Below are 277,803 nucleotides of genomic sequence, written 5' to 3'. Positions count from 1 at the left end.
TAATAGTTGATCCTGGAAGCTGAGGGAAAGTAAACTCCATGGCCCCTATTTTTGCTCTTCCTTGGAAGAGTTCTTAACTACCCATTTCAATTCTCTCTCTCTCTCTCTCTCTCTCACCCACCCACCCACACACACACACACTGTTTTCCCCACAACAAACCCACAGTACACCCAGAAGCCTGTTTAGCTATATACTGTGTCCAAATTTCTCCCAAGAACAGGTATGGGCATGGTTTTCTATCTCCCCGAACTCTTTGGTAATTACAGTTTATAGATTCCATTGTCTTAGTAAGACAATTGTTATATTGCATAATACACATGCTAAAGATCGCATTTCCATCTTAATATCATGTGAAGGTTACCAAAGTCAAATCTCAGTTTTTCCCTTTTTTTTTTCATTTTTTTATTGTGGTAAAATACACATAAAATTTTCCATTTTGACCATTTGTAAGTGCAAAATCTATATTTTAACATGGAAGGATATTTATATAGTGCTAGCTTAATCTATAGTATATAGATTACAAAACAATGTATACAGTATGATCCCATTTTTCTAAATGAACCAGTATCTATCACCTAGCTAGCTAGCTATCATCTATCGGTCTATCATCTATCTTTTCACTACCTAGTCATCTAGAAAGAACATACACCCAGGGATGTTAACAGTGACTAGAGCTAAATATTCTTTAAAAAAAAAAAATGTCCCCTTGTATTAGAAACCCTCTGGCAGGAAGCTTCCTCTTGCAAAGGCTATAAAATCCCTTCCCCTCCTTGCCCCACCCACTCCCATTGCCAAGAACACTGAACAGGAAGAAGTGTTTGCTCAGGGATGCTGCCAAGATAGAAAGACCATGTAAAGAAGGAATGACAGTGCTTGAGCAGAAGGAGCATATTCTCTGAAGGTTCCTCTGCCCACCACACCAAGCATAAGGCCACCAGGAAGATCCCCACCTGCAAACTAGGCCAGCCTTCCCAAGAGAGAGCAGGTGAGTCTGTCTGTCTGTCCTCCCTGCACAGATTATTGGCCCTTCCCCAATTCCAAGAGCTTTGGGGACACCTGTCTTGTCTGTAAGAGTCCTGGCGTAGTCTTTTGGAGAGTGAGACTTTTGACAGCTGAAATCATTATGGCCAAGACCACAGAGAAGGTCCTAGAGAGCAGGGTCATTTCAAAGCTAAGGGTTCTTAAAGTCCAGGAGAGGATTTATTTCATTAGACAGAGTTTAGGAGGTGACTGATAGGGCTAAAGTCTAGAGCTAAGGTATGGGTGAAGGAAAGGCACCATGCCAAGTTCAAAGGCTCCCAATCAGTACAAAATTCTATGTGTCTTCTGGGCATGGGTTGGACCTTATTCTTGTAACTAGCTGTTAATGGCACACCTGCCTTTCAAGCCCCCCAAGGGTGCTCTGAGAAAGAAGCATGCGTCCTGCTAGAAAGGAAGACTTGCTCCCAGATCTTTAAAGTGATTCTCTCTCTCTCTCTCTCTCTCTCTCTCTCTCTCTCTCTCAAAACACAGTATCTAATTCCCACAGGCCTCCTCATCGCCTTCATCATGAACTGGCACATGATAATCTCTGTGCTTGTCATAGTGGTGCTTAAAATTGTTGGAATGACCTTATTTCTGCTTTATTGTGAGTATTTGAGCAACCTCTTATCCCAACCCCATACTGTCTTGTTCTTTAACTTTCCTCTCAGAATGCAAAGTTGAATATAAAGGCTACACGCCTAAGTCTTCCCACCTGAGAGCAATGACCCAGTGTGGGGGAACTGACAATGCTCTTCTCACTCCCCAGCACACGCAATGGGCTGGGTCCCTTGGACTGCCTTGGAGATATAGAACTGACTAGTGTCTGACAGAATACCAAAAAAAGCTTTTGCCGCTACAGTGTTAGTTGGGCAATCTGAGGTGAAATACTTATCAGTGCTTGTTATTGTTCCTCAAACTTGAAAATCAGTGTCAGTTCAACCCAATGATGAGGTTGAGAGCTGCATGATGAGGTAATGGGATTTTACTGGGGGACAAATTTCCCTCTATGTCCATAGAAACTTTTATCCAGACACTTAGGAGAAGCCTTGTATCAAAGGGTTTTGCTGTAGCTGTGAAAATCTTCCCCAGCCCCAGAAACCAGTAGGGAACATAAGTGAGGAAGGAAATGTGAGTAAAAGACAACAATTGGGTAGAGAGGTGTCTTTCCTTTCACCCAGCTGAAGGCACAATTCCTATCATGTAAGAGAGCAGGAAGAAAATATGAATACGAATAAGTAAACACATTCACAAAAAAACACATACACATCCTCGTTGACCTGAGTCAGAGAGCTCCAGATCTCACAGTAATAGTCACGGTGCTTCAGCAGCCCCTGGGTGATGTTGGTTTGTTATAGTCAACCTGCAGCCACTTTGGGGGCTGGGTCAATAGCTGATTTTCTTTGCAGTCCCACAGATTTTTGGAGAAAGTCAAGTCAACTTCCTTCTCAGAGAGAGCTGTGAAACAGGTAATGTGCACGACCATGATCTCCTCCCAGCCTCCAGGTTCTTGTGTGCTGACTTCTTATAGTCCTTCCTCAAGGCCTCCTCTCTTAAGAAATTCTTTTGCAGGGAGGGTCCATAAAGATATGCTAATTGCTATAAGAGGAATAAGTTATAGGGATTTAATGTACAGCATGGTGACTATAGTTAACAATACTGTATTAGGGGCCCCTGGCTGGCTCAGTCGTTAGGCGTCTGCCTTTGGCTCGGGTCATGATCCCAGGGTCCTGGGATCCAGCCCCACATCGGGCTCCCTGCTCAGAGGGGAGTCTGCTTCTCCCTCTCCCCCCTGCTCATGCTCTCTTGCTATCTCTCTCTCTCTCTCAAATAAATAGGGAGAAGCAGACTCCCCACTGAGCAGGGAGCCCGATGTGGGGCTCCATCCCAGGACCTTGGGATCATAATCTGAGCTAAAGACAGATGCTTAACCAACTGAGCCACCCAGGAGCCCCCCCAAAAAGATCTTCTAATTAATTCCCCTGTTTTTATAGATGGGAAACCCAGACTAAGCTGATCAAAGTTTGTGATCCTCCGTTTTCCTCCTGAGTATGAGAATGATTTGTATATAATCACTGTAATGTCATGAGAAAGGACTTTATAAACTCTGACATGTTGTATACCTAAAGGAACTGTTATACAAAAGAAAAAAAAAAAAACCTACTTCCCACAGGAAAACTCAAAGATTGTAACCAGCACTTTTTGTACGCCAATCACTCTGCTAGACCAACAACAGAAGAAGAGTAAGAACGAGGAGCTATCAGCCAGCTGTCCTCGGTAAAGCACAAGGCCCCATGCGAGAAGCTAAGTGGCATAAAGAGATGAATGAGACATGGCTCTCCCGATTAAACCCTCCTCCTCTTAAAACTTTCCCGAGGACCTCCCTCTCACTTCCTCTTAAAACATTTATTACTACATACATCTTGAGGAGAAAGTTAATTGCTTGTTCATCTTTGTATCAACTGAGGCTCCTAGTACAGTGAGCTGTATGGAAGCAGTATTCATGAAATATTTATGAAGTGCTGTGCAGTTATAATCCCCAAATGGTTTCTCCTGAAAACCAGGTTATTTTTTAATACAAAGAGCCTTTGAACTGGGAACTGAAATAAAAAGTGAATGCTAAGTGGTATGTTTCATTCATATAATTAGAAGTAGCTGATACGGTGTCTGGGTAAACTAAAGTGGTCTTCAGCCACATAGGACAAATAACTGGGCAGCTGAGGAGAGGTCTGACCAGCCTCCAAGCCACTGCACTGTCTGCTTGGCCAGCCAGTGTTCTCAGGAAAAATGAGGCTTCTTAGAGGCCTATCAATTCCCCTATTTATATTTAAAGACATAAACGGACTCTTCTCTGCCCACAGGAAATCTCTGGAACATTCACCTGCCTCCATGTCTGTCAATGACCCTGGTCCTGAAACTAGTTCCCATTAGCCTCACTTCTTAGGGCTGGCAGGTGCTGATGAGAGTGGGGCCAAGAGCCACCCATGGGAGAAGAGTGTTCACACGGGACTAGGGGCACCAGAGATGGGGAGAAGAGCACAGATGCTGTGCACAGCCAGGAGGGGAAGTGCTCCAAACAGCACCTGGGCAGAAGCGGAGGGGGCAACACCGTCAAAGGCATATATGGAAAGGAATGAGAGGTCTCCTTTCTGGTACTAAATTCACCTGTTCCTGTTCCTTTCTCCTGTTCTATTTCTCAACATTTCACACCTACTCCCCCCTCCAAAAAATATATGGAATAGGACATGGGGTGTGGGGCATGACTAAAAATGGTAGTAATTAGATGGAAAATTCAAAGAAAGAAAATGAAAACTTCTAGCCAATGGTGGCCAAGAGTGCCTTCTCATCGCCACTGTCCAGAGACAAATAGTTGCAGGGACCAAACAGCTGCTCTGATGTTTGTGTTGTACTCATAATGCAGTTACCTTCAGGTTTTCTTTTTGTTTTAGTTCCTCAGACTATCGGGAGCAGTAATGTCAGCTTAGTTCCCACAGAGAGCTCCGGAACAGGTACAATGTATGACAATAATCTCTCCTCTATCCCAGGTTCTTATGTGATGAATTCTTAGACACTTTTCCCATTACCTCCTTGCTTATGGAACGTTCTTGCTCAAAGGGGCCATAAAGATCTTCTAATTCGTCCCCTTCACTTTGTCCACAGGGAAATTCAGATTAGACTGCATGGGATTTCTTCCAGGATGGAGGATGATTTGCATTGATATAACTTCTATAAAGAAACTCATGCCCCATTATGTTTTGACTCAGTTCCAGGGTTCACACTCCAAACCACTAATCCTATACTCTCTTTTCTTGGATTTCTTTAGTCTGCTCCAGAGGGTGGTATTTTCATCGAAGAAGATGCTTTTTATTGTCCCCTTTTGAACTGTCCTGGAACAAAAGCAGGGACTTTTGCAAAACAGAAGGATCCACTTTGGCCATTGTGGACACGCCAGGGGAACTGGTGAGAGCATTAGGGGGGTACAGTAAAGTGGCCCACCCTACAGCAGCCTCAGCAGGACGAGATGGTGGGGCAATGGGGCAATTTGATTGATGGAGCAAGGGCAAGGTGGAGGTGAGGAATAGAGAGGTGGCTGGCTGAGAGCCCAAGCTCCTTGCTCTGAATCTGGTGGTGGGAGACTCTTCTCAGTAGTGGGGTGTATGCCTCAGATCACTTGAGCTAGGGAAATCCACACTCTATAGTCTCTTCCATGAGGCTTAGCAGTGCACTGGTATCCTGGGGACGGGCCAGGATATTTAAAGTGCAGGGAATGACCAAATGTGCTTAAAAGTTGTTTAAAAACTATAGAATACTTCATATTTGTGAATTAGAGCTAATGTATCATCCAAGTTGGCCTCATAAATAAGGAAGATGCAAATTAACAAAATTAGCCATATGAAAAACAAAGAATCAGGTCATAGAATTGGGATTGCAGTGTATAATTATGATAATAAAGATGGCTAACACAATGCAAAAACCTTTATTTTACTATCTCTTTTTATCCTCCTAAGGATTCCAAGGAGGTATTATTATTATCCATACTTTACATATGAGGAAGCTAGGACACAGAAAAATAATTTGACCTAGGTCATACACCTCCTAAGTGACAGGACAGAATTGAATTGAGATCTCACCAACTCTAAAACCCACATTCTAATCAATTTTAGATCATAAGTTATTTTAGTTTATAGTTGCCTCTCCTTCAAATCCTAAGCATCTTCTGAGTGCTAGGCATGTGGGAGACACTGCACACCTGCTTCTCTGCCCTCCATCTTTCACACTTCCTCTATAAAGTCCTCCTGTGGTTGAGGAGAATTCATAAGAGGGCCCTCTCTGAGTCTTGGTAACAGGTGTCCAACAAAGAGTAGGGGTCAGGATGCTGCCTCTGAGGCTAAGTATACAGATGGGAAGGGAAAATGCCTTATAGTAGAAAGCCAAGAGTAATGTGGGGTGGGGGACAGGGGAGTGGAAAAGAAGAGAAGAGAGGAATAAAGGGTTGAGTAGAGGAAGCTGACATCCTCTCCCTCTACTCAACCCTCAAGTTCTGGCGCATCTCAAGTGTCATACGTAGCATTCTCCAGAAAAATCTCCTCACACCAAGGATTTGCTAGTGATTTCAAGTCTGTATCCCCAGCTAGTCATCTCTGGAACAAACGGTATATCAAAATCCACTCTGATGTTTCAAAAAGCATCACAAACTCACCATTTTCAAAACTGAGCCAAATTATATTTTACCTCACCCGGTTCCTCCTTTTGTGTTCCAAGTATTGGCAAGCAGTCATGGTACCCAAGATTGAATGCTGATGATTTTCTGATGGTACCCAAGATTGAATGCTGATGATTTTCACCTCTTCTCTTCTCCCCTAAATTAGCTGCTAACCAAGTCTTTTCCTCTCTCTCTCCACAGTAAATTGTTCATATCTCACCTGGATTTCTTCAGAATTCTTCTAACTCCTCTCCTTGCTCCTGATTTTGTCCCTTCTTACCTATACTCCATAGAACCCACACGATAACATCTCTAAGCCTCTAAACTGTCTGTGCCATTTTACAAATTAAACTGGGTTAAAGTCCGGTTTACCAGGCATGACATATAAGGCCTTGTACAGCCTAGCATCTGCCTCCTTGCCAGTCTTATCTCTCCACCCACCTCCCTTCTACCTCTGCCCAACCACACTAAGCATCTTAGAGTTCCTCAAATGCTCCAGGCTGCTCTGCAGTCTGTCTATGATCCAATGCTCCCTCCTCCAGGAAGTCCATCCTGACCCACGCCCTCCCCTATCTCTCAGAATCCATCTCCAGGATCACTTCATCTGCAGTCTTTCTAGAAAACCCCAAATCCATGTAGAATTGATCACTTCCTCCTTTCTGCCTGTGCTATATCTAGTACATGTTCACCAGCACTACACTTAGGACACCTTGCCACCATGCTGGTTAACTCCTCTATCTTCTCGTATTAGACCAGTGAATCTTCACCATGTTGGGATCGTTGACATTTTTAAATGGTGACCAAATCTATAGAAATATCCAGAAATCTATAGAATCCCAGAAACACTGCATTAGCATGATAGTTTGAATAAAGTTCTAACAGCTTCAGAGATCCCCTTGGTAACCAACCATGACTTAGTGTAAGAGAGGTAAGGGTTAAGAACCCTTATTTTAAACCATGGGTCAGCAAATTTTTCTTAAATGGTCATAGAGTAAATATTTTATGTATGTCAGGTCATAAGATCTCCATCATAACTACTTAATGCTGCCCTTGTGGCTCAAAAGCAGACATAGATGACACGTAAAAATGGGCCTGGATGTGTTCCATTAAAACCTTATTTACAAAAACAGGCTAAACTACTGGCCGTACTTTGCCAACCCTTGTTTTAGATCATAATTTCTTTAAGGAGAAACCAATTTGTTTCCATATGTCCAGTCTTGTTCAATGGCTCACTGGACACTCAAGAAATCTTTGTTAAATGAGTAAGTACAGTAACTAATATTAAAGGATAATGAAATGAGATATTTCAGGGAAGGAGAATATAGGAAAAGGAGGAATAAAGGCAATAGCCCTGGGGACGGAGGGAATATACAAGTGAATTTGGATATCCACTCATCACAGGAGATATGTGAAGAGTACAGGAAAGAGCCCCGGGACTCCCAGACTTCAAGCTGGAGTGATCTGTGATTCATTAGTTTAATAAAGAAACTATTATATCACGGATTGGTGCCAATTTAGCAAATACTCAAAAACCACTGATTATTTCTCAACACACTTTTAAATCTCCCTAACTGTATTGCCTTGAAAAGTATTCAAGAGATTCACTTGATCCAACCTCATTTGGAATGTAAAATTTCTGGCAATGAAATAATCCTATACAGAGAGGTATTCCAAATAAAAAAGAAGTATTCAAAAGTGCCCTCTTTTAGATCATATAGTACCCTTCCTCTTCATTTTCAAAATGTGATCCCTGAAGAGCAGCATCAGCATCACACTGGGAATTTGTTGGGAATGTAAATTCTTGGTCCCCTACACCAGACCTACTGAACCAGAAGCCCAGTAAGCTGTGTTTTAGCAAGACTTCCAGGTGATCCTGATGCTGTACCTACTGAAAACTACTCTAGGGGTTATGGTGAATGCCAGCTATAGCCAGCCTGAGAGTCCTTTATCAGTCTTCCATGTTCCCAGAATCAGATATAATCAGGGTTGGCAAAGGGAGACAGCAGCAAAAAAACTTTTTGTTGAACTATTTTTTTTTAACTTCTAGAAATTTCTCCAGGACAAAACTGGTGCTGAGAAGTATTTTATTGGCTTATACCAGCAAGCAAAGAACAGTTGGCGTTGGATTGACAACTCCATATTCAATGGCAAGTATGTGAATATCTCACATTTTTCTAAGGATCTTAGTTCACCTAAAGAAACCTGACCTGAGATTCAGTGGGTTTGTCCTGGAATATCACAAAGGATGAGACTTGGGTTTTTTTGTTTTATTCCTCTCCTTTCTTCCAACTCATCTATTTCCAGAGACACATTTTTTGGTAAACTTTTATTAAGAAAGATATCAAACATTTGTAAGTAGAGAGAAGAGTAGTCATACAGTGAGTTATTTTGATGAAATCAAGATCCAAACAAACCCATATACATACCATTTGTTTGATATATCTCATAAGTCTCTTTTAACCCACAGACCATACTTTATTACTAAGTTCTTATAAATTCCCCAGATGGGGCTTCTTTATGTAAAGTACTGGTGGAGAACATGACATTCCAGGTGTACATATGAAGACGCTGAGTCAGACAGAGAGTTCCCTAGCCTATAACTGGGCTTCTCACAGAAATAAGGAAATTAAGATTCGCTCAATGTCTACTAAATGTTAGGCACTTGCTAAGTACTTACTCATGTCATTTCCTACAGTATTCACAAAGATGTTGTAGAAAAAGCTTTTATTCATCCTCATTGAACAGTTGAATTGAAGCTGGGAGGTTTAAAAATGTACTGAATATCGTCAAGCTGGGAAACTGTAGAGCCACAATTTCATCCCACATCCCCTTGACTCCAAAACTCATGACGTTTCCATGAAACCAGACTCCTTCCAGTCAGACTGAATGACAGAAAAAGAGGTGGGAGAAGGCCAACACACTTTCTCCTAAAGCCAGCTGGTGCCTATGAAAGGAAGAGCAACCTCTCTCCTCCTCCTCTCTTTCCTCCTGCTGTGAACATAGCCTATGCAGTATGAAAACAATATTTCTGAGAGGAAACGGCAGATGAGATGTTTCTAACCAAGCACAAGAGTGAGTTAATCCAAGACCCTGAGTCCGAAAAGAGCGGGTGTGGAGCTGGATTTGGGGATGGAAGAGGGAGGGGCTGGACTCAGTAAAGCCAGGGCTGAAACAATTGGCTTTCACCACACTTTCTCTCCCATTTAGTGTTACCAATCAACATCAGAATTTCAACTGTGTGACGATAGGCCTAACAAAGACATACGATGCGGCGCCGTGTGACATCAACTTCCGCTGGATCTGTGAGAAGGCAGCCAAATGATTGCAGTTCTCTGTGGCCTCTGACAAGAATGACAAATATGCTTTTGGAGAAAGCAAACAATATATAATTGGGATTGGTCCAGGAAATATAGAATATCAAATTAGTGTATCAGTCTTTCACAGGTCACTGACAGAGCTCCCTAACAAATTGCTCCACGGCCCCTCCACAAATACACTCGCATACACACAACAGAGGCAAACTCCCCATTCTGGGCCAGCAGCTCCCCCGAGGCTCCACTTCCTGTGTCACACCCATGACACTTAGATCTGCACCAGGCATCTAGTCAATGACCCATCTATCTATGATGAGAGGTCCTTGCCTATGTAGGGAAATGATCTTCTGCTTTAGGGGACTGGGTGCTAGCCATGTCCAGGAGACAGGGTCATTTTATGGAGACAACTCAGTTGATATAGTGACAAAGTCTGTTTCCACAGAACTGAGCATTTTTGACTGATCAACAGGGTTTAGGCTGTTGCCAGGGTCTGTTTTATCCTCAAAGCACATGCCCCTACTACTGAGGAGAAACTGCAGACTGAGCAGGTAAAAACAATATTTAGAGAGTAGCAGGGGTAGAAGAGAGATAAACTCAGCTTCCTGACTGCACCTCTATTCCCAAGGGACCCTCGTTCACATGCTCCCCCACCCCTACCTCAGGTGGGATAGCAGAGGCCCTCCTCAGTCTGAATTGAAGCCAGGCCTAGGGAAGGGTTCCTGGAGCCAAGGTTGGAGCAGAGAAAGCATTGTTCACAGGAATGGACAGGGGTCTGGCCAGGTCAGGAATCTCCCAGGAATCCCTTTGAAAACCAGACAGCCAAGATGACCAAGCAAACTGATCAATGTTTTTCAACAAAGCCCTGAAAAGACACTCAGGCTTAAATTTTCCTGGTTTTGACCTGAATCTCCATTTTAGTAGATTTTATTACCTGACCATGCTTTTTGAGTGTATTTTAAGAATTAATAATAGTCTCCTGGGTTCCAGTGGTCACAAGATATTCCTGCCTGCAGTTTAGAGAGACCCTGCTACCAGGTACAGCCTTGTGACCAAAAGATGTCACAGCCTTATACTGATTGGCATCACACCAACTTAGAACTGGTCCAGTTGACCAAGGAGTAAAAAAGAGGAGGACGACTCAAGGAAACATAGGGTATAGGCAAGAAGTAGGCATATAGTAGGGAGGGAACACCAGAGACAAATGGAAATCATATGCAGAAGGAAACAGAGTTCATTTGGCCATACTGGAAGAAAGGCAAGAAAAGTCTTGGGGCATCCTGGCTATTCTCAGCACTTGCAACAAAATATCAACCACATACCCTCCTCAGTAAACGGAAAGGAAAAAAGAGACACCTCTGTGTTTGGAGTAACAAGAATTAAGCCATAATGAAGGACTGTATTAAACTAATGGAAATTATAGTCCTCTAAGTAAACTTCTCACCGTTTGTGTCTAAAAACAGCATACCACAATGACTGTGTATATCATCAGATGTATGACGAAGAAAATTATTGTTGTATTGTCTATTACAGTACTAAGCTCTGTTCCTATATTCCTAGGTTTCATAATTTTTATACAATTAGCATGGCCATTGTATAAAATTTATTTATATATAAAAATATAATTTTTAAAAAATGAGATAATACATTAAGTGTTAGAAGTTGCTTGAAGGAAGTTACCAGAAATAATTTGTGTTTGGGGTGCATTGGATGTGGTAGTAGCAAGGAATAAAGGCTACAGTTGAGGCAGGTGTTGGGGGGAGAGGCTGAGTCTATGGTAGATAAAGAAAGAAAACAGAATTCTACACCAAAGGTAAGTCCCAGAATCCAGACAACAGAAAGAAAACCACAACCCTTCTGTTTTGAGAAGGGAAGATTATGGTTGCCACACATCCTGTTTTATGACAGAACACATTTCAGACTTCTATAGTCAGGAAATGTAGACATCTAGTAATTTCCCAGTAGACAGCCCAAATTTCCCCCAGGATGAGGACATACTTCTGTGAAAGTTCTAAAAAGAGGCCCAGTGGGCTGGGGTGGGAGTAGGGAGCATATAGGGAATATGGTCCCTTTGGTTTTAAATTCTTTACTGGAGGGTGCAGGGGTTGCTGGTTCCTTAAGAAGGTAGATAAATGTGACCTTATTGACTGCAGTAGTATGAGGTGTCTTTGTTTTTTTTTAAAGCAATGGAAATTTAGTAAACCACTGGATTAGAGTTTTTGACTTTGCTCCCAATATGTGAATCTGTATAGATTTCTTACTCTTTCTGCCCCTTAATTTCTTTATTATAAAACTTATACAACGAGGCAGTAATAACCCTCTCACAGAATTCTTGTATATATTAAATAAAATGCCCACTATGTGTACAGCTTTGTTCTAGTCTTCTGCCTGATCACATTCTCTCCCTTTCTTTTTTTTTTTTAAATCTTTTTCTTTCTTTTTTCAAACAACTTCTTATCTTATCAATTCCTTTTATAAAATCTTTTATAATTTTCATCGTTACAGTCATCTTCCATCCCTTCATTGTACCAACCCTTATTTTGTACATATATGTCTTTCTTCCTTTAAAATTTTAGGAGGCACTTTTTTCTAACAGACCAAAATACGCCCAAAATCTAGTGTGTGGCACTGATCTATGCACCAGCCTGATCATATTTGATCATATTCTGCTTTTTTTGTATTGTTTTTTGTTTTTGTTTTTATCTTTTTTTTCTTTTTTTTTTTCTCTTTCTTTTTTCTTTCTTTACCTTTCTTTTCCCCTGGTTTCAGGTCTTTCCTGATTTGTATACAGTATATCTGCTGGGGACGTTGTTAACCTGTTAGCATTTTGTTCTCTCATTCATCTATTCTCCTCCTCTGGACAAAATGACAAGACGAAAAAAATCACCTCAGCAAAAAGAACAAGAGGTAGTACCGTCAGCCAGGGACCCACTCAATACGGACATTAGTACGATGTCGGACCTAGAGTTCAGAATCATGACTTTAAAGATACTAGCTGGGCTTGAAAAAAGCGTGGAAGTTCTTAGAGAAACCCTTTCTGGAGAAATAAAAGAACTAAAATTTAACCAAGTCGAAATCAAAAAGGCTATTAATGAGGTGCAATCCAAAATGGGGGCACTAACTGCTAGGATAAATGAGGCAGAAGAGAGAATCAGCGATATAGAAGACCAAATGATGGAAAATAAAGAGGCTGAAAAAAAGAGAGAGAAACAACTACAGGATCACGAGGGCAGAATTCGAGAGATAAGCGATACAATAAGATGAAACAACATTAGAATAATTGGGATCCCAGAAGAAGAAGAAAGAGAGAGGGGGGGAGAAGGTATACTGGAGCAAGTAATAGCAGAGAACTTCCCTAATGTGAGGAAGGAAACAGGCATCAAAATCCAGGACGCATAGAGAACCCCTCTCAAAATCAATAATAATAGGTCAACACCCCAACATCTAATAGTAAAACTTACGAGTCTCAGAGACAAAGAGAAAATCCTGAAAGCAGCTCGGGAGAAGAGATATGTAACCTACAATGGTAGAAACATTAGATTGGCAACAGACCTATCCACAGAGACCTGGCGGGCCAGAAAGGACTGGCAAGATATCTTCAGAGCACTAAACGAGAAAAATATGCAGCCAAGAATACTATATCCAGCTAGGCTGTCATTGAAAATAGAAGGAGAGATAAAAAGCTTCCAGGACAAACAAAAACTAAAGGAATTTGCAAACACGAAACCAGCCCTCCAAGAAATATTGAAAGGGGTCCTCTAAGCAAAGAGACAGCCTAAAAGCAGCATAGACCAGAAAAGAACACAGACAATATACAGTCACAGTCACCTTACAGGCAATACAGTGGCACTAAATTCATACCTTCCAACAGTATGAATTTACATACATGCCTGAATGTAAATGGGCTCAATGCCCCAATCAAAAGACACAGGCTATTAGATTGGATTAAAAAACAGGACCCATTAATATGCTGTCTGCAAGAGACTCATTTTAGACCCAAAGACACCCCCACATTGAAAGTGAGGGGGTGGAAAACCATTTACCATGCTAATGGACACCAAAAGAAAGCTGGGCTGGCAATCCTTATATCAGACAAATTAGATTTTAAAACAAAGGCTGTAATAAGAGATGAGGAAGGACACTATATCCTACTTAAAGGGTCTATCCAACAAGGAGATCTAACAATTGTAAATATCTAGGCCCCAAAATGGGAGCAGCCAATTATATAAGGCAATTAATAACAAAAGCAAAGAAACACATTGACAACAATACAATAATAGGGGGGGACTTTAACACCCCCCTGAGTGAAATGGACAGATCATCTAAGCAAAAGATCAACAAGGAAATAAAGACTTTAAATGACACACTGGACCAAATGGACTTCACAGATATATTCAGAACATTCCATCCCAAAGCAATGGAATACACATTCTTCTCTAGTGCCCACGGAACATTCTCCAGAATTGATCACATCCTAGGTCACAAACCAGGTCTCAACCGGTACCAAAAGATTGGGATCATTCCCTGCATATTTTCAGACCACAATGCTTTGAAACTAGAACTCAATCACAAGAGGAAAGTCGGAAAGAACTCAAATACATGGAGGCTAAAGAGCATCCTACTAAAGAATGAATGGGTCAACCAGGAAATTAAAGAAGAATTAAAAAAATTCATGGAAACCAATGAAAATGAAAACACAACTGTTCAAAATCTTTGGGATACAGCAAAGGCAGTCCTGAGAGGAAAGTATATAGCAATACAAGCCTTTCTCAAGAAACAAGAAAGGTCTCAAATACACAACCTGACCCTACACCTGTACTCAGAAAACTATAAAATACTCATGAAAGAAATTGAAGAAGACACAACGAAATGGAAAAATGTTCCATGCTCATGGACTGGAAAAACAAACATTGTAAAGATGTCAATGCTACCTAGAGCAATCGACACATTCAATGCAATCCCCATCAAAATACCATCCACTTTTTTCAAAGAAATGTAACAAATAATCCTAAAATTTGTATGGAACCAGAAGAGACCCTGAATAGCCAGAGGAATCTTGAAAAAGAAAAGCAAAGCTGGCGGCATCATAATTCCGGACTTCCAGCTCTATTACAAAGCTGTCATCATCAAGACAGTATGGTACTGGCACAAAAACAGACACATCGATCAATGGAACAGAATCGAGAGCCCAGAAATGCACCCTCAACTCTATGGTCAACTCATCTTTGACAAAGCAGGAAAGAATGTCCAATAGAAAAAAGACAGTCTCTTCAACAAATGGTGTTGGGAAAATTGGACAGCCACATGCAGAAGAATGAAATTGGACCATTTCCTTACACCACACACAAAAATAGACTCCAAATGGTTGAAAGACCTAAACGTGAGACAGGAGTCCATCAAAATCCTAAAGGAGAACACAGGCAGCAACCTCTTCGACCTCAGCCGCAGCAACTTCTTCCTAGAAACATCGCCAAAGGCAAGGGAAGCGAGGGCAAAAATGAACTGTTGGGATTTCATCAAGATAAAAAGCTTTTGCACAGCAAAGGAAACAGTCCACAAAACCAAAAGACAACCGACAGAATGGGAGAAAATATTTGCAAATGACATATCAGATAAAGGGCTGGTATCCAAAATCTATAAAGAACTTATCAAACTCAACACCCAAAGAACAAATAATCCAATCAAGAAATGGGCAGAAGACGTGAACAGACATTTTTCCAAAGAAGACATCCAAATGGCCAACAGACACATGAAAAAGTGCTCAACATCGCTCGGCATCAGGGAAATCCAAATCAAAACCTCAATGAGATACCACCTCACACCAGTCAGAATGGCTAAAATTAACAAGTCAGGAAATGACAGATGTTGGCGGGGATGCGGAGAAAGGGGAACCCTCCTACACTGTTGGTGGGAATGCAAGCTGGTGCAACACCTCTGGAAAACAGTATGGAGGTTCCTCAAACAGTTGAAAACAGAGCTACCATATGATCCAGCAATTGCACTACTGGGTATTTACCACAAAGATACAAATGTAGGGATCCGAAGGGTAGGTGCACCCCGATGTTTATAGCAGCAATGTCCACAATAGCCAAACTGTGGAAAGAGCCAAGATGTCCATAGACAGATGAATGGATAAAGAAGATGTGGTATATATACACCATGGAATATTATGCAGCCATCAAAAGGAATGAGATCTTGCCATTTGCAACGACGTGGATGGAACTGGAGGGTGTTATGCTTAGTGAAATAAGTCAATCAGAGAAAGACATGTATCATATGACCTCACTGATATGAGGAATTCTTAAACTCAGGAACAAACTGAGGGTTGCTGGAGTGGTGGGGGGTGGGAGGGATGGGGTGGCTGGGTGATAGACATTGGGGAGGGTATGTGCTACGGTGAGCGCTGTGAATTGTGTAAGACTGTTGAATCACAGATCTGTACTTCTGAAACAAATAACGCAACATATTTTAAGAAAAAAGAAAAAGAAGAAGATAGCAGGAGAGGAAGAATGAAGGGGAGTAAGTCAGAGGGGGAGACAAACCAGGAGGGATGATGGACTCTGAAAAACAAACTGAGGTTTCTAGAGGGGAGGAAGGTAGGGGGATGGGTTAGCCTGGTGATGGGTATTAAAGAGGGCACATTCTGCATGGAGCACTGGGTGTTATGAACAAACAATGAATCAGGGAACACTACACCAAAACAAATGATGTAATATATGGTGATTAACATAACAATAAAAAATTAAAAAAAAAAGAAAAATCCCAAATTCACCAACTAACATTACACCTTAAAGAATTAGAGAAAAAGCAACAAACGATGCCTAAGCCACACATTAGAAGAGGAAATAATTAAGATTAGAGCAGAGATCAATGAATTAGAAACCAGAATCACAGTAGATCAGATCAATGAAACTAGAAGCTGGTTCTTTGAAAGAATTAATAAGATCAATAAAGCACCAGCCAAACTTATCCAAAAGATAAATTTAATAATTTAATAAAATTATGAATGAAAGGGGAGAGATCATGACTAACACCAAGGAAATAGACACAATTATTAGAAATTATTATCAACAACTATATGCCAATAAATTAAGCAACCTGGAAGAAATGGATGCCTTCCTGGAAACCTATAAACTGCGAAGACTGAAATAGGAAGAAACTGACAACCTGAATAGGCCAATAACCAGTAACGAGATTGAAGCAATGAGCAAAAACCTCCCAAAAAACAAGAGACCAGGGCCTGATGGACTCCCTGGGGAATTCTACCAAACATTCAAAGAAGAAATAACACCTATTGTACTGAAGCTGTTTCAAAAAATCGAAACAGAAGGAAAGCTTCCAGACTCATTTTATGAGGCATTACCTTAATCCCCAAACCAGGCAAAGACCCCATCAAAAAGGAGAATTTCAGACCGATATCCCTGATGAATATGGATTCCAAAATTCTGGACAAAATCCTAGCTAATAGGATCCAGCAATACATGAAAAGGATCATCCACCACAACCAAGTGGGATTTATCCCTAGGATGCAAGGGTGGTTCAACATTTGCAAATCAATGTGAGAGAACACATTAATAAGAGGAGAGAGAACCATATGGTCCTCTCAGTTGATGAGGAAAAAGCATTTGACAAAATACAGCATCCTTTCCTGATTAAAACACTTCAGAGTTAGGGAAACAGGGAACATTCCTCAAGTTCATAAAATCCATCTATGAAAAACCCACAGTGAATATCATCCTCAATGGGGAATAGCTGAGAGCCTTTCCCTTAAGATCAGGAACACATCAAGGATGCCCACTCTCACCACTATTGTTCAACATAGTACTAGAAGTCCTAGCAACAGCAATCAGACAACAAAAAGAAATAAAAGGTATTCAAATGGGCAAAGACGTCAAATTCTCTTCAACGCCATCCCAATCAAAATTCCAATGACATTTTTCAAAGTGCTGGAACAAACAATCCTAAAATTTGTATGGAATCAGAAAAGACCCCAAATCGCCAAGGAAATGTTGAAAAAGAAAAACAAAGCTGGGGGCATCACATTGCCCAATTTCAAGCTATATTACAAAGCTGTGATCACCAAGACAGCATGGTACTGGCACAGAAACAGACATATAGACTAATGGAACAGAATAGAGAGCCCAGATATGTACCCTCAACTTTGTGGTCAAATAATCTTCGACAAAGCAGGAAAAATATGCAATGGAAAAAAGACAGTCTCTTCAATAAATGGTGCTGGGAAAATTGGACAGCCACATGCAGAAGAATGAAACTCGACCATTCTCTAACACCATACACAAAGATAAACTCAAAATGGATGAAAGACCTCAATGTGAGACAGGAATCCATCAAAATCCTAGAGGAGAACATAGGCAGTAACCTCTCTGACATCGGCCACGGGAACTTCTTTCAAAATACATCTCCAAAAGCTAGTGAAACAAAAGCAAAAATGAACTTTTCGGACTTCATCAAGATAAAAAGCTTCTGCACAGCAAAGGAAACAGTCAACAAAACAAAGAGGCAACCCACAGAATGGAAGAAGATATTTGCAAATGACACTAACAGATAAAGGGCTGGTATCCAAGATCAGTAAAGAACTTCTCAAACTCAACACCCAAAAAACAAATAATCCAGTCAAAAAATGGGCAGAAGACATGAACAGACACTTCTCTGAAGAAGACATACAAATGGCTAACAGACACATGAAAAAGTGTTCATCATCATTAGCCATCAGGGAAATTCAAATCAAAACCACATTGAGATACCACCTTACACCAGTTAGAATTGCAAAAATTGACAAGGCAAGAAACAACAAATTTTGGAGAGGTTGTGGAGAAAGGGGAACCCTCTCATACTGTTGGTGGGAACACAAGTTGGTATAGCCATTTTGGAAAACAGTGTGGAGATGCCTCAAAAAATTAAAAATAGAGCTACCCTATGACCCACAATTGCACTCCTGGGTATTTACCGAAAAACACAGATGTAGTCAAAAGAAGGGCCATATGCACCCCAATGTTCATAACAGCAATGTCTGCAATAGTCAAACTGTGGAAAGAACCGAGATGCCCTTCAACAGATGAATGGATAAAGAAGATGTGGTCCATATAGACAATGGAATATTACTCAGCCATCAGAAAGGATGAATACCCAACTTTTACATCAACATGGATGGGACTGGAGGAGATGATGCTAAGTGAAATAAATCAAGCAGAGAAAGTCAATTATCATATGGTTTCACTTATTTGTGGAACATATGGAATAGCATGGAGGACATTAGGGGAAGGAAGGGAAAAATGAAGGGGGGGAATCGGAGGGGGAGATGAACCATGAGAGACTATGGACTCTGAGAAACAGACTGAGGGTTTTAGAGGGGAGGGGGTGGGGGGGATGAGTTAGCCTGGTGATGGGTATTAAGGAGGGCACGTACTGCATGGAGCACTGGGTGTTATACGAAAACAATGAATTGTGGATCACTACATCACAAACTAATGATGTATTATATGGTGACTAACATAATAAAACAAAATTTTTAAAAAAATTTGCCAATTGAGAGTCCAAATGTTCTTTGATACATGTATACATGTGTTGTGACCTTCAAAAAGAGGTGATGTGCGAAACCAAACTGGTGGTTGCCGGAGGGAAGGTGGGCAGGGGAGGGGTGAAACAGATAAAGGTAAAGGGGATTAAGAGGTACAAACTTACAATTATAAAACAAAAAGTCATGGAGATAAAAAGTACACCATAGGAAATGCAGTGAATAATACTGTAATAACATCATACAGTAATAGTTGGTGACTACACTTATCATGATGAGCACTGAGTAATGTATAGAATTGTTGAATCAATATGTTGTATACCTGAAACTAATGTAACACTGTATGTTAATTATACCTCAATAAAATTAAGTTACATCAAAAGTTTTGTAAATAAAATACAGTTAAGATAGAAACTGATTTCCAAGGCAAAATTATTATAATTTGGGGTAGCAAAAAAAGAGGTGATGTGCTTCTCAGGGATCTAATATCGAGTAATGGTTTCTATTTATTGCATACCTATCATGTGTCAGATGCTTTACATTGGTTATCTCATTGAACCACTCAACAATCCTATTCCTAAAATAGTATCTAACATTTATGGAGATCTTATTATGTACTATGCCATCTTTTAAGAACTAGATACATAACATGTAATATATAATCCACAACTCGTCTATGTGGTACTAGTAGCATTATCTCTATTTTAATATATAAGGAAAGTGAGATAGAGGTTATATAACATAACCAAGACTCTCATAAGTTGTAAGTAATAAAGCCAGGATGCAAATGTCAGCAGCCTAACTCCATAGTCTGAGCCCTTAGTCACTAATTATTATTATCCCCCTTTTTGGAATGACAAAACTGAGGTTTAGAGGGTTTAAATAATTTACCCCAACACACAGTTAATTATTTTTTCTTTTTATTTTCTTTTTTTTTATGTTCACTAAGTCAACATATAGTACATCATAAGCTTTTGATGTAGTGTTCAGTGATCAAACCACAATGAGGTACCACCTCACACCAGTTAGAATGGCAAAAATTAACAAGGCAGGAAACAACAAGTGTTGGCGAGGATGTGGAGAAAACGGGAACCCTCTTACACTGTTGGTGGGAATGTGAACTGGTGCAGCCACTCTGAAAAACAGTATGGAGTTTCCTCACGACATTAAAAATAGAGCTACACTATGACCTAGCAATTGCACTACTAGGTATTTACCCCAAAGATACAGATGTAGTAAAAATAAGGGGCACATGCACCCCAATGTTTATAGCAGCAACGTCCACAGTAGCCAAACCGTGGAAGGAGCTGAGATGCCCTTCAACAGATGAATGAATAAAGAAGAGGTGGGTACATATATACAATGGAATATTACTCAGCCATCAGAGAGGATGAATACCCACCATTTGCATCGACATGGATAGAACTGGAGGGGATTATGCTAAGTGAGGTAAGTCAAGCAGAGAAAGACAATTATCATATGGTTTCACTCATATGTGGAACATAATGAATGGAGCGGAGGACCACAGGGGAAGGGAGGGAAAACTGAATGGGAAGAAATCAGAGAGGGAGACAAATCATGAGAGACTCTGGACTCCGAGAAACAAACTGAGGGTTACAGAAGTGGGGGTGGGGGGGTGGAGTAACTGGGGGATGGGCATTAAGGAGGGCAGGTGTTGGGAGGAGCACTGGGTGTCATATGCAACTAATGAATCGCTGAACACAACAAAAACTTATGATGTACTATATGCTCGCTAACTGAACATAATAAAAAAAAACTTAAAATACTTCGATCTCTAAAGAAAGAAAGCCATGAAGTATAAATTACTTAATACATAAATAGATAAATTATAAGTCCCTTTGACATCTTCCCAACCACTCACATCCAGAAGAACTGAGTGAGTGTTGTAGGAAGAAGATACGGGGCAGAGATGGCAAAAAGAACTCAAGACTCCAAGGCTTTTGTAGTGCTACTCTTATCAGGACAGTGATAGTCCGTGGACCAGTAACAAACTCATCCCTGAACTTTGGTTGCCTTATTAGAATAAAAATGGTCCTTTTGAGGCAGAGGCAAGGATTAAAGACCTGCCATGATTTGAAAGTTACAAAACCAGGGCAGAAAGGGTGAGGAGCACGTGGAAGTGAGGCAAGGAGAGACACGAAGCAGGGCTGCGGGGAGAGGTGAGGGACAAGCCCACACCTCAGAGCAGCCCACGGAAGGGCGAGGGCAGTGGGGGTTAGTCTGGCTCCCCCTTCTCATTTCTCATTGGTCAAGGTTCATACCCCGGGTTATAACTACTCAGATTTCATGATGATACCATCTTCCCCTTGTCACTCAGAAAACCCAAACTAAGGCCTGAAAGTGTGCCTTTGTATACAAGCTTTAAAGTAGTGTGGTAACTTGGCATGGATACGTTCAGCTTATGGGCATGAGAGCTATCCATGCTCAGAGCTTCAATTCAGCCTCCAGCCCGTTTAGAGAGTCCCAAAAATGTGGTAGCAGGATGATCAAGGAGACAGGCAAAGCCTTTGAAAACAAAGAGGCAGCTGAGAAGATCTGAGGATATGCAGAATGTTTGTGTCTAATAAAAATGACTCCACATGTATTCCATGAAAATTAATAAGAATGAATATATAAAACACTTAGCACACATTGGTCTAGATTGATGGCAGAGACAGAAGGAAGTTTGGAAACTGTATCACTTGAGATATTTTTAATTATAGCAATGGAAAGCCCAATGCAAGTTGTCTTAAACACTGAGAGGAATTTCATAGTGGATTATATAACGAAAAAATATCCAGAGAGAAGACTTAAATTCTGGAATGGTTTTATCAGGACTTCAGCTACATTTCTGGGCAATTCTCTTGTTTTGACCTCCTCTGTGGACGCACTTCATCCTCAGGCAGCTTCCCTGCTGGTTGCCAAGTGACAGCAGTAACTCTGCTCTGTCCCATTCACCTGCCACAAGGCCCAAAACAAGGTCTCAACAATAGCTCATTACAATGTTATCTCAACACTGAATGTAGAGGGACTGATGTTTAATAAGCCAAACGGCATCATGTATCCATCTCCAAACCAAACTCAGGGAGTTCACTGATAAGTTTGTCAATGCAGACCACACCCTAGAGTATGACTGTGACCTAACAGAGGAGGGGTGGAGTGGATGCTGGGAGGGCAGTCACAGTGTCCACCACCGAGATCATCAGGTCTAACTCTTTTGTTTATAGATAAAGCAAATCTAAAAACCAAAGCTCATTGATTTCCCAAATTTACAGTTTGTTAATTCTAGGCCAAGAACTGAATCATAGTCTACTGAACCTGAGTATTAATCCCCTACATATTTCCAAAGGACATGGACTGAGGAAGAAAAGTTGTGATGTCAGAAGCATGTAAATGGTAGGCAAGTATGTGGTAATAAATATGGTGAGCTTACAAGAGTTTATGCAGGGAACCAATAGAAATGAAGACCCATAATCACACTGAGGGGTAAATAAAAGCCAAATATGTAACATATACACATGAGTTTAGAAGGGATCTTTGAAGTACTCTATATAAATAAAATTATGTACCCAAAAGGTGATCCCCATCCTCCTGATCTGAAGGTCAGGCATGACTGAATCATAAGGTTGGAGACAGGATGGGGAACCAGAGTGCAGAGAAAAGCCATCCCTGGACCAAACAGGGCAAGCATTCCTGTGTTCTCCAATTATGGTACTGAAATCTGTAGCTTGGTATCAGGTATCCATTTAAATGAAAAGTATTTAAAGTACAGAGAAAGTCATGCAACATTACCCCTAGCCCATGTGAAGGGAAAAAGGAACCAGAAAGAAAATGAGCAGTTGTTGGTCGGCATGTCAGGAGAGGAAGGTGGAGGTGATACCTGAAATTCTTAGTAGACTAACTTAAAATGGAGAATAGTGAAAGAAAGAAAGAGAGAGAGAGAGAGAGAAAGAAAGAAAGAAAGAAAGAGAGAAAGAAAGAGAGAGAAGAAAAGAAAAAAGTCAAAAGTCTTTGGAATCAATCATATACAGAATTGGAGTTTAGGTGAAATTGATAGGATAATTAGAAAAGTATTCACACACTCAAAAATTAGTAGTGTGATAAACAGTCCTGGCTCAGTTAGATACACAGATGGTGATGAGATGATGATTAGATGATAGATAGATAGATGGTAGATAGATAATAGATAGATAATAGATGATAGATGATAAATAGATAGATGATAGATGATAGATAATAGATGATAGATAGATGATAGTAGATAAGACAGACAGCTGGATAGATAGATGATAGATAGACACATAGATAGATGATAGATAGATAGATAGATAGATGAAAGATAGATGATAGTAGGTAAGACAGACAGCTGGATAGACTTACCTTTTCCTTTTCAAATTGAGGAATGAGATGAGAAAGAGAGAAGGTAATTCATACATAAAAAACTCAAGTCCAGAAGATATAAAGAAGTAAAAAGGCCCCAAAATTAAAGAATTTATGACCCAATCAATAAGAAAAGGCTTGTAATTAAAACACCTGACTCAGCCTGGAACAATGCCAGTGGAATGGAGAAAGTAAGATCTGTAAGCCTGAGGCCAGAAAAGAGAGAACAGGACTCAGGGTAGGTTGTTAGGAAGATCACCCCAGTAAAAAGTTTGCTTGCAACTCGTTCAGTTGGCTGATGACAATACACAACCTGGCATATGGCAAGGATGAAAAGGACTGTTAGCAACCAGAAGTAGCGGGAATTAACTAGGCAACAAAAGGGTGAAAGAGGTAGAAACTGTCAAAATTAGTAACCGCTGCTAATTCCTACATTGTTCCTCTGCATACAACGCACTTCCCACATTATCTCTAATCCCCATCAGAGTCTTAAAAAGTAAAATGTTTTGGTTTTGTGAATCTGTAAAAATAGGTGATTTAATCAACTGGATAGCAATTTGAATTTTAAGAAATCCCAGTAATTCACAGTATGGGGAAAAACAAAAATGCATTTCACATTTCAGAGACAAATTTCTTGAATGTTCAATATTTTATATGAAAATGGATAGGCTTTAGTTTAAAATCAGTTTAATCTCTCATTGATTAATGAAAAATAGTATGTGGAAAACACATTTTTGGAATAACAAGCATCTTCTGAGTGTGTTTGTGGATGAAAGTGTGTGCTCATGAGTGCATGCACCATATAGAAGGTGTATTCAGAGGCATGTATGAAAGTTCTGAGGCAAAATCCTCATGAACTCCACCACTTTGTGCCCCTTTAAGCATGTATGTGTGATTTTAAATAAAAAGCAGTAAACCAGAAGGAAAATGTATTGGAAAAAATCCCATCCTATCATTTATGAATATGCATTACAGCTTTTGTTCAAAATACAGAAATCCTTATTTATTCCAAATATTACAATGACCTTTGGGTGGTCTCAGTAAACCTAAGCAAATCTGAACTCTATAGATCTTTTAAGTAACTAATGGGAACTAACTACAACCACCCATACACATACACACACACACACACACACACACACACACACACACACACACACACACACATTTACACAGGAGACACTTGGTCATTAGAAAAATTGCTAATCATCTGACCAACTTTTGGCAAATTATTGCTCAGCTATATGGTTACACTTTACCCAAATAGACTCCTGGTAGTTATTATCCCTCATTTCCACTTGTTTTTTGCAGTCTTAAGATAAAGCAGAGAGTATTTTAACAGAAATATCTGCGTAGGTAGAATCCAAAAAGATTCCTGGGTGAATTCCACTTCCTGAGACCAGCACTCATGTTTTCAATGTCAAAAACATTTAGTCATGAGTTAGGAATAAGCAAAGAAGCAGTTAAAGAGACTAGAGTCATGCCAACATCCAGGAGTCATCAACGATCTCTTTTGGGACTCCAATCAAGCCTAGATCCTAGGAAAGATGGGGACTGAGATACATAATGTGGTTGCTGTGGATCAGCTGGGAGGTAAGGGTGCCAATGGAGCTCTATATCAGCTTATTTTGTAGACATAATGTTCTTGATCCATGGAATGTAGCTGTGTAGGTCAGTGAAGACAACAGTGTATCCTGTGAGAATACATCCAGTTTCCCAAGACAAAATTCCTTGTAATTCACCACCACATATGGCTGGTGCAGCTGTGACCACCTGCCAGATAGAGTAGAGGGATCAGAAATTCCTTCCCGCCTGAGATTTCCTCAACACCTGAACAACAATGACAGCTACTACATTTGCCATGCAGAGGGATCCAAGATATAAGAATACCATATGAAAGCTTCTTTCCATTGCACTAATGACTCCTACACCTCCCAGTCATCCCTACACAGGTATTTCCAAGCAGTAGCTGGGAGATAGCTTTCCACCCCAAAATCTGTTTCTTTCATCTCTATCACAGGGTGGAGAAGAAAGAGTCATCATTCTTCAGCCACCTTACTCTCTGAACTCCCAGCCTGAGTGAAAAATCCAGCCCCTTGAAGAAGGATGAGAGACACAAAGAGTAGAGACTGAGCTTAGGGGCAAATGACGTAAGAAGACTTACCTGGCACGGCTCTTGGCTTCCTAGCATGGGTCCTATACAGAACATGTCTTCAAGGAGTTTTTCACCCAGTAATTTTTTGCAGTTTATATTAGAGCTCAGTTGAATCTTGACTCTTTGCAGCTTATGGTTTGAATTTCCTAAGCACAGGAAATAAGGAGACTTTGATTCCTGTTTGCCTTTTCATAAGGCACCCTGCCGCCTCCTCCTTCAGGGCTTCTTCTCAGTAAGAATGAACAACCATGGATCAAACACATCCTCCTGCTCAATTTATCATCTCTGACAGATGATCAGGATCAAGGGGTGGTTGCTGAGAAGACACTCCACACATCAAACAAGATCTGAATCCAAGCTCTGTCATTGCCAAGTTCATGATCTTGAATAACTAGTTTCCCTGAGTCTGAGTTTCCTGTCTTATAAGCTATAAATCCCAAGGAAACTTATCTACACGATATATAACGATGACTATATAATGTGTATAGGATGCTTCATGCCTGGTACATAAGTAGTGATTGACAAATGGTAGTTATTACCGCTGTTGTAATTGATAACAATATCACTCCTGTTAGGTAAAGGGAAAATATGATTCTTACCAATTTGCAAATTAAGATTCAAGAAGTGAAAGAATTTGTTCATAAACCTATAATGAATGTTAGAATCAATACTCAAACATAGATCTCAGATTCTAGCCCCTGTGGTGTGTGCCAATGTGATACATTCATGCAACACCTTGATTTAGGATTTGATTCCCAAAGCCCTAATTAAGATCACTTCTACTCTAGAAAGCCAATACTGTTGTTCCGTTTCTAGCTTTACACACGTGCGTAGAAATCTGGCACTACCCTATAAGTTCCAATTCCTTCCCCTAATTCCTTAGAGATCCTAAAGATGTCAATATATCCAAGAACTAACTCTTCTTTTTGATTGTCACTCACCAATAAAGTCTTTGTTGTCTAACCAAGTGTGAATCAAGCAATCTTTAACTGCATTCTTGAGAGTAGGCAACTGAAAAATTTTGGTGGAGAAGGTAAAAGGTACAGGCAGCTTTATCAGCATGAGGTCATCTTTAGGAGAGGTAACAGTGAAGTTTGGGTGAATAATGATCCTCTCATAAGGTACAATCTCCCCAGTAAAGTCTCGAAGATTTGTGGAACTGCCATAAAAGATGATCTGAAGATCTCTGAAAAATGAAAAAGAGAAAAAAGATTAATACTCCCAGATCCCAAGGCTAATCACACACACACACACACACACACACACACACACACACACACACACACACACTTTCCTTCTATGGTAACCCATTTAACCTTTTCCACTCATTTTTATGCACTTAATCCTTTATGTGTAGCTGCCACCTGTGGTCATGCAGATTGTGCATTATACAAGCCAATGGGTTGTCATTCACATAGACTATAATGTAAATGGTGCCTTCAGGAATTAAGCAATGCAATGGCTTGGACTCTACTCTTAGCATAATTCTAGAGAGAAGCTCCAATTCAAGACCCCTAGAAACAGTAGAAAGAAGGATGTAAATGGATAGTCAAGGCTTTTATGAGACTAGTAGGTTTTGTTAGGGAGGCTCCTCTGGGAGTTGAGGGGAATAGAAATGTGAAATTTTACAGAGGAAGTGAGTAACAGCTTTGAGAGTTTAAATATTCTAAAGCTAAGGAGGATCATCTGAATATACTATGCTCTACTCATGTCTATCAAAACTGCTGGATTAACAGGGTTTTCTGGTGGTCCTTTGGGAAAATAATAGTCAAAAATCCTGGATGTTCCACTGAGATCCAGTTGAGATCCACTCACTAACATGGCTCAAGACTCTAAATTCAGAACAGGGCACTCCAGTGAGGCCCCTGAGTCTCCCACTCAGGTATTTCTCCAACCACAAGAGTGAGATAAGTACCACATTGGTACTGAGCACCGATGGTTTTGTTGAGCTCCCAAATGCTAAGATTATATTGTCTCCTAACAACAGTACCATATGTCTCTCAGTCTGTCTTTGTCACCTTGTAGAGAGTTATAATACAAAGTCTAAAGAGATAAGACAGGGTGGCCGCCCTGGGTAGCTCAGTCAGTTAAGCATCTGACTCTTGATTTTGGCTGAGGTCATTATCTCAGGGTTGTGGGATCAAGCCCCGTGTGGGACTCAGTGCAGAGTCTGCTTGTCCCTCCCCTCCCCCTCCCCCCCACCCCCGCTCACACTCATGCTCTCCTTCTCCAAAATAAGTAAATATTTTTAAAAATAAAATAAAAATAAAGAGATAGGACAGGAATAGGCCTGATAAATTCATCCTTGAGCCACGCCCAAGGATTGACAAGTTTAAAAGTTCTCATTAGAGCAACATCCTTTAGACAAATTTTGCTTTGGGCCACTTTTACAAGACGTTAAACTATATAAGGACTTTCCTTAGTTTTGCTGTGTTCCTGAGAACTGTCATACTTTGTTTCATCTGCTTGCAGTGAAGAATTTTGCTCGGCCCCCAGGTGGGGATGACTGGTCTTTGGCCAAGTTGTTTTTACTGACTGTTGCACTTCTCATTAGATCATCTCAGTCTATTTGGTTCTCTATACCGAACACATGCTCCCTTTGTGTTTAAATTCATATGATGTCTCTCCAATTGGCATAATTCCTCCAGAACAATATGAAATTTCAGTGGCCACTGGGAGGAACTTTTGACAAGAGCAAGATTGTTCATTTGACAGATACATTAGAACAGAAAGGGAAGAAACCCTCATGTTAAGATTCTTTCTCTCTTGTCTTTCTAAATTAGAGATCACTTAATGACCCCTATCACTCCATTTCCATACCTTGGGAATTAATGAGAACTGGTGTTTTAATTATACAACTTGATGGAATTGTTAGGCCCAAACTTATTGTTTAAATCAGTTGTAGTAACTCTCTTGTGCATCTGTGTTTGTCAAATTGGCTTTTCCTGTTGCTAAGATTATTCTCCTTTCTTGCTAAAGGAAAGTCATTGGTGCTTACAGTGTTAATTTAATATCTAAAGCTGGTGTCCTCTAATATTTTCTTTTATCCTTCCTCTATTTCTTTTTTCCTTCCCTTAAGAAATTTTGTGATTTAATTTATCATAAAATATGTTTATAAGTAAATACAGAGGTTTATATTGAAAAAAGAGTTCATGATAAATAGATGATTCAGGAAAATTAGAGTGAGTAAACTTCAGCTTAAGGCAACTCTACAGCATGCAAAACTAAACTGTGGTGGAAAAACAAGAGAATAGTTCCCTCTGAGGGATATGGATGGACTATAACTAAGAAGGCCTATGAGAACCTAAACTTACACCTAAAGGAGCTAGAAAGGGAATAGCAAATAAAGCCTAAAGTCAGCAGAAGAAGGGAAATAATAAAGACTAGAGCAGAAATAAACAACATAGAAACAAGACAGTAAAACAGATCAACAAAACTAAGAGCTGGTTTCAAAGAATTAATAAAATTGATAAACCCCTACCAAACTTATCAAAAAGAAAAGAGAAAGGACCCAAATAAATAAAATCATGAATGAGAGGAGAGATCACAACCAACACCACAGAAACAAGCAAGTATATGCCAACAAACTGGGCAATCTGGAAGAAATGGATAAATTCCTAGAAACATACAAACTACCAAAACTGAAACAGGAAGAAATAGAAAATTTTAACAGACTTATAACCAGCAAAGAAATTGAATCAGTAACCAAAACAGATGGCTTCCCAGGGGAATTCTACCAGACATTTAAAGAAGAGTTAATACCGGGGCACCTGGGTGGCTCAGTCAGTTAAGCAACCGACTCTTGATTTTGGCTCAGGTTATGATCACAGGGTGTTGAGACTGAGCCCCACATCAGGCTCTGTATTCAATGCAGAGTCTGCTTGAGAGTCTCTCTCTCCTTCTGCCCCTCCCCCCTTCACTCACATGCTCTTTCTAAAATAAATAAAAACAAAGATAATAAAGAAGAATATCTATTTTCTAAACTGTTCTAAAAAATAGAAATGGAAGGAAAACTTCCAAACTCATTCTACAAAGCCAGCATTACCTTGATTCCAAAACTAGACAAAGACCCCACTAAAAAGGAGAATTACAGGCCAATATCCCTGATGAACATGGATGCAAAAATTCTCAACAAGATACTAGCAAATCCAATCCAACAGTACATTAAAAGAATTATTCACCACAATCAAGTAGGATTTATTCCTGGGCTGCATGGGTGGTTTAAGATTCCCAAATCAATCAATGTGACATACCACATTAATAAAAGGATGGACAAGAACATTTTGATCCTCTCAAGAGATGCAGAAAAAGCATTTGACAAAATACAGCATCCATTCTTGATAAAAACCCTCAAGAAAGTAGGTATAGAAGGAACATTCTTCAACATCATAAAGGCCATATACGAAAGAACCACAGATAATACCACCCTCAAGGGGGTAAAAACTGAGAGCTTTTCCTCTACAGTCAGAAACAAGACAGGAAAGTCCACTCTCATCACTGTTATTTAATACAGTACCAGAAGTCCCAACCACAGCAATCAAACAACAAAAAGAAATAAAAGGCATCCAAACGGGCAAGGAAGAAGTCAAACCTTCTCTATTCACAGACAACATGATACTCTGTGTAGAAAACCCAGAAGACTCCACCAAAATATTACTAGAACTGATACACAAATTCAGCAAAGTCACAGGCTATAAAATCACCATACAGAAATCTGTTGGATTTCTATACACCAATAATGAAGCAGCAGAAAGAGAACTCAAGGAATCAATCCCATTTACAATTGCACCAAAAACTGTAGGATACCTAAGAATAAACTTAACCAAAGAGTAAAAAGATCTGTACTCTGAAAACTAGAGAACACTTATGAAAGAAATTGAAGAGGACACAAAGAAATAGAAAGACATTCTACGCTCAAGGACTGGAAGAACAAATATTGGTAAAATATCTATATTACCCAAAGCAATCTACATATCTAATGCAATCCCTATCAAAATATCACCAGCATTTTTCACAGAGCTAGAACAAACAATCTTAAAATTTGTATAGAACCACAAAAGACCCTGAATAGCCAAAGCAGTCCTGAAAAAGAAAAGAAAAGCTGGAGGTATCACCATTCTGGACTTCAAGCTTTATTACAAAGCTGTAGTCATCAAGACAGTACGGTACTGGCACAAAAACAGACACACAGATCAATGGAACAGAATAGAAAACCCAAAAATGGACCCACAACTATATGGTCAACTAAGCTTTGACAAAACAGGAAAGAATATCCAATGGAAAAAAGACAGTCTCTTCAATAAACGGTATTAGGAAAACTGGACAGCCACATGCAGAAGAATGAACCTGGACCCCTTTCTTACACCATGCACAAGAATAAATTCAAAATAGATGAAAGACCTAAATGTGAGATAGGAAACCACCAAAATCCTAGAGGAGAACACAGGCAACAGTATCTTTGAGCTCGGCCACAGCAACTTCTTGCCAGACACACCACCAGAGGTAAAGGAAACAAAAGCAAAAATGAACTATTGCAATTTCATCAAGATAAAAAGCATCGGCACAGCAAAGGAAACAATCAATAAAACTAAAAGGCAACCTACAGAATGGGAGAAGATATTTGCAAATGACATATCTGATAAAGGGCTAGTATCTAAAATCTATGAGGAACTTATCAAACTCAACACCCAAAAAATAAATAATCCAGTTAAGAATTGGGCAGAAGACACGAACATTTTTCCAAAGAAGACATCCAGATGGCCAACAGATGCATGAAAAGATGCTCACCATCAGTCAGCATCAGAGAAATGCAAATCAAGACCATGATGAGATATCACCTCACACCTGTCAGAATGGCTAAAATTAACACAGGAAACAACAGATGTTGGCAAGGAGGCAGAGAAAGGGGAACCCTCATACACTGTTGGGAATGCAAACTGGTGCAGCCACTCTGAAAACAGTATGGATGTTCCTCAAAAACTTAAAAATGGAACTAACCTATGATCCAGCAATTGTACTACTAGGGATTTGCCCAAAAGAAACAAATATACCAATTCAAAGGGCTACATATACCCCAATGTTTATAGCAGCATTATCTGTAATAGCCAAACTATGGAAGCAGCCCAAGTATCCACTGACTGATGAATGGATAAAGAAGAGGTGGTGTATATATACGCAATGGAATATTACTCAGCCAACAAAAACAATGAAATCTTGCCATTTGCAATAACATACATGGAGCTAGACAGCATTATGCTAAGTGAAACAAGTCAGTCAGAGAAAGACAAATACCATATGATTTCACTCATATGTGGAATTTAAGAAACAAAACAGATGAACATAGGGAAGGGGGAAAAAAGAGAGGGAAGCAAACCATAACAGACTCTTAACTGTAGAGAACAAAGTGAGGGCTGATGGAGGGAGGTGGGCAGGGGATGGGCTAAATGGGTGATGCGTATAAAGGAGGGCACTTGTGATGAGCACTGAGTGCTATATTTAAGTGATGAATCACTAAATTCTACACCTGAAACCAATTTTACCATATATGTTAATTAACTAGAAATTAAATAAAAACCTGAAATAAAAAAGAGCATCAAATATTGTTTAACTTTAGACTCTGTTACATTAAATCTCCATATTAAAATTTATAAAGCAATGGCTAAAAGAATAGAAATTCTGTATATTCCACAACAAAAATGAAAGAATTAAAAGGTATCTAAAATATTAATCAAATAATAGAGCAAAAGCATTTTTAGACAAATATAAAAAGAATAGAAATTCAAAATAGGTAGAAACAAGTCTGAGTATAATATAAACACAATGGCCTAAACTCTCCAGTTAAAAGACAGAAATTGTAAACTGCATTTTTTAAATCCTACTACTATATGTAAATTAATAGACATATTTAAATGAAAAAGATACAGAAAGGTAGAAAAGATGTAAAATGATATGCCAAGACAATGCCAACTAACCAAAAAAAAAAAAAAAACCAGGATTGGCATATTAATATCTGAAAAATAGGCTTTAAAACAAAAAATATTATCTATATGAAAGAAAGTAATGACAATCACAATTTTGATTTATCAGGAATGCACAAAACACCTACATTTATAAATGTACCTGAACTTATATATACTTAATAAAATGGCCTAAAAATATTTTTAAAAACAAAAAGTAATAAATATATAGGACTATTTTGATCAATCCAAATACAGAAGAATATTTCAATGCAAATTTCTAAATTATTGATGTTAAGCAAAAAAAAAAAAATAGTAAGGATATCAAAGGCTTGAACTACACATTTAAAGTTTGATATGTATAGAAACTTCTATCCTAAAATTAGAGAGTGTACATTCTTTCAAACACACAAGGAGTTATAAAAATTGACTTTATACTGGTCCAAAAAGCAAGTCTCAATTCTTTTCAAAGAATCAGTAACACTCTCTGACCACAAAACAATTAAACTAGAACTCAAAGATTTTCTTTTAATTTGGAAAGTTAGCCCCCAAAATTTACTGCTCCAAATTCTAAACTTAGGAATAAAAGATTTAATCATGTGGAAATTCTTAAAAATTATTTAGAAATAAAATAATAATGAAAATGGCCCTTTTCAGGGGCATCTGGGTGGCTCAGTCGTGCCTTCGGCTCAGTTGTGATCCCAGGGTCCTGGGATCGAGCCCCACATCGGGCTCCCTGCTCAGCTGGAAGCTCCCACTCCCCCTGCTTGTGTTCCTGCTCTCGCTATCTCTCTCTCTGTGTCAAATAAATAAATAAAATCTTTAAAAAACAAAAACAAAAGAAAGTGGCCCTTTTCAAAGATGGTTAATAGAAAATCCACAGGAACATATACATAAATTGCTAGAAATAGTAAGAGAATATAACAAAACAACATGCCATTAGATATATTTATGATCTAAATATATATATATATTTATATATATATAAAATACATATATATAGAGAGAGAGAACTTAAAATGTATCAAAGGGAAACCAAAATAAGTAGAGAGATATGCCAGATCCATGGCTAGGAATAATCATTATCAGAAAAATATTAATTCTTCCCAACGGATACAAGAGTCAAGGCAATTCCAAATAAATCCCAGTAGAGTTTTTTATAGAACTTGACAAGTTGATTTTAAAATTTATTTTAAAAAATACCTAAGTGTTCCTGATAAAGAAAAACATGGCTGGCCTACCCTATCAGACATCACAAGTTATAATAAAGTCATAATTATTTTTTTAATTTTATTTTATTATGTTATGTTAATCACCATACATTACATCATTAGTTTTTGATGTAGTGTTCCATGATTCATTGTTCGCGTATAACACCCAGTGTTCCATTCAATACGCGCCCTCTTTAATACCCATCACCATCCCCCCACCCCCCTCCCCTCTAGAACCCTCAGTTTGTTTCTCAGAGTCCATAGTCTCTCATGGTTCATCTCCCTCTCCGATTTCTCCCCCTTCATTTTACCCTTCCTACTATCTTCTTTTTTTAAAAACATATAATGTATTGTTTCAGAGGTACAGGTCTGTGATTCATCAGTCTTACAAAATTCACAGCGCTCACCATAGCACATCCCCTCCCTGATGTCTATCACCCAGCCACCCCATCCCTCCCACCCCCCACCACTCCAGCAACCCTATTTGTTTCCTGAGATTAAGAATTCCTCATATCAGTGAGATCATATGATACATGTCTTTCTCTGACTGACTTACTTCGCTTAGCATAATACCCTCTAGTTCCATCCACGTTGTTGCAAATGGCAAGATTCCGGGGTTTTTGATGGCTGCATAATATTCCAGTGTGTGTGTGTGTGTGTGTGTGTGTGTGTGTGTGTGTGTGTGTGTGTGTGTGTGTGTGTGTGTATATACACATACCACATCTTCTTTATCCATTCATCTGTTGATGGACATCTTGGCTCTCTCCATAGTTTGGCTATTGTGGACATTGCTGCCATAAACATTGGGGTGCACGTACCACTTTGGATCACTACATTTGTATATTTGGGGTAAATACCCAGTAGTACAATTTTGGGCCATATGGTAGCTCTATTTTCAACTTTTTGAGGAGCCTCCATACTGTTTTCCAGAGTGGCTGCACCAGCTTGCATTCCCACCAACAGTGTAGGAGGGTTCCCCTTTCTCTGCATCCTCACCAACATCTGTCGTTTCCTGACTTGTTAATTTTAGCCATTCTGACTGGTCTGAGGTGGTATCTCACTGAGGTTTTGATTTGGATTTCCCTGATGCCGAGGGATGTTGAGCACTTTTTCATGTGTCCATTGGCCATTTGGATGTCTTCTTTACAGAAATGTCTGTTCATGTCTTCTGCCCATTTCTTGACTGGATCATTTGTTCTTTGGGTGTTGAGTTTCATAAGTTCTTTATAGATTTTGGGTACTGGCCCTTTATCTGATATGTCATTTGCAAATATCTTCTCCCATTCTGTCAGTTGTCTTTTGGTTTTGTTGACTGTTTCCTTTGCTGTGCAAAAGCTTTTTATCTTGATGAAATCCCAATAGTTCATTTTTGCCTTTGCCTCCCTTGCCTTTGGCGATGTTTCTAGGAAGAAGTTGCTGTGGCTGAGGTCGAAGAGGTTGCTGCCTGTGTTCACCTTTAGGAGTCTGATGGACTCCTGTCTCACATTGAGGTCTTTCAACCATTTTGAGTCTATTTACCAGAAATAAAGATTGATAATTTAAGTGTTAAGTTGAATTATACTCAAGTTAAGAGCTTTTATCAAAATACACTGTAAAGAGAAAATCAAGCCACAAACCGGAAAAAGATATTTTCAACATATGTAATTGACAAAAGAGTAATAACTACAACATTTATAGAAGTCCTACAAAGCAATTTTTTAAAAATTCACAAAATGTTCAAAAAACATGAAAGAGAATTTCCCAGAAGAAACACTATTAGCAGAAGGAGGAGGGTGGAGAAGGAAAAGAAGGAGAAAAAATTATGCCAATCATCACTACTAATAAAGATAAAAAAATTAAGAGCATAACAAGATATTTGACACAATCAGCAAAATAGTAAAAATGTTTGACAATACCCAATGTGGGAAAATGCTTATAAATTGCTGGAAGATGTGCAGAAGTGAACATTTGCATCCTCTATTATCCAGCAATTCCACTCCTAATTATATACTCTAGAGTTATACACCAAGAGGTATAGTTGCAGGTACACACCAATAGGTATATAAACCAACACATGTATTTAGGGAGTCTTGGAGCCTTGGAACAGAGTGGACAGATCCCCATCACTTACGGTAAGAAGCAGTGTGCTGCTGTCAAGACCCACTGAGGGGCAATCAAAGTCCCCACACAGGACTGATAACTGGAATTCAGGTAAAATAAGTAGAGAAGATGATTAAACCCTTCCATGTCTTCACTAACGTATGAGACAACACCTGGAACAAAAAGAAAAGAGAATCAAGGGATATAACCTAGCTGACTAAAGAGAACTCAGGTTGCTTATGGAGATTTCAGGATGCCAATATCAGATAATATCAATATTTACGACTCATTAATCACTTAGCCCCTAACTCTATGGTACTAGAGAAACATACTGTACAAACACTGTACTAAACACTTGATGTACTTTTTAAAAATTTTTTTCCTTCATTTCTCTTTCTGCTGCTTCATTATCGCTGTATAGAAATGCAACAGATTTCTGTACGGTGATTTTATAGCCTGTGACTTTGCTGAATTCGTGTATCAGTTCTAGTAATTTTCTGGTGGAGTCTTTCAGGTTTTCTATATAGAGCATCATGGCATCTGCAAATAGTGAAAGTTTGACTTCTTCCTTGCCAATGTGGATGCCTTTTATTTCTTTTTGTCATCAATTGCTGTGGTTGGGACTTCCAGTACTGTTAAATAACTGATGAGAGTGGACATTCCTGTCTTGCTCCTGATTATAGAGGAAAAGCTCTCAGTTTTCCTCATTGAGGATATTAGCTGTGGGTTTTTCATATATGACCTTTATGATGTTGAGGAATGTTCCCTCCAACCGTACTTTGTTGAGAGTTTTTATCATGAATGGATGTTGTACTTTGTCAAATGCTTTTTCTGCATCTACTGAAAGTATCCTATGATTTGCAGATATTGAACCACCCTTGCAGCTCAGAAATAAATCTCACTTGATTGTTGTGAATGATTCTTTTAATAGATTCAATTTGCAAGTATTTTATTGAGAATTTTTGCACCCATCTTCATCAGGGATATTGGCCTGTAGTTCTCTTTTTTAGTGGTGTCTTCATCTAGTTTTGATATCAGGGTAATGCTGGCCTCATATAATGAGTTTGGAAGTTTTCCTTCTCTTTTTCATTTTTGGAGTAGTTTGAGAAGAATAGGTATTAACTCTTCTTTAAGTGTTTGGTAGACTTGTCCCTGGACTTCTGTTCGTTGGGAGTTTTTTGATTACTGACTCAATTTCTTTGGTGGTTATCAGTATGTTCAAGTTTTCTATCTTTTTCTGTTTCACTTTTGATAGTTTATATGTTTCTAGGAATTTATCCATTTCTTCTAGGTTATTCAATTTGTTCACATATAGTTTTTCATAATCTCATAATTATTTGTATATCTGTGGTATTAGCTGTTATTTCTCCTCTCTCATTAGTGGTTTTATTAATTTGGGTCCTTTCTCTTTTCTTTTTGATAAGTCTGGCTAGAGGTTAATCAATTTTACTAATTTTTTCAAAGAACCAGCTCCTGGTTTCATTGATCTGTTCTACCGTATTTTTTTTAGTTTCTATATAATTTATTTCTGCTCTAATCTTTATTATTTTCTTCCTTCTGTTGGCTTTAGGCTTCATTTGTTGTTCTTCTGTAGTTCCTTTAGGTGTAAGGTTAGAGTGTTTGAGAGTTTTTCTTACTGCTTGAGGTAGGCCTGTATTGCTATATACTTCCCTCTTTGGACTGCTTTTGCTGCATCCCATAGGTTTTGGACTGTTGTGTTTTCATTTTCATTTGTTTCCATGTATTTTTTTTATTTCTTCTTTGATTTCCTGGTTGACCCATTTATTTTGAGTAGCATGTTGTTTAACCTCTATGTATGTGTGGTCTTTCTAAATTTTTTCTTGTGGATAACTTCTAGTTTCATAGCATTGTGATCAGAAAAGGTGCATGGTATGATTTCAATCTTTCTGTATTCGTTGAGGCCTGTTTTGTGACCTAAAATGCAACCTATTCTGGAGAATGTTCCATGTGCACTTGAAAAGAATATGTATTCTGCTGTTTTAGGATGGAATGTTCTGCATTTATCTGTTAAGTCCATCTGGTCCAGTGTGTCATTCAAAGCCATTCTTTCCATGTTTATTTTCTGTTTAGATGATCTGTTCATTAATGTAAGTGGAATATTAAAGTCCCCTACTATTATTGTGTTATTATCAATTAGTTCCTTTATGTTTAATAATTGTTTGTTTATCTGGGTGCTCCCAGGTTGGGTGTATAAATATTTACAATTGTTGAATCTTCTTGTTGGAGTGTCCCCTTTATTATTATATAATGCCCTTCTTCATCTCTTGCTATAATCTGGGATAAAATCTAGTTTGTCTGATATAAGTATTGCTACTCTGGCTTTCCTTTGACATCCATCTGTGTGATAAAGGTTTCTCCACCTCCTCACTTTCAATCTGTAGGTGTCTTTAGATCTAAAACGAGTCTCTTGTAGGCAGCATATAGATGTGTCTTGTTTTTTTAACCCATTCTGCCACCCTGTGTCTCTTGACTGGAGCATTTAGTCCATTCACTTTCAAAGTAGTTATCGATATGTATTTATTGCCATTCTATTACTTGTTTTGTTGTTGTTTCTGGAGATTTTTTTCTTATCCTTTCTTGTCTTTGTCACTTTTTTTCCAATTTGGGCTTCTCTTGCTTTGTCAATTTATGTTTCGGGGTCCATGCTGTTTTACCTGTAGACGATAAGTAGTGAAGGAACAATAACTTACACAATATCCCCCACTAACTAGGACAGTGTCTGGCAGGAACTCAGTATGCATGTATTATACAAATAAATTAATGGGTTGGAATAAAATTTCCTTTGTGTGCAGGGGTCCACTGGGAGGCTCTGAAATTAATAAAATGGTTTTCTGAATCCCTTTGTGAAGCAAGCATCAACAGAAGACTAAGAGTTAATGTTATGTATATGAGTGTGTACTTTTTTCCAAATTCATATATGCATACATTTATCTTAAAAAGTATTTCCTGAATACTTGCTATATGCCAGGCAATATATTGGATGTTAAATATAAAAAGGTACCCAAGATAGAAGTAGATTTTGCCTCCATGAAATGAGGGAGATAGACAACAAGCAAATAAGTACATAAATGGATAGTTATAAATTGTGATGAGAAAGTAACAGTGTTCCATGAGAAAGCATAATAAGAAAGAGTAAATGAAGAATCTAATGTAGTTTGGGTGTGCAAAGAAGTACTTGCTAGGTAAATGACAGGTAATCTGAGACAGAAAGATGAGAAAAACCAGCCATGGGAAGAGCAGAAGAAAGAGATTTTCAGGAGAGGAACTGCATGTATACAAAGACTCAAAGAGGAGTTAGGACTAGGAGTGTTCGGGAATCTGAAGAAAGCCAAGGAGACTGAAGCATAGAGGCTGAGTAAAAGACTGGCCCACAATGAGCCTTGGCAGGAGGCAGGGAGCTCATCGAGCAGGGCTTGAAAGCCATGCTCAGGAGTTTGGATTGTATTCTGAGCATAATAAAAATCTATTAAAAGAATTTGAATATATAAAAGTTATGTGATCCAATTATTTTTTTAAAAACATCACTGGATTTTGATTAGAAATGGATTCGAGGGGTGCCTGGGTGGCTCAGTCTGCCTTCAGTTCAGGTCATGGTCTCAGGGTCCTTGGATCCAGCCCTGCATTGGGCTCTCTGCTCGGCAGGTAGTCTGCTTCTCCCTTTCCCTCTGCCCCTCCCCTTGCTCATGCTTGCTCTCACGTGCGCTCTCTCTCTCATAAATAAATAATCCTAAGAAAAAAAAGAAATGGATTGGAAAAGGGCAAGAGAAGAAACAGTTAGGCTTACTGTAGTAGTGATGTGACTTGCACTAGAGTGGCAGCAGTGGAGATGAAGAGCACGTAAGTGGGTGGATGGACACAAGATCTACTTCAAAGGTAAAGCTGACCGGGGAAATCCAGGTAAACAGTATTTTAATAAGATACACATTGCTTTAACAAAGGTAGTTAATTCATCTTTTTGTCATTACATAAGTATTCTATCAATAAATATCATTCAAAGAGTCAAAATATTTTAAGACTAAAAGAGGTTCTCATGCCCAAAAAAGTTGAGAACACAGATAATCTTCACATTCCTTCTTACTCTAAAATAATCCAGTGCATAAATTAAGTCTTATTTAATCCCATGATCTATTCCTGACTCCAGACCATCTCTCGTTAGCTTTAAGAAGTCTGCACTACTCCTAGCTCCATCTGACCTGCAGCAACAAGACAGAGTTCCTTCAAGCCACTGGGACTTCCAAGGAAAGCTGAGGAACAGGTTTCTCCTAATCAAAACTGAGTTATATGTCAGGCTGAGGCCCCAACTGAATATTGGTCATTTACTCTAAAAATGCTCAGATTGCTTTCCACCAAAGCCCTGATGCCCTAACTCACTTTTGACCAAGCTTTACAGTCACTGATTCTAAGAACTCGTTAGAAACTGACACACTGCGTCCTTACCCCTGGGTTCCAGTCAGTCCCTGCCTGTTTTACCTTCTCTCTCTACCTGAGTTAGATCCGTTTATTCATCATTTTAATTATGTTCTTATTACTCCTTAGAGATCCCTTGTCCTAATGTCCTTGAGTTATACTTTAACTGGGCAAATTTTAACTCCATATTAATGCAACTACCTGCCTTCACTGTGTCTGCAGTTTTAACTTCCTTAATCTGTCACAGGCATAGAACACATTAACAACTTCCTCCTCCTAGAAACAGACTCCTCTGACTGGTATAAATTACATTTTTAATTTCTCCTGCCTCATAAGGTACATTACCAGGCTCTCATCTTGTAGCAGTCCCTAAAACATTAGAGCTCAATTTTACATTTGATCCAAGAAGGAGTAGCCACATTCCCCCCCTCCCAGCTCTTCACTTTTATACCTAAAAACCCCACACAACAAACACAACAAGCATAGGAAGACTCTGAATAATGGAAAGAAGAAAGTGGACTGCCTAAGGAACCTGGGGACTTAAGGAACAACATAATACTAAGTTCCCTGGGTATTCTCCTTACATCTCATAGATCCAGGATAGGGCACTGGAGCAGAGTAGCCTATAATCCAGAACCACCAAAAAGCAAAGACAACAAACAAAAACAAAACAAATTTTAAAACTCCAAGAAAAGCCTGCTCCCTCTAGCCAAAGGAAAGGGGAATGAGTGGTCTAACACAAAGGAACTCTTTTTGACAACACCCACCCTACTCTAACCAAACAACAGTGGAAAACTGCCCACCTGCCATGGTTTCACCAAGGCTGAGTAGGGGACTAATATTCCACCCTCACTCCCAGTGGAAGCAGGCAATACTCCAATTCCTCAACCAGAGTAGTATGAATGGGGCCCTGGGGAAAGCTGAGCCTCTGCACAGTGGCCAGGAGGCTAATGGAGGCAGTCTGAGGCAAAGCTAAGAGTACTCTGCTTCCTTCCCTCCACCACACATGGCCCTATGTCCCCAGGACTCAGCAGGTTGCCAAGCTTTCAGCATCATTTGACAACTAAATTGAACAAGACTATGTAAGGCAGAGCTACTCAGAACATTGTTTCCTCCATCCCCTGGTAAATGGAGCACAGTAGGGAGGTGAATTTCAATACCCACCCTTCAACATGGAAATGTTCTGGTAAATGCAAAACTTCAATTCACTTCACCCCTTCTTGGTGTGAGCACAGCCCAACAGGGAGCTAAGCTTCCACCCCTATTTAGTGGCAATAAGTGATATGTGACAGAGCTCCACTTCCACCCAAAAGATGTCAAGTACCTGAGGGGGAAGGCTAATTTCCATCCCACCCATATTCAATGAGGTAATGAGGCAGCACTCCACTTCTGCTGGCAATGGTATAAGTAGGTTCAGAAAGAGGCTAAACACTGACTTTCACCAAGACCTGCAACACTACACCTGAATGGAGGTAACTGCCTGCTAAAAAAGAAGATTAAATAGGACCTGGAGTTTCAGAGTGTAATATCCAAACTAGGAAAACCGAGGATCATCCATCATACCAAGAACCAAGAAAATCACAACTTGAATGAGAAAAAACTTATGACTAAGTTATATGACTTATATGACTAAGATGACAGAATTGCTGACAATGATTTCAAAGCACCAACCATAAGTATAGTTCAAAAACAAAACAAAACAAAAAAACCTAATGCATCTGTTAGCCATTTATATGTGTTCTTTGGAGAAATGTCTGTTCATGTCTTCTGCCCATTTCTTGACTGGATTTTTTGGTTTTTTGGGGTGTTGAGTTTGATATGTTCTTTATAGATTTTGGATACTAACCCTTTATCAGACAAGTCATTTACAAATATCTTCTTCCATTCCATAGATTGCTTTTAGTATTGTTGACTATTTCCTTTGCTGTGCAAAAGCTTTTTATCCTGATGAAGTCCCAATAGTTCATTTTTGCTTTTGTTTCCCTTGCCTCGGGAGATGTGTCTAGCAAGAAGTTGCTGCAGCCAAGGTCAAAGAGGTTGCTGCCTGTGTTCTCCTCTAGGATTTCGATGGATTCCTGTCTCACATTTAGGTTTTTCATCCATTTTGAGTTTATTTTTGTGTATGGTGTAAGAAAGTAGTCCACTTTTATTCTTCTGCATATGGCTGTCCATAGAATGAAGAATGCCTTTGATGGGCTTACTAGTAGATTGGACATCACTGAGAAAAGAATCTTTGAGCTTACAAATATATCAATAGAAACGTCCAAAACTAAAATGAAAGGAAAGACAGAAAGAGAGAGGGAGCGAGAACAAAGACTTAAAAAGACAAAATAGGATATCCAAGGGCTGTGAACAACTTAAAAAAAAAAGTGTAACATATGCATAAAGGAAATGTCAGAAGAAAGAGAGAAAGAAATGGAAAAATATTTGAAACAGTAAGACTGAAAATTTCCTCAAAATAAATGACATATTTCAAAACACAGATCCAGGAAGCTCAGAGAGCACTAAGTAGGATAAATGCAAAAAACAAAACAAAACAAAACAAACAAACAACAACAAAAAAAAACCCCACCAACAACAACCAAAAAATTGCACCAAGGCATATCACTTAAGATAGAAAATCAAAGATAAAGAAAACAGTCCTGAAAGAAACCCAAGAAAAAAACACCTTACCTGTGGAGGAACAAAGATAAGAATTACATCCAACTTCTCCTCAGAAACCATGCAAACAAGAAGAAAGTGCAGAAAAATATTTGAAGTATTGAGAGACAAAAAAAACCAACCTAGAATTCTGTACCCTGTGAAATTATCCTTCAAAAGTGAAGGAAAAATAAAAACTTTCTCAGATAAGCAAAAATTGAGGGAATCTGTTGCCAGTAGACCTGCTTTGTAAGAAATATTAAATAAGATCTTTAAGAGAAGGAAAATAATATAAGTCACAAATTCGGTTTTTCAAAAGGAAGGGAACAGCTTCAAAGAGAATAAGTGAAAGTAAAAAACTTATTTTTTATTCTTAATTGATATAATAAACAACAGTTTGCTCAAAATAGTAATAGCAGCAATGTATTCAATGATGTATGCCTATATGTGTATATGCTCATATACAAGTGAAATGAATGACAGCAATGATGTAAGGGAAAGGATTTATTTTGTTATCATAAGGTACTCATACTATCCATGCACTGACATAGTGTTTTTGAAAGTGGATGAGTATTAATTGTAAATTTATATTGCAAACTCTAGAGCAATCATATAAAAAACATTTTTTTCTGTTTTTTCTTTTTTTTTATTATCTTATGTTAATCACCATACATTACATCATTAGTTTTTGATGTAGTGTTCCATGATTCATTGTTTGCGTATAACACCCAGTGCTCCATGCAGAAGTGCCCTCTTTAATACCCATAAAAAAAGAAGTATAATGGATATGCCAAGAAAGGAGAGAGAATAAAATAATATAAAATACTCCATTAAAATCACAAGTGGCAGACCAAAAAAAAAGTGAAAGACAAAAATAGGAACATAAGACAACAAATAGAAAACAATAGCAAATACGGTGGATATTAATCCAACCATATCAATAATCACTATGCCTGTCAGTAGTTTAAATGCATCAATTAAAACACAGAGATTGTTAGAATGAATCAAAATATAAGATCCAACTGTACGTTGTCTACAATAAATCCACTTTAAATTTTTTTAAAGTTTTATTTATTTAAGTAATCTCTACACCCAACATGGGGCTTCCCTAAGATCAAGTCACATGCTCCTCTGACTGAGCCAGCCAGGCACCCCTAAACCCACTTTAAATATAAAGACATATAGACCAAAAGTAAATGGATGGAGAAAGATATACCCCACTAACACTAATCAAAAGAAAGCAGGAGTAGCTATATTTAATTTCAAACAGAACAGACTTCAAGGAAAGTTATCAGAGATAGACAGGCATTATTACATTATAATAAAGGGATCAATGATCCAAGAAGACATAACAATCCTTAGTATGCAGGTGCATAATCACAGAGCATCAAATTATGTGAGGTAAAAGCTGATAGAACTACAAAGAACAGATAAATCCATCCTCCTACTTGGAAACTTCAATACCCCTCTATCAGGAATGGACAGTTCCAGAAGGCAGAAAACTAGTCAGGATATCATTTAAGTCCACAGCACCTTCAACCAATTGGATGTAATTGACAGTTATCGACTGCTTTTGTAAAAACAACAGAATACACATTCCTCTCAGGCTCACATGGAACATTCACCAAGATAGACCACATTCTGGACCACACACCACACCTTAACATACTTAAAAGAATAGGGAATCACACAATTTCTGATCTTAAGCCACAATGGAATTAAACTAGAAATGAATAACAGAAAGATAACTGGAAAATTCCAAAATACATGGAGATTAAACAGACTTCTGAATAACCTATGGCTCAAATGATAAATTGGACCTCATCAAAATTAAAAACAATTGCTTTATAAAAGACTCTCTGAATAGAGTTTATTTTTTTTAAAGATTTTACTTATTTATTTATTTGAGAGAGAGAGAGCATGAGAGGGGGGAGGGTCAGAGGGAGAAGCAGACTCCCTGCTCAGCAGGGAGCCCGATGTGGGACTCGATCCCGAGACTCCAGGATCATGACCTGAGCCGAAGGCAGTCGCTTAGCCAACTGAGCCACCCAGGCGCCCTCTCTCAATAGAGTTTAAAGACAAGTTATAGTCTGGGAAAAATATGTGCAGACCTCCTAGCTGACAAAGGACTTATATCTAGCCTGGATACATATTCTCAGACTCAACAGTTAATAAAACAAACAATCTAATTAGAAAATAGGCAAAAGACAAGAACAAACACTTCACTAAAAAGAATATCCATATGGTAAATAGGCACAGGAAAAGATATTTGACATCATTAGTCACTAGGAAAATGAACATTAAAATTTAAATAAGGTATTACTACATACCTAACAGAATGACTAATGTGAAAAATAATGAACTTTGGTGACAACACTAAAGGCTGACAGAGAAATAGAGAAAATAGTTCACTCACATATTGTTGGTGGGAATCTAAAATGGTACAGCCAATCTGGAAAACAATTTGGCAGTATGGTATAAAACTAAACATACAATTACCATTCCACCAGAAATTGCATTCTTGGACATGTATCCCAGACAAACAAAAACTTACTATCACACAAAAACGTAGCAGCTTTATTTGTAAAAGCCAAAACCTGAAAACTACCCAAATGTGCTTTGGTAGGTGAATGGTTAAACAAACCAGTGTGCATCCATATTCCAGAATAACAGTATAAAAAGAATAAACTATTGATATACACACAACTTGACAAATCCCAAGGGAATTATGCTGAGTGAAAAGAGCCAATCCTAAAATATAACATACTGTATATTCCATTTCTGTAACATTCTTGCAACAACAACACTACAGGAATGGAGAACACATTAGTAGTTGCCATGGCTTAGGGAAGGGGGGAGGTGTGGAGGAGGGAGAATGTAATGGTGTGTCCATAGTAGGGCAACAGGAGGGACTTTGCGGTGATGGACTGTTCTGTGTCTTCAAAGTAGTGATGGATGCATAGACCTACACGTGTGAAGTTGCATAGATTTAAATACACACACATGTAAAAATGAGGAAAGCCGAATAAACCGGATCGTATCGATGTCAGTTTCATGGTTTGCTATCTTTTCGTGCCATAGTTATGCAAGATGTTACCACGGTGGAAACCAGATGAAGATACGTGGTACTCTACACATTTCTTGCAACTTCCTATAAATGTATAATTATTTCAAAATAAGAATTTTAAACAAAAAAAGGCAGTTAGAATTCTTCATAGTTCTGTCTTTTACACATTTCCATAAACTCTTCTCAAGTAATCTTTTCTACTCATTCCCATGAATTCAAATCCTGTCAAGATTCCCAAATTCCAAAATCTGCATCCCAGCTCAGACTCGGGTCATGAGTTCCTGACCTTTATATTCAGGTGGACATCGCCATTTGATGTCTCAAAAGTACTTCCAACTCAGGAAGTCAAAAAAGTAACCTGTCTCCTTCCCCAAATACCTCCTTGTCCAGTGTTCCTGATTTCCGTAAATTGTACTACCATTCACCCAGCCAGAAATCTGGGTAACAGCCTTCACTTTTTCCTGCCCCTCATTCCTCACATTCCACTGACCTCACTATTACCTCTGGTAACCTTTTCCTTTATCTCAGACTCACTGCCACCACCCCAGTCCACTCTGTTGCCCGGAGAGTTGCAACAGTCTCTTAAATTTCTCTCCAGATCTTTCCCACCCATAACCCACGTCTCTACCCAAAACCAGTCTCCCTACTAAAGTCATGTGAAGGTTTCTAAATCCTAAGTGTGGTAATATAACTCGGATATTTAAAACTCTTTAAAGGATTCCTATTACATCCAGGATCATTTCTAAAATTAAGGCTAGAAGACCCTCTACTATATGACTCTTAATCTACTTCCTTCCTCTGTGCTCCAGCCACACAGATGGTCTTTTAGTTAACATGTCACACCTCATGACCTTCACACTTAGTGAAACGACCTGCACCTCTGTCTGAAACGACCTACCAACCCCCTACCCCACTTAACTTGGTTAACTCCACTCAGTCTCATATAGGTTTAGGAAGCATTGATGTCCTTAAAAGACAGACATTTTTCTCATGTTGCACATATGGAAACTGAGGCTCAGAGAGGTTAGGGTATTTGTCCCAGGCCATATAACTGGGTAGAAGAGCATAATTGCCTAATTACAGAGCCATACCAACCTCATTATGGGCGAGTTACTTAATTACTCTGTGCCTTAGTTTCCTCATCAGAAAAAATGAGGACAATAATAATACTTATCTCACAAAGTTGTTATAAGAATCAAATGAGATAATATGAAGAAAGCAGTATCTGTTATAAAAGCACTATATAGTTATGTGCTTTTATGGTGGCAGTGCTGATGGTGATTATTCTTACGATTGCACATTACATTTTAAAGCCCAAGAGCAAAATAAACCCTTTCCTTTTGACCCTTACAGCAGAACACCTGCTTTTTTGTTTTCTATGTCTTCAGTACATTCCTATGCCCCCTTCCAGGCTCCTACCTCCATCCTCCTTTCTGGCACACCTCCATGTTTGAGCCCGAGAACTTTGTAAGACATTGGGAGGTTTGAGCCCACAACAGAAAGTTTTAGTTAGGTCCTACCAATGACTGAGCCTGTACAGAAAATGAGTAATGTATCACCCATTTCCGAAACTTTGACATCCCTCATCCACCAGCTCTCCCTCCCCAACACAGCGCCACAGCCTCACCCCCCAACAGAGTCCTAATAAATTTGACAAAGAGTTACCTTCAGTCACTCACCAGTCACCATCAGCAAGGCTAATAGAATACAATTCATGTTGATGCCTGAATCCTGTGCGGAGGATAAGGATGTAGTGGATATTAACAGGCACAAAGAAAGCACAGAATTTATATCTTGCTTGGAGATTCTGGACAGCAGAAGGTACAGGTGGAAGAACTGAGGATAAGGATTCTACAGACGTCTGTCATCTAGAGGTGTCTCCTTCCACTCCCGATCCTCGGTGTGAAAGCGGTTCACCAGTCACAGCTGCCCACCTGTCAGCTGGCACAGAGATCTTCTCAGTCTAACTGAAGCCTGCCCTATGGGAAGATGAGGTCCACAGGTCTGAGCTTTATCTGCCTCCTCTATGGAAAAGAATTCCAAAGCAGGAGTCAAGTAAACCTTCTGTGGAGTTAAAAGTCATCCCAAGTTCCTCGTCTAGCCTCTCAGTTCTTTTCACCAGTTCCTTCTCCACAACGTGTGACTAGCACCCCTCCCTCTCCATGTCCCATTGACCCCTTTCCTTTCTGGGCTAGTCTGATGAAGCAGAGCTGTGTCCCACCCTCCTGTGTGACACTGCCCCCCTCCCTTTTACGCAGGTAGTGCCTAGCCCACCCATCCTCAGAACTGCCTCACTCGCACAGGTTACGTCTTATAACTACAGATACCATTTCAACAAAAGTTCCCAACCAACACCAACATGAGTGGCTCTTGTCAGAGCTCCAAATCTGCTCTTACTACACTGTCCTCCCATGTGCAGTTCTCTCTCTCTCTCTCTCATTCTGTCCTTTCTCTGTAGCTGCTTTTTTCAAATTGATTTTTGGTGGCGAAATATAACAAGAATATTACCTAAATAGAAAATCAGGTAGATGACAGAATGAAACAATAATAGAATTAGAGTCTCTATAAACCTGGTTTGTGGAATGAGGCTAGAAGCAGATGTGTTTCCATGTGTACAAGTAATCTGTAATAATACTAATAAAGAACTTAATAACGAAAAAATTACAAACATGAGGAAATGTTGAGTATCATACACACACACACAAACACACACACACACACACACACACACATCCATCCAACCATAGAATTCTAAAGCTATTTTTTCAAACAGAAAAGAACAACTTTAAGAATGATGTCCATATCAGATATCAGTATCCTAAAAGAAAACAATTGGAGCACCTGGATGGCTCAGTTGTTGAGTGGCCAACTCTTGATTTTGGCTCAGGTCATGATCTCAGGGTCGTGGGATCGAGTCCTGAGATGGGCTCCGTGCTCAGCAGGGGAGTGTGCTTAAGGATTCTCTCTCTCCCTCTGCCCCCCCCCCCGCTCTCTCTCTCTTTCTCTCAAATAAATCTATTTTTTTAAAAGATTTTATTTATTTATTTGAAAGAGAGAGAGCACAGAGGGAGAGGGAGAGAGAGCACAGAGAGGAAGAAGCAGACTCCCTGCTGAGCAGGGAGCCCAACATGGGGCTCGGTCCCAGGAGCCTGAGATCATGACCCGAGCTGAAGGCAGCTGCTTAACCAATTGAGCCACCCAGGCGCCCCTCAAATATATAAATCTTTAAGAAAAAAAGGAAAAAATAAGTTGGATTGGCAAACTACAGGAAGCACTCAAAAGCTAAAGTAATATAAAAAGGTATTAGTATTTAAACAAGAAACCCCACACTTGAAAGTAGTTTGCTAGGCCTGAAGAAAAGTGTGTAGGGCAGGGGGGGTGGGAGGGAGCGAAGCTGAGGAGAGAGGGTTATGAGGACAAGATGGGATGAAGATCAACGGAGGCCCCTAAAGCACACTAGGGCTTACTCTACAGAAGATAGGGAACTACTGAAGTTTTTAAAAGGACACTGACATGATTTCATAAGCATTTTAGAAGGAAAAATAACAATTCTAAATAAAAAGGAGAATGTCAAGTTGAGCAACACCAGACAGGCACATACATTAGTTCAAGCATGACAAGATTATGGCCTGAATTAGGATGACAGCAGTGAGAACGGACAGATAAGGATGGACTTAAGACAGTTCTGGAAGTAGGATGGTTTGAGGTTGAGTGGTGAGAAACAGAGAGAAATCAAACAAGTGGTAGGTAGAATTATCTCCTAAAAATAAGAAAAACAGGCAAAAGAATGCATTTGAAAAGCTGGAGGAAGAAAGAGTAAAATTCTGACATGCTAAATTTCAGGAACCCTAAAGCAGATGCAAAAAAATGGTTTCTAGGAGGGGGCGCCTGGGTGGCTCAGTCATTAAGCCTCTGCCTTCCACTCAGGTCATGGTCCCAGGGTCCTAGAATCAAACCCCGCATCGGGTTCCCTTCTCAGTGGGAAGTCTGCTTCTCCCTCTCCCACTTCCCCTGCTTGTGTTCTCTCTCTGTCAAATAAATAAAATCTTTATTAAAAAATGGTGTCTAGGAGGCAGTTCTATATGTGGGACAGGAGGTCTGGGCTGGAGATACTAATTTGAAACTCATGGACAGGTAGTAGTCCCCAGGACCAGCCTACTCCAGAAAATCTGTTGTCTTTGGAAAGGCCTCAAACTCCCCTCCTGCTCCATAAGCTTTTCAAAGAAATCTAGGCCCAACAACCTCAGAGTAAAGAATATCTCTCTCTCAGGTTTCACCTCTGTTAACTAATCCTACCCTCACCACAGAAAGCCTTCCACAGCTCCATCCTGTCTTTGAACTTCAAACACATTTTGTAAGCCAGCCCTACTCCCCAGGGGACCTCTGTGTTCACTGCGAGGGACAGGAAAGTATGCACCATGTCTCTTTTTCTTTTCACACTTCAGGGAATTTGTGTGAGGAAATGTATTTTTTCAAGATCTAGGAATGCCAGTTGATTAGCTGAAGCCTGGAGGACATGGTTGAAAAGCTATGTGTCTCCAATAATAAGACTGAGATTCTATTTCTAGTCTTCCTAATCATGTGTGATTTTGAAACACTGATGTAAATTCTGTTTCAGTTCTGTTATCTACAGATCAAGAAAAAAATGATACCAGCCTTGTCTCCTCTTTGTAGGCTTGTTGTGCCACTGGAATGAGATTATGGGCTTAAGAGACTTTGAAGGGCTAGAGTGATACAAAGTATAATTAATTTTACATTTCAACTGACCTGATATAAAATCACCACTGGCAGCATCTATAAAGAATTTAGCTCAGTGCCTGGGATTTGGTTAAGCGCTATTAGTGAAAGTGTTCTTGTTAGAGTGTGCTCTGAATTATCCAAGGATGACCCTAGCAGTTTATTATTGGCTAAGAAATCTTTTCATTAGGTAAAAAGCCCTGACAAGTCCTGCCTTCTAAATTGTTATCAATACACAGTAGGTCCTAAATTTAATATAACCTCGGATATAGACCATTCCCCAACTGTCAAAATAACTGTTCTATGAGTGCTTTTCATTTCCACATGTCCTTAGCTCAAGCTGGTGATCAGGACAACAGAACAAGTTGGTGATGATGGCTGAGTGATGAAACAAACAGTGATCACAGGGAAAGATGAAGGAAGTGTAATAAAGATGGGAGGGGCTAAGGAAAAGGATAAGTGTTAGGGGGTTCAGAGCAAACCCGGGGACCCCGCCTAAGCTAAGGTGGCGAATCTTATCCCCCACAGCCCTGGCCTCAGAAACTCCATATGGAAGATAAGTCCTGAGCCGAGAGCTCCTTTTCCCACGGATAGCTGATTGAGGCAGACGGGCTTTTAGGGACAGCAGGTAGAGGCACCTGGATCTGGAAGTCTAAGAAACTAGGCTTTTTTTGTCCTTCCCTGAAAGACCCAAGAGAGGCACAGTCCATCTTCCCTGGAACAGAAGGGCCTTCATCTGTCTACCTGGAGCCCTCTTCCTCCCCCCTGTTTTTGCCCAGAGCTGTTTTCCAATCCCATCTCATGTCCTAACCGTACCTAACCATATCCACTGATTCTACCAGGCATTCCTGAGGAGAACACTGTCCTGAGAGTTTCATACTCTGCTGATCTTCTGCATCTCACAGGGAAAAACCTGGACTGCTATGAAATTTATCTTCTATTTGGGTGTCCTTGCTGGTATGTATCCATGACCTTCTACTCTGTCCTATAAGGCACAGGTTAATATAGGCTGGAGTAAGGCAGACTGGGGTGTGTGGAGGGTACAAAAGAAGAGCCTAAGAAAACCAGTCATGGACAGAACTAGGTATCTCCCCGCCCAGACCCCGCCCAAAGGCTCTCAGGAGGCTGAGCCCACTCTTCCAGTGCTAAGCTGCAGAGCAGGTGATGGTGCTCACTTGCCTTGGAGAATGCTCAACAATGAGTGTTCCCTGTGGAAATTCCAAAACGTGGGTCTCATCACCCACAGAGCAGGTCCCAGTGTAGTCACAGGGACAGAGAACTCATTCTGAAGTCTGATATCCCCCCTGTTCCAAAAGTTAAGAGGCTCAGAATGCAGGGAGTGAAGAAGCTAGAAACAAGATCAAATGCAAGGACCCACCCCCCTCATTCCCTGACCTCCAGGAAGTCCTTCTGATGACAGAATTTGCTGGTGAGGCACTTCCCACCACTTCCTGACTGCCTGTGTTGTGTCACTATTAGCTGTGTGGGCTTTGGACAAATTAATTAAGCCAACTTAATTGCTTCAGTTTCTTTCGTCAAAATGGGGATATTACTCCCTATATTATAGAGATGCTGTGAAAATGTTAAATAAACCCATTGAAAGCACTTAGAACAAGAGCTCAGTGCCTCTTGTCCTTACTAATAGGCCACTTTTTTCCCCTTGGGATTTCTATGTGATCATAAAAGGGTGTGGGGAGGTACGGGCCAAGGCTTGGGAAGGATTAATGGAAGAACCAAAGACAGCCAAAACAAGAACAGTACTTTATTTCTGACACTACAAGCAGCCTTCCTCCCTATCTTCTCACGTGTTTTTTTTTAATAATTCACTACATGTTCATATTAAAAATTTGGAAATATTAAAAAGTAGAAAAAAAGAAACATTGTTCATAATCCCACCTCTCAGTCAACACATGCTAACACTTTAAATTTGCTCCCAGGTTTTATTTTATTTACTTTTGCATTTAAAGGATTTATTTTTTCCTTTGCTTCTTTTTAGACAATTGGATTACTGGATTAATGTACATATTTATTATTATTGTTAACTTAATGAAAGTTTATCAGTATTTCCTTTGTTGTTTAATATTCTTTACAAATATAATTTTAATATATGTGATGTTCCATATGTTGATGTACTTTTTCATTTCAGTGTCCTACGTTACTATATTGGACATTTATATTTTCAATGTTTAGCTATTATAAATAGTGCTAAAATGAGCACACATGCATAATCTTTGTCTACACTTAAATATTTCTTTAGAATGGATTCTTGGGGTTGGAATTATTAGGTCATAGGTGATGCACTATTTACACTCTTGATGCCTATTTCTAAATGTTTTTCAAACAGACAGAATTATTTTATGTCCCTACATGTAGTGAAAGAGTCTCTTCCATTGTACTTTCTTAGATTTTAATAGTATCAACATTAAACCAAAAAGTATTATAAATATTAGATAAAATCGTATGTCATTTTTATTAGAAAAAGAGGGTCAAACATTTTCCCATTTCCTGGCCAGTCGATTACTTCTTTAAAATTGCTCATATCCCGGGCGCCTGGGTGGCTCAGTTGGTTAAGCGACTGCCTTCGGCTCAGGTCATGATCCTGGAGTCCCGGGATCGAGTCCCGCATCGGGCTCCCTGCTCAGCAGGGAGTCTGCTTCTCCCTCTGACGCTCCCCCCTCTCATGTGCTCTCTCTCTCTCATTCTCGCTCTCTCAAATAAATAAATAAAATCTTTAAAAAAAAAATTGCTCATATTCCTTTTCAACTAGGAAACTGCTGATTGTCTTATTTGCCTTAAGACATGTCTTACCTACTATTAAGAATGTTCTATATATTAAGAATACTGATTATTTTCCCAGGGACACTTTTCTCTGCTCACTCGTCTGTGCAGAAAGAAGACCATGCTCCCTATCTGGTATACCTCAAGTCGCACTTCAACCCCTGCGTGGGTGTCCTCATCAAAAACAACTGGGTGCTAGCCCCAGCTCACTGCTACTTACCGTGAGTACTGGGAACCCTCCCCCCCCCCCGCCCCCCGCCGCCGGAAGCAGCTGTGATTCATTCTACATCAGTGGGTCTCAAATGGAGGCAACTTTCCCTTTCAGGGTACATGTGGCAAAGTCTGAAGATATTTTCGGTTTGTCACAATGCACTGAGGGGGTGTTGTGCTCTTGGCATCTATGTAGCAAATAGAGACCACAGCAAGGAGGCCACTGAACATTCTACAGTGCGCAGGCCAGCCCCCACCACAATCACCCAGCTCCAGATGTCAGTAGTGAGGAAACCCGCTCCACAGAGCATGCCTCCTCAGTTCTTTCAAGTTTTTTGCTGACAATATGAATGTGTCTTATCACTTAAGGGACCAGCAGGTAACTGAGGGTGCACTCAAACTGGACAAACTGAGAATAGTTCCGTGCTCCCAGGATTAGTATTGGAAAGGTACAGTCACTACCCCTCGGCCTAAGGGGGCAAGAGGAGAGAATGGTTACAAGAAGGGGAGAGGGGAAGGGTGGGGAGGACAGAGGGAGAGGACGGGAGGAAGCACTGTGTGGAGGGATGGCCTGACAGGAAGCCCGGAGCGGCGACCCCGGGGGAAGGTGGCTGGGAGGATAAATACGCCAACCTCACTCTCCCTCCCATTGCTGCCTGGTGCTTGCTATCAACAAAACCTAATCAGAGAACAGAGGACAGGAGAATCCATTGCTTTAATCTACATGTATCACCTCCCAAAGGTAGAGAGCAGGATGCAGTAGGGTTGTGAGTGGATCTGATGAAGCCAACAGAGCTCCAACACCCCGGTCATCCCATGCTTTTATGTCCACCAGAAGGCAAATGCCCAGTTGGATGGGCTGGAGCTGGAGCGGAGCGAAAGTAATATTTCTATGCCACGCGCAATTGTCCTCTCCACTACATTAAGGGTACCACATGAAAACACAGTGGTTAAAGGCTCCCCCTTTACTGTGTGACCGTGGGTGAATTACTACTATGTGCCTCCATTACTTCACTTGTAAAATGGATGAAAAATAGAATCCACTTCATAGTTTCATGGTGAGTAGTGAATGAGGTAATCCAGACTCCAGACAAAGCAACTGGCACAGTACCTGACACATTGTAACATCCGATATCATCTTTGACGACACAGTGATAATGATGACAATGATCGTGATGATGACGGTGATGGTGACAGTGATTACTTCCAACCCCTTCTCCCTCCAGAAACCTGAAAGTGATGCTGGGAAATTTCAGGATCAGAGTCAGAGATGGCACAGAGCAGGCCATTAACCCCATCCAGATTATCCGCTACTGGAACTCTAGCCATAGCAACCCCCAGGATGACCTCATGCTCATTAAGTTGGCAAAACCTGCCAGACTCAATAACAAAGTCCAGCCCCTTCCCCTCGCCACCAGCAATGTCCGGCCAGGCACCGTCTGTCTGCTCTCGGGTTTGGACTGGAGCCAAGACAACAACGGTGAGTGTACCCCCCCACAGCAAATCAGAGCCACCAGTCACTCCATAAGAGGAGCACCATGTCCACATAGCTGAGAAGAGAGGAGAGGAGAATGGGCAGAGACCACGAGTGGTCTAGCAAAAAGAGACCCACCCACAAGTCCAAAACTCCTCCCTTCCTAGGATATTGACACGCCACTACCTCCTTGAGGCTTCAGGTGCTGGGGTGACCAGGCCATCTGACTCTGCACAGAGGCCACACCATTCCTGTCAGAGGCAGGATTCCCATTGAAGAGTCTATGCTCCTCCCCTGCATATGGCTCATTTTGCATGTAGAAAGAGGAACCTCAGAGAACCTAGGTCAGGTCACCTCTTATTCCCTCTAAGACTGGACACAGAGTAGAAAGGAAACTCTGTTTCTTAAAGAGACATAAAGGCTATTTTTAAATCCTCTGGATTAACTCTCAGAACAATGTACAAGATCATTCCCTTTTCTCATTCCTTTTTTCTTCAGACATACACCAGTGGAATAGAGGGTAGTGGTTGGAGGGGCTCCATAACAATGGCAAACAGGAAGGCTTCTTCTATCCTGTCTTCCCTCAGGCAGACACCCTGATTTAAGGCAGAACCTGGAGGCCCCTGTGATGTCTGATAAAGAGTGTCAGAAAACCGAACAAGGAAAAAGCCACCGGAACTCCTTATGTGTTAAATTTGTGAAAGTCTTCAGCCGAATTTTTGGGGTAATCTTTTTCTCTATATTCAGTTTTCATTTGCTTGTATGTGTCTAGTTAACCAATCATGACAGTAAAAAAAAAAAAGTTAGAACACCCTCATCTCTCACAATTTTTTGAGAATTTGATAAGGTTGAAGCAAAGCCCCCAGTGTCCTTCAGTAATGGGCCCTCCTTACAGATGTCCTTATCCATTAAAGCGTGTCATGCAGCACCTCCACTTTGCTAGATTTATTATTTATTCTCATAGCTGCAGGTCAAAATGGGCTTAAAAAAATTCAAACTTCACAATGGAAACTGGTTTCACCAGTCCAGATAAAAATGGGGTTTGACTCATTTTACATGTGAGTTCTAGAGAGGTTTTTCTCTTTCTCAAGATGAAACAAGGCTAGAACTCATCTAGATCCAAAGCCAGCCAGCTTCCTGTCTCCTGATCCGGTGTTGTTTTCATGACCCAGCATGCTACCCCTGGGCAGAGCTCATCCATGTTGGGGACGAGAGGGCTCCTGTGACAAGATCTGATCATCTCTCTCTCTCTCTGTCTCCCTCTCTCTGCATGCTCTCTGGTAGGAAGTGGCCGTCGCTACCGTGATCTGCAAAAACAAGCTCCAGGGGATCGAGGTTGGACACTTCATGGGAGGAGATGTCGGAATCTACACCAATGTTCACAAATATATACCCTGGATTGAGAGAATCACTAAAGAAAAATGACACCTTACTACTCCCTCTGCATCCCACTGGCTTTGTCATTGACTCTACAAGCCACTACTTTCTCCAAACTCGAAATAAAATTTCCAAGTGGAAATGCATTACACCAGTAGCCCGTTTTCTTGGTTGTGTCTCTGCCCATATCCCACCATGATGTGAAGAACCAAGAACAAAACATGAAATGAGCACTTATCACACTGTACTAGGATATATCCATTATCTCATTTAATACTCATAACAAATCCTTGAGGTTATCTTTCATTCCCACCTTACAAATGAGAAAGTTGAGAATAAAAAGAGTACTTAACATTATCTAAAGATGATAGACATCACAGCCTGGAATGGAACCCCCAAATTCAGATTCTCAATCCCATGTTCTTAACCCCCAAATTATAGGGGGGGTCTATGGCATCACAACATATTTTGGCTTCTATTTTCCTGCTACTTCTCTTATTCAAAGAATCTGAAGCTTTCACTTGTGGCTAAGATCATGGGTACTGGAATAATCTCTCCCAAGAACGGCATGCTTTCTCTCACTGCTGCGCTGACTGCAGCATGCTGCGGGGAGACAGCTAGGAAGTGGGTAAGAAGTAAAAAACAGAACTTCGGGACAGGGTCACCCACCATAAATCAAGTCCAAGAGGAAGCCTAGCAACTCCAGAACAAGGTAAAAAACTCATCTAGATCCAAAGAGAGTAAAACCTCAGGGCAGTAGAAGATTCCAGAGGCAGATATGGCTGAGAGGAAGTGAAGGAAGGGCAAAAAACTGGGCTTAGCCACAGACCATGGGATTAACAAAGTCAAGAAAGTGGGTACCAGTCCTCTGGTTGAGAACTCGGTATAGAACTTGAGAACTGAGAACTCCAGGTGTCTCAAAATCTGGAAATGATAGAGAAATTCCGGATCCAAGACATTGAGGAATACAGGACAAGGAGGGGTAAAGTAATCTCCTAGCAGATGTAGACTGAGGAAAGAACCACACACTATCCTTGGACAATATTTTCTATATCCTAATTTTAAAATACAGTCTATACTTCAGAGACTTTTGTGTTAGGCAGAATAATGGCTTCCTAAAAATGTCCATACCCTAGTCCCCAGAACCCATAAATAGGTTATTTTACATGAAAAAGGCAGCTTTGCAGTTGTGATTATGTTTATGCATCTTGGGATGGGAAGATTATCCTGGATTATGTGGGTGGGACCAGTGTAATCACCTGGGCCCTTAAAAGTAGAAGAGGAAGACAATATTTGGCCAGAGAGACGTGACAACAGAAGAGGTAGTAGAGATTCAAAGAATGAGAAGGACTTGACTGGCTACTGCAGGTTTTAAAGATGGAAGAAGGGGATTACAGGGCAAAAAATACGAGTAGTCTCTAGAAAAAAAAAAAGAAACTGAGAATGAAACTCAGCTTCCAACTAGCAAAGAACAGGGAACTTTAGTGCTATAATTGCAAGGAACTGAATTCTGACAACAACCAAAATGGGCAAGGAAATAGATTCTCCCCAATAAGAAACACAACCTGGACAACACCTTGATTTTAGCCCACTGAAATTTGTCAAACTTCTGACCTATGGTGCTGTTAACATAATAAATTTGCCATCAGTTTAAGGCATTTGTGGTAATTTATTACAGCAGCCATAGAAAACGAATACAACTTTCAAAACACATTCCCTAAAAGAACTGCTTTCCATAATGGCTGTCAATTGCCCGGAAAATAAACTCTAAACTCATCAGAATGGCATCCAAACCTCCTAGAGATCTCCCACCCACCCTACCCCACTCCCAAAATATTTCTAAATACATCTTCTGCCTTTTGACCCTGTGAAATGCAAATATGAGTAAAAGGAATGTCAGAAGAAAATGTAAAGAAAAGCCCAATGCCCTCTGTCTTTCAAGTTAGCAACCTGGTCAAGATCCAAACTTTACAAAATTAGATCCATTAAAAAAATTCCTCAAGGGGCACCTGGGTGGCTCAGTTGATCTGGCGTCCAATTCTTGATTTCGGTTTGGGTCATGATCTCAGGGTCATGAGATCAAGCCCGAGTTGGGCTCCACTGGGCATGGAGCCTGCTTGAGATTCTCTCTCTCCCTCTCCCTCCCCACCCTGCTCTCTCTCTCTCTCTCTAAATATAAAATAAAATAAAATATTCCTCGAGCTGAAGGCAAGTCTTCAAGTGTTGAAGGCAAAGGCAACATTATCCCAGGCAAAGTATTTCCTCTCCCCCCACAGCCTATGACTTACACAAAGACAAATCAAATCAATCACTATACAATCAACTCCTCAGTGCAGGGTTTTTTCTACCAATTTTTTTCAATCCCATTAATTAGAGGGAGTTTCCCAGCACAGTGACCAGAGGCAGCATGGGCTCTGGGACTAAACTATCAAGACTATGAACCATCAAGACTTCCCTGAGTGCCAAGTTGCAGCTCACAGATCGCTTTCCCTCTGCTCCTCCCTCCATTCCTGGCTCCTACATCCAAGGTTGTACTGTGTTCTCTTCTTGAAGGAGGTGCCAGCTGGTCTTCACTAATGTTATTTCACTGATCTCAAGCCCCTAAAACCCCAAAAAGGTTTTAGTTTGCGTTCTACCTTGGACAGAGAGGCAAGTTTACTCCAAAATAGGGCGCCTGGGTGGCTCAGTTGATTAAGCAACTGCCTTCAGCTCAGGTCATGATCCTGGAGTCCCGGGATCGAGTCCCACATCGGACCCCCTGCTCAGCGGGGAGTCTGCTTCTCCCTCTGACCCTCCCCCCCTCATGCTCTCTCTCTCTCTCTCTTTCTCTCTCTCAAATAAATAAATAAAATCTTTAAAAAGATAAAAAAAAATTTTAACAATTTAAAAAATAAATAAAAAAAAGGTTTACTCCAAAATAAGAATACAGTTTTAAACAGGGCCCAGTGAGGTCACCCAATTCTCGTTTTTTTCTTAGATCTCTTCTTCTCAAGCTATATTCCCCACTTACTTGAGGTTTCTGAAAAAAAGATATCTAGTAACTTGTCCAAGACCATACAGATAATAAAAAGCAGATTAAGGATACAAACCTTGTCCAATTGACTACAAAGCCTGTGCCATTTCCTTTATGTTTTTCTACAACTACATTTCTAAAAACACAGATGTTTCTAGATACTTAAACTTGCTTCTTTCCTCACATATGGCAAAAAGCCCCTATTTAGATAACATAAGAAGTTTTATGGCTTCTCACATGATCTCTGATTTTAGCTCCTACTGAAAAATTCTTTGAGGTCTGTATATAGTGAGTCTTCACAATTCCTATTTAAATTTAAGGCTTCTCTAAACCCAGCAGGAGAAGAGAAATAATAAAGATCAGAGCAGAAATCAATGAAATAGACACCAAAAGAACAGTAGAACAGATCAACGAGACTAGGAGCTGGTTCTTTGAAAGAATTAACAAGACTGATAAACCCCTGGCCAGACTTATCAAAAAGAAAAGAGAAATGACCCAAATCAATAAAATCATGAATGAAAGAGGAGAGATCACAACCGACACCAAACAAATACAAACAATTATAAGAACATATTATGAGCAACTCTATGCCAGCAAATTAGATAATCTGGAAGAAATGGATGCATTCCTAGAGGTGTATCAACTACCAAAACTGAACCAGGAGGAAACAGAAAACCTGAACAGACCTATAACCACTAAGGAAATTGAAGCAGTCATCAAAAATCTCTCAAGAAACAAAAGCCCAGGGCCAGATGGCTTCCCAGGGGAATTCTACCAAACATTTAAAGAAGAATGAATACCTCAGGGGCGCCTGGGTGGCTCAGTCATTAAGCATCTGCTTTCGGTTCGGGTCACGATCCCAGGGTCCTGGGATCAAGTCCCACATCGGGCTCCCAGCTCAGCATGAAGCCTGCTTCTTCCTCTCTCACTCCCCCTGCTTGTGTTCCCTCTCTTGTTATCTCCCTCTCTGTCAAATAAATAAATAAAATCTTTAAAAAAAAAGAAGAAGAAGAATTAATACCTCTTCTTCCGAAACTATTCCAAAAAATAGAAATGGAAGGAAAACTTCCAAACTCATTTTATGAGGCCACCATTACCTTGATCCCAAAACCAGACAAAGACCCCATCAAAAAGGAGAATTACAGACCAATATCCTTGATGAATGTGGATGCAAAAATTCTCACCAAAATACTACCCAATAGGATCCAACAGTACATTAAAAGGATTATTCACCACAACCAAGTGGGATTTATCCCTGGGCTGCAAGGTTGTTTCAACATCTACAAATCAATCAATGTGATATAATACATTAATACAAGAAAGAACAAGAACCATATGATCCTCTCAGTAGATGCAGAAAAAGCATTTGACAAAGTACAGCATCCTTTCCTGATCAAAACTCTCCAGAGTATAGGGATAGAGGGTACATACCTCAATATCATAAAAGCTGTCTATGAAAAACCCACAGCGAATATCATTCTCAATGGGGAAAAGCTGAGAGCTTTCCCCCTAAGGTCAGGAACGCGGCAGGGATGTCCACTCTCACCACTGCTATTCAACATAGTACTAGAAGCCCTAGTCACAGCACCAAAAAGACAACAAAAAGAAATCAAAGGCATCCGAATCAGCAAAGAAGTCAAACTCTCACTCTTTGCAGATGATATGATACTGTATGTGGAAAACCCAAAAGACTCCACCCCATAACTGCTAGAACTCATACAGGAATTCAGTAAAGTGGCAGGATATAAAATCAATGCACAAAAATCAGTGGCATTCCTATACACCAACAACAAGACAGGAGAAAGAGAAATTGAGGAGTCGATCCCATTTACAATTGCACCCAAAACCATAAGATACCTAGGAATAAATCTAACCAAAGAGGCAAAGAATCTGTACTCAGAAAACTATAAAAATACTCATGAAAGAAATTGAGGAAGACACAAAGAAATGGAAAAATGTTCCATGCTCATGGATTGGAAGAACAAATATTGTGAAGATGTCAATGCTACCTAGAGCAATCTACACATTTAATGCAACCCCTATCAAAATACCATCCATTTTTTTCAAAGAAATGGAACAAATAATCCTAAAATTTGTATGCAACCAGAAAAGACCCAAATAGCCAGAGGAATGTTGAAAAAGAAAAGCAAAGCTGGTGGCATCACAATTCCAGACTTCAAGCTCTATTACAAAGCTGTGATCAACAAAACAGTATAGTACAGGCACAAAAACAGACACATCGATCAGTGGAACAGAATCGAGAGCCCAGAAATGGACCCTCAACTCTATGGTCAACTAATCTTTGACAAAGCAGGAAAGAATGTCCAATGGAAAAAAAAGACAGTCTCTTCAACAAATGGTGTTGGGAAAATTGGACAACCAGATGCAGAAGAATGAAACTGGACCATTTCCTTACACCACACATAAAAATAGACTCAAAATGGTTGGAAGACCTAAATGTGAGACAGGAGTCCCTCAAAATCCTAAAGGAGAACAAACACAGGCAGCAACCTCTTCGACCTCAGCTGCAGCAACTTCTTCTAGAAACATCGCCAAAGGCAAGGGAAGCAAGGGCAAAAATGAACTATTGGGATTTCATCAAGATAAAAAGCTTCTGCACAGCAAAGGAAACAGTCAACACCAAAAGACAACCGACAGAATGGGAGAAGATATTTGCAAATGACATATCAGATAAAGGGCTAGTATCCAAAATCTATAAAAAACTTATCAAACTCAACACCCAAAGAACAAATGATCCAATCAAGAAATGGGCAGAAGACATGAACAGACATTTCTGCAAAGAAGACATCCAAATGGCCAACAGACACATGAAAAAGTGCTCAACATCGCTTGGCATCAGGGAAATCCAAATCAAAACCTCAATGAGATACCACCTCACCCCAGTCAGAATGGCTAAAATGAACAAGTCAGGAAACGACAGATGTTGGCGGGGATGCAGAGAAAGGGGAACCCTCCTACACTGTTGGTGGGAATGCAGGCTGGTGCAGCCACTCTGGAAAACAGTACGGAGGTGGCTCAAAAAGTTGAAAATAGAGCTACCCTATGACCCAGCAATTGCACTACTGGGTATTTACCCCAAAGATACAAATGTAGGGATTCGAAGTGGTATGTGCACCCCAATGTTTATAGCAGCAATGTCCACAATAGCTAAACTGTGGAAAGAGCCAAGATGTCCACTGACAGATGAATGGATAAAGATGTGGTATATATATATATATATATATATATATATATATATATATATACACACACACAATGGAATATTATGCAGCCATCAAAAAACGAAATCTTGCCACTTGCAACGATGTGGATGGAACTAGAGGGTATTATGCTAAGCGAAACAAGTTAATCAAAGAAAGACAAGTATCATATGATCTCACTGATATGAGGAATTTGAGAAACAAGACAGAGGACCATAGGGGAAGGGAGGAAAAAATGAAACAAGATGAAACCAGAGAGGGAGACCAACCATAAGAGACTCCTTATCTCAGGAAACAAACTGAGGGTTGCTGGAGTGGTGGGGGTGGGAGGGATGGGGTGGCCGGGTGATGGACATTGGGGAGGGTATGTGCAATGGTGAGTGCTGTGAATTGTATAAGACTGATGAATCACAGACCTGTACCTCTGAAACAAATAATACATTATATGTTTAAAAAAAAAAGAAGATAGTAAGAAGGGTAAAATGAATGGGGGCGGAAATTGGAGGGGGAGATGAACTATGGACTCTGAGAAACAAACTGAGGGTTTTAGAGGGGAGGGAGGTGGGGGGATGGGTTGGCCTGGTGATGGGTATTAAGGAGGGCACGTATTGCATGGAGCACTGGGTGTTATACTCAAACAATGAGTCATGGAACACTACATCAAAAACTAATGATGTAATGTATGGTGACTAACATAACATAATAAAATTTTTAAAAATTAAAAAAAACTCAACAACCAAAAAACAAATAATCCAATTAAAAAATGGGCAGAAGACATGAACAGACATTTCTCCAAAGACATCCAGATGGCCAACAGACACATGAAAAGATCCTCAATATCACTCATCACAGGGAAATGCAAATCAAAATTACCATGAAATATAACCTCACACCTGACAGAATGGCTAAAATCAAAAACACAAGAAACAACAAGTGTTGGCAAGGATGTGGAGAAAAAGGAATCCTCATGCACTGTTGGTGGGAATGCAAACTGGTGCAGCTACTGTGGAAAACAGTACGGAGGTTCCTCAAAAAACTAAAGATTGAATTACCATGTGACCCAGTAATTCCACTACTAGGTACTAACCCAAAAAAATACCAAAACACTAATTCAAGGGTACATATGCACCCCCATGTTTATTGCAGCATTATTTACAAGAGCTAAGCTACGGAAGCAGCCCAATTGTCCATCAATATATGAATGGATAAAGAAGATGTAGTATATATATACAATGGAATATTTTTCAGCCATAAAAAATGAAATCTTGCCATTTGCAACAACATGGCCGGATCTAGAGAGTATAATGCTAAGTGAAATAAATCAGAGAAAGACAAATACCATACGATTTCATGCATATGTGGAATTTAAGAAACAAAACAGATGAGCAAAGGGAAAAAAAGAGAGGGAGACAAAACCAAGACAAACCAATAGACTCTTAACTAGAGAGAACAAACTGATGGTTACCAGAGGGGAAGTGGGTGGGGAGGATGGGCGAAATAGGTGATGGCGATTAAAGAGAACACTTACCATGATGAAAACATAAAATAATAAAAATTTAAAATTGATATACACACATACATACACACACACACACACACACATACATACACACACACACACATCTCACCTAAATTTCAGGGTTAAAAGCCCACTATCTATCTACATGATATAATGACATTTATTTCACCTAAGGAAATTAAGCACCTATAAGATTTTTATACATCCACCCATAAAATATTATATTATACATTAATATTATAAAATATCAATTATATATACATATACATAGGTGCATGTACACACACACACACGTGTGTGTGTGTCTATATATGTATATATTAGCAGCCTGGGGTGGGTTTTTCAGGCTGGACATACAGTGCTTCTGACACCCTTTTGAATATTTTTTTTTTTTTAAGATTTTGTTTATTTATTTGAGAGAGAGAGAGCATGAGCACAGGAGTGTGTGAGGGAGAAGGAGAGGCAGACTTCCTGCTGAGCACAGAGCCAATGCAGGGCTTGATCCCAGGACCCAGAGGTCATGACCAGAGCCAAAGGCAGACACTTAACTGAGCCACCCAGGTGCCCCTTGAATATTTTCTTCTTGTCTTAGAAGATAAAGCTTTATAACTGGGCATGATCCTACACTGTCACAGTCTTTCCACATACCTTGTGATATAGTTAAAAAAAACTGGATTTTAGAATCAGAAGACAAATTGGAGCCTTGGATCCACCTTTTCCTAGTTTATGAGCCATTTATAATACCTGTTTGTACCTCAATTTTTTCATCTGTATGATGGGTAATACCAACATTTTCTATGAAGTTGTAAGGAACCAATAAAACTGCATGTGAAAAGGTAGCTCAGACAATATTGGGCTTTAGCAGGAAGGGAAAAATGAAGGGGGGGGAGTCCGAGGGGGAGACGAACCATGAGAGACTATGAGCTCTGAGAAACAAACTGACACTTTTAGAGGGGAGGGGGTGGGGGGATGGGTTAGCCCGATGAAGGGTATTAAGGAGGGCACATATTGCATGGAGCACTGGGTGCTATATGCAAACAATGAATCATGGATCACTACATCAAAAACTAACGATGTAATGTATGGTGACGAACATAACATAATAAAATAAAATAAAATAAAATTTTTAAAATTTTTAAAAAATTAAAAAATAAAGCTAAATGGCAATGTGCTCAAGCTATAGCTACCACACTGTGTACTTCATACATAGACACTGCCCTGACCCCACCCTTCATTTCAGAGAGTTCCTCTTCTTAACAAAGAGTTTTAAACATCCCTCCCTTTCCTGAATAGGCAGAGAATATAGGGAGGTGCAGGATATTGCTTATATTGCATGTTGGACGTCATAATCTTGACACAGTACAAGGCATTGAGCAAGGTGACAAGCCAGAGACTATTAAGAGTCCAAAAACATCCAACACAACAGGAAAAAAGTAGATAAGTGCACTGACCTTTCCACATTTGGAGAGATGAAGAAGTAGACGATGTTGAGTGAAACAGTCCCAGCATAAGAAATCTGGTGATGCCCAAGCTGAAGAGGATCCTATTAGAAGAGGAGATTCTGGGGATTTTGAGCCAAGTCTGATAATTAACCACTGCGATAAACAGATTCACAATGAGTCCTGCAAAATTCAAAACTGCTGAGACAATAATGGCAGGGAAAAAGAATATCTGAAGCATCTTTCCTCACTAAGAACTTTGCAGCCATGGTTCGGACACTGGTAACAGGAGAAATACTGAGATGCGCAAGTAGGCGCCAGGACCCAGCCAGGAAGGACATTCCTTTTCTAATTGTCTCCAGTGTGGCAAATGAGCCATTAATGGTCTAGAAGCCAGCTGCTTTTCCTGAGATGCAAATCTTCCTATGATTGCATTACTATTTCTTCATTCATATCCTGTTTTCCTTAGAAATGCCTGATTAAAATGGCCCCAGTGAACCTGGGAGTCCTCTCTGCCAAGAGAAGGACAGCTGGAGGGAAGAGTTATGGAAGGCTCCAAGGACTTCAAATCCAAGTGACAGAACTCCAGTCCAGCAATGTCTCTGTCCCTGTTTCACAGGGAATGAAGCTTTTCTTCAGAGCAACCCCAGAAGATGGTGGGAATTCCCAGGCTTCACTCCTACCCACCCAACCTCATCCACACAACCGTAGATTACTGAAATCCAGCTTCTCTCTCCCCTGTAACCTGTTGATATGTTGCAGCCCTATTTTCTCCATCTCTCATGTGGCCGTGCCAACGTTACCGTTTCATCCCTGAGCACACACAGTGATTGCCAGTTACAAAAAGACCAAGTTCAAGGACTTCACACTTCCTCAAGAAAGCCTTTTCTCAATTAATTCCATCTATCAGGATGATTCCTTTACTTTGCATTCCCTCACCCATCACATACATTTGTGCTATAATCATTTGCTGTGATATGCTTTGCTTGGAAAAAATATCAGCCATTTCATGTGTTTCCTTTATAGACGTGAGTTTATGCTTAGATCACATGGGGCTATTTCTTCTTAGGCATTTAGCTGCAAATCAAAGTACTCTGATTCCAAATCCACAGTAATGCTTTAGCTATAGTTTTGCATCTCATTGCCTGATTCCTCTGTAATTTCTCAGACAGGAAAGGGCACAGTAAGAGGCAAATTATATTATCGAAGACTATAAGTGAACGCAAGAGTATGGCATCTCTTATCTACTCTAGCAGTTGGGGGGACCCAAGGCGCAAACCTCGATGCAGCCACATATAGGTTACCAAACTAGCATCAAAATAAAGTATACAAAGTCCTGTTACTTTGTATGGGAACAGAAATACAAAGAGACGAATAAAAGAATAGAATAGATGAACAGAAGCTAAGATATGATATAAAGACCACCAGGTCCAGAAGAGAGTGTACATTCATGAGGTCCTTTAAGACAGGTGACAGGAAAGCAAGCCTGGAGGGATTCCCTGAGCTGGAGCCAGTGGCTTACAAAAGCATTTGTATAAAACTAAGAGGCATATGACAGAAGTATGCCCACATCAGTTAACCAGGTAAACACAGAGTGAACAAGCAAGGCACTGCAAGGGAAGATTATATCATAGCACATATTTCCATTTAATTATTTATAAAATAGATTACTGCGTTAAAGTAATTAAGTTAAAATATTATGAATGTCACATTTAAACAGAATAAATAATATGGAGTAAGATCTAAGAATTAAATGTTCCAAAAGGGGTGGGGGAACCCCATACTGGCCAGCAAGAGACCTCATTTGAAATGTGATATACAAGGTTGTTGGGTTCAGTAGCAGGAGGCACTATAATTAAGATGTGATCATGTTGGCTAAAGTCACCAGTGACCACACAGGTTCTGTCAGATGTTATTTCCGAAAACGCCAGTATAGGAAAAGCATTAACAAAACCCTTTTTCCCTCTGCACGAGAACTTTACCTTCAACTAAATATAAATTATCATATGGCTACTCCCTGCTTTGGGCTTCCTTGAGTGTGGTGACTCCTCTGATATGTGTGTGTCATTTTTTTATTTTATTTTTTATTTTTAAAGATTTTTATTTATTTATTTGAGAGAGAGAGAGAGAGAGAGCATGAGCAGGGGGAAGGGCAGTGGGAGAGGGAGAAGCAGACTCTCCGCTGAGCAGGGAGCCTGATATGGGACTCCAACCCAGGACCGTGGGATCATGACCTGAGCCGAAGGCAGATGTTTAACCGACTGAGCCACCCAGGTGCCCCTGATGTGGGTGTCCTTTGACTCAACCTTGGCAGCTATGTCTATGAAATTATTTAGAAGAGAAATTGGCACCTTAGGGACATGAATCTTTTTAGGACAGTCCCTACACAACTGTGGATCAGTTAGGATCTTCTCCTAGCATCTCAGCTCTATGGCCGCAGCCAGGACTCTGCAAAAGAGGAAGACCTGATGCTGCCCTGCTCATAAGCTAGGTGCCTGAACCATATCCACCTGAGTAGACCGGTGCCAGAGGCCTAAGATAGCCTTGTTAAGTCTTACTATTTACTGAAGCCCAAGAAGACCCACTGGTGGTGGGTGCACTGTAGTCATGAGTCCAAACTCTAGATTCATCTGGCAGATCTGTCAGGAAAACTTTAGGGCAAACAGTCAAAGCAAAAGGATGATTTAAGTTATTTGATGAAGGCTTTGAAGAATGAGAGCAGTCATGAATAAAGGGGAATTACAAACTGTGAGCTGTTTTCAACAGAGTACTAATGTTGCTCAGGAGGAAGAAAGAAGGAAACTTCCACTTCTTGGGCTGTTTTTAGTGCTTACTCTGTTCCCAGCACTGCACCAGGCATCTTAAAACTCCGTTAATCCTTAAAACAGTTCTGGAAGGAAGATATGGTTATCCCTATTTAGAGGTGAGGAGAATGAAGATGAGAGAGGGTAAGTGGCTGCAAGATAGCATAGAAAATCAGTGGCTAAGGTGTAAGGTCTCTCTGAGGCTGAGCTCTTTCCACCGTTGCCCTCATTGGTTCGTTCATTCAATAAACTGTCACCATCAGCCAGGCACTGTGTTAGGTGCTGAGAAAACAGAAGAATCACACACAGCACATCCTGCCTTCAAAAAACACACAGAAATGGGGCACCTGGGTGGCACAATCGGTTAAGGGTCCAACTCTTGCTTTTGGCTCAGATCGTGATCTCAAGGTCGTGAGATGGAGCCCTGCGTCTGGCTCTTGCACTCATCACAGAGTCCGCTTGGGATTCTCTCTCCCTTTCCTTCTGTGCCTCCCACTCATGCTCTTTCTCTCTCTCAAATAAATAAATAAATCTTTAAACACACAAACACACACACACACACACACAGAATAGTGGAGAGATGGACGAAAAAACAGAGCTCAGTGTTTCTGGTGCTATGTGAAGGAAAAACAGAGTGTGGGGGGAGGTTCAGGAGGGGCCCTTGAGCCTCCTGTCTCAGAGGACTAGACCTGTCTTGGCACTCCACGAGGCTCCAGCCCTGGCTGAGAGCAGCCTGCAGGAAGTATGGCCATGCAGTGGTGGATCCCAGCAGCAGAACAGAGCAGTGCACGGTTGTGGCTGTCACAAAAGGAGACTAGAGACAGAGATCACTGGGGCCAGAACCCTTCATCATATTTGAAGCATTTGTTTCAGTGACGCAGAGATGAAATAGTTGTTTGCATGTCTTTATTGCCCACTAAGTGTGATATTTTTGAGGAGAGCAACTGGTATCTAATATGGTGCTTGGTGCAAAGTGACTGTCAGATAAATGTCTGCAGTATAAACGAATGAACTGGAATCAGATGAGCCAGAATCAAAATGGTGTGAGAAATTTATTTATGCCTAGAATATTATAGCAGCATCTGGCAGCTAGCTGGAACCCATCCCTTTCTCAAAGAGATCTGCTAGATGGGCCATAAGGGTACAAACCCGAGCAACCAAAAAAAGTTCAGAAATTTCCCTCTCTGGCCACGAGTACCCTATTTAGCAACAGATGGGTAGCAAGGCTAGACAGAACACACAGAGAAACTCCACTCATGAGCTTCTGAAAAAATATTTTTCAGAGTTAACCTAGAAATGCTGCTCTGGTCATTTGGCCAGCTCCACCAACTCGCACTGACAATTTCATTATAGGGAGATCAACAAAATGTATTCACTTGGCAAACTCATATATGCAGAGAAAAAAATAAAGTTCTTAATTTTGTCTAAAGGTAATACAGTTTTTCTCCTGAGACCCTACCTGCTGGTTGGGGGTAAGTGTTTAATCCAATGAGATAACGAATGTCTTCAGAAAAATTTTCAGGCTCTTTAGATTTAAAAATTAAAATCTGAGACATCATCCCCCCTGCCATGCTTCTCCCCTTTAATTAGGGTCTGGGTGTACGGAGAGAAGGATGGAGATTAATGCTACCTCGTGGTGTCAGAGAAAGGCCATGCCCTCTCTCCCTCAGTGTCCTTATCTCCTCTGGCTTCCAGGGAGAGGTCCTTGTTCCTTGGTTGCTGCTTGGCCCGCCTCCATTCAGGCCTGAGTGGGTGCTTTTAAGCAGTCCTCAAAGAGAGGGGAAATCTGGACTCGCACCTGCCTCCTTGCAATCCCTTTTCGGTCTCCGTCTTCCCGCTCCCACCATCCCCTGAGGACCAGAAGGAGCAGGCTTTCGCTTAGATCGTGTCCTCTTATACCACCAGCAACACTGTCATGAGACTAGAGCTCCATGAGGCACATTCTCCGGGCTCAACCCCTGATAAGCTAAAATGCTAGTAGCTGATATTTGTTGTGTAGTTACTAAGCTTTAGTTGCTAAAATACTTTACATACATTGTCTTCCTTAATCCACACACCAATCCTATGAGGTGTTTTATAAAATTACCTATTTTATAGCGAAGGGAACTGAAGTCCAAGGAGGTTTAGCAACTTGCCAAAGATCATGCACCTATTAAGTGATGAGGTCAGGATTTGAATCCAATGTGTTAGGCTCCAGAAATAACGCTCTTAGTCCCTATAGTATACATTTTTCTAGCCCAGCAAAATGTAGAAACACCAGAAAATAACATACAATGTCATCAGCAGTTGTTGGGAGTTTTTGAGGTCATTTTTGCTTTCTTAAAACAAAACTTTTTGCAGAATATCAACAGAATATCAGACTTTGTCTTCCACCTATCTCAAGGCAAGAAAATCACAAATACAACTCTAAGATCTAGACAGCTCTGTTCATCAACTTGGTAAATATCAGGGGCATTATTTAAGGCAAAAGACACTGAAACTTTAGTTTAGAAATGTTGGAATGTATTTTGGGGTTTTTTTTTTTTTTTAGTTTTGTTGTTTATTTATTTTCATTTATGATCCTTCTACACCCAAACTACAGCTCAATCTCATTAAGGATCAGGATCTGTGAACTCGGCCCAAGAGTTCAGAGAACACTAAAAATGAGAAGTAGGGGCCTCTGATGGAAAATTGGAAGGTCTCATGAGCTATTGTCATAAGTTGCTGTTGATTCACGTGTTAATACACCAAAAGCAATATACCCGCGATGCACTGAAGAACACATATGTTTGAGAGTGGTGGCCTTGGGAACACAAGCTCTGGCAGGCAATTGCACTCCAAATGCATGGACAATTCTCATCCCATCCTCATACTTTGACCCAAGGAACCTGCTCATAGTGGGGGAAAGCCATGCTCTGGTCCTTGTTCGTGAAACAACTAGATTTGAGAGTCTTAAGGGATTTTAGTAACTAAAACTAATTCACTGAAGTAAAACAAAACAAACAAGATGGCCTCTCAGGGTTTCTCAAAACAGGGCCTGAGGTATTAGGTAATTCTTCCCCAGGTACTGGGGACTCACTGAAGAGCTGCCAGGGGGTGCCTGGGTGGCTCAGTCAGTTAAGCCTCTGTCTTCAGCCCAGGTCATGATTCTGGGGTCCTAGGATTGAGCTTCATGTTGTCGTAGGGCTCCCTGCTCAGCAGGGAGCCTCCTTCTCCCTCTCTCACTGCCCCTCCCCCTGCTCATACTTTCTCTCTTTCCCTCTCTCAAATAAATAAATAAAATCTTTAAAAAAAAAAAAAAGAGTTGGCAGATTAAGTATTCCCCCTCCATTTAGAAGACCAGATCCTCTCCAAAATAGCCAAAACTTCCCGGCATCGTGCCTCTAGCAACAGACGAGAGACTCCTTTCCTCAGCAACTCACCCACTACCCAGACTCATGTCCCCACTCTCACCCCTAACTTTGATTAATGGCAGTCCACATGTGACTGATGTCATATAATAGAGTCCGATATTTTCCAGGAGCCACCTCCAAACTTCTCTGAGCAGCTGGGGATACCACACATATGAATCTGATTTCCTTTACTCTCAGGGAAGGTAACTGTGCACTCAGCCAACTGGACTACATCAACACACTCCCACTCAGAATTCTGTTTCCATCCACACTCCAGTGAAGTGACTAACAGTCCTAACTTCAGCCTGTTCACTGCACCGTATCTGAATCTGTTAGGTCAGGGTAGGATTTAATGGAGCCACAGTGGGAACAGAAGGGAGGGATTCTTCAGAAGTTAGCCAAAGACACCAAGAACCAAAAAGCAGCTAAGCCAAAGCCTCCAGTAAAATGTTACATTCAATTAAAAGAGAGAACTGAATCTTACATTCAATTAAAAGAGAGAAAAACCCCCACACCTAAAATAGAAGGCAGAATCAGGAAGTCAGCTTAAGGACCAAAGAACCAGAAGGTCAGAGCTAAGCAGAGAAGTCGTCCAAGTGACAGAAAGTAGGAGCAAGTGTTCAAGAGTGGGTGACAACGAATTCAAGAGTGGACATCTGGGTTAAGAAAGCAGGTGCCAATCAAGACAGCATGGATTTCCATAGTTACACTTCCCTGTGCTGGAAAGCAGCACAGATTTTTACTAATTACAAAAGTACCCATTTCAGAATCCCTATATTGTAGTGAATTATGAATGAATATTAAACAATTATTTTAAGTTTCAACAGATACCTTTCTGAAAGAGAATTTTATGTCAGAATTAGGAATTTTCCTTTTTTTATTATGTTCAATTAGCCAACGTATAGTACATCATTAGTCTTTGATGCAGCAGCTTCAAGAAGCAAGTATCAATTTGAAAACAAACAGTGCAGACCAAAAGACATTTATTCCTGTAACTTTAGAAATGAATACATAAATCCCAGAACAATCCCCAAATTAATTTCTGGTTACATATGACCAAATGCCAAGTAGTATGGTAATCCTTAATGCTATGTCAAAATATCACTCATTCCACAAAATAACAACAATAACAGCAATAATAGTTATTGTTTACTCCACCTGGGACTCTAAGCACTTTTCATCTGGTAACTCACTCGCTCCTTCCAGCAACCCTATCAACAACATACTATTACTATTCCCATTTTATAAATGAAGAAGGTGAAATAGAAGAGAAAAAACTTCCCCAGAGTCACCCAGTTCACAGGGGCTGGGTCTAGAACACAGGTATATATGCTTTCAGGGTCCAGATTCATAGCCACAACCCTCTACACCTGACAGCCTGTTAACGACAGAAAGCTGGATTCAGATTTGCCACGGGACCTAACTGTATACATTCATGAGTCTGAGAATTCTTCATGATCGTAAGTAATAACATTCTCACTGACTTCCTGACACTGTTCAGTGATAGGATATAAATCAATGCCTGTGTAACTGTATTAAAAGAAAATGTATTGAACTTATAAAAACTGCTTATATTATTCTTTTATAAGACTCTCAAGTTTTCAAAGCTCATATGCATCTTGGTTAGGTTAAAAAACTGCTTGGACTTTTGCCCAATCTAAAAAATAAAAAATTACTTGGCAATTTACTTCAGCCAAATGATAAAGGAATGCCAGGACTACTGAAGTAAAATGACCACCACCAGCCTGGACTGGAGCCTAATAGCCAAGGGTCTCGATTCTCATTCCCCTGCTTTTGTCCTCACACGGTGGATGTGTGGAAACTCATCTCCTGTGCGAACTGCTCCTGCTGCACAATTCACTGTCAGTCAGATACCAGCTTCATGGAGCGAGGGCTCTATAGAGTACGCTGGGACACGCTGCCTCCTGAATCCCTAGTACCCTGTGAAGTCAGGGTCACCGTCTGCATTTTAAGATGAGGGAAGAGAGGATCAGAGAGAAAATGAAAGTAACTCACCAAAGGCCAAAAGTCTTGGAAATGGACAGAACCAGAATTCAAACCCAAGTCTGTGGAACTGCAAAGCTTTTGCTCTTTCCCTCAGGCCCAATACACTGTTTTGTTTACATCAGCTCATCACTGTCCCTATAAACTTGAAGTTAAAGCTAGGAATCAGCTCATTACGTTGATAGGTATTAAAATACAACTCCACATCTATACAGTGAGTGTTCTTACTATATTGACATTTTCCAGCGACTGTTTCACTCTCTCCAAAACCACCATACAAAAAGAAGCCATGAGACGTGTCCCCAGTGGGCCAAGGCAATGCAGTCGTGTCTCTCTCCTCCTGATGTCACAGAACGGGTGCCATGGAAGGGTCAGGAAAAGCCCTTAGCCTTGAGCCAGACCGAAGGTACTCCAAGGCTCCCACCTGTGCCCTCAGTCACTCTATGGGGCAAAAGGTCCCTTGAATCCAGGCTTCCAATGGCCAGGCTCACACCACAGCATCTCCACAAACGTCTGCTTCAGCCTGTTGTTTCCCAGAATGAGAATGAATGAGTGGCTAGCAGTATAAAACATTGTAACTACTTCTCCGATTATATTAACCATCTCAGATTCTGGTATGAAATAACTGGATGATGTAATCAAAAAGGCCAGAAAGTAAAGCAGGAAGAGAAAGAAGAAAGATGATGATTTTGATGGCTCTCTGGTGGGCCTCAGTGCTTGGATCTCTGCAGCTGATGCCGCCTTGCTGCAGCTGCTGCACGTGTCTCCCCAGGGAAAGGATGAGCAGAAAGTAGGTGGCCAGAGACACAATTAGGGAAGGGAGGTTCCACAGAGTCCCAAGAACATGGATCACTTTGTATTCATTTCTTTTCTTTCTAAAGTGCTCGGTCACATTCCCTGTGCCTTCGATCCCACTGAGAACAGATCTTAAGTTCCTGGATCAGAGACATGGCACTGACACACGATAAGAACAGGGCACCCAAAATCATGTGTACGACCACCCTGGAAACTCTCCACTTGAGCCAGAGGAATGTAGGAGGGGAGAAACTGGCAATTTTCAGGCAGTAGAGGACACTGAGACAGGTGGCAAGCCAAATGCTCAGGTGGTTTGTAAATGTCCAGAAAATATCAGTAATTTGCATCACTATCCCTTCATCATGTATTTTGGAAGAGAACACCATTAAAACACCATCAACCAAGAGAATCCACAGCAGAACGATCCTGGAGAGAGCCAGGTTAGTGACGATGAAGTCAGACAAAGAGACTGTCTTGTTCTTGAACCAGCTGCTGCCATTGACCAATACTATGAAACCATTCCCCAGCATCCCCAGAATGAACTCAGTGGCAAACAGAACCAGGAACATCCATTTCTCCAGCCCTGACATGTCAGCTACCAGGTAGACCTGACTTTGTTCTTTCTGTTGATGGGCAATCTCCTTGCTGACTTGAAATTTCTCTCTGTGAATCTGTCACTTCTACCTGTTGCTTCACTGTACCTGTCTCTTGTCTCTGCCCAATTTAGTCTGTTGTAGAGCACAGTTTAGTGAACCCTCTCTGGATCTTTCCGATTAGTCTGTCCTCTTCACAGATGGCATGGACTGTCACATTCCACTTATGGTCTAAACTCAGTAGCTCTTTGCCAAAATGCAAATGGAGTAGTATTCAATGTCACCAAAGAAGGAAGAGATCTGACTCACAAAGAAGGTGAGGATTTGCACTCGATTCCGAAGGGAGGGGGGTTCCGAGCCACCCAGGACAGAAAGGTGCATGACCAGAAGAGTCATACAGAATCACTCTGAAGAGTAAGAAGTCTTCTTCCTGGGAGGAGAACTCAGGGACACACACAGAAAGGGGGAGATCAGAATTCCACCAGAAGGCACTATCAAAGTCACTCTGGAGGGAGGTTTAAGTGCATGAAACAGAGAAAGTTCAGTGCCACTGGTCCTGGGTTAGAATTAAAAGGTGTGCCTCTTAGAGTATGCCTTACATGAGGGGGCTCCAGGTTCTACCCTAGTGAGCCATATCATGAGAAATTCTTAACTATTGGGGAATTTAAATGATAACAATAATGAATTATAGCCTATAAGCTCTTGTAGATTTTCAGAGTGCATGACCACTGTATCAATACGTCAACAGTTGTTCAGGCTGATAGAAATCACACACAGACAATCTCTTCAACCAAAGAAGCCTTATTTATGTAAAACAGTGCCTTACAAATTTTGACCATGGCCAACAGTAATACTTTTTATATGGTTTTATACATATCACCTATATGTACATATTTTGCTGGGAACACAAAGGGTTCACAAAACAATTATTTCCCTTTTCTAGATGTGTGGCAGTCTGATATTTTCTATCCTGTTCTATTTCTTCCAATGCTGCTTGCATATTACAAACTTCATTTTACAACCTACGAATGAGTTGTGATAAGTACTGTTTGAAAATACTGATCTGAAGGATGGAGAGAGAAATCAATGCCATCAAGATACAAAGCAGAGAGTTTAGCAACACTTTCCAAATAATGGAGAGATATATTTTCAGGTCCCCTGAAAAGGACCTCACACAGTAGTGGATGAAAAATCTGCACAAACAATACATAGTCTCTGCTGGATACATGCCAAGGAGCCAGGTGAACCTCATCAGTCTTGGCATTATGTGGTATACAGTATGATTACAGAGCACTACCAAGAATACTCGGACATAAACACAGTCCTCCTTAATCACCCTCAGCTTTCTAGGGCTAACTTTACAACCTGGCCAAATGCTCCTGAACTCTGTGCTACAGAATTAGGATAAGGTAGTTCCCAACTGTCTCTGGCATTCCTTTAACAGGACTTTAGCCCAGGTGTAGGGCTGATCCCACAACCTACCACCGCCGCTGTTCAGTTTTTTTCTCACGGCCTCGGTTCTACAGATGCACATTTTTGTTCTTATGACACCTTTTACATCCCCTCATAAGAAGAAATACACTAATAAGATTCCTCTACCCAAGTATTAGAATTATCCAATGAGAAGAAACTTTAGAATATATAACATATGAGAATTCATTTCATGTACCACTTATGTCTGATCATACAGTTTTACAAATCCTATTATTTTTACCCCTTCCAAAATTAGAATGTTTACCTTTTTATAAGTCGTTATTGAGCAATTTAGGGTTAACTATAATTTTTCTTTCTCAGTTTTTGTTCTTTCCCAGGACAGTGTTTCCATGCATACCACATTAGCTGGTGACCAGAGTTCAATTTCAGAGTTTAAAAGACATCGTTGGAAGGAAAAGAAAAGATGTTGTTGGATATCCGCATTATCACTGCTATTACACTGATATGAATTATAAGCCCATAGTTATACCATTCCGCCTTCTTAATAAACACTACAACTATCGTACTATAACTAATATCATAGCATTAGTAATGGCTGCTTCCAAAATGTACATTCACCATTCTCCACTGAAATAGCCACATATATTCAAGTCCAAATTTACAAAATGTGCATCTTTAAACATGGTTTGTTAGGGATCGATGCCAGAGCCATGGTACTGGATCCTTGGATCTTTCATCCCAGGCTGCAGACATCTAGAAAGACTACGAAGAGATCACGCTCTTGCTCTCAACCATTCTTCTGAGTAAAAGAACAAAGGAAGTGTATCAGTCAGGGCATCCACAGGAAGCAACTGGCACAAACTGGGTAATTCCAGAAGGGTATTAAAGTGGAATTATTTACAAAAGTGTGGACAGAAGATGAGGAAACCATAAACAGCTAGCGCAGTGCCCCAGGGCTCGGAACAGTGGGGCACCACATTGCCATACCACTCCGAGAAACAGAGGGCTATGTGGAAGGGACCTCCTGACAGTCGCCGAGATTTTTCAGTTGGGAGACCCGAAAGAGAGTGCGCTGAGAGAATAAACCTCAAAACACAGGCCAGCAGACTAACAAGACACTGCACTATCATCTTCCTCCACTTCATTATTCTGGCATTTTCTCCACAGGGACTTGGGCATCACATTCCAGGTCTTGGCATCATTCCTGCTCTGATACTAGCATGATAACTGTGTTGAAAAGCATCAGCCGTACACTCAGACTGACAGCAAGACAAGTCACAAATAATATCCCTTTCTATCAACTGAGGTTCACTAATCTGCAGAATACAGAAGGAAATCAGCATAGCCGGGTATATACAGCAGAGAGATCAACCTACAGTGATAAGTGGCTGCAGGCTTCTGGGTCCCTTAAAATCCTCACCTGGAGAGTGCACAATGGCAAGTTGTAAGTCTGAGTAAGCAGGCATTTCATCAGAGTCCCGAAGGCCCACCCTCAAACCATATATGCACGTATACATTCTCTATGGCTAACTGGGATGTGTGCATCTTACCAACCTTGGTCTTACACTGCATACAACCCCACTACAGAACACCGTAGCTTATGGCCCTCTCCAAACAAATACAGGCCTCATTTATCACCTTCAGTTCCATCCCCCAAACTGATAAAACTGTTTTACAAAAACAGAACAAGAGTCTATTCTCCAGATGCTTTCAATACCAAGCTACCATGCTAACACACCGGCTTCAGGCCCTATCCTGTCATAATGTTACCCAAAACTGTTTATCCAGTCTTTTTCTACCAGACACTGGGGACAGGGACATTCCTCCAGGATTTCTCTACTCCTGCACACACCTTGCTGAGTGTGCTAAGTATCCAAGGCCCGGAAACTTATCTGGGGCCATTTCGTGACGCGAGCAACCAGAAAGGAGGAGGTAATGTGCCCCTCCAGGACAAGGAGCAGGCTTGTTTACTGCTTGCTATAAAAGCTGCATGTTCTCCAGGCTCAGTGTATCTCTCCATAATGAAATCCATCTCAGCCCTGTGCATTGCCCCTAGGAACTCTCGGGACAAAGGGAACTGATACAATCATGCTGGTGTTCATGCTGCCTGTTGTGCTGCCAATAATATGATCACCTTTCTCTGATCCAGAGGTTTCATGTTTTCTGCCAGCTTCCACGAAACAGTAACAGGCTAACTCACTAGCTTGTCAACAGGGTAAAATCAAATCCCAAATCCACCGCCAACCTCAATTTGATCACCACAGCTCTCAATAGCCTATTCTAGTTATTTTCTCCCTCAAACCCATAACCCCCGCCTATACTCTGCTCTATACTGTGGGGTTTGGGATTCTATAAACCATTTCCCAGACACCCTCTCCAGATGCTTTGCTGTTGGTAGCTGCCAATATGAAAACTGGCAGATGAGCAGGAAGGAGAAAGAAAAATCCTGCTTCTCACTCCAACAGGGTGTCACTTGGTGGCAATTCCTTTGACTAGGGAAAGACTGATGATTGCAGAGTCCAGGAACCTGGATAAAACCATCTATACCGTGTTTCCAGCCTGGCCAAGGTAAAGACTCTTTAGCACACCAGAAACCATTGAAATCACTTCCCTAGCAATGCAGCAACAGGTGCATACTCATAGGCTCCAGCCCAGGGATGTTATCAGTTTCTGTTCTCTAGGTATAACCCCTTCCTTTTTTGCTCTGGCAGTACCCTTCTTTCTCCCTTTTCCTCTTCCCACACTTTTGTAAACAATCCCTTCCATTAAATTCCCTCTATCTGAAATACCTAACCTGGATCCCACTTTCCTGACTGGACTCTGAACGATACACAGTCCACCTACTTTTGAAGTTTTAGTTGTTTCCTAATTTCAAAAAAGATATGACACATCTCTGTTTCGCATTCTCCTTGGGGTTCTGGGGTTATTTTCAAGAGGAAAAAGAAACTCATTTAACGTATAATGCCATTTTCATATTGCAACTCCTGCTAGTAAGTTTTTAATACATATTATTTTCATTATTTTAAATCATCCTTTGTTGGAAAGTCCAAAATGCACACCTTCATGCTGTACCACTCTTCTGAGCTCTATACTCCCATATCCACCTCCCTATCTAACTTCTTTACTTGGCTCTTTCACGGACATCCCAAATTTAACATGTCCAAAATAAAACTCTCAATTTATTCTCATTTTAAAAGAACTCTCTCTTACCCCCAATCTTCCCTATTTCAGCAAATGGCAACATCATCCATCCAGTTGCTCAAATCAAGCACCGCCTAAGAATTAACTTGATTCTCTCTTTCCTATAACCCCACATCAACTTATCAATGACTTCTCCATTTTAATCACAAAACATATCCTGAACTTTCCATTTTCACTGCCTTCATCCTGGTCCAAGTTACCATGATCTCTCATCTGAACTACTCAGTGGCCCCCTCACTCATTCTCTACTTCTAATCTTTTTTTTCTGTAACAGATTCTCCATATAGCCACAAGAATGATCTTAAAATGTACATTAGATCATATCACTCCAGTACTTAAAACACTTCAATGGCCTTGCAGTGCAACTACAAGACGTAAACTCCTTATACTATATACTAAGAATCTCTTCTGCATGTCCTCTTGCATGCACCAAGATTCAAGATAAATTTTATATCACATGATCTGAGTTAAGAACAGGCTTTATTGGAGTAAGAGAAAATTCACATCAACAACAGAAATAAAAGCATGGCTCCCCTTCATCCTCCTATAATTACACACACAGGGGGACCAGAGCACTGTTCAGTGAGTAGTGCATTTCTGTATGCCAATGGAAGTGCCTCACCCTCCCTAGTGCTCTCACTTGTGAAAGCAACTTCGTCAGTACTGAAACCATCTTAGGTGCCAGAAAATCTGAATTATTACAGGAGTTATCTGAGACCAGATGACCAATACCTGGGGACCTTGGAACCCACAGGATGTTATAGTTCACACGGGTATTAAGAGTCAACAGGTCTCTGGTAACTGAGCTTACGTAAGCACTTACTGGTGGGAGAAGTGAAAGAAACCCTCTTTTCCCAGCTAGTTTGTTCTCCAGACAACCTAGTTTGAACTGGGGTTATTTCCAGACAACTTTTCTCATTGTAATATAAATTTCCTACTAAAAGAATGATCAGGGGCACCTGGGTGGCTCAGTCAGTTAAGCGTCTGCCTTCGGCTCAAGTCATGATCCCAGGGTCCTGGGATCAAGCCCCACATCAGACTCCCTGCTCAGCCTGACATGCCAAGTAATTATTAATAATGCCCCTTTTCAGTGTTTTACTCACTAAACACTCAGGTCCTAGGCTCAGACCCTAGCACATAACAAAACCTCAATAAATACATACTGAATAAACAAATTTCTTTTTTTTAAAAAGATTTATTTGAGAGAGAGAATACGCACATGGTGGGGGGAAGGCAGAGGGAGAAAGAGAGAATCTCAAGCAGACTCCCCACTGAGTGTGGAGCCCAAGGCAAGGTGGGGCTCCATCTCACAACCCAGAGATCAAGACCTGAGCCAAAATCAAGAGACACTTAGTGGACTGAGCTACCCAGATGCCCCAAATAAACAAATTTTCTAAAGGAAGCTTGATTTTTGTTTTTAGCTCAAGTTTCAGATTCATTTTTTAACTGATACTTACTCAATATTATGTTTCTAAGAATTGTTTCTGGAATAGTTGTAATTTATTTACACCTCTGTATGCCACGGTGTGAACATTTACCCATTCTCTGTTGATGAACCTTTGGGTAGTTTCCTTTGGGTTGTTGGTTGTACTATTACATTATTGCTAAGAACACTCTTGGACCTGTTTCTTAGGCCATATGGGCAAGAGCTTCCTATTGGCTGTATCTTAAAGATGGAATAACTAGATGAAACTTCAACATCACTGGTTAATGCCAAGACGTTTTCTCAAAAGGTGGTGCCAATTTACACTCTCCCCAGCAGTGCATGTTTCCACTGGTATACAACATCCTCCTTCACACTTTGTTCTATCAAGTGTGTTGAAATTTGCTAGTGTGGAGGGCTTAAAATGAAATCTCATTGCAGTTTCTGGTTTGCATTTCCTTATTATTAATGAAGTCAACCACTTTTTCATAGATCAATGGATCATTTATATTTCACAGCGTCTATGTCTTTGCCCATTTTTCTAAGTTATTTCCTTTTTGCTTTGTAGGCCTTCATATATTCTAGATTGTATTTTTATTGCTTTGTAATCCTTTATATATTCTAGATTGTATTTGTTATACTATTGCAAATATCTTCTCTCCCAGTTTGTGACTTCTCATTTTGCTTTCTTTATGGTGACTTTCGATAAATAAAGGTTATTTTTAACAGTTAAATGTATCCCTCATTTCTATCTTGACATTTGTTTTAAAAAGAAACTTCCATGCCACCAGATCATACAGACACTGTCTTATATTTTCTTCCAAAATTTTTAACGTTTTGCCTTTCACAAGTCAGTCTTTAAATAACCAAAAACTGATCTTGGCATAAGTTGTAAGGTAGAGATCTGATTTCATTTTTTTTCTGTATGAATAACAAATCTCCCTAGCATACCTCATTGAAAAAATCTATACCCACTGATCTATGCCACTTTTATCGTTTATCATGTCCACCTACACATGGTCTGCTTCTGGGTTCTCTATTCTATACCATTGTTCTGTTTATTCCTGCATCCATAGTACAGTTCTGTTATCACTACAGCTTTAATAAAAAGTCTTGCCAACTGGCAAAGTCCCCCATCTCATTCTTGGTCTTTAGGAGTTGTCGTCTGATCTTAGACCTTTGCTTATCAATGCATTTTTAGAATCAACTTGTCCAGTTGCCCAAAAAAACTTCTGGGAATTTTTATTTGATCTGTAACATCAATTTGGGGAGATGGTCTACCAATACGTTGTCTTTTAATATATTTCAATAAGGCTTTATGTTCTCCATAGAGACCACACACTTGGAAGACTCCTTTCATTTTCTGACACTCTTGCATATGGCATCTTTGCTGTTGTTCGCAATTGACTTTTGTATACTGATCTTATTTCCAGCAACTTTTAATTATTCATCTACAGATTCTTTTCTGGTTTCTATGTAATCACAGCATGTGTAACTTTCTTCCTTTCCATCTTAATAATTTTTTCTTTCCTTCCCAACTATGCTTGCTAAAGCCTCAGTGCAAGTAAGTTGTCAAAGAGAAGTAGTGGTAAGACATCCTTTCCTGTTGAAGAGAAATGCTCTTCTAATTCCAAGTGTTTTGAGCCACATCTTTGACACGTACCCTTTGTTTTTATGTGCAAACCACAATGTCAAGATTAGCATGTCATCAGGGAACTCCCTTTCTTCAGTGTGTTTCCTACTTACTGCTCTAGTTTCAGCTTAGTTTAGAACTTATCACTCGGGGAAGTCCCTTTCTTCCTACAAGCCCAATGCTACAGATTGAACTGTGTCCACTCAAAATTCACATATAGAAACCCTAAATCCTCAATGTGACTATATTTTGAGATAGGACCTTTAGGATAATAAAGTGAAATGAGGTCATAAGGGTGGGGCCCTGACACAACAGGATTAGTGTCTTTATAATAGACACCAAGTGCTCGCCCACTCGCTGACAGCAAAAATAGAAGGTCATGTGAGCACACAGCGAGATGGTGGACGCTTACAAGCCAGGAACACAGCCCTCGCAAGAAACCAACCATGCTGGCACCCTGATCTTGGACTTCTAGCCTCCAGAATTGCAACAAAATGTCTGCTGTTTAAATCACCCAGTCTCTGGTATTTTGTTAAGCCCAAACTAAGATATCCAAGGATATGATAAAAACTATGTCATACTTAGCATCTGGTTATTTTGCAGTGGGACACCTCCTCACTCCAGATTATGTAGTCCGCTATACTGCCAGGAGAAGCATAAGGGTGGTACCTCTGTTCTTAACTTAAGCACTACTTTATTTAACAAGGGACTGTTAATTAAGGGTCCTCATTAGAGGCTTCAGGGAAAATTAAGTAATATTTATTTAATGAAAAATTATTATTTATATACTTCTATTTACTCTTTTTAAGGCTGATTGCTAAGGTTTTATGTACATTGTATGTCCCAGTCCCTCCCCAAATTTAGAATGACATAGGTTAAAAGTCTGAAGGACTGTGACAATAGAGGTAAGATTTTACTTCTGCTAGCAGTAGAAGGTCTTCAAAGAGAAAGAATTAGAGTTATAAATTCACTGTGTATATGGAGATAAATAATGTGTGAATTAGTAAGAATGAGGTTTAACTGCAAAGCACAAATAAGTGGCTTAAACAAGGTAGGTATTTATTTGTGTCTCCCAAAGAAATCCAGAGGTACACTGTCCAGGACTGGTATGGTGGTTCCACATGGTCATCGCAGATCCCAGCTTCTTCTGTCTTCCATCCTGAAGATCGTCTCATGGTCCAAGATGGCTGCTGGAGATTCAGCCATCATGTCCACATTTCAGACAAGAAAAAGCCAGGTGAGGGTCTGGAGAAGCACAAAGGATGAGCCTCCCAACAGAGTTAATCATTTAAGGAGCTTTCCTGGAAGCACCACCAAATGACTTCTGCTTACACCCCCTTAGCAACTGTTAACTGCAAAGGAGAATAGAAATGCAGTATTTCAGCTATGCACACTGTCACCCCTAATTAAATATGGACTCTGTAAATTAATGGGGTCAGTAGAAAGGATAATCGATATTGGGTAGTGAATTAATCATGTTTCCGTATTTTTTGATGCTTGACATCTTGGGGCCTGGCAGATCCTGGGAAGAACTAAACCCCTTCCCAACATTACCTAATTCCTAGAAATAGTAAACACTTGCCCATGAGCAGGTCTTTAATACACAAACTAACCAATCCCGATTCCATACCCGCCATTAGCCTCCTCTTATCAGGCTCCTGCAGTCCAGAACACTATTCCTCTGCCCAAAATCCCCAGGTACCTGACAACTAGAGACCACCCCTATTGCCCAAAGCCTGGTAAAAATTATTCTGTCCAACAAAAACCTCAATAAAAGCTCTGTTGAACATTTTCCCCTCATTCCTTCTGCCTTCTGGCCTACCCTGGTGCTCCTCCATGTGGTTCTAATGGCGGCATGAGAACTCCTCTTGAGAACTATAATAATAAACTCCCTTTCAAGACAGCTGTCTTCAGGTCTATCATCTTGCCACACCTGATTAACACAAATCCCTGCTACCTTGTAAAACAGGTAAGCAACTGGAAACTTTTCCCATAATATGGTTTTCCACAACAGAAAGCCAGAATCCTGACAACATTTGTTATGTTCTTTACAAAATGTGCTTCCAAAGTGTTTGGAAGAAGAAAAAAAAAAAAAAAGTCACTCTTGTCTTGACTTCTCTTCTGAGCTCCACTCATTATTATCAAATATAAGCTAGGAAATCTATGATTAAACTATGTTCAAAATTACTCCTGATCTTTCCTCTTCTCAAATCGGCTCCCACATTCATGTTGCTTAGTCTCAGAAACAAAATATCCACACAGCTGCCCAAGCAGCTTCAGAATTCTCTCGTAATGGCCTTTTCTCTTACCACCAGCACCTACTTGGTCCCCAGCGCATCCTGGGCAGGAGCTACGTGTTCTTCTTCTACTCTGTATCCCCTACCTGGAGCCCATAACGGGATCTGGCACATAACTGTTGCACAGTGAACAAATCGGGAAGACCACATTCCCTTGTGTCACCTACAATCCCCACTCTGCTAACCTTTCTAGGCTCCTTCAGCTGCTTCCTAACTGCCTGCAGGTTTCCCCCCTTCTAGCCCTTCACAGGTCTTTCCATTCTTTCTAAAGCACAGTTCTGATACATCCATTTTAAAACATGTGGCTCCCCACTGCCAAAGTCCTCTGTAAGCTTTCAAGGCCTTTTATGATCCAGCCCCAACCCCTTTTTTCATGTTTTATCTTTCACTGATCCATATACTTTCATGTTTCTGGACCTTCATTCATGCTGTTGCCCCCGCTGAAAACTAATCTAACTATTCTCATCTGTGCCCACAGGCCTTTATTTTTACCATTACTAGAGTGCTCCTCATACCGTAGCACACTTTGTACATGGGCTCCTGCTTCTGTCCTCCCCACCCAGCTCCCATCATCCTAGATTGTGAGCTCCCTCAAGGCAGGAATGCTGTTCTGTTTATCCCTATTTCTAGGCCTGCATACACGCATTGTACAAAGTAGGTGCCCAACTGACTTTTGAGTTTAAAAAGATGCCCAGATTAACCTTAAATAGCCATGGAAGATTAAAAGCAAAAGAAAAAAAAAAAGCAAACAAAAAAACACAATGCGGACTATGTTCTCAGTAACCCATGGACGCTAACAACAACAACAACAAAGGCCAAGTACAACAACCTAATCTAAAGTTAGTAAGCACCCTATGAGACTTGGGAAGATGGGCATGGGGACCAAAAGAGATATGCCTTGTTTAAAATAACTACAGGAGTAATAACAGCCAGTATGTATAAGCACTTGATTCAGTTAATATGTGCTAAGTAAATTATATGCATTATTTATTCCTCACAGCAGGCCTATAATGTAGGACTACTATTTTCCCTGTTTTATTCACAGAAAAACAAAACAACAAAAAAACCCAAGGTAGGGAAAGTTAAGAAACTGAGCAGAGGTCCCTCAGCTGGTAAGTGCAGCAGATCCAGGCTGTCTGACTACACAGCCTTAACTGAACTACCATGATAGGCCACCTTTCTTCCAAACAGCAGGTGCAGCAGGAGAGCTAAAAAATGTCACAGTGTACATCTGTGTGGATAAACAACATGCCAAGGCCCCAAAGTATGGCAGAGGGCAAATGGATTAAGAATAAAGAGACAAAAGGCAAAATGTCATTATTGTGGCTGCATGATTTGGACAGCCTAAAAAGCTACACACCATCCTAGCACAGACTGTGGGAACAGCACAGAAGCAAATACAGTAGTGAGAAAAGACTGCAGTGCCACTGACACCTGCCAAAAGTCTCATTCTCTGAGAAATGAGCCTGTCAAATTTCTGAGCAATCTTGCTGACAATTTCAACACTCACTAGGAAGGAAACAACTGGAGGAGACAATGGGAGGAACTGTGAACCTATTCTAACCAGTAAAGAAACACTGCTTGGTAACAAGGAAGCAAGAGGAATATGTAAAGATAACTTGGTAGAGAGATTAACTGCGACTTATTTTCCTGGAGGATCATCACACTGAGAATGAGAAATAATAAAGAGGTAGAGGTATTTCCCCCTCAATCCTAATTCTATCCCAACCGAAACCTACTATGTACTGCAACTCCCAGTGTGACTTCAATGCACCACGAATGGTCAGAAGTTAGCCATGGAGGGTTCTGGATAGCAGGGCCGATGGAAGTGCGAGGCAGTAGGAAGCAGAGAGTAGAAAGAAAGCAAAATGCGAACTTCACATACCTAAACTCCCACTCTAGGTGTGCCTCATAGGCTGCATGACTCTGACATGTTACTTAACCTCTCAGTTTCACGTTTCCTCACCTGTAAAATCAGGATAATACCACTTTCTTAGGGTAACAGTTAAATGAGACAACGATAAAAAGCACTGAGCTCAGGGCCTGGCACCTGGTAAGTACACAAGAAATGTCAGGCATTAATATGGTAATTATTATCCTGTAAGAGATTTCTCTATAACTCATTAACTTTTCTACAATCATTTGCTTGCTGTTACTTCCACCAAGCTTCACAGCATATAATGCAAACCCTGACAAAAAAATAAGTGATTCTGCCCTCATTTTCATGTCAGTGTTTCAGTGCAATCCAACTAAACGACATTTAGAAAGCCCTATAACATCACTGTGCTAGGCTAAGCTGGATGGGGACAAATGGGTAGTCTGAGTAAAAGACAACCCTGCCTTCAAAAATTAAATGAGGTCTCTTTTGGGAACACAGAGAAACTACCAGTAATTTTTTCTGAGTTGCAGAGGTTAGGCTGTAACCCAGTTGGCAATGACAAACAATCCCCAAAACAGCCACAAAAACACGTCTTTGGTGTTTTGGGATGTCTTTGGATTCACTGCCCAGTAATTTTTAAGAAATGAATGACTCCTTGAGAACTGTACTGGCAGCAAACAGATCTCATATGGGTTGGTCTTTAAGGTCAGTTATTCTGGGTTACATACATGTATAAAGAGAAAAACAAAAGAAAAAGAAGGAAAAAAAGGTGAATGAAGTATCTAAGCATATAATACTAAGATGCAGAAGATGGGGGGAAATACATGAGAGATTATCTTGTTCACCTCTAGTACAAGAAGCAGTACTAGCTGACGGTCAATCAGAAGTGCAAGCCTGGCTTGGAAATAATGGAAAGATTTTTTTTTTCCCAAAGTGAAAAGTTTTGTTTTTTCTTATTATAAAAATAATATATGTTCAATGCTCAAAAAAAAATCGAATATATAAAAGTGCAAAAAATAAGGAAAATCACACATAATCCCCCCAGCCAGAGATCATCACAACCTTTTGATGTTTCTCCTCCTAGACTTTTCTAAACCTATACTTTTTATCAATTACTTCTTTTTCAAAAATGGGGTAATACCACACATGCTGTTTGAAACTTTTTTTCCCATGCTTCTATCATACTCATCTTTCCACCTAACACAGAATCCCAAAATCAAAGTCAAAGGACAGTTTTCCACAGGTATATTCCCTGACACCATAACAACATGAAAAAGGGAATGCAAGACACAAAAAGTGGCCTAGGAGACCCCTAATGACTGTTCCCACTACCAAACTCCACACACGTACTCCAAGACCAGCTCGGGTGAGGTACATATTTTCTCAGCACAGGGCGATTCCCAGGCGGGAAGGGCAGAGTTTGGGCTCAGGCAGCCTGCCCAGTTGTGGACCTCAGGTCTGCAGCATCACGCACAGGCTGAGGCCTCTGCACTGAAGAGGTGACTCTGAGAGCTCTGCTGCCCGACCTCAGAGCCCTTCAAGTAAGCTCCAGCGGGAGTGTGCAGAAGCCGTTGGCCCGCACAGATCCTGCAGGGCCCACCTTTCTGCCCCTGCGCCCTGGACTCAGAGCTGCTTTGGGCTGGTCATTAAACTGTTTTGTTCACCATATTACCTTCCCAAAGCACACTATTTAAACAGGAATACTAATCTGCATCACTTCTCACAACCTTTAAGGAGTATATAAGTAGCTGTGCCAAGAAAGAGTGGCCCAAAGATCAATTTTATCTACATTATATTTTGCTTAAGGAATGTGGCACAAAGAAGGGAGGACTATGTCACCAGACAGTTTGAACGTATAACCTCAGGGAGCATAGCTAACGTACTGATTAATGGTCCCAGCAGCAGGAAAAAAAGATGGCCGATAGAAGGGACTGGCAATCACTCTTCTCCTATTCCTGGGCAGGAAGAGAGTAAAGCTAAGGAGCTCCATCTTTCCTTGAGCAAACTGTACTTTAAGTACAAAATGCTGCTCCAGTGTGGGGTCCGTGTGCAGCACGGGAACTGCGAACCCGAGACCGACCATCCAGCTCTCAGGCAGAGAGGACAAGACATGCGGTCTGGGGCACGCATCGACAGGCTGGGCCGGAGGCAGAGCTGGAGCCCAGGTGGCCTGGACAGAATGAGGGACTTCTATCATCGGATCCAGACACCAGGCTCAGCAGCAGCCAACTCTGAACAACTGCAGCCAACTAGCAGGCAGACCCGTGCAGGTCTGATGCAGACTTAAACAGTACAAGACGCACTAAAAACCTGAGTTTATTTTATGTAATATTTATTAGGAAATTACTAGAACTCTGTAATTTCCAGAATCTTATCATGAAAGTAACTGTGTACACAATGATCTCTGTGCATCAAGGGACCATGTGGAAAATTAAAGGATAATGTCATACCCGAGGTTCTAACCTAGGGAGGCAATGTCAAAGGTTGTTTAGGGGACTCCCCCAAGTTCTGGATGAGACAAAAAGGATAGCGAATTGGGCTTAGAAAGACAGAAAATAGTGGAGCCAGAGCTCTTGTGGCATCACCTGGAGATGAACTATTTCATCCCTCCTTATTATTTTAGGTTTTTACTGCTAATCAAATCTATTTCATAAATGCTGCTCGTGAAATTTGTCCAAAAACAAAAGAGGTGAAGAAGGTAGGTTAGTCTTGAAGCTATTTAGGTTAGATACCAACCACTGTTCAGCAACCCCTTCCAGTTTGGGCTAAAGCTTAATATCCATTGGGATCATTCATCTGTCACCATTTATTGAGTATCTATTCTGTGCCAAGCACTGGTTAAGGTGCAGGTAAACAGAGAAGATACAGTCCTTGCCATCTAGTTTATAGAGCAAACAGTAAGAAAATCATTATTCACAACCACGGGATAAATATGCCTGGCATACAGTGAAGCTCAACAAATACTCAGTGGCTGAATCAATACTATAAAAGTGTGCACAGAAAACAAGGGGGCATCCCAAAGGACACTTATCCCTTTGCCCTAACACAGACAAACCTGACAGTTCACTATTTTGTACACTTGTACACAGAAACCATCCTTAAAAGAATAAACAATTAGCTACAAAGGTCTATGAGACAAAAAGGGGAGGGGGAGTAAGAGTCAGGAGAAGTCTTATCACTCCTTTTATATAAAAGAATATTTTAATTCTCGTCCTTAGGAACTATAAAGACTATACATGATTTGGAAATGAGACTGTACCAAACAATGGCCAAAGGAGAATCATCCATGCTACGCCTTCTCTTTGGTCTGGTCACTCAGAAATATAATGTTATCTGTAAAGAAACCAAATCATAAATATTATTTTCAGAATTCTTTCTCATTTAATTGTTCCCCTATAATACGTACTTTAGTGCTGTTATCTAACAGGATTTTAGAAAAATTCCCAAAATGTGAAATAACTCCTGCTACATTCATGAGAGGCATAGAACAGGCAGCAAAGGAGCTAGAAGTTGGGCTTCAGCTACATGACAACTATTCAGACCTTGCTAGAAGAAGTGTGGTATTTCTTGTCTTCCCTGAAGACAATTATAACTGCTCAGCAGTAACTCCCTACAAAAGAACTAGTCACAAATTGCAATGCCTACAATGCTCAGAAAGATGCCATGAAACCAGGCAGCATGTCCTCACACAGAAGAGGGTCCAGGCATAACATTTCACACACTGGAGGTATGGAGAAAGGACGGGGTCCAACATATGGCCCTGTGAGCAAAGACAGACTGATGTCTTTAAGTAGGCTGTCACACTCACACAGAGGACATTCTATTTTTAAATTTTAAAACAGACTGACTTTTATATACTCATTCTTGGGAAAATTTTTACTAATCAATATTACAGAGAGAGCATTTTCACACAAGAACATTAGACACTGCACTTAAAATGTTGTCCCAGGTGGAGTTAGTTTAGGACAAGCAAAGGAAAAGAAGTAGTACTTCCTGTATAGCTTGAAAAAACTCCAGATTCTTGTAACTTTAGAATTATTCAAGAAGTGGTTATTACAATATTTACAACTACAGTCTTCTACAAACAGAATATTCTGATACAGAATGGTTATTGCAGAAGAGATTATTACAACTTGACCCCACAGTGTAAAAAGGCAAGAGTGCCATCCACTGGTGGTTACTTTTACGTTAAAGACATGGATCCCTAGGAGAAAAAAAACCACCAAGCAACCAAATTTAAATTCTATTTCTCAGCACTGGATGTTATACGCAACTGATGAATCATTGAACACTACATCAAAAACTAATGATGGGGCGCCTGGGTGGCTCAGTTGGTTAAGTGACTGCCTTCGGCTCAGGTCATGATCCTGGAGTCCCGGGATCGAGTCCCACATCGGGCTCCCTGCTCAGTGGGGAGTCTGCTTCTCCTTCTGACCCTCTTCCCTCTCGTGCTCTCTATCTCAAATAAATAAATAAAATCTTTAAAAAAAAAAAAAAACTAATGATGTACTATATGTTGGTTAATTGAAGAAAAAAAAGGAAGAAACTCTATTTCTTTCAATTCAAATGTCACTAAAGATCTATTCATTTTTACTACTGGCCATGAATCTATTAATTGCTCAATTAGCTCACCCATGCTGTGAGTACTAGTGACAAAAGAAAAGAAAGTGACAGATAATCTGAACTATTTCTATTTAGTGGTTGGCTTGGTTCAGAACAATTCATACAATCCAAAGTTTGCCCACACTTTTGGTTTATAGTGGAATAGGAAAGTGTTAAATGCTTTATAAATACATAATTGATAGAGATTTAGCAATGCTAAATTTTTATTAGAAAATTTGACTTTCCACTGATAAAATCATAGGTGTAGTTCTATGCGCTGCAGAGGTCTACAAAAAAATTTTTGAATAGGCAGATATCTCTGGAGACACGGCCTAAGGAAGAAGAGCTCGCAGAAATGAAATACTATCAAGACACCCAAGAATTATGAAATCAAAATGGTCAGATAGGATCTCATCTAAGGCCTGATAAGGAGGGTAGAAAGATAACTACGTTGGTTTTCAAGGTCAATATGCCTCAAAGAAACCAGTAAGAAAATATATTTTTTATTATTTATAACAAATTATAATTTATCAATATGGTACAGTGGTTGAGACATGGACTCTGGAGCAAGGTAAAAAAGAAAGGTAAAAGGAAAATCTGTCAATTACGAGACAAGTTCTCAAAGGTCTAGCCTCCAAAATTGTGAGAAAATAAATTTCTATTATTTAAAAGAAATTAAGAAAGACTTAAGATACATATAAACCAGGGCGCCTGGGTGGCTCAGTTGGTTAAGCGACTGCCTTCGGCTCAGGTCATGATCCTGGAGTCCCGGGATCAAGTCCCACATCGGACTCCCTGCTCAGTGGGGAGTCTGCTTCTCCCTCCGACCCTCCCCCCTCTCACGCTCTCTCTCTCTCTCTCTCATTCTCTCTCTCAAATAAATAAATAAAATCTTAAAAAAAAAAAAAGATACATATAAACCATGAAAGATAACCTATGGACTTGTATCTAGGAAGCAATGAAAGAAATTTAAACATTGTGATGTCTGGTAAAAAAAAATTAATAATTTCTTATTACTATGTATAATAATAGCACTATAGTTATGCTTTAAATAGGAATCCTTATCTTTCAGAAATACCTACTGAAAATATTTATGGATGAAATAATATTATGTCTGGAATTCACTAGAAAATAATCTAAGTGGAGGAAAAGTGGGCTGGAGAAATAGAAGAAATAATATTGGCCATCAGTTAGTAATTGTCGAAGCTAAATGACAGATTTTTTTTTCCACTTTTCAATGTTTGTGTATGTTTGACATTTTCGATAATTAAAAAATTAATTTTTAAAGATATCAAATTTTGGCATATCTCAGAAGTGCATAAACACTGAGACATTACTTTCTTTCGTTTCTATGCACTTACTTATCCAAAAGGTTTCTCAGTGTTCACATCCATAAAAACTAATAAAAGAATAGAATTGATGTTTAACAACAGGTTTTATTTTAACAATTTATTGAAGAGGTAAAAAATGGCCCTCTCTCTCATTAAAAGATGCATTTCCAATAAAATTTCAGTTTTCAAATTTATATATTAAAATTGCTTTGGTACTTTATGTTCTAAAAACAACACAATGATAACCCAATCAAGAAGAAATGTAATATTTATAGTCTTAATATCACAGAATTCTTAAAAATATTTTTAACTTTCTATTTATGTGTTTTTGTTATGAACATAATAGGATGAATAATAAAACATTCTGAACTATACAATATATATGAAGATACATTTCTTAGGAGAAAATGGAAAAACAAGCTCAGAGAAAAAGAAATAACATGAAATTTCCAAATGTTGAAGAGCGTGTTCATGTATTTTTTTTCAAGGATGATGGGTATCAAATTGCTATGGTATTTACATCCATTAATACAATTCAGAGTAACAATTTCATATTGAAAAATATTTTCATGACAACTTAAAAATGTCCAAAGGGCTACATTTGTTTCAAAATTCTTGTAGAATTTTCAAAAAAGTTTGAAAACTCTGCTCTGGGAGGTATCTCCTTGACCTTTAAGCTTTCATGTCCATGTTTCCTACGTTGTTTCACATTTTGTCTAAGGAAAGCAACAGGAACTTAAAATCATCATGTTAAGGACCAGGCAGGCTGTGAACAAACCTGCACAAATGCTACTCACAGTAGGGTAACTCTATCTCGGCACAGGCTTCTCCCTGTTTAGACCATGTCCTCAAAGACATTAAAGTTTTTCTCACTTCAAACAGTTAAGTACTGACACAGACGCTCTACTCAAAAGTTACTGAAATGAAACAGAGACAAGTTTTGAAGGATCAGGAAAAGTAGATACTCGTAGCAAAGCCACAAACCAGACTCACAATTCTCATGGTGAGCTGCCTGACAATCTCAGCATCAGTACTCAAAGCCCCTGTTCAAGTTACTTACAACACGCCTAGCCTTTAAAAAGGGGAAGGAGGCGGCGGAGGGGGGTGGGGAGGAATAGATATTATCACAAGCTTCTTACCAGCTATGATTGTTGTTGCTTGCCGCCTCACGTTATTCTTATCTGTGTATTCACCATAGTCTACTTTCCCTTCTACATAAATTCGGGACCTGATAAATGTAAAATTTACAGTTTTCAGTCTGGAGAGTCTCATCTGTTTTACAAGAGAGAGTCGGGTGAGAGGCAGTAACAAGTACACACTAAGGATGAAACACAGAATCATCGCCTAACTTCATTTTTGCTACCGCATCTCAAAGTTCAACATCAGGAGTATTAAGGGTACTGAAACAGAATGTCCACACAGACTTGACAAACCCAGGTAAAAAGGACAATATTCTCAGCCTTGAGCTGACAGCAGTCCTCATGAAAGTTTAAAAAAAAAAAAGGGACTTTAAGACCATGAAATGGAAGAGCAACGCAGCGTCATCCTTTCAATCTCTAGGACTGATTTCCAAAGTGTCATTTTCCCCCACCTCTGATTCTGGACTCCCTAACAGATTTGCTGATTTTCACGTATTGTTCAAATTCCTTCCCACAGTCAGGTTCATGAACTTATTCTCAAGGGACTTAAATTATTAAAATTCAAAATGGAGGTTTTCAGCTTAGTATTTCACTTAGAGTTAATTACTACAACCACTTCTGCACTGTTTAGAAGGCTGAACCACAAGACAACCATAGCTGATTTTAAAGGGTAGAAAATACATGCTGGCATCAATTTTTAGAGTCTACCATCACCAACACAGCATAATATAGAAAGTAGACAAAACTGGTAAAATGATTGTAGGCCAAAGGGAATACACACAAATTCATCAATCAGTGGGTGAAACTGCATACAGATATTTTTCTTGAAATTTCCTGTATTTATAGGTGTGTGTAAATGCACAAATTCATACATACATTTAGGACTTTGGAAGTACATATAAAAAAAGGCACGAAGTTATTAAAAAAAAACAAATTTTAGTTATTCCTGAAATTATTTTTGAGGAAATATACTTCATTTCTATAAAACAAGTACATTTCTAAATATATTAACTACGAATACAACTGTTGTTCAACACACCCTTTTGTCCTTCTATGGGTTTGGAAAAGACAATTTTTATTTAATCAATCCAAGCATCCCAAAAGGGAACTACTAAGCCAATATAAAATTATCAAACATAACATAACTGCTGTGAACACTGCCATACCTCACTGTGTCAGGCTTCAGACACTCCAGATCCTGTACTAAGGACTCTAAGTAGATGCCAAGAGGCGACATGGGAACTCCTAAAAGCACATGTTGCACTTGCTCACACGGCACTCAGTACACTCTGCCTTCTCTCTTGCCTCATCTGCTTCTATTTATGTACACCCCTTATTTGCCCTAAACTGTAAGTTCTTAGAAAGCTAAACCATGTTTTACACACCTCTGAATTAGTCACACGTGGCAACACGCCATGCATATAGTACTAAGCTCTGAATAAATATCTCCAGTTAACAGAATAATTAGGATAAAGGAGTTAGGCATTCCCTGAAAACACCTTTGACCAGTTTTTTAAACCATTCAATCTATAAGATCCTTCCTTCCTCAACTTACCCCTTTTTCACATACTGATACGCCACATCTCTGAGGCCTGGGCGGAATACTGATATTCTGTGCCATGTTGTCTTTTGACTGACATCACCTAAATCACAAGAATAGGAAACATGGTTATAAATGCCAGCACACAGAACAAATGCCAAAAGACAACATGCCTAGCAAAACCAATGTCACAATTTCTAAAAGAAAGGAACAGAATTAGAGAAGAAAGATTCTTTCTAAAAGTAGCTCATCTCTAATCAACTAACTGAGAATAAATATTGTCTCTTTACTGCTGATACAATGAAAACCCTAGTCTTTTATACTCACCCATCTGGTAGGCCTCACTCTCCCCAGACCGCCACATCTCATTTGTCGCTAGAGAAAATATCGTGACTGGGTTTTTCCCTTCCACCTGTCTCATGACGGGATCCTGACCCACTCGCCCAAGCAGCTGCACACGGTTCAGAGCTGAAACACGGTGTGGAAATAAAAGGAGATTCAGATAAAGGTCCAGAAGGGGAACAGCTACAAACAGTACTTCAGCCTCGATCTCCGCATTAAACAAAACCCAAGTTCTAAAAGATCCGAGCTTCGCTGGGGCAAACAAAGGGAGGCTGGGAGGGAAAAGAAGGGTTGGCAAGAAGGGAGAAAATACTCTTAGAGAAAGTATCCCACAAAACAAACATTAAGCTCTTTATAAAATGCCTTTTTTTGAAAAAACTATGATTAAAAGAACAAATCTGAGATCTGAAAATCTTTACGAATATGAGTGAGTATTTCTGTGAAAGAACAGCTTGCACAGACTTTCACTCCCTCAGCCAAACGGCACGTGACCTTGGAAGACTGAGATAACCAAGCAGGACTCAAGGAAACCCTCCGAGGCCCCGCAGCCTGAGGGGCGAGGCCAAGGGCGGAGATGCAAACATGAACCAAGAGCCTAAGGATTAACAGATTATAACCCAACTAGCGCACCTCTTCTAGAACGTGTTTAAAAATTTTTGTACGTTGCTATAAATAACATACTTTAAACTAGGAAATTAGCTGCTACTTACATCTTTCAAGAACCAAGCTGCTAGCTATTTCAGACTCACGTCTTACAAACTGGTGAAATACCTAAAGTGGAACAAATGAGTAAAATGGCTTTAATTCGGGAGGAAAGGCAAACGCAAACAGAAGACCTGCTTACACTGTCACCATCGCATCAGCAGCTCCTATAGCACATACCCCCAGAGGACAAGCAATGCACGTCACGTGTTCCCCCCTCACAACACCAGGAAGACCACGCAAACGCTTGAGGGCCTTGAGGGCCGACTATTCCAGAAGCCCAAGGGTACCAAGTCCTAGACGGCAAGCCCAGGGAAGTTGATTTAGAACCCCCTCCTGTTTCTTTTTCAAGGCAACCTTCCTGATTATGGTGCTTCCGTGGCCACACACAAAGGGTAAAGTCAAATATATGTTGGAAAAATTCATGCTTTAGATAGACCAAAGGAAAAAGTCTAGACAGACAAATGGGATTCTCTGATAAAGTACAAAAATAGGACTATTCAAGTCAGTCTGTCAGAGGAAGGTAGTAACTGACACAAAATAGCAGCAATGATGTAACAGCCATCACTACTGAATACCAGCTAACTACTTTACCTCTTACAAATTAGTCCCTGGAATAAATCGATCAACTATGTAAAATTATCCCTACTTTAGAGACCAAAAAAAAACAGTTTAGAGAGATTAAGTACCCTGCCCAAAATCCTACAAGAAATAACTGGCAAGTCGTGCCTAGAACCCAGGGCCATCTGACACCAAGGCTGCCACTTTTCCCACTGCCCTCTGCTGTCTCCTTGAAGACATTCTGTTCAAGGGCTCCTGCCATGAGAGGAGCGCACAGCCCTGGGCATGTCACTGGTTTCAGCGTTCAGAGAGCTACTCACTACCTCAGAGAAGCATGTGTCGAGTGGTAGCACTGTTACTACGAAAAGCAGATGTCCACCAACCAAATGAACACCCGTTCCTGGGCTAGTGCTGACTATGGAATCCTATCACTATGTTTTGGGACACAGAGTGGTTAAAAAACGAAGATGGAGTTACCACACAGTAAAGACTCAAACTAGTACTGGTATCATGCTTCTAGAAAGGTACTAACTAAAGTACTCAGAAGAGCCAGAGCTCGCAAGTCTCAGAATAAATAGGTCTCATTTGGGAAACACAAAAATTAAGACCCACTAGAAAAGCAGAAATAGGGAATGATTTTAACTAGGATAACTTTAAAAATTAAACTTCTCTTTTATATATCTTAACACTGTAGTATTAAGACAGCAGTAACTCTTCTATGTTCCAAATTTCAACACACATACACTAAGAAAGGCTAAAACCATGTATAGGTTAAAGTGGGGATCCAAGAATACAGGGTCAATTCTACAGCAGACGGGGGGAGATGAGAATAGGTTTCAGAGAGGAATTGAATCTTCATCAGTCTTAACAAGATGAGGAGTGAGAGAGGTGTTATGAAGAAGAATCTACAAACTTCGTGCCCAAACGTAAGTGAGGAAAATGGGTAGTCTAGGCTGGCTGAAGGCTGGCTAGTGTCTGGAGAAATAAGGAGTTAGACTGGTGGGAGTGAGAAGGAATTCAGGACATAGCACATTTGTGGTGACGTGGTGACTTCTGCTCACTCTTCAGCACAGGGAGATGGGGGATGGAAGGTTGACCACAGAGGAGGGAGTGGTCAAAATGGAACCACATGTCTCATAGAAAACTGCTGGAAATGATTCTCATAGTCTTTAGATCACTAAAGACATTAAATGCTAACTGATCTAAATGCAAGTAACGTGTTTTAAAAAATTATGACTCCCATAATACATGTAAGCTAGAAAATTTTTGTTTTGTTTTAGTGAACATCATTTACACAAGTAAAATCTGTCGTAAATCCTCCCTACCAAATGAGTACACATAAAAGTAGGTGGGCTCAAAGGTCTTTTACCTCTGCAGTCAAAGCCTAAAGAAATCTGATCACTAAGGCTGATAATAACACATCTCAACACTAATATGGAAAAGTGATTACCTGTAATACAGGTCTTCGAAACATGGCTTCTATTTGGTTTTCCTACAAACTAGTCTTTGGTCTTCCCCTGAAAAAGAAGAGAGAGAAATACTATATCTCAGGGCAAGAGCACAAATTCACTAACCCTAAATTCCTAACTGCATTCATAATTTTTAGGCGGTCCACCTGCGACCATAAACATCAACATCCCTGCACATTTTACGAGGACTCCCCCCTCAAAAAAAAAAAGAGAAAAAAGTTTATCTTTTTTATTCCCCTTGGCTTCTTCTAACACATACAAAAAATACTTTCTGATTTATACCCATTTGCATTCCAGTCTTCTCAAATTTCATTAAAATGCAAGCCCCCTTAGAGCTGGGATTTTCGTCTTGATTTATTCACTGCCACATCCAATACTCCTGAGTTAGTTCCTAACACATAGTGAGGATTCAAAGTATCACAATATCACCAAGGGGCTTAAATCTGAAACTTGCTGCTGCAAAAATTACTGCCTCCAATCCCGTTAGCAAAGACCACGGAGATCCCTGGACTCCCCGGCCTCACCGCCGGGATGGATGGGCGCCCTTTCTCAAAGGTGGCGCTCCGAACCAGCAACGTAAAGGGACTGGAAAGTGGCCGAAAACCCTGAAGTCCTCCGCACCGGTGAGATGAGAACGGCCAAGACAGACACAGAACAACCTCCCGAGCCACAGAGAGCCGCACGCACACCGAGCGAAGAACTCCCGGCTCCCTCCCGCCCGCCCAGGACGCTCTAGCGGCTTCAGCTTCTCGCTAGGCGAGCACTTCCGGATACAAAGAGGACGCAAGCCTCGCGAGAGGAATAAGAAAACGGAAAGTCCGCTGCGTGCGCAATAGAAATGATCCGGCCACCGCCGCGGGAAGCAAGCATCTTTTGATGCGGTGGTTCCGCGAGCTTTTTTCCCGACGGGAGTGGATAAGGTAACGCCGCCGAGTGGTGAGTGGAGCTGATTTCAAGTTTCTAACGAAATGAAATTATTTTTGACAAGCTTCCCATCCCGGACCAGGAGGGGCCGAGGTGGACGAAACAAAGGATAGGTCGGCCCCAGGGAAAGACTGGCCAGGCCTGCTAAAGTAGGAAGGAAACCAGGAAAAGTGGGGGGGGGGGGGGGGGGCGAAAAATTCAAGGGGTGCCAAAAAATTTGGCAATCAAAATAATATTTTAAGAAGAATCAGGATAACATTTTAAGAGTGTATTAATTAAATATATACAATTAAATCTGTGATGAACAAAGAAATCAAAATTTTGACTAAGTATAAGTTCTGAGCCATATTGAATCCTGAGGCACAAGAAAAAAATAAACGTTTTTACATATGCCAAAAAAAATTACAGAATATTAAAGTACTTGAATATCGAAAATTTGAAGAGAGGGTATTTAAAAACTCACATTAAGTTGAAATATTTTATTTATACCAAAAACAGAAGTCACTGTAGTTTTACTTTCCTGGCTTTAATAGAAGTAAGTTGATCAATAATATTTACAAAAATCTACTTCTTTGCTTATCTTATTTCCAATTACGGGAATTGCCATGTCTGACAATTTTTCTTGCCCAAGTTGCAATCTTAAACAGTTTTAAATAACATCGGCTTACTGATTTTGTTTTATTTAAAATTCTGGTATGTTCTTCATTGTGGATTTTTTCATTAATTTTAATATTTTTTAAATATTGCATTAAAGTGTCCTTGATCTTGATTTCTGTGTTTCTTGGCACCCCTTAAATTTTGCCTCATTCATCCTAATCTTGGCCCTGCTTAGCAAGAGGGTATTGGGGTCCCACGGATTGCAGGATGCAGGCCAGAGGCGGCCTCCCCAGGTCTCTCCTCTGCTGGTCCTCGTCCTGTCCAACTTCTAGAAAAGGAGGGAACCCTCCAGATCATTCTAACAAGTAAATCTCCTTTTCGGGACCCTACTTAAAGGCCTTCATTGGCCCATTTTTGCCCTCAAAGGAGAAAATGCGAACTACTTAACATGGTTTCCAATGCACACTTTAACCTGCTCCTAAATGTCTGGCTTACTAGTTGGTACATTCTAGATGCTTTTCTCCCGTTTTACCTCTACCTTCACAATGTTTAGCTCCTGAAACAGTATGTTATACTGCCTTCAGGCCGTGCAGAGGTATCAATCGTCCCATACCCCACCAACTTTGTTACTACTGTCAGTGCCCTCCAGTGATGTCCCGTTTAAAAATCTCACTTCTAGGGGCTCAGTCGGCTAAGCGTCTGACTCTTGATTTAGGCTCAGGTCATGATCTCAGGGTCCTGAGATGCAGCCCCACCTCAGGCTCCATGCTTAGCCCAGAGTCTGCTGGAGACTCTCTTCCTCTCCCTCCCCCTTCTGCTCCCCCCATGTAAAATAAATAAAATCTTTAAAAAAAATTCCTTTAAATAAAAATTTTCCTTCTACTTGAGCTGTTGAGTCAAATGAAAAGTAAAATTCATCCGTTCCTCCAAAACCAATTTCCCGCTTCTAAGCTACTTGTTTATTTTAATGGTACCAACGTTATCCCACACTCGAACTTTGGAATCATCTTTAAAACTTCTCCCCCCATCACCTACATCCGTTTGTGCATATCCACTCGGCCCTAAAAGTTATTCCATTATGCCACTGACCTCTCTTTCTATTTGCACATACTTCTGAGTGAGGAGTGTGGAAAGGGTTGTTTAAAATAAAAAAGCGGAAAGCACGCCAATTGAAAACAGACAGCCTTGGGCAAACTCATAACTTTATAAATAATATCTTAATCTAAATAAGTAGCATCTTATGCTAATCTCAGTTTTCAGACAGGAATTGCCCATACACATGCTCCTTAGGTTGTTGAAACAAATTGCAAGTGCTACTTTCCTTTTTCTTCTTGACAAAACAAAACAAAACAAAACATTAAAATGTACAAAATATATAAATGTATGATGTCATGGAAGACATTTAACTCATGATGTCATGAGTTAAAGCATTTTCTTATTATCGACTAGATTCTCCTGCCCCATAACAAATGCTCCAGCATCGCTTTGCTCTCACTGTTCTCAGCATCGGAAATGCCCTTCTCCATACTTTCAAAATTCTCTACTCAAAATCCTTACTTTGTTCTCCCATCTCACTTTCTTTACACACTCAGTTTATCTTGTATTATAATTTGGATGACCATGAAGGTGCCTCGTCTTCCCCATTGACTGTGAGCTCTTAGAGGACAGGGACTTTGTGAATATCCAATCAAAAATTATGCTTTAAAGCAAGGAGAGGCTTTAGAAGTGTTCAGGTCACAGGCTAGAACGAAGAAATAGAAAAAATAGGAAGAACCCAGAAGGATCCTCAAGCCTGAAGTTAGAAGACTAACAACAAACAACAAAAGAATCAGAGACCTGGAAGAGTAACTGAAATGTATTTTTGTAATAGAGATGCCACTCTTCCAAGAATCTCCAATTTGCATAGTTACAGACTGTCTGTAGTTCATCCCTGGGTCCAGAAAGGTCCTTCTCGATGCTGAGAAGTAGTGACAGATAGCCATGTGACTTTAATCAGTAACCATTTACCCCTGGCAGTAGTGGAATAATTCATGGCTTTCATCCTTTGCAAAGCTAGCCGAGAAAGAAAAGTATCTATCATAGATGCACAAGGCCACAAAGTTATCTTTGCCCTTGCCTTCTTTTTCCCCCCCTCTAAATTAGAAAAAGTCTCAGCTAGATGCATCAAGTGGTAGAGACCAGGGCCGGCAATGCTTTATCACAGATAGGAAGCTCTGGACAATTTTGTTGGGGTAGAAAAACATTTTTTGGAAATTTCAATCAGATTTTCATTTCGCTTCTAAATCAGTTTTTCCTGGGCGCCTGGGTGGCTCAGTTGGTTAAGTGTCTGCCTTCAGCTCAGGTCATGATCCCAAGGTCCTGGGATCAAGACCCATGTTGGGCTCCCTGTTCAGCAGGGAGTCTGCTTCTCCCTCTCCCTCTGCCCCTCCCCCCTGCTTGTGCATGTGCGTGCGCTCTCTCTCTCTCTCTCTCTAATAAATAAAATCTTTTACAAAAATAAATCAGTTTTTCCAAGCCTCATAACAGTTGGAAGATTATAGTGCTTACTATCTAAATGATTACAGCATCTATTTTAAAAAAGTGACTCAAAAGCAGTTTTAGCAGCACTTCAGTTATTAGTTATCATGACTACTTTTTGTTGTTAAATTTTAAAAATCCACAATTTTTATTGTTCAAAATCAAAAATCTGACAATTTTTATGTAATTGAGGATTGAAATTATGTTTCATACAGAGATCAAAAAAACAAGCGTAGCCATTCAGGCTGAAATGGTGACTTTTATCTTTTAATGTTCATCTTTATACAACTTTAGATAATAGCATCTATAAACTGACACATAGGTTAGAGCTTAGTAAAGCACCATAGTATTCCTTTAAGTCTCAAGATTATCTGTTGGCAACGTAATGTCTGTGTGTGTTTAAGATATCTATAGAAAGCATATTTTTATCCTAAAATATTTAAGTTCAACTTGTTTAATATTGTCAGTCCAATGATATTAATATTTGATAGTTTGACATCTGATAACTAGTTCCTGGGTTATCTTGTGATCTCTGTGCAGAAACGGAACTTCAGACTGAGGGTGGAGCTTCTTAACTGAGGCAAGGGGTCAACTTCAACTTCCAACTGAACTGGAAGGGATTAAATCCCCAGCCCAGTGAAGACCCAGTCCCTCTTACACTCAACAGTGTCTATGCAGCTACATGCTGATTTAGTAACTTGGTGCTACTGTGGAGCCCCCACCTCCAGAGAGAGAGGGAGAGAAAGCAGTAGTCTGGCACCCAGGTGCCGACATGGGCTCTGAGGGGCAGGGTAGAGAAGAGGTCGTAGACCTTAATAGTACTAGTTGTAAATGCCTGAGAAGACAAGTATAATCAAAGACTTCTGGTCCATACATTGCATATGCTTAATAATATAACCTGTTTCTAAATCACAAATTGTGGTTGACCTCGCACTTTACTGCAAGGGGTATGGCTGGGGTCGGGGAGGCAAGAGATAAACCAACTCCATTTTAAGACCTTGAATAAAGACTAGATTTTTTAAACTGGCAATGGACAATACAGAGCACTTTACCCTACTTAACTGCATGGGAAGAATTGCTACTCCAAGACAGAACAAAGAATGATATGATGGCTTATTCGATTTAAAAACACTTCTTAATTTGTTTTTTTAAATGGAAGGTAAAGAAGAATATAAGGCAGCAAATAAGCCTACAAACCAATTAACAGGCTACCTTCATTAACATGACACACTAGAAGGTATGAAATGCCTTTATGACCAATATTATTTTATGTATAAGAGCCTGACCATTATTAGCTTTTAGGCCCACAAAGCTGGGCCTTACAGCCAAGACCTGTTACTACCAACCTACCCAATTTTCTGACCTATCTACTCATGAAATGGTTTCCAACAGAAATTTCTCACTCTTTGTTAGTTACATATTACAAAGAAGAGTACTTTACCCATATTTGGCTTTGGACAAGATAAAAACCTTTATTTATAAATGTTCTAGTCCCTTAAAATATATACAGAGAAAATAATTTGGATTAAAATATGATAAAATCACAGGAAACAAAGCCAAATTCTGATAAAAATCAAGGAGAAATTGGTGACACCCATGAAATCGAAACCAGTCATAACAATTACAAGAGGGTCAGGGCAAATATTCTGAAGAACCACCACATTAAATGTTCCTTGAACCCTGTATCCAGTGTTTTGTTCCATAAGTTAATAGCCAGTTCAGAAATTACAAGTTATGTATAGGCTATTTCTACCCACCTCACATAATGGTGAATTTATTTAATAAATGTAATATCAGAGAAAGGGATTGTCTTCACTCAAAGAATACAGTAGGAAAACCACTTGCTCAGAGTGACTGAGAATTCTTTTAGGAATACCATCATTCACCCTGAGAAACATTATTGAAGTACATGCACAGTTACCTCAACTCAAAACAAAATTATATTCCTTTCTTTGTGCAGGGAGAGTCCCTGTTCCTTGGTAGGCAATCAGCTACAGCAGCCTTGTAGTCCAGAGGCTGTGCCTAGAGCTGCTGATTTCTCTTCTTTCAGTTCAGGGCTGTGTGCTTTCCCGTCGTGCATCAGTAAGTGTGAGAAGTAAACAAACCGTTGATAGGTAACCTTAGGAATATAACAGCAGAGAAGAGAAATGGCTGCCAATGATTGTACCTGGGACCATTGCTAATACAAGGCCGTAATAGCTTGACAATCTTGACTGTCAATGCTAAATTAGGAGTGGTTTTTGAATTCTTTGGGCATTCCAGTTGGTTAATCTTCCCCTTTACAAGAGGAAGGCTGACACGGTCAATATCTATTTCTGGAAGCTATAAGGCAAAAGGGGGGATTGGTGTGAAGTGAGTTCTTATGGGGAAGACTTCCCCCAGGTGAAGCTTGAAGACTTTGCACTTTTTCCTCCCACCAGGCGTTTGGTGCTTCTTGATCCTGTGGGGGTCCCAGAGACCCCAGCATCACTATGCTCTTCCTGGGAGGACCAGGCCTGCTGAGCTTCTCTCAGTTCCCTGACAATTAAAGGGGAAAAAATATATTACTTGATCCTAAATTAAAGATGATATTTATGATCTAAATTTTTCTTTTTATTTCAGTATTTATAGAAACAAGCCTGAGCTATATAGAAGCCATATATATATATATATATAGCTATATATAGAAAATTAACTCCTGTGATTTTCTTTAAAAATGGCTGGCACACATATGCCATAACACATGGCAGATTAGGTTTCCTAAATCCTACTGATTGGGGCACAAATGATGTTTAAAATTTTTTTAAATAAAAACCAGATAAAGACACCACTAAAAAAGGACTACAGGCCAATATCTCTGATGAACATAGATGCACAAATTCTCAAAATATTAGCAAACTGAATTCAACAATACATTTAAAAATCATTCACCACAATCATTCCCACAAGTGGGATTTATTGCTGGGTTGCGAGGGTGGTTCAGTATTCATAAATCAATCAATGTGATATATCACGTCAATAAGAGAAAGGATAAAAACCATATGATCATTTTAATAGATACAGAAAAAGCTTTTGACAAAGTACATCATCCATTCATGATAAAAAAAAAAAAAAACCCTCCACAAAGTAAGTTTAGAGGAAACATACCTCATCATAATAAAGGCCATCTATGAAAACCCACAGCTAACATTATCCTTAATGGGGAAAAATAGAGCTTTTCCCCTAAGATCAGGAACAAAATAAGAATGTCCACTCTCACCATTTTCACTTAACATAGTAGTGGAAGTCCTAGCCACAGCAAGCAGACAACAAAAAGAAATAAAAGGAATCCAGATCAGTAAGGAAGAAGTAAAACTTTCACTATTTGCAAATGACATGAAACTATATTTAGAAAACCCTACACACTCCACCAAAAAGCTGCTAAAACTGATAAACGAATTCATTAAAGTTGCAGGATACGAAATCAATCTGCAGAAATCTGTTGCATTTCTATATACTAATAACGAAGCAGCAGAAAGAGAAATCAAGGAATCGATCCCATTTACAGTTGCACCAAAAACTATAAGATACCTGGGAATAAACCTAACCAAAGAGGTGAAAGACCTGTACTCTGAAAACTGTAAAACACTGATGAAAGAAATTGAAAACGACACAAAGAAATGGAAAGGCATTCCACACTCGTAGATTGGAATAACAAATATTTAACAATATTTGTTAAAATGTCTGTACTACCCAAAGCAATCTACATTTAATGGAATCCCTATCAAAATACCAACAGCATTTTTCACAGAACTAGAAGAATCCTAAGATTTGTATGGAACCACAAAAGACCCCAAATAGCCAAAGCAATCTTGAAAAAGAAAAGCAAAGCTGGAGCCATCACAAGTCAAGACTTTGAGTTATGTTACAAAGCTTTAGTAATTAAAACAGTATGGTACTAGCACAAAAATAGACACATAGATCAATGGAACAGAATAGAAAATCCAGATATAAACCTACAATTATGTGGTGAGTTAATCTTCAACAAAGCAGGAAAGAATATCCAATGGGGAAAAGACAGTCTCTTCAACAAACAGTGTTGGGAAAACTGGACAGAACATACAAAAGAATGAAACTGGACCACTTTCTTACACCATACACTAAAATAAACTCAAAATGGAATAAAGACCTAAGTGTGAGACCTGAAACCATAAAAATCCTATTAGAGAACACAGGTAGTAACTTCTTTGACATTGGCCATAGCAATTTCTTACTAGATCTGTCTCCTGGGGCAAGGGAAACAAAAGCAAAAATGAACCATTGGAACTTCATCAAGATGAAAAGCCTATGCATAGTGAAGGAAACCATCAATGAAATTAAAAGGCAACCTATGGAATGGGAGAACATATTGGACAAATGACATATCTGATAAAGGGTTAGTTTCCAAAATATATAAAGAACTAATACATCTCAACACCCAAAAAATAAATAATCCAATTAAAAATGGGCAGAAGATATGAATAAACATTTCTCTAAAGATGACATCCAGATGGCCAACAGACACATGAAAACTTGGTCATCATCACTTATCAGGAAAATGAAAACTACAGTGAGATACCATCTCACACCTGACAGAATGGCAAAAATCAACAACACAAGAAACAACAGGTGTTGTGGCGAAGATGTGGAGAAAAAGGAACCCTCTTTCCCTGTTGGTGAGAACGCAAACTGGTACAGCCACTGTGGGAAACCGTATGGAGGTTACTCAAAAAGTTAAAAATAGAACTACATTATAATCCAGCAATTGTACTACTGGGTATTTACACAAAGAATACAAGAACACTAATTCAAAGGGATACATGCTCCCCAATGTTTATAGCAGCATTATCTGCAATAGCCAAATTATGGAAGCAGCCCAAGTGTCCGTCAATACATGAATGGGTAAAGAAGATGTGGTATATATATTTGATGGAATATTATTCAGCCATAAAAAAGAATGAAGTCTTGCCATTTGCAAGGATATGGATGGAACTAGAGAGTATAGTCAGAGAAAGACAAATACTATATGATTTCACTCATACGTGGAATTTAAGAAACAAAACAAGCAAAGGGAAAAAATACAAAGACAAATCAAGAAACAGACTCTTTTAACTATAAAGAACAACTTCATGGTTACCAGAAGAGAGGTAGGTAGAGGGATGGGTTAAATAAGTAGCTTGTTCTTGGCGTTGTGAGTTCAAGCTCCACATTGGGCCTAGGGCTTACTTTAAAAAGCAGGAAACAAAACAAAAAACTACCTTTCCAGTGTGGCTGTCTTGAACTTTTCCAAGTTAAGCTGCTGCTGGAGCTCTTCTGCTTTCCCAAGGGAGGGCCGGAGAACTCGACTTCTGGCCAGAGCTGCTGCAGAAGCTCTCTCCCTTGGGTCAGGGTGGATCATGTTCTGTTGATGTTGGACCAAAACAAAAGATGCAGAAACTTAACTGCTGGGAAAATCTCCCCACCCAAGCCAACTCCAACCCAGCTACTGCTGGTGAGTTTTGTGAAACTCTGCTTTTAACTTTGTAGGGGAAGAAATAAATGAACACTTAGCTCCACCAGGGACGGGAGCATCATCCCTACACAGTGGCATCCATCATCCGTACCTTTGACTTGTCTTTATCATATTTTAGAGCTAGTTGCGTGATTAACCAGTTTAATGCCTTAATTTTATTTTAATTTTTTTAATGCCTTAATTTTAAGTGGGAAGAAACTGAGGTCCTGAAATCAAAAGTGACTTGTCCAACTTATCAACAGGACCAAGACTAAAACCCAAGTCACCCAAGTCCCAGTTCCATTTGCTTTCCACTACCACATGCTCCTTCTCACTTAAAACTAAGGATACCCCACCATGACAGTATTCCTACAGCACTCATCTTCAGGTAGAAAGTGCCTTAACCTAAAAAAACTTAAATACAGTAGAAAATGGCTAATTATTTACAGCAATTAGCAATGTTGTATAATGGAGAAAACACTGGACCTTCCATTTGGAGACCCATGCTCAGAGCCAGTTCCACCATTCACTAAGTGGCTTGAGAAAGTGACTTAACTATGCCGAAACTCACTTTCCCTTTCCTGATACTTGGGATAACAAGATTCACCTTGTGGAGCATTGCAAGAATTAAATAAATTGACATATATGTATAGTTATACATAGTGCCCTGGGCCAGCACTGAAGTACTCAGTATGTATCAACTAAATCTAAGAGTAATTGACACATAGAAATAAGTGATTAGGTTATGCACGAAAGTTCACTGTGAGCAAGGGTTTACCTTGTTCTTTCAGGAAAGCGGAAGCACAGAAAGACAAGTTTATAACAAAATTTGAAGTTTTCAGGTAAACTATGAAATTCAAATTTAATCCCCAAGAGTAAATGTTTCTAAGGCTATTGTAGGGATCCTAACCAATCCTGTTCCTAAAACCATGAAATCTTACGTAGACGTTTTGTATTCTTAGTATCTAATTCTAGGCTTCTCAACAGTGTCATATTCTTGTACCTCGATTTCAACAGAAAGCTTCCTTTCCTTGTCCCTACACATACTCAGATATCACAGAGTACAAGTAACGCATAGATTCCCGAACTAACATTATGCCTTTTTCCAATAGTGCAGATGATTGGTGGTATTGCCAGTTATTCATCAGTAAAGTAGTTTATACTTTCTTCTATACACTTAAAATTCAAATTTTTTTTTTTGTAATATCACTGTTACCAATGACAATAGTTAAAACCCTGACCCAAGAGCAAAAGATCAGGTTTGATTTCAGAGTTAATCAGTTATCAAAGGTGAGAATACAAGTCCAGGAACTGCTCTGGGCCTCGGTTTCCTGAACTGCCCACCTTAACAGGGTTGTTGGGAAGGGCAGAGAAAAACATGTAACAGGATTTTAAACTAGAACATGAAAGGTTCTATAATATCCTTTAAGTTTCCTTGAGAAGCTTTCAATCAGTCCTGTGGCTTTTCTGGGCTTCAGGGTCATGATTCTTTTTTCCTCTGTCAGTGGCACCACCAACACCTCCTTTTCCCTTTCCCTACCTCCTTGCCATTGTATTTTTTTTAAAAAAATAGACATTTCTATCTTCTCTTCACCTCCTAAGAGATACCACCTTGAGTAGATTGTAAAATTCTTCTGAGAGTTTCTGAGGAATGTCTGGAAGGTTCCCCTCACGAATATGATGCCATGCGGTGCCATTGGTGGGTAATGACTCTGCTCCTGCAGCCACTGCAATTGTTAATCCCAAGGCAAATATGTCTGCTTTGGGAAGGTGCTGATAATCCTTCAAAACAGACGATAGGAAGGCCAGTTAGGTTGCCTAGTGAAGTGAGTATAAAGACAACTGGTAAAAGAGGTTCATTTGAGCGCACATGAGCTTAGACAGACACAATGGGCAAGGTCACATCTGCCGTGGCTAGTAGTTTACTTCTAGAGAAGATGGACGATACAGCACAAATCCACCTGATTCACATTGCTGTGCCCTGAAGCATTTAAGGTAGAATCTTAGGGCCATTTTGTTCTGTCAGGCTCAAAGAGTTCAAGCATAGACTGGCACGTCCCAGATATTATCATCCTGGAGGGAACTAAATCCTTCCTAGCCCTGACTCCACAGACATCCTATTAGGTAGACAATAACTAACGGTCATTTCATCAGAGCTGGTGGTGCTATCAAAAGGATGATAGCATAAGGATGGGCTGAACCAATAAAGGCTTCCTTTCTGCTAGAGAATCCATGATTTTAGGATTCTAAGAAATACTAGCAACAGTAAAGGACCTTTATAAAAAACAGTAAAAATATTAATCCATGATCAAGCCAGCTTTTCTTATGCCTTTTTTGGGGGGTGGGGGCGGGGGGAGTTTCTCTCTTACCTTTGGTCTCAATTCTGAATAGGAAAAGGGATAATATCAATTTAAATTGTAAATATAGACTTTTCAGGGCACCTGGGTAGCTAGTTAAGCATCCGACTCTTGATTTGAGCTCAGGTCATAATCTCAGGGTCATGAGATCAAGCCCTGCACTGCATTGGGCTCTGCACTCAGCACAGTGCCTGCTTGAGATTCTCTCCCTCGCCCTCTGCCTTTCCCCTTGCTTCTGCACTAGCACTCTCTCTCTAAAGTCTTTTTTAGGGGTGCCTGGGGGGCTCAGTCATTGAGCGTCCGCCTTCAGCTCGGGTCACGATCCCAGAGTCCTGGGATCAAGCCCCATATTGGGCTCCCTGCTCCGCGGGAAGCCTGCTTCTCTCCCTCTCCCACTCCCCCTGCTTGTGTTCCCTCTCTCACTGTGTCTCTCTCTGTCAAATAAATAAAATCTTAAAAAATATATATAAAGTCTTTTTTTTAAATGGTAAAAATATACCTTTCAGCTTTTGCACTGTGAAGCTTCACTTGAGAGTTAAAAAGTTCAATGAATTATAAAATACCCTCTGTTTCCCTAATCTTTACCTCTTGTAAAATCTCATTAGCCAGGAAGCGACTATCTCCCTCCTCCACTTTCGGTTTGCTTATTGAGGTCACATGACCCAAGTCACCTAAAAAAATAAAGAAAAAATAGAGCCCTTTAAAAGCGTGTCTTTAAAACTGGAACAAATGGAATCATCACTATAAATTTTATAATATACAGGTCAGGGCTTAAGGCAAACTCACCAATTTTATACATCACATTGGCAGAGAGAAACCAATCAGCTTCATTTTCAATCTCTTCTGGGACTATAGGAGAGTCACTTTGCATCTTATGACAAATGAAGATGTTACCTAAAAAAAAAAAAAAAAAAAAACAAATTGACAAAGTAATGATTCCTTAGCTTTTTCACTCAAAGATTCTTTTCTGTGTCTGACATTTTAGCCACCCTCCTCTTCTGTGTAACAAGACTACCATGGTTTCTTTCCTTTTGTGGAATCTCTCACACTACTTCTGAACAGCTCAGTGATTGAGAATATCTATAAGTGAAACTGATCTCAGATACACCTCATCGTCTGAAGAGGCTAGTAGCCTCAAAACAAAGAAATAGCCTGAAAAAATGGTATCAATGTTTCTTTGAGTTTCATGTTATTGAGTGCCAAAACCAGTTCTATTCACTTTGGCCAGTGCTGAATTAGAAAGAGTAATATATAGCACTAGTCGTCAATACGTTTAGGATGTAGCCAAAACGCTGTCACTTAGCTATGCAGTAAGTTAGAGACCTAATTTCATACTTTGGCTTCGCCATCTGGGAAAGAGCCTTCTCTCTCTCTGTCCTCTAGGCCCAGGAGGGAAAATAGATAAAGCTGTTTAAATTTTTTAGGGAAATAAAGCGATTTTGCCAGCAACCAGCATCTTCGATGCTTAGTAGACACACAGGCACCAACTCGGTGGAGAATCTGGCCCAGGAGCAGAGGGGAGCCACACTGACTAGGTTTGATGTCCAGGTGCACCATGCCAGAGTTGTGGATGTACTTAAGCCCAAGGGAAATCTGCAGAAGGATGTCCTTGAGTTTTGGCTCTTGGAAATGATTGCCAGACTTCGTGTTTTCAGATAAAGCAGTCTGCAAGCTCCCACCTAGGAAGGAACAACAGAGAGCAACCTCACAGAATAGAGAAAAGGCATGAATCGTAATATATAAAAGCGTAGTAAACATTCAATAAAGTTCTTGTGAATGAGTTCAGTCCAACAAGTTTAGATTATTCAGTTTCAGTGTAAAACACAATATCTGCCCCTGTCTATACCACAGATGTGTTGGAAAAGAGTTATAGGAGTTTTAAAGAAGAAAATAAAATGCCACACCCCAGGTATCCAATGTGTGGTTGTATTGCCTTGAGTATGCCCAACTAACATTTTAAAAGGGCTAGGTATCTAATTATTAACCAGAAGCCCAATCAGGCCTAGACAAATAGCTGCTATTGGCATTGATGATTAAGTCACTGTCAAGCTAGTAATTACAGGCTACTAGTAACTTTAGTGTAATTGATTCTAAGTTTAATTCCATTAAAAATATATCACAAAATAAGATTATTTAATGATTGCTGACCCAAGGAAAATATAAAACTTCAATATACACCTAAATCCTATTTGAGCCACAGTATTTGCATATCAACTATAGAAAGACTCTTGATTTATCATTGTTATCAGTAAAAAATAAGGCCTGGGAAGCCTCGCCGCCATCATGAACGACACAGTAACTATCCGGACCAGGAAGTTCCTGACTAACCGACTACTTCAGCGGAAACAGATGGTCATTGATGTTCTTCACCCTGGAAAGGCAACGGTACCTAAGACAGAAATTCGGGAAAAACTAGCCAAAATGTACAAGACCACACCAGATGTCATATTTGTGTTTGGATTCAGAACCCATTTTGGTGGTGGCAAGACAACCGGCTTTGGCATGATTTATGATTCTTTGGATTATGCAAAGAAAAAGGAACCCAAACACAGACTTGCAAGATATGGCCTGTATGAGAAGAAAAAGACATCAAGAAAACAGCGAAAGGAACGTAAGAACAGAATGAAGAAAGTCAGGGGGACTGCAAAAGCCAACGTTGGTGCTGGCAAAAAGAAGTGAGCTGGAGATTGGACAACAGAAGGAGTAAAGATGCTGCAGTGGCTTTATCTGTGGTGGTTGTGCAGACTTTTCATGAGAGGATCAATAAACTAAGAATGTTAAAAATAAATAAATAAATAAATAAATAATAAGGCCTGGACTCATCTGACTACCTGATCTTGCTTGCCCCTGTCCTAAGGTATTAGAACGCTTCTGAACCTTTATTCCCTTAACTTGCGTTCACTGGCAGCCTCTTCAGTCAAATTCTAGTCCTGGGTCTCTCTGGTCATTAGGGCTCTAGCCTTGAAGTATCTGTCCAGAACAATCTAGGATCTGAGATGGTAATGGTATTTTTTAAGAAATCCATACTTTACCATATCCCATGTAAAATTCAATATAAAGATTGACCTGTTGTGTTAAAATAAATTCAGAAAAGAGAAGAATTTCAGCCATTTTCAGAAACACAGAGGCCTAAAGTGAAGAGTGTGTCTGGTTTTTTTTTTTTCCCCACTCAGAACTCTTCTCAGAATTTATGTGCCAGAGAAGACATTAGATAGAAAGGAAGAGGGTGCTGAAACAAAGTCACCTGGAGTCTAAGTTTCCAGACGAAGCCGTGAGGTGTGGCAAGGAGAAGGTGGCCTGCAGCTAAGGCTCCCGTGTCCCCTGGAACTCATCTCCCACTAGGCTCGGTGCTCCTTCAAGACACGGCCCCACCTTATGCAGTTCCACTTTCTCAAGGTCTTGCATCTCATCTATGTGTTCTGAACTGAATGTCTATCCTGGCAACAGAAGGAAAGGAGAGACTGAGACAGGGACCCCTTAGAAGGTGTGGAAGGAGAGAAGCCCCCTGCGGGTCCGTGGGAACCCTTTAAGATGGTCTTTCAGATTATAAGCTGAGGTATACTGTCAGTTCCCTGAAGAACTACAGGTATTTATTAAGGGTAACTAGACCAGTGAGAGCAGCACTTTTAATTACTTAGAAGCTCTGTAGATAATATTAAAGTTAGCCAAGTAATAATTAACAGTAAAAGTTACTGAAAAGCTTTTATGCAAAGGTGTTAGAAGGTGTTTATTTTGCCAAAGCTAAAGCTGATTGTCTCTCTCTTATCAGAGAGCATTATTAACTGTTCTTTGCTAAATAGTATTAAGAAAGTAGGTGTTCATAGAGCAATACTGAATGAACTATAAACTTCATCCCTGCTAATCTCAGCTACCCTGGAGCCTTAACTCCATACCCCAATGTACCACCTGGAGATGGTACCAGAATTGCCAGCATTGTGCCCTAGGAGGAAACAACCAGCTCCTGGACAGCTCTTCTCAAACCATCTTTATGAGATGGCCGGCTGGATTCTTTCTTTAGATAAAAGTGCTTTCCCTACTTGGCAGGGGGGAAAAAAGAAGAAACTTAAGGAAGACATATCTATGTTTTTCCATCTGCTTTTGAGGCCTGACAGACTAAAATAAATAGCAAATGCCTTCCAACAATGAAATGTAAACAGCAGAACAACAATTCAACAGGATATTTTGTTCATACACTTGTATTCTCAAAATCTTGATTTTATGTTGCTCGCTACAACACAAGCATATTTTTCTGCTGGTAAAGTTATTCCTCGTTTGGTGGGAAAACAAAACCAGTATTCATGGTGTTCCACAGAGAAGGCAGGCTTCTGGATGTCACATCACTGGAACAAATCCAAGAACCACCATCCGAGGGGAGCAGGCTCTATAAAACTTCAGTGACAGAAGTCATCACAAGAAAATACTGCCATTAGGGACAGATTAATCATCCCATCCTGAGTTGTTTGGAATCCTGGTGACTGCACAATTGATCTACTTGCTGGATGACCTTCAGATTTCAGAGGCTGACCCCAAGGTGATGTGTAAGAGATCTTGGCAAGGGTGAGGGCGGAGGAAGGAACATTTGATTGGTTCAGGGCTTACAAGGCACAGTCGGGAAAATCAGATAACTGCCTGTCTCTACCAATTATGATGTACATTATCTAAGTCATCTAATTTATAATCTGAGCAAAACTATAACTATACATGGTCTAGCCTGACTGCTGGGACAGGCTGGGGGTACAGGGATAAAGGTGGCAAGCATGACGATGAAGAGATGAGAAAGAGGGAGAGGTAGAGAATGGAGGGGGGAAGGATTAGAAGGAATCAGGCACTGGCTACTCTGCCACCTTACAAGTACTTGGACTTAGTCTCCTTTATTTAGAGCCACAGGGCAAAGTCTCAACATGGATTATCCATAACTACAAATAAGACAAGTATAAGGGCATAATTTATTTTCAATGATCAGTTCACATTTGAAAGCAATGTATACGAATTACATTTTGATAAATCAGAATTACATTTTAATGGGCAAGTATGCAGTGAAGTTAGTGGACCACCATGGTAAACAGACAATGATTCCTCATGATATACTCCGAAATCGACTGCCTGGAAACATCCAAAAGCCCTCCATAGCCTTCCCACACTTTACCTTTCTGGTCTTACTTAGGGATCAGCTCAGTCCTGTCAGTCTCCTTACTGTCTGCTTGGTCAGACCCATCCCCAATACCATGCCCTCTGTCTGCATACTGTTCCTCTAATGGAAGTCTTCCCTCTACTTGCTTAAACTCTGGTAATCTTTCTGCAAGCCCCCTTTCAAGTCTTACCTCCTTTATGAGATTTTCTTGGGTTGCTCTAATAACTATTATTGAGTTCTTACTATGTATCAGGTATTGACACTGTGCTGGCCTTTGATTGTTGCTATTTCTCAAACTACTCCCTTAAGTAAATACTACGATCTCTTTACTCAGTGGGATTGACATCCCAGAGATCATACAACTAGTGTGCCGCACCCAGGTCTGCCTGACTTTAAAGCCCGGGCCCATTCTACCACACTGTGCTGCCCCTCGCTCACATCCATCTTCTCTGAATGCTTTTTAACCGTAGTTGTACCACCTGGCTTTGCAGCAAATTGTCTCGAGTATTCGTTGTAACAGAGCAAGTGGAGTAAAGCTCCTTGAAGGACTTACCTTAGCTCACTCTATGGTGTATCTCACCTTAGAACTTATTATAATATCATACCTGTAGAAGGTATTCAAATGTTGGACAGAATTAGAAGATGATTTGTAATAGGAACAATCACTCCTTCTTATTCTTTTTAAAATTTGAAATCTTTACAGTGCCCCAAATCAGATTAAATTAATTCTGTTTTGTATGACTTTCTTGGCTAATTTTGTTGATATTATCTTTGTTAATAGTTAAAAGTCATGAAAATAAAACCAGTTTGGGGGGTGGGGAGGGAGAAGAGTAGGGAATCTCAGGTTATAAGAAGGAATTAGGAAGAGAAGATTAAGAAAAGTCTCAACTTCTCAATCACAAGGAAAGGGTCCATTTTTTTTTTTTTTATCCTAAAGAGACTATTAGAAAAAGGGATTTAGGTGAACTTGCTACAGAAAAGAAACCAACAAAGTTCCTAGTTAATACTACAAGGAAATCAGGCCCTAACGAAACTCCAAATCATTATTTTGCAGCATGTGTGTAATATTTTCTATGTTTCTAGCATTTCATAATATTATCTACTTAACCTACTTGTATATATAATGATGAAGCTTTACCACTGACCGCTCTCCTCAAAAGTCAGGCTGCACATACATACTCAGAACTACCTAGTGGTTACTAAAATTACTCAAAAGACTGTACTATCAGAGAAACTTGAGGGTGGGTGTACATGTTGTTTGGGCGGGGGGAGCAGGTTTGGGAGGGATGCCATTTCCACTATTACCATGGCCAGAATATGGATTGCTGCTCCTAAAATGCCAGCAAGCTTCTATTTAATTTGGTAGCACTTTCCTATTTTACCAGTGAACATTTTGATGAAACATATTTGAGAATAATCACGTGTAACTGTACTGTTATGTCAACCCCTCAATCACAGATTAAAATATGTTAAACTAAAAGACTACTTTCTTGGGGCGCCTGGGTGGCTCAGTCATTAAGTGTCTGCCTTCGGCTCAGGTCATGATCCCAGGGTCCTGGGTTCGAACCCCACATCGGGCTCCCTGCTCTGTGGGAAGCCTGCTTCTCCCTCTCCTACTCCCCCTGCTTGTGTTCCCTCTCTCACTGTGTCTCTCTCTGTCAAATAAATAAATAAAATCTTAAAAAAAAAAGACTACTTTCTTTATTTAAGTAGCCCAGAAAAAAGTTCTGCCAGTTTCTTGTGTATGTATGGTTCTGAAGTCATTGCATCTCATTCCCAGCACCCACCCCACGCTCAAACTCTAGTGAGAACACTAAAGCTCAAAGGTAAGAAGCATCAAGATGCATGAACTATCCCCCAATTCAGGAATCCACTTGAAAATTAATCAAAAGTTGGCTGTGTAAGTTTAATCGCTCCCTCCCTGAAAATGGTAGGGACTATGGTTTGCATCTTTTAGAATACCTAGCAAATGTAAGAGGATTTACCATTCAAACCACTAGGGCAAAATTTTTCTAAGTATTGAGTAAAGTATGAAGGGATTGATAGCTTCTATATGTCAGCCACACATCAGCTCTGAAAGAAATATGACATAGCAAAAATGGAAGTTCCTTTTCAACATAACTCCATGTCCTCAGCTCTCTGCTTCCAAGCAAAACCATAGTACAGACTTTTTAGGTATAACTGCTATGCCTGGCATAAAATACAAGGAGGAGACAAAGATTTTTTTTTCCTGGAGACTTAAACGTTCATCTCCCTCTCCATAGATACTAGTCCACATACTTACCATTGCAGTATTCATTCTGAATGATCATGTGGTCATCTTCTGCCCATGCAGAGTAGTAACGTACCACATGCGGGTGATGCCCAAGCACTGCATGAGCATAAACTTCATGCAAAGCCAAATTCCTAAAAGATGGAAAAGCATCAAGAAAAATTAGTCAAGGGGAACCTGGGTGGCTCAGTTGGTTAAGCGACTGCTTTCGGCTCAGGTCATGATCCTGGAGTCCCGGGATCGGGTCCCGCATCGGGCTCCCTGCTCAGCAGGGAGTCTGCTTCTCCCTCTGACCCTCTTCCCTCTCGTGCTCTCTATCTCTCATTCTCTCTCTCTCTCTCAAATAAATAAATAAAATCTCTAAAAAAAAAAGAAAAAGAAAAATTAGTCAAGATAATATACATACAAATTTTTTTTAAAAGACAAGACTCTGGACTCCAGGAAACAAACTGAGAGTTACAGAAGGGAGGGGGGTGGGGGGATGGGGTAACCAGGTGATGGGTATTAAGGAGGGCACATGTTGTGATAAGCACTGGGTGTTATATCCAACTAATGAATCGTTGAACATTACATCAAAAATTTGTGATGTGCTATAAGTTGGCTAATTGAACATAATAATAAAGAATAAAATATAAGACAAGATATGAGTGAGGCATTATTAACAGTGGCAGAACATTTACTGAGTACTCGCTTGCTTACTATTTTATCTCATTTAATTTTCATAACTACTCAGTAAGATATAGTGGCAAGGATGAAGGCTTTAGAGAAGCTGGGACTGGCCCAACATCAAGCCGGTGATAGTAGACCTAAGACCAGAACCTTGATCATCCTAGTACCAAAATCCATGGTTGTTTTTTTCTTATCATGTTAATCACCATACCATCATCATTAGTTTTTGATGTAGTGTTCCATGATTCATTGTTTGCGTATAACACCCAGTGCTCCATGCAGTACGTGCCCTCTTTAATACCCATCACCAGGCTAACCCATCCCCCCACCCCCCCTCCCTGGAACCCTCAGTTTGTTTCTCAGAGTCCATAGTCTCTCATGGTTTATCTCCCCCTCCGATTTCCCTCCCTTCATTTTTCCCTTCCTACTATCTTCTTCTTTTTTAACATACAATGTATTACTTGTTTCAGAGGTACAAGTCTGTGATTCAACAGTCTTACACAATTCACGGTGCTTTTTTAATCGAACATGGCATATGTAAAGAGGAGTGTTAGGTTGTTACTATCTCAGTGGCAGACATGCTTTGAGTTTTAATTTCACTGTATTACAATTTAAAAAAAAAACTTTGATGCGCTTAATAAAGCCACTATGGACTTGATGGTTGGATTTTGTAATGGATCCTCTATCTTCTCTGTGAAGGCTAGACATCACTAGAGTCCGTATTACACTCAGCCAATATGATATAGTCACAGGGACAGTCTTGGGGAGAGATATTCATTATGGAACAGGAAATCCAACACACAAAAAAGTAAAATGTAGTACTCGATGAATTTCGGTATAAAAATGAAGAAGGTCCATAATTTCAGATTCAGCAAACTAAGTATTACATTCCCACAGTTCACAAAAAGCATTGGCTGAATCTAAAAATAATTGTTTTCTTTGTAAAAGGAAGAACTTCTGAACAATTAGTTCTGGGAGTGAAAGTTAAATTTTGTTGCTTTTTTTCTCACTTGTAGTCTTGGAAACATTGAACTCATTATTGAATTCATTATTAATACAAAATGGAGATAACCAGTGAGTTAACAGTAACTTCCTACTTGGCAATATTTCTAATGAGCTAACAGGCAGAAGATCATTCCATAAATCTATTCATTAAAGCAAAAGCAGTCAGACCAGTAGGAAAAGCCTCAAGAACCATGGGGAAAAAAAAAATGGAGGGGATAGCAATGGGTATGTTTTTTAATGACATCAGTACTATTATTTAAAATGTTTTGACGAGAAATAACCTTCCAAATCAAAGTTTGTACTTCTAGTACATTTCAAAGGCACTTACTCATTTGATAATCCTGCAAAAGGTTTCGTGGAACGTTTTATTGCATAAACACATCCATCCAGCCTCTTAATACACTTGTAGACTGTACCGAATTCCCCAACTCCAATTTTTTCTACCTCCAAGAATTCTTTTTCATAGCGGGAAGCCATGTTGGTTTCTCGTAGAACACATCTCTGAAATATTTTATTAAAATATTAAAATAATTCTTTCTAACATATTGTAAGCAATAAATTTAAGGCATATTCCAAAATTCTCAAAGTTTTCAAAAAGACTTTTGAGGCAAATCTTTTTGATTCTGTCTGTGTCAGCATTCATGGTAGCAAGAACCTCCCCAGTTGCTGACTACCTTCTTTGTACTCTTCATAACCGTCTATACAACTCTGTACTGGCATTTTTTCATATATTAAGGCTTTTTCTATGTTATTTCTTCTGTCTGGGATATCCTTCTTCTCAATATGTTTTTAGAGGGGATGCCCCTGCTCACAGCAACATTCACTGTCCTCGACTGAAGGAATGGCTGGGATCCAAGTAGAGCATGTTAAGAAAAAAAAAAAAAGACACCTCCTTTGGACTCTTGTCTACCTACCTCACACTCTGGCTGCTAATGTTTCCATCTCAAATTGTGTTCAATTTGCTTCCTCAAAAATCTTAGTGTGGAGAACAAAATTGTCAAATTGATTATTTCAGCTTATGTGCTCAGGTATAGCACATAACTATAGCACCTACTGGCTGACTTGCAACATCTCTCTTTCTCCAGCCAGTAGGTAACCCTAGGCAAAAATCGCTGAACTCCTCTATTAGTTTTCTCATCTAAAGTAAAGTGAGCACCTAGCAACTACTCCTCAGGGTTCTTCTAAATATTACATGAGAAAACGTGTGTGTGTAAAGAGGAGTGTGTGTGTGTGTGTGTGTGTGTGTGTGTGTGTGTGTAACTTAGCTGTGTGTGTGTGTGACTTAGCTCAAAGCCAAGCACACTAAATTCTCAGTAAATCGTAGCTAAGACAATAAAAATCTCCATGAATTTATATGAATCTCAATCCAAACTAATTTATCTCCATGAAGTCATCCTTTCTCAATATCCCTGTTAGCAAGAAGTTTTTCATCTAACTTGATTTTAAACAGTCTTGACTCTTACTAGCTCCTCATTTCAACATCTAATACCAACCAGTCTTCATTAGCAAGATCTAGAATTTTCATTGCCCTTAGCCAATCTCAAATTCTGTTTCCCCCATGTCTGGAGCTGCCATAGCTACCAGCCCCCTCTCTCCATCTCTTCTAATAGCGAAAATTATTTTTGCAAAATGATACCATAGAATCAGACACACTTAATTGTCTCCCACAGGGAATCCAAAGTTCTGGTCAGAGACCTCAAGGCCTTCTACCAGTTGCTCAGCCACTACCTTCCCATCCTCATCTCAGACACCAAATAAGCCAGCTTACCATCTACATCATTCCCCAGCCTCAAGCCTTTCCCCTCCACTTTTGTAAACTGAATATTAAGCATAAGTATGTTTTCATGGTATTATAAACTTCTTAATGGCAATTTAATATTCCACTGTAAATTATAATTATTTTGGCCGTTAATATTGGACATTTAGTACTTTTTTTTGCCATTACAAGTTAAGGCTGCAATAAACATCTCTGGTGATAATATTTACAGTATTATTTTATTAGGCTAGGTTATCAAATGAGGGATGCTACAACAAAGATCGTGAACATGATTTAGAAATAAATATAGTTAGGGGCGCCTGGGTGGCTCAGATGGTTAAGCGTCTGCCTTTGGCTCAGGTCTTGATCCCAGGGTCCTGGGATCCAACCCCATGTCGGGCTCCCTGCTCAGAAGGGAGCCTGCTTCTCCCTCTCCCTGCCTCTCCCCTGCTTGTGCTCTGTTTCTCTCTCAAATAAATCTTAAAAATAAATAAATAAATAAATAAATAAATAAATAAATAAATAAATAAATAAAAATCAATAGATAACTGATACCTTTAAGAGCTAAAATTTTACATTTAAACTTCCGGCTTTATGCCATATTTCTCTCTTCTGCTTCTCCATTTTTGGACCTTAAATATCTTGAATTTTCCCTTCACTTCTCTACCCCACAAATACAGAATTTTTCCATAAATCCAAGATAGAAACAGTAGCCATTAATTTAAAAACACTGCAAGTTAATGATGCAGCGATATATTGATCAGGCACTGTCTGATAAAGTAGTAACTAGCTAAGAATATAGACTTTGCTGAGAGTCCAGATCAACTGGTAAAGCACATGGTAAATCTACAAAGTGAGGTGGGGGGGTGGTATGGAGAGAGAGGGAGAAGGAGATAGAGAGAGAGATTGACAACAGGATGAAGTGCCCAAGTTATGACAGCTGAAACAAAGAAGTGTGCTCACCTTGGCAGGCAGCCCTTGTTCTACATGGCCTTCCCCAGGACCAGCTTCCTCACTTAGAAAAAAAAAAAAAGTGATATCAATGTATGATTGGCATGGGCTTGATACTATACTAGGTTCTGGGGTTGTGAGAGTAAATAGGACAATTCCTTCCCCACTTCCATTTATATTTGGGGACAAGGATAAATAGAAAATTTCAATGTAAGAAACAAGAATAAGAACAAGATATCAAGTGACACCATAGGCAGCACCCGAATCATGATTTCAAGAGTAAAAGTCTTTCCCGAGAAAGGATAGGCAAGCTAAATTTCAAGAACCGGTAGGAATCAGGTAAGGGGCAGGAGTGGGGTTCTAGGCAAACAGAGCAACACTGAACAGTGGAGGTGAGAGCACACAGGACACAGGAAACTGAGCACTCTCTTTCCTGCCTCACTGCAACCTTCCCCTCCAACACGCACCTCCCCTGCTTTGCCCTAGGTTCACAGGCAGACCATCAGTACAGCAGAATAAGCTCTAACACTGGCTAAGATATTTTCAGTTACTTTCCAATAAGCTCTGCCAAACATCCTCGTTGGCATGAGCAGTTGCATTCTGGATCTCTAAGCCAGATTTCAATCTCTAGAGCAGCCAGCTATAGATTTTTCTTCTGGAGAAGCACAGGATAGAAAGTGCAAATAGAGGAAGACTTTACACTGATGGAGACAAACTGATGCTGGACATTTGTGACTTAAATTTAATACAACATTCTAATACCTTATAAAATAACAACACCACAAAAAAATAACAGCACAATAAGTAAGGGAGAAAAATGCTCACTCAGAAGCACCAAGAGCTCTTACTGAAGTGTCATCACTTTCATTGCAGCAAACTCAAATTAACTGTCTCTTCTGGCTAGCTTCCGTGAGAGGTGAATCAATTCTGATGATTTGCAAAAAATCCTCAAGAGCTAAAACCAATAGAATTCTTGGTAATAAAAGTGCACCTATATACCTGGACTGAAGTTCTGTTTACTTAAGATCCAGGAGATAGTATTGAAAAAACCTATTCTGGCCACAAAGCTGGTTAATACAGAGTCATTGATTCCAAACGAAACAACTCAACCTAACACATTAAATGCTCTGCATACTTCAGATTGTTAGCTGTGCATTTATTTTGCTGAGTACATATGAGCACAAATGACTGGCCCGTTTTAAAGGCACTTCCTTTGTGTAAAAAAAAAAAAAGCATCAAAGAGACATAGTAAAGAAATGTCCCTAAGTAATATGCACAATCCTCATTTGGACAGTTTCTACCATTGAGGCCTTGTGGAGTTGTGCAGTTTGGCTTTCTATTCTTAGCACCTCCAAAAGCAACACTATCTTTTTCTCTTTAGCCAATCTGCCATCACCTGCAGAGAGGTTCAAATCTTTGCTCTAGAGCCCTCAGTCACACAAGCTAGACTGGAAACAGCAGTATACTCCTTGAAGTATGAGCTACACAAGCCCTAATGGCTAGCCTTCTGTTATCCAGAGGAGACCACGTGAATGCAGTTCCATAGCTCATTCAACTTGCTAATGGAAGTCAGATGTCTATTGCTTACTCTGCCCTATTCTTTCAGAGAGAGGACAGCATACGGTACACTTCAGAATAGGGAGACACTAGAATCTCCATGACAAAGCAAACCAACATTAACATTTAGGAAGGAGTGGATGTGTGAACAGGATTATCAGTTGCATTCAAGTAGAGTTCTTATTCCTAATCTTACTTTCACACTCTCCCTTCTACTTGACCATAGTAAGATCAGTTCTCAAAAGTTAGAGGCAAGAGTACACTTACAGATCTCCTCGGGTTTTCCTCTTGCCATTGGATTGAAGGAATTGTTTTCTATAGGACTCTGGGGTAAAGGGGTTAATGTTGACCAGAGCCGATGAGGTCATCTCATCCACAAAGGGAACAGGTGTGAACCTCAAATGTTTAGAGCCTCTGGAGGGGAGCTTCTCTGTTGAAGAAACCACCGACTGGCTTAGCAGACCCTGAATGAGGATGACAAAAAGGGAGAACAGAATGGTGTTAGTATAAAAAAAGAAGTAGTTCCATATCAGCTAGTTAATATTTGAACCAAAGAATGTTACTGCTGAAAAGGAATTAGAGGTTATCTCGTTGGGTGCAAACTAGTTGCATTATAACTGCTCCTCTTATGAAAAATACAGATTCCTAGTCTTCCTCTGGATATTCTGATTAGAGGATCAATACAGGAATCTGTACTTGTGTTAAGCTCCACCGCCTCCCCCTGGGCAATTCTGATGGCCAGCTATGAAAAACACCAACTCTACTACCACCTCTAGCTTTTGAAAAGACTATACTCCAGCTTAGACAAATGAAAGGGACTCTAGAAGACCTGGTCCTTATGTTCTCAGTGTATACTTTAACTTCCCCTCAAGTATTCATCCAGATGTTTGTTTGGTGCCTACTAAGTAGCAGATGCTGGGCTAGATACTAAGGTGTACAGAGGCGATTTCCAACTCTTAAGGGATGCACAGTCCATTAGTCAACAGCTCATCAATCTTTCAGAAATAATCACTTTGTGCAGGAAAGACTATCTAAACATTAAAAGAAGTATCCAGTTCCACTTAAAATACAGCACCAAAGGAGAAGAGTTCCATAAAGTGGGGTAAAGAATTTGAAAAATAATCCTGAGTCCTTAAGATTCAGGGCTTTGTAGTGGCTATAACCAGCACCCCAATAAATAGGAAATGTACAGGACTTACCACTCCAAGTGGGGTACAGTAAGAGAACATACACCTACAACCTAACCAGAACTAAACCAAACGACAGAGGGATAGGTAGAAGAAAAAGAATTCTGATGAGACAGCAGAATGCCATTATGACCTAAGTTGAGGGCCGGAGAGCTGTGTTACGGGTCTCCAAGTGTCCAGCAGTAGACACGGGGGCCATGATATAACTTCATAGTATAATCATTGTACTGTGAGGCTCTTTCTAAAAGAATGCCCCTATGGGATAGTATCTGCCCATGGCTTTTCAGTGTAGAAGCACAAGCTAGACTATAACACGATTCACTATATAGAAATGTAATTCAAGAATGTGAAGATACAAAGAATGAATATTGAAATTATAAATCCTAAATGATAAAAGCAGAAATGAAGGAAACTATGGAGTACACCCAGTAACCTAAACTTTTTTTAAGTGAAGAAGAAAGTCATTGCTGGAGCCAAGTTTTTACAAGGGTTTTACATGTCTTAGAGTTGACAGGATGAACAATCGTGGGGCTATTGTCAGACAAAGCCATCAGTGATAAACTCACAGTTTTCCTGTAAGTGTATTATAGGGCTGAGTATTTGCTCAAAGTACAACTATACTATATAATATTTCTCAGTTGTCTGTGTGACTCAGGAAGTGAACTTAGAATTACAATAAATCATTCCCTGAGAAACAGTTTTTTGTACTGCTGATTATATGGAAAGTAAAATGTGTCTATCACATATGAAACAGTGGGGCATCCACACCTGGAATGATATACTCTGGTTGCCACACTTCAAGGACGACATAAAGGACCTAGACATTTTTCAGATAAAAGGAAGGAAAAGTATTCACATCGAAGCAGACAAGATCAGAATTCCTAGTCTGAAACAGGAAGGCCGATAGATTTTGTGAGCTCCACTTATGATACAGGGAAGATATTAATTATATTTAATATGGATTGTATTGCCAGAATGGTAGAATTTTGAGTAATCCTTTTGCAAATCCAAAAGAACTTATTTTGGAACAAGGCTTATGAAAAGGGAGTTCTGTCTAAAAGTAAGGCAGATTAAAAATTTCTGGAAAGATGTCCAGGTTGAGAGTATAAATATGTTCCAGGGAGTGTAGCTAATTCCATAAGCAACAGCTCTGTTACAGATGATCGAGGGAAAGGAAAATTCAGGAATAGCTCTTTTGTGTCTGAAGATGGAAAGAGGAGAAGGCAACCTCCCACCGTCAGGACACAACATCACTGTGTCTCAGGACTTGTAGACTTTAAAGGCCCAGTTGGTACAATTAGTCCCCGGATGCTTGAATCCTTTTACAAAGTTCTTACCAAGTGATCATCAACTAGTGCTCAATGCATTTAGCTCAGGGACCCACTACCTCCTCGGGAAGCTCTTCTATTCTAGCTAGTTGTGCTAGGAAGTCTTTATAGTGACCTAAAGTCACTTCACAGGATTTCTAGTTCTCTCCCTTGGGTAAGGCTGAGCTAAGTCAATCCTCCATCCCTCTGCATCCTTGTGTTCAGCATAACATCACCACTGATCATTGCCCGCTCTCTCTCTTCTAATCCAAACTACATTCCTCATAAAACGTGTACTTTTTCAGTTGCATTTCCAGTTTCCCTCCCAAGCTCTGTTCTTTTCCTGCCCCTCCAATCTTGGCACTTCCAGGATTCCTAATTTGGACCACTTCTCTTCTTACTCTGGCACTCAGGCTGCTTGAGCTCATCCACACCCAAGGCTTCAACAACTTCCAAAATGCTAATGATATCCAAATATAGATCTCCAATTTAGTTTGTTTTCCTGCACTCCAGACCCATTTATCCAATGATTTACAGTACACCTCTGCTTTCTCCAAATCTGTAAATGCCTCTAGCATCACCTATCTTGATTCAAGTTACAATCTACTCAGTCAAGGCAGAAGCCTCGAAGGACCCTAGATCCCTCCTTTTCCCTCAATTCCTCCATCAAGTTGATGGGAGAACAAAAAGCAAGCTGAGCACAAAACATGAGCTGACACCCCGCCAAAGCCCCCTCCCCTTAAGATGGGATATATATATATATGAACATTCCTCAGGCACTAGTAACTGCCTAAGAACAAAGGCAGGGGAATAACAAATGGTCAATTGATAAAGATTGCAGTCATGTAGGACATGAAATTCCACTAGACTTTGTAACTGTCTTAATGATTTACAAGAAAAACACAATCTTAATAATAGACCTCCAGGAACCTATAGACTCAATTTCCTGGAGCCCTAACATCACTTTCACCACCATAGGATAGACAACCTTATATAATCAGTCACTCCTCACAATCACAATGGAGCTCTTTCTGCCCACGGGTCCCGTCCCCGTGCTAGAATAAAAATACCTTTGGGGGCACCTGGGTGGCTCAGTCGTTAAGCGCCTGCCTTCAGCTCAGGTCATGATCCCAGGGTCCTGGGATTGAGCCCCACATCGGGCTCCCTCCCTGCTCAATGGGGAGCCTGCTTCTCCCTCTCCCACTCCCCATGCTTGTGTTCCCTCTCTCACTCTCTCTCTCTCTGTCAAATAAATAAAATATTTAAAAGAATAGAATAAAAACACCTTTTTGCACTGCAAAACATCTCAAGAATTCTTTCTTGGGCGCCTGGGTGGCTCAGTCGGTTGAGCGACTGCCTTTGGCTCGGGTCATGATCCTGGAGTCCCGGAATCGAGTCCCGCATGGGGCTCCCTGCTCGGCAGGGAGTCTGCTTCTCCCTCTGACCCAACCCCCTCTCATGCTCTCTCTCTCTCAAATAAATAAATAAAATTTAAAAAAAAAAAAAAAAGAATTCTTTCTTGACCGTTGGGCTCGATGATCCTGCATCATATTTTGGTGGCCCATACAGGCATTCTGCATCTTACCTTCATCTGGACTTCGAGCCTCAGCACAAACTTGGTGAGTTACTCTCTCCTCTCTTTTTACTTTCATTTTAGAGGCTCTTCAAGGAGTATGGTCTTATTGGAATACTTTCATGTCAATAGCTCAGGCTGCAATACTCTAGCCCGTGGCTACTCTATGGGGACGAGAAAGCCTGCCTTTTGACCAGAAGCTCAATTCCTTTTGACTGGAAGCTCATTCCACTGGCCGGAATGGTTCTAAGGCCCAGAAACTCAGTGCCCTCTCGTAATTCCTATTCTTATACACAGTTGTCTTTCTTGGGCACGGACAGCCACCTAAGTCACTAGGACGGCTGCCAATCTTAAGAATCTCATGTAAGGTTTCTTCCTCATTGGTCTAATGCAATTGCATCCAAATCCCTGGCCTACCCACTTCTGGCCATGAGACCTCCTCTCAGAGCTGACTGAAACCAGTACCCAACTGAATTAAAACCCAACTGGGGACCATCTCCTAGAGAAGTCAGCTATAAAAGACTACATGTGTTGGAATGTCACTTCGATCAGGATGGATTTCTATCTTCAGTATTCTTCATCAATGTCCCCTACTGACTACTTAAATTACAATATTGTGTAATTTCCCCTTGTAAAACTTTGCTGGTGTTTTCCATGGGTTAAGAATGACAGGTTCTCCATGGCATTTTGGTCCATTCACTGGCACCCATTAGTCATCTAGAATGCAATGGGAAAGTTGAGGGACACCAGCATCCCTCCAAGGCAAGGCAGTGTGCATAGAACCTTCTTAGAAGTATGCCTCTGGTTACTTTGACACTAGGAACCTCTGACATATCCCGTGTAGATGCCACATGGGAGGCAGGGGGGATTTTTGGTAATAAACCTTCTCTGCTTTTCTAGGAGCATGGGATCTCTAATTCCCAAGTATTCTCCCTTGAGATGCCTTTTAACCTACTGGAATCAATTCAGATTGCAAGATCTAAGAAAGGAAAAAACTGGTCTTCTTCTGTAACATTGCATGGCCTCAGTACTCCTCGGCAAATGAGGGAAAATGGCCCATTAATGGACATTAAACTTTAATACGATCTATCCGATCTCTTCTGCAGGAAACAGGGCAAATGGACTGAGGTACCCTATGTCCAGGCCTTCATGGCCCTAAATCAGGATCCCGATCTAAGGGTCCTCTTGCAAAATGTGTCTAACCACCAACCAGGTTAATAAACCCCCTCTGGACATACTGGATGATGACTGTCTAAATAGACCCATTTCTCCTAACAAACCTGGGTTACTGTAGAAATCACTGGCAAATCCAAACAAAGAAGACACTGGCTCTGTTACTATCTCTCCTCCTTATAAACCACAAGACCCCTCTACTCCCAGCCCAGATGGACATACCAGGGGTGGAACTCCCTATCTTCTAGGACTTCTACCTAAATCTGGATTGCATCCTCTTAGGGAGGTTGCTAATGGAGAAATGGGCACAGTTAGTCATGTTCCATTCTCCATGGAAGACCTGGCTCAGATAAACAATTAGGACAATATTCTGAAAACTGTTCTCAATTTATTGAGGACTTTCAACAATTACCTATTATTTTTTATTTGACCTGGTGAGATATATACATCATATTAACTCGTTGTTGCACCCCTGAGGAAAAGAACCATATCTGGGCAGGGGCTCAAGAATTTGCTGATGACCATAAAAAGGAATGAGAGCTTGCCATTTGCAACAACGTGGATGGAACTGGAGGGTGTTATGCTGAGTGAAATAAGTCAATCAGAGAAAGACATGTATCATATGACCTCACTGATATGAGGAATTCTTAATCTCAGGAAACAAACTGAGGGTTGCTGGAGTGGTGGGAGGTGGGAGGGATGGGGTGGCTGGGTGATAGACATTGGGGAGGGTATGTGCTATGGTGAGCGCTGTGAATTGTGCAAGACTGTTGAATCTCAGATCTGTACTCCTGAAACAAATAATGAAACATATGTTAAGAAAAAAGAAAAAGAGGAAGACAGCAGGAGGGGAAGAATGAAGGGGAATAAGTCGGAGGGGGAGACGAACCATGAGAGACGATGGACTCTGAGAAACAAACTGAGGGTTCTAGAGGGGCGGGGGGGTGGGGGGATGGGTTAGCCTGGTGATGGGTATTAAAGAGGGCACGTTCTGCGTGGAGCACTGGGTGTTATGCCCAAACAATGAATCATGGAACACTACATCAAAAACTAATGATGTAACGTATGGTGATTAACATAACAATAAAAAATTTAAACGAAAAAAGAATTTGCTGATGAAGTAGCAGTCAGAGATAACCCCCTACCCATCGTTATCCAGTAGGGGGCACTGCTGTTCCCAATCCTGAACCTTACTGGCATTACCAAGATAGGGAAGGGAAAGACAGACCATATGATCACTAATAGAAGAAATGAAAAACCTGCATTTTAGCTCTCTTAATGAAAAAAGGATTCTCTTAAGGATTGATAAAACTCAGGAAGTTACCCAAGTTGCTGATGAAAATCCAGCTCTATTTCAGGGCTGTTTGATAGACACTATCCCTAAGTACACAAATCTGGACCCAACCTCCTCTGAAGGAACAACTATACTAAACATGCATTGTTTAGGTCAGTCAGCACCTGACATCCACTAAAAATTGGCTGAAATGGCTTTAGGCCCTCAAACCCCCACCCAGCGCCCACTAGAGGTAGCTACCGGGGTCTTTAATAATAGAAATATGGCCGTTAGGCAAGAAAAGGACTGGAGAGCTAAAATGCAGGTTTAAAAACAGGCTCAAATATTGGCCTGGCGCTATTGCAGATTCCCTACAACACCAGACTAACCAGGGGCCAAAGATAAAGCCGGTATCAGACAAAGGAGCAGGTGAGACCCCATGCTACAGGTGTGGCGAAGTCAGACAGTGGAGCAAGGAATGTCCAAACACAGGCTCTCCACCAGGGCCATGTCCTGTCTGTAAGAAAGAAGGACATTGGAAATCAGGATGACGGGGAGCCCCAGGTTAACCTGGATGTGGAAGGTAAGTTTATCAATTTCCTTATTGATACAGGAGTTTTACTCTTCTTACTCAGCCCTTCTTGTCTTTCTAAACATAGAATGGTTGGCACAGAAGAGGAAACTAAAACATGCCTCCAGACAATGCCTTTAGCCTGTACATACAAAAACCAGTTGGTTACTCATGTTTTCCTAGTCCTTTCATTTTGTCCCACTCCATTAGTTGGATGAGACTTAGTGTATAAACCAGGAAGCAGGTTTACTCTGACTAAAGAGGACAGCTTGGGCGCCTGGGTGGCTCAGTCGGTTAAGCGACTGCCTTCGGCTCAGGTCACGATCCTGGAGTCCCTGGGATCGAATCCCACGTCAGGCTCCCTGCTCGGCGGGGAGTCTGCTTCTCCCTCTGACCCTCTTCCCTCTCATGCTGTCTCTCATTCTCTCTCTCTCTCAAATAAATAAATAAATAAATAAATATTTTAAAAAATAAAAAAATAAAATAAATAAAAATAAAGGGGACAGCTTGTTCTCTTTAACACCCAGAGAACTTAAACCTTGCCTTGATATCTCTCCTAATATCTGGAAGGAAGTAAATCCACAGGTCTGCGATTGGCATGAGACTTAATATTTGTTTATTAATATCGTTAATTAAAGTGACCTTAAAGGACCCAACCACTATACCTCATAAAAAAAAAAAAAGAAAGAAAGAAAGAAAAACCAGTACCCCTTAAAACCTGAGGCAGAGGCTGGGTTACAACCACTTATTGATACATCTCTCAAACACGGTATTTTAAAACCTTGTCAATCTCCTTATAACACTCCAATTTTACCAGCAAAGAAACCAAATGGACACTATCAGGCAGTACAAGATTTAAGAGCTATAGGGCGCCTGGGTGGCTCAGTCGGTTAAGCAACTGCCTTCGGCTCAGGTCATGATCCCGGAGTTCCGGGATCGAGTCCCGCCCGCATCGGGCTCCCTGCTCGGCGAGGAGCCTGCTTCTCCCTCTGGCCCTCCCCCCTCTCATGTGCTCTCTCTCTCATTCTCGCTCTCTCAAATAAATAAATAAATCTTTAAAAAATAAAATAAAATAAACAAAACAAAACAAAAAAAGATTTAAGAGCTATAAATGAAGCAGTGATGCCTATTCATTCCATGGTGCCAAATCCATATACTATTCTCACCCAGGTCCCTGGTGATGCCAACTGGTTTACAGTACTTGGTTTATTTTTTTTTAAGATTTTATTTATTTATTCATGAGAGACAGAGAGGCAGAGGCAGAGGGAGAAGCAGGCCCTCTGCGGAGCAGGGAGCCCCATGGGGGACTCCATCCCAGGACCCTGGGATCATGACCTGAGCCGAGCCACCCAGGCGTCCTTTAAAAGACACCTTCTTTTGCATGCCTTGAAGTGAAGAAACACAGCCACTAATTTGCTTTTGAATGGTCCTCACCTTCAAGCCCTCAGGCTGTTCCATTTAACTTGGATAGTCTTGCCAAGGGATTTGGGGACAGTCCTCACTTTTTCCAGGGCTGCACTTAGCAAAGACCTCCGTGGTATCTCCCTGCTTCAAGGGACTATAGTTCAATATGTGGATGGTATTTTCATCTGTAGTCCCACAAAAGAAATATCTGATGGCAGTTCTTTAACTTCACTTAATTGCTTGGCAGACAGAGGATATAGTGTCTTCCCTAAAAAGGCACAAATATTGAAACAAAAAGTATAATATAATATTTGGGGATACGCGCTAACACCAAGTCACTCTACCCTGTCTATTGACAGAAAAAAAAAAGGCAGTATTAGATCTTGGACCCCTAGCTAAAAAAAACAACTCTGTACTTTCCTAGGTATGGCAGGTTTTTGCCCACTGTGGATTCCTGGATTTAGGTTTTTAGCCAAACCATTTTATGATTCAGTTAAAGGCCCTGGTAAAGAATCTTTACTCTGGATGGAAGGCCCAACAGACCGCCTTTCAAACATTAAAAGCTAAGCTTTCATCAGCCCCAGCTTTGGCCTTACCAAATTTAGAAAAACCTTTCACTTTATATGTAATAGAAAAACAGGGACAAGCTTTGGGAATTCTTACCCAGAAATTAGGAAATGAAACAAAACGGGTGGGCTATTTTTCAAAGTCACTTGATAATGTGGGTGGCTGGCTTGTCTTCAAGCAGTGGCTGCAACAGCCCTCCCGGTAGAAGCAGCTTCGAGACTTACTCTGGGACAATTCTTGATGGTGATGACTCCACATCAGGTCCAAAGTGTCCTAGAGACCAAAGGCCACCAATCGATAACAGGATACCGACTTACTAAATACCAGGCTATGCTTTTAGACATACCTGAAATAATACTGAAAGCCTATCAAACTTTATGCCTGGACCTGATCATCCTACATCTATGCTAGAACATGACTGTTCAGAGATTATCGATCTTGTTTTTTCTGGCAGACCAGATTTAAAAGATTCCCCTATTGAAAATGCAGATGACCGTTGGTTTACTGACGGCAGCAGCTCCATGGATAAGGGAAAAAGAAAAGCCAGATACGCTATGGTTAGCTTAGCTAAGACCACTGAGGCAAAAGCCCTTCCAATAAATACTTCCGCTCAAAAGACTGAATGAATAGCACTTACCCATGCTCTTCAATGGCAAAAGGCCTAAAAATGAATATTTATACTGACTCCAAATATGCTTGCCTGGAGCTACATGCCCATGGGGAAATTTGGAAGGAAATGGATTATGATTACTATCAAGCCATAACTCCCCGATCAAATATGAGCCTGAAATAATTACTCTTCTTGAGTCTATACATCTATCTAAGGAGGTAGCTATAATTCACCCCAGAGGACGTCAAAAGAATAGGATCTTGGAACCTAAAGGAAATAATCTAAAGGACCGTGCAGCCAAGCAGGCAGCACAAAATAAACAAATATTAAGTCTCATACCAGTTTTAATTCCAATCAAGTCCGTAACTCCGGTCTATTCAGACCAAGAAATTCACATGGCCCAGGAACAAGGAAGTTCAAAAAAGGTACAGAACTGGCTTGTTAATGAGGGGGAAATCTTTATATCCAAAAATATCTCATGGAAGGTAATACAGGGTTTACACCAGGCTACTCATTTGGGCAAAAATGCTTTAAAACATTTAGTTAAAAATATATTTGATGGAGTGAATTTAATAGCTATAATAAAACAGATTGCCAATCCTGTATTGTTTGGGCACAAGTAAATCCAGAAGGTGCAGTCCGTGCCCACCCCCACCCCCACCCCCACCCCCACCCCACCCCCCCGTTTTTGAAACCAGTCCAAGGCCATGGAACATAGCCAGGAGGGGACTGGCAGCTTGATTTCACACAAATGCCTCCTCACAAAGGCTATAAGTTCTTACTAGTGTTTGTTGATACTGTGACTGGATAGATCGAGGCCTTTCCATGTAAAACTGAAAGAGCCACAGAAGAAACCAAAGTTTTGTTGAGAGACATTATTCCTAGATTTTGCCTTCCACGATCCCTAAAGTGACAGTGGTCCTTCTTTTAATCACACTTTAAAATGACACCTTACTTAGTCTAGAGACCCAGAAAAACTGGGTTACTCTCTTACCAATAGGACTTCTTAGAATGAGAACTGCTCCAAAACAACCTCTAGGACTAAGCCCTTTTGAGCTACTATATGGAAAACCATTTCTTACAGCGGACCTGTTATTAGATGAAGATTATAATACCTTATTAAATTGTTCACTCAAGGCTGGTTTAATTCATGTTACTTAATGGGTATACTGATCACATTCTCCCAAAATCTGACTTAACTATAACTGAAAGTCAATCCCATGTAAGCCCCAGAGACATAGTCTGTTTAAAAGATTGGAAGTCAAATACAGCAGCGGACTTCAACCCAAAATGCAAAAGTCCATATTGGGTTGTATTATGTACTCCCACTGCAGTAATATTAGAGGGACCCTCTTCTGGACTCATGTACCTCCTTCCCAGGGAACCGATGAACAAACTAATGTGCCTTCTTACTCGTGTGAACCTGTAGAAGATCTCAAACTCTTCCTCAAGCAAGGATTGAAGATGGTCCTTACCACCCACAGAGTTACTTCTTTGTCCAAATTGGACTCAGCTGCTTCCGCCTTCCATAACTCCCCTATAGGTTCCCCGACTGGACAACGTTGACCCATAGGTAGGGACGTCACTGTGCCCCTATTCAACAGGAAGAAGCTATAGAAGATGAGCTCTTCTGCCTTCAACAATCTTAAAGATTTAAGGGTCAGGCTTGTTCGGGGGAGGGGGTGGGGAAATGATGAGAGAATAAAAGGCAAGCTGAGGGCAAAACATGAACTGACACCCACTAAACCCCCTCCCCTTAAGGTGGAATATATATATATATATATGAACATTCCTCAGGCACTAGTAACTGCCTAAGAACAGAGGCAGGGGAAAAACAAATGGTCAATTGATAAAGATCACAGTCGTGTAGGACACGAAACTCCACTAGACTTTGTAACTGTCTTAATGATTTACAAGAAAAACACAATCTTAATAATAGACCTCCAGGAACCTATAGACTCAATTTCCTGGAGCCCTAAAGTCACCATCGCCTCCGTAGGCTAGAAAACCCTATATAATCAGTCACTCCTCACAATCACAATGCAGCTCTTCCTGCCCACGGGTCCTGTCCCTGTGCTAGAATATAAATACCTTTTTGCACCATAAAAGGTCTCTAGAATTCTTTCTTGACCATTGGGCTCAACTATCCTGCATCAGAGTCACGTAGCAAATCCTAAACATCTCTCAGTTTATCACTGTGCACCATTGACATAGTTCAGGCCTTTCTCCTTTGTCAACAGATCTGCTGTAAATACTGCTCTGCCCCCCGGGTCTCTCCCACTCCTTGCAGCCTGCACATGAAGGCCAATTTTTCCAAAAGCCCTCTGATCAAAAGCATTTAATGAAGGTTTCAGAGCTTTCAGAATAAAATCTCGATCTAGCTCCTGCCTGCCTACTCTGACCTCGCTGCCTGCACCCTCCCCGTCCCTAGCAACATGCAATTTCTAGGTGTGACGTGATCTTTCCCCTCCTAGCCTGGTAGCTGCTTTTCCCTTGGCCTCAAGTTCTCATTCTCTTCTTTAGCAGGATCGCTCTAGATCATCCTTGAAGACCACTCTCAGACTTTTACTTTCTTTGGAAAGGCATCCCTGATCTTGAGACTTAATTCCCAATTCTTTCTCATCATGCTGCACCACTCCCCCGGCACAGCTAATCTGAACTTTACTGTCTCAGTTGTTTGATTCATTTTATGGGCACTTTTTGACACAGTGAAGGATTTGCCAGCAGAAGGTCTGATATCAAGGTGCTCCGTTTTAAATGATTGAGTGAAATAGACATACCGTGTCATGCTTCCTTGCCTGCCTACTCTTGCTCAGAGCCACATTCCTTCAGCCCGCTCTCCTGCTAATTTACATACATCAAAACCATTCTCAAAGCACCTATCCCATAGTGTCTATAGGTACATCTCCTCCCTGTCTCTCTGCTGATTGTAAGCGCTTTGAGGGCAGAGACCGAGTCTTGTGCTCCTTGCCCACACTGGGTTCTCAAAAAATAAATGGATGATCGATTGGTTGGTGTTGGGACCATTGGAAAACCCACAGGTGGACACATAAGCACAGTAACAACAAACTCGTCTATGATACAGACAAGAAGCTTAGTCCTTCCTGGTGGATGTGATGTGCATACTCAGCAGGAACTAAAGGGGCCTGCCGACAGTGACTGTGTCTGCCACCAGAAGCACAGATGTTGTTAGGACAGCCTTGTGTACCTCAAGCTGAGCCAGCAGAAAGGGGAGCTCATACCGATCCTGAGGCTCACACACCATGGTACTGGGCTGTCAGAGCCCTTCCCTGGCTTTCATAATGTGTAGATATAATAGGAGAATAATCACAGCAAGAATAAAGGACTAAGGGGCACCTGGGTGGCTCGGTCGTTAAGCGTCTGCCTTCAGTTCGGGTCATGATCCCAGGGTCCTGGGATCGAGCCCCGCATCGGGCTCCCTGCTCCGCGGGAAGCCTGCTTCTCCCTCTTCCCCACTTGTGTTCCCTCTCTCACTGTGTCTCTCTCTGTCAAATAAATAAATAAATAAAATCTTAAAAAAAAAAGAAGAAGAAAGGACTAAGTGAACTACTTGGGACCTTTGCCTATTCGTCACCCCCAGCTTATAAAGAAGTCTCAGCAAGTCAACTCTTTGCTCACATATAATAAAAGAGCCTGCCCCTCACTAGACTGAAGAATGGGGGGACTTCCTTCGGGCAAGAGCAATAGCAGAGATATGTGAATATGTTCAAACACGGGATGTGAACATTCTTATAGGAGGACATAGTAGTAAATAATTACATAAACCTAGAGCCAGTTGGAGTAATGGAAAGAATAGCAGTCGACGAAGACCAAAAGATCAGGTTTCTAGTCTTGGCCATCGGCTGAGCCAAAAGCCAGTTTATCTCTTGGAACCCGGATTTTCTCACATGCAGAATGCATCATGGGGCTCTAGATCTCAATATTCCTTCCAATTCCAATATTCTTTAGCTAGGAATATATTTTCCCCACCAAGATTTATTTGTGGCCCACACCAAATAGTTGCTGACATCAGTGGTTTTGAGAAGACAGCTAGCAAGGCATTTAGTTCTGTTTTCTGGCAATTTAAACTCTTCTTCATTTTCACCAATAAATACGTAATTGAGGAGATCCACAGCCCATGAGGCAAGTCAGTCAGATACACATACACAACCACGTCTGCTTCTCCAACCGCTGAGCTGAAGGAACACAGATCTTGGCGGCCCGGGGCCCCTTGCCCCGCGACTTACTTACTTTGGGAGTGAAGGGGCTCTCACAACGCAGCGGCTTGCTCCTGCCTTCTGGCTGGGCTGGGGTCTCTGGACCTTTGCCAGAGCCTGACACTGGAGTCCTCAAAACCTGTTCTGGACTCATCTCGCCTTTTGCCTGAAGGGGGCCGACTTCATGGACTCTACTGAGGGGAGGCCTGGGGGGTGTGGACCTTGCCTCCGAGTCCTGACCTTCAGCCCTGTCTGGGGTTTGGCTCGGGGCCTCCCTGCTCTCCTCTGCCTCCTCCTGCCTTTCGCTCTCACTCTCTTCTCCACAGTGGGAAAAGTTCAACTTCTGCTTTAGTTCTTTGTTAATACTGCTGTCCTCCATCGCAGCCAGAGAGCTTTACGGCGCAGGCGAGGCCTATCAGACGGGAACACCACAGAGCTGCAGAAGTAAGGAGGAGAAAAGACTGTGAGTTGGCAGGGCCCCCCAAACCCCCCCTGCCTTTCCCTCTGCCCACTCACAGCTACACAGAGCCATGCCATTAATTTGCTCCCTTAAGTACCACATATCTGTAAGACCGCAGCTTACCCTTATTTCCAGTCTGATTAAAGAAAGCTCCAGTGACTCTTGGAGCAATTAAACCCAATTTATGTATAGAACTCTTCCGGATATCCCATATAGTCTCCCTCAACCCATGTGCTACAAGATACTGGTGAGATAGTTGGATTCCTCTAATTTAGCACAGCTTTAAAAAAATACCCACTAGCCAATTCAGGAGCAAGCTCATTACTGGAAAGAAATCATTTTCACCCGTTTCTGCCTACCGTTTAGAAACATCATGCTCTCCTCTCTCCTCCATGCACCCAGTGGCTAACCGCAGTTAATTAAACTCGGCATCACCGGGATAGCATAATCATCCTTAAAGAGCCACTGACTTATCTTGGCTGGAGTTCATCTCCCTAGCAGAGGGACACCTTAGATTCCTGCCAGGCGCACCTGCCCGAATTCAGGCATTTCACGCCCTCTACCCACCCACCCCCAGGTATCAGCAGTGAAAACTTTTAGGGAATAGGACGATTTTCTAAACTGACGAAAGCCTGGAAAAATCAGCGACACCTAGAAGCAGGTATGTATCACATGAAAATGGCAATTACTTTGCCCCGAAATGCCTTATTTTGTTAAAAAAAAAATTTTACCGTTTAATATACAGTATTTAGTATTTACAGTATTTAAATTATTAATACGGTATTTACAGCATTTAAATCATTTAATTTCTTTCTTGGAGGGGCTGCTTGAGTAAAAAACTCTGAAGAAAAAAAGAAGCCACCAGTATCACTTTATAGGAGAAACCGTGTGACAGCCCATTCACGGAAAAGGAAAATGATACACAGGAGCCCTCCTGTACCTTCAGGGGGGAGTCTGGAGGTGCTGGACACATGGAATTAGTTACATGATAAACGTGGGTGGAAGAGAGGCATACTGAGGATATATTTTTTAAATATTTTATTTATTTATTTAATTGACAGAGACACAGCGAGAGAGGGAACACAAGCAGGGGGAGTGGGAGAGGGAGAAGCAGGCTTCCCGCCGAGCAGGGAGCCCGATGCGGGGCTCGATCCCAGGACCCCGGGACCCTGACCTGAGCCGACAGCAGACGCTCAACGACTGAGCCACCCAGGCGCCCCGGTACTGAGCATATTTTGATCTTGGCTGAAACAGAGTTAATTTCTCTTACAGTCTTTGGTTACTCGTTGCCCATCACTTGTCTTCCATTTCCTCTCTCTCCGTTAATCCCTCCATGCCTCTCTCCTCTCCCAGTCTTTCCCATCTCTGACCTGAACTCATGAGGACGTTCATCCAAATGCAAACTAACTGGGAGGATGTGAAAGCATTTCTTCAGCTAAAAGCCTTCTCAGGCTCCAGCTTTATGTAGGTGTGCACACCACCAGATCCTTCCCTAGCCCATCCCACCCACGCTGACCTTCCCAAATCATTCCACGGGAAACCCTGTTGCCCATAGCAGGCAGAAGCTCACTGCCCACCTCTGTCAGGGTCCCCCCATCCCACAGGGGCCAGAGACAAGAAAGTCATCACCAGGGAAAGGAGAACTCAGGTTACAAGTAAAGAAATTGCTATGAACTGAGATTCTGGAGTTGGGAGTGAGTTCCTTGTTCGCAGCTATCACAGCAGGCCATGTGATTTTATTCCTTTGCTACAGCCTGGATGTTGACCAGTGTCCCCGTCTCGGGCCATGAGGTGGGGAAGATACTCCCAATCTGGATACTCCTAATTTAGAATGAGGGGAATTGGGTGGTTGCTGACCTTGATGGCCCAAGGGGATGCCCGGAAGCATGCATGCATTTTGCCTCTGGCCAACAGCCTCACTATTTGGGGTGTCACGCCTCACCCTTGTTCTTTGTTCTCAGTTTTCTGCACATTATGAAGAATTCTCTCTTTGAATTTGAGAAACAAGACAGAGGATCATAGGGGAGGGAAGGGAAAAATGAAACAAGATGAAAACGAAACCAGAGAGGGAGACCAACCATAAGAGACTCTTAATCTCAGGAAACAAACCGAGGGCTGCTGGAGGGGAGGGGGGTGGGAGGGAGGGGGTGGCTGGGTGATGGACACTGGGGAGGGCGTGTGCTACGGTGAGCGCTGTGAATTGGGTAAGACTGACGAATCACAGACCTGTACCCCTGAGACAAATAATACATTATACGTTAATAAAAAAATAAATTAAAAAAAATTCCCTCCTTGCTTCAGTGCGTGCTAATACCCTCGGCATCTATCCCAGGCAAACAGCTTCACATCATGAGACGAGGGGTCAAAGGGGAACGCAGATAATCTGTGGCAATAAGGGGAAAAGGGGGATTTTTTTCCCTTAATGCCTGACACGTAATGGGTGTTCCCTAAGTCATTTTTGAATGGACTTGGGAAAGTAAAGTTAATATATCCCAGTTTTGTTTCGAATACTCAGTGTTTGACTTTTTTTTTTAAGATTTTATTTATGTATTTGACAGAGAGAGACACAGCGAGAGAGGGAATACCAGCAGGGGGAGCGGGAGAGGGAGAAGCAGGCTTCCCGCCGAGCAGGGAGCCCGATGCGGGGCTCGATCCCAGGACCCCGGGATCATCACCTGAGCCAAAGGCAGACGCTTAACGACTGAGCCACCCAGGCGCCCCAGTGTTCGACTTTTTGAAAGTTTGAATATTTTTCTTATTGTTTCAGGGGTTGCTGCGTGGAGAAAAGCAACATTCCTAAGGAGTAAGATGTAGAAGGCGGAAGGCAGCTTTGCATCTCAGGGCTGAGATCCCTAAGCCTGGTGTTTGGGGGAAGCTCTCTCCCACTGCTGAGTGATGAGAAAGCTAGACTCAGAGCCCCACTCTGACCCCACGTTGGTGCTGAGGCCTTTGAAACACCAATGGGAAGAACAGAAGCAAGAAAGTCTATCCATTCAAATTGGTTTCGAAGAGGTAGAAACTCATACTCAGCTTTGAGGTAGACTGTTCCTTTGCAAAAGTGAAGTTAAGGCCATGGAAAATCAGTTATTTGTTTGGGAGTCTGTGGCTCCAAGGAAGGACATGCTGGCGTCATTATTCCCCTAGGAGGGAGAATTGTGGAAAAAAAAAAAAAAAAAAGCATGAACAAGCCAAAACGAAGCTCTAGCACATTATTTACTGAAGACTGAATTAAGACTGAGTCATTCCAGACCCTGAAAAATACCAGTATAGGATTATGGTATATTTGATGAGGCTGCCTCACAGGACCCATTGGGAGGTCTGGGTTCCCAAGCAAGAAAGGGACATTCTTGGGCGCCTGGGTGGCTCAGTTGGTTGAGCGACTGCCTTCGGCTCGGGTCGTGATCCTGGAGTCCCGGGATCGAGTCCCGCAACGGGCTCCCTGCTCGGCGGGGGGTCTGCTTCTCCCTCTGGCCCTCCCCCCTCTCGTGCTCTCTCTCTCATTCTCTCTCTCAAATAAATAAATAAAATCTTTAAAAAAAAAAAAAAGAAAGGGACATTTTTCCCTCTGAGGCCTTCTGGGAAGCTGGCAGGCTCCAGGACAGGAAGCAAAGACTTGAAGAGGGCTGGGGCTGCAAGCAACGTTCTGGGCCTCGGACTGTTGGGCTTGGACTCTCAAGACTAGAGACAAACCTGAGGGAAGTCCAGGGTGGTGGAGGGGAACGTTGGCCTTGATCACCAGAACGTGCCCTTGGGAGACAACAGTGCAGTGGTCAGCGTTCTCAGACTAGGGCCTGCGGGCCTCGCCAACTCGGGGAGAAATCCTCTCTAGCTCACTGAATTAAACCAGAGGACTACACAGCATCTCTGAGGTCCCTGCCCGCCCCAGTCCCATATTCTTCCTTCTCCTTAACTAGCTCAGTGTCTCATCACAACCGGAAGTGTTGCTTCATCCCCGCAGAGGGAAGTATGCAGTAACTTAGACAAGAGCAGACGATGTTCATCAGCAACCGACATTCACCAGCTCCCAGGGCAAATCCACCAGCAGCCGTGATCTGTGTGGGCCCACAGCAGCACAGCATCTCAGGTGCTCCTGACTCCTCTCCCAGCCCAGGGTGTTCAGCAAGCCCAGGAGCCTTGAAGGGGACCTTCTCTTGACCGCCTCTCCGCACCCCCAAGAGAGAGTGCACAGAAGCAGACACCTGTCACTGGCAGGGAATCCGGTGATTATTCTACAAATCATTAACAATACTTTCTATTTGGCCTTCCACGTTTCCCGTTTCCAAGTGCTTACACAGCTGTAGCTACTAAGCAGCATTGACAGCAGAACGGAATTCCAAGGAAAGATGGTGGGCTGAGTAAGATAAAGCCTGGAGGTCATTTTAAAGCCTCATTAATTCTTCTTGTTTTGCTTTTTCTTGTGGAAATGTTCAAACATACCAAAAGTAGAGAAAATACAGTAGAATGAGTCTCCATGTATCAGTAATGTAGCTTCAAAAATTATGGGCAGCTGTAAAATCTTGTTTCATTTGTATCTGTAATTTTGTTGGAGGGGGTGGGTACTGGAGTTTTTTTTTAAGCAAATCACTGATAACGTCGTTTCACTCATGAAGACTTTAGTGCCATTAGCAAAAATCCTCAGAGTCATCTATTCTCTTCAAATCTACTATAAATCTACCTGATGAATAAATCAGATTCTAACAAACTGCTTCTCTTGCCAAGATGTCCCATTTGCTAAGACTAGAGGATGTCTGTCAAAATAGCTTTTATAATAGAGACATACTCCTTGTCCACTCACAAAGATGTGGTACTCTTCTTGGAACAAGAACAGATTGCTAACGTGACATCCCAATAATTTAGAGACCATTGATGTACTGCCCATATTTTAAGGAGCAGGTAGTTTGAAACTACGGTCTAGACTCATTAGTCTGCTGATCGGTTCTCTATTACCCACAGTTAGGAAACTTTATGTGGCACTTGGCCGTTCCCAGATTCTCCAAAATTGGAGCAGATTGGGTTGCCTACATGACCTGGTCCAAGGCCATCCCCGGCCACAGAGATGAGATCTCTGTGTCTCTCCGTCTCTCTCCATCTCTCTCTCTCTCTCTCTCTCTCTCTCTCACACACACACACACACACACACACACACACTCATTGCTCTCATGGGAAGAGATTCATAGGAATGGCAAAGAGCTGGACCTGTTGTGCCTAGATCTTGACTCACTATCTCTCTGCTCCCAGGGCTGGGGCTCAAGAAGTCACTAGTAATTTGGTCAAACATTGCCAGCCATTTCTTCATGCTTCTGATCCAATGACAAGATCCCCATGCTGAAGTTTCACCTTCCTAAAACAAAGCAAACGCTTAATGATTTGGGGGAAGTGTGACAAGGAAGAATTACAGCTCTTCCACAGAGGGTAACCACCCAAAACCCTAAAGATAGAAACTGTCAAAAGTGGCTATCCCTGCGGAGGGAGCGGGGTCTGGGGGAAGAGGGCTGGAAGAGAAGGAAACTGCTGCTCACTGTATGTCCTGCATGTAATTTGATTATTTTGCCATGGAGATCTACTTATTAAAAGAGTAAAAAGAAAAGACGACCTCTCCTAGAAATAAAAGCTTACAAAACTTGTAAGAATAGACACATCAATGGTAAAGAATACATAAATTAGTAAATTATCAGGAATTCAATATTGTAATTTAAAGGGGAACTATAAATCACAGGAATTGAAAGAATTATTCAATAATGGTATAGCAATTATTGGTTACTAAATTCAATAAAAATTTTAGAGTCTCACTTCATCATCACATTAGCAATATAAACATTGATTAGATTAGGAGATCAAATGTGGAAAACCGACGTATAAATAACTAAAAGAATAAAAGTGAATGTTGATCCAATTTCTGGGTAGGGGCCAACTTTCTAAATGTCAAATCAACATAAGAAATCACAAAAAGAATGGATAAGTTTGACAACATAAGATTTCGAACTTCGAAATTTCATAAAGCAATTAAGCAGCATTGAAACCATACAAAAAATTGGAAATAAGATGAACAAAAATTACGCCAGGCAAAAGATTACTATTCTTATTGTATAAAGAACTCATGTAAAGAGAAAACAAGAGCATGAAGACCCCAGCAGATAAGCAAGCAGAAGGCATCGGGAGCAGAAAGAACAACCACAAATCAATATAGATTTTGAAACCATGATTAGATTCAGTCACAAAACATTAATTTAAAAACAAAACGCCATGTTCATCTAACAAATTGGCAAAAAAAATATTTTAAACGGCAATATCTAACTGGGGCAAGAGTGAAAGGAAATTGATGTCCTTATACACCACTGAATCAACAATTTGGCAAGATTATCAAAAACCTTAAAAACACGAATATATTTTAACCCAGCATTGCCCCCTCTGGCACTCTGTCATAAATCAACAACCCGAATAGCAGATTACACCTGCCCTGTCACCCCTCCTTCCAGATTTCATTCCTTGCCTGATAGCTGCCTTCCCTGCTAAGCTCTAAGCCTGATGAGAATGGATGTCTGCCTTCTTCGCAGCTGCCCCAGTACTGTGTGCAAGGCTTGGCATGTACCAGGTAGGGTTAGTTTACAGTGAAATTTGGCCAACACTTTAGGCATAACAAAAAGAGGAAGGGCTTGATCGTTCAACAAGGAGAGAATGGTTAAGTAAATTTTCAAACATACATACGATGGGAACCATTAAAATGATGCATATAGGAAGTTCCTAATAGGATGGGAAAATGTTTGCGGTCAGATGCTATAGAAGAAAAGAATACAAAACTGACAGATGGTATGATGTCAACATAAACAGAGAAAACTTTTAATTATATCACTTATTTTAAGATGTAGCATTATTTTTACATGCCACTAAGAATTTTTAAGTGCCCCAGATGAGGAGTCTAGCACGGTAGCCCACATGCAGCTGTGGCAAATAAATGGCCGACACGGAGAGAGCTGGCCGGGGAAACATGCTCGCCTCTACGTTTTCATTGGCCGGAGAGAAGGAAAACATCTCGCCCAAGAATCCGAACTATAAGCCAGTGTTTACGCTCGCTTGCATTTTGAATTCCCACTACCAGCGTGGCCCAAAGAACCTCAAGCAGAGAATTTAACTCAAAGTAGTCTCGGTTTGGTGGTGCCTCCAGATGGCTGACAAAAGCAAACACAAATCTCCTCTGTGAGAACTCGACCTCAGTGGGGCTGGCGGCAATTCGGAGTCACCATAGCGATGTTAGCAAGTGAAAAGCTGCACCCTAGAATTGGTGAAACAGGATAAGCAAAATCCTAACAGTGGCCAACTCAGTGGTGAGATTAGAGATCAAAATTACTTTATATAATGTATTTTATATACAGTATATTTTTATATATTATAGATATTTTTATATAATGTAGATATGTTTTTTAAAGATTTTATTTATTTGAGAGAGCAAGCAAGCACGGGGTGGGGGGGAGGGCAGAGGGAGAGGGAGAAGCAAGCTTGATCCCTGGGATCATAACCTGAGCCAAAGACAGATGTTTAACCAACTGAGCCATCCAGGCACCCGTAGGTATGTTTTATATAATGCAGATATATTCACTATTTGGGAACATAATTTTATTTTAAAATTTAGATATATGGGCTTCTAGGGGAACTCATTCTAAAATATAACACCATCCTAGGGTCTCTGAATGTGACTGCCCTGCATTTCCTCTTGCCCTTCACACTCCTTTCCCAGCAGAGCTATTCTAATAGCTAATTTTCATTTCTTTCCTATCATTTTGTGAAATGCAGTAGATCCAGAGAATATAAATCTGATGGTCAGGTATAAAGCCTCTTTCAGACTGTGAATGTGTGTTAAGAGGCCTATCATCACCATCATTAAAATTTTTGAGCACCTGTTATGTGCAAGATACTGTAGCCAGTGGTACAGAGGTGTGAGTCTCTTTTATTCACCTGCTTAGTTTACAAATGTCTGTTGTGCAAGGCTCTAGGAATCTGATGATAGACATGGTAGCTGGTGAGCTAAAACCCATAAAGCGAAGACTGGGAAAGGCTCTAGGTTTAAGGTTGGGACGTTTGAGTCTTTTTTTTTTTTTAAGATTTTATTTATTTTGACACAGAGAGAAAGAGCACAAGCAGGGGGAGGAGCAGAGAGAGAGAGAGGGAGAAGCAGGCTCCCCCCCCCCCAAGCAGGGAGCAGGATGTGGGGCTCAATCCCAGGACCCTGGGATCATGACCTGAGCGGAAGGCAGACGCTTAACCGACTGAGCCACCCAGGCGCCCAGGGACATTTGAGTCTTACGTTTACAAAGCAAATTATATATATAGGACATATATATAGGATGACTATATAGAATAGAGACTATGAGTTTATTTCTTGGTACATACACAACTTGAAGGGATTCAACTAGGGGGTTCGGGATGGAGTTCGTACAAAAGATCAGGAAAAAGAAGTCCCTCAGGGGAGAAAGACAAGTCAGACCTGAAACTGATGGCTTTGGAAATTGACTAAAGATTTTTCTAGGAAACCCCATTTTTATATTTAGAAATACTATTCTGAATGCCTCAACCCTTGAGTGTATCTGGTGGCTAAGTAATCAGAAGAGGTGGGAATAATAGGAATAGCCATTAATATAAGAAAGCATGAAGCCAAGAGAGAGACTTGTTCGGACACCAGATCTATCCAAGTTTCAGGAAGACCCAGCAGTCGGCTTGCTCTCAGAAGGACCCAGTGGATTTATGCACGGAGTGTCCCTTGGGGGGGGGGGGTGTTGATGAAGATTCGTTCCCTTTGTGCCAGAGATTCAGTGATGATACAATTTCACCCATCTTCCCAAGGAGATCGTCAGTGACGGCCCAGGGCTCCTGCTGCCTCCAGGCCAAAATCTCTGACATAACAATAATCTATTTAGGCAGCATTTAGCCTAAAGAAGGGGGACTGCTTTCATCGTTTATCTATTTAGCTCAATCTCCCCGCTCCCTACCGCAAGGGCAGGTAAGGGACCATCCACCACCCTCTGTGGAGACTTAGTCGCCGCAATGGAGGAGCCCCGGGCAGGGTCCAGTGAAGGCCAGGGCTGGGCACTATCCAGCTCGTTCAAGGGCACAGCCGACTGGATTAGAGACACAACTACTTCAGGCCAAACACCAAAGTCCGCAGCTCCAGGAGGGCAGGCCAAAGTCCAAATAACATCAGAACAGCCTGGCTGCCTCTTTTGCTTCACTTCCCGGGCCCGCGCTAGCTTTAACCCCGCTTTGAGGATTATGTAACCCATTTCTGTCACGGGCCACCTAACGAGGGGAATCACAAAAATAATGATGGCGTATAAACATGCACGCTGGTACAGCTATCCGACCGGATCCTAGGTGAGAAGGGCCCTCATCCCCGCGCAGGTGGACGGAGCCAGGTGGAGGCGCGTCCATGCCACCGGACGTTTCCCGGACGCGGGCACACGCAGGCATCCGTGAGTCCAAACCCGGCACGCAGTTCGGCGAAGCCAGAGGGGAGGACGCCTTCTCCCGCTGCCTCGGAGCGCCGACTCGGGCGGGCGGGGCGGCGCGGGGCAGGTGCGGCCTCGGGCGGTGCGGCGGCCCGGCCCGGCCCGGCGAGGGGAGTTCCCGCAGCCCGCCCCTGCGCCCGCCCCTCGCCGCCCGCGGCTCCTCCTCGCCTCGCCATGGTGGAGCGGGGAGACTCGGCGCCGCTGCTGCGCTGGGCCCAGGGCCCCGCCGTCTCTCCGCCGCAGGCCCCGGAGCTGCAGGCTGGAGGCCGGGGCTGGGGCAGCGGCGGGGGCGGCCGGCCGGCCGCGGAGCTGCCCAGGAGGCGGGAGCCCGAGGAGCTGGGCGCCTCCGAGGTGCTGCTGCAGCCCGGGCGCCTGGAGCTGGGCGACGTGGAGGAGGACCAGGTGGTGGCCGTGTTCGTGGTCACCTTCGATCCCCGCTCGGGTGAGAGCCGCTCCGGGGGGCAGGGGAGCGGGGAGAGGGTCGCCCACCCCCGGGCTTTGGGGGCGGCGGGGGGGGAGGGGCTCGCTGCGCGCGCACCAGCACCCACACACCTGCACCCCCCCCGACCCCGCCGCAGGGCTCCCTCGGAGCGAGCAGAGTGCCCCCGCGAGGTCTGGGCGCGGGGCGCGGGGCTTTGTTCCCTGCGCCCTCCGAACCCCTCTTCTTCCCGTCCCGAGGCCTCCCAGCCGAGCCGCGCTCCGCGCCCCCCTCCCCACAGCCTTGTTTGCACTTCTCCAATGCCGGAGGATCCTGTTTGCCGCCCCGGGCGCGCTGGCTTTTGTTTTCTTGCTTGGCTGAAAGGTTTTTTCCTTCAAGAGCAGAAACGCCCCCCAGGTGAACTCCTGAGACGGATTGTATTGAGCTTCCAGGTTCTCTGCTTCCCCGCCCTCGCTCCCCATCACTCCCCCTGCACGGTAACTTTCCAAGCGGCCAAGTTCACTTGCTCTGGCAGCATCGTTTGGACGAATTAGTGCAGGGAGCATTAAGGGATGGGACTGAGGGATTAAGCCGGAGACGGATTAAAGGAGAAGCCTCCTCAACTAGATTCTTTCTGGTTTATTTGGAGAATTAAAGGGTTATCTAAAATAATCTTGGGTTTAGCCACCCAGGAAGGAAGTGTCCAAGTGAACGGTAAGAGACTTCATGGGGGTTCAAAAGTGAGTAAATACGCGCTCTCGGAAAGCCTCAGGTGGTCGGTGAGGGGGCTCAAGGCCCAGCACATCTGCTCTCAGCACTGAAGGAAGGAGGGCTGGTAGTCCAGGATCTGGGGTTTTAGGAAACCCAGGTATTTCTTTCTCACCCTAACTCCTCAACGGAGTCCTGGGATGTGGAGTGCTTCTTAGTGAAGGAAAAGATCTGATTCCTCCTGGTCCTCCAAGGACGGGTTCTGAAGAACCGGATGGGTTGCCATGGGGTGGGAGGGGAAGGGTTGGGATCTTCAGATGGCAGAAGACACAGTTTCCTGGCCGGGTCGCTGAACTAGGGCCAGGGATTAAAAACCAGCAAGACTCAGAAATAGTGCCAACAGGTGGAGGGACTAGGCCTTTCTGACTCCTTTCTGTTCCTTGGCCCTGTGGCTTTCAAACTTTTTTGACTGTGACCCACTGTTGGAAATGAATTTCATATCACAGTCAGTGCACTCACACTTAACTGAAGTTTCATGAGGTAGTACTAACCCCCTTCTACGCATAGTACATACCAGTTGGTATTTTCTACTGTTTTTTTTTTTAATTTTTTATTGTTATGTTAATCACCATATTACATCATTAGTTTTTGGTGCTGTTTTTTTTTTTTTAACACCTGCTGGTTGACTGGTGTGATTGGGACTCCCAGATACCCATAATTTGAAAGGTTACTCTTTTGACCAAAGTAATCCTTTTTTATTTTTTTTAAAGATTTTATTTATTTATTCATGGGTGGGGGGGACAGAGGGAGAAGCAGGCTCCCAAGGTGCAGGGAGCCCGATGCGGGACTCGATCCCAGGACCCTGGGATCATGACCTGAGCCGAAGGCAGACGCTTAACCATCTGAGCCACCCAGGTGCCCTTGACCAAAGTAATCCTTATTGCTAGACAAAAACAGATACTTGGTAACTAATAATATTCCTTGGGCCCTACCCCATCACCTACCGGTAAATAGATGCAGGCGTGAGACTCATTCTCGGAAAACGCTGAAGGATAAGTAGAAGAAACAGCAAGGGAACACTAACAGGGTCTGATTCAGCAGCAGTAGCTCTGGCAGCAGAGCGTAGGGAGGGGAAGGAGAAAAGAAAAATCCTGCACTAACCACAGATGGAGTTGATAAAATGGAAGAGTACAGCAGAGCTGGGACCCTTCCACTGCTTTGTCAGTCCCAGCTGTGACCATCGTGTGGCCGGGTTTGTGTATGTGGAATATTTGTGTGTACATGTGATGGTGTGATGCACATACACACAAGGGTGGGTCTGTGGAACGGTTTTCAAATTTAGGTTAGTGTGGAAAGAAGGGATTGTAACTGATTCCTAGACACTCTGTGCAGGCATTTACTCTCAGTTGTGTTTCATGTAATTGTGAGCATCATTTATATCCAGTTCGTCCATGAGCAAGCAGACCAGGGATGAGTAAGTAATTTGAAAATATTAACTAGCCAATCCACACTTGGCTCTCAGTCCAGTTGTCTTTCTAGTGTACTGCATTGCCTGAACCTCTGTCCCCCAATTTTTTATCATTACTGTGTCTGGGGAGTAGGGAGGAAGGGAAGGAGCAGAGGGAGAGGCAGGGAAGAGAATGTGTGTTTCACTTCGGTTGGTGGGTTTTGTTTTTTTGGAAAGCTGTTGTTCCCTGCCCACTAACTTACCTCTCTTTTGTCATCTATCGCCATCTAAGATGGCACTTGGCATCTTGTAGAAATACTAATAGAACCTCTGTAAAGTGAAAATTACATGGTACATCTCCTGAAGTGGAGGTTGGAATGAATTCTCCTGAGGTTTCCGGATCCTCCAAGGGTAGCACCAGGACTCAGAGCTCCCGCGCTGTCCCCCTGTGTGATGGGTGAGGGAGTCATGGTCTAGATAGCCCTCCGTTGCCCAGTGAGCTGGAGACATCACGGGACCAGGCCATGTCTCCTGGTTTTAGTTCAGTGCCCTCCTGACTCTGCTACCGAGGCAGACCTGCCGTGTGTTAACTATTTACTCTTGGTCCACCAGGAGTGGCCAGGTGGCTCAGTTACTTAGAGCGTAGTGCTAGTCACCTGGGTCCACCAAGACTTTTGCCCTTCCTTAGCCTGTCATACCAAAAATAGTAAAGCGAATGCTGGCTTCTTTACAAAAATCAGGACATTTCACAGAACTTCTCACGTGGGAGAAATTGTCTGGATCTTCTCTTGCCTGCTTAACCGCTCCACTCCCCCATGTTTCTTGCACCTGTGTCCTGTTTCCTTCCCTAGGAGCTCCTCCCTTCTCTCCAGACCACCCAGTCATTTACTGCCCGGCCCGTGGCGATTTCATTCAGCTTCCCACCTGGCATATGTAACTGTTGACACCTGTGCACCCAAGAGGGCGAGAGATGTAGGCGAGAAGGCACAGCTGTGCTGCATCTGTGGGGTGGGCGTGGTCCTTGCGGTGAAAGGGGTTGAAGAGAGGGTGTGAGGGAGGAGTGGGTCCTTGTTGGGGTTTGGGCGGGTGTGCACACGTCCGGCAGGACTACGCCTAGTGATTCCCAGTCTGGGGTATGGCAATGAGACTCTAGGTTTTCGATTGGGCATCTGTAGGAAGAATCAGAGAAGAGGGTAGAGGCATAAAGAATATGATTTTCTTTGGATTCATGGCTTGAAAATTATGCTGGCCAATCTATAAATGATGTGAGGACTAGGGACTTCAGGTTCAAGTGGAGAGGCGCGTGCTCGCTCTCTCTCTCTCTCACTCACTCACTCACTCACTCACTCACTCACTCACTCACTCACTCACTCACTCACTCACTCACTCACTCATTCATTCAGTCTCTCCCTGGAGCAGAGAGCCCTTAGGATGGCCGTGCTGGCCATCTGGGCTACAAAGCTATTGAAACCAGGCCCAGATGCTAACTATGCAAGCCAGGTGGAAGAGGTTTGGCAGCCAGAATCTTGTTTTTTCATTGTGTTCAACCCATGATTCAAGCCCAGATTTTTCATTTGTATTTTGTTCTTTGAGTTTCTAGTAAAATTTTCTTTTTTTCTGCCCTCTGGTGTGTGGGCCTGCGGCAGATAAGGCTTTGGACACAATGTCTGACACCAGTGAATCACTGGAGTGTTTCTTGATAAGAAATCCACTTTAAAAGGCTACATCCCCCCCCCCCACACACCGATTTATTTCGTGGGGAGCCTGGGGGGAATTCCTATGCATTGTGTGTTTGCCTTGGGCCGCTGGGGAAGGCCGAAAGGAGGAGAGCTGAGGTTTTTATAAGATCCCCCATTTCGCTTTGTGCTTCCTGATGAGGAATGAATTACTACCTGTTCCTCCCTCAGCCGCTAGCCACTGCCTAAATTATACCTCAACACCTGTTTAATTCTGTCTCAGCGCTCCTGTTTGTCACATGAGTGTTTAAGATCACTCACTAATTTTAATCTCCATATATTCCCCATGAAGTCCTCACAATCCCAGCATTTTCTTTTACGCAGTGGGGATGAGGGGGGCGCCGCAGATTCGGGTTAGGTGTGGGGGCCTAGGCACAAGCCTGGAGCACTGCCCGGGTCACCTGACTTGCGCGGATAGTAAATGGCTCCAGCCATGGCTGGGGAAGTGACAAAGTAGAATGAGAATGGAAGATTTGGAACATAATTTTGCAACGCAAAGAACAGTCCTAAGAATAGCCAGCTCAAAAGGGCAAAGAGAGGGCCCGTACTGCTGGTCAACCAGGAGGGCCTTAGAATGGTTACCCGTGCCACATCCTTTCTCAGTAGCTCCCTCAGATGTCAGTGGAATACAGCTGTGGTTCATTTCATTCATCCCACATTGGCAGAATCTTCCCCGGCTACCGGTGATTCACCTGCTTGTGGTTTTCAGGGAGAAGTCCGTTTGTGGCCATCGACTATGAATTCTGTTTCTTCCTTTAAGAGATGAGAGTAAAGCAGGAGTGGGAGTCATCATGGCCACCAGTTACGGGGGGCCCACTGTGGCCGGGAGCTGGGCTGGGGGTTTACAGGGACCTGACCTCTGACCCTTCCAGTACTGCTCGTCCCTGTCATGGTGAGAAAAGCGGATGCACTGAGCCATTAAGCCATTTGAAGTCATGGAGCAGAGAGAGCAGAGCTCGGCAGCGAACTGGGTCTCCGGGGCCTGCCCTCCCACCGCACCCCGCTGCCTAGGGTAACATGATACAGGGCCTGTGAAATGGTACGGTTTTTTCCACCTAAAATTAATTCATTGGAATTCAGCCATGGATTGGCCTAGGGCTGACTTGAAATCATCAGGATTGATTTCTTCCTGCCTTACGTTTCTTTATACTGATTCTTCCTTTGCTTGGCTCATACTCTCATCCCAGGTGGTTTTAAAACTATTTAAAACCATTTAAGACCGAAAGTCAGTAGAGGCCGTTTCCTTTTCTGGTGTTTGGAGTCTTTTGAGGTTTCTGCCTTCTCTGGCATTTGGTGGCCTCCTAAGGAAATGAGGCGAATGTGGTGTTGGGACTACAAGTACCCCTGGATTCTTGCCTTTCTTCCGGAGACAAGATTCCTTCTTACTTCCCGGCCGGAATTTGCGGAGGTGTGTATGCTGATGAAAAGAAGCTGATGGACCGAGTACAAAAAAAAAAAAGGCATATTTTGGGGAGGAAAGAGGGGTGCAAAGCTCCATCTTGAGGTCAGAAGGAGCTGTAACAGGACCATGAGCTGACACAGCCACTGTTTCTTTTTTTTTTTTTAAGATTTTATTTATTTATTTGAGAGAGAGCGAGAGGGAGAGTGAGAAACAGCATGAGAAGGGGAGAGGGTCAGAGGAGGAAGTAGGCTCCCTGCCGAGGTGAGAGCCTGATGTGGGACTCAATCCCAGAACTTCGGGATCATGACCTGAGCAGAAGGCAGTCGCTTAACCAACTGAGCCACCCAGGCGCCCCTATAGCCCCTGTTTCTGATGTGAAGACCTCAAGAGGAAATTTTTTTTTAATTTAAATTCAACTGAATTACCATAGAGTGTATTATTAGTTTCAGAGGTAGAGGTCAGTGATTCATCAGTCGTATATAACACCCAGCGCTCATCACATCACCCTGTTACCCCATCCGCCCAGCCACCTCCCCTCCAGCAACTCTGGTTGTTTCTGAGAGTTAGTCTCTTAGGGTTTGCCTCCCTCTCTGTTTTCTTCTTATTTTTCCTTCCCTTCCCCTGTGTTCAAGAGGAAATTGGTGATTGGGAACCATGCAACAGGAGGGAGAGGAGGAGGAAGGGAAGTCATGTGTTTCCCCTTAGCGATCATTTTGGTTAAGATCCTTGCTCTGTCTACTCGAAATACTTTTTTTTTTTTGAGAACCATTTTTTTATTATGTTAATCACCATACATTACATCATTAGTTTTTGATGTAGTGTTCCATGATTCATTGTTTGTGTATAACACCCCGTGCTCCACGCAGAACGTGCCCTCTTTAATACCCATCACCAGGCTAACCCATCCCTCCACCCCCCTCCCCTCTAGAACCCTCAGTTTGTTTCTCAGAGTCCATAGTCTCTCATGGTTCATCTCTCCCTCTGATTTCCCCCCATTCATTTTTCCCTTCCTACTATCTTCTTCTTTTTAACATACAATGTATTGTTTCAGAGGTACAGATCTGTGATTCAACAGTCTTACACAATTCACAGTGCTCATCATAGCACACACCCTCCCCAATGTCTATCACCCAGCCACCCCATCCCTCCCACCCCCACCACTCCAGCAACCCTCATTTTGTCTCCTGAGATTAAGAATGCCTCATATCAGTGAGATCATATAATGTCTTTCTCTGATTGACATTTCGCTCAGCATAATACCCTCCAGTTCCATCCACGTCATTGCAAATGGCAAGCTTTCATTCCTTTTGACGGCTGCATAATATTCCATTATATACACACACACACACACACACACACACACACACACACACACCCCACATCTTCTTTATCCATTCATCTGTCGATGGACATCTTGGCTCTTTCCATAGTTTGGCTATTTTGGACATTGCTGCTATAAACATCGGGGTGCACGTACCCCTTCGGATCCCTACATTTGTATCTTTGGGGTAAATACCCAGTAGTGCAATTGCTGGGTCGTAGGGTAGCTCTATTTTGAACTTTGTGAGGCACCTCTGTACTATTTTCCAGAGTGGTTGCACCAGTTTGCATTCCCACCAACAGTGTAGGAGGGTTCCCCTTTCTCCGCATCCCTGCCAACATCTGTCATTTCCTGACTTGTTAATTTTAGCCATTCTGACTGGTGTGAGGGGGTATCTCATTGAGGTTTTGATTTGGATTTCCCTGATGCTGAGCGATGTTGAGCACTTTTTCATCTGTCTCTTGGCCATTTGGATGTCTTTGGAAAAATGTCTGTTCATGTCTTCTGCCCATTTCTTGATTGGATCACGAAATACTGGATTTGAGCTGGATTTCTAGCAGGCAGCAGGAGCAGCACTGAGGTCTGCTCTCCCAGAGACTGCACAGAAGCAGAAAGAAGGCTGAGGCCGTCCTGGTTGTCGGGGATGGGACGGCGTAGGGCTCAGCGAACTCAGGAGCTGTCAGGCATCAGCCCTGGGAGGCACCAGCAGCCACACAGCTGCCGGGCTGACCTGCAGAACAGCGGAGTGGCAGGTTCACACCATCTGTGTGTCCACAGCCAGCCTCAGCCTTGCCCTCTGGCTCCCCCTGGGTGACTGAGCTGCCCGCCCAATAAGCTGGGCAGTCCAGATTCCTTTCAACAGGGACATATTTGCCTTTGCCTGAGCCCAGCCCCTGGCACTTGCTGCCAAGTTCTGCTCTGCCGATATTTATTGAATGGCTGGCTGTACGTAACGCACTTGGCCCCATGTGGCCCTTCCCTATAAGTTGTCTTTGCAGCTAGCTGCGAGGCAGGGCCGCGAGGTGGGTCCACGGGTGGCCAAGAGGAGGGAGGAAGGAGAGAAAGTGAGGGGGAAAGGCACTTGTCATCGTTGACTCCTTTCTCTTTGATTGATGACCCCTCAGATGAGTCTTCTCTGTCAAATCCTTCTGGGCTCGCCAAAATGATTTTATTTTTGCAGAATCACTTTTCTTTAAGCCTCTACAAGTTGTGTATGTAAGCTGGTTTCCAATTTTTGCAAGTAGTGTAATATTTCTGTTAAGCATGACCTTTAGCCACAGTGACTCATTATTTTCGATATTACTTATTGTGCATTGCCTCCATTATATTTTGCTTTTGCAAAGTCCGTCCTGCTTTTTTTTCACATCCCTATTATTTACATTATGTTCCCCAATTTGTGTGTTGAAATTTTTTAAACCTCAAAAGTTGGAGGAATACTGCAGTGAAAACTTAGAGTCCACCCCCATTTGTGGACACTCTGCCATATTTGCTTCATCCTTACACAGCTCCGCTATGATGTGAAACATGCATTCCTAAAAAAAAATCACTGTGCTATTAAAGACTTGCAGCAAAAGTCACAAGATTTATATAGAAGATGGGGTCAGGGCACAGCACTCAGAAACTGTCAGTGACAAGTTTAAAAAAAGATGGGAACCTAATACAAATGGTAGGACAATTTTATATACCGTAACTAGTTAAGAAATACAAAAATACTCCAAGTATGGCACTTTACCTTAAGACTTGACTTTGCATATGAAGATGGTTGTCGGAAGGGTTGAGCTTGTGATTTATAGTGACATGGAAGCAGGGCTGTGTGACATTTGATGGACAGTAGTGACCCTAGAAATGGCAGGCGCAGCTCCTAACATGGTGAACTCGGGTAACGCGTGAGGGCTTGAGGTGTGGAAGGGGGTGCGTTTTGTGTATTTCTCTGTGGCTCATTTCAGCTGGGTGCTGTTTTCAGCATTCACGTTGTGACCCTTGTGATCAAAATCACGAATCAGCAAACAGGAAATCCCCTGTAATCAAATTGTCCCCTAATGTATCAAATGCTTTGGAACAAATTCAGCCAGCATTATAGCAGAACTGACTATGTAGATAGGTTTGCTTATCTTTTTCTGCTGAACTCTTTGACAATAAGTTCCAGGCGTACCATTTCATTTCTGAATACTTGAGGAAAAATCTCCTTAGAATAAGGCCATTTTCCTATGTAACCACAATATCATTACCAATCCTAGGGTAATTAACCTAGGTTAATTCGTCTATTTATTTTTTTAATTTAAATTTTTTTTAGACCAGTTTCAGATTTACAGGAAAACTGAGCAGAAAGTAGGGAGAGTTCCTATACCACCTTCCCACCCAGTTTCCCTGTATTATTAACATCTAGCATTCCTGTGGGATGTTTGTTACAATTGATGAACCAGTATTGATAAATTGTTAACTAAAGCCTATAGTCTACATTAGGGTTTACTCTTTGTGTTTTATGTTCTGTGGGTTTGAAAAATGCATACTGTTATGTATCCTCTGTAACAGTATCATACAGAAATAGTTTCACTGCCTTGAAAATCCTCGGTGCTCCACCTGTTCATCCTTCTTTATTCACTGATCTTTTTACTGTCTCTCTCCAGAATGTCACAGAGTTGGAATTATGTAGTATGTAGCCTTTTCAGACTGCTGCTTTCACTTAGTAATATGCACTTGAGGTGCCTTCATGTCTTTGTGGCTTGATAGCTCGTTATTTCTGAATAGTATTTTATTGTCTGGATGTCCCTCAGTTTGTTTATCCATTCACCTGTTGAAGGACACCTTGGTTGCTTCCAGTTTGGGGTAATTATAAATAAAGCTGCTGTAAGCATTCATGTGCAGGCTTTTGTGTGGACATAAGCTTTCACTCATTCGATAACTGTGAAAAGGAGTGTGATTGCCTGATTGTGTGGGAAGAATGTTTAGTTTTGTAAGAAACTGCCAAACTGTCCTCCAAAGTGGTTGTACCATTTTGCATTCCCACCAGCAATGAATGAGATTTCCCATTGCTATACATAGCATTTGGTGCTTTCAGTGTTTTGGATTTTGACCATTCTAATAGGTGTATAGTAGAATCTTGTTGTTTTGATTTGGAATTCTCTGATGACATATAATTTTGAGCATGTTTTTCTTTGTTTTAAGATTCTATTTATTTATTTGACAGAGAGAGACACAGCGAGAGAGGGGAACACAAGCAGGGGGAGTGGGAGAGGGAGAAGCAGGCTTCCCGCTGAGCAGGGAGCCTGATGTGGGGCTTGATCCCAGGACCCCGGGATCGACCTGAGCCGAAGGCTGAGGCTTAACGACTGAGCCACCCAGGCGCCCCTTGAGCATGTTTTTCTTATGCTAATTTGCCATCTAATTTGCCATCTGTAGATCTTGTTTGGTGTGATGACTGTTCCAATCTTTCATCCATTTTTTATTTTTATTTTTTTTAAAGATTTTATTTTATTTGAGAGAGAGAGAGAAACAGCATGAGAGGGGAGAGGGTCAGAGGGAGAAGCAGGCTTCCCGCTGAGCCGGGAGCCTGATGTGGGACTTGATTCCAGGATCATGACCTGAGCCGAAGGCAGTTGCTTAACCAACTGAGCCACCCAGGCGCCCATCCATTTTTTATTTTTATTTAAAGAATATATATGTATTGGGCGCCTGGGTGGCTCAGTTGGTTGAGCGACTGCCTTTGGCTTGGGTCATGATCCCGGAGTCCTGGGATCAAGTCCTGCGTCGGGCTCCCGGCTCGGCGGGGAGTCTGCTTCTCCCTCTGACCCTTTCCCCTCTCATGCTGTTTCTCTCTCAAATAAATAAATAAAATCTTTAAAAAAGAAAAAAATATATGTATTTTTTTAAAAGATTTTATTTTTTTATGTAATCTCTACCCCCAGTGTGGGGCTGAACTCATGACCTGAGATCAGGAGTCGCATATATATACGTATATATGTGTGCACACACACACATTTTTAAGGATTTTTTTTGTCTATTTTTTAAATTGTTTTTAATTTTATGTTGTGTAAATTATTTACATAATTTACATAAAATATTTATGTAAATTAATGTTATTTAAATATAAAGTGTTTATATTTTCTTTTTTTTTTAAGATTTTATTTATTTACTTGAGAGAGAGAGAGAATGAGAGAGCACGAGAGGGAAGAGGGTCAGAGGGAGAAGCAGGCTCCCCGCTGAGCTGGGCGCCCGACGTGGGACTCCATCCCAGGACTCCAGGATCATGACCCAAGCCGAAGGCAGTTGCCCAACCAACTGAGCCACCCAGGTGCCCCTGGGTGTTCATATTTTCTTAATGTTGTGTTTTAGGAGCTCTTTGGATATTTTGGATTTAAGCCTTTATCAAGTATGTTTTTACAAATATTTTCTCTCAGTCTCTGGCTTGTTTTTATTCTGTTAATGGTGTCTTCCACAGATCAGAAGTTTTAAATTTTAATGAAGTACAACTTCCCAGTTTTTTCCTCATGGATTGTACTCCTGGTGTATCTAAAAAACTCATTGCTAAACACAGGGTCACTTAGATTTTCTCCTGTGTTACCTTCCAGAAGTTTTATAATTTTGTATTTTGCAATTAAGTATACTATTCATATAGAATTAATTTTTGTGAAAGGTATAAGGTCTGTATCTAGATTGGTTTTTTGCCTGTGGACATCCATTGTTGAAAAGATTATCCTTTCTCCATTGTATTGCTTTTGCTCGGTTGGCAAAGATCAGCTGACTGTATTTGCATGGGTCTGTTTCTGGGCTCTGTATTCTGTTCCCTTGATCTGTTTGTCTAATCTTGTCTAATCACTGTCTTGATTACTGTAGTTTTTATACTAAGTTTTGGAATTGGGTAGTGTCAGTCCTCCTGACTTTTTCTTCAGTATTGTGTTGATTATTTGGGGCCTTTGCCTTTCCATATGAACTTTAGAATTAATTTTTCAATTTCCACAAATAACTTGTTGGGATTTTGATTGAAATTGCTTTGGATCTATAGCATAAGGAAATGTGAAATTCCCTATGCTCAGATTGTTCTCTCATATCTCAATTGTGTTGACACTAATTCAGCAAGCATCATATCAGAACTGACTATGTACAGAAATACTTTTTTTTTTCTCCCCCTGAGCCATTTGAAAGTAAGTGCAGATGCGATGATACTTTACTCCTAAATTCTTGAGTATAAACCTCCAAGGAAGAAGGACATTTTCTTACATAACCACAATATCATTACCCCTAAGGTGATTAACATTAATTCGTCGATTAGCTTTTTTAAAAAATGCCTGTCCACAATAAAGCTGTTTTTCTTTCTTTTATTATTATTATTTTAAGATATTTATTTATTTGACAGAGAGAGACTCAGTAAGAGAGGGAACACAAGCAGGGGGGAGTGGAAGAGGGAGAAGCAGGCTTCCCGCCGAGCAGGGAGCCCGATGCGGGGCTCGATCCCGGGACCCTGGGACCATGACCTGAGCCGAAGGCAGACGCCCAACGACTGAGCCACCCAGGCATCTCTTTATTATTATTTTTAATACCAGTCCTGGGCTAAGCAGTGTGCTGTGTTAGGATCTGAAGATAAACAAGCGAAGTTCCTGTCTTGAAGGAGTCCCTTCTCCTGTGGAGATAGACATCTTAGACAGTGATTATGTTTTCTGGGGTGAGGACCAGAGTAGCTTCATCTACTTTCCTTTCATTGAAGGAGTGTGTCAGCAGAAGCATCCTTCCTTTAAGATAAAGAGAACTATTCCCAGAGCTGTGTTCCGGAGCAGGTGTTCATTCCATGATCCACCAGCCCGCCCCTATGGAACTTTCCCCTGAGGGACTCGCATCCATCTAGAAGATAAGAATGTCACTACCAGGATGTCATTTCCCTCCGTCTGAGTCTTTGAGTTTCTGTACAGTGAGGATTAGACAGGCACAAAGGAGCAAGGATGGTGGCTTTGAGAACCAGGCTGAGGAACGGGGGCTTCATTCTACAGGTCAGTTGTATTGAGTAACATGGGGAATTGGCCGTGAATCCCAGGCACCCAAATGAACAGTGGCTTCATCAACATAGGAGTCGATTTCTCTTCCATGCAACAGGAGATAGCTGGCCTAGGGCGGAAAGGCTGGCTCAGATCCATGGGCTCATCCGGGAACCTAGATTCGTGACGACTCGTCACCACATCCACATCCCAGGCAGCAGGATGGAGGAAGGGGCAGCATACTCCCTCCCTTTGAGGTACTTCTTGGCAACTAGACACCTCACTTCTGTCCGGATCCCACTGGCTAGGACTGACTCATGTAGCCTTACCTACATGCAAGAAAGTACTGAGAAACATAGTTGTCATTTGAAAGGCCACGTGCCTGGCTAAATATAGGATATTCTGTGTAAGAAAGGAAGAGTGGATACTGACTGAGGTCAACTTGCATCCTCTTGTATACTAGCATATTAAAAAAAAAAAAATGCCCTCTATAAAAGTAGTCCCTTAGGATGCTTCTTTTTTTAAAATTTTTTATTGTTATGTTAATCACCATACATCATTAGGTTTTTTTTAATTTTTTTATGTTAATCACCATACATTACATCATTAGTTCTTGATGTAGTGTTCCATGATTCATTGTGCATAACACCCAGTGCTCCACGCAGAATGTGCCCTCTTGGTTGCTGGAGTGGTGGGGGGTGGGAGGGATGGGGTGGCTGGGTGATAGGCATTGGGGAGGGTATGTGCTATGGTGAGCGCTGTGAATTGTGCAAGACTGTTGAATCACGGATCTGTACTTCTGAAACAAATAATGCAATATATGTTAAGAAAAAAAGAAGAAGATAGCAGGAGGGGAAGAATGAAGGGGAGTAAGTCGGAGGGGGAGACGAACCATGAGAGACGATGGACTCTGAAAAACAAACTGAGGGTTCTAGAGGGGAGGGGGGTGGGGGGATGGGTTAGCCTGGTGATGGGTATTAAAGAGGGCACGTTCTGCATGGAGCACTGGGTGTTATGCACAAACAATGAATCATGGAACACTACATCAAAAACTAATGACGTAATATATGGTGATTAACATAACAATAAAAATTATTTTTAAAAAGTGCCCTCTTTAATACCCATCACCAGGCTAACCCATTCCCCCCAACCCCCTCCCCTCTAGAACCCTCAGTTTGTTTTTCAGAGTCCATCGTCTCTCCTGGTTCGTCTCCCCCTCCGACTTACTCCCCTTCATTCTTCCCCTCCTGATATCTTCTTCTTCTTTTTTTTTTTTCTTAACATATATTGCATTATTTGTTTCAGAAGTACAGATCTGTGATTCAACAGTCTTGCACAATTCACAGCGCTCACCATAGCACATACCCTCCCCAATGCCTGTCACCCAGCCACCCCATCCCTCCCACCCCCCACCACTCCAGCAACCCTCAGTTTGTTTCCCGAGGTTAAAAATTCCCTTAGGATGCTTCTTAAAAATAGGTTTATTGGGCAAAAAATTTTGGAAACATTAAGGTCTCAGAAATTCACAATGCAGAGTAACGTATTAAAGCCTCTGAGAAGTTCTGCAGTAGAGAAGTGTGTCTATCCTTGTTTAACCTGAGATAATTTGGCCGAGATGTCTTTTTAAAAATTTGTTTTCTTTTTCGCAGAAGCCCTATTAGCATAAGCTTTGGGAAACACTGCTTTGGGAATTATTGAAGGTTTCTTAGTTTCTAGTGATGTAGACATTTTTACAGTAGTTCTACTCCTAGGGATGTTGTCAGCAGAAATGTGTGCATATTATGTCAGTCAAAGTTTAATCAAAGAAACAGAACCACTAGGAGATGTCTGAAGGGATTTATTGCAAGAATTTGATCTTACCCAGTTGTGGGAGCTGGCTAGACAGGCTGTGTGAAGCTGCTGTCTTTCCGCCTGATGATGGAGCTTGAACTCTACCGGGCGGGCAGTCATGGAAGAAGAGGGTATGGTTGGGAAGATGGAGAGAAGCTGACACCCATGAGGTTGTACAGGAACCCAGGTCAGTCTGCCTCCAGCTTTAATGATGTGGGTGTCCCGATGAAGCTGATGCCCTTCGTTATGGAACTAAACACACACCTGGCTTAGGAGTCAGAGAAGGTGAGAGAGGATCCAGGGGTGGGTCCAGCATTTACAGGCTTGGCTGCCACCTCACCGCCCGCCCCCAGTCGAGGTGGCCTGCAGATGAGCCACAGTGCACGTGAGGTGCCCGACGCTTCTGGACCAGCCGTCTGAGTGAATACGATATGCGTACCGCTTCCTTTCCGCATTGCCTGTCTCACCAGGAAACATACGAGGAAGGGAATTCTGAGCAGCATGGTTCAGCCCAGGCAGGCTGACGCGTTACAAAGCCACCACACGTGTGTTCACCAGATGACAAGCATAGGAATTTTTACAGCGGTCTGTTTGTAATAGCTTCAAATTGGAAATAAGCTAAATGTGCATCAGCAGTTAAATAGCCACTGTGTTCCATGCACAGGATGGAAGGAGTAAATGAACAGACTATTGCTTTTGTGTATCAACACGAATGAATCTTGCAAAAAAAGTATTGTGCAAAAGAAGACACAAAAGTACAAACTATGATTGTGTCCATATACATTTCAAAGCAGCCAAGCTAATTTACAGTGTTAGAGGTCAAGATAACAGTTCCCGTGGAGAGAGGCTTCTGATGTGCAGATGCTGTTCTGCTGCTTGATCTGGGTGCTTGGTTACACAGCTATGTGCCTGTTGGGAAAAGTCACTGAGCCGGGTAATTAAGACTTGTGTGCTCTTCTGTACTTAGCTTCCAGTAAAAAAGTTGAGGTCAGTTAAAGTTTTAACCAGTCATGGACCAGCCGGGTTGGAGGAAAGAGACGCAGTTAGCTCAGGGAGAGGAAGCAGGTTCTGTGAGGGAGGCAGACAGAGTCTACCTGAGGGGCATCACAGCTCTGTCCCAGGCTGTCTCTTCCTAGGCCAGCCATCTGCCATCGTGAGGGGTTAGGACCGTATACACAGAGGCTGAAGCAGGAGCTCACCAGCAGACTTGCCCACGTGGCACGAGGTAGGGACCATGATCCCGTATATCTGGGGTTGGCCCCGGTACCTTCTCAAGTTCCCTGGGGGTCCTGAGGCACTCCACAGGCAGAAAGCCACTGAACTCTGGAGACGGTGGGCCTGGATGGTAAGGGGAAAATATGGGACTACCTTTATCCCCAAGTTCACCCCTCTTTCAGAGTGCGCTGTGCTTTTTCTTGTCTTTAACCCAGACACACACAACATCCTTCTAGCCTGTATTATAAAATACTCATTTGCCTTTCCATGCATTTTGTTTTAGCTCACTATTAGTCAGATTCATGATTCCTCTCTTGAAAGTAAACTACTTGAAAGCTCTTAGGCTGTGAATATGGGATTGGGTAACCCTCTGTGCTGTCTGCCATGTTTGGAGACTGGATTCGCGACCTCGCTGATGTTCCAGGCAATGATCTGCAAGTGCTGTTGGCTGCATTCCTGATGGCATTTCTCATGTCTACGAAAGTTTGTTCTAAAAGAAAACCCCGCAATCCCTGCCACCCCATTACACTCACAGGGCCGCCGTCCACTCCTGGGCAGACCATCCCACGGCCTGCTGCTTCCGCTGCCCCCCGCATCCTCCAACTTTTCCCACCCTCCTCCGCCTTTGGAAGGGTCATTTCACGCATTTCTGTCCCACCTGGCCAAGGCCAGTCAGTGAGGAACGCCGAGACCTGTGCCAGGTGCTCAGAGCACGAGGGAAGCATGCAAGCCTCTGTCTTCAGGGAATTCGGATCCCTCTTGTACTGGATACTCAAGAATTTATTTTTAATTATGTTTTTCCCATCACTGGAGTTGGGAATTAAGTAGCTGGGAGCGATCTTACAGGTGAGTCAGCCTCCTCACTTCCTGAATTGCCCTCATGTTGCAATGAGGAAACCAAGACTCCCAAGAGGTTTTACCAAAGGTTGCACAGCTTGTAGCAAAACCAAGCCTTGAAGCCAAGTCTAACCCAGCCCAGGTGCGTGTCTAACTGCTACACCATCCACCGCCAGGTGACCGGTCTAGCCTCATGCAGGGAGTCCAGGCCAGGCCCCTCAGCTCCTGACAGCCCCTGCAGGGCACCCGCTCAGCTGGTTAGGGGTGACGAAGCAAGTTCCCTTACGGTCTCGTTGTTTCCTCATACGTAAAAATGGGAGAAAGTCGAAAATGTGATGATTACACAACTCTCCCTTGAATTGTTTGCTTTGAGTGAGTAAACTGTATGGTATGTGAATTGTATCTCAGTAAAGCTGTTAGGAAAAAAATAAAAGTGAAATCTCACACGTAGCTTAGTGTTTCTGCTTTGAAAATTTTTGAATATGTAAGAAAATAATAGTAGGAAATATTCCATGGTGTTCTGTCAAGTCTCTGGGTAACACTGTTAATTGCGCGTATCTCTGATTCCCTCAGTCTGATGGATGCCCATGCCTGCTTCGTTCTAAAATCCCACGTTCCCCTCTGTCACGGCATTTATCCCCTGGAAGTGTAATCATCTGGTCTCCTTGCTTATCCCTGGACTCTAATCTCTTTGAGGTCAGGGACTATGTCTCAGTTGACTTTGTAGCTCCAGCATCTAGCTCAGTAGAAACTCAGTAATTAGTGATGAGTGAATGAGCCCCAAGGTTCTGGAAGCAAAGAACCGACGGCTGAACCTAGGATGTGGGCCTCGCCTGGGGAGAGCGGAGAAAGAGTTGGGGAAGGAAACAACTACCTAGATCAGAGAAGTAGGAAAAGAACCAAAGTAGTAGCCTATCATTGGAGTCAAGGAGAACAAGGAAGGAATTTTTGAGGAATTCTCAAATGCCACAAAGAGGTCAATGAAAATGTGAATCAAAATACAGAGTTTGAGGTTTGTCAAAGTTAGTAGCTGTAGAAGGACAAGATGGAGCAAGATCTCAGGGCTGGGGTGGGGGGGGGGTGCGGGGGTTAAGGAAGGGAAATGGGGGGAGAGGGTAAAAACATGCCCTTGGAAGTGAGGCCGTGAAAGGAAGGAGGTTTGGAAGTAATTAAGCAGAATGACGTCACCAAAGACCATATCCTTGCTAGACGGGAGACTGTGCTCATCTCAAGGTGGAGATGGAAGGCTCCTTTAAGGCCGGTCTCCTGGCGCTTTGGAGTAACCGGGGAACTCAGCCAGCATGCAGGTGGTGGATGAGATGACCCACTTGAGCATCTTGGTGGCCGAGTCAGCAGCACGTGTATTGGGCAGCCATATGCCCTCAGCTCCTGCCCAAGGCCCTCTTCTTTGAATGACTTTGTTTCTTTTAACTTGTATCCTCCCTTCCCCCTGCAGGGAACATGGTGGAATGGTGCCTGCCTCAAGATATTGACCTCGAAGGTGTTGAGTTCAAGTCTATGGCCAGTGGGTCCCATAAAATTCAGTCGGACTTCATGTAAGTATTTCAGAATGTAAATTTTCTCTGTATCATTTCCTCTCCTCTCCTCTCATACTTTCCCTAGAGCATAAGGGCTCTCCTCAGGGAGGCTTCCAAAGGTGGGTGGAAATGCCCTGGAAATATACGTGTGGTTTTGTGTTTGCATCCGTTTTCTAGCAAGCAGGTCCCCAGCTTTCATTAGGTTCTCAATGGGTTTCATGACCCCTAAAAGTTAACTATCAGAGGTTCTCTCCCTTTTGGGAAAATACTGGACCTCGCTTGAGCTTTGGCTTTATTGCAAGAATGGACTTTCAGTTCAGTTTGGGTTGCCTTAAGACATGGTTGTGCCAAAACTTGAAATTCCAGCTTTAAGTCAGGCCGGTTTATAGTGCTGTGTAATTAAGATCCGTGTGAGGAAGACAGACAGCTAGAACATCAGGGTAGGGCCAAACGAGGTTGAATCTTCTCACTGGGCTGCCACCAGGACAAGTGTGAGAAAGGGGAAGGAATAAAGTGACAGCTCTGGTCCTCACCCTATTAAAAGTATCAGGGACTCAGGAAGTGAGGGAAAAAAACCAATGTGGTTCACGCTCATAAAACAGTACCATTCCAGACGGGTCTGAAGAGAAATCTTTGTTTTGGTTCCCTATCATGGGTTGTGTTGCAGGAGAGGAGAAGGGATATGTTCGTGGTCTGGGCGGCTGAGCAGCAGGCTTGCCAATGTCAAGTCCTGGCTCCCGTGGGCTGCCCCTCGGCGCATCCCATAATCTCCTTGCGCCTCGGTTGTCTCGTCTGTGGGGTTGAGTGGCCTGGACCAGTGTTCCCCTGTGGTTCTAAAAATCCATCTTCAGGCCCTGGACACCGTTACTTGTTTTCCTCCGGACTGCATCTCAAATTAAAAAAACAAAGCCAAACAAAATTTCTCTCTCTGATTGTGAGCCGCGCTACGCATTGGATCCGTTCTAGCTATTTCCGAAAGGGGCCGTTCTTTGGCCTGGCCTGCTTCGCCAACATGCCTGTGGAGAGTGAGCTGGAGCGCGGCGCCCGAATGAAGTCTGTGGGCATCCTGTCTCCGTCCTACACCCTGCTTTACCGGTACATGCACTTCCTGGAGAACCAGGTTCGGTACGTGGCTTGCATTCGTGTGCGGGGAGGCCACGGGGCTATGCCAATTCCGGGGGGGTGGTGAGGAGCTCTCTGAGATGAAGTCTGTGTGCTAGCGAGGCGGATGGTCTTCCACGAACCTCCATGGCCACATTTCACGCCTCAGGAGGTGGCCTTTCTGTCCTAAAGATTCTGCACACTGCAGGGAAAGCAGGGTGGGTTTGCCTTCGCTTGTGTTAACACTGTCGTCAGTTTTGTTTAATGATGTAATCTGTTGACAGTTACATGATCTTTGTTTACCCTAAGCCGCAGGAAATACCTCCTTGCCCCAGGTAGGCAAACAGACTGTAAACTCTTCTTAAGCCTAATCCTTTATTATTTGGGGTTTTTATTACTACTTGTGGTAATTGGAAAGGAATTTTTGACCGAAGCAGCAAAACTATTCATGACTGTATACACTTTTTTATTACTCTAATTTCATTTCAGATTTTGACAGAGAAATCTATCCCTAATCCCTGAAGCGTTATTAAAATTTTGGCACATTCTGCCTCTTTTCTGGTATACGTATGTGTATACTTTCAAAAAATATATATATATACTTGGCACCATACCCTTGCATACGTTTTTTATACCCTCTACTTTTAAAATTTATCATTTTAATTTTCTTATATAACAGTCTTTGCTTGGTCATCTTTGAAAGAACATGAAATTTGTTTATGGGTAAAAAGGTTAATTATTTAAAATGTATATAAAAGTATAAATGAGTTTTTTTTAAAAATCCTTCTAAATTTTAACACCAAGCTATCCATTGTGTGAATATTCAGTGAATGCCATTCTAAAACAGAAATAGTTTTACAAAAATAGGATTAATGCTTTATGAGGATTTAACTTTATCACATAGCAGGCTAGTTTGAAATACGTTGAATTTAATCTTCCTTATAGAGATCAGAGGAAAAGAACAATGAAACTGAAGGAATTGTCAAACTTCAAGTGAATTTTATTTTTTTACAATAAGGTACATTATTTCTTGAAATATTCCTTCAAAGTTAAGGAAAAAGATTATGAAAACCACAAAGATAGGATGTCATTCTTCTTTTTATTGAGAAATAACATATATTCTCAGCATAAGCATCACTGGTGGTTTTCAGTGTTTCAATTGTGGACACAGTCGGCCATCTTATCTACCACCTCTCAGCTCCTCTGCCCTGGGTCACATCTCAGTTCTTACATATGGTGAGACCTAGTCTGTATTTAGTTCTATAATCCTGCTTCCCACTGTTCTGTGGTCTCGGTTCCATGTGTACCACCGTGGCCACGGCTTGGCTGTGGCTTGCTGTGTTCCCCGGCTCCTGATTGCATTTGTTTCTTGGCTGGTTGGGTTTTGCCATCAAGCGCTTTATTCCATCCCCCATGAAAGGATCATGGGTGCTGCCTTCCCTGAGGCCTTGCGCCCTTAATCGTATGTGTCTGTCACCTTTCCTCTGGGCAGGTAGAAGGTTCTGCAATCTTTCCTTCTTTCGGGATGCTGTAAGTATTGCTTTGCTGTCTTCTGATACTGATGGTCTGGAGAAGTGTCTGATTTCTAGATCCCTGTAGATTCTTTACTCGTAAAGTGTCTGAACTTTCTTTCCAGGGATAGTTTGTCCCTCTTGATCTAGAGATATGTCTTTTATTTTTAATTTCAGGAACCTTTCCACCTGTAAGAAAATATTCAACTTTCCCGTTCCATTTGTTTCTTTTATGCACTGGTTATACATATGTTTTCTCTGCCTCGCCTGCCGCATTTATCATGTTGATGATTATTTTAATAACTCTGTAATGCTAGAGTTGTCCCATAAGTTTTCTTGATTGTTCCCTGTGGTTGAGCATTTAGGATGTTTCTATTTTTTTTTTTTTAATTGTTCCTCTGCACTCTGGAACTGCAGAGAACACTTTCATATAGATCTCTTTTTCTGTTTTTGAAATATTTCCTCAGCTTTGTGTCTCAGAAGTAAGCTTATGGAGTTAAAAAACATTTTTATTGGGATCCTGACACTTTTTAAAAAAATTATTCCTTTTGAAAAAACTAATTTTCCCAAGTAGACAATATTTTCTCATGGCCCAAATGTTAAAAATTAAAAGGTGGCATTATATTAGTTAGGGTCCTAGCTAAATGGCAGTCACAGAGGCCCCAAAATACAATGGTTCAAATAAGATAGAAGATTCTTTCTGATGTAATAGTCTGCTGGTGGGCAGGTGGTCAAGGTGGGAAGCCTGCTATTCCCTACAATTGTTTAGGGACTCACACTTTTTCGCTTGGATTGTTCTACCATATCCTAAGAGTGAAGTTTGTATTCTAAGATGTTCTCCGGTGTTCAAAGCTGCTCACCACTACTGTTTGCATCTAGCGCAGAGGGAAGAGGGAGAGCCCCTGAAGTTGTATCATCACTTCTCACATACCATTGTCAAGTTCTCCATCACAAAGACACACCTAACAGCAAAGGAGACTGGAAGAAGTAGTCTCTAGGTTGGTGATCCTGTGATCAGTTAAAAATTGGGTGGTTCTGTTGCAAACAGGAAAAAGGGACAGATGGATTTGGGGGCAAAATTAGCAGCCCCTGCTTCAGTTTGCCCCCTCTGACTATTCAGATACCCACGTGCACTTTTCTTCCCACATTAGAGAACATTCCTCCAATCCCCAGAGAGACCTCCTAGAGGCTCATCCATTTAATGCTTCTGGTCTAAAATCCAGGATTTCTGTGTGACAATACAGGTCCCTCAGAAACTAAATAGGCTTCTGGTCTGTTTGCTTCCAGTCAGTTCCAGATGAAAGTATCCACTGCCAAAGATTTCTTTTGAGTCTTAGTTTTTAAATTACTGGACTACGGACTAGTTACTGGTGTCTGTTCTTGGCCTATCCATCTTTTTCCTCATTTTAATGGCAACCACCCCGAGGCTGCACCCTAAATCTGATCTTTGCAAATGGGTGCGACTCCCATGACTCCACTTTTAACTGGAGACTTTCATAGAAGCTTTGAGAGAAATTCTTATCTCCTGCTTTTGGGGTACAAAAGCAGTTGGCTTTCCCAGTCCTATGGGACCCCCAAACAGTTGGAGTCTGAGTTTATGTTGCAGAACTCAGAACACACTGCCCTTCGGCTCCATTCCCTTCCATTTCGGCTTGCAAACCAGCCAGTTCTTGCCTGTTGGCATCTTCCTCTTGTAGTGGCTCCCTGGAGGTCAGGAGCAACCAACATGTTATTTCTGTTTCCCCTGAAGTTACAAGTTCAGGGGACACAGGGCCTGTCTTCCAAGTTACTGAAGTTCCAGCAAGTTTTGGCAACAGTGTAACAAGGGCTCCCAGCTTTCTGGGCTGCAACACCTCTTCTCACCCCCTTCCCTTGCCAGCTGCTGAGCCAAAGGCCACGATGCTTCTCTGATACGGGGTAACTCATTTCTAGGTAGCGTCTTCTGCTTTAGCCGCGACAACAAAGAGACCCAAGATACAGTGACTCAAAGGAGATAGACGTATGGCTTTTCTAGCACAACAGTCCTGGGGGGGGCGGGGGGGACAAACTGTCCGGGGGGGGGTAGATGTCTCTGTTCTGCTGGGTCGTCCTTGGGACTCAAGTCTTTCTGTCTTGAATGTTCCTGTCTCCTAGAGTATTGTCCTCGCCCCCATGGTAGAAGCCGACCCACCGTTACCAGGTCATGTACTTGCAGGCAAAGGAAAAACCGCAGGCAAAGGAAAAACACAGGCATGCCCCAAGTTAAACACATCCCTTCTCCTTACATCCGATTGGCCAGTTCTTCATTCCTAGCCACGCCTGGCAGCAAGAGGGCCTGGTATTTGTGGTCCTTAACGAGGTGACTGTGTGACGAGCTACAATCAGAAAGATCTATTACTCATGGAAGAAGAGAGTGGCAGACTCTACCACTGGCATAACATGCAAAGCCCAGGCACGCCTGGGTGGCTCAGTGGGTTAAGCGTCTGCCTTCAGCTCGGGTCATGTTCTCACAGTCCTGGGATGAAGCCTGGAGTCGGGCTCCCTGCTCAGCGGGAAGCCTACTTCGCCCTCTCTCCCTCTGCTCCAACCCCTGCTCGTGCTCTCTCTTTCAAATAAATAAAACCTTAAAAAAAAAAAAAAAGCCCGGTTCCCATATCCATCCAATAATCTCAGTAATTACTGTCAATTTCTCCTCTGTCTTTCCAAAATGTGTGTGTATATGCAAACACAAATGTATATTCTTTATCCTGCCCCTTTCATGGAAAGAGTATCAGGTTATTTTGCACCTTGCCGTTTTCAATGAACAATGTGTCTAGGAGATCATATTCTCCTATCAGTACAGAGAGTTTATCATTTCTTACAGCTGTGTATGTGCCCTATACAGAAGAACCACACTTTCTTTAGCAAGTCTTTTTTATTGATGGACGTTTGGTCATTTCCAGTCTTTTGCTGTTATAGATAATGCTGCACTGAATACCTGTGCGCAAGTATCATTTCATGTATGAACAGAGTATGTGTACATTAAATTTCTAGAAATGAAATTGGTGGTTCAAAAGGAAGAGGCATTTGTAATTGTAACAGCTATTGTCAAATTGTTGTCCATAAAGATTGTACCGTTTTGCATATCCAGCAGTAATGAAGGAGAATGCTATTTCCTCCCAACATTGCCAACACAAAATAAAACTTTGAGAGTTTGGGCATTCTGAAGGATAAAACACGATACATGAGTATAGGTTTAATTTGCATTTTTTCTAATGAGTGAGATTGAGCACCTTTATATTTGAGTCACTTGTTTTTCATCTTCTGTGAGCTGTTTCTAACCTTTGCTGCAGTTTTCTTTCTTTTTTTTTTTTCTTTCCTTTGGTTATTTTATTAATTTCTAGGAGTTCTTTGTGTAGTAGGGAGATTTGTTCTTTGTGGAATAAATTGAAAATATTTTTCCACTTTGTCATTCATTTTTTTTTTTTTTTAAGATTTATTTGAGAGAGAGAGAGAGAATCCCAAGCAGACTCAGCGCTGAGCATGGAGCCCGATGCGGGGCTCAGCCCCGCCGCCTGAGATCATGACCTGAGCTGAAGTCTACAGTCAGATGCTCAACTGACTGAGCCACCCAGGCGCCCCTGTCATTCATCTTTTCACATTACCTTTTGTCATGCAGATGTTTTTCTTCATTGAATTCATTAATTTTTTCATGGCTCCTAGATTTTGAGTCACAGCTAGGAAGGTTTTCCAGCCTTAGTGATTACAGAGGGCTTGAGGTGACATGGCAGGAGGGAGTTGCATGAGGCTCTGAGGGGGAGAGGCGCATGTGAGGTAAGCCCAGGCCAGGGCCGTATTTGACTGCAGCAGTGACTTGTGTCTAACTAGACTTGATTTCTGAAAACACTGTATCTGTGTTTTCTATTCATTCTTACTTCTCAGTATCCCAAACTTATTTACTAGATTTCCTCCACAACTCTTGGCTTCAATATCTAGTTAGTCCTTTCTGTGACTAGTTCTTATTAATCAGAAGACATTGGAGAACTACCTTATAATTTTAAAAAAAGTAGAAAAAGAAGGAGGGAGTGTTATGGAATAAAAGGGACTTAGAACACATTACGAGATCTCTGGACCGTGCTTAGATCGTGATTCAAACAGCCAACTGTAAAACATTTTGGGGAGATTTGGTATCATTCGAATGTGGGTTGGGTATTAATTTGTATTCGGGCTTCATTATTTTTTTTAAAGATTTTATTTATTTGACAGAGAGCACAAGTAGAGGGAGAAGCAGGCTCCCCACCAAGCAAGGAGCCCGATGTGGGGCTCGATCCCAGGACCCTGGGATCATGACCCGAGCCGAAGGCAGACACTTAACCGACTGAGCCACCCAGGCGCCCCTTCGGGCTTCATTATTAATTTTGTTAGGTGAGATAAGGGCATGGTGTTTATGCTCTTTTTTAAATAGACTTTATCCATTAGAGATGTATACCAAGGTGTTTATGGGTAAAATATTGTGATAAGGGATTTGCTTTAAAATATTCCAGGAAGGGGAGCCTCAGTCGTTAAGCATCTGCCTTCAGCTCGGGTCATGATCCCAGGATCCTTGGATTGAGCCCCGCATCGGGCTCCCTGCTCCGCGGGAAGCCCGCTTCTCCCTCTCCCACTCCGCCTGCTTGTGTTCCCTCTCTCGCTGTGTCTCTCTCTGTCAAATAAATAAATAAAATCTTTAAAAAATATATATATTCTAGGAAGAAGACTGTCAGTGGGGGAATAGGGTGTAGATGTAACCATATTGATAAAATATTGATCGTTGTTGAAGCTAATTGATGGGTAATGGGGCTTAAGATTCTTTTTTCTACTTTTTATATAAGTTTAAAATCTTCTGTAGTGAAAAGTTTAAAAGACTAAATATGAAATTATATAATTATTGTAGAAGACTTAAAAAAAAAGACAGAAGTTCAAGAAAGTAAAGAGAACATGATCCCACCAGCCAGACATATCCGCTATTAACATTTATATTTTTCCAGTCTTTTTCCCATGTATAAATATATACACACACAATTTTTTAAAAAGAATATCAAGGTCACTCAGCATCTAAAATGTCTGAGTTGGTATGTTAGTCTTTCCATGAATATCATGCATAATAGTTCTCAACATCATGGTGGTTCCAGAGCATTTCAGCGTATAGATGTATCATAATTTATTTAACTGTATCACTGCTATTGGGCTCTTAGGTTGTTTCTTTTTTTTTTCTTTTTTAAAGATTATTTGAGAGAGACAGACAGAAATAGCAATAGAGATAATGAGAGAGAACACAAGCGGAGAGGAGAGGGAGAAGCAGACTCCCCACTGAGCAGGGAGCCCGATGCGGGGCTCGATCCCAGGACCCTGGCTCGATCCCAGGACCCTGGGATCATGACCTGAACCAAAGGCAGATGCTTAATCGATTGAGTCACTCTTATATTTTGCCCTTGTAAACATGAGCATCACTGTAGGTAAATGATTGTTCATATCCAGATATAGTCGTTTGGGCCACACTCCTAGAATTGGGGTCACTGGGTCAGAAAGTACATGCGGTGTACAGTTTGATACAAATTGCAAGTACCCTCCAGAAAGGTGGTACCATTTTGTACCTCCACCAGCAGTAAAAGGGAATGCCTGTTTTTCTGTACTTGCAAAGTCAGAGGACAAACAGGTTCAGACCAGGAGCGAATACACGGAGTGGTGAAGGGTAACTGCCTTACAGAGGCATCTCTGACTCTGACGTTGGATACCTTATTGCTGGGGCATGTAGGGGAAGGCAGGGTTAGCCGCAGTGGGCATCTGTGTAGTCACATAAGCTTATGTTCTATCTGTGAAGGGGCTTGGGCTTAAGGAGAGCCCTAGTGTCTCTGGTCCTGCAGGGGAACCCTCGATCTGGCCCAGAAGCCTGCCTGAGGCTTCAGATCAGTAGTATATATTGTGCACGTCATTCTCTAGTTTTTACGATGTCATGTCTCTTAGACACTTTCCATAAAGGGCTTGGCCTGTGTTCAGTGTGGTACTTCCTTGTCTAGGCATCCTTCTAGACAAGATCGCCCAGAAGGTCCCCTTTTGCACGTCTTTGAAGCTCAACACACCTTCCAGCTCTCAACCTTGCTTCAGTACCTTTTGGGTTATTTTGGTATCACGGCATGCTCATCAGTGTTGTTTATTGCAAAATCTCCAGTGTGTTTACATTTTCAGGCTTTCACACAACAGTTGTTTAACACTGATCCGGAACTGCCAGTTTATATTTATGTATGTGCTTACATTCTGTCTTCCTTATTAGTGCCTTGTTCTGTGCCATCTGTCAGTGATATCTAAGACTGTCAGAGGACATAGCTTTTTGTCTAAGGTTCTCTGACTTAGTGAGCTTTTCTTTAGAAACTCGGTTCAAGGGGCGCCTGGGTGGCTCAGTCAGTTAAGCATCTGCCTTCAGCTCAGGTCATGATCTCAGGGCCCTGGGATCGAGCCCTGCTTCAGGCTCCCTGCTCAGCGGGAAGCCTGCTTCTCCCTTTCCTGCTCCCCCTGCTTCTCCCTTTCCTGCTCCCCCTGCTTGTGTTCTCTCTCTTTGTGTCAAATAAATAAAATCTTTAAAAAAGAGGAAACTCGGTTCAAGTATAGCTTTATAAGGGAGTCAAAAAGAAAAGACAACTGAGCATCCAATCAACAACCCAGAAAATGAAAGAGTTATCATGGAAATTACCCTTGATACAGCCCCTTTTAGTGCAGAAAAGAGAGTTTTGAAAATACAGTAAACTGATTCTCACTGTTCCTTTAGGGAAATTACATCCTAGTGAAAACACCTTTGAACTTAATCATCTTTGCATTATTTTGTATTAAACAAATTTTCATCAGTTAGACACACATCCTTGAAGAGTATCTGAAATCTGCCACTGTCTCAGAATTAAACACAGCTGGGCCACCATGGGTTTCCCGTGGAGCACACGAGTAAGAGTGAAAGAAAGGATTATAAGCCCCCACCTCTCATAGGCATTTATTAGTACATCACGTGACTGCCTTCTTGTGCAAAGCTTAAAATGGAATGTATAGGAGCCCCTGAATTAGAGAGCCTCCCCCCCGATCCCAGAGGAACTTACCTGAGTAATAAGTTTCTAAAATATACTTGAGGGTGCCTGGGTGGCTCATTTGGTTAAGCAACTGCCTTCGGCTCAGGTCATGATCCTGGAGTCCCGGGATCGAGTCCCACATCGGGCTCCCTGCTGAGCAGGGAGTCTGCTTCTCCCTCTGAGCCTCCCCCCTCTCATGTACTCTCTCTATCTCATTCTCTCTCTCAAATAAATAAATAAAATATTTTTTAATAAAATATACTTGATGTTGATTTCTTTTTTTCCCTTTTAAATGTGAATTTGCCCTAAGATCTCTTCCAGGGCCTTGGCCTGAATTTCCCCCTTTACCTTGTGTTTTGGGCCCTCACTGTGTGCCTGGCTAGACGCCGCAGGATTGCTGGGGAGGAAGGAGCCTCATGTTTGTGAGTGACCGAAATGGGGCACAAACTGTGTGAGCGTTCTTTCTACTCCATTTCATTTGCCCCTCAAAAGAATACTGCCGTGGTACTAGTATTCTCTCTTTGAAGGCAAGGTGGGGGAAAGGGCGGATTTTGTGTTTTTGTTTTGTTTTGTTTTAAAGATTTTTATTTATTTGAAAGAGAGAGAATGAGATAGAGAGCGCACATGAGAGGGGGCAGGGTCAGAGGGAGAAGCAGACTCCCTGCCGAGCAGGGAGCCCGATGCGGGACTCGATTCCGGGACTCCAGGATCATGACCTGAGCCGAAGGCAGTCGCTTAACCAACGAGCCACCCAGGCGCCCGAAAGGGCAGATTTTGAACAGTTCGGTAACTTGCCGGAGATGTCACCATGACATTGGGAGCTGGGAGTCGCTCTGGAGAAGAGACAGTGCGGAGGCAGCTGGCTCCCGGCTGGACCGTGAGAATCTTGACTCTGAGCGGTTTATGTCTGAGTTTGGGGTAGGCCAACGACGACGGATTGGGGCGCTTGCCTGTTGCGGTCATGGTCACTCCACGGTCAACCATGATTTGGACATGATTTGGATTCTTGATTGTTGCAATATGATGGAACTTGTAGGGCACCAAGAAAATAAGACTAAAAAGGTTCTGATGCCGTGTATTCCTCCCTGTATTTGTTTGCCAAGGCTGTCATAACAGAGTACCCCAAACGGGGGGATTTAAAGCGACAGAAATCCTGTCATCGTTCTGGGGGCGGGAAGTCTGACGTCAGGGCGTCGGGAGGTTGGTTCCTTCTGTGGCCATGAGGGAGAATCTGCTCCTTGCCTCTCTCCTGGCTTCTGGTGGTTTGCTGGCGACCTTTGGTTTTCCTTGGCTCGTAGATGCATCACTCTCAACCTCTGCCTTTATCTTCACGTGGCATTCTCCTTGTGTGTATCTCAGTGTGTCCAGATTTCCCCCTTTTGATAAGGTCATCGGTCCTATTGGATTAGGATCCACCCCAGTGACTTCACTTTAACTTGATTATCTCTGTAAAGACTCTGTGTCCAGAGAGGGTCACATTCTTAGGTACTGAGAGTTAGGAGTCCAGCAGATCTTTTTTCTGGAGAGGAGTGGAGGGGGACAGTTCACCCCGTAGCACCTGCATTCAGCATGGCGCCACAAAGTACCCACAACACTCCTGTGCTTGACTTGAAGGCAGGATTCTCCATTGTCCAAATGGTCCAGGGATTCAGTGTGGCTTTCTTGGTTTGGGGGACAGTTGACAGGGCTCCCCACAGCCCAGTCTCTGCAGGCCCAATAAGAAAAATAAGAGATTCTGAATTTTTTATTACTTTATTACTTGATGCAGAAAGTATAAGGCCTGGTTGACATCCAGTAATAATTGTTTTCCCTTGAGACACTGAGGAGTAAACTTCCTCTGAGTCTCCTTTAACAAAGCAAACAAGCATGGTTTCTCAACAGTGAGCAGCTTTAAGCAGGGGATTTGGGGTCTTGCAAGCTGTCCCTGTCCCGACATTCTCTGCGAAGAGGCACACATTCTTGGGCACACCTTACTCTAGAACGATAGACGTTAGAGGGTGTTCCTTCTGTGAGTTTCCCACAAGGAGGAGAATGTGTTCGACAGTGTCAGGGAGAATCAGACCCCACATTTGAGCTTTCCGTGAGGATCTTCTGGGACACCAAAGTAGGCATCCTTGGCAACCTCAAAATGGGGGTCTCTTTATTGTATCACTTGGTTCCTAAGCGTTCTAGGCCTTGAGGTGAGGGGAGTGAGAGGCAGAGCTGGGCTGGAGCTGTTCTCACTGTGCGTGTGCGTGTTTGCAGACACCAGCTGGAGACGCCGGGACATTACTCCCATCTGGCTGCATTCTACGAGGACAAGAAAGGGGTGCTCCATGCCAGTCCGGGGAGAGGCAGCAGCCTGCCCCCCGTCTACTGGCTGCCTTCTATCCACCGATACATGTATCCCGAGATGAAGGTAGGGCTAGCCATGTGCTCACATGGCCCTGGGCTGCGTCTGCTACAGTGGTGGTGGTTTATTTATTTTTTTAATTAATTAGGACTTTATGTCTTGGGCTTATGCACAAAGTCTGGTTTGGATAGGTTTCTGACCTAAGCATTTGGATTCTTTTAAAACACAAGGCAACAATATGGTTTTTAGGCGCTGCCGTAAGCATGGTGCAAAGCCATGTGGGATGAGAGGCCAGTCATGGTGGATTCCTAGCAGGGAGAAGGTGGATTTGATTTGGTTACTGGCTTAGATATTTTAAAACCAGACCCTTGAACTGAAAAGATGAAAGATGAAGAATGTAATGAATAGATGTAATATTTCATAGTTTCCATATTCCTAATACTACTTTATTACATATTTGTTCTGAAGTCCTTTGCCTGTGTGCTAGAATGTGTTCGTTTACAGTTGACAAGCGTGAGGTGTTGGGGGGGTACAGAGATGAGTATGAGCATGAAATAATAAATATATTTATTGAAATTATTTATTGAAATAATGAAAAAAATTTTAAAGATTTATTTATTTTAGAGAGCATGAGTGGGAGGGGTCGAGGGAGAAGGAATCTCAAGCAGACTCTGCGCTGAGTGTGAAGCCTGACCTGGGGCTTGATCTCACGACCCTGAGATCATGACCCAAGCTGAAGCCAAGAGTCGGGCGCTTAACTGACTGCGCCACCCAGGTGCCCCAATAATAATGAAAATTATGAAATATTGTAAGAATTACTAAAATGTGACACAGAGATGTGATGTGAGCAACTGTTGTTGGGAAAATGGCACCAATAGACTTGCTTGATGCAAGGTTGCCACAGACTTTCAATTTATAAGAAATGCAGTATCTGCGAAGCCCCATAAAGTGAAGTGCAGTAAAATGAGGTCTGCCTGTAGTTTGACTGGGATTGAATTTCTATGTCAACTGACCAGGAGAGAAACGATTGGAAAAATAGGTTGGAATCACATTCTAGAGAACCTTAAATACTTGACCATGGAATTTGAACCCAGTAAGTACCAGTTAGGGTCTTGCCAGGAAAACACAAACTATGTTAGATATTCCAAGATACTTTAATTTACAGGGAATCCATAATCTAGGCATTAGAAGACTGAAGGAGCCAAAAGGAACAAGGGAATCTAGATATTTGTAATTATAGACAGCTCCCACCTTCTATTAGTTATCTACTGCCGCATTACAAAGTACCCCGAAATTAATGGTTTAAAATACTACATATTTATTATCTCACAGTTTCTGTGAGCCAGGAATTTAGGCATGTTTTGGCTGGGTCCTCTGCTTCATGGGTCTCCCATGAGACCATAGTCGAGGTATCAGCCAGGTCTGGGGTCTCGTCTGAAGGCCCGATTGGGGAAGTATCCACTTCCGAGCTCATGCCGTTGTCGGAGGATTGGTTTCCTTGAGGGCTAGTGGACTAAGGCCTTCAGTACCACTGCCTCTTTGTTGTCCTCAGTCCTTAGCCAGATGGGTCTCTCCAACATGGTGGCTTGCTTCATCAAAGTCAACAAGTGAAAAAGTCTCCTAGCAAGATGGAAATCAAAATCCTTTGTAACCTAACTGGCCATGACAGCCCTGCAATGTTGCCATCTTCTGTTGGTTAAAGCAAGTTACTCGGGAGAGGGGATTACATAAAGCTGTAAATACCAAGAGGTGGGGATCATTGAGGGCCTTCTTAGAGGCTGCCTACTGAATGCACCCTCCCAGGGCTGGGATAACAGAGGGAGGGATGACATTATCAAAACTACAGGGGCTTGAGGAGGTTGCCCTACACAGCCTGTGCTCAGGTCTCTTAGGCACTGTGCACCTGCTGATGCTGGACCCGCTGGGGGGTGTGGCTCAGCTGGAGCCGCTGGGAGAAGCTGGAGGCTAGAATCAGAGATGTCCTCTGCTGCTGGCGAAATACCAGCAAGAGTGAGAAACTGAAGAGCGCTCCTTCTCCTTTCCTTCTGCCTTCTAGTCGCCAGTCATTGCATCCCAGGGGAGGAATATAACAGAAAGCCAGCTGCCGTGGGAGTCCAGGGAATGTCCCTTAAAGATTTCCCCGCACCATGGCATGCCCTGAGAGGCACTAATTAAGAAATGGTCAGAGGGTCATTAAGGCGATTCTGGGTCAGTATCGACTGAACCCTGGATCTTTTCCTTGCCACTCCTAACTCTGACCTGTTTTTTCCTTCTCAAATTGCTGCTGGGCTATCTCAGACCCACAGGGAGATGACCAGCATCTGACGTGGGTGTCCCCGGATTCCACTCCCCAACAGGCCATGAAGGAGGGACACAGGGGAGAGAAAGTAAAATTGCCTTCTGCTTTTGCTCCATTGAGGGCAGCTCATTAACATACACGTCAAACTCTAGGTGATGCAGGGGAAAGGGTACTTTGTGATAGGTTACAGATGGAAATGTGAATGACCTTTTTACAAAACAATTTGTTAGTACTTATTAAAACTGCATGTGCCCTTTGCTTCAGCAGTCCCACTCCTTAGGCTCAGCCCTCTATTTATAAACCACCAGAATATAACGAGGTCAATATAAGAATGTTTAAGTCAGCATTGTATAGAGTGGTAGAAAATGAGAATGCCCCATATATTGTATAGCCAGTATAAATAATGAATTAGAACATACGTCACTGACGTGGAAGGTCTACCAGGAAGTGTTTTTGTGTGAGAATAGCAAAGTGCAGAAAACTATATGTGATACGATCATGTACTTTTGTAAAATAATCACAGCCTCAGGTGTAGGTATAGATAAACACACGCATACATCAGCACGGGACAACGCTTGGGTATATACGAGGTTACTAATACGTATGTTACCTGGGGATGAGGTCAGATATGGAGGAATGATGCATATGTATATAAAAAAGGAAAGAACCAGGAGGAAAATGACAGCCCTTGAAACAACGGCATATATGTATATATATATATGACTCCACTGGTCGTATATGGAATATATCACATATATGTACATAAAAAGAAATGTCTATAGAAGCTCTCTCTTGAAACAATATTTTGTAGCCACAAGCTTAAAAAAATCCATATATATAGTTCAGTGAATTTTTACAGAGCGAACACACACATGAAGAAAAGTTTAAGTTTTTAAATTCGGGGTCAGATCTGAGATGGTTGCAGAGACAAAAATCACGGGCAAGGGAGGAAGGAAGGCTTGAGGCCTCTCTGAGGGGTCCGGCAGTGCCTGGTAGATGCCCCGCTTTGGGAAACGGGGAAGTGGGAGAGAGAATAAGGGACTGAGCCCCAGGGAGCGGATGGAGTCCCTGGGCAGGGATTCGGGATGGAGGGGAGGCGAGGGATGGAGAGAGAGCCCGAGGGTTGCTGGCCACGGTTAGGGAGTGAAGAGAGCCTGGAGTATGTCCCCTGGAAGGTCGGAGGGGAAAACGTGAAGGTGGCAGCTGCGTAAGTCAGGAAAAGAGTTTCCTATAAAAGCTACAGCAGAACAGAGGCCCAGACCCGGGAAATAGATTTAGGTGAAGGCAGGAGAAACGTCCCTCAATGTAACCCCTTCCCGAGTTGCCCTGGCACAACCCCAGCCCGGCACCTCAGCTACTGGCAGTTCTCAGGAAGTGGTGTGTTGTCGCTTGTCTCCGGGCCTTTGCACACGCTGGTCCCGCTACCAAGAACGCCGTCGGTCCAGTGCCTCCTTCATGTTCAAGCTGAGACACGCTGCCTCCAGGAAGTCTTCCGGGTCTCCCCAAGAACTGGGTCGGGCACCTCCTATGCGCTCCTGCAGCCCCTGCCCCCTCGCATCAGCTCTCAGGCTGGGATTTGATCGCTTGTGCACCTGCTTCTCCCAGTAGTCTCTACACTGTATGAGGGGCAAGGGCTGGGCCTTTCCAAAGTTCATTGTTGGACCGAGCCTACTTAGCACAGTGTTTGGTGCAAAGTTAGCACGTGAGAAATCTTTCTTGTCCGAGTGTATCCGTGCATCCTTGCATGGATGAATAAATAAGACCAGAATTAAGGGTTGATCGTTTATTCTGGAATTCTAGGCCCCAGGACACGTTTGGGCAAAACACTGGCAGGCCTTCATGCCGTAGAAGAATGTCCTCGGGGCTTGAGGACCACCAGAGGGGAGGCTGGGAGGGGCCCCCAGGGCCTGGGCTCCCGTGGCTGTCTCGTTGCCTTAGTACTTTTGTCAAAGATTGGGGTTGGAGGAATCTGACCAGACGTGGTGGTTCAGTGCCTCTCCTCCGGGAGATCTGGGAGAGGAGTAGACACAGGGGTGGGACTCGGACCCTCAGCGGAGGGCAGCCTCTCTGCCGTTGGGCGGGTGGGGGGTGGGCAAGTGAAAGGAGCAGGTGCGGGGGACATCGCCCACCCTGGAAAGGGAAGCTCATGCTGCCGGTCGCCAGGGCTCCCAGCCGCAAGCCCAGCACCGGCGTCCCTGTGGGTGCAGCTCCTCGGAAGTGTTCTCACCAGCGCCCCCAGTGGGTGGCGAGTGCTATTGCTTCGGACGCTTGAGCTCGGAAGTGACCTTCCAAAGCACTCCTGAGGAGCAGAGCTTGAAGACTTCCCGTTTCATCAGCACCTGCGCGCTGAGCGCTTCATGTGTTTTTCCTCAGGTGGTCCTGAGAGCCATGTGAGGGGCAGGGTGGTCTCCCCATTTCACAGATCAGGAGAGTGAACAGGGAGCGTTGGCTAGCTTCCCCAAGGCCGCCCACTAGTAAATGGCAGAGCTGGGATTGGAATTCAGCTTTTCCGGGGTCAGAGCTCCTGGGGGGGCGACAGGCTCCTTGCACTTGGCAGGAAGGAAGAGGCTGGACCCCACGTGCAGCGGTTATTGGGCAAGGGGGCCCATGAGGTCCTCCTGCCCGTAACCTGCGCAGATACTCACTTGACACGGTAGCGGTCCCTGTACACTTGGGGAGCTCATCACTGCACCCCTTCCAGGGCCCAGTAACGGTTTTGAGTTGAATGTTCTCATTGAGGGCGTACTGTTATTTCAGAAAGTTTTCTTTCTGACTTTTCAGAAGCACGTTCAGCTTTGTTTCTTGTGCGCCCCTCTCTACTGAGCAAAGTACTTAACGATCCCGAAGTCCGACTTCATTTATTGTATCAGGGGAGATTTTGGAGTATCGAAAGCTCATTCAAAAGTGAGACTTTAAAGTGAACAATACCGTTTTGTGTAGAAGTAGCCATCTGCTGGTGCCTCTGTTGGTGGTTGTCTGTGGGCTGGGGGCAGGGGGCAGGGCTTGTGTAGCACACAGCTGTACTGAATCGTTTCTCACGTTTTGAGCAGGCTCGTCTCTTCCTCCTTTATTTCTTCCAGATCACACACCCAGCTGGCTGCATGTCTCAGTTTATCAAGTTCTTTGGAGAACAGATCCTCATCCTTTGGAAATTTGCCTTACTTCGAAAGCGCATTTTGATATTTTCTCCCCCTCCCGTGGGCGTCGTATGCTATAGAGGTAACTAGAAGCCAGAGTTGGGTTTTCTTTCCTAGGTGTCCTGGAGCAGCAACTGCTTGAGTCTTCGCATTGTTGACCAAGTTCAGAAGAGTTTGGGCTGTCCCAAGAGGGGTCCCAGGTTTTCGGCCCGGGAATGCCGGGGTTGGGCTTGTGTTCTGGACCGTGGGCTGTGGCGGCAGAGCAGAAGGCGGGTTGGGGGACACATCCGTAGTCCGGTGAGAGAGAACAGATGTGAGAGAAGATGGATTCTGATACACTGCGGAGGGAAACCTGGCAAACGTCGGTGTGTGATTTGGGTTGTACGATTCTGATGTGTGTGACGGAATGGAGGAAGGGTCTAGGATGACCGGGATGGTGGGGCCACCAGCTGGGGGGCCAGGAGGAGTAGAAGGGGTGGAGTGATAGCACTGCCTTCGTATGCGAGGTGGACACCAGGCACCGGTGCGGCTGGGTCAGGACCTTGGGGGAAAGGCAGGCTGGAGATGAAGATTTGAGAGTGGCATACAGAGTGCCGGTGACCACGGGGTGGATGGCGTCCCTCGGGGAGAGCGCGAGTGAGGGGAGGTGACGCAGGCACTGGAGGTGAAGTCACACAGCGGGACGGCAGAGGTGACAGCGGGGGCGGTCGGAAGAAGGGAGGGAGCCGGGAGATGCGGGGGTTACCGCAGGCAGGAGCCGTGAGAAGGGGGAAGGTCGCCAGCGCCAGATCCGAAGCAAGATCTCGTGAGGTGAAGACTGGAGACCGTCTGCTGGCTGTGGTAAAGCGTCGTCGGTGTCCCTCGAGATCGGCTTCTGCTGTGGGACCCGGAAGCCTCGTGGCCCTGCCCCATCCCCTCAGAAGGCCGGAGCCCCGTGGTGACTCAGGTTCTAGGACGGCACGGGGCAAAGCCTCCCCAGCGTCCTTGGAGGCTGACTGCTTGGAGGCGCGGCCGGCCGGCTGCCAGGGAGGAGGGGCACACTCCTCTTCCGCCATCCCGTGCCCTGTCCCACAGTGTACTGCTGCTGCTGTCTGGCCAACGTCTCCCTGCCGGGCATCGGGGGCACCGTTCCTGAGTCCAAGCCCTTCTTCTATGTGAACGTGGCTGACATCGAGAGCCTGGAGGTAGAGGTGTCCTATGTGGCCTGTGAGTACGGGGCCCTCCCCGCGTCCTGCCCACACGTCCTTGCCCCGAATCCCCACAACAGCTCCGCTGGAAGCCGGGCTCTGGCCTTCCGGCTCCCCGGGGGCCCTCCTCCTCGCAGACGCAGGGCTCCCAGGCCCCTCGTTTCCTTGGTGGGGTCGGGCGGGTGCCTTTCAGTGACGGCCTCCAGCTGCCCAGCCCCTGAACCTGGATGTCCCAGGCACCACAGAGAAGATTTTCGAGGAGAAGCGGGAACTGTATGATGTCTATGTGGATAACCAGAACGTGAAGACACACCACGACCACCTGCAGCCCTTGCTGAAGATCAACAGTGCTGACCGCGAGAAGTACCAGCGGCTCAACGAGCAGAGGTGGGGGCGCAGCTGAGGCCGGCACGCACCCCGACGGGGGGGGGGGCCCCGGGGCGCTGCCCCTTTCAGGACGGTTGGGGTCTGTCCGTGAAGCCCGTCCTGTCCGCCCCTGCCCCGTGGCGCGTAGGGGTGGCACGTATGCGTGCGGTGACTTCTTTCTCGTGGGCTCTGGAACCTGGGCGGCCCAAGGGAGAGCACCAGCCTTTAATGAGCACCCAGTGAGCACAGTATTGCCAACGTGCTTATGCCTTATCTCACGTAATTCTCAGTAATTCGTGACACGAGTGGTCTCATGTGGTATCAGTGGCGAAATAAATAATAGCATCACCATCATCCCTGTTCGATGGGCATTTAAGAAAGATCACCACTTGTCTGAGACCACAAGTGGCCGGCACTGGCCCTGGACCCCAGGGGTTGGACTCCAAGCCCCGTTTATTCCTTTCCCGTCATCTGTCTCTCCAGGCTTTCGGGCCGGGGGTTGGGGCTGCTCTTCCGGGGGGGCCGGGGGGGGGTAGCCCATGCAGGGGCCTGACCGATGACCTGGCCGATGTCGGGGGTCCTGTAGCGGCAGCAGAGCGTGAAGGTGGCCTCCTTCCCCACAGGCAGATGCTGCTATACTCCCAGGAGGTGGAAGAAGAGTACAACCCCTGTGAGGAGGACCTCTTCGTGCTGTAAGTCAGCCCGGGCGGCGCTTGCGGGGTTTCCCTGAGGATCCCGCGGCGCCAACCGCTTTGGGCCTCGACCCCTCCCCTGTCACCCTCGGCAGCCCGGGGATGTCCTTTATTGCTGCCAGGTCCACTGGGAGCTGGGCTCCGTATGGAGTCCACCGTGAGCCCTGAGGTGCCATCGGGGGACCCCCCCCCCCAGAGGAGTTAAGGAGAGAAGCAGGGAAATTCAGAGAAAACAGGAGTCCTCATGTGTCTTTCCATTGAGCGTTCCCTGCAGATGTCCACTGCATAGAAGCCTCTGTCCTTCAGGCTCAGGGGCTTCTCCTCCATCGCCTCGTTCGAATAAAGCCATTCCTCGCATTCAGTATTACAGGATAATCAGAAATTTTAACTTGTTGAACCCAGTGAAAGCTCTTTCCCCCAGATGTGTTGGTGGTCAGGGCAGGAGCCGTGGGCTGTATACCTCACGGCATTTGTCTCATTACTGAGCGGCTGTGTGAACCAGCCCTCCGCGAGGAGGACAGAACCGTGCTTGAAACTGACCGTCCTCCCAGCTCCCTGTTCGGTCTTCCTTCCCCGGGTCCTGGCGCGGGGGCGAGGAAGGGCCCTCGCAGCTAGAACTGTGCCTGCCTCGGAGGTCGAGAACGTCACATTGACATTTCCATGAAAGTGCGGTGCTTTGGTTCTGATGGAGTGTACTTTCCAGTCCTTCCGTGGTGTTGACGTGTAACAGTGTTTGGAATTGAGCAAAGAGCCCGCAGTGTCGTCAGGGTCTGAGACATTCCACGGCATCTGAAATTTCTGAGCACTGAGAGCTTCTTTGGGCCCGAGGTGCTTTTGCCGAACCCGAGAGCCCTGCGGGTACAGCTAAAAACTCCGGACAGTGAACACCTTTTCTGAATATGGCTCGTATGTTTACGTGGTACCACAGACCCGTGACATTCGAATCATGCTCTGTGTATAATCCCACCCCCCCAACCAAAGAGAAACGAACCCAAGGATGATGGGGAGCTATGGCGATATGGGTGTCTACAGCTAGGCTTCCATGTCCCCGTCACCCCTCTCTCCCAGCCTTGTTGGCCGTGGAACCTCCCCAGGCCTGCCCCAGCTCCTGAGCCCCGCCTCTGCTGTGTGCACAGCCGGCGGCAGCCCGCCATGCCCTGCGCTGGCTCAGGCTGGGGGACCCCTGGTGGCTCAGGCTCGGGGCCGGTTCAGGGCCCTGCTGTCCCCGCTAAGGCTCGCCCCTGCTGCTGGCTCCAGTGGCCTGTCCCCGGGCTTTGAAGGTGAATTTTAGTTCCTCCCGTTCAGTCTTGACCTCAGAACCGCATCATCCGGGGGCTTTGGGGAGCTTCGTTTTTCCTTTCTCTTCCCCGAACGACTGGGAAGCAGAGGAACAACGGTATCTGTAGTAACGTTCCACGGGCAAGTTGGGTCTTGGCAGTCAGGCCATCACTGGTTCAAAGACTTGGCCAATCATACGGTGATTAACGCCCATGGTTTCTTTGCTAAACTTGGTGTCCCTTTAATAACCCTGGAACTTTGATCGGGTATTTCTGAGTTGGAAACCATTTAAAAGCATCTTACAGCAATGTAGTTTCGGTTCCTCGTGTGTGGATTATTGGGTGACTTGTTTGTTTTGGCTTTTCTGCCCTCCCTTCCCTGTGTCTTACCTGGGGAACGCAGGTTTTTCCTAGAGCAAAACAACCGGATATTTCAGACTTTGCTGGAGGTGTCCGCCAGTCAAGATAAAACCCTGACCGCTGAGCATGCCCGCGGCATGGGTCTAGACCCGCAAGGGGACCGGAGCTTTCTGATGGACCTGCTGGAGGCCTACGGTATCGACGTCATGTTGGTCATCGACAACCCCTGTTGCCCCTAGGAAGAGTGAGCCAAGGCTGGTGAGCCTCTCTTGCCTGGGGATCTCACGCTGGGCCCCAGAAGACCTCATTTTTTTATTAAGCTGACGCACAGGATTATGGTTTCTACTTTCCAACAAATGTGATTTTTGCAGTCTCCTTTCTTCCCCTCCTCCCTCGTGGTAAGACGAGACCACCTTGGTTTTATGTCCTGCTCTGGTACGATGTTGGAATCCACCGCTTTCTCGCAGAACTGCTGCCTGGTTTGGTGATCAGAGCAGATTCTCTCATCGCCTTGTTGAGTGACTTGAGGGGATGTGGTGAAGGCCATCTATCACTAGGAGCAGGCCAAGCGCTGCAAACACTGGGGCAGACTCCTCAGAGAGTGCCTTGAGGTCCTCGAGAATGAGAGAACTGCCCCGGGTGGCCGTGGATGTGCATCTCCTGGAGATGGAAGCTAGCTAGACCTTATGACCCTTCAAGGTTCTTCTCGGTTCCGGGAGTCCAGTGTTGGGATCAAATCCCTTTTCCTGTTCACTAGGGCAAACCTGCATCTTCTCTGTTCATGTGAGTAGAGACCTCGAAGAGGAACAAAAGGATGTTTCTGTCGCTAAGGCTGAGCTGCTCTGAGGACAGAATGACAGGAAGAGGTTTCTTACCAGCCATGTGGGAATTCAAATTGTAGAATGAAGCTTTGAAACTTGCCTCAGAGTAAATTAGTGGCGGCCCGTCCATGTGATACTCCCTTCCTCCCCGAGTCCCTCTCCTCTAGGGATGGCCCTGGAGCTTGCAAGCAAACTCATTTTACAGTGTAGTTTCCTTGAAGGGCTAACTATCCTTGTGGAGTAATTTTGGTATTTTTAAAGAGTAATGTTTGTTGCCGCCAAAGGCAGAGCAGTTGGGATTCAAATAGGAGAGAGAAGATGTTTCTCCATCTGAGAGTTCTCTGGACACATCACTAGCAGAGCCTCTGGATCAAAACAGAGACTGACCGGATTCTGTAATCAAGCAAGGATCTGAGCTGGTCACTCCGAGTCTGGAGCAAGAGTGCGTACCAGCTTGGAGCCCTCACCAGTTTCTCTTTCGCAGAGATGACATTCCTTGAGCTAAGTAGTTGGGGCCAGACACTAACATGTGTGTCGAGAGAGTGAATTTGACAGTGCCTTCACCTGGGGAAGTGGTTGGAACCCCTGAGTGTCCGTGGTGAGTTCCCCTGCATTCCCCTGACATGTTTTGGTCTGAAATGACTCCTGTCGGTCCCTGCCTCTTCTCTTCGGCTGGGCCATTCCAGGGACGCCAACTTCGATGAGACAATAGGAGTTTGAAGCCAGCTCTCGTGAATAGATTTGAGGTCTTTTTGGCCATAGTCTAGGATTTGGACTTGGGCTCCTGGGTTGTTGGTGACAGTTTCTTCCCTTTGGACCTTCTGCCTGGCTGTGTCATTGGCCTAGCCATCCATGTATCCATGTCTGTGACGGGCTTCCAGCCAGGCTAATACAGCAGAGAAATAACCTTCGAATGGTTGGATCACACATCTGATCTCAAGACTAGCTTTTTAGGGCTCATTGCTTTATTCAGAAATATTTTCACTATAGCTCCTTGATACAGGATTCAAGACTAAAGAAATTCACATGGACAGATGCAAATACATCCTAGTTAATCAGAGTAGCATCTTTGATGTAAATATGTAAGTTTGGGCATTGAAATGTAAACTGTACAACTAATACTCTTTCCTCTTCCGTGTGGGTTGAGCCATCATTTCAGTCAGATGTATTTTCACAAAAGAAGTTTCACCACCTCTTTCCTTGAAGAGCAGCCTTCTCTGGTCTCTGGGGAAAGAGCGGCCTTTCTGGCCTGGGTCGAGTAATGGTGACTTTCCGTGGTGTCTGAAGGCTCAAGGTTTTCGAAGTTGGGGGGGGTTGTGTCTGAAGCAGGGGTAGGGGTGACAGAAAAGGTCGGATTCTCTCGGCGGACGTAGGCCCCCTTCCTCGGGACGCGTGGGGGTCTGTTGGAAGATGATTGTCTTTAAGCACTTCTGCACGCAATCACTTGTGTTTCTGTGGAATTGTAACTCCAGGCTCACAAGTACTCGTGTAAAGGTCATAAGGTGGAAATGACGTTCCGGTATTTTCCTTTGAATGGTGGGTAGGACTCCAGGCTCCTTGCAGCTCCACACTCTTCCAGGTGGCCGTGTGGCCTCTCTGTGCGGTCCCCTCACACTCATGCAGGGGGCAGGGGGATGGGCGCCGGGGGGAGTATACAAGCGAGCCTGGGCTCAGCTGACCCCAAAACGAACTTCTTCCCCACCCACCCCGTATCCCTTTTAAGAGAGAACCCAAGGACTTGGTCCTTCCCTTGCAACTTCCTTCTGGGCCAGAAGTCCGGCGCCGCACGCCCTCTGGCCGGCTGAGTAGCATGCCTGTTGGCTTTGTACTCCCCTTGGTCACTGTTCACCATCCCCCGAGTGTTCTCTTGCCTGGATTGTGATACGGAGCCTCTTGTTTCTGAGGTCACCTTTTGAAGACTTGCTCTGTACCTGACTCTGCGCCCATCCCCCTGCCTTCCCCCCAGTGTGTCCGGTTAGCAGCCCACCCAGCATCATTTGCTGCCCCTCTGCTAAAAGGGGCACGGGGGTGTGGGTTTGTTCCTGGCCAGGACTCCCCGCAGTGACAGCTGAAGCGAGAAGCCGCACGGACCTGCTTTTCTGCCGTTGTTGAACGATTTCCTTAAAAGCCTTCTGCTTTTGTTCAGAAGACATGGTCGGCAGCCTTCTTTTCTGCCTCATAGGTCCATAAGTTCTGGAGGGGCAGGGACTCTTAACCACAGACTCCTGAAGCAGGGCTGGAAGCCGAGGATGGAGGCGCTTGACCGATGATTGCCTTCTACCCCCTCGACTGTTGAACCTCCCATTCCCGCCCCCCACCCCACCCCAGCTGGCTTGGTCCTCCCGAGACCTTGAAGCCTGGTCTAATGCCATGCTGTGAGCCATGAGCTCACCTGGAAACACTGCTGACCCAAGACATCTAGGCTGCTGTCGTTCCTGAATTGTGTCTGACAAAAGCCGGGTAGCAAGGTGCCTTATGGGGCCAGGAATCCAGGCTTAGTGTTTATTGATGTCCAGCAAAATGTGACAGAGGCCTATTAAAGTGGGGTTTGTTTTTTTTTTTTTTTTTTTTCCAATTCTGCAGGCGTGGCAGATGGTAATATTCAGCCTTGGAGAAAATGTCCAGTTGTGCTTTGGCGTAGGATTCTCTCTCCAGAAGGAGTCAGAAACGGTAGGATTTATCTCCTACGAGAAGCAAAAGTGTGGGCCGGACGATTGGTTTAGCATTAACGATGGCTTTCATCAGGCACGAAGCTCTCCTTGGGCCTGGTGTAGATCTGTCCCCGGCGCCACTTGGGGCCTTGTCTGGTCCTCAGTCAGGACAGGCATGAACCAGAAGACACGTGCCCCCCCAACAACTGCCACCCAGCATGGCAGCTCTTCTTCCGTTTGGCCAGGGAACGGGTGCTGGATTCATTGATCATGCTAGGAATCATTGAGCCCAGAATCTGCATCTAGAACTTACCTTGTGTCGTTCCCCATGAACATCAGGATGGGAATTTTCAGGGTAGCACAGACCATTCTAAATACCACCTATGCCGACTCATTTGTCAGCGTAACTACCTGGTATTTTTGCCAGAAGATAAAGGTAAAGATAAATCATAGCTGAGTTGCTCTTTTTCATTCCGGTGGTTATGAGGATGAACTTGCTATTTGTCTTGATACGCTGAAAGCCCTTCCAACACAATAAAAAGATGAGATTATTCACCTTGAAGCTGAGGCCTGCAGGGAGCCTTCAGTAAAGAGCAGTCGTGAATTAAACTTTGGCGGGGCAGCAGCCCTCTGGGAAGAGCCAGGGACCTCAGGGACCTTTTGTTTTCCTTTTTTTCTGAAACCGTATAGCCCAGGGAATGGGTTGAGACACTTGCTCCAAGTCCCTGGACAGATCAGACTTGCAGAGGTAAGGGGGCAGGAGGGTGCTGAATAAATTATAAGGCGATGGTCAGCTTGACCGTGAACTTTGCTTCGTTAGGCTGTCAGTTCTGAAATAGGCAAGAAAGAACATGGGGACCAACGTGTCATGCAAGGGCTTTCACCTCCCCGTCCGGTTCCTCGCTAGCAGGCTCGGAATCTGTGAGGTCCAGCCCGAGGATCTTTCTAGCGCCCCTCTCAGCGAGGCTCCTGCAGAGCCAGACGCTGCCCTCCGCTGGCCCGACCTGTCCCTTCTCATTTCAGGGAAACCCTTTTCTGATTCAGGTAGGGGAAGAGCAGGAGTCAAGGGGCTTCTCTTACTCCTGAGTTGTGGATTTTTGGTATTCCATTCTAGGACTCATATACCTCTGTTCCCAGGAGCTGCTAGAGCACCGAGTGTTGGGAGAGAAAGGCTGTGAATTAAGTTAATATTTTTCTTATAAGAAATGGGAGTCTATTTTTCTATCAATATTATTACTATGTGATGAATGGAGTGTGCAGATGTTGAAATGGAAGGAGACTTCAAAACGATAAGCCTCGAAATGCGAAGTTTTGTCATTTGGAAGCAACTGAGACCCCATAAAAGTTTTATTACTTGTTTTCGAGCGTGAACAAGGAGACGGTGCTGTGAAGTATTAACCACACTCTCTAGGAGATGAATGTGATGGTCCTGGGGAGGCTAACGCAGTCCCCGACCTTATGGAAAATTCTTTTACAAAGCGTGTAAACGTGATAATGCTGATTAGTGAGCCTCTTACTGGAGCGGTATGGTTTTATAACCTGGCACTTTAATTCTTTTCTGGAGCCGGAATACAGGGGCAGTTGGATGAAACTGCACATTTAGAAACTAAGTGAGAATTTTCTCGTGCTTATAAATGATGATGGGGAAATAAAGCCCTTTAGAGTTATCCTAGAAGCTCAGCATAACATGGGCTATTAGCGGTAACATAACCTAAATTCAGAAAATTTACTTACTTACCACGGGTAGAAGGATAGGTGTGAATTACTTACGCTGGTTGTAGAATGCAGGTTTAGACTAACAATACATTTACTGTGCTTTTTTGAGGACAGGTGGGGAACACAGGGGTGGGTAGGTTAGGGCCTTAGAAATTAGCCAGGGATGATTCACAAAATGAAAAATCCACACAGTGGTCACTGAGTTAGCTGGTTGCAAATATATCTCATTGATGTTGGAGTGAAAACTTCCTTAGGCCAAATCAAGCGAAGATAAAAGCGGACAAAAATTTTGAAGGCGGCATCAGGGATAGTTTATATAGGGCGCCCACAAAGACCATCATTAGGAAGCGTGTAGATTCTGTGCTTTTGAACAGACTGGGTAGGAGACTCTAGGGGTGTAGAGGAAAGCAAAATTATCCCCCTATTTACCCAAGCTTGTTGGCTAAATTTTTTGTTACAGGTCTGGGACACAAACCTTTTCTGAAAAAGGAATAGTTGTAGCCTTGGAAAAATGGTTTTTCTATTTTTCCCCCGTTAGGATCAGCATAGCCTCCCTTTCGCCTTAAGTGTCAGACCCCTATTTTGATTGATTAATACCCCAGCATAAGAGTTAGAGCAATAAGAGACACAATCTATTTTTGTTTAAATTCTGTACCTCATAGTATGAAATTAGTAAGACAGTTGATGATTTTACCCTGAATACTGGTGCAGAGAGGTATGTTGTTCTGTTTTGAATGGGAAGAATTTTAATGGCCTAAAGAAAGCTGGGGTTAATCCTGAAGCTAGGAGTAAATGTTTACCTGATTTTGTTCTGTGGTACCAATAACATCTGTGTATATCTTCTCTGTATATATCTGAGCCAAGTTGTGGGCAGAGAGGTTGCTAGAACTCTATTTACAGAATACAGTTTTTACAATTAAAATTCACATTTTAACATGAGCATGTGTGCTGCTGTCCTTCCCTGGCCCGAGAGATGGGGTCTGTGTGGGAAGGAGGGGCGGCCCGGGGTAGGAGCAGGACCGGAAGGCGGACCTCACAGTGACGCCGGAGCCCCCCACCCGGCGCGTCTGGTGCCTGTTCTCCGTAAACCACCTCCAGGTCCCGGGGAGCAGAGCCGGGCCTGACCGCGCCGTCCGGGAGAGCCAGCGCCACACGCACGCGGCCACACGCCCAAGTTTTGAGGCGGTACAGGGTGGATTGCTCACATCGCTGGCTCTTGTGTTCAAAGCCGGGTTCCTCCTTTCCAAGGTCCGTGACCAAGGTGTCTGACGTCCCCTACTTCCTCGGGCTCAGGCAGAACGGAGGGAAGCCCTTGCGTGCGTAAAGAAAGTGCTAGCACGTCGTACCTACAGCTGTGTGCGTGGACCAGCCACGGCGCTCAGCACAGGGCTTGTATAGAAAACATCTGCTGGGCTTTCATTAGAAGTCATCCTAGCTTTTGAGTAAAGCCTTGCAAAAGGTTTGTGCATACAGGAGGTGGGGGGCCCGGGCTCTCCGCATCTCCGCATTCGGGGCCGGGCTGACAAGGCGCTGAGCTGCACTGTGGCTGTGTCCTTCCCGTGGCTGCTGTGCGCCAGGTCCGTGGCAAAAACAAGGCCGTGACCGATAAGGAAACCGTTGTTCTCACAGGAGCTAGCCTGAATCAAGAAAGCGAAATCCCCAGCAGGGATCACAGATTTCAAAAGGGATAAAAATACTGATCTCTTAAATACCCTTCCCCGATCCTACATCCCGTTATTTCACTGGGCGGATCAGAATCGCTAAATAAACAGACGCGCCGGTCGCCAGCCGATCAAGGACGAAGCCAGCCAGCTTCTGTGCTGGTCCTTTACAACCTATCAGAAATCTAAGATGGTTCAGGACTCCCCTGGCTCCTGGAGGGACATTCCCTGCTCCCCTCTGTGGGCACCAGGGAGCGGGCGCTCCTTCTGCAGGTTTGCACCCACCTGTTTTTGGGCGGCAAAGCACAGCTTGTAACACCTCTGAATACAGAACTGAACAGGTAAGCCTGGTTGTGATCTTTCTTCATACGCCTTATAATCCTTTTAAGCACTGGTCTTCACTCTCCAAGGGATTGATGGGCGCGGGTATACGTACAGTCCGAAAACTGATCGGCCTGGGGCCAAGGCCTATGAGTTCTGCTTCCCGTTTCCCCCCTTCACCCCCATCCTCCCTCCTCATCCATTCTGGGCATTGCCCTCTGGAGTATGGAAACCTTGGGGGCAACCAAACACAGGAAAATCCTGATGGTACTATTAAAAAATCAATGATTTAAGCCTGGCTTACAGATGCTTAGCAAATCAGGTACTTTCTAGTTCTCTGCTTTCAACAAACTAAAGGAAGAGCTAATCAAGCTACTAAGTTCAAAGAACTGGATGACGTTAGAATTCTTTGTCTCGTCTAATTTGGGTGCTTAGATCTATAAAAAAACGAAACAAGGACTATAAATGGTGTTGAGTCCTGTTTTAATCTTAGCTGTAAATAACGTTCTTGAACTCAAAGGGTTAGTTTTTAATTATCAAAAATTCTCAGTATTTTCATCAGTTGTATTCCAGTAATTGTAACAGTTAATCCTGTACTCAGTTAACACTAAAAAATTTCCATTTATATTTTTTGTTGGCAAGAAAATAGGGCAAGTGATAAAATTTCAGGCCCGAAAATAGGTTACATTACGATAGCATTCTTTGCCGAAAGCAGAATGGAAATACCAAAGAACCTATTGGTTTATGTTTGTAAATGGAGAATAAGTATCAAATTGCTGTACATTTAAATTGCACCAAATGTGTTTAAAAGAGTGATATAACAGTTTTATTTTAAAATAATATTTACATGACACCAGGAAACACATACTTTGGCAACTCAAGTTGATATCTAGAAAGTGAGGGGATACATGATCTTTCAAAATACTTTTAGGGGGTGCATGAGCATAATAGTGGGGGGTGTGCTTTACAAGGCTGAACAGGTGAGGTTGGGGGACCTCGGAATAGAAGCACCTGGGGGAGGGTGCCTGCTTTTTTAAAAAATGCAGATTCCTGGGCCCCAGCCTGAGTGACGAGGAAAGGGGTGGGCCCCAAGCCCGTCAGTTTTCAACATGCACCCCAGGTGGTTCTCATGCAAACCCATAGTTAAGCACTACTTTAAAAAAATAATACAAACTAGCCAGTTACAGTTTTTCAGCCGTGGCTGAAGAGGGAAACACCTGCCCTGTTTTCGGATTGAGGGAAGAACTTTAGCAAGCTTAATTCGAATCTGAGCTCGGAAAGTAGCAGCACCCATGGAGAAGCCGAGAAAAAGGAGAGGAGCGGGGCAGGCAGGCACCGGCACCCGTCAAGTCCCAGGAGCAAGGCGGGGAAGGCCCCGACGGTGGCTGCGCGTGTTGGGGGACGACCGAGGTCGGGCCCTTTCCCAGCGGGGGGGGGGAGGGTTCTCTCGTGGGGGCGGGGGCGGTGCCGCGCCACCGCGGAGGAGGGAGCAAGGCGCACAGCCAAGGCTGAGCATGCGCTAGCGGGAGTCTCGGAGGGCGGGGGAGGGGGGGAAGCGCTGCGAGGGCAGGGTACTTGCCATGGAGGTGCCCTGGGGTCCTGTGACAACACTGCGGGGACAGGGGAGGCTTCGGTTCCCTCGTGGTCCCATCTGAGGCCTAAAGTGCAGCGTGGGGGTGGCCGGCTCCCCCGACGGCTCACGGGGCCGTGCTGGGCAGCAGTTGTCCCCTCTTCCTGGGATCGCAGAAGAACTGCAGCTTCCTAGGGAGCAGCTTCACCTCCACGGGCATGGCCTCGTACTCCTCACTGTCGATGCTGAAGGAGCCCCCCGTTCCCTGTGGAGAAGGGGAGAGGTGGGTCTGGCACCTCTGCAGCAGGAGCCGCTCACCACGGAGCGCAGCATCCTCTCCGAGGACGTATCCGGAGACGGGCACGGGGCTGCTGCTGGAAATCTCCCAATTCTGCCATCCGCTTCTTGGCGCGGGGGGGGCGGGCTTCTGTCACCTCCCAGAGTATTTTGGGATTTGAGAAACAAGGCCGGAATTTAAAAATATTTTACTAGGATACAGGGGTCCTGCCGCACCTTCCAGGAATTAATTAACATACAATGTTATAGGACCTTGTCGGCCCTCATCTTAGGAAAGCTGTGATGTCCACTGGATTATTTTCATGGTTCTTCTTTAGGACATAATTAGCTTTATCCCTCAAGTACAGCAGCATTAATGTTACAGATTCTATAAAACCTTCCATAATTCATGCATTTAGTTCAACATTTGCTATGCTGAAACTACAGGGCCACCCACTCTGGGGGATAGCGTCTGTTTTACCTACAGTCCTTTCTGAATACCGTAGGGTAACGGTCCCGAGTCCGCAGAGGCCATCTGTGGTAACTCTCCTGAGGCATAACTCCTAGAATAACTATAGAATTTAGATTATATTCCTAACGTTTTCCCCTCTTATATAGGTTATTCTAAGCTTGGCATTTTATAATACAGGAAACCTCAGTGCCATCCCAAAAACGGTTTCCAGATCCTGTATTTAAAAAAAAAAAAAAAAAGGATCCACGATGAGTATCTGCCAACTAGAGAATTCTCTGTGTCTTACAACATGGTAACCTCTGCATAATGTACATTCAGAAAAATAAAGGCTCAGGAGATGTAAAGATCACGTTACAGAACCGTGGCTTACGAATGCTGGAGGTCTTCAGGAGTCCCCCGCTCAGCCCTGGACTCAGAAGGGGATCCTCTCATCTCTTCAAGTATCCCTGAACATCACCCAGAGCCTGGCCAAGTGTTCAGCCCATACCAGGCGCCTAGACATGAGGGTCTGTTCACAGAAAGGAAGACCGACCAAGAACGAACCCGAAGCTGTGGGATGGGAGCCTCACTTACCTCGGGAAGCAGCAGAGTGCACTGGCTGGCCTGGAGACACTCGGTGCCGGCCACACGCAGCTCGGGGTCCCTCACCTTTTTGCTTCTGTCGGTACAGGAAAAAGCACATTTGGACACCAGGGCGGGCAACTGCATTCCAATCACGAGAGCACAGCTGGTTCTTTTGTTGAGCTTAAACAGATGGACTCATGCTATGCTGAACCTTGGGTTTTGTGAATAACTTTCCCACAATGATTCTTGCTCAGCAGTGTGATATATTCTAGATTGAGGAGGTTAACTTGCTGTAGAGAACTGTGTGTGAAGTTAAGACCGAGTGATTTTGTACCTAATTCTTGGGCTATTAAAAATCCTACTTTTAAAAATTAGAATGAACATTTTTTTAGAGAAAGTACTAAACTTGTGTTATTTGGTACTTGTGAGCCTATCGTTACTTGAAGGAGAAAACATTTTTTATTCTAAAGCAGACATTTCTTTTACATATTACATATGAACAACCAGTTCTTGCTGATTTTCTATATTCATATTAACAGTCCACTTAGCATACTACTGTCTTTACCTTGGAGTAAAACTATCAGTCTACACACACACACACACACACACACACACTCTCTCTCTCTCTCTCTCTCTCTCTCTCTCTCTCTCATGCACATATATCCTTGGGAGCCAGTCGTGGTCAGTGGAAAGAGTAAAAGCTAATCCAAGTAAATTAGTCCATTCTTTAGCATTAAATGATAACGTTAATTCTTTAGCATATGAAGCTTCAGAGTTTTCTAGAGCAACCTCACAATGTTCTATTCCAGTACCCAGAGGAAACAGACATTACTCAATCTCACTTCCTGTAGAGACCAAAGGAAACCAAGTTTCTGCTGCTGAAGATGATAGCAGTGATGCAGAACATGACGACTCACCTACATTAAGCAACATAATCGGTCTTTCTTTCTATTTTTGGATGACAGTATTATGAAGGAAATTTGAGTACAGCTGGCCCTGTGGGCCAGACTGTCAATTAAGACAGTGTGAGACTTCGGGACACTCTGGAGGAGAAGGGAAAGGCTTTCCCTTTCTTCCTTCTGCTACAGATACAGCAAGGAAATCAAAGGCTGCAGAATCAGCTATTCAGCAACTGAAGAATTTGTACCAAAGGCAAGAACAACGCAAACCAGTGAAAGACAGTCTGCTGCCCGTGCTGGTGCAGATAATTGGAGTAGCCATGGAGACCGCGCGGCCACACCAGAAATGTCTGCTCCTTCCGTGGGCACAAGAGGGAGCTCTGAGACAAAGCACCAAACAACCTTGGCTGAGCAGATTACCAGTTGGCATGGCAACACGTGGGCTCCTAGGATGTGCTGAAGCCGGGTTGGGGGGGGGGGTGGTTAGAGCATTCTTAACCAATAAAACACCGGCAGAGGTCGGGCTTAATAAATCAGACAGGACCAGAGGATATTTTCTAGTGGAAAAGGGAAAAGCCTGGAGATTGTGCAAAGTACTCCATACCTTTTCAGGTTTTCCATTACTGCCCTGCAGGTGGGGCAAGGTGGCCTGACCTGAACAGTAAACGATAGAAGTGCTTCACCGCGAAAAACACTTTGCCATACATCCTCTCATTTGAGACTCAAAAACAACCCTGAGGTAGTTAGGTGTGATTACAGTATTCCATTTCATACACAGAGAAGTTAAAGGATCTGTCCAAGTCATGAGGCCAGGATGTGGCAGAACGGAGATCTGTAGCCAGAGTTCTGGACGCTGGGCCAGGCGCCCATGAATCCTTATTCTCACTGGAAAGGCAGCTTGCCCCCACACTCGGGTTTTCCCCAAACGAACAAGAAAAGCCAAAGAAGGAGAAGAGGGGCATTCTACCTGTCAACCCAAACACTTGAAAGAAAGAAAGGCTACATAGTCCCCAAACCACCCAAGTCCTCCGTTGCTCTCTTAGACTTCATGGGGATCCGGAATAGTACGTGCTAGAATACGAACCACTTAACTCGCATTTCCTACAAACCCCAGCCCACTTACCCTATAGTTATGAAGTCTCCTTTGCTGACAGTGTCGGGTTCAATGCAGATGTTCATAAAGTCTTCTTTGCTCTGCAAGGTCAAAAAGACTAACTAACATTAATACTCTACATTTTGGCTAATGCAGCCTGTTGTCCTCCTTTAGCCTCAGAGGTTCATATTTTAAAGCTGTTTGTTATACAGAGACCTTTACTTTTAGTAACTTAATCTTGAGTATATTTCTTTCTTTTTTACATTAAGACCCTACTGAAGTATAATTTACATACCATAAAACTCATCACCTCATCACTGCTTGCTTGCTTGGTTGGTTTTTACTACCCAGATAAACTAAACAAAAACTCAGGTTTGTCGGAACTCGGAGTGGAAGGTTTGCGAAGCCCCGACACTACTCGTCACAGCTGTGTGGTCTCCGGGGTTCCCTCCCCGAGGGGTCAAGTTCCAGCCCGTCTACCCCGGCCGGCCTCCATCCTCACAGTGCATCAGCATCACACCACACCTGCTCCGTCAGCTTCTTGGTCTGCAGAGCCCAAGTATGTGCGGGTTTGTTGGTTTGTTTGGTTAAAGGTTTATTTACTTGAGAGAGAGAGCGCACAAGTGAGGGGAGGGGCAGGGGAAGAGAATCTTCAAGCAGAGCCCCTGCTGAGCACAGAGCCTGACTGGGGGGGGGGGGGGGGCGCTCAGTCTCACAACCCACGAGATCAAGACCTGAGCTGAAACCAAGAGTCAGACGCTTAACAGACTGAGTCACCCAGCTGCCCCCCAAGTATGTGTTTTCAAATGTTCTACATGCAGTTTTGATATGCAACCAGAGTTGAAGAGCAGCAATCCATTTCTGCCATAGTAATATTTTAAAAACTTCTCGTTACCGTCCACCAAAAGCTCTAGAAGAACTGAGCTAGAAGGAAGTGGCCATAAAACCAGACCGGGTTCTTAGAGCACTCCCCCCAGTTTACTACCACTTAGTGGCTAGCAAGACAAACCTGGCTCTCTATAAATCAGAACCAATACTTCTGTGACTGCTTCAAATACAGGTACTGTTTCTTTTTGGACAGGTTCAAAAATCTGTAGCCCCAGGAAAATCCATGAGCTGCTGAGAGCGGACAGCCTTTGCCGAAGAGTAAAGAGCACTACCAAAACACAGCTTTCTCTCTCAGCCCGGAATTACAGAACATACAGGGGATGACTTGGCTCTAAGTTCACCTTTTATGCAACAACTTACTGAGTGTCAACTACCATAAACTCTTCCAGGTGCTTGGGTTACATCAATGAAATAAAAAAACCAAGTATTTCTGCTTACAAAGAATTTATCTTCTACTGGGAAAAGTGGAGGGAATAAACAAAAAAAATAATAAATACATAAATAAAATCTAATAATAATGAGTTATAGAATATATTCGAAGCATGTTAGAATGTATCAGTACAAAAACAGTAAATTATATATAGAGAGAAACAAACGGTAAATTACGAAGTATATTAGAAAATAAGTATATTAGAAGTATATGAGAGTTTTGGGGCGCCTGGGTGGCTCAGTCGTTAAGCGTCTGCCTTCAGCTCATGATCCCAGGGTCCTGGGATCGAGGCCCGCATATCGGCCTCCCTGCTCAGCGGGAAGCCCGCTTCTCCCTCTCCCACTCCCCCTGCTTGTGTTCCCTTTCTTGCTATCTCTGTCAAATAAAATCTTAAAAAAAAAAAAAAAAAGCATATGAGAGTTTATTAGAAAAATGAGAGAAAAGAATACAGAAACACCAGATGGTGTGGGTGGTAGGGGTGACATTTTAATTTTTTTTAAAGACTTTATTTGTCAGAGAGAGAGAGCACAAGCAGGGGGAGTGGCGGGTTCCCACTGAGCAAGGAGCCCGATGTGGGACTTGATTCCAGGACTCTGCTTAACCGACTGAGCCACCCAGGCGTCCCACAATGAAACCTCTCTGTCTACATCAGAAGTCTGACATCGACGCCTGCTGTCACTACATCTACTGAACACTCTAGTGAGGTCCTGGCCAAGGTAGTAAGGTGAGAGAAAAGATTAGAAGGCTAAGTGTTTGAAAGGAAAAACAAAACTTGCACTATTTACAGCTGATATGATTGAATCTATACAAAATCCAAAGGAATCCATAAAATAAACTTAGTAAGAATTTCGTTGTAAGGTTGCTGATTCAGTATAAAAAAAGTCAATTACATGTCCATCTAAATCAAATATTTAAAAATGAAATTTTAAGGGATACTATCTACAATAGCATCAAAAATTAAGATAACCAGGAATATATCCAGCAAAAGGCAAAATGTTAGAACTATAAAACCTCACTGAAAGGCATTACCAGCCTAATGAAGAGCCATGCCACGTTCATGTAACAGAAGAGTCAATATTAGAGAAGTGTCATTTTTCCTCAAATTGATCTACAAGTTCAGTGTAATCCTGTGATCAATATAACAGATTTTTATGTGGAACTTAATAAAAGAAATCTGTTAAGGGATTTATAGAGGCCAAAGAGCCAAGAATAGTCAAGAAACTCTTTAAGAAGAAAAACAAAGAGGGACTTATTATAAAACAACGATAATCAAAAGCGTAGTACTAACAGGTTTAGACAAACAGAGCAACTGAAGAGAGAACCTACAAACACGCCCCTGTACACCTGCTCTCACAGCATAAGACTGCAGGGGAGCACCGTTCAGTAAACGGTGCTTGGACAACTGGCTTTCTGTGGGCAAAGATTATAAAATTGGAGCCTTACCTCCATCATTCACAAAACTCAATTATAGTTGAAAGTGTTTCTCTTTAAAGTAAAAATAGAATCATGTGATATATATCACACCAGCCTGGTTTTTCATTTAACAATATATGATGAATATCTTTCCGTGTCAGTAAACAGAGAACATCTTAAATAAATGTACCAGAATGGATTTAATCAGTCCCCTGGTTCATTTGTTTCACATATTTTGCTATTATAAATACAGGGAACAGAGCTGTACAAGAGATCCTAATTTCCACACATTCCACACCCGTTAAAGCCTCTTTTGACTCTGAATGTACTTTTTTAAATGATAAATGAGTTTGGAGCTATCACATGGCAGCTTCATTGTCTTTAAATATTTTCTTGCATTTGCTTTTATTTTTACGAAGAGGTGTGGAAACAGAAAATGAATGTACTGCTCCTCGTGATAAGCGGCACAGAATCTTACACTCTCATAATTGGCCCTGAGATCAAAAGCCCTCGGCACTCTGCATGTGGCTAATCTGGGGCCACAATCACACCCTCGACCGAACTCCATCCATTCGCTGGTATTCCGTCATCAGAGAAAAGAACAATGTTAAAAGAACAAGAACAAAACACTAGAAATACCTATTATCAGAGATGGGTTATAAAAGCAATGTATAATTAGAAAATTTATCTTTCTTTTTGAAATTCCTCTGGAATAGAATCTATTTTTTTCAACCTTAATACATTTTCACCAGTGTTTGCAGAATTCCATTATGTAAGAAATAAGGGAGTGGCTACACTATGTATGTGTATGCATCTGATTATTCCTGTAGGAGAAATTCCTAGAAATAGAAGCACACCCTGGGCCCTAGTAAGTCTGTTTTAGATGCTTCGGAGAGACCAGCAAGACACCGTCAAGAAAGCGTGTTCTGATTTACAGTTCCAGCAGAAATGCATTAGCACCCATTTCCCACCCACACCAACACGGCACACCCTAGAATGCTTAATTTAGGACATTTCGTTGTTATTTTTATTTGTATTTCTTTGATGTGAGCACTTTTTCTGTTTCCTGACCTATTGCATGCATATAAAAGTATGTAAAATTCTCAGGGCAGTGCCTGGCAGATAGTACATATTCAGCAAATAGAAGCTATTTTTCCATGTTTATATCCTTTGTGAATTTCTATTCTTGTCCCCGTGCCTGTTACTTATAGGAGTCCTTTGCCTATTTCTTAAGAGTCTGTTGTAAGGAAAGCTATTAACTCCTGCTGTATCACATTCTTTTTCCCAATCTGTCCTTAAAAATTTTGTTTATAGTTTCTTTAATCATAAGTAGACAAATGCATCAATATGATTTTTGCCTTAGACACCATGCTTAGAAAGGCTCGGTCCTCCCCTGAGTTTATACTGATAATCACCTCGATTTCACTCTAGTGCTTCATGATTTTCCTAATTTAACTCTTCATTCCAACTGGAACTTAGAAGGCGAAGGAAGCTGTGTTACCTACATGTTATACAATGGACATATGTTACTTTCCTAATTAGAAAACAACTCACTACTCTACTAACGTCAGAGTCGAACTCCAGGCTGCATGCGTACGTTCATCGCCACGTTCAAGTCTACATGCAGTTTCCAGACGGACCAGGTCAACTGTGCACGGACGACCTGGATCTTCATAAAACCTGATCATAGTAATGGGTCCACGGGACAGGGTAACTTTTCTATTCACATTCTTGCTCATACAAACTACTCAGGCTTTTTCTACAGCAGGGATCAGAAAACTCTAGATGGCCAGGGAATCGGTATTTGGGGCTTTTGAGCCAGAGAGCCTGTGGCAATGACTCGACTCTGCCATCAGCACATGAAAGCAGCCACAGACAGCACAGATATGGATGAATGTGGCTGTTCCAAATAAAACTTCTATTATGGATATTGAAACCTGGATTTCGTATTCTTTCTGTGTATCACAAAAAATTCTTTTGATCTTCTCAGAACCGTTTGAACATGTAACATCAATTCTTAGTTTGTGTGCCACCTGAACAAAAATAGGTGGCAGACCAGTTTGTCAATCTCTGCCTTTATTTCAACATTTTTTTTGGTGTCTTGTCAATAGGAGCACCATCCAGAACTTTCCGCGCTGACGGAAAGGTTTTGTATCTGCGCTTTCCAGTACGGCAGCTACTCACCACATACGGCCTGTGGGCACTTGAAATGAATGCTAAATTTTATTTAATTCAAACAGCCACGGTTCTAGCAGCCCCCACACACTGGACCGTGCCTGTCAGCAGAGTGGGCCCTATGTATATGTGTATATATATATATTTTTTTCTCCTGGGGACCTCAATCCACATACTTAATATAGTCACAAAAATAATGGGTATTCACTCAAGTAAAAGTTCTACAGTTTTTTATTCCTGAGACAAAAGGGAGCAGGTTGACTTTTCATTTCTAAAGGCCTTCTGCCCTCAGTTCTCAGAAAGCGGGGTGGCTACGGCACAGCGCCCAGAGTACTGGCTCGAGCCCGCCAAGCCTGAAGCTACTACCTCACTCTGCTCTTTCTGCCCGTTGCTACTCTTCCTTAAACACCACACCACACCCTCTTTTCCCTGATCCTTTCCTCTCTCCCCCAAAAGGGTAAAAAGAAAAATACCCAATTAGTGGAAGAGCATGTAGTCGCACAGCAAAGGCTTTGCAGGTAAAAAGGCATGCTCACCGTCAGGTCAAGCCGACTGTTCCGCGTTGTGATGGACAGTTCGATGGTGGACAGCTGCACTTCTTTCCAGACCTCAGGGCTCACCTCTTGGGAAAGGGCTGTGTGGGGGATTAGATTCAGGTCAGTTTCTCCTGCTAACATTTCATCACTCCCGCACCAACGGCAAGCTGCTGGTGCTCAGCTTGGCCTGAACCCAGGCCTGCCCGGGGACTCTCCACCTAAGTTTTATTTATTTCACAGTTTCTTACACACAGGATGAAGAGCCAGGCTCAAAATGCAGTCTCTATACCCGAAACATCCCTACCAGAGCAGCCACAGTAACATAAAAGTCAGTCATGGTCTGTCACCAGTGATGCATGCACGGGACAGCGCTGGTTTGGGTCTTGCACTGTGGCGCAGGGTCTTTGAAAGGCTTCTCCTGCACCAGGCAAGCAGCCCACACTGATGTGGGGGCTGCTTTAGGCAGCCCGGAACCAGCCAGGGCTCTGCAACCAGCATGCGGCTCACCGTCCTGCGGCTGTGCCCAGTATGACGCGAGCCTGCGTAATATTCTCCTGTACAAAGAGGGCCGCGGAGGGGTCTCGTCTGCTGCCGTGGGAGGTCTCTCCGTAGGTCCCGTGTACGAGATAGACGCTTGATGTATCTGAGGCCACTCCTTTCAATGTGAAGAGAGAAAACTTGTCAGGCACACCCAAGTCCAAACTCTGGGAGGAGCTCTGCAGAGGTTAGTGACCGACCTATGCCTGCCTGAAAGCGAGTTAATAATCTCACTGAATGGCATGAGCTCTACTCTGGAGCATGGAATCCTCAAGCTTTCTTTTCCTACTGAAGGCCGATCTTGAAAACCATGAACTCAGACTCTAGACTGTTTGTCTTTTACTTCCTGACACCCCAATCCAGTCTCATCAGTGTGCACAGGAATAATTAAAACTCCCCCCTTGTCACTCAGCCCCTGATGTCCTCTCTAAACCCCCAGCCACCCATTTCCATGGCCACATCCTGGCCCTTCCTGTTACCCAGAACTATTCCATCCTAGAAATCTAAAACCTTGATATCCTACTCTCTAACCATGTCCCATATTCTTTTTTTTTTTTTTTTTGACTGATTCTTTTGTGCCCAGTATGTCTCTCAGGGTGACCCACTCCCCTGTTCTCAGGTTTCCATGTGGTAAATTACAAAGGAGTAACAATTCTGGCTCTTCTCTCTCTCTCTCTCCCCCTGAAAGTGGCTGTCCTGGGGACTCACTGCTTCCTCATGCAGTCGGCTTCCTATGGCAGTGTCTGCCCCGAAGGAGACATTTTAAGGGGATGAATTCAATTTGGAATATTTGGAAAACTGATTGTGACTGCATTACCTAAGCTGTGTCCTTTACTCCTGCTGACATTTATAAAGCTGGTATTTTGATCTCCATCTGCCTGGTTCCTGCATTTGCTTTCATGACTTGGTTCAAACGCAGAAGAGGAAGAGAGGGGTGATGTTTTTTGGCTCCTGAAGATCCAACCCCATACCAAATTTCCAATCCCATTGAGAATTCCAGTCCCTGACTAAACCATTTTCCCTCAGTGCCTAATTAACAGCTGATAACTTTAAGTCACTCTTTTCCCATCACTGTTGGTCCTCCTGCGTCTTTGGTGTTACGTTATATGTGCCCTGGAAAGCCCCTATTCTGGATCAATCCGGTCACTAGGTTTCTGTACTTGCACATCGTGGCTCCGTATTACTAGAGGGGCAATCTGGGTAAGTACACCTGTGCCAACTTCAAATTCTTGGTCTCAGGTCCTCAATGCCACTTGATAATCCTTCCAAACCTCCCTATTTTCATCTCTCTTCAAAATCTCCACCACTACCACCTACTTCATTTTCAACAGATCACCTTGCTTCCCACACTTCAGTGAGACCATCAGAACATCAGTGAGAACTGTCTAACGCTCTATAAATCTGTTTGCACCTGGACCTCTGCTCTAGTTCTCTCCTTCTCAAGGAGAAAGGCGTCCCTTCCTCTATCCAAGGCTGAGCCGGCACCGTGGGCCCCGCGCCCTCCGACCTGCGCGTGGGTTTTGCTGACTCAGTCTGGCTCTGCGTCTCCTTGTCTCTCACCTCTTCCCTTTCTTCTTGTCTTTTGTTTCAGGGTAGAAAGACACGGTTCTCTCTCCAGTCAAGAAAAACACTCCACTGGCCCCATATTTCTCACTAGCTTTTGCCTTTTCTATCTCCTTCCCTTCCAAGTGAGGCCTCTTGAAGGAGCGGCCCAGCCCTGCTGTCTGTGCATCTTCACCTCCCTTTACCCCCTAACTCTCGTTGATGGGACTCAGCGCCTCCACTTAGGAGCTGAGCAAACCTTCAGGGGCTGCTGAGGTCAGCGGGCACCTTCGCATCCTGATTCCAACTCTGTGCTGCCGCTTCTCGATGCTCTGGTGCCCACTGGCTAGCGTGTCTCTCACGGGGACTCTCACGGGGCCCTCCCCTTCCCCTCAGGGCTTCACAGGCAGCTCTGCAGCTCTTCACGTTTCCATTACTCGGGGCTATCCCCGGCCTGTCCGTGCCATATGCCAAACGCAAAACCTCATCTTCACACAGGTGATCCTACTCTAATATTGTCAGCGGTCAGGGAAAACTCTAGTTAGCAAACTAGCCCGGACCTCATCACTTCTCACCTGGCTTACTTGAACCATCTTCTCTCTGGTGCTCCTGTCTTAACCACCCACATGCAATCTCTTGTCTACACTGTTGACAAATCACTTTTCTAAAACGCAGACCTGCTCATGTCTCTCCCCTGCTTAAGACCCAGTAACTCCCCAGCGCTTTCATGGTGAAAGTCAGCTGCCACATCCCAACCTGCCACGTCCTCCCTTCCCCCCTCCCCTCCCCTCCCACGCCCTCTTCTTGCCCTTCTGTTGCCCCACCATGTGACATCACGACCACTTCACACGTCCTGGCTCCTCCACCCGGAATGCCCTTTATCTAGTCCTGTGTAGACTCAAACTTGAGTACAAGTGTTCCCTGCCCTGGGAAGGTTGCTGCCCCTGAGCCAGATATGAATGCCCCCACCCCCCAATCTGCTCCCACCTTATCTTTCCATACGCTCTCCCAGAATTTGCCAGACCCCTGATTTACTGGTCCCTCACACTCCCCAAACGTGCATCCTCCTGGAGGGCAGGAAACCTGCCTTACTTGACTTTGTATTCTAAGCAGATAGCAGGGCTGGCCACACTAGATATTTAATAACTGCTGAAGAAATGCTGGAAAGAGGTTACATTCTCCCTGACCTGACAACTTAAGTCCGCAGCTACTCTACTCTCCCTAACTGCACCCCCACTCTACCACTGAAATTACTCCCTTAAGCAAGAGTAACAATGCATTTTACTAAAACAGTCTGCCTTCAGTGTAGAAAGGCATTGCCCTCCAAGTTCATGTTCATAATCATGTTAATTGGCTACCCCCAGTACTTAAGGGTTTTATTTTTTACATTTCTTTAACACAACAAGAATTTATTTAGAAGGTGAAAGGACCTATGTTTTCCAAATGTTATGTAATGGACATACCTCACTTTTATAATTAGAAAAACACTTGATGCTCTGAATATTAACATTAGAACCAATATTTTCACTACAAACTTCATATGCCAATTTTCAGACTGACCTGCCAACTTTTGAATATACTGCTTTGATTTGCATAAAAGCTGAACACGGGATGTTATCCACAGATAAGGATGATTTTGCTATTAGCATTTTCATTAATATACACTGTTCAGCTTTTCTCTATGCCAACATTTTTCAGTGGACAGCTTATAGTAGCAGTGCCCGATGGAATGTTCTCTGACGCTGGAAATATTCTCTATTTGTACGGTCTAAGACAGTAACCACTACCCATATTTTGCTAGCACAGTTTGAAACCTACTCTATTATACACAAGCCTGTTCAATTACATACTTTCGGATGCAAATCTTCATTTCCAGACACTAATGTAGACACCCTTACAAATAATTGAGCTATAGGTCATTCTGCTCCGGGTTTGTCTGGCAAGAGTGAGTGAATAAGTAAGCAAAAGGAAGTGGAATATCAAAGAGAAATTAAGGATGAGTTTGGTAAGGGAGGGAATGAACTGGTAGATGAGCAGTGATGGCTTATCCAACAGGAATGCTTCCTGCATTCGTATCTAAGTAAATATCCCCCATTTGGAAATTGTTAGATGTATCTGCAGCAGGGAATTTTTAAAAATCCAAATCCACACATCATAGAATAACAACAAAATAACACAGGGGAAATTTCTACACTGGAAATTGCATTTACCTTAAGAGTGCTGAAGAAGTGAGCTGCTTTGGTTTTTAGAGGCCCGAGATACCAGTACCTGAAAAAGATCAAGACAAAAATCTGATCAGAATATTAAGGGAACTATCAACGTGACAGACACCTTTCACGAAGGACAGTACGTTAAAACTGCACCTCTACTGTGGATACTCTTCACAATCACCTCTAGTGTGAGGGATGTACTATGAATTACTCTCTACTCACAGCTCTGGAGGCCCGGGGATTGTGCTTTAGCAGAAAAAAGCAGGACAGTTAAGTTTTTAATCTGCATTTCAATGTCGTGTCAAATAGGGCATAATTAGTTACACAGTGCACAGATCCTTGCAATTTACAAGAAATACATAATCAGCGTCTTCCTGACTCTTCCAATTCACAGGTATCACTGTAATATACACTTTCAACCACAGAATGTAGCAGAGTCTACATTCAAAAGAGCAATGAGTGAAGGATGATGAAGCCTCAATGAGATGCAGATGTTGGGGTGGTCTGGTGTGTGACTCACATGCTAAAATGACTGGATCCTGTACACCATGTTCTCTCTCTCTCTCTCTCTCTCTCTCTCTCACACACACACACAATTAAAAATCTGTAAGTCAGCCTAACCTCACATTACTCGTGTTATGCAGCTTCAAAATGGGAAATGTTAAAATCTGGGAATGAAGAGGGTCTACCGCATACTGCTAAATACATAAAAGCTAGTGTAGAAAGAAAGATGCCTACCGGGAATTAGAAAAGTGACATAAAATGGATTCCTCTCTTAAAATTTATCTCTGTCTCCTAACAGCTCATCATAAGTGCTCCCTATCTGATTCTGGTCAATACGCATTTGTTTAGCATTTACTATGTATATGAAGGAAACAGAAGTAAGAGTACAAAAGAGTATAAAATTCCTGCCTTCGAAGGCTTATAACTTGAGAAAGTAAAGCCCAAAAAAGTAACAGAAAACAATAAATGACTATATATATATATATATCAGTGTCAACGGATCGCTATTTATTGGTGAGGAGAGTCAAGAAGGGACAAGAAATCACTAAGGACTGAAAATCATCAGGGCAACCAGGCCTGCATGATGAATGGCACAAGAGCAAAGTAAGGGCATGGAATTTAAAAACATGGTTTGGATTTAGATCCATGAAAGAGGGAAAGAAGTCATTCTACGCAAGAGGAATAGCAAAGGCACAGTGAACACTGAGAACAGTAACCACATTAAAGACTTAAAAGTAACGATACATAACTATGGAATTAGGGTTGATGACGGATCAAGGTGGGCCTTGAATGCTAGAATAAGGGGGTTAGATAGACTCCAAAGAGCAATGTGGAGCCATCCTAATTATTATCCGGGTTCATACTGTGATGCTACAAATGAGCACCTTGATCATCTGATTTTTTCTAAGCTTATGTAATAATTTGTTTCATTTCCCAGCTAGCCAGAGAGAAACTGTCCATAGTTCCACTCATCTCTACCAGTGGCATAGCGTTGACACTATGCTTGTAGCCTGATGGCTAGCTAGGAAATCATTTCTTGCATCCTATTTTTTCTTCCATGGCACAGAAGGACTCCGTGGAAGGTCCCAATTGAGGTGTTAGATAATCACCACCAAAATTTTAAAATTCATTGTTCAAAAACCAACCAAAATAGGGGCAAGTGTGTGAGATACTCCTAAAGGGGCTGAGCTATGCTAGTGCTCAGCTGTTAACACACTTCAGGAAGCAACTTGATCTCACCAGACTTCTTCAGGGAAAATAAAGAAATTACTCTTGGTGAGTTGCTGGTATTCAAGATCACAGATAAAACATAAGGTGATTTGCTGGGTCTCCCGAGTGACTCAGTCGGTTAAGTATCTGCCTTGGGCTCAGGTCATGATCCCAGCATCCTGCGATCAAGCCCTGCTGTGGGCTCCCTACTAAGCAGGCTGTCTGCTTCTCCCTCTGCCCCCACCTCCCTCCCCACTTGTGTGCTCTCTCTCTCACAAATAAGTAAAATCTTTTTTTTTTAAAGATTTTATTTATTTGACAGAGACAGACACAGCAAGAGAGGGAACACAAGCAGGGGGAGTGGGAGAGGGAGAAGCAGGCTTCCCGCCGAGCAGGGAGCCCGATGCGGGGAACGATCCCAGGACCCTGGGATCAGGACCTGAGCCGAAGGCAGTCGCTTAACGACTGAGCCACCCAGGCGCCCCCAAATAAATAAAATCTTAAAAAAATAAAATAAAATAAACACCGTAAGGTGGATTTGTGGAATCAAGGTAATCATGGCCAACTTACACATAAAAACAATGTTGAAACGCTCAACAGTGCAGTGTGTAATACAATACAGCACATCTCTCTTTAGCATTCCACTCTCCAGAACCTCATTAACAGGAATAACAAAGTGAGACAAGTAAGAGAAACTTCCATAAAGAAAGTGTGGCAGGAAAGCCTATGAGGGGAAAGAGGCGTCTTTTTGAAAAAAGCTGTGAAACCGATCATGATTCACTTAAACTATACTAAAATTATAAGCCCAATGTTAAAAAAAAAAAAAAAGGTAAAGAAAAAGCACTACCCACCAGATATGGAGTCAGTCCCCCCCCCCCCTCAGGAAGCCTGTGCCTGCACCACCCTCCACTGGGAACAGAACACAGCTCAGTTGCTTTCCAAGCCAACAGTTTCATTCGGCACCATGAACTCTCGGGAAAGAGAGTTCATTCCTATGGAAGCAAGCCACGACCCTCTTCTCACCGCCGAGACAGGCTTGTTTCTTCAGCTCACAACATAGCCAGGCATCTGCCTTTCTTCCTTCTGAGAGAGGCAGCCTGTGGTCTCTTGATCTGCCAGGCTTTCGACAAGAACACCTCTCAGGGCCAGTCTTCCAGGGCTAGAAAGGCTCCACAAGGCTGGGGCCCCCGCAGGGCCAGCCCAACAGGCTGCAGGATGCCAGGCAACCCCAGTCTGGAGTGAGCCTGGCCTGTGCTCAAACACAATGTCCGGGGACAGAGATGCGGTCTCCGCCACTTTACTACCAAGCTAGTGTGGAGGAAACAGGAACCTTCCCCAACCTTTCTGTGTGTCAGATCTAAACCTCTGCCTCTATTATTCATAAGAAATTCAACCTCCAGGCCCATCAGATTTCTTCCTAGATGATCACTGTATATTGAAACCTCAAAGACAGGAGCAGAAAAAGATTTTTAAGAAAAATCATCCCACATCAGTACAGTAATCCTTTACTTGCTAACTTTGACGCCAGCATCTCTGAAGGATCCCCATCGAAGGCCAGTCACTGCAAACACGGGCTGTTCCTTTTCACCCTGGAAGTTAAATACATTCATTTTAAATCAATGATTACAGTAACTTGGAATGCTCTACAGGTAAGTACCCAGCAAATGTTCATGGCCTACTTGTCCTCAAACCAAATTCTATAGAGGATATTCAAAATCTCAGAAATTAACTGAGTACTCAGTAAAAAGACTTGAGTAAACCACACTGTAAATGAAATTAATTTTTCTATAGTAGGCCTCGTGAATCTGCTGGCCAGGGAACACATTACCGTACTTCAGACTTGTAAATTCCCAAGTACCTAACTAGGCTGGCTCTTCGACCAATCAGTGGTTGGGTCGGCCAGAATTTCCCCTCTCTCAGAGACCTGTCCAAGGCAAAGCTAATTTAAGCCTGCATTCTCTTTAGAGGTCCAAGCGCTCTCAAGAGGAGAATCCTGGGATTCTAGAATGTTCACCTGAATATCTAAAACGACAGCGAGGCATCTCTCATAACAAGTCGGAATAAAAAGTGATTTGGATTTAGTCCAATGCTTTATGGCAAAATATTGCATATTACAATCAGTGAGTTTAGGAATATATAGAAAACATACACAATAGAGCCACTGTCTTTAAGAGTTCATAATGGACCTTCTGTAAAGTATAAATTTTATATATATTTATATATATATCTCAAGATTGTAAATACAGCCAAAGCCCAAGACTCTGCCCACATCCTAAACAGAGCTGTCACATGCTAGACACACAACTCCCCAGAACTTGCTAACTGGGGGCAGAACTGGTTCGATTTCTACCACGCCATTAGTACAACCAGTATCAGCAGAAGATGGGGAACTGGAAGAGAACCCTCGACACTGTCAACTGCTGGTCTAGAGGAAGTACGTGAAGGCTTTCCCTCCATCCCACTTCGATCCCAGCACACTGAAACCAAGTGAGGGATTTCTTTTTTTTTTTAAGATTTTTATTTATTTATTGAGAGAGAGAGAGAATGGTAGAGAGAGAGCATGAGAGGGAGGAAGGTCAGAGGAAGAAGCAGACTCCCCGCTGAGCAGGGAGCCCGATGTGGGACTCGATCCCGGGACTCCAGGATCATGACCTGAGCCGAAGGCAGTCGCTTAACCAACTGAGCCACCCAGGCGCCCAAGTGAGGGATTTCTAGGAGAATCACACACTCATAGGGGCAGCTTATAAGTAAAGACACTGGCCTTTTGTCCCTTGGTGTGTACCTGTTCAAGCAGTAGACGTGTTTTCTGCCCTCTGCAGCAGCTTAAGCAAGGAAAAGGGAACTCGGGCGAGAGCCGGCGGAGCACAGAGGTGATGGTGAGGCACCTCGGCCCAGCACAGTATAAGGATACGATAGTCTCCTGGGTGCCGAGTGGATGTGGAACATAGGCAGGGCTTGGAGTCATCCTGACGAGAGAAAGCTAATCATTTTTTTCACGGAATTATCACTAGCGAATACATATCCTATATTAGGGACTGGTGATAACAAAAGTATCTGCCCTCAAAGAGCTCCAGGTGCGACGGGGGGTTTGCAGACACACACAATGACAACACCATGCAGTAGGTTCACATGATGGAGACAGGCATCGAGGATTATGAAAACACAGAGCAGGTATGACTCTATGCGGTATGGGGGGAACAAAGGAGACTGATGGCTGGGGAAATACAACATAAAATGACACCCACGTTAAATTTTAAAGAATAAGGTGCCTACATTGAGGGTGGCTGGGGAGAAGCACGGAGAGACAGAAAAGAGAGAAGGAGGGGTGGTTTAGCCTCAGCACAGAAGCAGCACTGTGTGTGTGAGTCTGCAGTATTTCTCCCAAATGTTCCAGAGGGGCTAGTAAGCATCACAACAAATAACAACAGTAATGATGGTAGAGGATTCAATGGTGCAAGGAGTTGAGAAATATAAAAATTCCCTGGTTTGAAACAAGTTATGTTTACTGCAGTTCGTCTTAGAATCTTTAATATGTTAATGTACATTATAAACTTCCAAAAGGAGAAATACACACAGTTTCCCTGAACTGTTTAACTGTGCAACCCTTCTCTGGCAGGCATTTTGCATTACTAATATTCCTTGGGAAAGGCTGATCTAAAGCATGCAGGGTCACATGAAGTCCTGCTTTGAGTACTCAAGACTTCCCAACTGGTACGCTAAGAATATTTTCTCTTTCTTCATTGTGATTTTAGGAATATTCTGTTAAGATTGGCTGCAAAGCCCTGTAACCTCAAGGTGTCATTGATTTGGGGTGCTATCCTAGCAAGGGGTGGGACTCTGGACAATAGGAAATGAGTGTGGAAAGATCTAGAGAAGCCCAGCTATCAGCCAGATGGGCACAGAGCCCTCAGGATTCAGGAGAGGCCTAGGGGTCAGTAATGGAGAGACTGGTCCCTGTTGGGGTACACAGGAAAAATGAACAGGGGCAGATGGACAGAGAAGAAGCCAACAGACAAAATACCACTGGATGTTAACCTGACGAAGGCCTGGGTGATAGAGTACCAGATGGACAGGTCAGTAAACAAAAACAGATACAGAAAGACAGGCAAACAGCCAGATTTTAACAGCAAAGGAGATACGCTGTCCCAAGTCACAGATCCCCTAGAAAGAGAAAATGGCCTCCTGGTTTGCTAAAAAATAAATCAATAAATAACAACTCTGAGAGCTGGTTAGAATAAAAGCTTAAGGGACAGTGAAAAGAAAACAATTCTAGTCAACTAGATGGGTACCTAATCCAGGAATTTAAGGAATTCTAGATGAAGAGACAGAAACAAATAGAAGGAATTCGGAAGTTCTGAGGTTTTGATCAGTCAGGGTTTTAACAGAAGGAAGCCAGGAATAACAGGGGAAAGAGATTCTCACTTCAGTCAGCAACCCTAACCTCCTCTTTGGGTTCTGGCTGGAGGTTCTAAGAATACAACTGAAGGAGCAAAAAGAAAGAACTAGAAAGACTTCCATAAGTCTTCCCAGTAGTTACTTTAAAGTACTAGGCTTTGTAGATGTCTCTATGGGAAAATGCCCCCCCCCCTTTTTGACAGAGAGAGAGAGAGAGAGAGAGAGAGACAGCGAGAGGGGACACAAGTGGGGGGAGCGGGAGAGGGAGAAGGAGGCCTCCCGCAGAGCAGGGAGCCCGACACGGGGCTCGATCCCAGGAGCCTGGGATCAGGACCCCAGCCGAAGGCAGACGCTTAACCATCTGAGCCCCCCAGGCGCCCAGGAAAATGCCCTTTAGAAATCACGCCCTGGTGCCAAGAACGAGACCACCTGGACAAAATGGTCAAGCCAAAACGCAATGGACCATAAAACAGAAAATCTAGATTCTACTTCTGTCTCCAGCATGACTAGTCCAATAACCAGCTGACTCTCTCTCTTTTTTAACTATCAAATGAAGATACTAATACACATCTTGTCTTCTCAAGTTGGAGGTCCAAATGAGATATGAGTACACACTGGACACTGTAAAAACCTAAATATAATGCATTATTATAGCTTCCAAGAACTATATCTTTGGAGACTCTTCAGTTATTTATGTTTAATTGGGTTTGGGTTTATTTTTTAAAAGAAGAAGAATCTGGTATCAGGCTTTACCTATATTGCTTTCCCCCACATTCTGAAAACAATCTCTAGGACTAAGGAAGATAGAGAAGACAAATTCAGCTTAACTGGGTGCCTCAGAAACCACGGTGTGGTCTCTAGGAATTAATTTTTAAAGTTTTCTGCTTCCTAGGTTGTGTCATCAATACACAGAGCCTGTGGCAAATCTGATACTGGTTTCATCAACTCACAAAATCAGTACATGTGGAAGAAAAGAAAAAGAGGAGATAAGACTTTTAAATACAAGCACAGTCAACAATTTCCAATTAAATCCTAATTACTCTGGAATGTATTACTTCTCGCACATTTATAAGCAGGAATCACCTGGTTATTAGGAGATATAGCCTGACCCACCTCCTTTGGTAAATAACATTTTAAGTATCTTCATAGATGCCAATCTGTGCTGCCTTCCTAGACTAGAATTTCTTTCACACAGCCCTTCCATTTTGTGAGAATGACTTAGATTTATTACACGCTAAAGAATCAAAGGCAACTTAAATCACTTTCATCATGACCAGTGACGTCATGATGGAAAGTCCACACATCACTGCATGAAGAACAAAAGAAAACAAAAGGAAAACGGGCTGTAAGCGCATGGGTTCGCCAATCGTAAATCTGCATCTGGTCAATGCTATATAACTAACAACAACATTACAGGACTGAAGTTTGGAATCGTGACAGTGTGTGGAACCTTCTTTCATAGATATCGGGAAACTTGAGTGAATATAAAATGTTCAGGGCCTCTGAAGGACAACCTGAATGTAGCGGGCACATTTTAAGACCAAATCTGAGTAAATGACAGGGCTCACTGTTCATAAAAATGTTTGGCTTTATGGCTTGGCCTTCTGAGGAATCTGCCCTTTTGTGGTGGGGAAGGTGGGTAGTTCTGATGAAGGAGGAATAGCTACTTAACTACCACCCAGTGAGAATATCTTTTTTTTTTTTTTTTTGAAATTCAATTCTTTTTAAACCGAGGATTCCAATCAGGAATCTGGAATGACTACTGGGTCTTCTTCCCTCCAACATTTTTCTTTTGGAAAACTGTCAAACCAAGAAATTCTTTAACATACAACGAACTCCACTGGTATCTCTCAACCACATTCACCAGCCACCAACATTTTTCCCCATTGGCTTTATCTGCGTGTGTACGTGTTTTGTAGTTTTGTTAAATCATTTGCAAATAAACGGAAGACTGCAATGGCCCTCACCCCTAAATATTTCAGCATGCATCTTCTAAGAACAAGGACAGACATATGCATAATGCTACTCTCACTCTCAAGAAATCTAACATTGACATATATCTAATACACAGTCCGAATTAAGTATCTGACTGTTCCCATAATATCTTTTGTGCTCTTGTTTTTCATTTTTCTAATCCAGGATTTTGTACTGGATTTAACTACATTGTTTTCATTTCCCTAATCTTGAACAGACTCTATCTTCCCTTGGATTTCAGGACATTGATATTTTTGAAGAGGCCAGACCAATGGTTGTTTATAGAATGTGCCACAATTTGGATTTGATAGACTTTTTTATCATTAGTTTCAGTTAGATTCAGAGAAGTGGACCTTCTGGGCAAGAAACTCAACAGATCACATGAGGAGGCAGATATTGTCCATCTGTCCCATTATTGGTGATGCTAAGTTTGATCACTCGGTTAAGGTGGTGCATGCTGGGTCTCTCTACTGTACAGGTACATCTTCCCCGACGTAATCGTTTAGTAACCTGTGATGCTTTAAGACTGTTGATATATGTTCCCTAACAACCTTCCATCCAATAGTTTTAGCATCCTCTGATGATCTCTATCTGAATCCATTATTTCATTAGTGACTGCAAAATAATAACTATCATTCCTTCTACATTTACAAGCTGGAAATTCTCTTAAACTGTGGGCTCATAGATTCATTTTTATTTACTGCATTATAATCCATTAGCATTATTATTCTTTTTGATGTTCGAACTGTCCCACAGTTGGCCAGGTGGATACCATCAGGCTAGCTCCTATGTCTTTTCAGGTTATCTCCATTAGTTTTTGAGTAGCTCTTGGCTTTGTTCTTGCCTTGCCTCTGAAAGCCATCTCTTCAGAGAGTCCTGGTAACTTTTATTAGGGAATGGTATTTAGAGACCAAAATCTGAGTGCCAGGTATGCCCATTACTGTGGGGTGTCATTGCTTCTAAGCCCTTTCAGTGGGCATAACCAGCAAATATTTTTTTTAAAACAATTCATGAGTTCATCTACAAATCAAAAAAATGTTAGACAACTCAATAGAAAAATGGGAAGTTCTGCTCCCATCCAGGATGTAGGATGCTACAAAGAACATTATTCCCACCCAAAAAATGAGAAAAACCCAGATAACCTACAAACTCATCATTTTTCTTGAGCCCACCAGAGAGCGAGCTGAGACGGCAAGACAGCCAAGTAACCTGAATTCCAAAGATAAGCCCCTCCGATGGATGGCTGGGACAGGAGAAAGGCTTCACCTTTGGCAGAGCATGAGAGCAAGAGGTGACCACCACGCAAACAGGTTAAGGTGAAACCAGTCACTGTCCCAAGGGCTTTGTATTACTAGCTCTTTTAATATTCCAAACCACCACGGGAGATAGAGAAATTATGTGGTCCAAAGGTAATCATTGGAGGAACTAAAAATAGTGACACTATACTGAGAGGAGATCTAGAAGAATTCTTATTTATGACAAAGAGGTCAAGAGATAGAATCTAAAACTGAAAAATCAAAAAGCAATTCCACAGACTAAACAATAATGATCAACTGTACACCTGAAGATGGTTATGATGGTAACCTTTAGGTTTTGTAAGGGTTTTTTAACACAATTTTAAAAAGTAGCATCATAATCATATTCACTAGTGATAACAACTAGAATAAACAGGTAAAATTCTTTTTTTTTCTGAGAGTTATGCTTGGGATAAGAAAGGATATTATTTTCAGTGTAACCCCATTTGAACCGCTACCTCACATTTTCCTTACCACGTATGTGTGCATTACTTTGGTAATTTTGTCAAACTCTGAAGAAAAGACTCTACCTTGATCTGCAAGACATCAAGTGGAACAGTCTCTCCTTTCACAATGGCAAGTGTAGCATCTGTAATATGTCTAAAAAGACAAAGGGAGGAAATGATCATGTGTGGAAAACAAGCAACCCCTCCCCCACCACACCCATACCCACACTCACACCCACATCCACACACACACATACTCCTGCCCAGAGTACTAACAGGTCAGGAAAAAGACCTACTCCTTCAAAATACTCCAAGATAGCACAACAAATGAATATAAAAGAGTTACTGATACAAATACGGTGGAAGCCTTTGGCAAAGAGAAGTTTATGCAAGGTGCCAATCATTTGTTTACATCACATTTATTGAATCTCTACTATGTGTCTTACCACTAGAAAATATGATACTTAATATTAACAGCATCTTTCATTCATTCAAAGAAATTCAAGCACTTGAAAAAATATTATTTCTTTTGACTCTAATAACCTAAAGGGTAACTAAAGGATAGGATTTGAGCTACCTCAGCAAAATATAATCTGGAACCCAAGACCTATTTCTCTGACTTACCAGGATTACAAGGATGTAATTTTAATGGCTGATTCTTTTGTTCATAGACACAAGACTGTTCCTATCTATAATCTGATCATCAATTGAAAAATCTATAAGTAAGAAAGGCTAGTACCATCGACAACCGTTCAGGGCATGTGAAACTATGCTAGGCTTAAAAGCAATTCTAGGGTTCAAGCTCTAATTAGATCCCAGGTCAGACACATTAAATTACAACAGTCAGTCAAAGAAATCTTAAATCAACAAGTGGCCAGACAGTATTTGCTCTTGCAGCAGAAAGAACGAGTCAACTCACTTCAAACACTCTCCTTGCCCAGCCTGTCCACCCGTCCTCTCACTTACCCACTGTCTCTTTGCTTGGCTGGCTATTCTCATCCTTCAGATCTTGGCTGAAATGTCACCATTTACCCTAACCAGGCTGTAGGCCCTTCTCTATAATTCTCTAGCACTGAACTATATTCATTTTCCTTCATCACAGATCACAATTTATAATACACATTTGTTATTTACATCTTTAGTATCTGCCTCCTCCTGGAGACTGAAAGTTCCACAAGGTTAGTAATAATTTACATCCATTACTGACCAATATGAAACCTAACACCTAGCACAGAGCATGGTATAGAATAGGCAATCAGTATTTGATGAATAAATGATTTTATTCTATAAAATTCCAAGCCATTAAAAACACAGAGAAAATAGTATCATGAATTCCTGTGTATTCCTCATCCAGCCTCCACAAGTAGCAATGCATAGCTGATCTTATTTTTTTTCATACTCTCACCCACTTCTTCCAGTCTGTAGCAAAGCAAATCCCAGATAGCGTTAACACTTTATCCATAGATATTCCTTTATGTATCTCTAAAAGACATATTCCTCTATTCCTAAAAGACTTTTTAAAAAAACAATATCATTATCCTATCTAAAACATAAATAATTCCTTTCCATCAACATTTAGTCAATGTTGAAATTTCCCCAATTAACTCAATTTTTTTCAGTTTCTTTGTTAAATCTGGATCTAACACACTGCAATGGGCTTATATGTCAAGTCTTCTCTGATCTATAGATTCCCTCTCCTTTTCTTTCCCTACCTGTTAAAAAAATGGGTTGTCAAATGGTGTTGGGAAAATTGGACAGCCACATGCAGAAGAATGAAACTGGACCATTTCCTTACACCACACACAAAAATAGACTCCAAATGGTTGAAAGACCTAAACGTGAGACAGGAGTCCAACAAAATCCTAAAGGAGAACACAGGCAGCAACCTCTTCGACCTCAGCCGCAGCAACTTCTTCCTAGAAACATCACCAAAGGCAAGGGAAGCCAGGGCAATAATGAACTATTGGGGGTTCATCAAGATAAAAAGCTTCTGCACAGCAAAAGAAATAGTCCACAAAACCAAAAGACAACCGACAGAATGGGAGAAAATATTTGCAAATGACATATCAGATAAAGGGCTAGTATCCAAAATCTATAAAGAACTTATCAAACTCAACACCCAGAGAACAAATAATCCAATCAAGAAATGGGCAGAAGACATGAACAGACATTTTTCCAAAGAAGACATCCAAATGGCCAACAGACATGAAAAAGTGCTCAACATTCCTCGGCATCAGGGAAATCCAAATCAAAACCTCAATGAGATACCACCTCACACCAGTCAGAATGGCTAAAATTAACAAGTCAGGAAACGACAGATGTTGGCGGGGATGTGGAGAAAGGGGAGCCCTCCTACACTGTTGGTGGGAATGCAAGCTGGTGCAACCACTCTGGAAAACAGTATGGAGGTTCCTCAAACAGTAGAAAATAGAGCTCATACGATCCAGCAATTGCACTACTGGGTATTTACCCCAAAGATACAAATGTAGGGATCCGAAGGGGTATGTGCACCCCAATGTTTATAGCAGCAACGTCCACAACAGCCAAACTGTGGAAAGAGCCAAGATGTCCATCGACAGATGAATGGATAAAGAAGAAGTGGTATATATACACCATGGAATATTATGCAGCCATCAAAAGGAATGAGATCTTGCCATTTGCAACGACGTGGATGGAACTGGAGAGTGTTATGCTGAGTGAAATAAGTCAATCAGAGAAAGACATGTATCATATGACCTCACTGATATGAGGAATTCTTAATCTCAGGAAACAAACTGAGGGTTGCTGGAGTGGTGGGGGGTGGGAGGGATGGGGTGGCTGGGTGATAGACATTGGGGAGGGTATGTGCTATGGTGAGCGCTGTGAATTGTGCAAGACTGTTGAATCACAGATCTGTACCTCTGAAACAAATAATGCAATATATGTTAAGAAAAAAAAAAGAAGATAGCAAAAAAAAAAAAAATGGGTTGTCTTACTGTGTTGCTGAGGGTCTGGATTTTACTGATTGCATTCCCATGGTATTAATGTGTGTTAATGCCCTATTCCCTGCATTTCCTAAAAATCTCTATCTGATTCAGCTTGGTGTGTTTGGCAAACATATTCCAGAGGTAGTGGTGTGCACTTCTATCAGTAAGTACATAAAATCTGTTTGCCTTTTTTGTGTGTGTGTAATAGTAGCGACCATTGGTAATCAATAGCTAGATGAGTCAACAGAGTTGCAAAATGGTGATCTTTTAATCCTATTATTCCTTCTAATTTATTATCTGGTCCACAAAGAGAAACTTTCCCTCATCAATGATTTAGGTACCATAAAATAGAAGTCATACGAGAAATATCTGATTTTTTAACTTCACCAATTTTCAAAGTAATAAGCGGATATCCCAGTATCCTCTAAAAAGGACCAATGAGTTTTTCACCTTTATTTCTGAGTATCATTATGAACTCATAAATAATTTTAAATATATTTGATATGTTTCAATGCATTATAGTTATTAGCCTTACTGATACTTAAATTGTCCCAAATGAATGAACTTCAAGGGTCGAGTACAAGGGTCAAGGGTCATTAGATAATTGGAATGAACAATGAGAAAGAGTGGCCAAGGAACGTCCCTGTCAATGTCAACCAAATTGAGGAACTAAGAGCTCCTCCCTAGCACTTACTCACACAAGTAGAGTTATCTATGGTTGAAAGAATTAGTTTAATACTTTAACTTTTTTTAAAATTAGATTGGTTGAGATATAATTTACACATAGCGATTTCATCCTTTTAGGTAAACTGTTCTACAATTTTTGACAAATGCCTTCAGTCATGTAACCATCACCATGACCAAGATATAGAACATTTATGACATCTCAGAAAGTTCCTTCATGGTCCTTTGTGGCCAACCCACTCACCCCACCATAAGCTCCTGGCCAACTACTGTTTTCTGTTTTTTCAGAATGTCAAATAAATTGAAACCAAAAGTATGAAGCCTTAACAGTTTAGCTTTTTAAAACTCCTAGCGTGAGTATGAGATTCATTCATGCTGCTGAATGGATTTAAAGATTGTTTCTTTTTATTGCAGACTTGTATTCCATTGTATGGACATACCGCGGTTTATCCATTCACCAGCTGATGGACATTGGCACCATTCCCAGTTTTTGGCAGTTACAAATGAAGTGACTTTCATGTATACATTTTTGTATGGACATATGTCCTAATTTCTTTTGGGTAAGTATCTAGCAGTATGATTGCTGCTCATAGGTTTAATTTTAAAAGAAACTGCCAAACTCTTTTCCATAGTGGCTATACCATTTTGCATTTCCACCAGCAATATGAGAATTTCAATTGCTTCATGTATTTGTCAGTACTTGATGACATAAGGTTTCTGTCTGGTTTGTTTAAGCCATCCTAATAGACACATCTCATAGTGGATTCAATTTGCACTTCCCTAACAACTAATGATGAATATTTTTTCATGGGCTTATTTGCCATCCATGTCTTTGGTGAAGGGTCTGTTCAAATATATTGCCCTTCTATTATTTGGCTGTTTGTTTTCTTATTACTGAGTTGTGAGAGTTATTTGTATACTATGGACATTGGTCCTTTACCTTGCAAATATTTTTTTCCAGTCTGCAGCTTGTCTTTTCATTTCCTTAACAATGTTTTTCAGGGGTGCCGGGTGGCTCAGTCCGTTAAGCATCTGCCTTCAGCTCAGGTCATGATCCCAGGGTACTGGGATCAAGCCCACTGTCGTTGGGCTCCCTGATCAACGGGAAGCCTGCTTCTCCCTCTCCCTTTGCCCCTCCACTCTTGAGCAGTGTCTGTCTCTCCCTCTCAAACAAATAAAATCTTAAGAAAAAAAAATACTTTTCAAAGAACAAATGTTTTAAATTTTGCTGAAGCTGAAATTATTTCTTGTTGTTTTTATGATTTCTGCTTTTTGTGTCCTAAGAAATCATTGCCTTGAGGCACCTGGGTGGCCCAGTTGTTAAGAGTCTGCCTTCAGGTCAGGTCAGGATCTCAGGGTTCTGGGATTGAGCCCCACATGGGGCTCCCTGCTCATCGGAGAGCCTGCTTCTCCCTCTCCCCCTGCTTGTGCTCTCTCTTGTGTGCTCTAATACATTAATAAAATCTTTAAAAAAAAAAAAAAATCATTGCCTATCTCCAAGTCACAAAGATTTTCCTCCAGAAGTTTTTATAGTTTTAGGTTTTACATCTAAGTCTATGATCAATTTCATGTTTATTTTTACATATCGTATGAAAGATGGGTTATGGTTCATTTTCTTGCATGTGCTTAGCTAACTGTTGCAGCACCAATTGCTGGAAAAACCCCACTGACTTGCCTGGCACCATTGTCAAAAAAAAATCAAGTGTCTACATATGTGTGGGCCTAATTCTGGACATTTTCTTCTGTTGATCTACTCATTTCTTCTTTTGCTAACACTACACTGTCTTGATTACTGTAACTTTAGAAAATAAGTCTTGGAATCAGATACAGTAAGTCCTCAAACTTTGTGATTCTTTTTCAAAGTTATTCTGGGTTTTCTAGTTCCTTTATTTTTCCACATAAATTTCAGAATCTACATGTCAACATCTGTAAAAGGTCTTCTGCAATTCTGATTGAGATTGTGTTGAATTTAGAAATCATTTGGAGATAACAGACATCTAAATATTGAGTCTTAAAGTCCATGAACACAGATATCTCTCCATTTATTTGTTTTCTTGATTTCTCTATGTTCTGTAGTTTTTAGCATATAAATCTTGTATTTTGTTATATTTATCCCAAAGCATTTCATGTTTTTTTGTAAAAGCTTAGCAATGTTAGTACTACATTGCCTTTATTGTTGTTGTATTTTAGAAAAATACAGTAATTACTAATAAAGTTAAAGATTTATTGTGTCTAGCGTTTAAGTACAACTATAAGAAAGGAGTCACTTAGAAATTACTATTTAGTCACTTAGAATTACTAACCTCCATTCAAAAAAGTGTAGTTTCTCTTCTAATATGGCTTCTCCTAATCTATTCTTCACTGTACAGTTCTGGTTAATGTCAATTTGGTAGAAAAAAATCACCTTTCCATAGTAACTGACTGGAATATCTATAAAATGCCTTCTTTAAAAATGTTCTGGCTTAGGTGAAACAGTGAGAGAAGAGAGTGTTCTCTTCGATTTGCTTATATTGTATTAAGTATAGAATTGGCCTCAGTAACTGTACAGCTATCCTATTTTTTATTAACCGTTTTCCATCCTCAATTATCAATAAATATGCATAAAGTCTTCAACATATCCAATAAGTTACCAAGTGTAATTATCTGTCTACCTAACTAGTCCTTATTTTAACTTGTTAACAATCTTCTGAAGTACTGGTGTTGGGCATTTGATAAAGGCAGGTAAAGAAACTGACGCTCAGAGAGATTCAATAAAATTCTCGAGATGACAGAGCAAGCTTGTGGCAAAACGAAATTCAACTGCAGGTCTCACGCCAAGGGCATGCTCTCTTACCCGGTGAGGCTGCTGTGGACGCACCAGAGGAATAGCCATGGGTTCCCAAGGGGCAACCCCACAGCTAACAGTGGGACCAGGCTTAAAATGTAAATCTCTAAGTCAGGAATCACATCCACTTGAATCGGCACTTCTAGCAATGTTAGGTACAGTTTAAGACCCTTTAAGATACCCAAAATATACACATTAACTCAAACACTTAGATTACATTCTGGGCTCCCTGGTAAGCAAAATCAAAGTTAAGAAACAGCCTATTTTACTTTCCCATATTTCCCTATCAACACGTCTTTATCCCATTTTTTCCCTCCAATACAGATGCTATCCAGGAAGTAGGTAGCAGTTTAGAAAATGAGATTCAATTTAGGAGAAAGCAAGAAGCATGATCACAAGTTTAGATTAATCTGATAGGAATACATTAATTCTGAAGGAAGCCATTAGAAAGGATCCAAAAGCTCTGTACTTACTCTGAGTAGTACCGAGCACATTGAGAGGCTTAGGAAGTGCTTTTGAGAGACTGACCTTAAAAAAAAAAAAAAAAAAAAAAAATGCTGCAACTGAAAAAGCCTTTTAATATTAATTTTTTTCCAAAATTATCTGGCAGCACACAGCTAAAATACAACCGCAAATTTATCATTCGCCAGCAGTAATTGAAAGTTCTAGCTAAAGTAGCTATAGCACCAGCTATTTTTTTAGAATTATTTACCTGCAACATTCCAAATGCAAGATTCCTTTTTCTCCTGTAGTAATTATGGTACAACAAATCTTGACAGCAGTGCAAAAAGCAAAGCCTTGTTCTTTTAAATGGCCTTCGGCATCTGCCATGTTGAGAGGTCTACAAAATTCTGAACTCAGGGCAGATTTATTTAATTATCTCAGAGCCCTGGGGCATGCTTATAAATTAAGTTTTATAAATCTTTAAATTATAAATAGAAGCAGCAGCAACATTAGTTGAACCCAGGAAAAATCAGCTCCCAGAAAACTGAAGACCTTCAAGAAACTCAGACCTTGAGGGCGGCCACGCTGCCCATAACCTGGCTTTGGGATAGGCAAGGCGTTCTCCAAGGAACATGGTCTCCCTGTGGATGGCTGACATATTTGGGAATGTTGGCAGGGCAGTTCAAATAATCTATATTGACACAGAGGGAAAGACTAACTCTCTAAGGTAACCAAGACCCAAACCAGATAGAATTTATCTCAGATAAGCAAAAATGCTTGAATAATTCATTATTTGTTATATCCATTGCCCCTTGGAAATTCTAAACTAAGAATAAAAAGTCTGGCAAACTGAAATGTCACGTGAGGCTTCAGGATGACTGGTGAAGAGCTGAACGCCCCCATTAGATTAAGGCTTGAAGCAGGAGACGTTTTGACGAAGGCCTGATATACAGGTCTATGGTTGGGCCTTGCGTATGACATATGGACCAAGGCTTTTATGATATATAGAGACAGAGAATTGTTAAAAGATATAAAATGACTCCTAAAATTCTAACAGCAGAAATAAATTCACAAAAACCAACCTAATCAAAATCCCAAAGCAGAAAAAAAACAACAGAAAATCACCTGAGTATTACTATTGTTATGATTCTAGAAGGTTATATAATCAGAAATGTTGTAAGAAGATTTTAATTAATATATTCAACAAGTATTTCTTTATTGACCTCCCGCAACTGTGTCACAAAGCTTACATGAAAGATCAGGCAACTGACAATGAGAGCCTGCAAACAATTTGCTCGATTATACTATTTATCACTGTCAAAGCCAGGACTCAAATTCAAGATTCCTATCTTCTTGAAAGACTACAGCTTTGTTTACATAACGCTTTCAAGAGAAAAGAGTGATAACAACAATCTGCCTGACTCCTGAAGACAGTCAGACTCAGAGCAATTTAATTTCGATGCTAGGGCTACAATGCTTTCCCAACTGCTTTATCCATACTGCCTTCCACTTTAGGCATTCCCCAAAGGATGGGACTATTATTTCGATGTTCTAGTTACTTATATTAGCAAGATAATGAAGCCAAGGCTAGCCGTTCAGTTTTCACAAGGGACTTGCTATTTGTCATCATGTATTTTTAAAGCAAAAAAAATGATCAATGCAAATCTGACTTCACTAGAGAATCTTACAAAATAAAGGCACAAAGATAGTTTGGATCGGGGATGCTACCTTCAGAACTGACAGAAGGACATCAGTATTCATCTCTACACCTGACCTGGGCACTTGATACCAGAGCAGCAGGGTCTCAGAACCCAACAGGGAAACTCCCAATGAACTGAAAGGTTGTACTTTGATCTGGGTCCTCCTCTTAATGATTTGAAGTTCCATGCTATCCAAACCAAAAACAAAAAATTCTTATCACCCACACATGAACTGTCCATTCCCAGGCTCACTCACCCACAAATGCCACTACCCCACATTGACAACCTACTGGACTTTGTTTCCACTTTCGGCAAAGAGGGTAGGACTCAAACTACTGGTCTGTCCCAGTGGGATAAATCCAATGGGAATTTTACTGAAGGAAGCCTAAGGGGAAAAAAGAAGAGGAAAGTTTTTACAGTTATGGTCAGAGAATCAGACTGAACAGAGAGACACAGACGTGTCCACTATGACAAAGTAACTGACCCTCAGTGCATCACCCCATCTCTCCCTGCCCTAGACCAGCAATCAGATAACGCTAAGTGAGTGGTTTCTAGAATGAGGCAGGCCTCGGAAACAAGAGGACTCTGTGAATTTGGAAGAAATATGTGGGTACTCATTAACAGCAACTTGTTGAAAGAAATTGGGTTACAAAAAGGAGGGTCTTAAAGATATTAGATAAACGTGCTATTGTGACAGAGACTGCATTTTGTTGTCACACTATTCGAAAAAGTTGTGGATAAACCAGAAATATCTAATATCTTTGTACAGTAACTATTAACAGTGTTTTATAAACAATCTCGAGTGTAAAGAAGGCAAAGAGAACAAGCAAGTTCAAGCAGCAGTCGTTCCTCCGTCTCCCCCCTCCCTTCCCCAGAGGAAACCACTATCCTGCCAATGCTGCGATACCTTTCCTGCCACGTTATTATTCTTTTACGACATATTTACACATCCATTAATAGTATGCAGTGTTGCTCTCTGAATTGCACAACATACTTTGGCAACCTGCCTTTTATATTCAGTGTTTTTTAGACTTAATCATGTTTATAGATATTTATATATCTATATGTCTATAAATCTATAAATATTTATAGATATTTATAGATCTAACTCATTCATTCTTACTGCTACGTGGCTTCCAGTATATGATTATACCATCATTTATTTATGAAGGAATTCTGTGAAGAGAAGGTTCCATGGGAAAAATTTATATTTCAAACAATAGCTTTTCTGGTAAAAGCTCTCAGGCGCTCTGGAACGCTAAAACAGCGGAGCCCGCCGCAGATTAATCAAAGTGTTCTAGGACACAGGCAGTAGTACTTTATTTGCTAAAACCCAAAGAAGCACAATTTGTGCCCACCTTCAATTATAAAATGGCGAAAAAAGGTAAAAGGAGATAAAAAGCACGGAAATGTAAAAGCTAAAACGCAATCACTCTTGAAAGCTCACCTCATCTGCTCTTCGAAGAACTCCAGTAATAACCTACAAACGTTAAAAGAAAATTATTATAAACAACGTGTAGTTCCCTTATCAAACAAGAATTGGATTCAGTTTTCACGGATCACAAACTTGTGTCTTGTTCTCTTCTTAGAGACTATGTCAAAAGATGTACTGGCTCTTTGAACATACAGTGTTCTGCAGGGGGTTCAGAGCAAAATTAAGATTTGATTCTTGACCTAAGATCAATAGTCCAATAAAGGCTAAGGTGAAATAATTACAAAACCTCCACATTATATTAGCAAAATTGTTCTGCATTCTCTAAACTGGATCCAAATGTGAGCCACACAGCGATCATACAGAGGAGCCTGGGTTCTACTACACATACACACAAAGGAACAAAAGTCACGCTTTGCTACACGCAGAAGAGTCTGTGCTCAACAAAGATTTATGAAGACAAGGGAAACTGTAGCTCCTCTTTTAAAAGATATTTTTTAATTTCAATTTGTACGTGATTTTTTATTTTTAAAATATGATATCCATGCCTTATATTAGTGGTGAAAAATACCTGAAGAAGGAAATGCTTTCTCATCATCCCATCATGCTGGATAACCATCATGAATCAGTTGCTTACGTTTTGGCCTATTTCCCCCCAATCCTTTTTTTATTCACTGCATATTTGTACATGACTGAGATTATACCAAATACACAATTTGGTCTATTTCTTAAAAACATTTTGTAAAGTAAGGACGGATGCCAGTCTTCTCCCTTCACCTCCTGCCTCAGTGAATTTCAGAATTACATGGGGCCGTCATGAGGTCTACTTCATTCTTTGTTGGCATGCTATCAGTATTCTTCACACTTCATTAAAAAGCCATAAAAACAATTCCAGGATCATTAGCACAGCCTTTCTAAAAGCAGCTTACTAAGGCTCACATAACTGCTAAGTCAAACATAGGACACTGCTCTGTCTGCTGTTAGCTCCGGATCCCTCGATACTGAGGAAACCACCAAATGGAGGCAAAAGGCCATCAGAAATGAGGCCCAGCTGTGAATTATGGTCCACAGGATGGAAGGACTGAGCAGTAGGAGGGTCCCCTGCACGGGGCTCTTCAGGGGCTTCTAATACATAATGAAGGTTCCAGTCTGTTGCCCTCGAAAGGAAGAGCACTTCTAGGGCAATGTACTTACTGTCCTTACTGGACCAGAGTAAGCATTAGGGACATGAAATTTTAAAACAAAGGCAGATACATACACCTGAACTTGTAGATCCCTGCCTCTAACTGTACTACTAGGAGAGAACATTCCATGCAATGGAAATGATGTGAGAACAGAAGCATTTTTTCAAAAGAGGATCTAAGTTTATTTTATTTATTTTATAAGAACCATCCCTCATAATTAAAACTGATTCCCTAACTCCCTAACACACAGGGCTACTCCATCAGTTTCCAAAACGTAAAAAGCTTATCAAACCCACCACCATTTCTTCTCCTTATTTATTCAATTTTATCCTACTTAAATTTGACAAAACAAAAATCCTATACACTGGGTATAAAGTTTATACAAAACAACAGAATAAAAGTGCATGACAGAAATGTAATGCTACACCTGTTTCAGGGAGTAGGAATCCTAAAAAAATAAATTACAAAGAACTTCCTTAAATTATAACCACTTTATGCCATTGTTCTAAGATCTAATTTCCATTTTATTCACTTTCAAAATGGTTTTGAAAAGAAAAACAGCCATACCTCCTGCAATGTACCATCTCCTCCTGCAACGATGATCACATCTGTGTTTTCCATCAGTTCCAGGAGTTTCTTGGCTTGGCCCTCATAATCAGTCTGAAATACAAAAGAAGTCTTTGGTAAATTTCCCATCCTAGGGCCATAAAAATCAAAGATTTAAAAATATGGGACATTTTCTTTAAAGTTCAACACAGAGTCTTTCCTCAAATTCTACATAATTGATAGACACGAAAAATTCAGTAGCTATCAAAGCAATCCTGTATATAGTTTTGCACTGTTTAGAGTTGAAAGGGACCTCAGAAACCATCTTTAACCTTCCCTTAAAAATAAAACCCAAGCCCAGTGATCTGTCTCAAGTTATACAGTTAGCTAGTCAAAGGACTCATTTCCAGGCCAGTGCAGAATCTATTATACCATTTACCCAGCACCTTTCACCTGAAAGCAGGAAGTCAAGTGTATATGCAAATAGAGAGCCACCGATGTAATGAAAAGAGCACAGATTTGGGAGCCCAAGAGACCCAGATTAAACCCCAACTCTGCTACTTTTCAACTGAGTGGCCTTAAACTCTAAGGACCTTAATTGCCTTACCAATGAAATTATGTGTGTTGGGGTTGGGGTTGGGGTAATAATAGCTTCCCCATGGTACTGTTGTAAAGCAGTATATAAAGCAACTAGCAAGTAACTGTTCATGACTGGTACTGTACTTAAATGAAAGGCTGGGTTTTGCTATGATTATACAACAAAGTACAGGTGTGACTCAGAGTAGTGACAAAACAGTACTAAACCTCACCATTTTTATTGAGAGTATTTCCTCTCAGATATGTATGCAGGCTTCAATGAATCATCTAAGCCACTGCCTCTAAAACCAAACATTAAATTCTAGAACGCATAATGCAGCTAACGCTAACATGGGAAACATCCTCTCTCCTACTGACACGGTACTAGACACACTAATAGACCAAAATTAAAAATGTGAATTTCAGATGGGCTAGAGCACCTGAGCACAGATAACAGAGGAAAAAGGAAGTCCCTAAACTAACACCATGAATTTTATGAGGAATTATTCCATTTTTATTCTAAAAATGAAATGGCTGGCTTTATAGTTACACATTTGCAAATAGTAAATTTTTTTAAAAGAATATATGCCAATCCTTATTAAAAGAATGGTTTGTGAGTACCCTGAAATAAGCGATCACTGGGAATCAGTATGGGTTTGCTAAGAACGAGGCATTTCAGACTATCCTCAACTTCTTTGGCATTAACTAGATCAGTAGATAAAGGAAACCAGACAGACATTGTATCTGCCCTTCAGCAAGGCACCTGGTAAGCTATTTGATGACATCCATGGGGACAAGATGGAGAAATGTGGAAATAATATGCTAGAATACAAGTAGGTTAGTTAATTACCAACTGAAGGTCTGTGCTCCAAGTGAGGAGCTCAGTGGAGTGACATCAAATTGCAGGTAGATTCCTAGTGACATTACTTTAGGGCTTTCCCTTGAGCCTTTTTTTTTTTTTTTAAAGTAGGCTCCACAGTGGAACCCAACTCGGGACTTGAACTCACAACTCTGAGATCAAGACCTGAGCTGAAAGCAAGCACCAGATGCTTAACAGACTGAGCCACCCAGGTGCCTGGAGCCTTTTTCTATACAGTGCTATCAACAACAGAGGTGAAAGGCAACTTACTGAATATGCAAATGACAATCTTTTACAAAACAGACACTGGCCTCCTTACTCCTCAAACATGCCGAGTATACTCCTGCTTCAAAGTCCTGATCATGCAGTGCAATATCCTTAGCCCCGATTCCTTCCCTTCCGCATCTGCAGTACTCACTCACTTGCCTCAGGTCTCTGCTGAATAGTCATCATCTCAAACGGGTCTTCCTTCACCTTCTGAACTAAACTAACACCCCATTACTCCTGGTCCCCTTACTTGGCTTGACTTTCTTCATGGCACTCATCACCATCTGACAAACCATGTTTATGTATCTGTTTCTTTATCTGCATCTCTCCCTTTCCCACTTCGAATAGAAGCTCTTTGGGGACAGACATGGAAAGTTTATTTTGTTCAGACTGTATCCCCAATACCTAGAACAGGGTTTAGCTCACAGGAAGGAGTCAATAAATACCAGCAAAAAAATATTAATAAGTGTAAGTACACAAATGAAAGAACCAAAAATCAAAAATATTTCAACAGATTTAATAGGCCATAATTTAAAAGACAACATTTATAGAGATAACCTACTTGAGGCTCTGGTGTTAAGAAGAAAATTCCAAATGCAGCAACAAAGCAAGGATTAAAAAAAAAAAAGTGGCCTAATTGTATTAAATAAAGAAAAGTGAATCAAGACAATAGGTAGCATAACATGATACTAGAGAATTGTTACTTTTGCTGGGTATGATAATGACACTGAAGTTATGTAGAAAAGTCGCCTTATTATTATTATTTTTTTAAGTGCACACTGAAGTATCGAGGGGTAAAATGACATGATGTCTATCATTTACTTCAGAGAACCCAGCTACCAGGTGAAGACGCCTGCTGGGGGCCACACGAGCCAGACAACAGCCGGCCCGACCTACCGATGTGCGAGGCAGGACTTCCCTGCTCAGCCATGCCATGGAGGGCCCCAGGTGTGACCAGCACAAGGGCAGCTCTGAACAGACTGCTGACCAACAGAATCGGAAGCAAAGAACCAGTTGTCAAGGTAGTTTGTTATGTAGCAGTAGATAACTCGTATAGAAATAAATGTAGCAATAATTACAATAAAATGTTAATGGACTCAGTGACCCAGGAAAAAGACCAAAAAAAGATTGGATCTTTTAAATACTGTTTTCATGCCTTACCGATAAAGCCTCTAAAATATAAAGATACAAAAAGGCTGAGAGTAAAGGGATAAAAATATTACACCAAGCAAAACCCAACCAAAGTAATAGTAGAGTCCCTAGGAACACTAGATAAGATATAGACAGACTGGGGCCGAGGCAGTACTGGTGCTGAAGAGAATCGCTCTAGGACAGGGTCAAAACACGAGAAAAATGAAGCCATGTGAAACCTGAGAGCATCTACTGACATCATCTCAAGATATAAAAAGCAAAAATGAACTACAAAGGGAAATAGAAAAATCCCCAATAACAGTGGGAGATTTCCAAAAGCCCCCTCTCAATATAGTTAAAGCAGAAGAAAAAATCAGTAAGGACACAGAAGACTAGAACCACACAATGAACAGACTTGACTTACTGGACGTGTGCAGAACTGGTACCCAATAATGAAAACAAAACACACACTAGGCTATTAGTGGACCATAACGCAATTAAGTAAGAAATCAATAACAAAAAGATAACTAGAAAAACTTTATATTCAGAAATTTAAAAACATGTCTAAATAACTCATAGGTCAAACAAAAACCATGATGGGAATTAGAAAATATTTTTAAATGAATGATAATGAAAATATTATATATCAACACTTAGAAGATGCAGTTGGAGCAACAGAGGGAAATTTATAGCTTTCAATACATAGGATAAGGGTAAAAAATAAGCATCCATGGGGCACCTGGGTGGCTCAGTTGGTTAAGCGACTGCCTTCGGCTCAGGTCATGATCCTGGAGTCCCGGGATCGAGTCCCATGTCGGGCTCCCTGCTCAGCAGGGAGTCTGCTTCTCCCTCTGACCCTCTTCCCTCTCGTGCTCTCTATCTCTCATTCTCTCTCTCTCAAATAAATAAAATCTTAAAAAAAAAAATAAGCATTCAAGTTAAAATGTGAGAACAGAACAGCAGAAAAAAAATCCAAAGTAAGTAGAATGAAGGAAATAGTAAAAACAGACTAGAAATTCATGAAACGAACATAAACGAGGATCAACAAGCCAAAAAATGATTCTTGACAAGGATTAACTGACATACCTCTTACAAGACTATTGAGAGAAAAATAAGAGGGCACAAATAAAATGAAGAATTAAAACAAGATATTACAAATGTTACAGAAACTTACAAGTTAAAAATTGGAAATTATTAACTTGATACCAATTAATTTGGAACCTAGATGGAAGCAGCAAATTCCTTGAAGATGTTGCACCAAAATTAATTCGAGAATAGAACTTGACTACTTCTAGAACCATTAAAGACATTTAATACACAAAACATTTTCCCCTCAAAGACAGCTCCAGGTACAGATGGTCTGATCGGAGTTCACTCGAACATTCAAGGAAGATCTCTTACGTAAGTATTCTGGGCTCTCTCACACGTAGAGTTTAACGTGCGTTACAAACACTCACATCAATGTCAGTTTTCTTCCCCTTTCTCCCATCCCTGGAGACAGACACCTGGAAGACCACATTGCAGACCAGGTGGACAAAAGAGTTCAACGTTTCATGGTAAGCTGGACTAAATTACCTTTTCATCTCTGATTTCATGAAAATGTGTAATATTAAAAATACACCACAGACTTACAAATGTGACAACAGAGTGATTTTTCACCAAATGCACACACCTGAGTGCACACCACACACTTATCACTTAAAAGTCAACAGGGTGGAGTCTTAGGGCATCTTCTGTCTAGCACAATTCCTTCTAACTTATTTTTGTCCCTTTTTCTTAGCTAAATATTGCAAATTCTAAAGCTTTACCATTGAAAAGTCCTCACCAGAGAGAAAATGTTTACCTGTCTGTGGAGCTACGAAGAAATTACTCAAAGTGGAAATATTTTTATTTTTAGGAAAAGAATTCTTACAGCTATAACTACTTTCATCTTCCAAGAGACAATGATTCCACATCCCAGCTTTCAGATGAAAGGAACCAAGTTCATGCCTCCATCTAATCTTATTCTGAAAATGAAAAGCTGACAATGCTTTGAAAAAAAACAAAACCACTTTTATTAACGATCAGAACAAAGACACGTTGATCTCTCTGCTCCCAGCTTCTTACGTGATAAGTGATTTCTGCTACAAAGTCAAGAGAAGAGGGTAAGTCACAAGGAGTGGTAGCTCGGATAAAATCAACACTCTGGAGTGTTCTTACCTTAACGACAGTCACATCCATGCCAGATAAGTGTAAAATCGGGGCAGCATTTTTTTCAAATAGAGTCCTTGCTTTGCTGTAAAGGAAAAAAAACAAAAATTTTGACATGAGTTCTCAAGAGGAAGAAAAAATAGCCCAACCATCTTCGCTAGAGTAGAACAAGAAACAGCCTGAGAAACACAGGTTTCCTTCTTTTGTGCAAGTGCAGGAAGTTGAACAATGAGTCATCGGGTTCTAGGGATAGAAATGGAGACGCTAACACTCTGGCGCCTCCAGGAGTTTACTTTCTAATACAATCAGCTATCACCATTTGGGATACTTGAAGTTCATTATCTAGTTCCTCTAGAGGAAGAATGTAACACTACATATGGCCCCGCTCAGGACACAATGCTTGATTCATTCAGCAAGTATTTATTGAGCACCTATTACATGCTAGACACAGGGGGTAGGAGCCAGGGATACAACAAGACAAAGCGGACAAAACACCTGCAACTTAAGTAGGATGTAATAAGTCCTCATAGAACTTATTTATATTCCAGTGGTAGAGGGAGGACAGTGTATTTAACATTTTTCATGTGGCCTGAAGGAATAAATGTATTAATTCTAACTCAGTGGATATACAACCTTTGAGGGAGAAATACATCCTTTTTAACAATTTCATATACTAGAGGTATCTCCATTTCTTGGATTTCAAACCTGTCGTGAAATCCCTGGAGAAGGAGCAAAATTCTTTTCCATGATGGCAGAAATTCTGCTAAGAAAAGGAAAGTCTGAAATTATCTAATGCAACTTTAGGATAATGGGCAGCTTGTCTGAAGCTCCCAGGCAGTCACATCCTTCTCTTTGCGGCCCCATCACTTTGTATACACCCCTGCGAGGAATTTCCATATGGTATGACAATCAGTGATTTGCAGGACAGTCTTTGGGATGAGACTGGAAAACTTGCAAAAACAGACACCAAATATTATAATCCTAGAGCCCCCCCCAGCCTCTAGGATTATGTCTGGCACACTCAGAAGATACTTAATAAGTATCTGATGAATTAATGTACTAATGCGTGAATAAATGAACCTGCCCCAAATGCAGACATGTAAATTCTGCGGGAAAGGAAACAGCAGGATTTTGAAGCCTTGTGAGAATAGAAACAGTTAAAGAGCCCTTTGAAAAGAGAGAAAGAGAGAGAGAGAGAGAGAGAGAGAGAGTGTGAGAGTGTGTGTGTGTGTGTGTGTGTGTTTTAAAAGCATCGTACACGGGCACCTGGGTGGCTCAGTTGGTTAAGCGACTGGCTTCGGCTCAGGTCATGATCCTGGAGTCCCAGGATCGAGTCCCACATTGGGCTCCCTGCTCAGCGGGGAGTCTGCTTCTCCCCCTGCGCCTCCCCCCACTCGTGCTCTATCTCATTCTCTCTCTCAAATAAATAAAATCTTTAAAAAATAAAAATAAAATAAAATAAAAGCATCATTCACATCATTCTGACAGTGACTCTTGTCCAATTCCAGGCAGGAGTCAGAAACACAGCCCAGGAATCAAGGGATGCAAAAGTTGCAAGAAGTCCCCAATGGCATGGTTTCAAAGTTAAACATGCCTATCAGTGGACCTGTCTTTCACCCAAATATTTTCAACTATCTCATCAGGGAAAAAAAAGCAAACAAAAACTAGAACTTTCGAAACAACAGCGAACATGTAACTTTCACATCCACATTTACTCAGTCCTCTTTCAAAGATTTTTTTTTTAAACCAGTGATGCATGCTTTGACTCTCTTAAGAGTATTTTATACTAGAATTCTAGAGATGCTAAGGTAGCTAATGAGGAGCATGTATAGTCATGCACAAACCAAATTCAACATTCTTTAAAAAGAAACCACCAAATGGCAGACAGAAGCATGTAACATTTCTTATGAATTAAAATAGAAATGGAGAAATTGGACAAATTTTCACAAGGACCATTCAAAAAAAAGTATCTCAGACCAAGGGCCTACCTGAGCATGTTGTAAGCAAATTATACAAATATCCCCTGCCCTTTCTCCTGACCTGAATGCTTATTCGAATGAACGGGAAAGGCTAAATGAAAATTCCCTCTTTCCAGCTCACCACTTCTGGGGTTTAACCCAACAACAAAGGGCTAAGCTAGTGATACTACAAATGTTTCCCCTTCTAGGGTTGTTTTCATTACTGGATTGATAAGAAAAGATCAGCTGGAGGTAGATCAGCTCTATCTGAGAAGTAAAACTCTGGACAAGACTCAATCAGCTGTATTAATCATTTTTTTTTAAATTTTATTTATTTATTTGACAGAGAGAGAGAGACAGTGAGAGAGGGAACACAAGCAGGGGGAGTGGGAGAGGGAGAAGCAAGCTTCCCGCTGAGCAGGGAGCCTGATGTGGGGCTCGATCCCAGGACTCTGGGATCATGACCTGAGCCGAAGGCAGACACTTAACGACTGAGCCACCCAGGCGCCCTGTATTAATCATTTTTAACAAATCTGTAAGATCCTCCAAGTTAAAGAAATAATGATTTGAACATTTGGGTTTTTATTCACATCTTTATGTGATGCCACAGCTGTGGAAAATCTCTAAAATTCTAATGTTCCCTAAAAAAGATTGAAAAACAAGTGCTACCAGTAAGAAATGCATTATTTATTATATAATTAAAGGTGAGACAGCACCAGAGCTAAATAAAAACTTTATATACCTACTGCAATTTCCAGGTTCACGTACACACACAAAAATTACTTCTTAATGTATTATTTATTAATGCTGTTTTAAACACACAGTTATCTTACTTCTTAAAGTGCCTATGTAGTTTTAAAACCAGTACTACATAATGAAATAGCTACATGATGAATTATATATTACGTGTCAGAGTAGAGCCAAGGTGACAAAAATAGTGCAATTAAATAGTGAAAGCTTTAGGGAAAAAAAAAAGATGCTGGAGAGCTTCAGAGTGGCTGATGCCCAGAAGCACGCAGGGATTCACCTTGCTAAAGGGGACAATAACTGTAGCAGACTTTCCCTAGCCTCACCTTTAAAGATAAAAATATTCTACTTTTAAACAATAATCCAACTTTAAAAATGCCAATACATTTACATGTAAAAATATAAACAGAACCTAAAACTGCTCTAAAAAAGTTTGTTTTTTAATGTGATTATCCCTTATAAGTAGGAACTTTTAAAAGTAACAGATTATAGCTTAAACAAACTGCCATATATTTTTCTGTATCAGACATAGCAAGTTCCTAACTAACTAGGTCTCTAAAGGAATAGAACCTAGAACAGTTATACTCAAGCAGGCAGAGGGAGAGCTACAAGCACTTTCGGGAAGGGTGGGGGAGCAAAGTAGAGACTGTTTTGAACCTAGCCGACTGGTCAATAATAATCACAGTGGCTTCTATTCCCTTCGCCCAGTGCTTACCATGAAATGGAAACGCTGAGCACATCACAGGCATCATTTCACTTAATTGCAAAGGCACCTATTCTATATGGCAATTTTATAAGGTATGAGCTATTACTTTTCCCACTTTACAGATGAGCGCACTGAGGATTGAAGCTAAGTAACTCCCTTATCACAGAGCAGAAGAATATATAAGTCCCATCCTCCAAACCCCGGAGCCCACATGGTTCTCCGCTAGCTTCTGCCACAGGTCACCCCTGTTCAGTTATCTTAGAGATTTTGATTGTGTTGTGTGAGAACCTGTTCATTGGTTGGTATTGTTTAGCATTGGTATTGAACAAGAATGATCAATAGGCATTAAGACTGGTGTTAACGGGGGAGGGAGGCGGCTCTAACAAAGCCCATCCGGTAGGATGCAATTAGGCAGAGTCACAGAGCCAGTTTAGACAATCTGTAGGTAAATATCTTAAACTGCAGAATTCAAAATAAGGCGTGGTGTGCTTGGGTGGCTCAGTCAGTTAAGCGTCGACTCTTGATTTCAGCTCAGGTCGTGATCTTAGGGTTCTGAGATCGAGCCCGGTGCCAGGCTCCATGCTGCGTGTGGAGCCTGCTTAGGAATCTCCCTCTCCTCCTCTGCCTCTCCCTGCTTGAGCTCTCGCTCTATCCAAAAAAAAAGGCATGATTTGTCTTCCTATCTGTAAAGCCACATTCACTCTCTCAAATTACTAGAGAAACTTATTTCAGAACTCCTGCGTCTTACACAAGACTAGTTACAAGCTGGTCCCAACTAGTCTTTTTGTTGTTGTTGTTCTTAGTAACTTGATGTCATCTAAGATCTTATAGAATCCAACCTAACACATATTTTTTTTTAAGATTTTATTTATTTGACCGAGAGAGAGAGAGAGAGAGAGAGCGAGCGAGCACCCTAGCAGGGGGAGCGGCAGAGGGAGAGGGAGAAGCAGGCTCCCTGCTGAGCAAGGAGCCCAACACAGGGCTTGATCCTGAGGATCCTCTCAGGATTCTCAGAACCCTGAGCTGAAGGCAGACACAACCGACTGAGCCACCCAGGCGCCCCAGAATCCAACCTAATACATATTTATTAATTTTCCAATCCTCAAAAAAGACAAAGAATTGTTTTGGTTGCTAGGGATAATAAAAGATATCACTCCCCACCCCACCCCACACAGCTTTTTCATTCTTACTATTTTTAAAAAATAATTTTAAGTTTTAAATGATTTCTTCTAAAAACCTTCAACAACGTCTTTCTTATTCACCTCTCCAACTGAATGAGAACTGCCACGATCATTGAAACAAATTTTTTTTTGCTTATGGTACTTTTTTAAAAATTTAGACTTTATTTTTTAGAGCAGTTTTTAAGTTCAAAGTAAAAATGAGTGGAAAACAGAATTTCCATGGGCCCTTTGCCCCGTTACACACACAGCCTCCCCCACTTTCAACATCCTGCACCAGGGTGGGACCTTTGTTACAATAAATGAACAGAAATACGTGATTATCAACCAAAGTCCCAACTATTCTTCACACCTGAATTCCCACAATTCCCTCACACGACTCTTCTAGGTCAGCTAGACCAGGTCACAGACTGGCCTGCAATACAGCAAGGGACATGACTAGTTACCCCTGTGGCTAGGCCCCCGCTGCCCCAAGCTATTTCCTCAGTCAGGAAGATTGAGTGTTCTCCCTCCGCTGACCTCCAAGATCTAGCTCAAGGTTCACTCCTTTTAGAAAGAATGTTTCTGATTTCACAAGCCCACAATGTTCTTGGCCATTGTGGAACATCCTGGAACAGAGAAGTCGTAATCATTTATATCACAACAGCAGGAACTATCCCCAAGCAGGTAAGATTCACTTGAGAGTATTAATTCTGGGATTTTTTTTTTTTTTTAAGATTTATTTTAGGGGGGAGCAGAGGGAGAGAGCAAGAATCCTGAAGCCGACTCCCCACTAAGTGCAGAACCCAACAACAGGACTCAATCCCAGCCCCCTGAGATCACGACCTGAGCCGAAACCAAGAGTTGGCCGCCCATCCGAGTGAGCCACCCAGGCACCCCTAATTCTGGGATTTTTATTAAATTTCAATTAGACAAGTTTGCCAAGCATCAGTTAGCTTTACAGTTATAGCTCATTAACTGCTATTTCTCCATTACAAATTAATCTCATTGCTAGATGAGTAGGGAACCTACTTCTTCCAATTCTACACAGTCCAACTAGCTTCCTGATATTTTGTGACATTCCCCCCCGTCCCGCAGGAAAACTGAGTATGTGACAAATCACAAACTGAACTACCCTCTGCAAGCTGCAGGATTGAGAAAAACCGTCGCCTTCTTCACTTGTGCATTGGGAGGAATGAGTTGATTGCCAAACACCTAAAAAGGAAAAAAGGAAAGTTTTAAGCAAATATCCTTTATTCAGTTAACGATTAAATATATTCTTTCATTCCAAAGGAATTTACTTCCAGGAGACATGGTACCTACTCTGGGGGTAAAAGTGTTCTTTCATGATTTCATATTGACAAAAAATACCATGAACAACAACCAAGTCTACCATTATTTAATGACAATCAGCTAAATTTTGTAATAAAAAAAAAAACCCTGCTTCATCTACTAAAGGTAAGTAACTTTTCTAAGATGTGGCTAGGTTTATTATAAACACATACCCAGCAAGGCCACAGTCTGTCAAAAGTAAAGTTTAATCCACCTGCCCATAGTCTTCAGAGTATAATCTTTTTCTCCTTCAATTTATTACTAAAGCTTATTCATAAAGAACTTTTGTGATACCAATTAATCTTCATATTTTCATACATGTAAAAAATAAACCTAATAGTCTATTTGCCTCCTCCTCTTTGCAACTTTGTATAACTTGATAACTAAACAGCATCAACTAGGGGATTAAGGAATGCACTTGTGATGAGCAATGGGTGGTGTATGTAAGTGATGAATCACTACATTCTACTCCTGAAACCCATTTTACCATATATGTTAACTAACTAGACTTTAAATAAAAACTTGAAATAAGAACAATAATAATAAATAGCATCAACTGACAAGGAAAAGAAATATAATCTATATTTACTAACCACCTAGTATTTGCTGCTGTCCTACACATTATTCTTAGCTCTCAGAAACTTAGGACGTATTAAATGTTCTCACTTTAATAGTTCAGAAAACCAAGATGCAGAAAGATTAAGTCAAAGTCCCACAGTTAATAAATTACAAGCCTAGAATTTACATCTAACTCCAAAACCCCAACGTCTACTCTGTCAGCTCTGAATAGCAGATGGAGGAGGCAGAGTTCAGAGGCACACAGAACCAGATGTGCAGCCTCAAAATAAGAACTAACATGAGCTAATGCTATTCCACCCGGACTGAAGAAGACCACCAACAAAAATGAGGAAAACACCATAGTCAAAATGTTGAGTCTTTGTTGGTGGGGAGCAGGTCTGGGCCAAGGAGGCGGAATTCAGGTATGGAAGCACAAAGTAAAGACAGGAGAAAAATGAGTTACACCAAGATTTTTATTAAGTGACTCTCTTATTAAGTGACCACCACCTCCCTGACAGTCCACCAGGGAGCCGTTCTCTCCCTGGTCTATTTCTTGCTTTAAAACAAAACAAAACAAAAAATACACTTTTTCTGAATGCTTCAGAAAGAAATATTGTTTCCTGAATTCAACCTTAATATTCTGCTGCCAAATCTCCAAACATTGTAATGTGCTCTTTTTCTATCCATAGTTTTTCTGGAATGTGGCCAGAAATTACTCAGTTAGCCAGTTTCTCTGGCCTACCAGACTCCAGATCTACAGTTCCAGATTATTCTTTGTCTTAGTTTCTTACCTACCTGCAACTCCAGGCGCAGGTTTACGGTGCGTTAAGGAGCTTATGTAAGACTACAGTGAGTTGAGATTATGTGAGATTAAAAAAATCACTCTTTCAAGAATTTAGACTGTAAAGGGAAGCCATAAACAGGAAAAGTAACTGGAGTAGGCTCTAAGGATGAATTCGCTTCCATTTGCCAGATGGAAGGAGCTCCATGGGTGCTGGGAAGGAACAAACTCCAGCCATGGGAAGAGGTTAAGTATAGAGAATGAGCAGCGACTGGAGGAAGAGTCTCTGAGAAAGGACGAAACGGCATTCAGCGCAGATGGGGAAGAGGCATATTGCTTCAACAAGAAAGAGGAACCTGTGACCACTCTTCCTTTGGGAGACCAAGAAAAGGCTCCCTTCCCAAGCTTTTCTACTTGCTAATGGAAAATTAGCTCAGGGTGGGGAATCACCTCACCTTGGGGTGGGGATCATTCGTTTTCAAAACAGCAGAGCCATAGGAGATAAAACAAAAGAGTAATCAAATTCTTAAAACACAGTTTTAGAACACTTAGATCACCACCAAAGAGAGGAATGTATTAATACTATCTATTGTCATTGTCATCTGTGAAAACATTTTGGTAACAAACATGAGGTCTGCCACCCAATAAAATACATCATACCTTTGTCATTTTTTACTTCAGTTTCTTTTTTTGGTATTTCTGATATCATAAGCTTAAACGACATACAACAAAAAGGCAACTCAGTCATGGAAATTCACCTGCAAGGCATAACGTACAAACTTGGAAGGGAGGGAAGAACAAAAAGGTGGTCTTGAACTCCAAATTATAAATTATAAATCTGTAATTTAACAACAATACCGCCAGATAGGATTATTTAAGTGCAGTATCATGGGCCTGGGAGAACAATGCACACATGGTATGAATCAGCTGTGCTAAACAGACAGGCTTTAAAAATATGAATCAACAGCTTTAAAGAAGATTTGACTTTAAGGGGTAACACCTGTTCTGAACAGAAATCCTTGGGGGTTATTTGGATCAGGGAAGATTCAGGGCTTAGCACGATCTTTAAGGACAACCACAGACAGGAACAAATTCCCAGAGCTCCAACCAGCCCATGTATGTGATCTTAGGACTAATCCAGAAGTAAACAAGTCTAAAGGGGTGGGCGTTAGAACTGCTCTTCACCAGATGGTTAACTTCCTCCCGCTCTGTTCCGAGCTGGCTCTTGGCCTAACTCATCATCCCCTGATAGTAGGGGAAAAAAATCCACACTGCACCGATGCAAGGCACCGTGCTGGTCCCCTGGAATAGCCCGAGTTTTCTGTGCAACGGAGATTAAGCAGGTTTTAATTTTAGCACATTAAATTATATTACCTGAGCTTCTTGACAGGCTGCTCTCCTTAGCAGGTTGTCACTATCAAAGTAAACAAAGAGAATGAACATCAGCTTTAATAAGCAGGTTACGATCCAAACAAATAAAACTTTTTTTTTCTTTTTTAAATATGCACAACTCTTTCCTATAAAACCCAAGTGAAAGTTTCTTAAAGACCTGTGACACATTATAAGCACATGTGAAAAGTACTTTCTCTGAGTGAAATCCTGTGTTATTTCCATAGAATGGTAGGCAAAAGACCCCCTCCCTCCAAGATGTCTACATCCTCATTCCCAGAACATAAAAATATATTATCTTAGGTGGCAAAGGGGATAAGTTTAGGATCTGGAGATGGGAAGATAATCCTGGATTATGCAGGGGAGCCTAATCTCATCACAAGGGTCCTTAAAAGCACAGAACATTTTCCTGGCTGTGATCAGCAGCAAATGTGACTGTGGAGAAAGGGTCAGAAAGGTGCAAGCTTGCTGGCGCTCAACACGGGAGGAGTCCACAAGTCAAGGAATGCGGGTACCCTCTAGAAGCTGGAAAAGCAAGGAAATGGCTTCTCCTCTAGAGCCTCCAGAAGGAATGCAATCCTTGCTGACACCCTGACTTTAGTGCAGTAAGACCGGTGTTGGACTTGTAACCCACAGAACTGTAAGATAATAGATGTGTGTTGTGTGAAATCACGAAGTTTGTGGTAATTTGTTAGCGCAGCAAGAGAAGATTAATGCACATATCCTGCATTTTTCTTATCCAGTGGAAATTACTCAGTTCATTTGCCAGAAATAAATTTGATGTTTAGTTGCTTTTGCTACTGTGTTAGCTCTTATTTTTTATATCTCTGTCAGACATTCAATTACAGCACAAGTGGGAAATTTTGGCATGAGGTGAAACTGTGGCTTGCAAAAATGAAAACATTCTATCAGAACAATGTTCATCTATGTAACATAAAGGTTCCTAAAATGTGTTTATACCATTTATACTGTAAGAGCACTTTAAATGGCTGATTGCCCACCAGGCACCAGAATCTTCTCGTTGAGTCAACTCTAATGCGAGTTGCTGGCATTGCTAAGATAGTAACTTCAACCTGGTTAACGACAGTTAAAAACACTCAGCCAATAAACAATTTATAGCAAAGAACTAAAAAGAGAAAAGGTTCTTTCACTTAAATTCTTTCCTAAAAAAAAAATCTCTTCCTAGACCTTCCTTCTAACATTGAAGACCTTGAATTTTGCATTTTTACAGTTATTCAAAACGTAATTTTGATAGTTAAGTCTGAACTAAAAGAGATTAAACAACCTTTTGCTTTTTACCCAGCTGCTGTCCAAGGCTACACAATAATTTTGCTTCCACAGCCAGGCTGGAGAACCACCTCTAGATGTCAAAAAGCAGTCGCTTTAGCAAGAAAGCACCATGTGTGGGGAAAGAGCAATGCTACTGTCTGTGGGTATTTACTCAAAGGATACGAAACCACTTAATTTGAAGGGATATGTACACCCCTATGCTTACAGCAGCATTTTCTACAAGAGCCAAATTATGGAAGCAGCCCAAGTGTCCACTGACTGATGAATGGACAAAGATGTGGGGTGTATACACACACACACACACACACACACATTTATACATATATATACACACACATCTATACATCTATACATATACATACACAAACATCTATACATATATGCTACATAAACACACATAGACACACATCTATACATATATGCATACATATACATACACACACATCTACACATCTATACATATACACACACATCTATACATATATACATATACATCTATACATCTATACATACACACACATCTATACATATATACACACATACAGATACACACATCTATACATATATGCACACATACACACACATCTATATATACATACATATACACACATCTATACATATATACATACATATACACACATACATATATGCATACATATACACACATCTATACATATATACACACATACAGATACACACATCTATACATATATGCACACATACACACACATCTATATATACATACATATACACACATCTATACATATATACATACACACACATACATATATGCATACATACACACACATCTATACATATATACACACATACAGATACACACATCTATACATATATGCACACATACACACACATCTATATATACATACATATACACACATCTATACATATATACATACATATACACACATACATATATGCATACATATACACACATCTATACATATATGCATACATATACATACGCACATCTATACATATATATACACACATCTATACATATATACACACATAGAGATACACACATCTATACATATATACACACATACACATCTATACATACATACATACACACACACACATCTATACATATATATACACACACCTATACATATATGCATGCATATACACACACACCTATACATATATACATACATATACACACACATTTATACATCTATACATACATATACACACACATCTACACATGTATACATACGTACATATATATACACACATACACACAATGGAATATATTCAGCCATAAAAAAGAGTGAAATCTTGCCATTTGCAAGGGAGCTAGAGAGTATAATGCTAAGTGAAATAAGTCAGTCAGGGAAAGACAAACGCCATATTTCATTCATTCATATGTGGAATTTAAGAAACAAAACAAGCAAAGGGAAAGAAAAAGAAATTAAGAAACAGACTCCTAACTAGAGAGAACAAACTGATGGTTACCAGAGGGGAGGTGGGTAAAATCAGTGATGGGGCTGAAAGAGGGCACTTGTGATGAACACTGGGTGACACGTGGAAGTGCTGAATCACTCTATCGTACACCTGAAACTAATAGAACACTGTGTGTTAACTATACTGGAATTAAAATTCAATTTAAAAAATACTGCCCATCTGAAACCTAAGAACAATGTTCAATTAAAATTACAACACCATACCTCAAAAATGCATGCTGTTCTATAATAAACATTTTAGGAGGACTAATCCCTTGTGAAGTCTAGTCCACAAGGCACCTTAATTGCCAGGCTCAGTCCCCACTTACTTGAGTGATGTTGCCCCACTATTCCCCCGCGGCAAAAGGTAGGTGCATAAGCTTCTCTCCCTTCCCCCATGCAAGATTCATGAACATTCACGTTTTGCTCTCCTACCCAAATGCTCTCCAGCAACTGCTCTCGGTGAATCATCCTAATAGCAACGATTATATAGATCTTACACACGTACATACAAGATGAGGTCAATTCAAGGTACTATTCTGTACCTTGAATTATATATATATATATTTTTAAAGATTTTATTTATTTATTTGAGAGAGAGAATGAGATAGAGCATGAGAGTGGGGAGGGTCAGAGGGAGAAGCAGACTCCCTGGCGAGCAGGGAGCCCGATGCAGGACTCGATCCCGGGACTCCAGGATCATGACCTGAGTCGAACGAAGGCAGTCACCTAACCAACTGAGCCACCCAGGCGCCCACTGAATTTTATATATTTAAAAATAGTATGTCAACAACCCTTTATAGTTGACTCTGACACCTCCCATTCATGACCTCTATACAATGATGAGGTAAGATACTAAATCCTTAGCAACCGCTAGATCACCAAATAAACCTGCGTTCCTTGTAGTAACCTGAGCATTGTCACTGGATCCCCCTGGATTAGGCTAATCCTCAGTCCAGCTTCCACACTAGCCCTGGCGGGGAGGGGGTACCACTACCACCACAAGAACCACACAGAACTGTGCTCCTCCAAACACTTACTGTTTTTTTCCCTATAGATAGAATAACCTGTGCCTCCAGTCTCTTCTATGATGAACACATCCTACAGATTGTTCTGTACAAGCTCTCTATACTACTATAAAGGCTGTATATCTGCCTGCACATCTCTGTCCATTTCCCCAGCTGGCTCCTCCCCTCCCACTAGGGGCAGGCCTCTGAAGGTGCCAGGCTCCTCGGGGTCATTAGTAAGATACCATCTTCCTTACTGCATTTCAGCCACATGGATTCCTGTGGGCCTAGATGAAAAGAGAATGGCCCCAAACACATACAAGAATACAGCACCTTGGATCACGGTTTCCTAAATTCTTTTTTGCTAGTAGTAAAATTTTCGATGTTAACTTGTGATTAAGTATATGATTAAAGACCTCAGTTCTCTTGAGCTTGCTAATACTGCTTGATTTATCAGAGTGCTATTCAAAAATCAAGATTTCTTTATAATTATTTCCCCGGATTTTAATGTGCCAGACGGAATACACTGTCAATGCCACCTGTGAGAAAGCTAGAATATGTACCAATTTAAATACTACAAAAGAAAATCCATTATAATCATACTTAATTTTTTTAAATATCAAAAATGGTATTAACCATCTTGATTTTGCTCTCTGAACCAAGCTGTTTCTAAAAACAAAACATGTCCTCAAAGAAAAAAGATTTCTCCCATTGATATATTCTGATCGTCGATAGCCAGCTCTGGAAACTATTTCAAAAAAGAAATTCCAAAAATGTTCCAGGAAAGGCATTTTCATTGGAATAAAAGAGAAAATAACTTGAAATTCATGGAACAATCCCATGTGCCAGATACTACAGCAGCTGTTTTCACAAACCTTTAACCTTTGTAACAACCTTGCAAGACAGACATTATATTCTCATTTTATAGTCTAAGAAGTTAAGACTCAGAGAAGGAACGGACTTGTCCAAGATCACCGTGTTATTAAACAGTAGACTAGAATTCCAACCCATTCCAACCTGACTCTAAAATAAATGCTTTAATGCTTTTTCTTAATTCAGACAACACTGAATGCACAATACTCATTAGTATATAGATTTTATAGCACATTCGTTAATCACATTGCTTCCTAATTTCATCTAATTTTTAAAATTTACATTCATAGTGTTTTTTTATAAGTTCAAGTGTGATAAAGCTCCCAAAAGTAGCAGGTGAAATCAACTCACTTAACACAAAGTGCTGGGTATGGTACAATGACCCAGATTTGGTCCTGACCTGAAGCAGCTTCAGATCACGTGGCGAAGAACAGCTCTTGGCAAGTATCGGTGATAAAGTAAGAGACCTGTTTCTTGATAAAGGACATGCCAGGCACTATGCTAGGTGTGGATATACTGGTGAATAAGCCCAGCACTCCCCATCCTCACGAAGTTTACAGTTTAGAAGGGAAGAAAGACAATTCAACAGTGGTAACGTGACATGACTCTTATATGCTCCATAACAGGGGCCCATTTAGGAATACCTAACCTAGTCTTGGGGGAATTAGAGGAGGCTTTTTACAGGAAGTGACACTACAGTGTAGATCTAGGGGAGAAATAAAAAGTAGCAGGGCAAAATCAGGGAGGGGAACACAGGCAAAGGAAACAGCCTGTCAAAGCCTGAGAGTAGGAGGCCGGCCAACCTCGGAAACGGAAAGTAGTTCAGGACAGCTGCAGGTGGCCTGCCATGGGAGGAGCCCTGAAAGAGGACAGGCACCAGCCGGACCCCAGCGGACTTTGAAGCTATTTAAGGAATTGGGACTTGACCCTTAGGGTCATAAGAAGCCATGAGAGGGGCACCTGGGTGGCTCAGTCATTGGGCGTCTGCCTTCGGCTCAGGTCATCATCCCAGGGGCCTGGGATCGAGCCCCGCATCGGGCTCCCTGCTCAGCAGGGGGCCTGCTTCTCTCTCTCCCACTCCCCCACTCGTGTTCCCTCTCTCCCTTTCTCTTTCAAAGAATAGATAAAAATCTAAAAAAAACAAAAAAAAACAAAAAAAACCCATGAAAGAGTTTCAGGAAGGTAAGTGAAGTGACCAGATTTACACATTAGAAGGATCATTCTGGTTGTAGTGTGAAGTCAGCCACGGTCAACACAAGACGGGATCTAAGGAGACCAGAGCGGATTCTTCAGGAATGTAGGTCAGCGATGATGACATGAGGTCCCCTGGAACCAGGACCGAGAAGAGGACAGAGGCAGCTGATATTTAGGAGGCAAACTTAACGGCTGGCCTGTGGGGATTGAGGGGGTGAAAGGCAGTGTCCACATTTTTTTTTACTGAGCCCTTGGCAGAAGGTGGTACCACTCAGGGATGGAAGACAGTAGGAGGTACTGGTTCAAGAGGGCGGAAGCTAGGCTTCATTCTGGATCTGTGAATCTGAGATAGCAGTGAGTGCAGGTGGAGGGGTCAGAGGACAAGTGGAAATACACGTCTGAAATTGCAGACATTGATCTTGACTAAAGACACATGTGGTAATAGTGGGCTGAGAGTGGAGCAGATTATCTACATGAGGCAGCGAGAAGCAGCAGGAAGAGATGCCCTGAGCCCTGCGACAGAGGAGAGAACGCCAGATGAATCTCAACTACACTGACACTGCACCTCACTTGAAAACCAAAGGAAAAATGTGCAGAGGGGTGCTTGGCTGGCTCAGTCAGTGCAGCATGCGACACTTGATCTTGGAGTTGTGAATTCGAGTCTCACGTCGGGTGCAGAGATTACTTAAAAAAAAAAAATCTTTAAAAAAAATAAAGGAAAAGAAAAATGTGATGGATAACTGAGGAAAGAAGTTAAGAACCACTTCCTTATCCCCCATCATGCCCTCAATGCTGCCCCACTCTCAGCAAGCTGCACATTTTGCTCTTCCTAGAGCACACAATGAGCTTTACCCCTGCAGGGATTTGATTGTTCTACCCCCTCTCCCTTTTAAAAACTAGAAGGCCAAGCACAACCCCACCCACCCCTTTACCCCACCACACACAGAACTGCTTGTCTTCTCTTTCTTCCTTCATTATAATAGCCTTGAATTCATGGATAATTCACCATTTTCTCTCCCACAGCACACAGCAGACTCCTGTAGATAAAAGGTATTCAATAAATAACTGTTTAATAAGTAAGTGGCAAATGTCTGAACAGGAGAGACTGACTCACGGTGCCCACAGGCAGGCTTTGTCCTGCAGGGAAAAACTGAAGGTGATTCTTTTAGGAGTATTTGGCATTCTCGAGCCCACAGATCGCCTGGGATAGTTCTTCACTGTGACTACCACCAAAGGGCAAGAGGAGAAATCACTGTGGCACAGCGGAGGATGAAGAGTTAGAACAGTCATGGAAACCTGACCAGATCAAGACCCACGGCCGTGCATGTGTGGGTGTGTGCGTGCGTGCGTGTGTGTGTGTTCAGGGGACAGGAAAATGGAACTAGAACCATCTAAAAAGCTAAATGAGTAACTCCTTTTGGTACACGAGGAAGCCCCACAAGAACTGTCCCAGTGGTTGAGTCTGGTATCAGAGAAATTCTAGATTGCTAATGGGGCAAGAATCTGAAAGTGAATCTAAGACCCTGTTACCAAAAAAAAAAAGAAAGAAAGAAAGAAAAAGTACTGTTTATAAATTCCAAGCCTGTGCTCTTTCTACTACGTCATGCTGCCTCCCAAGGGAATTGGAAGTTTAACACAATTTAAAACATAGTCACATCAAAAAAGGTCCCTGAAGATCTACCTGCTCAGTACTAAAATACAGGTTCTTTGACAGAAACCAGAAGCTTCTGGATTAGAAAATGAAAAAATGTGCTGATGTCACTCTGCCTGAGGCTTTAGAAGAATATGAACATGGCTGCTACCACAGGAAATGGGATGCTCACAATTTATTCTGAGCCATAAAGGTTTTATTTATTACTTTAGGACTGCAAAATAAGATAAGTAGTTATTTCAATAACAACTTTACATGGAAAGAAAAAAATCATATTGATCCATCCTATTTCCCAAAACAGGTACTTCCCACTACAGTCTAGAGGCAAATTGTACAGCAATTTCTACCACCGGCTTTTCCCGTGGTGCATGCAAACCAAGTTTCTGCTTTACGTAAAACGGATTTCAAGTTCAGATGTTTATAACAACTACTTCAACTTCTCCGAGCTTCCCAGAATAACTAATCATGAGATTATCAGTGGCGGGGTCCCCGGATTATCTGTGTAATAGCCCGGATGGAGTGGCAACGGAAGCCCAGACAGAACAGAACCTTAGAGAAGCGATTCTCTTGTGTGCAGAGTGGGGGAGCTTTGTCAAGTACACATCGCCCCCACCCACCCCACGCCCCAACTCCCCACCCAAACACAAACAGGCTGCCGCAGTGAGAAGCGTCACACATGGGACCATACTGCTCATCTCTGCCCGAGAGAAAGACCTGTCACCAAGCAGGAAGACAGGCAGCCTGCTGAAGAACATGCTGGATCTTCTGGACCTAAAGAATGCACAGTCAAGAGAAGTAAACGGTAGAGTGCTAGGTCACAAACTCCAGGAAAACAATAAAGGCGTTAATGACTTTGAAAAGGATTTTAGGGCCTTCTGGTCTGGTCCTTCCACTTAACCAGAGGATGATGTTCTTTCTTGTTCTCCCGGCCTCCCCATGATGTGGTACCTGCTACTTCAGAAATTTGTTTCTTCTTACCTCTCCCAACCACATGAGATAAAGAAGTTCCCTAATGTCAGGAAAGTATCAAGGGTCAAGAAGAAATCCTATTGATAACCATATATTAAGTGGTGACTGTCTTCAGTTCAATGCCCCTTAGAGTGCATAAAAGGAGAGAGAAAATAAGGACTCAGACAAGCAATCCCTGGCATTAAAATTCTGTCATCCCTGTTGCTCCTGGTGAAGATTAGCAAAGGAAAAGCAAAGTTAAGTCTACCATCAAACGTAAAGGACAAGTGTATCCCACCACTTCTGTCCGGGCGAGTGAAAAGTACACCACACTTGCGTGCAGGAATCTTGAGGTCAAATGGTACCTCTGGATGGATTCCTTTACTTGGTGGTATATTCAACAACATACAAGGACCAACATTTTTAACATTTTCAGTAACAATATAAAGCAAACCAAGGGCATTTTCCCCAGATTGTATTTACTAAAACGGGAAAAAAAGGAAGGAGGGAGGGCATCGGTCACTCGAGTCCACAGTGAACAAGAATGGATAACTCAGCACTGAAATTAAAAATCTAGCGAAAATAGCTACTCTTGTAAGTTATACACAAGGCACTCTCATCTACTTACGCAGATAAAGGGAAGACAGAAAACAGACTGCACAGAGGTTACATCAGCTATTCGAGAAGGAAGCACAGGAGAGTCTCCTCTCTCTCTTCAAGACTACCAGCTGTTCTCTATCAACTACGAGCACAGGGGCGCCTGGGTGGCTCAGTCGTTAAGCATCTGCCTTTGGCTCAGGTCATGATCCCAGGGTGCTGGGATCGAGTCCCGCATCAGGCTCCCTGCTCGGCGCAGAGTCTGCTTCTCCCTCTCCTTCTACTGCTCCTCCTGATTGTGCTCTCTCACTCTCTCTGTCAAATAAATAAATAAAATCTTAAAAAAAAAAAAAAAAAACCATGGGCATAAAGGGGTATTTATTCTGGGCTCTAGGATGCAGGACATACCTTCTGACTTAGCAACTCCTAAACTAGTCAGTGACTATGGTCAGTGTTTCTGCTGTTCCACAACACGCACTGAGATGTCAGTGGCTACCTAGACAGGGGTTAGTTTCAGCATCAGCTACGACTGTTCTCTCTGCAGTGCTTAGAGTAGCTAATACCACTGACAGAAACAGCCCTAAAAATTAGGTGAAATCAACAAATTTAAATACACCTCCTGCCCTTCCAGCTCAGTCCTCCCTAGCCCATCCACCACCATAAACATATGGGAAAGAATACAGATTTTTTTTTAAAGAAATGTTTTCCAAATAAAATGACAAAAGAGCTAAAAGGAAAGGGAATATAATTAAATTTCATTACACTTAAAAAAAGAAAGAAAAGTTTTCCTATTCCCTATCAAATCTGAGCTGACAGGCATGTTATTTAATTGCCCATAAATGAGCTTCTTTAAACAGCACCTATTAATACCCCAAACTTTAGCATCAGCTTGTGCAGAGAGAAAAGAGAGAGAGAGAGAACATTGAAATGGCTGAAAAGCAATACGAACTGCTCTCTTAAAACCACAACAGAATGTGAAATGAGGAAAAGTTGTTAAGGGAAAAAGCCCTCCCTACCTTCCGCCCATGCTGAACCAGCCAGGCCCTAGACCACCACTTGCAAAGTCAGAAGCTAATCCAAACTGATGTCAAGGTAAAACATCTGCTTTGTCAGAACCCCCGAGATACTGAAAGATGAAGCCCAAGACATTACTGAAACCATAATCTGTACCAAAAGAAATAATACAGGTCCAGTCAGGTGTGGCTCATGCATAATTTACCCCTGGAATCTAACACATCTCCCACTGGATATGCTGTCAGGGTCTCAAACCCAACATAGCTAAAAGGGAAAAGAATAATACCTCCTCCTTAAACCAATTCTCCCTGGCCACTTGCCTCTTTCTGTATCACCAATTATCCTAGTCTTGAAACCAAAAAATAACTTCTTTTCCCCTCCTTCAACCAAACAGCCAGTCCATTATCTAACGTTAGTAACAGCTAACATTTATTGAGGGGAAGCCATGAGCCAGGCAACATAGCAGGTACTAGCACATGCATCAGCTCACTTCATCTTTACACCTAACCTGCTAAGCAGATCTCCTTACCCCCATCACCCCAGAAGGAGACCGAGGTGCATAGGTTAAGTGTATTAAGGGGCTCGATAAAGGTCGCAGACACTGTCAAGCCTCACTGCACCCATTTAGTTTTCCACTCCCAATGCCACCACTCTGGTCTGGCCTCTCAGCGTCTATGTACACTATCAAATATGCATGCGCACGCGCACACACACACACACACACACACACACACGCCTTCCCATGCCCTACACACACATACACACACACACACACACACGCCCCAAGCCTTCCCATGCCCTCCACTCCAGGGTCTCTTGCCCAAGGGGCCCAGATTAAGCTTCCTGAGCCCAACTTTGTTCATGACAAGCTCCCCTCCTTAAACATCTTCACTGAGTCTCCACTGCTCACCAAATACTACAAACAGCCTACAAAGATTTCCACAACCGGGCTTTTCCACTCATTCTACTAAAAAAAAATCTGACTGTAGTCTACAGTGAAGTCAAACTCTTTGCCAATCTCCAAAAATACACTGTGCATTTCCATTTTCTGCCTATGCTCAAGTCATTAATATCACCTACTCACTGAAGGCCCAACTCAAAACACACGGTTGTTATGATGCCTTCTCCAATAAGGATACAAAAACCAGAAGAGGAAAAGAAGCACTACTTCTGATGGAACGCCTTCTTTGTGCCTGGCCCATTCTAAGAAAAATCGGCATGCCAACCTGAGGAGATGGGTTCTACAACCATCTCCAGTTTACAAAGAATTGAAGCATAGCGATGTTGCATAGCTGCCGGGTGTAAAGTCAACATTCTAACCCATAGGGTCGCTCCTCCTCTCAACCATGTGGCTCTAGCAACTCAGACGTGACTATCTTGACTTTCTAATGGGTGGACTAAGCCGATCGCCTCTGAATGCACCGATCAACCTTAATATCCCCCAAAACAGGACAACTCAACACCACATACTTTCTGACGTGATACAATAAGATATCCACAACACATGGGGCACCTGGGTGGTGCAGTCGGTTACGCATCTGTTGATTTCGGCTCAGGTCATGGTCTCAGAGTCGTGGGATCGAGCCCCGCATTGGCCTCTGTGCGGAGCACAGAGTGTGCTTGAGATTCTCTCTCCCTCTCTCTCTGCCCCTCCCCCAGCTTGCTTGCACAAAAGTAAAATATAAAAAAAAAAAAAATCTGTAACACATGTATGAAACATTCTTGCACCAAAAAATTAAACCTAAATCTAATTATGCCCCCAGAGCAGGGCTCCTCAAACTGCAGTAGACACACAAATCCCCTGGGGATCTGGTTAAACGCACATTCTGACTCAGCAGGTCTGGGGTGGGGCATCTCTAATCCGTTCCCAGGAGTAACTGTGTTGCGGGGCCACAGCAAAGCTCTAGCATCTGGGTCTGATCACCAGTTTACAAAACACAGGATCAGATTAAACAAGTCAGGGCCAAGGCTGCAATGAGGAGAGGGAGGCACTTGTCTTGGGTGCAAAATTTAGGCCAAAAAACACAATGGAGACAAATATTTTAATACAATAATGTTAAAAATCAAAATGAATGCAAAAGACCCATGATGAACACAATACCGCAGTTTGAACTGAAGAGAGAACCAGGAGCACTGATTTTTCTTTTTGCCTCAGGCTATAGGACTCTGCACAGCACTGATTGGTTTAAGTTATCCACCAAACCTGAGTATGAAAAATTCTCCAGGGCAAATGTAGACCTGCCAGGTTTTGAAAATAAACACTGTGGAAGCAGGAGGGGGTTAGAGTTTGTGAGGCTTAAGAGACAGGCACTAAATGCTTTGTGTGAAAACTTGTTTTGATACTGATTTGAACAAAACCATAAAACAAAGAATTTGGGGATAATAGGTAAAATATAAACAGGCTGTATATTAGAGGACATGAAAGATTTTTAATTTTGTTAGGTTCATCATAATGGCATGATTTTTTTAAGTCCTTACTTATTAAAGAGAAGGTACTGAAGTATAAATGCTATAAGCTTGAATTTCTGGAATCTATTCTAAAATATTCCAGAAAAAAAAGTAGAGAAATGAAATGAGAGTAGTAAAATGTTGATATTTATTGAAGCTGGGTGATGACACATGGGGATTGATTATCCTATTCTAATTTTTATAGGATTAAAATTTCCATAATAAAAAAAACCTTTAAAGTAATCCTTTTTTTCGGGGAGGGGGGGGCGGGTTGCCTGGGTGGCTCAGATGGTTAAGCATCTGCCTTCGGCTCAGGTCATAATCTCAGGGTCCTGGGATCAAGTCCTGCATCGGACTCCTTGCTTAGCAAGGAGCCTGCTTCTCCCTCTGCCTGCCACTCCCCCTGCTTGTACTCTCCCTCTCTCTGGCAAATAAAATCTTTAAAAAAAAAATAAAGTAATCCTTTTTTTTCCTTAGGCACCCCTAACATTTACTTCGTACCCTCAAACAGGACAGCACAGAGTGCCTCACACATCTGTAATAAAAGTAACTGTTTTAATCTGTGCTAGAAGCTGTGATTCTATCTCCTAGGTGTCACAATAAGGTTGTCAGATACTATAGGACAAATAAAGTGGAGTTTAACAGGCTGGAATAATCTGCCCAAAGTCACAGATCCAGCAAGTGACAAACAGAAGGCTCGGATCCAGACCAGCCTGGCTCAGAAGCCCAGATTTGAAACACTACGTCATAATATCTGTCTTACACCCTATGGGGCTTATGGCAGAAGACAACCTCGACTTACGGTTCTTCATTGTTCTCATGCTCCCTTAGACACAGAAGCCATTTTGAGATGTTAACATGAGGACCACCTGGTTTGGAATCACGGCTCTAAAACTTATTAGCTGTGTGACCTTGGGCAAATTACTTAATCTTGCTGTCCCTCAGTTTCTTCAACTGTATAGGGCTATTAATCTCATGCCAGTAGGAGATTAATAACCATCTCAAAGTTGTTCGGAAGTTAAAATGAGTTAATAAACGTAAAGTGCTTAGAATTGTGTCTGGTACGTGACAAGCGCCGATTAAGTGTTAGTGATTACTATCATTACTAAGTTCTCAATAAAACTGAATGACACTGAACACACCACCCCCCCAGGCCAACTTATAACCACTTAGTTTTACTTCTTCTAAGCAATTGTTTTTGGCTACAGACCTTGAAAGGTGAGCTTCCACCCAGCTTATGAAAGTTGATGTATAATAAGATTGTTTCTATATTCAGTGGGGGGGGGGGAACTCCAATATTAATAAAAGCCTAGGGACACATGACCCAGGAACATCACTATAATATCATATTTGCTTTGCAAGTTTCATATTGAGGGATTCATAGTGTTCACGGGATTTTAAAATCTCCAAGGAAGTATCAGGAATTCTGGCTGGAAAGCTAGACGCCCCACAGAAATCAACAGTAGGGAGCTATGGGGCAACGGCCAAGGTGGGTGGCAGAAGCAGCACCAGAGAATGGAGCCAAAGGACTCAGCCAAACGCCAGGAGCCAGAATGGAACAAGAGCGGGGCTATTGTTAACTGCTGAGGCAAGAGTTTTAGCTGAGATGCTGGGCCAAGGCCCACACACCAAAATCACAGGGAGAGAAACCAGAGCCAGGATAAGCAAGGACAAGATTCCCCAATGTAGGAACAATCTGAGCTTAGATCAGATGCATAATGGCGCAGACCACCCTAGCTGTAACTGCTTAGCCCTGCCTCTTTTGTGGTTTCACTACGTCTTCAAACTAGACCTTCCAAGCTGTCTTGTTACACACGTAAGGTGGAATAAATAAGACCGAGATGTTATTAGACCATTTGGCAGATCTTCGCCTCCCTTCCCCACTAGCGGTCCCTCGAATCATTCACTGCTTGGTTACCAGAAATAATTCATTTTAACTCTCAAAGTACTGAACATACAGTATATCAAATTTACTCATAATTACTAGCACTTATTGAACCGCTAGGTCTATCAGGCACTATGCTAAGAGCTTTACGGTTCCCCACTTGATCCTTCAATGACCCAGTGAGGTACTGTTACCATCCCTCTGTACAGGCGGGCCTAAGGCTCAGGGAGCCCAAGATCACACTGCTAGGAACTATCAGTCTTGCCTGACTCCAGAGACAACTTTAAGACTACACTATCTCCTTTCTCCTGAGCTTTTTATTAGATTCTTTGCTACTAAAAGGGTGAGGATGACTGCAGGTAACTGTTGGCACGATGAACTGAAGGACCTGGAACATAATCTCCCCCAGGGAGCCCAGAAAGCTCGAGAAGAGCAGTTGAAGAGGAATGAGCAATACTTAGATTCTCTTTACTTTCAGCAAACAGGGTCATTTCCTCCTCTTCAGTTGCTCTTACAAGTCCTGAGAGCAGTCCCTTCTGCTCCTGTCGACGCCTGCAACCAGCTGTGGGGAAGTTGGGCGGAGGGAAAAGTATCACAGGTATTTTTCCCTGAAACTGAAGGGAAGGGAGAAAAAAGGGAAAGGAATGGGAAGGGAGAAGAAAACTTACAAACATAGTAACAATGGAAAAGAGCCTGCAAATAAAATACCTGGGTCAAAAGATAAATTCAAGGCAGCAACCAAAAATGGGGCAGATAAAAATAAGTATGTGCAACTTTTTCCAATTCTGTTGCAGAAAAAGAAAAACTTTTTCTTAGGGGAACCATGACCCTTATTAAAATCTGAAGAAATCAACGTTAAAATACAGGCAATTGTTATTGTCATGTGAATCCTCTACCAGGAGATACTGTTTTCCTTTCAAAGGGAAGAAAAAACTCAAATGCACATAATAAAATAATTTGTTTTTTAAAATGAGTAACATAAGAAACTATGTTCACCGGTCTTAGAAATCAAAATCAAGTAACTTAAAATTCTCTAAGTATAAGATATTAACAATTATTATATGCTTATCATCTAGATACTACTGAGCAATATAAAGGAATGACCTACAGATAAATCCAACAGCATGAACGAATCTCAAAGCCATTAGGCTGAGAGGAAGAAGCCTTACAAAAAGGAATGCATATGGGGTGCCTGGGTGGCTCAGTCAGTTATGGGTCAGCCTTTGGCTCAGGTCATGATCTCAGGGTCCTGGGATCAAGCCCCGTGTCGGGCTCTCTGCCCAGTGGAGAGCCCGCTTTTCCTTCTCCCTCTGCCTCTCCCCCCACTCATGTGTGCACGCTCTATCTCAATAAGATCTTATTTAAAAAAAATAGAATACATATTATTCCATGTATATAAAGTTCTAGAACTAAGAAAAATGAATCTATGGTGGGGGGAAAAAAAATCAGCACAATGGCTACCTCAGGAGGCAGGGGACAGAGACTGACCATGAAGGGACATGAAGAAAACACCCGGAGTGCTGGCAGCATTCTGTATCTTGCTAGGAATCTCGGTGACACAGGTATACACACCTGACAAAACTCAGCCAACGTATGCTTAAGATCTGTATATTTCATTGTACGTTAACTTTATAACAAAGGGAAAAAAACACTAGAAGCAAATCCTGAACTCTAATTACTGATATGCATCTTCAAGTATTTAGGTGGAAGTACACAAACACCTACAAATTACTTTGAAATGCATCAAAAAGTAAGACAGGGAAGGATGGAGAGATGGACAGAACACGTAAGCAAATACAGTAAAATCTAGAATCCAAGTAATAGATAGGCAGGTGCTTACTGTAAAATTCTTTCAATTTTGCTGTAAGTTTCAATATTTTCAGAGAATTTAGGAAAAATATACACATCTATTTATTACAAACAGGTAAGGAAGCTAAAAAGGGAAAGGCAGGGTGAAAGGGAGAGAACAGTAAGCAAAAAGGGAGTCTGACAAAGCTATGAACAAAGACATCCACAGAACACAGAGCAACAATCAACGACACTCAGGAAGTTTTGAAATGAGCATCTTGGTCCCTGGGCAGCATGTTCAGTTCTCACCACTAATGTATAATAAATGCTAATAAATGTGTTCTAAGGGCTTTATTCTTTTGGAGCAGTTAAAACTGCAACAGGAACATAAGCACAGAGTTCTGATGAAGTTATATGAAAGGCAGTGGAAAGGTGGTGTGTGGGACACCTGGGTGGCTCGGTTTGTAAGCGTCTGCCTTCGGCTCAGGTCATGATCCCAGGATCCTGGGATCAGGCCCGGGGAGCCCGCTTCTCCCTCCTCCCCCTTCCCCCCTGCTCATGCTCTCTTGCACTCTAATAAATAAATAAAACCTTAAAAAAAAAAAAAAACAACATAGTGTGTGTCATTAATACAGTGGAACTTACACACTAAAGTGAGCACTGCTCTCCAAAGTTTGTCACTAGCAAAGAAGAGACATGGGATTTCGAGTATGATTTACCTGGGTCCAAATCCCACAAGTTACTAATTTCTCTGAGCCTCAATTTCCTAATCTAGATATGGAAATCTTACTACCTCTCTCACAGGGGGATTCTGAGGATTCACAGAGACCACACACATGGAAATAACTAATCCAGCCCCCGGGGTAAAGAGTAATTATTCAACACGCTGTTGAATAACTATTGTTTTTCTTTCCTCTTCATCTAATGCCACCCCTATGACACATTTTTTGAGTTACTGGCCAGGTGAAGAAGAGTAAAAGTGTTTGTGTGGAGGGTGGGAAGAACACATGCAAAGGTAAAGAGAAAGATAACAGGGGGCGCCTGGGTGGCTCAGTCGTTAAGCATCTGCCTTCAGCTCAGGTCATGATCCCAGGGTCCTGGGATCGAGCCCCGCATCGGGCTCCCTGCTCTGCGGGAGACCTGCTTCTCCCTCTCCCACTCCCCCTGCTTGTGTTCCCTCTCTCGCTGTATCTCTCTCTGTCAAATAAATAAATAAAATCTTTAAAAAAAAAAAAAAAAGGGATAACAGAACAGGCCGCCTTTTAGCGACCTCTGGAATACAGAGGCAATGGGCAATGGAGGTGGGACGGGAAGGGACCAGGAAGAGACTAGAGAGAAAGACCAGGGCAGAATCACAAAGGGCCTTCTGTGCCAGACTGAAGAATTGGGTCTTTGTCCTCTAGGCAGCGCAGAGCCATTTACAGGTCATCTGCAGAAGGACGACATGATCTGAGTTCTGTTCTGGCAAGAATTTTCTGATGGCTGATCGTGCGATGTAACTCCAGGACCGCTATTTGCAGACAACGTCAAGAGAAGCAAGATAAGGACTAGAACAATATTATGACTCCAAAATCTATATCCCATACTTGAAAACAGTAGTGGGGTTATGATCACCTCAGAAGTGTGTGGAATGAGCATATCGGAACCTAGGAGAGTCCAACATCAAAGGGATGAGCAGAGCAAGAAGATACCCTCCAGGTAACTAAAAAAGATGTAGTCAAAGAGAATCAAATGTGACAGAAATGGTTTGAAAAGTATCCACTGAACTTGACAACCAAGAAGCTATTAATGACCTTGTCAAGAACAGGTTCAATCAAATGATGAACTAGAAATCAAATTTTACTAAACTTATTCTTAAGTGAAGGTAGAGATTGCAGAGGTGAGGTATGCTTTCAAGAACGGCAAAAATGGAAGGAGAGAGCCAGGGCAGTAAATAAATGAAAATACAAAGTTGCGAGAGGACATGTTCAAGCCACAAGGAGTTTGACAAGTAGGAGGGAAAAGTAGGAAGGGGGAGATTAAAGATGAAGTGAGGGAGGGGATAACCAACGAGGAGGAACGTGATTTAGATCAGCACTGGAGGGTGGGCCTTGGGCAGGAGGATGGTGACCTCAGCCAAGGAGACAGAAGGAAGAATATAAATGTGTATGCAGCGGGGCAGGGAAGAAAGAACGTTTGAGATCTGGAGGAAAGGTAGTTGGCTGGGTAAGGAGAGATGGGGAGAGAGTCCCAGGAGTGTTCCATGTGTGAAGGCCCTCCAAGGCCCCCTGAAACAGAACTTCATGGAAAGTGAACTTCTTCCAAAGTGATGTGAACATTCCACAGGCTGAAGTGTAGAGGTGGGGAGGCTGCAGATGGACGCACATGGGGCCAAGTCACACAGAGTTGAGTCTAAAAGGAACAGCAGTCTGCACTTCTTAAAAGAGCCCTGTGGCAGGGGTGGGGAAAGCAGATAAGCAACAGGCAAGAGCGGATGCGAGGAGAGAACAGTTAGGATACACTTAGTAAGAACCCAGGCCAGGGATGACGGTACGGTGGTGCTGAAGGGGAGCAGGCAGAAAAAATCAAACACATTCGGAGATTTAGGAGGGGCAAAATTCGCTTAGAACGCACGGCCTGAATGTGGGAAAGGAGGATCAAGGACCAACAGGGGATGATGTTCACGTTTCTAGTTTGGGAAGCTAGAAAATGGTGAGTGGTACCAATCACGGAGAAGAGCAGGTGTGGCAAGAAAGAGGTGATTCTCAGTTGCTGAGCGTGAGGCACTGGTGAAGCGCGCAAGGGGACAAGCAGGTGAACGCATATATAGGTCTGGAGCTCCAAAGAGGTCTTCATGGAAATGAATCCAGGATTTGCCTACAACAGCTGGAAACCGCAGGCACTGTGAGTAGTGGAGATGACACAGGGAGAGGACAGAATGTGAGAAGACAGCCTGTGGCAGAGTCCTAGACAACCACCTCCCTCGGGCATGAGTGGAGGGGAGGAGCACGCGATGAGAGCAACGAACACCCAGACATCGAGGAGGAAGAACAGGAGCCAGTGAAAAAAAAGTACTTCAAGGACAGTCAACGGTGTCTAAAGCCGAGCTGTCAAAAAGAATGAGAAATAAAACTGGTGAGAATAATTCTACCAAAGACAGGATAGGACAGAGAATGAGTAGGAGGTTGGGAAAGAGACAAAACCTATTCAAACGGCTTAACTGTGAAGAGGAGGCGGAATGAGAGATTGAAAAGGCAGGGAGGACATGTGAAAAGTGCAGCTGAGAAGTGTCTGATGTGTTGGATTGAGAAATTAGGATAGGAAAAAAGTGAAGAAAGCAGGGAAGAGTGATAGATTTGGAAGGAACTGGAGGGCCCGAGGGATAAGAGTCTTGGTAATACTGAAAAAGAGGCCTAAGGTCAGAAAACGAATAATGGCAGACTGAAATGAGAGACTGGGACACCGGAGCTCCAGATTTCAGAAGTGGAATAGGGGCAAGTGATGATAAGGTTCTCAGCCACCAAGGGCAGAAGGAGCTGCAGGAGTGTGGAGTAGCAGTGAAAGTCCCGGGAGTAGATGAAATCAGGGAAAGTGAAGGACAGGCTCTTACGTGAGTCATCCACATCTAGACTCAGGGCACTCAGGAAGACCACAAGACTCAGATGGAAAGGGACACTGGTAAACCAGGCACTGAATCCTAAAGTAGAGGAGATCCCAGAAAGCTAGGAGGTTTACAGTTACATGATATAGCCAGATAGGAGCCTCAAAGGAAAAGAGATGTTTAGAAGAAGATGGAAGATTAATGGTTTGGAATAGGTACTGAGGAGTTAAGAGAAGGCCAGCCCCACCTTACAACCCATTTGAAGGGCCAAGGCAGCTCCTATTCAAGAGAGCCGCAGGTTAAGATTATCTCAGGGAAGAAACTAGATTAATATGAAAGAAGAACATGAAGACTGTCATGCAGAAAGGTTGGGGATATACAGATAAAAGAGAGAAGATATTAAAAGAAACTATCTGAACATAACCAAAGGCCACATATGTAAAGCCCAGAGCTGACACCATACTCAACAGTTAGAAACAAAGCTTTTTCTCAAAGATCAAGAACAAGGCAATATCTTGCCACTTCTATTCAACATGGTTTTGGAAGTCCTAGCCAGAGCAATTAGGCAAGAGAAAGAAATCAAAGGCATCTAAATTGGAAAGGAATAGAAATTATCTCTGTTTGCGGATGACATCTAAAGATTCCACACAGCAACAAACTGTTAGAACAAATTTAGCAAAGTTGCAGAATACAAAATCAGCACATAAAAATCCATTGTTTTTATACATTAACAATGAACAATCCACAAAGGAAATTAAGAAAATAATCCCATTTACAATAGCACCACAAAATAAAGTATTTTGGAATAAACTTAACCCAAGAAGGTGAAGGATTTATATACTAAAAACCGCAAAACACTGCTAAATTTAGAGACACCAATAAACGCACGTTCGTGGAATGGAAGACTTAATATCACAAAAATGTCCATACTACCCCAAATGAGCTACAGATTTAATGCAATCCCTGTCAAAAATCTCAGTGGCATTTTTTGCAGAAACAGGGAAAAAAAAAAAAACAACCCTAAATTCATATGGAACACAAGGGACCCCAATTAGCCAAAATAATCTTGAAAAAGAACCAAGTTGGAAGCCTCATACTTCCTAATTTCAAAACATATTACAAAGCTTCAAAGCTGGTGGTATTGGCATGAACGTACAGACCAACAGAATAGAGAACGAGTGATTTAGTAAATACCTGACATTTATGATCAACTGATTTTAGACAAGGACACCAAGACCACACAATGGGGAAAGGGCCAAAATGGATTAGAGACCTAAATATAAGACCTAAAACTATAAAACTCCTAGAAGAAAACACAGGGGGAAAGCTTCATAACATTGGATTTGGCAGTGATTTCTCAGGAACAAAAATAAAAATAGACAAATGGGATTACATCAAACTTAAAAGCTTCTGGGCATCAAAGGACATCATCAACAGAGTGAAAAGGCAACCTATGGAACGGGAGAAAATATCTGCAAATCATGCAAACCATCTCATAATAGGTTAAAGAAGTCCTACAATTTAACAAAAACAACAACAAAAAAACAAGGAACGTGGTTTTTAAAAACGGGCAAAGAATTTGAACAGACATTTCTCCAAAGATAAACAAATGGTGTCTAAACATTTGAAAAGATGTGCAACATCACTAATCATTAGGGAAATGCAAATCAAAACCAGAAGATGCTGTATCATACCCATTACAATGGCCACCATCAAACAAAACAAAAACAAAAACAAAATAACAAGTGGTGGTGAGGATGTGGAGAAACTGGAAGCCTCCTGCAGTTGGAGGGACTGTAAAATGGTGCAGCCACTACGGAAAACAGTGTAGTGCTTCCTCAAAAACTTAGAACTACCCTGTGACCCAGCAATCCCACTTCTGGGTATATACCCAAAAGAACTGAAAACAAGATCTAGAAGACATATCTGCACACCCATATTCACTGTAGTAGCATTACTCAAAACAGCCAAGAGATGGAAGTAACCCAAACGTTCATCAACAATGAACGGATGGAGAAAATGTGGTTATATACACACATATAACAAAATATTATTCAGCCTTTAAAAAGAAGGAAAGCCTGCCATGTGCTACAATGTTAATGAACCTTAAGAACATCATGCTAAGAAAAATACGCCAGTCACAGAAGACAAATACTGTATGATGCCACTTATCCGAGGTACCTGAAGTAGTAAAACTAAAAGAAACAGAAAGTGGAATGGTGGTTGCCAGGGGCTGGGGGCGGGGAGAGGAAATGGGGAGTTGTGTTTAAAAGGTATAGAGTTTCAGTTTTGTAAGATGAAAAAATTCTAGAGCTCTGTTGCACAACAATGTGGGAATATACTTAACACTCCTGACTGTACACTTAAAAATGGCTAAGGTGACAAATTATGTTATGTGTTTTCTACTACAATTTTAAAACAAAAAGACCACATAGTACTACAGAACACAGGAGAAAAATTTGAGAAAAGGAAGAGCAACAGGAAAATAAGGGTTTCCATTCTGAATGTACCCTTGAATGTCAAGGGTGGAGACAGAGCAAGAGGAGGCCTCCAGGCTCTGACAGCATTTCTGTTCAAGCTGTTTCAGATCTAATTAATTATTAGGGTATCTACAAGACATCCTGAAGAGGGTACACGGTTATTTCCGCAAATTTTCACCTAGTAGCAGAAATGGGCAGTGATCCCCAGGGTGTGGGAGGTTCTTCCTGCTTGCATTAGCTGTGGCCTGGACTGGGGGCTCCTGCAAAGGGAATCCTAGTTCCCACGTGGCAGGACGTGTAAGGGCTCAAGGGTGGTTAGAAAAGGGAGAAAAGGCACACATTATATGTTTCATATTCCATTTGTCAAAACATTCTCTCCACCTATTTTTTATATATATGATACAAATTTTAAGCTTCTCAGGTCTGTTCTTTACACGCTAATAGAATTCAAGCACTGAGCCTTGAGAATACTTAGGGGGGGAAAGGGGGACATGTTCCCTTTAATCTACAGCTGCCAAAAAACTCGACACCATGTTGCATCCTAAGATTATCTCTGACAGGGGCAAAGATGAACTGAGACAGTTCATCAAAAGTATCAGTACGAGAATCTCCTTTCCACTGTGGAGACTTCCTTTACAAAAGCTGTTTTCTGTTTAACAAACCAGTCATTTAAGACACCTGGATGGAGGCAGGGTGTTGTTAAATACTCAAGATGTAACCCTTAATCCCCAAAAGAAGGCAATTTAATTGGCTTTTAGTTATTTATATAATTTTTACACAAAAATCTTATTACCATGTTAAACCAGAAGGGAGCTCTAGCACTTTCTTCTCCCTTCATGCCTGGAGGCAGCTAATAAAACCATGGCTATTGAATTCCTTATTCAAACAAAAGGTGTGAAAGTCTTTGTCTCATTTAAATTAATCCGGGCTAATGGGATAAATGTGGAAAAGTCACAGGGGTTGGAACAAGCAATTTCAGTCAGGGTCCAACAGCAGCAGTGATAACAGAAGAGACTGTAGTAAGAAACTGAAGGAATAAAATCGCAAGGAGACATAGGAGGTCAATCCCAGTCTACTAAGAACGTGGGAGTGGACTTCCCTCTCAATTTCCTCAGCTTCTCACTACTATAGTCTATTATGTCTACTGTCAGCCAGTGTTAATAGCACTGCTAGCTACAGTTTTCCAGAACTGGTTACAACAAGAAGCCTTTGTCTTTGTAGTTTGCACATTTTATTTTTACACCACAATGTTTTACAGAGGTGAGCATAGCTGAGCAAGATCTTGACCTTAGGCCCTTTTTTTAGATGGTTTTGTTGTTGGAGGTAAAGGCGGAGTGGGGGCTGTTAGATATTTACCAGTGTTTTCCATACAGCCAATGGCCTCCCCATGTCAGCAGGCAGATCCCAGCCGTTGTTTTCTTCCAATGATTTCTAAGCGTTTTAAAGAACACGGTCATCTTCTCCTCAGGATTTGCTAGGTTAATAGAGGCAGAAAAAGAAAAAGGTAAGTACCCCAGCTCACTGTGTAGAGGCCCCCTGACTGCCTTCCATCCACCCGTCATGTTTTCCTTCCCTCGTTCCTGTTCCTTCTTGCCCCTTCTCTGACCTCTTCCCAACTGCTCCCTTCCAGGCTCATCAACTTCATCTTCTCACCGCCCACCTGCCCTTCTTCTTTCTTTCTTCACTTCCTTCTACCTAAACTCACTTCTTCCGTCTCCGCTCACCTGAACCTCACTGTATTAGAAGTGGAGAAGTGCAGAGAAGGGAATTCCAGGCTTCCTGCTTTTTCTTTCTCCCTACATTCACTATACCACTGTTTAAGAGTATTTGTCTATTATATATAAAGGACTCAACAATAAATACATACTATAAAGCGCTTATTCAAAACAGAGGAAAACACTAGCCCCTCAATAGGAAAATAAGCAGAGAATGTGCACAGAAAATTCAAAGGGCAAATGCAAATGGCTGTGTGAAAGAGTTCAACTTCCTAGGTAATCGAAAACATGCAAATTACAAAGAATTAGCACTATTCACCTCTAACACTAGTAAATTTTTACATGGTCATATTCACTAATGACAAAATGAAAGGAGACAGACACACTCATGCACTCCTGTAAGCACAGTAAATTCACACAACTTTACTGAAAAACCAAGTGACAATATGGATCCCTATTCTGTTTGTTTTCTTCACAGCACTTATCATTTGGTGATCCTTATCTGCTAATTTGTTTATGAGCTTATCCCACTGGAATGTCAACTCCACAAGAGTAAGGACTTTGTTCTGGTCACTGCTGTATCCCCAGTGCCTAAAATAAGATCTGGCACATAATAGCCATTCAACAGCTACCTGCTGAATGTCATAGGGTTCAGGACATACTACCCCAAAATATGGCAACTTAGCATATTGAGTATTTTAAGCTAAAGGAGGTTGAGACAATGGCAGAAGCAGGAAGGTCCCTCTGACCTCCCCAACTGACCCTTCTTCCCTGAAACAGGTCATAAAACCCTCATCTACGAAGTGCCCTCCCTAAACCCAGAAGAAAGGAGCATCATCTCTGAAGACAAAGGGATGCCAAGAAGAATCCTAATAAACAGGCCTTGCTAAGTTTCCCGTTTACTTTGATTTCCTCATACTCAACCTAGCATATTCCTTCACGACTGTCCACCCTTCATCAAACCTAATTTTTTATTCACTTGAGGAGAAACCAAGAAAGGTTTGTACTTAGGCAACTAATTGAATAAGGCTTTCGATCGTTAGATTTGGAGTGTAGGTTTGTGGAGAAAGGTAGCATGTGCAGTTGAGATAGTGAGTTTGAGATGCCTGGGGGATATCCAAGGGGACATTCAAATGATCAGTGGGTGTCTGGATCTAGCAGTTTGAAGCTAGGAGAAATTGGGTAGAAGATACAGATTTAGGACTCGTCAGTGTGAAGGAGGTCAAGTTTGAGTGCGCATAAAAATCACCCAAGGCAAGGGCAGAAGGGGGGAAAAACGCCAGTACTGTTAGAGAACAATCTGAGAGTCAATACAAGTCTGTTTACAGGCCATCCATGATCCAGTGAACTCCCTTTTTGTCACAAAACAGGGATTCGTGCATAAAAACGTGGAAACACACAGGCGATCTAGTGTGAAATGAGCAGTGGTGCAAGGAGCCTGAGGCCTAGATTCCAGAGTCGCTTTATCACGTCCTGACAGTGAGAACCTGGGTAAGTCACTTGGCCTCTACCTCTCTTTCCCTGTCAAATGAGAACACACCACCTGCTCTGATTAACTCGGCTGGCTGTAAAAACCACATCTGATGAGGTTGTGAATGCACATTACTCATTAGTAAGATGAGGATACAACACCTGCTCTGATTAAGTCATTTGGCTAAAAAGATCACATCTGAAAGAACTGTGAATGCACTTTGTAAATTTTTCTGGACTTAAGTTGTCATGACAATGGGCAATATATGAGCCAACAATGCACATTCCTTCTAACTACCCAACAGAATTCGTATTCGTCAATCTCAGTTAAGGTCTAAATTTTATATGTTCAAATTAACATCTCTCCTCTGTAAAGCAGGTTGGCCGGCTGGTTGGTTGGTACTGTGTTTTATTTGGTGGTTGTTTTTTTTGTTTTTTTATATACATACTTTTTTTTTTAAAGATTTTATTTATTTATTTGAGAGAGAGAATGAGAGATAGAGAGCACGAGAGGGAAGAGGGTCAGAGGGAGAAGCAGACTCCCTGCCGAGCAGGGAGCCCGATGTGGGGCTCGATCCCGGGACTCCAGGATCATGACCTGAGCCGAAGGCAGTCGCTTAACCAACTGAGCCACCCAGGCGCCCTTATATACATACTTTTAAGATTTTATTTATTTATTCAATTGACAGAGAGAGAGAGAGAGAGAGAGACAGCGAGAGAGGGAACACAAGCAGGGGGCCCGGGGGAGGGAGAAGCAGGCTTCCCGCCGAGCAGGGGGCCCGGGTTTTGTTTTTTTTAAAGAACTCCCAAATTCTAATTGTACTGGGCCCTCCTCACCTGTAAGGTGGGGATTTTCTCACTAGACTGTGAACCCCTCACGGGTAGGCGCTGTCTATGCATCTCTAGCAAACACAACGTAGTAAAGCACCTAGAATGAATGAACCCATCAATCCACCAATCGATCAAAAACGATTCTCCCCGTTCTGCAAACGAGCCGAAGCCCAAAGGGGAAAAGTGAGTAAGGGTCACGCAAGGCAGCAACAGCTCTGGTCCCAGAACCCAGGCCAGCTGGCTCGCAGAGTGACAGCCGGGACCCCGCCATCCCGCGGGGCCCCGGCTCCCACCCTCCGGACGCCCGGCCCCCGCAGCCCCCGAGGGTCTCCCCGCCCCCCGGCCCGGGGGGTTCCGCGGCTCCATCCCGCGCCCCGGAACCCCCCGCCCAGCCCCATCCCAAGGCCCCGCGCTCCTCTCCCCGCCGCGGCCCCGCGCCACTCACCCAGGCCGCTCCCGCTCACCGCCCTGCCTTCCTGTGTGCTCCCTCAAGCTTCCCCCGCGCTTTTAAGGGAAACCGCGCCGCCGCCCTCGGGTTCCGCTGCGCCTTCCGACGCGCGGGGGCCGCCGCCTGGGGGCCGCCGCCTGGGGGCCGCCTGCGTTTCTCCTTCGCTCCTTGATTCAATCGTGCGTCCCTTCGCCCATCCGCTTGTCGCTAAACAGTATTTGAGGGGAAGCCTACCAAGGCAAACACTGTTTTAGGACCTGGCACTAAATCGGAAAAATAAATGAACCGGCAAATTCAGATCATAAGTACGAAAGAAAGAAAGAAACGACGAACCGCATGATATAAAGGGAGCGAGCGGGAGAGAACTAGTCTACATCGGGCAGTCCAAGTTAGCCTTTCCGTGTAAGGGGCACCTGATGTGAAGGAGAGGCTGCAGGTCCGGCAAAGACCCCGGGCAAGCGAGCGCCTGGCGGAGGGAACAGCCAGTGCGAAAGCTCTGAAGCCTGAGGCCGTTTGGCAGGTGGGGGGCAGGGTGGGCGAGACTAAGGAGTCGACTGGGCGGTGAAGCTGGGGAGGTGGGCAGACGGGCCGTGGTCCGGAAGGAGTTTGCACGTCGTACCGACTGGGATGGGAAGGCATTGAGGGGATTCAGCCAGGGGTATGATGTGATCTGGTTCTGTGGTCGCGGTGCAGTGAGTAAATTCTAGAGAGCAAGAGAGCTACAGAGAAGCCAGGGCCCATGCTGACCACCAGGCAGCAGTTTTTTTTTTTTTTAATTATTTATTTATTTGAGAGAGAGAGAGAGAGACAGACAGCATGAGAGGGGAGAAGCAGACTCCCCGCTGAGCCGGGAGCCCGATGCGGGATTCGATTCCAGGACTCCGGGATCATGACCCGAGCCGAAGGCAGTCGCCCAACCAACTGAGCCACCCAGGCACCCCCACCAGGCAGCAGTTCTAATTCCGTCCTCCAACCCCCAGGACCTTTCCCCTCCCCCACCCCCACATTAGTGTGGGGACTAAACCAGTCAATCCAGGTTTCTTACCTTCTTCCTTTCGTCATTCCATCAACCAGCTTTGCGGAATGTGGAGTATGTGCTCGGCACTGGGGCTTGCTCGTGTACCGCACCTCTCATGGTTCCTGCCTCCATAGAGCTTGCATTCTAAATTCCCCGTTTGATACATATAGACTGTCTTCCGCTACATGTACGTTTTAGGAAACATGAGGACATCCAGAAAGGGGGTGCAGTAAAGTATACTCTGCCAGCTTCTAATCCTTACTGGGCCACGCTAGATCATGTGAACTTGCTGGCCCTCTCTCCCGAGGCTGTCTGTAAATTGGGGGAGTGAGAAGATCATCATAAAACACATCTTCTAGCTATAAAATGTTGTAACATTGAAGGTATGGGAGACAGTTATTTTCACTTCTCTTTTCCCAACTATTTAGAACATTTGCGTTTGAAAATGAATTGCTGAACTGCGTCCCTGTAAGGCTAGAAAAATCTGGGACTACAGGCCTGATGGTCCAATGCGCAGACTAAGCTTTAGGGCTTCCGCAAAACAGTGGTTTCCAAAAATGAGAAAAGTTCTGCTTGGATAAACGTACCATGATTTTCCAGTCAGAAAATCTAGAAAGAAGTTTTTTTCTTAAAACTTAGGAGAGGAAAACTTGATTCTGAGTTGGAGCCATGGGCTGTTGGAAAGATCAGGCATCACAAGGCAGATGCCCAGAAAGCCTATGAAGAAGGGCGGCAGGTCTCTACCACCTGGGAGAAAACCATACCCCTGGAGAGAGGCAGCCCCTCCATGGAGGGCAAACACAGACATGCACAGCATCACAGGCCTCACTTAGGACCATCCCTAATTGAAAAGTGCTCCTGGGGGCGTTGGGGAATATTTGTAAGTTTACGTTCTTTCTTTAATACGAAGTCTTCGATTCACTGTGGCCAGTACGGTGGTGAAAGGGGATGGTGATGTCAGCCTGTTGTGTTCCCAGCAGAGAAATCTGGAAACAGCTCCCAGGTTTCTGCATGGATTATGAAACTAGAAAAGATGAGACATCTCCACGGAATAAAAACCTCAGAATTACATACGCAAAAGAGGAGTGGAGGAGGGGGCGGGGCATGGCAGGTCTCTGAAAGAGACCTTGTGTTCTCTCTTTAAATTTCATGCTTGTATAGATAGAAAGAGGGGGGCCTATGACTCACATGTCACCTACAAACGGGAAATATCTGCATCAAAATAGGACTAAGTCATAAATTAGTCATAAATTCATCTTCCAGGAGTTAACTGCACCCATTACAGGACACGTATTTACTGACATTTTAATGCATTGTCGTAGTATCCCGTTTAGTTTTGAAGTTATATAACTCATGCTATTAATATTTTCCCTGTAGTAAGGCTACCGTTGGCCCTTTGGTTAAGCTAACGATTGTCCCCTCGAATCGTTTCCAGAGGGACACTGCCCCCTCACTCCCATCCTATGAGGGATTATAGTGAAAGCCACATCTTAAGCATGTAGCTTGTAAATGTGTAAGGACAGGACACACATGATGCTCAAACATGGAAACTTCTCAAACGCTCTTTTCAGGCATTATTTACCAGCATCGAGTGTTGTACATGGAGATGTACCACCTGTTGTCCCAGCTGCTGGGAGTGGTCCCCTCCAGGGACAGACTCCAATGCAATGAGTCATCTTCACCAATGTCACACCCTTCTGGAGGTGGCCCCCATCCAGGGACTGATCTAGGAGGGAGTTCAAAAGCTCGGTCATTTGGCCCAAAGCAAAACGTCTCTGGGAGCCCCATAGCTCTTCATGGGGTCAGCCGAGCCTGTCGGATACAACCTAGCTCCGCTTTTCCCTCTGCCCAGGCTTGTGTCCTTCTCTCCTTCACCAAAAGTGGTGGTGCTAAACACCAAACACTGTAGTAGAGAGAATAATAACCCCCTAAAGATGTCCTTAACCCCTGGAATCTATTAATACTTTGCAGGGGTGATTAAGTTAAGGCTCTTGAGATGAGAAGATTATCCTGGATTATCCAGGTGGGTCCAATGTAATCACAAACCTTTTAAGAAGGAGACCAGAAATCAGAGAGGCGGGCAGTAAATGTGAAAATGGTAAATAATTTATAGGTTATGGGTAATATTTGGGAAATCTGGGTGAAGAGTATACTGCCAGGAGGGGGTTTACGATACTCATAGTTTACGATACTCATAGTAATCCCTCCTCCAGTGCCAGGGATTGGATTAAAAATGGAACATGTAGCTCTGTTTAGATAAAGGGCCTTAAGGACAAGCCTGCTGAGAGATCTCAGGAAAGGTTTCATTCTCCTGAAAAGGGGGGAATTCAAGAAAGGCGATGAGCCTTACAAACATTATGGCCGTTATTCTTGGTGAAATAAGCCAGTCACAAAAGACCACATACTGTGTGATTCCGTTTCCACGAAACATCCAGAACTAGCAAATACGGAGAGATGGAGAGTGGAGTAGAGGTTGCCCAGGGCTGGGGTCGGGGATGGTTGGGGAGAAATGGAAGATGATTGCTAATGGATATGAGATTGGTTTTGGGGATGAAATGTGCTACAGTTGGTTGGGGTGACAGCTGCAGGACTCGAGGAAGACAGTAAGGGGACAATTGCATGGTACGGGAACTATATTGCAACACAGCTGCAATGAGAATCAAAGTGATGGTTTTCACTTTCTCCCTCAGGTAAGATCATACATGTACATAATACCCAAAATTGCTGAGGTGTTGAAGCTGAAGGGATTCCATCTTAGAAAGGCTCCGACTAGGGCACCTGGGTGGCTCAGTCATTAAGCATCTGCCTCCGGCTCAGGTCACGATCCCAGGGTCCTGGGATCGAGTCCCTCATCAGGCTCCCTGCTCTGTGGGGAGCCTGCTTCTCCCTCTCCCACTCCTCCTACTTGTGTTCCCTCTCTCTCTATCAAATAAATAGATAAAAATCTAAAAAAGAAAAGAAAGGCTCCATCTCTGCTGTTTTTCTGCTAAGCCCCATTTACTCACGTTCTGTATTTGCTTCTGAATAAGTCAAAGAAGCTATGTTTCCACTTCAAGGAGGAAACAAGAAAGGTAACCATTTCTAGTTCTGCCCTAGCCCTCCAAACACCTGATAACACCTAAGAAGAGTGAGATCCTGACCACGTTCCAGGACATTAGCTTCAGACCAACCTCTGCTGATGCTGGCATCAATACCCCTACCTTTGGTAATTTATAACACCTATTATTCACCCGTCACCTGCCCTTGATCAGACCCTACCCTGGATTCTTAAAGGAACATATACCCTAGACCCCTCTGCAATATAAACCCCTAATCCCAGGCGATGACGAGACTCATTCTCCTTTGCTTTCTGAGTTTCCCCGTGACGCTGTCTGCTATCCTTTACCAGTCACTCACACTATTCAATAAACTCAGTTTTCACTTTTTCCAGCTTACGTTTGATTTCTGTCCTGCATGAAGCCAAGAACCGTCTGGGCTGGTCCTACAGGACCTTCCTCCGGGAGCTCAGAGCCAGCCTGCCTGCATCACCGCCACAACCCGTGTTCAGCCATGAAGGGAACCAGTTTGGGCCAACGCCAACTTACAGAGGATGGGAGGGAAAAGACAAAGAACCTGGGTCCTCGATGACATCATTGAGCCACATGGTTGTACTGTGCCTGGAGCTTGCTCAAACTCTGGACATCCTATTACAGGAAATAACACGTTCCCTTCTTGTGTAAGCAAGTTAAGAGTCAGGGTTTTCTGTTTCTTGAAGCCAAGAGCACTGAACTGGTAAACTGCAAGCCACAGGCTATTGGTGGTTAGAAGACACAGTAAAGACAGTCTTTTTAAAAGATGTTAAGTTTTTATGAGGAGTACAGGTGAAAGTAAATGGCAGATACTACTGATAACAATAGTATGTCTGACCTTTTATTGAGCCTAAAATCATTCTCCAGTCATTCCCCTGGACCTGTGCCATGCTTGTTGTCGATAGATTTACTAACAAGAACAGAGTTAAAGGTTCAGAAAAACTGTTATGATGCTCATCCCTACGAATAGCCTTATACGTAGCATCTCAGATGAAATCTGCCTGTGGGAATAGGTGCTCCCCAGTCAGAACTTCTATCAGAGAAAATTATGTATGAATTCTTTTAACATTCATTTTTGGTTTGTTTACTTATTTTATGCATACAGACTCCTCTTCAGACTACTTTGTTTCCCCTAAGAAAAAGTACAAAATGGTGTTCTTGTGGTATTTATACTTAAAATTTCTTCCCTGTTGTGACCTTTACTATCCACTGCATTTACGACAACCAGATTGGAGACATGTAAATGAGGCCTTTTAAGAAACCAGCAGGTTCCTAGGAGAGAGAATATCTTCCACAATGTAACACAAGATTTTATAAGACCCTCTGTAATGCCCATTCTCGCCCGTGATCTATATGGGCCCTGCCTTCTTCTGAATGTGACTTCTCTTATTAACGTGTCTCCTTGTCATCCTTTGCCACCTACCCCTCCTCATGACATCTGGCCCTGGCTGGCACTTTCGAGCTGCCTGTTTAATTTAATATAGCAGTGAAAAGCAACAAAGGTGTGGTCCCCACTAATTGCATCAAACCAGGTGTCTGGTTTTGTTCTGCAAAACCCAGTCTCCCAGAGTAACTCAATGCTAAGTATTCTGGAACAAGAAGGGGGTAATTCTACCTATAATTCATCTTGAGTCAATTTATTTAAGACTTTACATTTTAGAGCAGTTCTAAGTTTAAATTGGGAGGAAGGTAGATTTTCCACCTATGCTTCTGCCCCTACACTTGCCCAACCTCCTACAATATCAACACTTCTCACCAGAGTGGTACATTTGTTACAATTGCTGAACTTATGCTGATATATCATAATCACCCGAAGTCACAGTTTACCCTACAGTTCACTCTTGGTGCTGTACATCTTATGAGTTTAAAGAAAGTATAATGACATATTTCCATCATTTTAATATTGTACAGAGTAATTCCACTGCCCTAAAAATCCTCCGTGTTCTGCCCCTTTCTCTCTCCCCACTCCCACCCTGGCAACCACTGATTGTTTTGTATTCATAGTTTCACCTTTTCCAGAATGTCATCTAATTGGAGTCATACATTATGTAGGCTTTTCAAATAGGCTTCTTTCACCTTGGAATATGCATTTAAAGTTTCTCCATGTCTTTTCATGGCTTGATAGCTCATTTCTTTTCAGCACCAAATAATACTCCATTGTCTGGGTGTATCAGAGTTTATTTATCTGTTCACCTACTAAAGGACATCTTGTTTGCTTCCAAGTTTTGTGCAATTATGAGTAAATCTGCTATAAACATGTGTGTGCAGGTTTTTGTGTGGACATAAGTCTTCAACTTCTTTGAGTCAATACCAAGAAGCATGATTGCTGGCTCATACCGC

General features: G+C 42.3%; 8 protein-coding genes and 1 pseudogene across 22 annotated transcripts; 4 read left to right on the top strand and 5 right to left on the bottom strand.

Annotated features, from left to right (window-relative positions):
- The first annotated feature begins 794 nt into the window (after nt 1-794).
- On the top strand, nt 795-11,127 carry CLEC5A (C-type lectin domain containing 5A). The gene is made up of 7 exons (XM_028106464.2): nt 795-986; nt 1,514-1,628; nt 2,431-2,490; nt 4,471-4,530; nt 4,845-4,981; nt 8,272-8,375; nt 9,432-11,127. Exons 2-7 carry the CDS (start codon nt 1,550-1,552, stop codon nt 9,544-9,546), a joined length of 555 nt encoding a protein of 184 aa, XP_027962265.1. The 5' UTR covers nt 795-986; nt 1,514-1,549; the 3' UTR covers nt 9,547-11,127.
- Nucleotides 11,128-24,605: 13,478 nt separating this feature from the next.
- LOC114211723 (putative inactive serine protease 58) lies at nt 24,606-48,003 on the bottom strand. The gene is made up of 5 exons (XM_028106373.2): nt 47,666-48,003; nt 35,883-36,024; nt 26,547-26,791; nt 25,615-25,751; nt 24,606-25,223 (listed from the first exon to the last, which is right to left on the bottom strand). Exons 1-5 carry the CDS (start codon nt 47,700-47,702, stop codon nt 25,074-25,076), a joined length of 711 nt encoding a protein of 236 aa, XP_027962174.1. The 5' UTR covers nt 47,703-48,003; the 3' UTR covers nt 24,606-25,073.
- A 3,643-nt stretch (nt 48,004-51,646) lies between these two features.
- PRSS37 (serine protease 37) lies at nt 51,647-56,610 on the top strand. The gene is made up of 5 exons (XM_028106374.2): nt 51,647-51,680; nt 53,581-53,722; nt 54,938-55,191; nt 55,773-55,909; nt 56,470-56,610. Exons 1-5 carry the CDS (start codon nt 51,647-51,649, stop codon nt 56,608-56,610), a joined length of 708 nt encoding a protein of 235 aa, XP_027962175.1.
- A 17,764-nt stretch (nt 56,611-74,374) lies between these two features.
- On the bottom strand, nt 74,375-75,318 carry TAS2R3 (taste 2 receptor member 3). Its single transcript, XM_028106191.2, is given in 3 exon segments — nt 74,375-74,615; nt 74,617-74,856; nt 74,858-75,318. Coding segments are annotated over 3 exon segments (942 nt in total).
- An 8,732-nt stretch (nt 75,319-84,050) lies between these two features.
- SSBP1 (single stranded DNA binding protein 1) lies at nt 84,051-99,590 on the bottom strand. Of its 7 annotated transcripts, none has more exons than XM_028106377.2 (8): nt 99,399-99,590; nt 98,856-98,922; nt 96,853-96,913; nt 96,128-96,268; nt 95,816-95,903; nt 94,261-94,349; nt 90,448-90,521; nt 84,051-84,364 (listed from the first exon to the last, which is right to left on the bottom strand). In XM_028106377.2, exons 2-7 carry the CDS (start codon nt 98,877-98,879, stop codon nt 90,478-90,480), a joined length of 447 nt encoding a protein of 148 aa, XP_027962178.1. In that variant the 5' UTR covers nt 98,880-98,922; nt 99,399-99,590; the 3' UTR covers nt 84,051-84,364; nt 90,448-90,477. The 7 variants fall into 7 exon arrangements, with proteins under 7 accessions (XP_027962178.1, XP_027962179.1, XP_027962181.1 ...); XM_028106378.2 differs by having other exon boundaries at nt 84,051-84,202; XM_028106380.2 differs by having other exon boundaries at nt 84,051-84,199.
- Nucleotides 99,591-105,272: 5,682 nt separating this feature from the next.
- On the bottom strand, nt 105,273-138,359 carry WEE2 (WEE2 oocyte meiosis inhibiting kinase). The gene is made up of 11 exons (XM_028106183.1): nt 138,015-138,359; nt 124,366-124,562; nt 122,554-122,605; nt 120,163-120,335; nt 118,173-118,294; nt 112,290-112,436; nt 111,544-111,651; nt 111,343-111,428; nt 110,012-110,182; nt 108,168-108,310; nt 105,273-105,429 (listed from the first exon to the last, which is right to left on the bottom strand). The coding sequence occupies exons 1-11, from the start codon at nt 138,357-138,359 to the stop codon at nt 105,273-105,275; spliced, it is 1,701 nt and encodes a 566-aa protein (XP_027961984.1).
- On the top strand, nt 113,030-113,518 carry LOC148162548 (small ribosomal subunit protein eS24 pseudogene; annotated as a pseudogene).
- Nucleotides 138,360-148,110: 9,751 nt separating the features above from the next.
- Nucleotides 148,111-201,083, top strand: DENND11 (DENN domain containing 11). 6 transcript variants are annotated; one of them, XR_003609802.2, is made up of 11 exons: nt 148,111-148,379; nt 166,274-166,373; nt 167,322-167,480; nt 178,261-178,414; nt 183,728-183,866; nt 184,859-184,990; nt 185,208-185,358; nt 185,961-186,029; nt 187,710-191,157; nt 200,062-200,269; nt 200,792-201,083. XR_003609802.2 is itself a non-coding variant. In XM_028106236.2 (10 exons), exons 1-9 carry the CDS (start codon nt 148,112-148,114, stop codon nt 187,903-187,905), a joined length of 1,368 nt encoding a protein of 455 aa, XP_027962037.1. In that variant the 5' UTR covers nt 148,111; the 3' UTR covers nt 187,906-187,924; nt 191,071-193,793. The 6 variants fall into 6 exon arrangements, 3 of the variants coding, with proteins under 3 accessions (XP_027962037.1, XP_087874745.1, XP_027962035.1); XR_003609804.2 differs by lacking the exons at nt 200,062-200,269; nt 200,792-201,083 and having other exon boundaries at nt 187,710-189,085; nt 191,071-193,793; XR_003609803.2 differs by lacking the exons at nt 200,062-200,269; nt 200,792-201,083 and having other exon boundaries at nt 187,710-189,569; nt 191,071-193,793.
- Nucleotides 195,640-271,424, bottom strand: AGK (acylglycerol kinase). 4 transcript variants are annotated; one of them, XM_028106237.2, is made up of 17 exons: nt 271,375-271,399; nt 270,936-271,026; nt 268,270-268,387; nt 244,681-244,720; nt 241,771-241,850; nt 236,077-236,152; nt 231,066-231,158; nt 229,330-229,362; nt 228,173-228,267; nt 219,349-219,418; nt 212,664-212,743; nt 209,442-209,499; nt 205,660-205,807; nt 205,153-205,250; nt 199,741-199,811; nt 197,728-197,812; nt 195,640-196,671 (listed from the first exon to the last, which is right to left on the bottom strand). In XM_028106237.2, the coding sequence occupies exons 3-17, from the start codon at nt 268,368-268,370 to the stop codon at nt 196,534-196,536; spliced, it is 1,266 nt and encodes a 421-aa protein (XP_027962038.1). In that variant the 5' UTR covers nt 268,371-268,387; nt 270,936-271,026; nt 271,375-271,399; the 3' UTR covers nt 195,640-196,533. The 4 variants fall into 4 exon arrangements, with proteins under 4 accessions (XP_027962038.1, XP_027962039.1, XP_087874746.1 ...); XM_028106238.2 differs by lacking the exon at nt 270,936-271,026 and having other exon boundaries at nt 271,375-271,424; XM_088018620.1 differs by lacking the exon at nt 271,375-271,399 and having other exon boundaries at nt 270,936-271,202.
- Nucleotides 271,425-277,803: the final 6,379 nt, after the last annotated feature.

The sequence above is a fragment of the Eumetopias jubatus genome, unplaced genomic scaffold (genome assembly GCF_037043125.1).
Source record: "Eumetopias jubatus isolate StellerSeaLion01/CBP00866 unplaced genomic scaffold, mEumJub1_p1.0 scaffold_14, whole genome shotgun sequence".
NCBI classification, from domain to species: domain Eukaryota; kingdom Metazoa; phylum Chordata; class Mammalia; order Carnivora; family Otariidae; genus Eumetopias; species Eumetopias jubatus.
This window is presented reverse-complemented; position numbering and strand designations above follow the sequence as displayed.

What these genes read in the sequence shown, in the direction of transcription:
- DENND11 (XM_028106236.2), top strand. Translation starts at nt 148,112, where the DNA reads ATGGTGGAGCGGGGAGACTCGGCGCCGCTGCTGCGCTGGGCCCAGGGC. An exon ending in ACATGTATCCCGAGATGAAG is followed by an intron (nt 178,415 to 183,727) that starts GTAGGGCTAGCC and finishes TATTTCTTCCAG; the next exon opens with ATCACACACCCAGCTGGCTG. An exon ending in GAGGAGGACCTCTTCGTGCT is followed by an intron (nt 186,030 to 187,709) that starts GTAAGTCAGCCC and finishes TGGGGAACGCAG; the next exon opens with GTTTTTCCTAGAGCAAAACA.
- AGK (XM_028106238.2), bottom strand. Translation starts at nt 268,370, where the DNA reads ATGACCGTGTTCTTTAAAACGCTTAGAAATCATTGGAAGAAAACAACG. An exon ending in CAGCCTGTCAAGAAGCTCAG is followed by an intron (nt 241,851 to 244,680) that starts GTAATATAATTT and finishes TTTCCTTTTTAG; the next exon opens with GTGTTTGGCAATCAACTCAT. An exon ending in GAAAGTGGAAACAAAGTCCA is followed by an intron (nt 219,419 to 228,172) that starts GTAGGTTGTCAA and finishes TTGTCTTTTTAG; the next exon opens with ACATATTACAGATGCTACAC.
- LOC114211723 (XM_028106373.2), bottom strand. Translation starts at nt 47,702, where the DNA reads ATGAATTGTATTCTATTAGCCTTGCTGATGGTGACTG. An exon ending in AGCCTTGCTGATGGTGACTG is followed by an intron (nt 36,025 to 47,665) that starts GTGAGTGACTGA and finishes TTTTTGTTCCAG; the next exon opens with GTGTTGTCTCATACGTTAGT. An exon ending in AGACAACAAAGACTTTATTG is followed by an intron (nt 25,752 to 26,546) that starts GTGAGTGACAAT and finishes TCCTGTGCTTAG; the next exon opens with GAAATTCAAACCATAAGCTG.
- CLEC5A (XM_028106464.2), top strand. Translation starts at nt 1,550, where the DNA reads ATGAACTGGCACATGATAATCTCTGTGCTTGTCATAGTGGTGCTTAAA. An exon ending in CAGAGAGAGCTGTGAAACAG is followed by an intron (nt 2,491 to 4,470) that starts GTAATGTGCACG and finishes TTTTTGTTTTAG; the next exon opens with TTCCTCAGACTATCGGGAGC. An exon ending in AACTCCATATTCAATGGCAA is followed by an intron (nt 8,376 to 9,431) that starts GTATGTGAATAT and finishes TCTCCCATTTAG; the next exon opens with TGTTACCAATCAACATCAGA.
- SSBP1 (XM_088018309.1), bottom strand. Translation starts at nt 98,879, where the DNA reads ATGTTTCGAAGACCTGTATTACAG. An exon ending in TTCGAAGACCTGTATTACAG is followed by an intron (nt 96,914 to 98,855) that starts GTAATCACTTTT and finishes GTTCCACTTTAG; the next exon opens with GTATTTCACCAGTTTGTAAG. An exon ending in CAGCTTGGTTCTTGAAAGAT is followed by an intron (nt 96,269 to 96,852) that starts GTAAGTAGCAGC and finishes ACCGTGTTTCAG; the next exon opens with CTCTGAACCGTGTGCAGCTG.
- WEE2 (XM_028106183.1), bottom strand. Translation starts at nt 138,359, where the DNA reads ATGGAGGACAGCAGTATTAACAAAGAACTAAAGCAGAAGTTGAACTTT. An exon ending in TTTGCAGGATTATCAAATGA is followed by an intron (nt 118,295 to 120,162) that starts GTAAGTGCCTTT and finishes TCCATCTTTTAG; the next exon opens with GAATTTGGCTTTGCATGAAG. An exon ending in GCACCTGGACATCAAACCTA is followed by an intron (nt 111,652 to 112,289) that starts GTCAGTGTGGCT and finishes TTTTTTTTTTAG; the next exon opens with GTAACATCTTCATTTGTCAT.
- PRSS37 (XM_028106374.2), top strand. Translation starts at nt 51,647, where the DNA reads ATGAAATTTATCTTCTATTTGGGTGTCCTTGCTG. An exon ending in CCAGCTCACTGCTACTTACC is followed by an intron (nt 53,723 to 54,937) that starts GTGAGTACTGGG and finishes TTCTCCCTCCAG; the next exon opens with AAACCTGAAAGTGATGCTGG. An exon ending in TCTTCAGCCGAATTTTTGGG is followed by an intron (nt 55,910 to 56,469) that starts GTAATCTTTTTC and finishes GCTCTCTGGTAG; the next exon opens with GAAGTGGCCGTCGCTACCGT.